Raw genomic sequence first — 288,358 nt, forward strand, 5'->3', positions numbered from 1 at the left:
TGGAATGGAATGTGGAATGGAATGTGGAGTGCAATGTAACGGAAAGTGGAATGGAATGTGGAATTACATGGAATGGAATGCGTAATGAAACGTGAAATGGAATGGATTGAATGCAGAATGGAATGTGGAATGGAATGGTATGGAATGTGGAATGGTATGGAATGGAAAGTGGAATGGAATGTGGAATGGAATGGAATGGAATGTGGAATGGAAGGGAATGGAATGTGGAATGGAATGGAATGCAATGTGGAATGGAATGGAATGAGGAATGGAATCGAATGGAATGGAATGTGAAATGGAATGGAATGCAATGTGGAGTGGAATAGATTGGAATAGAATGGAATGTGGAATGGAATGGTATGCAATGTGGAATGGAATGGAAAGGAATGTGGAAAGGAATGTGGAATGGAATGGAATGGAATGTGGAAACGAATGTAATGAAATTTGGAAAGTAATGTGTAATGGAATGGAATGGAATGTGGAATGGAATGGAATGGAATGTGGAATGGAATGGAATGTGCAATGGAAGGTAATGGAATGTGGTGAAGAATGGATTGCAATGCGGAATGGAATGTAATGTCGAAGGGAATATAATTTAATGGAATATCAATAGAAATGGAATGTAATGTGGAATGGAATGTGTAATGGAATGGAATGAAATTTGGAATGGAATGGAAAGGAATGTGAAATGGAATGGAATGGAATATGGAATTGAATGGAATGGAAGGGAATGTGGCATGCAATGGAAAGAATTGGAATGAAATGTGGAACGGAATGGAATGGAATGTGGAATGGAATGGAATGGAAGGAGGAGTGGAATGGTATGGAATTTGGAATGGAATGGAGTGGAATGGGGAATGGAATGTGGAATTGAATGGAATGGAATACAATGAATTGTGGATTGCAATTTGGAATGGAATGTGGAATTCAATGGAATGGACTGTGAAATGGAGTGGAATGGAATTGAATTTGAAAAGGAATGTAATGAAAAGTGGAATGGAAAGTGGAATGGAATATGGAATGCAACGAAATGTAATTGAATGGATTGTGGAATGGAGTAGAATGGAATGTGGAGTGCAATGGAATGGAATGGAATGTGAAATGGAAAGGATTGGAATTTGAAATGGAATGCGAAGGAATGTGGAATGGAATGGAATGGAACGTGGAATTGAATGTGGAATGGAATGGAATGGAACGTGGAATGGTATATGAAATGGAATGGAATGAAATGTGGAATGGAACGTGGAATGGAACGTCTAATTGAAGGAGGAATGAAACGCAGATTGGAATTTGGATTGCAATGTGGAACGGAAAAGAATGGAACATGGAATGGAATGTGGGATGGAATGGAATGGAATGTGTAATGGAACGTGGAATGGAATGGAATGGAACGTGGAGTGGAACGTGGAATGGAACGTGGAATGGAACTTGGAAAAGAATGTGGAAAGGAATGTGGAATGGAATGTAGAATGGAATGGAATGGAATGTGGAAGGGAATGGAATTGAATCTGGAATGCAAAGGAATGTAAAGTGGAAAGGAATGTGGAATGGAATGGAATGGAATGTGTAAAGTGGAAATGAATGTGGAATGGAATGGAATGGAATGTGGAATGGAATGGAACGGAATGGAATGTGGAATGGAATGGAATAAAATGTGGAATGGAATGTGAAATGGAATGGAATGGAATGTGGAATCGAATGGAATGCATTGGAATGCAGACTGGAAATGAATGGCATGGAATGTACTGTGGAATGTAATGGAATGGAATGTGGAAGGGAATGGGATGGAATTTGGAATGGAACGTGGAATGGAATGAAATTTGGAATGCAATGGAATGGAATGGAATAGGGAATGGAATGGAATGTGGAATGGAAAGGAATGGAATGTGAACTGCAATGGAATGTAATGTGGAATGCAATGGAAAGGATTGTGCAATGTAATTGAATGGAATGTGGAATGGAATGTGGAATGCAATTGAATGGAATGCGGAATGGAATGGAAAGGAATATGGAATGGAATGGAATGGAATGTGGAATGGAACGTTCCATTCCACTTTCCATTCCACATTCTATTCAAACTTCCATTCCTTTCCATTCCACGTTCAATTCCACTTTCCATTCCACATTCCATTCCAGGTTCCATTCCACATGCCATTGCATTCCATTCCACATTCCGTTACATTCCATTCCAAGTTTCATTCCAAGTTCCGTTCCACTCCATTCCACGTTCCTTTCCACATTCCATTCCTCTTTCCATTCCAAACCACCCTACGTTGCATTCCATTCCATTCCACATTCCTTTCCTTTCAATTCCACATTCAATTCGACATTCCTTTCCACATTCCATTCCATTCCTTTCTATTCCACTTTCCATTCCATTCCATTCCATTCCACATTCCATTCCATTATATTTTGCATTCCATTCAATTCCATTCCAAATTCCACTACGTTCCATTCCATTCGACATTCCATTCCTTTCCATTCCACATTCCATTCCATTCCACGTTCCATTCTTTCCATTCCACTTTCCGTTCCACATTGCATTTCACATTCCATTCCATTCCATTCAATTCCACTCCACTTTCTATTCCATTCCATTCCACATTCCATTCCACATTCCATACCACGTTCCATTCCATTCCATTCCACGTTAAATTCCACTTTCCATTAGTCGTTCCATTCCACTTTCCGTTTCATTCCATTCCACGTTCCATTCCATATTCCATTCCATTCCATTTCACATTCCATTCCATTCCTTTCCACTTTCCATTCCATTCCACTCCACATTCCATTACATTCCATTATACTATCCATTCCACTTTCCTTTTGACGTTCCATTTCACGTTCCTTTCAACGTTCCATTACATTCCATTCCACGTTCCATTCCTCATTCCATTTCATATTCCGTTCCACCTTCAATTCCATTCCATTCCATTGCATTCCATATTCCATTCCATTATATTCCACTTCCCAATCGATTTAATTCCGCATTCCATTCCATTCCATTTCATTCCTTTCGACATTTCATTGTATTCCATTACATTCCGTTCCACCTTCCATTCCAATCTGTTACGTTCCATTTCACATTCCATAAAATTCCATTCCATTCCGCATTCCGTTCCTTTCCATTCCACATTCCATTCTATTTCATTGCACATTCCTTTCACATCCATTCCATTCCATTCCATTCCTCTTTCCATTACAGATTCCATTACACATTCCATTCCATTGCTATCCATATTCCATTCCATTCCTTTCCATTTCACATTCCATTTCATGTTCCATTCCACGTTCCATTCCATTCTATCCCATATTCCACTCCATTCCATTCCAATTCCATTCCGGATTTCATTCTATTCCAATCCACGTTCTATTCCACATTCCTTTCCTTTCCATTCCACATTTCATGCCGCATTCCATTCCATGTTCCATTCCCTTCCATTCCACTCTCCATTCCACATTTCATTCCTGATTAACTTCCACATTCTGTTCCAAGTTCCATTGCATTCCATTCCACGTTTCATTTCACCTTCCATTCCATTCCATCCCAGGTTCCATTCCACATTCCATTCCACATTCCATTCCATGCTACATTCCACATTCCATTCCACGTTCCATTCCACCTTCCGCTGCAAGATTCATTGCACCTTCCAATCCATTTCATTCCACGATCTTTTCGACATTCCATTCCATTCCATTCCACTTTCCATTCCACATTCCCTTCCACATTCCATTCCACATTGCATTCTGTTACATTCCACGTTCCATTCGACATTCCATTCCTTTCAAATCCACTTTCCATTCCACATTCCATTCCACATAACATTCCGCATTCCATTCCGTTCCATTCCACATTCCTTTCCACATTCCATTCCACATTCCATTCTACATTCCGTGACATTCCATTCCACATTCCATTCCATTCCATTCCACTTTGCATTCCATTCCATTCGACATTGCATTCCATATCCCATTCCACTTTCCATTCCATTCTTTCCACATTCCATTCCATTCCGTTACACATTCCATTCCTCATTTCATTCCATAACCCATTCCATTCCATTCCACATTCCATTCCACCATCCATTCCGTTCCGTTCCACGTTCCATTCCAGATTCCATTCCACATTCCATTCCAGATTCCATTCCACAATCCATTCCATTCCATTGTAAGTTCCATTCGACTTTCCATTTCATTACATTCCACTTTCCATTCCACATTCCATTGCACATTCCATTCCCCATTCCTTTCCGTTCCATTCCACATTCCATTCCACATTTCATTCTTCATTACATTGCTCGTTCCATTCTATGTTGCATTCCATTAAATTCCACGTTCCATTCCACATTCCATTTCACATTCCATTCCCCATTCCTTTCCGTTCCATTCCACATTCCATTCTACATTTCATTCTTCATTACATTGCTCGTTCCATTCTATGTTGCATTCCATTAAATTCCATGTTCCATTCCACAACCCATTCCATACCATTCCACTTTCCTTTGCACATTCCATTCCACATTCCATTCCACATTGCGTTCCGATCCATTGCACATTCCATTCCACAGTCCATTCCACATTCCATTCCACATTCCATTCCATTCTATTACAGAACATTTCACGTCCCATTCCACTTTCTGTTTCATTCCATTCCATGTTCAATTCCACATTCCATTGACCATTCCATTTGACGTTCCATTCCATGTTCGATTCCACGTTCCACTCCATTGCATTCTACTTTCCATTCCACGTTTCATTCGATTCAATTACACTTTCCACTCCACATTCCATTCCATTCCATTCTACTTTCCTTTGCACTTTCCATTCCACATTCTATTCCACATTCCATTCCACATTGCATTCCATTCCATTCTATTCCAAATTCCATTAGATTCCTTTCCATTGCATGTCTCTTTCAATTCCATTCCATTCCATTCCATTCCGCATTTCATTCCGTTGCATTCCGCATTCCATTCCATTCCACATTCCACTCCATTTTATTCCATTCCACATTGCGTTTCATTCTATTCCCCATTCCATTCCATTCCATTTCACCTTACATTCCACGTTCCATTCCACATTGCTTTCCACGTTCCATTCCATGTTCCATTCCTCGTTCCATTCCTTTCCATTCCACATTCCATTCCATTCCATTCCACATTCCATTTCATTCCACTCCACATTCCATTCCACGTTCCATTCCATTCCATTCCACCTTCCATTACACGTTCAGTTCCACCTTCCATTCCACGTTGTATTCCACATTCCATTCCATATTCCATTTCACATTCCTTTCCATTCCATTCCACGTTCCATTCCACATTCCATTCCATTTTCAATTGCATGTTCCATTCCATATTCCATACCATTCCTTTCCATTCCATTCCGGATTCCTATCCATTCTATTCTGCATTCTCTTCTGCCTTCCATTCCATTCTAATCCACATTCCTTTCCACATTCCACTGTATTCCATTCCACTTTGAATTCCTTTCCATTCCACATTCCATTCCTTTCCATTCCAAATTAAATTGCACATTCTATTCCACGTCCCATTCCACATTCCATTCCACACCATTCCAAATTCCAGTCCATTCCATTCCACATTCCATTCCACATTCCATTCCATTCCGTTACACATTACAATTCATTCCATTCCACGTTCCATTCCACGTTCCATTCCAAATTCCCTTCCACATTCCATTCCACATTCCATTTCACATTCCAATCCTTCCCCTTCCACATTCCATTCCATTGCATTCCACGTTCCATTCCACATTCCATTCCACTTTCCATTCCACGTTTAATTCCGTTCCATTCCAGATTTCATTCCACATACCTTTCCACAATGCATTCCACATTCCATACCACGTTCCATTCCAGTGTCCGTTAAATTCCATTCCACATTCCACTCCATTCCATTCCACATTCCTTTCCATTCCAATCCACATTTCATTCCATTCCATTGCACTTTCCATTCCACATTCCATTCCACATTCCATTCCACATTCCATTCCATTCCATTCCACATTCCATTCCATTCCATTCCATTCCATTCCACGTTCCATTTCACATTCCATTCCATTCCATTCCACGTTCCATTCCACACTCAATTCCACATTCCTTTCCATATTCCATTCCGTTCCATTCCACACTTGATTCCACATTATATCCTATGTTCGTTTCCACATTCCATTCCACTTTCCATTATACATTATATTCCACGTTCAATTCCATTGCATTTCACTTTCCATTCCACATTCCATTCCTTTCTATTACAAGTTCCATTACACATACCGTTCCACTTTCCATTCCATTCCATTCCACGTTCCATTCCATATTCCATTGCATTCCATTCCAAGTTCTATTCCACACTCCATTCCACATTCCGTTCCACATTCTATTCTGTTCCATTACACAACCCATCCTACATTGCAATCCACTTTCCTTTCCACATTTCATTAAATTCCTTGCTCATTCCATTCCACATTCCATCACATTCCATTCCACAGTCCGTTCCACATTCCATTGCACATTCAATTCCATTCCATTCCACATTCCATTCCGCATTCCATTCCACTTTCCATTCCACGTTCCCTTCAATTTCATTTCATGTTCGATTCCACATTCCATTCCATTCCATTAAATTTTCCATTCCACATTCCATTGAATATTCCATTCCACATTCCATTCTGTTCTATTCCGCATTCCATTCCATATTCCTTTCCATTCCGTTCCACATTCCTTTCTATTACAGTTCATTCCATTCCATTCCACATTCCATTCCTTTCCATTCCACATTCTATTCCATTATATTCCACATTCCATTCCATATTCCATTCTACATTCCATTCCACTCCATTCTATTCCATATTCCATCACATTACATTCCACATTCCATTCCATTCCATTCCACATTCCATTCCATTCCATTCCAGTTTACAATACATGTTCAATTCCACTTTCCATTCCATTCCAATCAACGTTACATTCCACATTCCTTTGCATTCCCTTCCACTTTCGTTTCCACATTCCATTCCATGTTATATTACTTTCCATTCCACATTACATTCCACATTACATTCCACATTCTGTTCCGTTCCATTCCACATTCCATTATATTTCATTACACACTCCATTCCACATTCCATTCCGTTCCATTCCACATTCCATTCTACATTACATTCCACATTCCACTCCATTCCATTCCACATTCCATTAAACATTCCATTCTGCATTCCATTCCATTCCATTCCACATTCCGTTACACGTTGCATTCCATTCTATTCCACTTTCCATTTCATGAAACATTCCACATTCCATTTCACATTCCGTTCCACTGTCCATTCCAGATTCCTTTCCACATTCCATTTGACATTCCATTCCATTCCATTTCACATTCCATTCGACATTCCTTCCATTGCATTCCACATTCCATTCCACATTGCCTGGCACATTCCATTCCATTCCATTCCACATTCCATTCCACATTCCATTCCACGGTCCATTCCATTCCATCCCACATTCCATTCCACTTTCCATTTCATTCTATTCCGTGTTGCTTTCCACATTCCATTCCACGTTCCATTCCACATTCCATTCCAATCCATTCCACATTCCATACCATTCCATACCATTGCATTCCACCGTCCATTCCATTCCATTCCCCTTTTGATTCCACATTCAATTGCAAATTCCATTCTGTTCCATTTCACATTCCATTCAGCACTCCATTCCACCTTCTATTCCAAATACCATTCCATTCCATTCCATATTCCATTCCACATTCCATTCCACATTCCATTCCGTTCCATTCCACATTCCATTGCATTCCATTCCAGATTCCTTTCCACATTCCATTTCATTCCTTTCCACATTCCATTCCATTTAATTCCATATTCCATTCCACATTCTATTCCACATTCCATTCAATTCCACATTCCATTCCACATTCCATTCCTCGGTCCATTCCACATTCCCTTCCACATTCCATTCCACGTTCCATTCTCATTCCTTTGCGTTTCATTTCACATTCTATTCCACAATCTCTTGCATTGCAATTCACATGCCATTACACTTTCCTTTAAATTCCATTCCATTCCATTCCACATTCCATTCCACATTCCATTCCATGTTCCATTCCAATGTCGTTTAAATACCTTTCCACATTCCATTCCATTCCATCCCACATTCCATTCCATTCCAATAAACATTTCATTCCATTCCATTGCACATTCCATTCCACATTCCATTCCACATTCCATTTCACATTCCATTCCATTCCATTCCATTCCATTCCATTCAATTCCACAATCCATTCTACCTTCCATTCCATTCCATTCCACACTCAATTCCACCTTCCTTTCCATATTCCATTCCGTTCCATTCCACACTTGATTCCACATTCTATCCTATGTTCAATTCCACATTCCATTCCACGTTCCATTAGACGTTATATTCCATGATCAATTCCATTGCATTTCACTTTCCATTCCACATTCCATTCCATTCCATTGCAAGTTCCATTCCACATACCATTCCACTTTCCATTCCATTCCATTCCACGTTTCATTCCACAACCCATTCTACATTGCAATCCACTTTCCTTTCAACATTCCATTAAATTTCCTGCCACATTCCAGTCCACTTTCCATTCCATGCCATTCCACACTCCGTTCCACTTTCCATTCCACATTCCATTCCATTCCATTCCACATTCCATTCTACTTTCCATTCCACATTCCGTTCGGTTTCATTCCATGTCCGATCCACATTCCATTCCATTCCATTAAACTTTCAATTCCACATTGCATTGCACATTCCATTCCACATTCCATTCTGTTCCATTCCACATTCCATTCAATATTCCATTCCATTCCGTTCCACATTCCTTTCTAATACACTCCACATTTCATTCCACATTCCCTTCCATTCCATTCCACATTCTATTCCAAGTTCCATTCCATTCACATCCACGTTCCATTCCACGTTTCATTCCACATTCCATTCCACATTCCATTCCCTACCATTTCGCATTCCATTCCACATTCCATTCCACATTCCAATCCATTCCATACCACATTCCATTAAACATTCCATTCCATACCATTCCACATTCCATTCTAATTCCATTGCATTACATTCCACATTCCTTTCCGCATTCAATTCCATTCCATTTCACATTTCATACCACATTCCATTCCATTGCATTCCACATTCCATTCCACTTCCACATTCCATATCACATTCTGATCCACATTCTATTTCACTTCCCATTCTATTCCTTTACACATTCCTGTCCATTCAATTCCACATTCCTTTCCACATTCCATTCCACATTCTATTCCATTCCGTTTCACCTTCCATTCCATGCCATTCAAAATTCCATTCCACATTACTTTCCATTCCATTTCACTTTCTATTCCATTCCATTCAACATTCCATTCCACATTCCTCTCCATTGCATTCCACATTCCTTTCCACATTCGATTCCATTCCATTCCACATTCCATTCCTTTCCATTCCACATTCCATTCCATTCCATTCCACCTTCCATTCTGCATTCAATTCCATTCCACATTCCATTCCACATTCCACTCCACTCCACTCCTCATTCCATTCCAATCCATTCCACCTTCCATTCTGCATTCCATTCCATTCCCCTATCCATTCCACAATCCATTCAATTCCTTTCAACATTCCATTCCTTTTCATTTACATTCCGTTACATTCCATTCCACAATCCCTTCCATTCCATTCGACATTCCATTCCACATTCCATTCCATTCCATTCCACATTCCATTCCACAATACACTGCACTGCATTCCATTCCACCTACCATTCCGTGCCCTTCCGTTCCATTCCACATTCCATTCCATTCCACTTTCCATTCTATATTCCACACCATATTCCATTCCATTCCACTTTCCATTCCACATTCCAAACCACATTCCATTCCATTCCTTTACACATTCCATTCCATTCCATTCCACATTCCATTCATCATTCCATTCCATTCCATTCATCATTCCACTCCATTCCATTCCACATTCCATGCAATTCCATTTCACATTCCATTCCACATTCCATTCCGTTCAATTCCACATTCGTTTTCACATTCCATTCAACATTCTTTTCCACTTTCCATTCCACATTCCATTCCACATTCCATTCCACATTTCATTCCACATTCCATTCCATTTCATTCCACATTCCATTCCACATTCTATTCCATTTCATTCCACCTTCCATTCCGCATTCCATTCCATTCCACATTCCATTCTGAATTCCATTACATTCCGTTCCACATTCCATTCCACATTCCATTCCATTCCATTTCACATTCCATTCCATTCCATTCACATTCCATTCCATTCCAATCCACTTTCTGTTTCATTCCATTCCATTTCAGTCCACATTCTATTCAATTACATTCTATTCAATTACATTCCACTTTCCTTTGGATTCCATTCCACATTCTGTTATATTCCATTCCACATATCATTCAATAATCCATTCCATATTCCATTCCACATTTCATTCCATTCCATTCCACAATCCATTCCGTTAAATTCCACATTCCATTCCACATTCCACTCCATTGCATTCCATTCCACGTTCCGTTACATTCCATTAAATTCCAGTCCAAATTCTATTCCATTCCATTCCATTCCGCCTTCCATTCCATTCCATTCCTCATTCAATTCCATTCCATTCCACATTCCATTCCATTCCATTTAACATTCCATTCCATTCCATTCCACATTCCTTTCCATTTCATTCCATTCCACGTTCCATTCCATTCCATTCCGCATTCCATTCCACATTGCATCACGCATTCCTTTCCCTTCCATTTCACATTCCAGTCCATTCCATTACTCAATCCATTCCACGTCCCATTCCACGTTCCATTGCATTTTCCATTACACGTTCCATTCCACATTCCTTTCCACATTCCATTCCATTCCGCATTCCATTCCACATTCCCTTCCGTTCTATTCAACGTTCCATTCCATTCCATTCCACATTAAATTCCATTCCTCTCCGACTTCCATTCCATTCTGCAATCCATTCCATTCCATTCCACTTTTCATTCCACGTTTTATTTCATTAAATTCCATGTTCCGTTCCATTCCATTCCATGCTCCATTTCATTCAATTCCACATTTCATTCCACATTCCATTTCACATTCCACATTCCATTCCATTCCATTTCACGGTCCATTTAATTCCACGTTCCAATGCATTCCAATCAACATTCCATTTCTTTCCTTTCCACATTCCATTCAATTCCGTTCCATATTCCACTCCACATTCCATTCCACTTTCCATTCCATTCCTTTCAATTCCTCATTGATTTCCATTGCATTCCACATTCAAATCGATTCCATTCCATTCCATTCCACATTCCATTCCCTTCATTCCACATTCCATTGCATTCTATTCCATTGTCATTCCATTCCATGTTCCATTCCACCTTCCGTTCCACTTTCCATTGCACGTTCCATTACGTGTTCCATTCCACGTTCCATTCCATGTTCCATTTAATTCCATTCCACATTCCATTCCATTCCATTCCACATACCATACCATTCGATACCACATTCCGTACCATTCCATTAGACATTCCATTCCACATTCCATTCCATGCCATTCAACTTTCCATTCCATTCCATTCCACGTTCCATTCCATTCCATCCCATTCCATTCCACATTGCATTCTTTTCCATTCTACGTTTCATTCCACATTCCGTTCCACATTTCATTCAATTCCATTCCACAATAAATACCACATTGCATTCCATTCCATTCCACCTTCCATTCCACATTGCATTCCATTCAATTTCACATTCCATTCAGTTCCTTTCCATATTTATTTCCCCATTCCATTCCACATTCCTTTCCACATAGCGTTTCACATTCCATTCCCTTCCATTCCACGTTCCATTTCACATTCCATTCACCATTCCTTTCCACATTCCATTCCACGTTCCGTTCCACATTCCATTCCGCATTGCATTCCACATTACATTACGTTGCATTCCTGAATCCATTGCATTCCACTCCACATTCCTTTCAACATTCTTCTCCGTTGCTTTCGACATTCCATTCCATTCCATTCCACGTTACATTCCACGTTATATTCCACATTCCATTCCACCTTACATTCCATTCCTTTTCAGGTTACTTTCCACATTCCATTCCATTCCATTACATTTTCCATTCCATATTCCGAACAATTTCATTCCACATTCCATTCCACATTCCATTCCACTTCTTTCAACATCCCATTCCATTGCATTCCATTCCACATCGCATTCCATTGCACTCCTTGTTCCATTCTACGTTCCATTCCATTCCATTCCACTTATATTTCCTCATTGCATTCCACAGTCCATTCCTTATTTCTTTCCGTTCCATTTCACATTCCATTCCTCATTGCATTCCACATTCCATTCCATACCATTCCACTTTCCATTCCACAATCCATTCTATTCCATTCCACATAACATGCCACATTCCATTCCATTCCATAATCCATTCCACATTCCATTCCATTCCACTCCAGATTCCTCTCCACATTTCATTCCTTTCCATTCCATTCCATAATCCATTCCACATTCCATTCCATTCCACTCCACATTCCTCTCCACATTTCATTCCATTCCCTTCAACTTCATTCCACATTCCTTTCCATTTCATTCCACATTCCATTCAATTCCATTCCACATTCCATTAAACATTCCATTCCAGTCCTTTCCACATTCCATTCATTTCCACGTTCCATTCCACATTCCATTCCACGTTCCATTCCATTCCATTCCACGTTCCATTCCACGTTCTATTCCATGTTCCACTCCATTCCATTCCACGCTCCATTCCAAATTCCATTCTCTTACATTTCAAGTTCCCTTCCTCATTCCATTCCACATTCCATTTGACTTTCCATTGCGTTCTATTCCACATGCCATTACATACTCCACTCGACATTCCATTCCACATTCAATTCCAGATTTCATTCTACATCCCATTCCCTTCCATTCCACATTGAAGTCCACATTTCATTCTACATCCCATTCCATTCCATTCCACATTCCTTTCCACATTTCATTCCACATTCCATTCCAGATTCTATTACATTATATTCCACATTCCATTCCACATTCCATTTCGCGTTCCATTCCACGTTCCATTCCACCTTCCATTCCATTCCATTCCTCGTTTCAGTCCACCTTCCATTCCATTACATTCCACTTTCCTTTCCACATTCCATTCCATTCCTTTCAACATTCCATTCCACATTCCATTCCGTATTCTATTCCACGTTCTATTCCATTTCATTACACATTCCATTCCATTCCATTCCACATTCCATTGCATTCCTTCCCACATTCCATCCCACATTCCATTCCATTCCATTCCACGTTCCATTCCACATTCCATTCCATTAAATTCCACTTTTGTTTCCACATTCCATTCCACATTACATTCCTTTCAATTCCACATTCCATTCCACATTCCATTCCACATTACATTGCTTTCCATGCTTCATTCTGTTCCACATTCCATTCCATTTTCCGTTCCATTCCATTCAGCATTCCATTCCTTTCCATTCCACACTCCACTCCACATTCCATTCCATTCCACCCTCCATTCCACATTCCATTCCATTCCATTCCACATTCCATTCCACATTCCATTCCACATTACATTACGTTCCATTCCTCATTCCATTGCATTCCATTCCACATTCCTTTCAACATTCTACTCCGTTGCATTCCACATTCCATTCCATTCCATTCCACGTTACATTCCACATTATATTCCACTTTCCATTCCACCTTCCATTCCATTCCATTTCAGGTTACTTTCCAGAATCCATTCCATTCCATTACATATTCCATTCCGTATTCCGTTCAATTTTATTCCACATTCCATTCCTCATTCCATTCCATTTCATTCAACATCCCATTCCATTGTATTCCATTCTACATCCCATTCCATTGCACTCCTCGTTCCATTCTATGTTCCATTCCATTCCATTCCACTTACATTTCCTCATTCCTTTCCACAGTACATTCCTTATATCATTCTGTTCCATTCCACATTCCATTCCTCATTGCATTCCACATTCCATTCCATACCATTCCACGTTCCATTTAACAGTCCGTTCTATTCCATTCCACATTCCATGCCACATTCCATTCCATTACATTCCATAATCCATTCCACATTCCTTTCCATTCCACTCCACATTCCACTCCACATTCCATTCAATTCCATTCAACTTCATTCCACATTCCTTTCCATTTCACACCACATTCCATTCAATTCCATTCCACATTCCATTAAACATTCCATTCCATTCCTTTCCACATTCCATTCATTTCCACATTCCATTCCACATTACATTCCCCGTTCCATTCCATTCCATTTCATGTTCCATTCCACGTTCTATTCCATGTTCCACTCCATTCCATTCCATGTTCCATTCCAAATTCCATTCCCTTACATTTCAAGTTCCCTTCCACATTCCATTACACATTCCATTCGAGTTTCCATTCCGTTCCATTCCACATGCCATTAAACACTCCACTCGACATTCCATTCCACTTTCCATTCCACATTGAATTCCACATTTCATTCTATATCCCATTCCATTCCATTCCACATTCCTTTCCACATTCCATTCCACATTCAATTTCACATTCCATTCCAGATTCTATTCCATTCCATACCACATTCCATTCCACGTTCCATTCCACGTTCCATTCCACCTTCCATTCCATTCCATTTCTCATTTCAGTTCACCTTCCATTCCATTCCATTCCACTTTCCTTTCCACATTCCATTACACTGTCCATTTCACATTCCATTCCAGATTCCATTCCGCATTCCATTCCATTTCTCGTTTCAGTCCACATTCCATTGCATTACGTTCCACTTTCCTTTCCACATTCCATTCCACACTACATTCCGTGCCATTCCACATTCCATTCCACTTTCCATTCCATTCCAATCCATATTCCGTTGCACATTCCATTCCACATTCCATTCCGCATTCCATTCCATTTCATTCCACTTTCCTTTCCAGAGTCCATTCCACTATCCATTCCATTATATTCCACATTCCATTCCACATTCCATTCCACGTTGCATTCAACATTCCATTCCATTCAATTTCACGTTCCATTCCATATTCCATTCCACATTCCATTCCACCTTCCCTTACACGTTCCATTCCAAGTTCCATTCCACTTTCAATTCCACCATACATTGCGCGTTCAATTCCACATTCCATTCCAATCCATTCCATTCCACTCCACATTCCCCTCCACATTCCATTCCACATTCCATTCCACGTTCCAGTCCACATTCCTTTCCACGTTCCATTCTACGGTGCATTCCACATTCCGTTACATTCCTTTCCACATTCAATTCCACATTCCATTCCATTCCATTCAACTTTCCATTCCATATTCCATTGAACATCCCACTCCACATTCCTTTCCATTTTCCATTCCATGTTCCATTCCACACTCCACTCGACATTCCATTACACATTCAATTCCACATTTCATTCTACATCCCATTCCATTCCATTCCACCGTCCATTCCTCATTCCATTCTACATTCCATTCCAGATTCCAATCCATTCCATTAAACATTCCATTCCACATTTCATTACACGTTTCATTCCACATTCCATTCCATGTTCCATTGCAGCTTCCATTCCATTCCATTCCTCTTTTCAGTCCACATTCCATAACATTGCATTCCACTCTCCTTTCCACATTCTATTCCACATTCCATACTAGATTCCATTCCATTCCATTCCACATACCATTCCACCTTCCATTATACGTTCCATTCCACATTCCACTACATGTTCCGTTCTACCTTGCATTCCATTCCATTCCTCGTTTTAGTGCACATTCCATTCCATTACATTCCACATTCCATTCCACATTAGATTCCGTTCCATTCCACATTCCTTTCCATATTACATTCCATTCCATTCCACATTGCGTTGCACATTCTATTCCACGTTCCATTCCACATTCCATTCCATCCCACTTTCCTTTCCAGATTCCATTTCAATTTGCATTCCATTACATTCCACATTCCATTCCACATTCCATTCCACTATATGCTACGTTCCATTCAGCATTCCATCCTATTAAATTTCACGTTCCATTCCATATTACATTCCATTCCATTCAACATTGCGTTTCACATTCTATTCCACGTTCCATTCCACATTCCATTCCATTCCATTCCACTTTCCTTTCCAGAATCCATTTCACTTTGCATTCCATTCCATTCCACATTCCATTCCACATTCCATTCCACTATATTCTACGTTCCATTCAGCATTCCATTCCATTCAATTTCATGTTCCATTCCATATTCCATTCCACATTCCATTACACATTCCATTTCACACTCCATTCCACGATCCATTCCACATTCAATTCCACGATACATTTCACGTTTCATTCCACATTCCATTCCATTCCATTCCATTCCACTCCACCTTCCCTTTCACATTCCTTTCCACATTCAATTTCACGTTCCATTCCTCATTCCTTTCCACGTTCCATTCTACCTTACATTCCACATACCATTCCATTCCTTTCGACGTTCAATTCCACGTTCCCTTCGATTCCATTCAACTTTCCATTCCATATTCCATTGAACATCTCATTCCACGTTCCATTCCACATTCCATTCCATTCCATTCCACTTTCCCTTCCACATTCCATTCCACATTACACTCCACTTTATATACCACATTCCACTCCATTTCTTTCCACTTTCCATTAAACATTCCGTTCCACATTCCATTCCACATTGCATTGCATTCCATTCCACAATCCATTCCAAAGTCCACTCCATTCCATTCCACATTCCTTTCCACATTCCATTCCACATTCCATTCCACAGTCCATTCCAAATTGCATTACAGATTCAATTCTATATTCCATTCTCATTCCATTCCATGTTCCATTCCACTTTCCATTAAATTCTATCCCACATTCCATTCCACATTCCAGTCCATTCCATTCCGCATTCCATTCCATTCCAAAACACATTTCATTCCACAATTCATTCCATTCCATTACACATTCCATTCCACATTCCGTTTCATTCCACTCCACATTCCATTCCATTCCATTCCATTCCACTCCATTCCACATTCCATCCCACATTCCATTCCATTTCATTCCACGTTCCATTGCCCGTGCCATTCCACATTCCATTATATTCCATTCCACGTTCCATTCCACACTCAATTCCACATTCCATTCTACATTCCATTCCGTTCCAATGCACATTCCATTCCACATTCCATGCCACGTTGAATTCCACATTATTTTCCATGTTCCATTCCAGGTTCCATTCTACGTTACATTCCATTCCATTTCACGCTCCATTCTACATTCTATTCCACGATCCATTCCATTCCATTCCATTCCACTTTCCATTCCACGTTCCATTCAAAATTCCGTTGCATTCCATTCCAACTTCGATTCCACACTCCATTCCACATTCCATTCATCCTTGCATTCTGCTCCATTCCACATTCCATTCCACATTCCAACCCATTCCATTCCACATTTCGTTCCACATTCCATTCAATTCCATTCAACATTTCATTCCACATTTCATTCCACATTCCATTCCACATTCAATTCCACCTTCCATTCCGCATTCCATTCCATTCCATTCCATTCTATTCCACATTCCAATTCATTCCATTGCACATTTCATTCCACATTCCATTATATTCCATTCCACATTTCATTCTACATTCCATTCCACATTCCATTCGACATTCCATTCCACTTTACCTTCCACATTGCCTTCCGTTCTGTTCCTGTCCATTCCACCTTAAATTCCACATTAAATTCCACATTCTACATTCCATTCCACATTCCATTCCATGTTCTATTCCATTCCATTCCACATTGCATTCCATTCCATTCCACTTTCCTTAGCATTCCATTGCATTCCATTCCGCATTCCATTCCAATCCATTCCACATTCTATTCCAGATTCCATTACATTCCTCTTCACATTCAATTCCATATTCCATTCCATTCCATTCCACATTTCATTCCATTCCTTTCCACGTTCCATTCCACGATGTATTCCACATTCCATTCCACGTTCCATTCCACATTCCATACCATTCCATTCTACATTGCATTCCATTTTCCATTCCATTGCCTGCCATATTCCTTACCATTGCATTCATTCCATTCCGCTTTCCATTCCATTCCATTCCACATTCTACTCCACATTCCATTCCATTCCATTCCACATTCCATGCCACATTCCATTCCATTCCATTCAAATTTCCATTTCACATTCCATACCACATTCCATTCTGTTATATTCCACGTTCCTTAACACATTCCTTTCCACATTCCATTCCTCATTCCATTCCATTCCGTTCCATTTCACTTCCATTCCACATTCCATTCCATTCCATTCCCCGTTCCAGTCCACATCCCATTCCACATTCCATTGCATATTCCATTCCACGTTCCATTCCACATTTCATTGCACGTTGCATTGCACATTCCATTCCACGTTTCATTCCATTCCATTCCACGTTTCATTGCACATTCCATTCCATTCCATTCAACGACCCATTCCACATTTGAATCCAAATTTCATTCCACCTTCCATTCTGTTCCATTGCACATTCCATTCCACATTCTATTCCACATAACTGTCCACATACCATTCCATTCCATTCCACATTCCATTCCACATTAAATTCCATTCCATACCACATTCAGTTCTATGATACATTCTACTCCACATTAAATAGCATTCCATACCACATTCAGTTCCACGTTACATTCCACCTTCCATTCCTTTCCACTCCAAACTCCATTCAAAATTTCATTCCATTCAATTCCACATTCTATTGCACATTGCATTCCACATTCCATTCCATTCCTTTCCACATTCCATTAGACATTCCATTCCGTTCCATTCCACATCACATTCCTCTCTGCATTGCATTCTACTTTCCATTCCATTTTCCATTCCACATTTCATTCCACGTTCCATTCCATTCCATTCCTTGTTCCATTCCCTGTTCCATTCCATTCCATTCCATACTGCATTCCACATTCCATTCCACATTCCATTGCATTCCATTCCACATTCTAATCCACATTCCATTCCACTTTCCATCCCACGTTCCATTCGATTTCTTTCCATGTTTCATTCCACATTCCACTCCATTCCATTCTACTTTCCCTTCCACCTTCCATTCCACATTCCATTCTTCATTACCTTCCATTCCATTCCACATTCCATTCCACACTCCATTCCATTCCACTCCACATTCCATTCCCTTACACTCCACATTTCATTCCACATTCCCTTCCATTACATTCCACATTCTATACCAAGTTCCATTCCAATCAATTCCACGTTCCATTCCACGATTCATTCCACATTCCGTTCCACAATCCATTTCGCATTCCAATCCATTCCGTTCCACATTCCATTCCATATTCCATTCCATTCCATTCCACATTCCATTCTCATTCCAATGCATTTCATTCCACATTCCATTACATATTCCATTCCACTTTCCATTCCACATTCCATTTTACTCCATTCCACGTTCCATTTCATTCCATTGCATGTTCCATTCCAAATTCCATTTCACTTTCCATTCCATTCGATTCCATTCCATTCCATTCCACATTCCATTCCATTCCATTCCAAGTTCAATTCCATTCCACATTCCATTCCACATTCCATTGCATATTCCATTCCATTCCATTCTATTCCACATTTCATTCCATTCCATTCCACATTGCATTTCATCCCATTCCACATTCCATTCCACATTCCATTGCACTTTCACTTGCATTCTATTCTATTCCACATTCTATTCCCTTCTATTCCACATTCCATTCCATTCCATTCCATATTCCATTACACATTCCATTCCTCGTTCAATTCCATTCAATTCCACGTTCCATTGCATTCCATTCCATTCAATTCCACGTTTCAATGAATTCCATTCCACATTCCATTCCATTCCATTCCACATTGCATTCCACTCCATTCCCTTTCCATTATAGATTCCAAACCATTCCATTCCACTTTCCATTCGATTCCATTCTATTCCTTTCCACATTCCATTCCATATTGCAACCCATTCCATTCCACTTTCCACTCCATTCCATTCCACAATCCATTCCATTCCATTCCACAATCCAATCCACATTCCACTACATTCCATTCCTTTGCACATTCTATTCCACAATCCAATACACATTCCACTACATTCCATTCCTTCGCACATTCCATTCCACTTTCCATTCCATTCCAATTCACATTCAATTCCATTCCATTTCATTCCACATTCCATTCCACATTCCATTTCTTTCCATTTCACATTCCTTTCCATTCCATTAAACATTCCATTCCGCATTCAATTTCATTCCATTCCACATTCCATTGGACATTCCATTCCTTTCCATTCCGCGTTCCATGCTACATTTTATTCCATATTCCATTCCACATTCCATTTCACATTCCATTCCACATTCCATTACACATTGCTTTCCACATTCCATTCCATGTTCCATTGCTTTCCACTTTCCATTCCACATTCCATTCTATTCAATTCCACGTTGCATTTCATTCCATTTCACATTCCATTGCGAATTCCATTTCACTTTCAATTCAATTCCATTCCATTCCACATTCTATTCCATTCCATTCCACTGTGCATTTCATTCCACTCCATTTTCCATTCCAAATTCCATTTCACTTTCCATTCCATTCCATTCCATTCCACATTCCATTCCAATCCATTCCAATCCACATTCCATTCCATTCCATTCCAAGTTCAATTCCATTCCATATTCCATTCCACATTCCATTGCACATTCCATTCCATTCCATTCTATTCCACATTTAATTCCATTCCATTCCACATTGCATTTCATTCCATTCCACATTCCATTCCACATTCCATTGCATATTCCTTTCCATTCCATTCTATTCCACATTCCATTCCATTCCATTCCATTCCATTCCATTCCACATTCCATTGCACATTCCATTCCATTCCATTCTATTCCACATTTAATTCCATTCCATTCCACATTGCATTTCATTCCATTCCACATTCCATTCCACATTCCATTGCATATTCCTTTCCATTCCATTCTATTCCACATTCCATTCCATTCCATTCCATTCCATTCCATTCCACATTCCATTGCATATTCCATTCCATTCCATTCCATTCTATTCCACATTCCATTCCATTCCACATTTCATTTCATTCCATTCCACGTTCCATTCCACTTTCCATTCCACATTCCTTTCCCCATTCAGTTACATTCAATTTCACGTTACATTCCATTCCTTTGCATTCAATGTTCCATTCCATTCCATTCTATTCCAAGTACCATTCCATTCCATTCCATTGCATTCCACATTCAATTCCATTCCATTCCACATTCCATTCTATTCCATTCCACATTCCTTTCCATTTCATTCCATTCCACATTCCATTCCATTCCATTCCAATCCACATTCCATTCCATTCCATTCCAAGTTCAATTCCATTCCACATTCCATTCCATTTTGCATTCCACATTCCATTCCACATTGCATTGCACTTTCACTTCCACTCAATTCTATTAAACATTCCGTTCCATTCCGTTCCGCATTCTATTCCATTCCATTCCACATTCCACTCCATTACACTCCACATACCGTTCCACATTACATTCCACGTTCCTTTCCACATTCCATACAACATTCCATTCCTCATTTTATTCCATTGCATTCCACATTGCATTCCACATTCCATTCCACATTCCTTTCAACATTTCATTCCACATTCCATTCCATTCCTTTCTACATTCCGTTCTCATTCCATTGCATTCATTTCCTCATTCCATTCCACATTCCATTCCGTTCCATTCCACTTTTCATACCACATTCCATTTTACGTTCGATTCCATGCTCCATTCCACATTCCATTCCATTTTCCATTCCATTCCGTTTCGTTCCTCATTCCATTCCATTCCATTCCACGTTCCAATTCATTCCGTTCCACATTCCATCCACATTCCATTTACATTCCGTTCCACATTATATTTCACTTTCCAATCCATTCCATTTCATTCCACATTCCATTCCAGTCCATTCCATTCCATTCTACCTTTCATTCCATTGCCTTTGGCATTCTATTCCATTCCATTCCACGTTCCATTCCACTTTCCGTTCCACGTCGCATTCCGTGTTCTATTCCACGTCCCATTCCATGTTGCATTCCTTTCCATTCCACGTCACATTCCATGTTCCATTCCGTGTCCCATTCCAGGTGGCATTCCTTTCCATTTCCCATTCTATTCCATTCCATTCCACGGTGCATTCCACCATCCATTCCACTTTCCATTCCACATTTCATTCTAAGTTCCATTCCATTCCATTACACATTCCATTCCATGTTCCTTTCCTTTAAATTCCACGTTCCATTCCATTCCATTCCAAATTCCCTTCCATGTTCCATTCCATTTTATTCCACTTTCCATTCCACGTTCTATTCCACGTTCCATTCCTTTCCATTCCACATTCCTTTCCGTTCCATTTCACATTCCATTCCTTTCGTTTCGACATTCCTTTCCACTCTCCATTCCACGTTGAATTCCATGTTCCATTCCACGTCCCATTCCAAGTTCCATGCCTTTCCATTCCACATTCCATTCCATTCCATTCCATATTCCATTCCATTCCATTCAACATTCTATTCCACATTCCATTCCATTCCATTCCAGGTTTTATTCAACATTCCAGTCCATTCAATTTCACGTTCCATTCCATATTCCATTCCACATTCCACATTCCCTTCCAGTTCCATTCCATGATCCATTCCACGTTCAATTACAGGAACCATTGTACTTTCCTTTCCACATTCCATTCCATTCCTTTCCATTCCATGCCACATTCCCTTCCACATTACATTCCATATTCCATTCCACGTTCCATTCCACATTTCCTTTCCATGTTCTCTTCCACGTTCCATTCCACTTTCCATTCCATTTCATTCAACGTTCCATTCCACGTTACATTTCTTTCCATTCCACTTTCCTTTCCACCTTCCATTGCACATCCCATTCCACTTTCCATTCCATATTCCATTCTATGTTCCATTCCACGTTCCATTCCACGTTCCATTACACATTCCATTCCATTCCATTCCACTTTCCTTTTCACATTACATTCTGCATTCCTTTCCGTTTTCCATTCATCGTTCCATTCCACGTTCCATTCCACATTCTATTCAATTCCAATCCACTTTCCATTCCAGTTTCCATTCCACATTCCATTCCACATTAAACTGCAAATTTCATTCCACTTTCCTTTCCACATTCCATTGCACATTGCATTCCACATTCCAATCCACATTCCGTTTCTTTCCATTTCACATTCCTTTCCATTCCATTGCACATTCTGTTCCACTTTCAATTCCATTCCATTCCAAATTCCATTGTACATTCCATTCCATTCCATTCCACATTCCATTGTACATTCCATTCCATTCCATTCCACTTTCCTTACCATTGCATTCCAATTTCCATTCTAATCCATTCCATGTTCCATTCCATAACATTCCACATTCCATTCCATTCCATTCCACATTCTATTTCATTCCGCATCCCATTCTATTCCGTTTCACATTCCACTTCATTCCATTCCATTCCTTTCCACATTCCATTCCATTCCATTCCACATTCCATTCCATTTCATTCCATTCCATTTCATTCCATTCCACATTCCATTACATTCCACATTCCATTCCATTCCACATTCCATTCCACATTCCATTCCATTATACATTCCATTCCATTCCATTCATTTATTGCATTCCATTCCATTCCATTCCACATACCATTATATTCGACGTTCCATTTCACATTCACTTCAACGTTCCATTCCACGTTCCATTCCATTCCATTCCACATTCCATTCCACTTTCCATTCTGTTCCATTCCATGTTCCATTCCACATTGCATTGCCCATGCCCTTCCACGTTGCATGCCACATTCCATTTCACGTTCCATTCCACTTTCCATTCCAAGGTCCATTCCGTTACATTCAACGTTCCATTCCACATTCCATTCCACATTCCATTCCACACTCCATTCTATTCCATTATGTTCCATTCCACATACTATTCCACATTCCATTCCTCATTCAATTTCATTCCATTCCAGATTCCATTCCATTCCATTCCAGATTCCATTCCATTCCATTCCACATTCCATTCCACTTTCATTCCAGGTTGCATTAAACATTCCTTTCCACGTTCCATTCCAATTTCCATTCAAAATTCCATTCCACGTTCCACTCCATTCCATTACACGTTCCATTGCACATTGCATTCCATTCCATTAAACATTCTATTCCACATTCCATTCCACATTCCATTCCGTTACATTCCACATTCCATTACATTCCATTCCATTCCATATTCCATTCCATTCAGTTTCACATTCCATTCCAAATTCCATTCCACTCCATTCCACTTTCCATTCCATTCTGCCTTGCATTTCAATCCACTTTCTATTCCGTTCCATTCCACATTTCATTACATTCCATTCCACATTCCATTCCACATTCCATTCCAATCAATTTCACATTGCATTCCAAATTCCATTCCATTCCATTCCACTTTCCTTTCCACATTGCCTTGCATTACACTCCACAATCCATTCCACATTTCAGTCCAATCCATTCAATGTTCCTTTTCCCGTTCCATTCCACAGTCCATTCCACATTCTATTTTACGTTCCATTCCATTCCATTCCACGTTCCACCCCACTTTCCATTCCTTTCCATTCCACTTTCCATTCCACATTCCATTGCGAATTCCATTCCACGTTCCATTCCATGTTCCATTCCACGTTCCATTCCATTCCACTCCAAGTTCCATTCCACATTCCATTCCATCCCTTTCCACGTTCCATTCCATTCCATTCCACGTTCCATTCTACGTTCCATTCCACATTCCGTTACACAATCCATTCCATTCAATTCCATTCCATTCCATTCCACGTTCCATTCTGTATTCCATTCCACATTCCATTCCACGTTACATTCCGTTCCATACCACATTCCTTTCCACTTTCCATTCCACATTCCATTCCATTCCATTCCACATTCCATTCCACATTCCTTTCCACATTCCATTCCAAATTCCTTTCCATTGCATTCCACTGCAGTCCACATTGCATTCAACATTCCATTCCATTACATTTAAACTTTCCATTCCATTCCGTTCCGCATTCGACTTCACCTTCCATTCCATTCCAAATTCCATTCCACACTCAATTCCATGCCACTCCACATTCCATTCTACATTCCGTTCCTTTCAATTCCACCTTCCATTCCACATTCCATTCCACCTTCCATTCCACTTTCCATTCTACATTTCATTGCACATTCCCTTTCACATTCCATTCCGTTCCATTCCATTACACATTCCATTCCAATTTACATTCCACATTGCATTACACATTCCATTCCATTCCATTCCGCGTTCCATTCCACGTTCCATTCGACATTCCATTCCATTTCCCATTCCACGTTCCATTCCATTCCATTCCACGTTCCATTCCTCCTTCCATTACATTCCATTAGACGTTCCCTTACACATTCCATTGTACATTCCATTCCATGTTCCATTCCACTTTCCATTCCACATTCGATTCCAAGTTCCATTCCATTCCATTCCAAGCTCCATTCCACATTCTATTCCATTCCTTTCGACGTTCCATTCCACATTCCATTCCACGTTCCATTCCACATTCCATTTCACATTGCATTCTACGTTCCATTCCACATTCCATTTTATTTTCCATTCCACTTTCCATTCCACGTTCCATTCCATTTGATTCCATTCTGCGTTCCATTCCAGGTTCCATTCCACATTCCATTCCTCATTCCATTCCACATTCCGTTCCACATTCCATTGCACTGCATTCCAAATTTCTTTCCGCATTCCATTCCATTCCTTTCCACATTCGATTCCACTTTCCATTTCTCATTTCATTACATTCCATTCCACGTTCCATTCCACACTCCATTCCACATTCCATTCCGTTCCATTCCACATTCCTTTCCACTTTCCATTCCACATTCCATTCCATTCCATTCCATTCCACATTCCATTCCACATTCCTTTCCACATTCCATTCCAAATTCCATTCCATTCCTTTCCCCGTTCCATTTCACATTCCATTCCATTCCATTCCACATTGCATTTCATTGCAGTCCACATTCCATTCAACATTGCATTCCATTCCATTTAAACTTTCCATTCCATTCTGTACCACATTCGATTTCACCTACCATTCCAATACAAATTCGTTTCCAAATTCCATTCTATTCCCTTCCACATTCCATTCAACATTCCATTCCATTTCCTTCCATGTTCCCTTCCACGTTCCATTCCACGTTCCATTCCATGTTCCATTGCACATTCAATTCCACATTTCATTCCCCATTCCATTCCATTCCTTTCCACAGTCCATTCCACATTCCATTTCACATTGCATTCCACATTCCATTCCATTCCATTCCACGTTCCATTTCACGTTCCATTCCACATCCCATTCCACGTTCCATTCCATGTTCCGTTCCATTCCATTGCACGTTCCATTATTACTTCCATTCCATTCCATTCCACGTTCCATTCCAGTTTACATTGTACATTCCTTTCCAAGTTCCATTCCACATTCCATTCCCCTTTTCATTCCACTCCCCTTTGCATTCCACATTCCATTCCACGTTCCAATCCACTCCATTTCAAGATCCATTTCACATTCAATTCCATTCCATTCCACGTTCCATTCCACATTCCATTCCACATTCCTTTCCATTTCATTGCACGTTCCATTCCACTTTCCATTCTGCATTCCATTCCACGTTCCATTCCACATTCATTTCCACATTTCATTCCACATTCCATTCCATTCCATTCCATTCCACATTCCATTCCACATTGCATTCCACCTTCCGTTCCACGTTCCTTTCCATTCCATTGTACATTCCATTCCACCCTCCATTCCACTCCATTCCACATTCCATTCCAAGTTCCATTCCAGCTTCCATTGCACATTCCATTCCACTTTACATTCCACATTCCAGTCCATGTTCCATTCCACTTTCATTTCCACATTCCATTCCATTCCATTCCATTCCATTCCACATTCCATTCCACATTCCATTCCACATTCGATTGCATTGCATTCCACATTCCATTCCACATTCCATTCCTTTCCATTCCACATTCGAGTCCACATTCCATTCCACATCCAATTCCATTCCATTCCATTCCACATTACATTCCATTCAGTTCCACATTCCATTCGACGTTCCATTCGATTTCATTCCACATTCCATTCCACTTTGCCATCCACATTCCCTTTCATATTCCATTCCATTTCTTTCCACTTTATATTCTACATTCCATTAAATTTCATTCCACATCCCATTCTACATTCCATTCCACATTCCATTCCACTCCTTTCCCCATTGCATACCTCTTTCCATTCCATTCCTTTCAACGTTCCATTCCATTACAATCCACATTCAACTCCACATTCCATTTCACCTTCCATTTCACATTCCATTCTATTTCATTCAACATTTCATTCCACATTCCATTCCACGTTTCATTCCACATTCCGTTTCACATTCCATTTTTTCCATTCTACATTCCATTCCACATTCCATTAAATTCCATTCCACCTCCGATACCACATTCCATTCCACATTCCATTCCTTTCCTTTCCACTTTCCTTACCACATTCCATCCCATTCCATTCCACGTTCATTTCCAATATATACCACATTGCATTGCACGTTCCGTTCCATTCCATTGTACCTTCCATTCTACTTTCCATTTGACGTTCCATTCTATTCCATTCCACATTCCATTCTACGTTGCATTAGTGGTTCCATTCCATGTTCCATTCCACCTTCCGTTTATTTCCACTCCATGTTACGTTCCATCTTCCATTCCATTCCATTCCACATTCCATTCCATTCCATTTAACATTCCACTATATTCAACCTTCCAGTGAACGTTTCATTCCACGTTCAATTCCACATTCCATTCCACGTTCCATACCATTCCATTCTATGTTCCATTCCTTTCCATTTCATGTTCCATTTCATTCCATTCCACTTTCCATTCCACATTCCAATTCACATTCCATTCTATTCCATTCCACATTCCATTCCATTCCATTGCACATTCCGTTCCACTCCATTCAATTACATACCACATTCCATGCCATTCCATTGCATTCCACATTTTATTCCTTTCCATTACACTTTCCATTCCTTTCCATTCCACGTTCCATTCCATTGCATTTCACTTTCCATTCCATTCCATTCCACATTCCATTCCATTCCATTCCATCTTCCATTCCACTTTCCATTCCACGTTCCATTCCTCATTCCATTTTTCCTTCCATTCCAAGTTTCTTTCCATTCCATTCCACATTCAATTCTATTCCATTCCACAATCCATTCCACATCGTTTACATTCAATTACACATTCCATTCCACATTCCATTCTATTCCATTCCCTATACAATTGCATTCCATTCCACTTACTATTCAATACCATTCCACATTCCATTCCATTCCATTGCATATTCCATTCAATTCCATTCCATTCCACTCCAATTTGCATTCAATTTCATTCCACATTCTATTCCGCTCAATTCCACGTTCCATTGCATTCTGTTCCACATTGCATTCTACTTTCCATTCCATTCAATTCCACCTTCCATTCCACATTCCATTCCATTCCATTCCACATTCCATTCCATTCCATCCCATTCCACATTCCATTCCATTCCATCTGACATTCAATTCCATGTTCCATTTCACTTTCCATTCCACGTTCCATTCCATTCCATTCCATTATCCATTCTGTTCCATTCCACATTTCATTCCGCCTTCCATTTCACATTCCATTCGACATTCCGTTACACATTCATTTGCATTCCATTCCCCATTCCATTCCATTCCATTCCATTCCACCTTCCATTCCATTCCCTTCTATTTTCCAATCCTTTCCGCGTTCCATTCCACATTCCTTTCCACGTTCCATTCCATTCCATTCCACGTTGCATTCCACGATCAATTCTGTGTTCCATTCCATTAAAATCCACGTTCCTCTCCACATTCCATTCCATTCCACTTCACGTTCCATTCCACATTTATATTACAAACTCCATTCCACTTTCCATTCCGTTCCATTCCACTTTGGATTCCAATCTCCACTCCACATTACATTGCACATTCCAATCCGTTCCATTCCACATTCCATTCCGCATTCCGTTCTGCATTTCATTCCACAATGCATTCCATTCCATTTCAGATTCCATTCCATTCCACTCCACATTCCATTCCACTTTGTATTACTCGTTCCATTCCACGTTCCGTTTCATCTTCCATTCCATTCCGTTGCAGTTTCCTTTCCACATTCCATTTCACATTCCATTCCACATTACTTCCGTTCCATTCCACATTCCATTCCACATTCAATTCCATTCCATTCCATATTCCATTAATCATCCTATTCAACATTTCATTCCACATTTCATTCCATTCCATTCCACATTACATTCCAAAACATTGCATTCCACATTGCATACAATTCCATTCCGCATTCTATTATACATTCTATTCCACATTCTGTTCCACATTCTTTCCATTGCATTCTATTCCACAGTCCTTTCCATACCATTCCACATTCCATTCAATTACATTCCACATTCCATTCCACATTCCATTCCACATTCCATTCCACATTCTATTCCACGTTGCATTCCACATTCAATTCAACATTCCATTCCATTCCATCCCTCATTCCATTACAATTTCCATTCCATTCAATTCCACTTTCCATTTCACGTTACATTCCACGTTACATTCCACGTTCCTTTCCACTTTCCATTCCACATTCCATTCCACTCCATTCCATACTCCATACCATCCCATTCCATTTCATTCCACAATCCATTCCATTCCATTCCACTTTCTTTCCACATTCCATTCCACATTCCAATCCTTTCCGTTCCACATTCCATTCCACACACCTTTCCACATTCCATTCCATTGCATTCCACTTTCCATTGTTTCCATTCCACATTCCTTTCTGCATTCCAATCCATTCCATTCCGCATTCAATACCTTTCCATTCCACATTCCATTCCACATTCTATTCCACATTCCCTTCCTTTACTTTGCAGATAGCATTACATTCCATTCCTCATTCTATTCCACATTCCATTCCACATTCCATTCCATTTCATGCTGTGTTCCCTTCCACATTCCATTCCACATTCCATTCCGCATTCCATTCCACATTCCTTTCCATTCCGTTTTACATTCCATTCCACATTCTATTCCACATTCCATTCCACTTTTCATTCCCTTCCATTCTACATTCCATTCCACAGTTCACTCTATGTTCCATTCCACAATTCATTCCGTTCCACTTCACATTCCATTCCACATTCCATTCCAAATTTCATTCCACATTCCAGTCCATTCCATTCCACATTCCTTTCCATTCTATTCCCCATTCCATTACATTCCATTCCATATTACAATCCACGTTAAAATCCACGTTCCATTCCAACTTCCATTGTATTCCATTCCACATTCCTTTCCACATTCCATTACATGCCATTCCACGTTCTTTTTCACATTCCATTCCACATTACATTCCGTTCCATTCCACATTCCATTCCACTTTACGTTCCACATTCCATTCCATAACACTCCACAATCCGTTCCATTACATTCCACATTCCATTCCTCTTTCCATTCCATTCTATTCCACATTCAATTACACGTTACTTTCCATTCCATTGCAGTTTCCATTCCACTTTCCATTCCACGTTGCTTTCCACATTCCAATCCACATTCCATTTAACATTCCAATACATTCCATTTCAGAGTCCATTCCACAATCCACTCCATTCCATTCCAGAATCCGTTCCACAATCCATTCCATTCCATCACAAATTCCATTCCACGTTCCGTGCCATTCCATTCCACATTGAATTCCACATTCCATTCCATTGCATTTGACATTCCTTTCTACATTCCATTCCACTCCACTCCACATTCTATTGCATTCCATTCCACATTCCATTCTACTTTCCATTCCACATTCCATTCCATTCCATTCCACATTCCATTTCACATTTTATTGCATTCCATTCCACATTCCATTCCATTCCACTCCACATTCCGTTACACATACCATTGCATTAATCTCCGTATTCCGTTCCTCATTTCATTCCATTCTTCTACACATTCCATTCCACATTCCATTACACAATCCATTGCACTCCATTCCATTCCACATTCCATTCCACGTTCCATTCCTTTCCATTCCATGTTCCTTTCCATGTTCCAATCCACTATCCATTCCACATTCCTTTCCACATTCCATTCCATTCCACTCCACATTCCATTTCACATTCCGGTCCATTCCATTACACTTTACTTTGTATATTCCATTTCACATTCCATTCCATTCCATTGAATTCCATTCCACATTCCATTCCATTCCAATCCACATTCCAGTCCATTCCATTCCACATTCCTTTCCATTGCACCTTCATTTCCATTCCAGATTCCATTCCATTGCACCCCACATTGCCTTCCATTCCATTACACATTCCATTCCATTCCATTACATATTCCCTTCCACATTCCATTCCATTCCATTCTATTCCACATTCCATTCCATTCCATTCCACATTCCATTCCATTCCATTCCACATTCCATTCCATTCCATTCCATTCATTTCCTCATTCAATTCCATCCCATTCGGCATTCCATTCCATTGCATTCCATTCCATTACTGATTCCATACCATTCCATTCCAAATTCTATTCCATATTCCTTTCCACGTTATAATCCACATTCCATTCCATGTTCCATTCCTCGTTCCATTCCACTTTCCATTCCACGTTACATTCCACGTTCCTTTCCACATTGCATTCCATTCCATTTCACATTCCATAGCTTTCTATTCAATTTCATTCCAAATACGATTCAATTCCATTCCGCATTCCACACCATTCCATTCCATTTCATTCCACATTCCATTCCATTCCATTCCATTCCACATTCCATTTCATTCCATTACACATTACATTCCATCCCATTCCAATCCATATTCCGTTCCTTTCCATTCCACTCCACATTCCATTCCATTCCATTCCACATTCCCTTCCACATTGCATTCCACCTTGCATTCCACATTCCATTCCACATTCCATTCCACGTTCCGTTCCATGTTTCATTCCTACCATTCCACGTACCATTCCCCATTCCACTCCACATTACATTACATTCCATTCCATCTTCAATATCACTTTCCATTCCATGACTATCCATTCCACATTCTATTCCATTATTTTCCATTCCACATTCCTTTCCATTCCATTCCATTCAACATTCCATTCCACATTCTATTCTATTCCATTCCATATTCCATTCCACTCCTTTCCACATTCCTTTCTATTCCATTCCACTTTCCATTCCACGTTCCATTCTACGTTATATTCTGCTTTCCATTCCACTTTCCATTCCACATTCCATTCCATATTGCATTCCACATTCCATTCTACTTTCCATTGCATTCCACAATCCATTTCATTCCACTCCAGATTCCATTCCATTCCATTCCACATTTCATTGCATTCCATTAAACATTGCATTTCACGTTGCATTCCACGTTACTTTCGAGGTTCCATTCCATTCCATTCCACGTTCCTTTCCATGTTCCTTTAAATTCTGTTCCAATTTCCTTTCCACATTCCATTACATGTGCCTTTCCCCATTACTTTCGTTCCATTCCACGTTCCATTCCACCTTCCATTCCACGTTCCATTCCACCTTCCATTAAAAATTCCATTCCACATTCCATTCCATTCCATTCCACATTCCATTCCATTCCATTCCTCATTCCATTCCACATTCTATTCCACGTTCCATTTAATTCCATTCCACATTCCATTATATGTTCCGTTCCATTACATTTGACGATCCATTCCACGTTCCATTCCATTTTCCATTCCATTCCATTCCCCATTCCATTCCATTCCATTCCACATCTCATTCCACATTGCATTCCATTCCCTTCCACATTGCCTTCCACATTCCATTCCTCCTTCCATTCCATTCCATTCCACGGTCCATTCCACTTCCCATTCCATTCCATTCCACGTTGAATTCTACATTCAGTTTCTTCCATTTCACGTTGCATTCCACATTCCATTCCATTCCATTCCATTCCATTCCATTCCGTTCCACATTCCATTCCACATTCCTGTCCACATTCCATTGAATTCCATTCCACATTCCATTTGATTCCATTCCGCATTCCTTTCCATTTCATCGCACATTCCTTTCCACATTCCATTCCATTCCAATCCACATTCAGTTCCATTCCATTCCATTCTATTCCACATTCTTTTCCATTCCATTCCATTCCACATTCCATATCAATTTATTACACATTCCATTCCGTTCCGTTGAACATAAATTTCCACATACCATTCCTTATTCCTTTCCACGTTAAATTACGTTCTATTCCAAAAACCATTCCATTCCTTTCCGCATTCCATTCCATTCCATTCCATTCCACATTCCTTTCAATTACTTTCCATTCCAGTCCACATGTTCAATTCCATTCAATTCCTCATTCCTTTCCATTCCCTTCCATATTCCATTCCATTCCATCCCACATTCCATTCCATTCAATTCCACATTCCATTCCATTCCTTTTCACATTCCATTCATTTACGTTCCATTCTACGTTCCATTCTATTCTATTCCACTTTCCAGTGCATTCCATTCCACATTCCATTCCACATTCCATTAAATTCCAATACATTCCACATTCCATTCCATTCTATTATTCATTCCATTCCATGTTCCATTCCACTTTCTATTGCACGTTCCTTTACACGTTCCATTCCACGTTCCATTCCACATTCCATTCCATTCCATTCCACATCCCATTCCACATTCCATTCCATTCCATTCCATTCCACATTCCATGCGATAACATTCCATTCCATTCCATATTCCATTCCATTCCATTCCACATTCCATTCCACATTCCATTCCATTCCATTAAACATTCCATTCCACTTTCCATTCTATTCAATTTCACATTCCATTCCGTTCCATTCCAGATTCCTTTCCAGATTCCATTCCACATTCCATTCCACATTCCGTTCCACGTTCCATACCACATTCCATTACTTTCCATTCCACATTCCATTTCTCATTCCATTCCATTCCATTCCACTTTCCATTCCACATTCCATTCCATTCCATTCCACATTCCATTCCATTCCATTCCACTTTCCTTTCCACATTCCATTCCACTTTCCTTTCCACATTCCATTCCACATTCCATTCCATTGCATTCCAGATTCCATTCCGTTCAATTCCACATTCCATTTTACGCTCCGTTCCTTTGCATTCCATGTCCAATTCCACATTGCAATCCATACTCCATTTCACATTCCATTACACTCTCTTTCACATTGCATTCTGCATTCCACTACATTCCATTCCACAATCCATTCCACAGTCCATTTGATTCCATCCCACATTCCATTCCATGTTCCTTTCCATTGCATGCCATGTTCAGTTAAACATTTCATTCCATTGCATTTGACTTTCTTTTCCACTTACCATTCCACATTCCTTTTCACATTCCATTCTGTTCCATTACACATTCCATTCCACACTTCATTCCACATTGCATTCCACAATCCATTCGGTTCCATTCCATGTTTCGTTCCACATTACATTCCGTATTCCATTCCACATTCCGTTCCACATTCCAATAAATTCCTTTCCACTTTCCATTCCATTCCATTCCACTTTCCATTCCAATTTCCATTCAACGATCTATTCCAAGCCCCATTTGATATCATTCCACGTTCCATTCCACCTTCCATTCCATTTCATTCCGCTTTCTTTCAATATTCCATTCCCCATTCCATTCCACATTGCATTCCGTTCCATTCCACATTGCATTCCACATGCCATTCCACATTCCATTCCATTCCATTCCACATTCCATTCCATTCCATTGCAAATTCCATTCCTCATTCCATTCCTTTCCTTTCCACATTTCATTCCACATTCCATTCCACATTTCATTCCACATTTCATTCTATTCCACATTCCAATACACTTTCAAATCCATTAGTTTCCTCGTTCCATTCCACGTTACACTCCACTTTCCATTACACATTCCATTCCAATTTCCATTACACATTCCACTTCAAATTCCATTCCAAATTTCATTCCACATTCCGTTCCACAATCCATTCCACATTCCATTCCATTCCATGCCACATTCCATTTTACATTCCATTCCTTTCCATACCACTTTCAATTCCACTTTCCATTCCATTATACTTTACATTCCATTCCACATTAAATTAGAAATTCCATTTCACATTCCATTGCGTTCCATTTCACATTCCATTCCACACTCCATTCCACACTCCATTCCACTTTCCATTCCACACTCTATTCCACTTTCCATTCCACATTCCATTCCACGTTCCATTCCGTTCCATTCCACATTACGTTTCACACTCCATTCTACATTCCATTCGTCACTCCATTCCACATTCCATTCCACATTCCATTCCATTCCATTCCACATTCCTTTCCACTTTCCATTCCGCATTCCATTCCGCATTCTATTCCACATTCCTTTCCACATTCCATTCCACATCCCTATCCACATTCCATTCCATTTCATTCCACATTAAATTAAAAATTCCATTCCATTCCATTTCACATTCCATTCCATTAAATTCCAGTTTCCTTTCCATATTCCATTCCACATTCAATTCCACATTCCGTTCAACATTCCATTTCCTTCCATTCAACGTTCCCTTCCATTCCATTCCACATTGCATTTCACATTCCCTTCCGTTCCATTCCACATTCTTTTCCACATTCCATTGCACATTCTATTCTACATTCCGTTCAACATTCCATTCCACATTCTATTCCACTCCATTCCACATTCCATTTCATATTCCGTTCCACAATCCCTTTCACATTTCGTGTCATTCCATTACCCATTCTATTCCACTCCACTTTCCATTCCACCTTCCCTTCCATTCCATTCCACATTTTATTCCATTCCTCATTACGTACCATTCCATTCCACCTTCCATTGTACGTTCCATTCCAAGGTCGATTCAATTCCATTCCACCCTCCATTACAGATTCCATTCCATTCCATTCCACTTTCCTTACCACATTCCATTGCACATTCCATACCTTTCATTCCACATTCCATTCCATTCCATTCCACATTCCATTCCTTTCCATTTCACATTCCATTACACTTTCCATTCCATTCCTTTACACTTTCCATTCCAAGTTGCATTCCACTTTCCATTCCAAATTCTAATCCACATTCCATTTCACATTCTATTCCACTCCATTTCACATTCCATTCCACATTCCACTCCATTCCGTTCCACATTTCTTTCTACATTCCAGACCACAATCCATTCCACATTCCAACTCACATTCCATTCCACGTTCCATTCCATTTCTTTCCACGTTCAATTCCTCATTCCTTTGCATTACATTTTACATTCCATTACACATTCAATTCTACTTTCCATTCCACATTCCTTTTCACATTCCATTGCACATTATATTCCACATTCCGTTCAATTTTCCATTCCACGTTCCATTCCACTCTATTCCACATTCCATTTCACATTCCGTTCCACATTCCATTTCACATTCCCTTCCATTCCTTTCCCCATTCTATTCCATTCCATTCCACATTCCATTCCACCTTCCCTTCCATTACATTCCAGTTTTAATTCCAATCCTCTTTACATTGCATTCCATTCCACTTTCCATTGTACGTTCCATTCAAAGGTCAATTCAATTCCATTCCACCTTCCATTACAGATTCCATTCCATTCTATTCCACTTTCCTTTCCACATTCCATTGCACATTCCATTCCTTTCCATTCCACAATCCATTCCATTCCATTCCACATTCCATTCCTTTCCATTTCACATTCCATTACACGTTCCATTTCATTCCATTCCACATTCCATCCTACGTTGCATTCCACTTTCCATTACAAATTCCAATCCACATTCCATTTCACATTCTATTCCACTTCATTTCACTTTCCATTCCACATTCCACTCCATTCCGTTCCACATTCCTGTCTACATTCCGTACCACAATCCATTCCACATTCCATCCCCCATTCCATTCCACTTTCCATTCCATTCCATTCCACGTTCAATTTCACATTCCATTGCATTACATTTTACTTTCAATTACACATTCAATTCCATATTCCATTCCTTTACATTTCACATTCCCTTCGGTTCCAATCCACATTCCTTTCCACATTCTATTCAACATTATGTTCCACATTCCGTTCCACATTCCATTCCACATTCCATTCCATATTCCATTCCGTTCCATTCCACATTCTTTTACACATTCCTTTCCACATTCCCTTTCACATTCCATTTCACATTCCATTCCACTATCCATTCCACAGTACATTTCACATTCCATTCCATAGCATTACACATTCCTTTCCACATTGCATTCCACATTCCGTTTCATTCCACATTCCATTCCACATTCCATTCCTTTACATTTCACATTCCTTTCCGTTCCATTCCACTTTTCTTTCCACATTCCGTTCCACATTCCATTCCACATTCCATTCCATTCCATTCCACATTCCACATTCCATTCCATCCCATTCCACATTCCATTTCACATTCCACTTCACATTCCATTCCACATTCCATTCCATTACTTTCCACATTCCATTTCACATTCCATTTAACGTTCCATTCATTTCCATTCCACGTTCCATTCCATTTCATTCCACCTTCAATACCACAGTCAATTCCATTCCATTTCAGGTTCCCTGCTACATTCCGATCCACATTCCAATCCACGTTCTATTCCGTCCATTCCACATTCCATTCCACATTACATTCCACATTGCATTCCACATTCCATTCCACGTTCCATTCCACATTCCATTCCATTCTATTCCTCATTCCTTTCCGCAGTCCCTTCCGCATTCCATTCCATTCCATTTCCCATTCCATTCCATTTCCCATTCCATTCCACATTCCATTCCACTTTCCATACCACGTTCCGTTCCACGTTTCATTCCATTCCATTCCATGTTCTATTCCACGTTCCATTCCATTCAATTCCACGTTCCATTCCACATTCCATTCGATTCAATTCCACATTACATTTCACATTCCATTCCACATTCCTTTCCATTCCATTCCTCATTCCATTCCACGTTCCATTACGTTCCATTCCATGTTCCATTAAATTTTCCATTCCACATTCCGTTCCACATTAAATTCCATTCCATTCCATTACATTACATTACATTCCACATTCATTTCAACATTCCTTTCCACATTTCATTCCATTCCTTTCCAATTTCTTTCCACGTTCCATTCCACGTTCCATTCCACGTTCCATTCCATTCCACATTGCATTGCACTCCATTCCATTTCACATTCCATTCCACATTCCCTTCTATTTCATTCTATTCCATTGCATTCCATTCCTCATTCCATTCCATTCCAATCCTCTCCACATTCCAAAATATTCCATTCCTCTTTCTATTCTATTCAATTCCACCTTCCAATCCATTCCATTGCACGTTCCATTTCATTTCACTTTCCATACCATTCCATTGCATTACACATTCAATTCATTTAAATTGCACGTTCCAGTCCATTCCATTCCACATTTCATTCCATTCCATTCCACCTTCCATTCCGCGGTCCATTCCACATTCCTTTACATTTCATTCTGTTCCGTTGCATTCCATTCCACATTCCATTGCATTCCATTCCACTACACATTCCATTCCATTCTGTTCCACATTGCATTCTATTCCATTCCACATTCCATTCCATTCCATTCCATTGCACATTCCATTAAATTCCAAAGCATTCCATTTAACATTCCATACCATTCCATGGGATTCCACGTTCCATTTCTTTCCATTACAAATTCCATTAAGTTGGATTCCACGTTCCATTCCATTCCATTCCACATTACATTCCATGTCATTCCACCTTTCATTCCACGTTCCATTCCAAGTTCCATTCCACGTTCCATTCCACGTTCCAATCCACGTTTCATTGAATTCCATTCCACATTCCATTCCATTTGATTCTACCTTCCATTCCACATTCTACTCCACTCCTTTCCACATTCCTTTCCACATTCCATTCCATTCCACCTAACATTCCATTCCATTCTGCATTCCATTCCATTCCATTCCACATTCTATTCCACATTCCTTTCCATTTAATGCCACCTACCATTCCACATTATATTCCATTCCATTCCATTCCATTGCACATTCAATTCCATTCCATTCCACAATCCATTCCACTTTCCATTCCACATTCCTTTCCACATTCCATTCCACATACCATTCCATTCCATTCCATCTTCAATTCCACATTCCATTCGATTCCATTCCATTCAACATTCCATTCCACTTTCCATTCCACTCCATTCCATATACCATTCCATTCCATTCCAGATTCCATTGCCTTCCTTTCCATTCCATTCCTTTGCATTCCATTCCACATTCCATTCTATTCCATTCCACATTCTATTCCACGTTCCATTGCGCGTTCCATTCCAATTTCCATTCCACGTTCCATTCCACATACCATTCCACATTAAATTCAACATTCCATTCCAAATTCCACTCCATTCCTTTCCACATTCCATTCCATATTCCATTTCATTCCATTCCACATATCATTCAATTGCACTCCAGGTTACCTTCCACATTCCATTCCACGTTCCATTCCACATTCCATTCCACATTCCATTCCGTTCTATTTCACATTACATTTCACATTCCATTGCACATGCCATTCCACTTTCCATTCCATTCCATTCCACATTCCATTCTCTTTCCATTGCATTACATTCCACTTTCCTTTCCACATTCCATTCCATTCGATTTCACATTTCATACCACATTACATTCCATTGAATTCCACATTTCATTTCACATTCCATTCCACTTTCCATTCCATGTTCCATTCCACCTTCCATTCCATGTTCCATTCCATTCCATTCCACGTTCCTTGCTTTACATTCAACATTCCTTTTCATTCCATTCTGCATTCCATTCCACATTCCATTTCTCATTCCATTCCACATTCTATTTCAATTTCCATTCCATTCCATTCCATTCCATTACACATTCCATTCCATTTCACTCCACATTCCATTCCATTCCATTCCACATTCCTTTCTAAATTCCATTCCATGTTCCATTCCACTCCATTCTATTCCACATTCCTTTCCATTCTATTGCACAATCCATTCCACATTGCATTTCACATTCCGTTCCAAGTTCCTTTCCATTGCATTTCACATTCCAATCCATTCCATTCCTCATTCCATTCCATTTAACTGCACATTCCATTCCATATTCCATTTCTTTACATTTCACCTTTCTTTCCATTCCATTCCACATTCGATTCCGTGCTCAATTTCATTCTATTCCACATTCCATTAGACATTCCATTCCATTCCTCATTCCATACTACATTTCATTCCATATTCCATCCCACTTTCCATTCCACATACCATTCCATATTCTATTACACATTCCATTCCACATTCCAATCATTGTTCCATTGAATTTTACTTTCCATTCCACATTCCATTCTATTCCATTCCACATTTCATTTCATTACATTCCACATTCCATTTCAAATTCCATTTCACTTTCCATTCCATTCCACTCCATTCCACATTTCATTCCATTTCATTCCAATCCACATTCCATTCCATTCCATTCTAAGTTCAATTCCATTCCACATTCCATTCCACATTCCATTGCACATTCCATTCCTTTCCATTCAATTCCACATTCCATTCCATTCCATTCCACATTCTTTCCCCGTTCAATTCCATTCGATTCCACATTCCTTTTCATTCCATTGAATTCAACGTTCCATTCCCTTCCATTCAATTCCACATTAGATTCCATTCCATTGCATTCAACTTTCCATTCCATTCCATTCCACATTCCATTCCATTCCGTTCCATTCCACATTCCATTCCATTCCACATTCCATTCCATTCCATTCCAATCCATATTCCATTCCATTCCATTCCAAGTTCAATTCCATTCCACATTCCATTCCATTCCATTCCAGATTCAATTAAACACTCACTTCCATTCTGTTCTATTCCCCATTCCATTCCATTCCATTCCACTTTCGTTTCCATTCCATTCAACATTCCATAACACATTCCATTCCCTGTTCAATTCCCTTCAATTCCATGATCCATTCCGTTCAATTCCACTTTCCACTCAATTCCATTCCACTTTTCATTCCATTCCATTCCACATTCCATTCCATTCCATTCCACATTGCATTCCATTCCATTCCCATTCCATTCCACATCCATTCCATTCCATTCCACTTTCAATTCCTTTCCATTCCACATTGAATTCCACATTGCAACCCATTCCATTACACATTCCATTCCATTCCATTCCATTCCACAATCCATTCCATTCCATTCCACATTCCATTCCACATTCCACTCCATTCCATTCCTTTGCAAATTCCGATCCACCTTCCATTCTATTCCATTTCACATTCCATTCCATTCCATTCCATGGCACATTCCATTCCACTTTCCATTTCTTTCCATTTCACATTCCTTTCCATTTCATTCCACATTCCATTCCGCATTCAATTCCATTCCATTCCACATTCCATTGGACATTCCACTACATTCCATTCCACATTCCATACTACATGTCATTCCATATTCCATTCCACATTCCATTCCAATTTCCATTACACATTCCATTCTACATTCCATTCCTTCTTCCATTGCGTTTCACTTTCCATTCCACATTCCATTCTGTTCCATTCCACATTCCATTCCAAATTTCATTTCACTTTTCATTCCATTCCATTCCATTCCACATTCAATTCCATTCCATTCCAATCCATATTCCATTCCATTCCATTCCAAGTTCAATTCCATTCCATTCCTTTCCACATTCTATTACACCTTGACTTCCTTTCTATTCTATTCCCCATTCCATTCCATTCCATTCCCCATTCCATTCCATTCCATTCAACATTCCATTACACATTCCATTGCCTGTTCAATTCCCTTCTATTCCACGTTCCATTCCATTCAATTCCACTTTCCACTCAATTCCATTCCACTTTCCATTCCATTCCATTCCAAATTCCATTCCATTCCATTTCACATTGCATTCCATTCCATTCCAAATTCCATTCCATTCCATTCCACATTGCATTCCATTCCATTCCCATGCAATTCCACATCCATTCCATTCCACTCCACTTCAATTCCATTCCATTCCCCATTCAATTCCATATTGCAACCCATTTCATTCCACATTCCATTCCTTATTGCAACCCATTTCATTCCACATTCCATTCCATTCCATTCCACAATGTATTCCATTCCATTCCACATTCCATTCCACATTCCATTCCATTCCATTTCACTATCAATTCCTTTCCATTCCATTCCACATTCCATTCGACATTTCATTTCTTTCCATTTCACATTCCTTTCCATTCCATTCCACATTCCAGTCCGCATTCAATTCCATTCCATTTCACATTCCATTGGACATTCCACTCCATTCCATTCCACATTCAATACTACATTTCATTCCATATTCCATTCCACATTCCATTCCACTTTCTATTACACATTCCATTTCACATTCCATTCCTTGTTCCATTGCATTTCACTTTCCATTCCACAGTCCATTCTATTCCATTCCACATTCCATTTCATTCCATTCCACATTCCATTCCAAATTTCCTTTCACTTTCCATTCCATTGCATTTCATTCCACATTCCATTCCATTCCATTCCAATCCACATTACGTTCCATTCCATTCCAAGTTCAATTCCATTCAACATTTCATTCCACATTCCATTGCACATTCCATTCCATCCCATTCCATTCCACATTCCATTTCCTTCCATTCCACATTCCATTCCATTCCATTCCACATAACACTCCATTCCATTCCACATTCCATTCCATCGCATTCCGCCTTCCATTCCATTCTATTCGATTACATTCCACATTCCACTCCATTCAATTCCATTCCATATTGCATTCCATTCGATTCCACATTCCATTCCTTTGCATTCCATATTCCATTCCACGTTCCATTGCACGATGCATTCCATGTTCCATTCCATTTCACTCCACTTTCCATTCCACGTTCCATTTCACATTGCATTCCACATTGTATTCCAAGTTACATCCCATTTCATTCCACATTCTAATCGATTCCATTCCGCGTTCCATTCCTCGTTCCATTCCACTTTCCATTTCCCAGTCCAGTCCAAGTTCCATTCCATTATTTCCAAATTCCATTCCACTCTTTCCAAATTCCATTCCACTGTCTATTCCATTCCATTCCTCCTTCCATTCCAGTTTCAATTCCACGTTCCATTCCACATTCGATTCCATTACATTCCACACTCCATTCCACATTTCATTCCATTCCATTCCACTTTCCTTTCCAAATTCCATTCCACATTCGATTCCATTACATTCCACGTTCCATTCCACATCCCATTCCATTCCATTCCACGTTTCATTCAACATTCCATTCCATTTAATTTCACGTTCCATTCTGTATTCCATTCCACATTACATTCCACATTCCATTTCACGTTCCATTCCACGATCCATTCCACACTCAATTCCACGACACATTGCACGTTCCATTCCACATTCTATTCCATTCCATTCCGTTCCCCTCCACATTCCCTTCCACATTCCATTCCACATTCCATTGCACGTTCCTTTCCACATTCCTTTACACGTTTCATTCTACGTTCCATTGCACATTCCATTCCATTCCTTTCCACGTTCAATTACACGTTCCATTCCATTCCATTGAACTTTCCATTCCACTTTCCATTGAACATCCCATTCTACGTTCCATTCCTTGTTCCATTCCACTGTCCATTCCGTTCCATTCCACATTTCATTCCCATTCCATTCCACATTCCAATCCATTCCATTCCACATTCCATTCCACATTCCATTCCATTGCATTCCACATTCCATTCTCATTCCATTGCATTCCATTCCACATTCCATTCCATTCCACGTTTCATACAACATTCCATTCCATTCCATTACACATTCCATTCCACATTCCATTCTCATACCATTGCATTCCATTCCACATTCCATTCCACATTCCATTCCATTCCACATTTCATACAACATTCCATTCCACATTCCATTCCATTCCACATTTCATACAACATTTCATTCCACATTCCATTCCATTCCGCATTTCATACAACATTTCATTCCACATTCCATTCCATTCCACATTTCATACAACATTCCATTCCATTCCTCATTCCATTCCATGATCCATTCCACGTTCCGTTCCTAGTTCCATTCCACATTCCGTTCCTCTTTCCATTCCATGATCCATTCCACGTTCCATTCCACTCTATTCCAAGTTCCATTCCTGTCCTTTCCACGTTCCATTTCATTCTTTTCCACATTCCGTTCGACTTTCCAGTTCACATTCCGTTCCACATTCTATTTCACTTTCCATTCCATTCCATACCATTCCAGTACACATTCCTTTCCATTCCATTGCTCATTGCATTCCATTCCATTCTTCGATCCATTCCACATTCCATTCCACATTCCATTCCATTCCATTCTATTCCACATTCCATTCCATTCCATTAAGCAATCCATTCCACGTACCATTCCACATTCCATTCCACGTTTCATTACATTCCATTGCATTCTATTCCACATTCCATTCCATTCCATTAAACAATCCATTCCACGTACCATTCCACATTCCTTTCCACGTTTCATTCCATTCCATTCCACATTCCAATGCGTTCCCTTAAACTTTCCAATCCATTCCACTCCACATTCCATTCCATTCCATTCCACATTCTACAACATCCCATTCCAAGTTGCATTCCATTCAGTTCCACGTTCTATTCTGCATTCCATTCCACATTACATTCCACCTTCCATTCCAATCTATTTCACATTCCTTTCTATTCCATTACACGTTCCATTCCACTTTTCATTCCTCATTCCTTTGCACATTACATTTCACGTTGCATTCCATTCCATTCCACATTCTATTCCACGTTCCATTCCATTCCCTTCTACATTCCTCTGCTTTCAATTCCACGTTCCTTTCCATTCCATTCCACATTGCATTCCATAGCATTCTATTCCATCTTCCATTCGTTTACAGTCAACTTTCCATTCCATTGAATTCCACATTCCATTCCACATGCCATTCCACATTCCATTCCACGTTCCATTCCATCCCATTCCACATTCCATTCCATTCTATTCCACTTTCCATTCCATTCAATTCCACATTTCACTCCATTCAATTGCATTCCACATTCTATTCCTTTCCATTCCTCATTCCATTCCTTCCGATTCCATTCTATTCCACATTCCATTCCATTCCATTCAACATTCCATTCCATTCCATTCATCTTTCCATTCCACATTCATTCCACATTCTTTTCCACGATCCATTCCATTTCATTCATCATTCCATTCTATTCCAATCCACGTTCCATTCCACGTTCTATTCCATTCCATTTCACATTCCATTTCATTCAATTCCTCATTTCATTCCATTGCATTTCATTCCATATTCCATTACATTCCATTCGTCATTTGATTCCATTCCATTGCATTCCACATTCCTTTCTGTTCCATTCCCATTCCATTCCCTTCCATTCCATTATATTCCACATTCCATTGAATTACATACCACATTCCATTCCATTGCATTCCACATTCCATTCCACATAATTGTACTTTCCATTTCACATGAAATTCCACATTCCATTCCATTCCATTTCTCATTCCATTCCACATTCCATTCCATTACATTCGACATTCCATTGCACATTCCATTGCATTCCATTCCACGTTCCTTTCCGTAAAACTCCACCTTCCATTTCACATTCCTTTCCATTTCATTCCACATTCCACTGCACATTCCATTCCACATTTCATTCCACGTTCCATTCCATTCCTATCCTCATTCCATTCCACGTTTCATTCCACATTCCATTCCACATTTCATTCCATATTGCATTCCGCTCCATTCCACATTCCATTGCTTTCCATTCCACATTCTACACTGCATTTCATTCCATATTCCATTCCACATTCCACTCCACATTCCATTCCACATTCCATTCCATGTTGCATTCCATTCCACTTTCCATTACACGTTCCATTCTATTCCATTCTACATTTCATTCCAAATTCCATTTCACTTTCCATTCCATTATATTCAATTCCACATTCCATTCCATTCCATTCCAATCCACATTCCATTCCCTTCCATTCCAAGTTCAATTGCATTCCACATTCCATTCCATTTCATTCCACTTTCCTTTCCACATTCCATTGCACATTCCATTCCATTCTATTCTACATTCCTTTCCATTCTATTCCATGTTCCATTCCATTCCATTCCACATTCCATTCCACTTTCCATTACACATTCCATTCCACCATCCATTTCATTCCATTCCAAGTTCCATTCCACATTCCATTTCACACTCCATTCCACCTTCCATACCATTCCATTGCATTCAATGTTCCATTCCATTCCATTTAATTCCATGTTCTAGTCCGTTCTATTGAATTCCACATTCCATTCCATTCTATTCCACATTGCAGTCCATTCCATTCCACATTGCATTCCATTCCATTCCACATTCCATTCCATTGCATTCCACATCCCAGTCCATTCCATTCCATTCCAATCCACAGTCCATGCTATTCCATTCCACAATCCACTCCACATTCCATTGCATATTTACTTCCATTCTATTCTATTCCGCATTCCATTCAAATCCATTCCACATTCCATTCCAATCCATTCCACATTCCGTAACACATTCCATTCCCCGTTCAATTCCATTCAATTCCACGTTCCATTCCATCTCATTCCACTTTGCATTCAATTCCGTTCCACATTCCATTCCATTCCATTCCACGTTGCATTCTTTCCATTCCGATTCCATTCCACATTCCATTCCATTCCATTCCACTTTCCTTTCCTCATTCCTTTCCACGTTCCATTCTACATTCCGTTCCACATTCCATTCCACGTTCCGTTCCATGTTCCATTCCTACCATTCCACGTTCCATTCCCCATTCCGCTCCACATTCCATTACATTCCATTCCATCTTCAATTCCACATTCCATTCCATGACTTTCCATTCCACATTCCATTCCATTACTTTCCATTCCACATTCGTTTCCATTTCATTCCATTCCACATTCCATTCCACATTCGATTCTATTCCATTCCATATACCATTCCATTCCTTTCTACATTCCTTTCTATTCCATTCCACTTTCCATTCCATGTTACATTCTGAGTTATATTCCACTTTCAATTCCACTTTCCATTCCACTTTCCATTCCTCATTCCATTCCACATTGAATTGCAGATTCCATTCTACATTCCATTCCATTCCACATTGCATTTCATTCCATTCCACATTCCATTCCTTTCCATTCCACATTACATTCCATTCCATTCCACACTCTATTCCATTCCATTAAACATTCCATTCCGTGTTGCATTCCACGTTACTTTCAATTTTCCTTTCCATTCTATTCCACGTTCCATTCCACATTCCCTTAAATTCCGTTACACTTTCCTATGCACATTCCATTACACATACCTTTCCCATTAATTACGTTCCATTCCACGTTCCATTCCACCTACCATTCCACATTCTATTCCATTCCATTCCACATTCCATTCCACCTTCCATTCAAAATTCCATTCCACATTCCACTCCATTCCATTCCACATTCCATTCCACACCTTTCCACATTCCATTCCACGTTCCATTTCATTCCATTCCACATTCCATTATATTTTCCATTACATTACATTCGACGTTCCATTCCACGTTCCATTCCATAATTTATTCCAATCCATTCCCCATTCCATTCCATTCCATTCCACATTTCTTTACACATTGCATTCCATTCCTTTCCGCATTGTATTCCACATTCCATTCCATTCCATTCCACATTCCATTCCACATTTCATTCCATTCCTTTCCACATTGCATTCCGCATTCCATTCCACATTCCATTCCATTCCATTCCACATTGCATTCCATTCCATTCCATGTTCCATTCCACATCCCTTTCCTTTTTATTCTACTTTGAATTCTATATTCAGTTCCATTCCATTTCATGTTGCATTCCACATTATATTCAATTACATTCCACATTCCATTCCATTCCATTCCATTCCACATTCCATTCCAAATTCCAGTCCATATTCCTTTCAATTCCTTTCCACATTCCATTTGATTGCATTCCACATTCCTTTCATTTCATCCCACATTCCATTCCACATTCCATTCCATTCCAATCCACATTCAGATCCATTCCATTCCCTTCTATTCCACATTCATTTCCATTCAATTCCGGTCCACCTTCCTTTCCAATTTATTACACATTCCATTCCGTTACATTCAACATATATTTCCACATTCCATTCCGTATTCCATTACACTTTCCATTACTTTCTATTCCACAAATCATTCCATTCCATTCCACATTCCATTCCATTTCATTCCATTTCACATTCCGTTCTATTCCTTTCCATTCCAGTCCGCATTCTATTCAATTCCACTCCATTCCATCCCACATTCCATTCCATTCAATTCCACATTCCATTCCATTGCCCATTGCATTCGTTTCCATTCCATTCCACGTTTCATTCCATTCCATTCCACTTTCCAGTCCATTCCATTCCACATTCCATTCCACCTTCCATTAAATTCCATTCCATTCCACATTCCATTCCATTTTATTAGTCATTCCGTTCCACGTTACATTCCACTTTCCATTGCAAGTTCCTTTACACGTTCCATTCCACGTTCTGTTCCACGTTTCATTCCATTCCATTACACTTCCCATTCCAGATTCCATTCCATTCCATTCCACATTCCATACGATAACAATCCATTCCATTCCACATTCCATTCCATTCCATTCCAAATTCCATTCCACATTTCATTCCATTCCATTCCACATTCCATTCCATTACATTCCACATTCAACACCATTCCATTCCATTTCTTTCCACACTCCATTCCGTTCCATTCCACATTCCATTCCACATTCCCTTCCATTCCATTAAACATTCCCTTACACATTCCATTCTATTCAATTTTACATTCCATTCCGTTCCATTCCAGATTCCTTTCCACGTTCCATTCCACATTCGGTTCCACATTCCATTCCACATTCCAATACATTCCATTCCACATTCCATTTCACATTCCATTCTGTCCCCTTCCACATTACTTTCAACATTCCATTCAACATTCCATTCCTCATTCTGTTCTGCATTGCATTCCACTTTTCACTCCATTACATTGCACATTGCATTCCATTCCATTCCACATTCGAGTTCTCATTCCATTCCAGTCCAGTCCACATTCTATTCAATTCCACTCCATTCCATTCCACATTCCATTCCATTCAATTGCCCGTTCAGTTCCATTCAATTCGTCATTCCTTTCCATTCCTTTCCATATTCCATTTCATTCCATACCACATTCCTTTCCATTCAATTCCACATTCCATTTCATTCCAATACAAATTGCATTCGTTTCCATTCCATTCCACGTTCCATTCCATTCAATTCCATTTTCCAGTCCATTCCATTCCACATTCTATTCCACATTCCATTAAATTCCATTCCATTCCACATTCCATTCCATTTTATTAGTCATTCAATTCAATGTTCCACTCCACTTTCCATTGCAAGTTCCGTTACACGTTCCATTCCATGTTTCATTACATTCCATTCCACATCCCATTCCACATTCTATTCCATTCCATTCCACATTCCATTCCACATTCCATTGCATTCCATTCCACATTCCATATGATAACATTCCATTCCATTCCATTCCACATTTCATTCCATTCCATTCCACATTCCATTCCATTCCGTTCCATATTTCATACCATTCCATTCCATTTCTTTCCACATTCCATTCCGTTCCATTCCACATTCCATTTGACATTCCATTCCATTCCATTAAACATTCCATTCCACATTCCATTCTATTCAATTTCACATTCTATTCCGTTCCATTCCAGATTATTTCCACATTCCATTCCACATTCCATTCCACATTCTGTTCCACATTCCATTCCACATTCCATTACTTTCCATTCCACATTCCATTTCACATTCCATTCTGTTCCATTACACATTCCTTTCAACATTCCATTCAACATTCCATTGCACATTCCTTTCTGCATTGCATTCCACTTTTCTCTCCATTCCATTTCACATTGCTTTCCATTCCATTCCACATTCCAGTTCTCATTCCATTCCATTCCATTGCACTTTCCATTCCACATTCTATTCCTTTCCATTCCACTTTCCATTCCATTCCATTCCACATTCCATTCAACGTTCCATTCTACGTTCCATTATAAGGTCCATTCAATTAAATTCCACGTTCCATTTGCCATTACATTACATTCCATTTCTTTCCTTTCCACATTCCATTCCACATTCCATTCTTTTGCATTTCACATTCCATTCCACATTCCATTCCACATTGCATTTTACGCTCCATTCCATTCCAGTCCATGCCCAATTCCACATTGCAATCCATACTCCATTTCACATTCCCTTACACTCTATTTCACATTGCATTCCTCATTCCACTACATTCCATTCTACAATCCATTCCACAGTCCATTAGGTTCCATCTCACATTCCATTCCACATTCCATTCCATTGCATTCCACATTAAATTAAACATTCCATTCCATTCCGTTTGATTTTCTATTCCACTTTCCATTCCACATTCTTTTTCACATTCCATTCCTTTCCATTACACGTTCCATTCCACACTCCATTCCACATTGCATTCCACATTCCATTCTCTTCCATTCCATATTTTGTTCCACATTACATTTCGCATTCCATTCCACATTCCATTACATTCCTTTCCCCTTTCCATTCCATTCCATTCCACATTCCATTCCACGTTCCATTCAACGTTCTATTCCAAGTCACATTTGATATCATTCCACGTTCCACTCAACGTTATATTCCATTCCATTCCACTTTCCTTTCAACATTCCATTCGCCATTCCATTCCAGATTACATTGCGTTCCATTCCACATTCCATTCTGCATGCCGTTCCACATTGCATTCCATTCCATTCCATTGCACATTCCATTCCACATTCCACTCCTTTCCTTTCCACATTTCATTCCACATTCCATTCCACATTTCATTACACATTCCATTCTATTCCACATTCCAATACACGTTCAATTCCATTACATTCCACGTTCCATTCCACGTTCCTATCCACTTTCCATTACTCATTCCTATCCACATTCCATTACACATTCCACTGCAAATTCCATTCCACATTCCATTCCCAATGCATTCCACATTCCATTCTTTTCCATGCCACATTCCATTCCACGTTCCATTCCTTTCCTTACCACTTTCAATTCTATTATATTTGCCATTCCATTCCACATTCCATTCCAAATTCCATTTCACTATCCATTGCGTTCCATTATACATTCCATTCCACACTCCATTCCACATTCCATTCCACAATCCATTCCATGTTCCATTCCGTTCCATTCCACATTACGTTTCACATTCCATTCCATTAAATTCCAGATTTCATTCCACATTTCATTCCACATTCACTTCCCCATTCCGTTCCACATTCCGTTCCACATTCCATTCCCTTCCATTTAACGTTCCATTCCATTCCATTCCACATTCCATTTCACATTCCATTCCGTTCTATTCCACGTTCCATTCCACATTCCATTCCACATTCCATTCCACATTTTGTTCAACATTCCTTTCCACGTTCTCTTCCACTCCATTCCACATTCCATTTCACATCCCATTCCATTCCACGTTGCATTCCACATTCCATTACGCATTCCATTCCATTCCATTCACCATTTCATTCCATTCCATTCCACATTCCATTCCACTTTCCCTTCCATTCCATTCAACGTTTAATTCCATTCCACATTCCATTCCATTCCTTTCCACTGTCCATTGTACTTTCCATTCCAAGGTCAATTCAATTACACTCCACCTTCCATTACACGTTCCATTCCATTCCATTCCACTTTCCTTTCCACATTCCATTGCACATTCCACTCCATTCCATTCAACATTCCTTTCTACATTCCATACCACAATCCACTACACATTCCATCCCATATTCCATTCCACTTTCCATTCCATTCAATTCGACGTTCAATTCCTCATTCCATTGCATTATATTTTACATTCCATTACACATTCAATTCTGCGTTCCATTTCACATTCCATTCCGTTCAATTCCACATTCCTTTCCACATTCCATTGCACATTTCCTTCCACATTCCGTTCAACATTCCATTCCACATTCCATTCCACTCCATACCACATTCCATTTCACATTCCAGTCCGCATTCCATTCAATTCCAGTCCACATTCTATTCTATTCCGTTCCACATTCCAATCCATTCCATTGCACATTGCATTCCATTCCATTCCATTCTATTCCACATTCCATACCATTCCATTGCATTCCACATTATATTCCTTTCCATTACACATTCCATTCCTTTCCATTCAATGTTCCACTCCATTCCATTCCACATTTCATTCCAATCAATTCCACCTTCCATTCCATGGTCCATTCCACATTACCTTACATTTCATTCTATTCCATTGCACTCAATTCCACATTCCATTCCAATCTCTTCCATTCCACATTGCATTACGTTCCATTCCACATTCCCTTCCACATTCCATTGCTTTCTTGTCCACATTCCGATCCACATTCCAATACACATTCCATTCTACTCCATTCCACATTCCATTCCACATTCCATTGGATTCCTGTTGACATTCCATTCCACATTCCATTCCACATTCCATTCCACATTCCATTCCATATTCCATTCCATTCCATTCCTTTCCACAATCCTTTCCACATTTCAATGCATTCCTGTCCACATTCCTTTCCACATTTCAATGCTTTCCTGTCCACATTCCTTTCCACATTCCATTCCTTTCCATTCCTCATTCCATTCAATTCCAATCCACATTCCATTCCACATTACTTTTCCTTCTATTCCACATTCCTTTTCACATTCCGTTCCATATTCCATTGAAATCCATTCCACATTCCATTCCACATTACATAACATTCCATTCCACATTCCATTCCACGTTCCATATCCGCATTCCATTCCACATTCCATTCCACGTTGCATTTCATTCTGTTCCATGTTGCATTCCAGGTTCCATTTCTTTCAATTCATCGTTCCAAACACTTTCCATTTCACATTCCATTGTACCTTCCATTCCACATTACCTTCCACGTTCCATTCCACGTTCCATTCAATGTTCCATTCCACGTTCCATTCCATACCATTCCACGTTCTATTCCACATTCCATTCCTTTCCGTTCCTCGGTCCATTCCACATTACATTCCGCATTCCATTCCACATTCCTTTCCATTCAATTAAACATTCCATTCCATTACATTTCACATTCCATTTCACATTCCATTTCACTTTCGATTCCTCAAGCCATTCCATTCCATTCTACAATCAATTCCATTTCTTTCCACATTCCACTCCACATTACATTCCATTCATTTCCATATTCCATTCCAATCCATTCCGTGTTCCATTCCACTTTCCATTCAACTTTCCATTTCATATTCCATTCCACATTCCATTGCATTCCATTCCACATTACCTTGCACATTCCATTCCACCTTCCATTCCATTCCATTCGACATTCCATTCCACATTCCATTTGATTACATTCAACATTGCATTCAATTACATCTCACATTCCATTCCATGTTCCATTCCATTCCATTCCAAATTCCATTGCTTTCTACTCCACATTCCATTCCATATTCCATTCCATTCCATTCCTTTCCACATTCTATTCCACGTTCCATCCATTCCAATCCACGTTCAATTCCACTTTCCATTCCACATTACATTCCACATTCAATTCCACATTCCATTCCGTTCTATTTCACATTGCTTTCCACATTCCATTCCACATTTCATTGCACATTGCATTCCACATTCCGTTCCATTGCATTCCACTTTCCATGCCACGTTCCATTCCATTCCATTCCATATCCCATTCAACTTTCCATTCCATTCGGTACCGCATTCCATTCCATTCCATTTCTCATTTCTTTCCCCATTCAATTCCATTCCATTCAACATTCCATTCCACATTCCATTCAATTCCATGTACCATTCCACCTTCCATTCCATATTCCATTCCACATTCCATTCTATGTTCCTTTCCATTACTTTGCACATTTCATTCCATGATCAAATACATTCCATTACACATTTCATTCCACTTTCAATTCCGCTTTCCATTCCATTGCATTCCACGTTCCATTCCACATTCCATTCCATTCTATTCCACGTTGCATTTCACATTGCATTCCACGTTCCATTCCACGTTTCATTCCACTTCATTCCACATTCTATTCCATTCCAACTTCCTTTCCACATTCCACTCCACTCCTTTCCACATTCCATTCCACATTCCATTCCATATCATTCCAACTTTAATTCCACACTCCATTCCATTCCATTCCATTCCACATTCCAATCCATTCCACATACCATTCCATTCCATTCCACATTCCAATCCATTGCACATACCATTCCATTCCATTCCACGTTCCATTCCACGTTCCATTGCATTCCATTCCACCTTCTATTCCATGTTCCATTCCTCGTTCCCTCCCATGCTCCTTTCCACGTTCCATTCCACATTCCATTCCACTACATTCCATATTCCATACTATTCCATTCCTTTCCATTCCACAATGCATTCCATTCCATTGCTCATTGCATTCCACATTCCATTCCTCATTCAATTCCTTTCCATTCCACATTCAGTTCCTTTCCATTCGTCATTCCGTTCCACACTCCATTCCAGATTGCAATCCACATTCCATTCCATTTCATTCCACATTACATTCCACGTTGCATTCCACATTCCATTCCTTTCCATGCCACATTCCATTGCATTCCATTCAACATTCCTTTCCACATTCCATTGTATTCCATTACACATTCCATTCCACTGCACATTCCATTTCACATTCTATTCCACATTCCATTACACATTCCATTGCATTGCATTCAACATTCCCTTCCTCATTCTGTTCCACATTCCATTCCACATTCCATTGCATTGCATTCCATGTTCCCTTCCACATTCCATTCCACCTTCCATTCCACATTCCTTTCCATTCCATTCAACCTTCAATTCCACGTTCCATTTCACATTCCATTCCACATTCCATTACGTCCATTCCACATTTCATTCCATTCCACTTTCCATTCCATAAAGCATTCCACGTTCCACTAAACGTTCCATTCCATTACATACCACGTTCCATTCCACATTGCATTCTATTCCATTCCATTTTCCATTTAACATTCCATTCCACATTACATTTCACAACACATTAATTTCCATTCCACATTCCATTCCACATTCAAATACGTTAGATTCCACATTCCATTCCACATTCTGCTCAACATTCCATTCCACATTCCATTCCACTTTCCATTCCATTCCACTCCACATTCCATTCCACTCCACATTCCATTCCTCGTTCCATTCCACGATCCATTCCACTTTCCATTCCATTCCATTCTACCTTCCATTCCATTCCATTCCACGTTCCATTTCATTCCATTCCACTTTCCATTCCACATTCCATTCCACATTCCATTTCACAGTCCATGCCACATTCCATCTCAATTTCCATTCCGTTCCATTGCATTCCATTACACATTCCATTAAATTCCAATCCACATTCCATTCCATTGCATTCCACAATCAATTCCAGTTTCCATTCCACATTCCATTCCATTCCATTGTATTCCACATTCCATTCCATTCCATTCCACATTCCATTCCTTGCCACATTACATTACATTCCATTCCCCATTCCATTCCATCTAATTTCACAATCCATTACATTACATTGCATTCCACATTCCATTCTAATCGATTCCGCATTCCATTGAATTCCATTCCACATTCCATTTCATTCCATTCTATTCCAGATTCCATTCCATTCCATTCCACATTCAATTCCATTCCATTCCACATTCCATTCCACATTCCATTCCACTTTCCATTCCATTCAATTCCACATTCCACTCCAGTACATGCTGCATTCCATTCCATTCCTTTTTACATTCCATTCCATTACATGGTTTCCATATTCCATTTCAATGCATTCCACATTCCATTCCATTCCATTCCATTCTACATTCCATTCAACTACATTCCACATTCCATTCCACATTCGAATCCAAAATATATTCCACATTGCATTCCATTCCATTCCACATTCCTTTCAACTACATTCCACATTCCATTCCACATTCCAATCCAAATTCTTTTCCACGTTCCATTCCACAATCCATTCCAAATTCCATTCCATTGCATCCCACACTGCATTATACGTTCCACTCCATTCCATTCCACATTCCATTCCGCTTTCCATTCCATTGCTTTCCACCTTCGTTTCCACATTCCATTCCACATTCCATTCCACATTCCATTCCATATTCCACAGCATTCCATTCAATTCCATTCCACAATCCACTCGATTCCATTGCACATTCCATTCCAAATTCCATTCCACATTCCTTTCCATTCCATTCCCCATTATATTCCACACTCCATTCCACATTTCTTTCCACATATTTTTACTTTGCATTCCACATTCCATTCCACACTCTTTTCCACATGCCATTCCACATTCCATTCCTTTCCATTCCACATTCCATTCCAAATTTCTTTCCTTTCCATTCCGCATTCCTTTTCATTCCTTTCCACAATTCTTTCCACATTCCAATTCATTCCATTCCACCTTCAATTCCATTCCACATTACTTTCCAAATTCTATTCCACATTGCATTCCACATTCCATTCCTTTCCATTGCACATTCAATTCCACATTCTATTCCACATTCCATTCCACATTCCATTCCATTCCCTTTCATTTTCACTTCGACTTTCCATTCCACATTCCATTCCAGATTCCATTCCACATTCCATTACACATTCCTTTCCATTCCATTCAACATTCCATTCAACTATCCTTTCCACATTCCATTTCAAATTCCATTCCACATTACATTCCATTCCACGTTACATTCCATTCCACGTTCCCTTCCACGTTCCATTCCACTTTCCACTCCACGTTCCATTTCATTCCAATGCATGTGCCATTCCACTTTCCATTCCATTCCTTTCCACTTTCCATTCCACATTCCATTCCACATTGCATTCCACATTACATTCCTTTCCATTCCACGTTTCATTCCACATTCCATTCCACATTCCAATCAAGATTCCATTCTACATTCTATTCCATTCCATTCCACAAACTATTCCTTTGCATTCCATTCTATTCCACATTCCATTCCATTCCATTCCATTCCACATTCCATTCCATTATATTCCACATTTCATTCAATTACATTCCACATTCCATTCCACATGCCATTCCACATTCTAATCCACGTTCCATTCCATTCCTTTTCACATTCTATTCCATTCCGTTCGACATTCCATTCCATTTAATTCCACATTTCATTCCATTCCGTTGCATTACACATTCCATTCCATTCCATTCCGCATTCCATTCCATTGCCTCCCATTCTATTCCACATTCCATTCCATTGCATTCTATTCCACTTTCCATTCTGTTACATTCCACATTCCATTGAATTACTTTCCACATTCCATTCCACATTCTATTCCACATTCTATTCCACTTTGCATTCCATAAAATTCCAGATTCTATTCCATTGCTTTCTACATTCCATTCCATTGAATTCTGCATTTAATCCCATTCCATTGCATTCCACATTCCATCCCATTCAATTCCGCATTCCATTCCATTCCATTCCATTCTATTCCACATTCCATTCCATTCCACTCCACATTCCATTCCATTCCATTCCACATTCCCTTCTACATTCCATTCCACATTCTTTTCGAAGTTCCACTTCATTCCATTTAACATTCCATTCCTGTCCATTCCACATTCCATTCCTCATTTCATTGCTTTCCTTTCAACATTCCATTCCACATTCCATTCCACATTCCATTCCATACAATTCGACGTTCCGTTCCACATTCCATTCCATTCCATTCCTCATTCCATGCCACATTGCATTCCATTCCATTCCAAAATCCATTCCACATTCCATTCCATTCCATTAAACATTCCATTCCATTCTACATTCCATTCCATTCCATTCCACATTCCACTCCAGATTCCGTTCCATTCCATTCAATTTCATTCCACATTCCATTCAATTCCATTCCATTTTCCATTCCATTCCTTTCCACATTCCAATCCACGTTCCATTCCATTCCATTCCATTTTCCTTTCCATTCCATTCCGCATTCCATTCCTCATTCCATATCACATGCCATTCCATTCCATTCTACATTCCTTTGCATTCCATTAAACATTCCATTCCATTTCTTTCCACATTCCATTCATTTTCACATTCCACTCCACATTACATTCTACGTTCCATTCCATTCCATTCCACGTTCCATTCCATGTCCCATACCATATTCCACTCCATTCCATTCCACATTCCATTCCAATTTCCTTTCCCTTACATTTCAAGTTGCCTTCCACCTTCCATTCCACATTCCATTCGACATTCCATTGCATTCCATTCCACATTCAATTACACAGTCCACTCGACATTCCATTCCACATTCCATTCCACATTCAATTGCACATTTCATTCTACATCCCATTCCCTTCCATTCCACATTCCATTCCACATTTCATTCTACATCCCATTCCATTCCATTCCACATTCCATTCCACATTCCATGCCACATTCCATTCCAGATTCCATTCCATTCCTTTTCACATTCCGTTGTACATTGCAATCCATGTTCCATTCCAGTTACCATTCCACCTTCCATTCCATTGGATTCCTCGTTTCAGTCCACCTTCCATTCCGTTACATTCCACTTTCCTTTCCACATTCCATTACAAATTCCATTTCACATCCCATTCCACATTCCATTCCATGTTCCATTCCAAGTTCCATTCCACCTTCCATTCTATTCCGTTTCTCATTTCTGTCCACATTCCATTGCATTACATTCCACTTTACTTTCCACATTCCATTCCACATTCCGTTCCATTCCACATTGCATTCCACATTCCATTCCATTCCAATCCATATTCCGTTACACATTCTATTCCACGTTCCATTCCACATTCCATTCCATTCCATTCCACGCTCCATTCAACATTCCATTCCATTCAATTTCATGTTCCCTTCAATAATCCATTCCACATTCCATTCCGCATTCCATTTCACGTTCCTTTCCACTTTCCATTCCACATTCAATTCCACCATGCATTGCACGTTCCATTCCACATTCCATTCCATTCCACTCCATTCCAGTCCACATTTCCTTCCACATTGCATTCCACATTCCATTCCACGTTCCATTCCACATTCCTTTCCATGTTCCATTCTACGATCCATTCCACATCACATTACATTCCTTTCCACGTTCAATTCCACGTTCCATTCCATTCCATTCAAGTTTCCATTCCATATTCCATTGAACATCACATTCCACGTTCCAACCCGTGTTCCATTCCACGTTCTATTCCACACTCCACTCGACATTCAATTAGACTTTCCATTCCCCATTTCATTCTACATCCCATTCCATTCCATTACACAGTCCATTCCACATTCCATTCCATATTCCATTGCAGATTACATTCCATTCCTTTAAACATTCCATTCCACATTACATTACACATTTCATTACACATTCCATTCCATGTTCCATTCCACCTTCCATTCCATTCCTTTCCTCGTTTCAGTCCACATTCCATTCCATTGCATTCCACTATCCTATCCACATTCCATTCCACATTCCATTCCCCATTCCATACCAGATTCCATTCCATTCCATTCCACATACCATTCCACTTTCCATTATACGTTCCATTCCACATTCCATTCCAAGTTCCATTCCACCTTCCATTCCATTCTATTCCTCGTTTTAGTCCACATTCCATTCCATTACATTCCACATTTCATTTCACATTACATTCCACATTACATTCCGTTCCATTCAACATTCCATTCCATATTACATTCCATTCCAATCCACATTCCGTTGCACATTCCATTCCACGTTCCATTCTACATTCCATTCCATTCCATTCCACTTTCTTTTCCAGATTCCATTTCACTTTGCATTCCATTCCATTCCACATTCCATTCCATTACATTCTACATTCCTTTCCACATTCCATTCCATTCAATTTCACGTTCCATTCCGTATTCCATTCCACGTTCCTTTCCACATTCCATTTCACATTCCATTCCACGATCCATTCCACATTCAATTCCACGATACATTGCACGTTCCATTCCACATTCCATTACATTCCATTCCATTCCAGTCCACATTCCCTTCCACATTCCATTCCACATTCGATTTCACCTTCCATTCCACATTCCTTTCCACGTTGCATTCTCCCTTCAATTCCACTTTCCATTCCATTCCTTTTGACATTCAATTCCACGTTCCATTCCATTCTATTCAACTTTCCGTTCCGTATTGCATTGAACAGCACATTCCACGTTCCATTCCATGTTCCATTCCACGTCCCATTCCATGTTCCGTTCCAAGTTCCATTCCACGTCCCATTCCATGTTCCGTTCCACGTTCCATTCCACATTCCATTCCATTCTATTCCAGTTTCCCTTCCACATTCCATTCCACATTACATTCCACATTATATTCCGTTCCATTCCACATTGCATTTCATGTTCCATTCCACATTCCATTCCATTCTATTCCACTTTCCCTTCCACATTCCATTCCACATTATATTCCGTTCCATTCCACATTACATTCCACTTTCCATTCCACATTCCATTCAACATTCCACTCCATTCCTTTCCACTTTCCATTAATCATTCTGTTCCACATTCCATTCCACATTGCATTCCATTCTATTCCACAATCCATTCCAAAGTCCATTCCATTCCATTCCACATTCCTTTCCACATTCCATTCCACATTCCATTTCACAGTCCATTCCAGTTTGCATTACACTTTCAATTCCACATTCCATTCTCATTCCATTGCATTTCTTTCCACTTTCCATTCCACATTCCATTGGAATCCAATTCACATGCCATTCCACATTCCTTCCATTCCATTCCATTCCACATTCCATTCAACATTCCATTCCACATTCCATTCCACAGTCCATTCCATTCTTCTCCAAATCCATTCTATTCCAAACAACATTCCATTCCACATTTCATTCCATTACATTCCACATTCCTTTCCACATTCCATTCCACATTCCATTCCATTCCTTTCCACATTCCACTCCATTCCATTCCCTTCCATTCCACGTTCCATTCCACTTTCCATTAAATTCTATTCCACATTCCATTCCACATTCCAGTCCATTCCATTCCACATTTCATTTCATTCCAAAACACATTTCATTCCACAATTCATTCCATTCCATTCCGCATTCCATTCCACATTCCATTCCACCTTCCATTTCATTCCATTCAACATTCCATTCCATTCCATTCCACATTCCATTCCACATTCCATTCCACTCCATTCCACTTTCCATTCCATTCCATTAATCATTCCATACCATTCCGTTCCATTCCATTCCACATTCCATTCTATTCCATTCTCTGTTTCATTCCACATTCCATTCCACATTGCATTCCTTTCCATTCCACATTAAATTCCACATTGCATTCCATTCCATTCCAAATTCCCTTCCACATTCCATTCCATTCAATTTCACATTCCATTCCGTTCAATTCCACATTCCATTTCACATTCCATTCCACATTCCTTTCCACATTGCATTCCACTTTCCGTTCCGCATTGCATTCCACATTCTATTCGATTCCATTCCTCATTGCATTCCACTCCATTCCACATTCCACTTTACATTCCATTCCATATTGCATTTCACATTCCATTCCATTCCATTCCCCATCCCATTCCATTACATTCTACTTTACATTCCACTTTCCATTCCATTCCATTCCAAATTCCATTCCATTCCATTCCACATTTCATTCCATTCCATTCCACATTCCGTTCCACATTCCGTTACTCATTCCATACCATACCATTCCACATTGCATTGCATTCCATTCTACATTCCTTTTCATGTTCCTTTCTGCATTCTGTTTCACATTCCATTCCATTCCATTCCCCATTCCTTTCCATTGCGTTCCACTTTAGATTCCACATTCCATTCCAATACATTCCACATTCCATTCCATTCCACATTCCATTCAATGTTCTATTCTACGTTCCATTCCAAAGTCCATTCAGTTAAATTCCACTTTCCATTCCCCATTATATTAAATTCTATTCTGGGTTTCATTTCATATTGCATTCCACAATCCTTTCCATTCCATTCCATTCCACATTCCATTTCACATTCCATTCCTCATTCCATTGCATTCCATTCCACATAGTTTTCTGCATTCCATTCCATGACCCATTACACGTTCCATTCCATTCCTTTCCATGTTCCATTCCATTCCCTTCGACATTTCTTTCCACTTTCCCTTTCACATTCCATTGAGCATTCCATTTGACATACCACTGCATTCCCTTCCACATTCCATTCCACATTCCTTTGCACATTCCATTCCATTCAGTTGCACATTCCATTCCACATTTCATTCCGTTCAACATTCCATTCCCCATTCCATTCCATTGCATTCCACATTAAATTCCACGTTACATTCCATGTTCAATTTCATTCCATTTCACATTCCATTCCACGTTCCATTTCACATTCCATTCCACGTTCCATTTAATATTCCATTCCACGTTCCATTCCACATTCCATTCCACTTTCCATTCCATTCCTTTCCACTTTCCATTCCACTTTCCATTTGACATTCAATTCCACATTCTATTGCGTTCCATTCCGCATTCCCTTCCACATTCTCTTCCATATTCCTTTGAACATTCCTTTAAATTCCATTCCACATTCCATTCCACATTGCATTCCTTTCCATTCCACATTCCATTCCACTCTCCATTCCACGTTCTGTTCCACCTTCCATTCCATGTTCCGTTCCATTCCTTTCCACATTCCATTCTATTCCATTCTCCATTCCATTTCCTGCCGTTCCACGTTCCATTCCACATTGCATTTCGCATATCATTCCATTCCATTCAATTCCACCCTCCATTCCATTCCCTTCAACATTCCATTCCGCATTCCATTCCATATTCCATTCCATTACATTCCACATTTGATTCCACATTGCATTCCTCTCCATTCCATATAGCATTTCATTCAATTACACCTTCCATTCCACGTTGCTGTCCACGTTCCATTCCACATTCCATTCCTCGTTCCATTCCATTTCTTTCCACGTTACATCCATTCCATTCCACATTCAATTCCTGTTTCCATTTCACATCCCATTCCCCTGTCCATTTCACATTCCATTCCTTTCTATTCCCTATTCTGTTGCATTCCACATTCCATTCCATTCCTTTACACATTCAATTCCACATTCCATTCCATTCCTTTACACATTCAATTCCACGTTCCATTTCACGTTGCATTCTATTCTATTCCACGTTCCATTCCACTTTCCATTCGATGTCTCATTACATTCCATTGCACGTTCATTTCTACATTCAATTCCACTCCATTTCACGTTCCATTCTACATTCCATTCCAAACTCCATTCCGTTCCATTCGACACTTTTTCCCACACTCTATTCCGTTCCATTCCACATTCCATTCCACACTCCATTCAACATTCCATTCCACATTCTATTACGCATTCAATTACACTTTCCATGCCGATCCATTCCACTTTCCATTCCACACTCCACTGCACATTCCATTCCACATTCCATTCCGTTCCATTCCACATTCCTTTCCACAATCCATTCCACTTTCCATTGCACATTCCATTCCACATTCCATTTCACATTCCATTCCAAATTCCAATTCATTTTCTATTTCATTCCATTACACGTTCCATTCCATTCCAATCCACATTCCATTCCATTTCATTCCACGTTACATTCCATTTCACATTCCATTCCATTCCATTACACATTCCATTCCATTACATTCCACGTTCCATTCCACATTCCATTTTTCATTCCTTTCCATTCCACGTTACATTCCGTTTCACATTCCATTCCATTCCATTTCACATTCTATTCCATTCCATTCCACATTCCATTCCACATTCCATTTCTCATTCCATTCCATTCCATTCTATTCCACAATCCATTACATTCCATTCCACATTCCATTACATTCCATTCTATTCCATAATCCATTACATTCCATTCCACATTCCATTCCATTCCATTGCATTCCAAATACAATTCCACGTTCCCTTTTACTTTCCATTCCATTCCCTTCCACATTCCATTCCTTTCCATTCCACATTCCACCCCATTCAATTTCACATTCCATTCCATTATATTGCTTTCCACATTCCATTCCATTACTTTCCATATTCCATTCCATTGCATTCCATTCTTTTCCACATTTCCTTCCATTCCATTCTGTTCCACATTCCATTCCACTTTATTCCACATTCCATTCAATTACATTCCACATTCCATTCCATATTCCGTTCCACATTCTATTCCATGTTCCCTTGCATTGCATTCCACATTCTATTGCATTCCATTCCATGTTCCATTCCATTCAATTCCTTATTCCATTCCATTCCATTGCATTACACTTTCCATTCCATTCCATTCCGCATTCAGTTCCATGCCATTCCCTTCTAATCCACATTCCATGCCATTCCATTCCACATTCCTTTCCATTTCTTTCCACATTCCATTCCACATTCTATTCCACGTTCCATTCCATTCCATTCAATATTCCATTCCATTCAATTCCGCATTCCATTCCATTCCAATCCACATTCCATTGCATTCCATTCCACATTCCATCCCATTACATTCCACGTTTCATTCCATTCCATTCCACGTTCCATTCCACGTTCCCTCCCACATACTATTCCACCTTCCATTCCACATTCCATTGCACATTCCCTTCCATGTTCCATTCCCCCTTCCATTCCACCTTCCTTTCCACGTTCCATTCCACATTCCATTGCGCGTCCTATTCCATACCATTACAAGTTCCATTCCACATTCCATTCCATTGCATTCCACGTCCCATTGCACATTTCATTCCACATTGCATTCCACATTCCATTCCTTTCCATTACATTTTCCATTCCACATTCCATTCCACAATAAATTCCATTCCATTGTATTCTATTCCACATTCCATTCCACATTCCATTCGACATTTCAATAGATTCCATTCCAGCGTCCATTCCACATTCCTTTCCATTCCATTCCACATTCCATTCCACATTCCATTCCACCTTCCATTCCACATTCCATTCTATTTCATTCCACATTTCATTCCACATTCCATTCCACATTTCATGACACATTCCCTTTCACATTCCATTCCATTGCATTTCACATTCCATTCCACATTCCATTAAATTCCATTCCACATCTGATACCACATTCCATTCCACATTCCATTCCATTACTTTCCACATTCCTTACCACATTCCATCCCATTCCATTCAACTTTCATTTCCATTATATTCCACATTCCATTTCACGTTCCATTCCATTCCATTCCACGTTCCATTCTACTTTCCATTTGACGTTCCATTCCATTCCATTCCACGTTCCATTCTACGTTGCATTAGTGGTTCCACTCAGTGTTCCATTCTACCTTCCGTTTCTTTCCATTCCACGTTACATTCCATATTCCATTACATTCCATTCCACATTCCATTCCATTCAACATTCCAGTCAACGTTTAATTCCACTTTCAATTCCACATTCCATTCCATGTTCCAATCCATTCCATTCCAAGTTCCATTCCATTGCATTCCATGTTCCATTTCATTCCATTTCACTTTCCATTCCACATTCCAATTCACATTCCATTCCACCTTCCATTCCATTCCATTCCATTCCAAATTCAATTCCATTCCATTCCACTTTCCATTTCATTCAATTCCACATTCCATTCCAATGCATTCCATTCCAATCCACATTCAATTCTACACCGTACTGCATTCCATTCCATACCATTTCATATTCCATTTCATTCCTTTCCATTATACATTCGATTCCATTCCATTCCACAGTCCATTCCATTACCTTCCAAGTTTCTTTCTATTCCATTCCATTCCTTTCCACTTTCCATAACATTCCATTCCATTCCTTTCCGCTTTCCATAACATTCCATTCCATTCCACGTTCCATTCCATTCCATTTCAAATTCCATTCCATTCCATTCCATTCCATTACACATTCCATTCCCTTCCCTCCTACATTCGATTCCTTTCCATTCCACATTCCATTCCACGTTGCATTCCACGTTCCATTCAACTTTGCATTGCATTCCATTCCATTCCATTCCATTCCACTCCATTCTGGATTCCTTTCCATTCCATTCCACATTATATTCAACATTCTATTCCATTCTATTCTATTGCACATTGCATTCCATTCCATTCCACATTCGATTCCATTTCATTCCACTTTACTTTCCACCTTATATTCCACCTTCCATTCCACGTTCCATTCCAACTTCCGTTCCATTCCCTTCCACGTTCCTCTCTACTTTGCATTCCACATTCCATTCCATTCCATTACACGTTCCATTCCACGTTTCTTTCCATAACATTCCACGTTCTGTTCCATTCCATTTCATTCCATTCCACATTCCATTCCACTTTCCGTTAAATTAAATTACACATCCGTTCCATTCAATTCCACATTTCTTTGCATTCCATTCCACATTCAATTCCACATTCCATTACCTTCCAATCCACATTCATTTCCATTTCATTCCTCATTCCATTCCACGTTCCATTCCGCGTTGCATTTCACGTTCCATTCCACTCCATTCCATTCCATTCCATTCCATATTGCTATATGTTCCTTTCCATTCCATTCCATTCCTTTCCATTCCACGTTCCATTCCATTCCATTTCACATTCCAATTCTTTCCATATTGCAATACGTTCCATTCCATTCCAGAGTTCATTCGATTCCTTTCCACTTTCCGTTCCATTTAATTCCACATTCCACATTCTCATCCACGTTCCGTTCCTCTTTCCATTTCACATTCCATTCAATTCCATTCCACATTCCATTCCATTCCATTCCACATTCCATTCCACATTTCAATCCATTACTTTCCACATACCATTCCACATTCCATTCCATTATATTTCTCATTCCATTTCATATTCCATTCCACATTCCATTCCACATTCCATTCCACATTCCATTCCATTCCTTTCCATTCCACATTCCATTCCACATTTCAATCCGTTCCATTCCACGTAAAATTACACATTCCATTCCTTTCCATTTCTCACTCCATTCCACATTCCATTCCACGTTACATTCCACATTCTATTTCTTTCCACATTCCAATCCTTTCCACATTCCATTTCTCATTCAATTCCACATTCCATTCAATTCCACATTCCATTCCATTCCATTCCATTCCATTCCATTAAACATTCCATTCCTTTGCATTCCATTCCATATTCGATTCCACTCCATTCCATATTCCATTCCAATCCATTCCACCTTCCATACGATTCTGTTCCACTGCATTCCACATTCCATTCCATTCCATTCCACATTCTTTTCCATTCCATTATACATTCCATTCCAGATTCCGTTCAATTCCATTCCAATTTCTCTTCCACATTCCATACCATGTTCCATTCAATTCCACTCCACATTCCATTACTTTCGATTCAATTTCATGCTACATTCCTTTCCATTACATTCCACATTACTTTCTTTTAATTGCACATTCAATTACATTCCATTCCGCATTCCATTCCTTTCCATTCCTCACTGCATTCAATTCCATTCAACATTCCATTCCGCATTCCATTCCACATTTCAGCCCATTCCATTCCACATTCCATTCCACTTTTAATTCCATTCCATTCCACATTCTATTCCACATTCCATCCCATTCCATTCCACATTCCATTCCACATTACATTCCACTCTGTTCCACATTCCTTTGCATTCCACATTCCATTCTACATTCTAATCCATTTCATTCCACCTTCCGTTCCACATACCATTCCATTCCACTCCACTTTCCATTCCACATTCCATTCCACATTCCATTACATCACATTCCACATTGAGTTCCATTCCATTCCACATTCCACATTCCATTCCGTTCCATTCCATTCCACGTTTCATTCCGTTAAATTCCACATTCCATTCCACCTTCCATACCGTTCCATTCAATTGCATTCCGCATTCCATTCCATTCCATTCTACTCCATTCCACATTCCAACACTTTCCATTCCTTTCTACATTCCATTCCATTACATTCCACATTTCCTTCCACTCCACATTCCATTCCATATTCCATTCCATTCTATTCCACCTTCCATTCCTTTCCATTCCACATTCCATTCCATCCCATTCCAGTCCAATCCATTCCACTTTCCCTTCCTTTCCATTGAATTCCACATTCCACTCCATTTCTTTCCTTATTCCATTCCATTCCATTACTCATTCCATTACATCTTCCATTCCACGTTCCTTTGCACATGCCATTTCAGTTTCCATTCCTCGTTCCATTCCATTTTCCATTCCATTCCATTTCACATTGCATTCCACATTCCATTGCATTCCATTCCACATTCCATACCATTCCATTCCATTGCATTCCACATTCCATTCCATTACATTACACATTCCATTCCATTTCATTCCACAATCCTTTCCATTCTATTCCACATTCCATTCTATTCTATTCCACATTCCATTCCACATTGCATCACTTTCCATTACATATTCCAACACATTTCATTCCACATGCCATTCCACATTCCATTCCATTCCATTCCACTTTCCATTCCTTTCCTTTCCAGTCCATTCCACATTCCATTCCACATTGCATTCCATTAAATTCAATTCCATTCCACATTCCATTCCATTCCACTTTATATTATATTCCAAGTTTCATTCTAAGTGGCATTCCACATTCCACTCCACATTCCATTCCATTGTATTCCGCATTCCATTTCACATTCCATTCCATTCCACATTCCATGCAATTCCATTCCGCGTTCCTTTCCGCATACCATTCCGTTCCACTCCACTTTTCATAGCACATTCCATTCCACGTTCCATTCGATATTCCATTCCACTTTCTGTTCCATTCCATTCCACATTCCATTCCATTCCATTCTACGTTAAATTCCATTCCATTCCACACTTCATTTCATTCCCTTCCATTCCACTTTCCATTCCATTCCATTCCACATCCCATTCCATTCCCTTCCATTCCACTTTCCATTCCATTCCATTCCACATCCCATTCCATTCCATTCCATTCCATTCCTTTTCACATTCTATTCCATTCCATTCCATTCACTTCCATTTCAATTTCCATTGCATTCCATTCCACAATCCATTCCATTCCATTCCACATTCCATTCCTTTCCATTCCATTCCGCATTCCAATCCATTCCATATTCCATTTATCATTACACTCCATGTCATTCCACTTTCCATTCCACATTCCCTTCTATTCTATTTCATTCTACATTTCATTCCCCGTTCTAGTCCACTTTTCATTCCACGTTGCATTCCACACTCCATTCCATTCCATTCTAAATTTCATTCCACAATCCATTCCATTCTACATTTCATTCCCCATTCCATTCCATTCCATTCCACATTCCATGGGAAATTCCACTCCATTCCATTCCACATTCCATTCCAAATTCCATTCCATTCACCACCATTCCATAACACATTGCATTCCTTTCCATTCCATTCCAGATTCCATTCCATTCCATATTCCATTCCTCATTCCATTCAATTCCATTCCACATTCCATTGCGCATTCCATTTCATTGCATTCCACATTCCATTCCATTCCTTTCCGCATTTCATTTCATTCCATTCCACGTTCCATTCCATTCCATTCCAGGTTCCATTCCATTGCGTGCTACCATCCATTCCATTCCAGATTCCATTGCATTTCATTCGGCATTCCATTCCATTCAATTCCACATGCCATTCTATTCCATTCCACGTTCCATTGCACATCCCTTTCCACATTCCATTTTACATTCCATTCCACATTCCATTTCACTTTCCATTCCATATTCCATTTAACATTCCATCCACATTCCGTTTCAAATTGCATTCCACATTGCATTTGACATTCCATTCCATTCTACATTCCATTCCTTTCCGTCCACATTCCATTCCATTGCATTCCACATTGCATTCCATTCCAAATTCCATTCCACATTCCATTTCCCATTCCATTCTATTCCATTCCATTCAACATTCCATTCAATTCAATTCCAAATTCCATTCCATTCCATTCCACATTCCATTCCATTCCACTGTATTCCACAATCCATTGCATTCCTCATTCCATTCCACATTCCATTCTTCATTCCATTCCATTCCATTCCATTCCACTTTCATTTCCATTCCATTCCACATTCCATTCAACATTCCATTGCAGATGCCATTCCTTTCCATTCCATTCCTTTCCACATTCCATTCCATTGAATTCCACATTCCATTCCATACCATTCAACATTCCATTTCATTGAATTTCATTCCTCATTCCATTCCATTCCATTCCATTCCACAATCCATTCCTCATTCCATCCCATAGCATTCCACATTCCGTACCACATTCCAATCCATTCCATTCCACTTTCCATTACACATTGCATTGCATTGAGTTTCTCATTCCATTCCACATTCCATTCCACATTCCATTCCATCCCATTCCACATTCCATTCCACATTGCCTCCCATTCCATTACATATTCCATTCCACAATTCTATCCATTCTTTTCACATTCCATTTCATTCAATTCCATTCCATTGAATTTCACATTCCACTTCATTCCATTTCACATTCCATTCCATTCCATTCCACATTCCATTCCACATTCCAATCTATTCTATTCCACATTCCATTCCACATTCCATTGCATTCAATTTCTCATTCGTTACCACATACCATTCAATTCCATTCCACATTCTATTCCACATTCCATTCCATTCCATTCCACATTCCATTCCACAATCCACTGCATTCCATTCCACATTCCATTTCATATTCCATTCCATTCAACATTCCATTCCTTTCCATTCAATTCCACATTCCATTCCATTCCACACTCCATTTCTCATACCACTCCATTCCATTCCACTTTCCATTCCACATTCCCTTCCATTGCATTCCTTTCCACACTCCAATACACGGTATAGTCCACTTTCCATTCCACGTTCCATTCCACCCTCAATTCTATTCCATTGCACATTCCATTACACATTCCGCTCCATTCCATTCCACATTCCATTACAATTTCATTCCATTCAATTCCATTCCATAACACATTGCATTACACATTGCGCTCCATTCCATTCCACATTCCATTACAATTTCATTCCATTCAATTCCATTCCATAACACATTGCATTCCATTCCAATCCATTCTACATTCCATTTCATTCCACATTTCATTCCTCATTCCATTGAATTCCATTCCACATTCCATTGCACATTCCATTTCATTCCATTCCACATTGAATTCCATTCCATTCCTTTCGACATTCCATTCCTCATTCCATTCAATTCCATTCCACTTTCCGTTATATTCCATTCCAACTTCAATTCCACATTCCACTACATTACATTTCATTCCACATTCCATTCCATATTCCATTCCATTCCTTTCCGCATACCATTCCGTTCCATTCCACACTCCATTATATTCCGTTCTATTCCATTCCAACTGATATTCCACATTCCTTTACATTCCATTCCATTCCATATTCCATTCCACATTCCATTCCATTCCATTCCACATTCCATTTCATTCCATTCCACGTTCCATTCCATCCCAATCCACGTTCCCTTCCATTATATTCCAATTTCCATTCCATTTCACATTCCATTCCATTCCATTCCGCCTTCCATTCATTTAAATTGCAGGTTCCATTCCAAATTCCTTTCCACATTCACTTCCAGTCCATTCTTTTCCAAGTTCCATTCCATTCCATTCCACATTCCACTCCATTCCTTTCCACATAACATTACATTCCATTCCATATTCTATTCCTTTCCATGCCACATTCCATTCCATTGAATTTGACATTCCATTCCATTACATTGCATTCCACATTCCATTCCATTCGATTCCGCATTGCATTCAATTTTATTACATTCTATTCCACATTCCATTTCATTCCATTCTGTTACACATTCCATTCCATTCCATTCCTCATTCCATTCCACATTCTTTTCTACATTTCATTCCATTCCATTCCATATACTAATCCATTCCGTACCACATTCCATTCCATTCAATTCCACATTCGATTCAATTCCATTGCATTCCACATTCCATTCCATTCCATTTTGCATTCCATTCCATTTCATTTCATTCTATTCCACATTCCATTCCATTACATTCCACATTGCATTCCATTGCATTCCATTCCACGTTCCATTCCACATTCCGTCCCATTCCTCTCCACGTTCTATTCCATTCCATTCCATTCCATTCCATTCCATTCCACGTTCCATTCCATCCCAATCCACTTTCCATTCCATTCCATTCCAATTTCCATTCCGTTTCACATTCCATTCCATTCCATTCCACTTTCCACTCAATTACATTGCACGTTCCATTCCATATTCCATTCCACATTCCCTTCCATTCCATTCTTTACCACATTCCATTCCATTCCATTCCACATTCCACTCCAATCCTTTCCACACTACACTACATTCCATTCCACATTCCATTCCACATTCCATTCCACACTGCTTTCAACATTCCATTCCACATTCAATTACACTTTCCATGCCGATCCATTCCACTTTCCATTCCACGCTCCATTGCACATTCCATTCCACATTTCATTCCATTCCATTCCACATTCCTTTCCACAATCCAGTCCACTTTCCATTCCAAATTCCATTCCACATTCCATTTCACATTCCATTCCATATTCCAATTCATTTTCCATTCTATTCCATTACACGTTCCATTCCATTCCAATCCACATTCCATTCCATTTCATTCCAGTTTACATTCCGTTTCACATTCCATTCCATTCCACATTCCATTCCATTACATTCCACATTCCATTCCACATTCCATTTGTTTTTCCATTCCATTCCACGTTACATTCCGTTTCACATTCCATTCCATTCCGTTCTACATTCTATTCCATTGCATTCCACATTCCATTCCACATTCCATTTTTCATTCCATTCCATTCCATTCTATTCCACCATCCATTACATTCCATTCCACATTCCGTTACATTCCATTCTATTCCATAATCCATTACATTCCTTTCCAATTCCATTCGATTCCATTCCATTCCAAATACCATTCCACATTCCCTTTTACTTTCCATTCTATTCACTTCCACATTCCATTCCTTTCCATTCCACATTCCATTCCATTCAATTTCACTTTCCTTTCCATTATATTGCTTTCCACATTCCATTCCATTACTCTCCGTATTCCAATCCATTGCATTCCATTCTATTCCACATTTCATTCCATTCCATTCTCTTCCACATTCCATTCCACTTTATTCTAGATACCATTCATTTACATTCCACATTCCATTCCACATTGCATTCCACATTGTTTTCCATGTTACATTCCATTGCATTCCACATTCTATTCCATTCCATTCCATTCCATTGCATTACACATTCCATTCCATTCCATTCACATTCAATTCCATTCCATTCCCTTCTATTCCACATTCCATGCCATTCCATTCCACATTCCTTTCCATTTCTTTCCACATTCCATTCCACACTCTATTCCACGTTCCATTCCATTCCATTCCATATTCCATTCCATTCCATTTCACATTCCATTCCATTCTATTACACATTACATTGCATTCCATTACACATTACATTGCATTCCATTCCACATTCCATCCCATTCCATTGCACGTTTCATTCCATTCCATTCCACTTTCCATTCCACGTTCCATTCCACATTCCCTTACACGTACTATTCCACCTTCCATTCCACATTCCATTGCACATTCCCTTCCATGTTCCATTCCCCCTTCCATTCCACCTTCCTGTCCACGATCCATTCCACATTCAATTGCGCGTCCTATTCCATACCATTACAAGTTGCATTCCAAATTCCATTCCATTGCATTCCACGTCCCATTGCACATTTCATTCCACATTGCATTCCACATTCCATTCCATTCCATTACATTTTCCATTCCACATTCCATTCCACATTCCATTCGACAATAAGTTCCATTCCATTGCAGTCTATTCCATATTCCATTCAACATTCCATTCCACATTCCATTCCACATTCCAGTCCACATTTCAATAGATTCCATTCCACCGTCCATTGCACATTCCTTTCCATTCCACTCCACATTCTATTCCACAATCCATTACACTTTCCATTCCACTTTCCATTCGATTCCATTCCACATTCCGTTCCATTGCCTTCAATGTTGCATTCCATTCCAACCGACATTCCATTGCACGTTCCATTCCACATTTCATTCCACGTTCCATTCCATTCCATTCCACGTTCCGTTCCATTCCCTTCCATATTCCAATCTACATTCCCTTTCACTTTCCATTCCCTTCCATTCCACATTCCATTCTATTCCTTTCCACATTACAAATTTTCCACATTTCATTCTACATTCCATTCCGTTCCATTGCACTTTCCATTCCACATTCCATGCCACTTTGAATTCCACATTCTTTTCCATGTTCCCTTCCAGGTTCCATTCTATGTTCCATTCCATTCCATTTCACGTTCCATTCCACATTCTATTCCATGATCCATTCCAATCCATTCCATTCCCCTTTCCATTCCTCATTCCATTACACAATCCTTTCCACATTCCATTCCACTTTCCACTCCACATTCTATTAAAGTCCATTCCACATTCCATTCCACATTCCAATCCATTCCATTCCACATTTCATTCCACATTCAATTCCATTCCATTCCACATTTCATTCCACATTCAATTCCATTCCATTCCACATTTCATACCACATTCCATTCCATATTCCATTCCACCTTCCATTCCGCATTCCATTCCTTTCCATTCCATTCTATTCCACATTCTTTTACATTCCATTCCATTCCACATTCCATTCCACTGCATTCTACATTCCATTCCACTTTACATTCCGCATTCCCTTCCATTCCATTCCTGTCTATTCCACTTTAAATTCCACATTAAATTCCACATTCCACATTCTATTCCACGTTCCATTCCACGTTCCATTCCATGTTCCATTCCATTCCATTCCACATTGCATTAAATTCCATTTCACTTTCTATAGCATTCCAATCCATTCCATTCCGCATTCCATTCCACATTCTATTCCAGATTCCATTCCGTTCCTCTCCACATTCAATTACATATTCCATTCCATTCCATTCCACATTGCATTCCATCCCATTCCGCTTTATTCCACATTCCATTCCATTCCATTCCAGTTTCCATTCCACATTCAATTCCAAATTCTATTCCACGTTCCATTACCTTTCATTCCACATTCCATTGAATTCCATTCCACATTCCATTCCTTTCCATTCCACATTCCATTCAATACCATTCTATTCCATATTCCATTCCATTACAGTCAACATTCCATTCCATTCCACATTCCATTCCACATGGAATTCCACATTCCATTCTACATTCCACTGCACGTTCCATTCCATTCCATTACACATTCCATTCTATTCCATTCCACTTTCCATTCCATTCAATTCCACATTTCACTCCATTCCATTGCATTCCACATTCTTTTCCATTCCATTCCGCATTGCATTCCATACCATTCCGCTTTAATCCTTATTCCATTCCATTCCATTCCACTTTCCATTCCACATTCAATTCCACCTTCTTTTCCACGTTCCATTCCATTTCATTCCAAATTCCATTGAATTCCATTACAGATTCCATTCCAATTTCTCTTCCATGCCATTGCACATTCCAGTCCATTCCATTCCACATTCCATTCATTTCAGTTCCTCATTTCATTCCATTGCATTGCATTCCATATTCCGTTCCATTCCATTCCTCATTTCATTTCAATCCATTGCATTACACTTTCCATTCTATTCCATTGACATTCCATTCCATTCCATTTCATTATATTCCACATTCCATTAATTTCCATTACACTATCCATTCCATTCCATTCCACTATCCTTTCCACTTTCCATTCCATTCCATTCCACATTCCATTCCACATTCCATTCCACATTACAGTCCTTTCCATTTCACATTCCATTCCACATTCCATTCCATTCCACATTACTTTCCACATTCCATTACATTCCAAATTCCATTGCACTTTTCATTGTATTCCATTCCACATTTCTTTCCATTCAACTCCAGCTTCCATTCCACATTCCATTCCATTCCATTCCACATTCCTTTGCAGATTCCATTCCACATTCTATTCCATTCCATTCCACATTTCATTCCGCTTTCCATTCCATTTCTTTCCACGTTCCATTCCACGTTTCATTCCACATTCCATTCCACATTCCATTCCACTTTCCATTCCGTTCCATTCCACATTGCATCCTACATTTCATTCCATATTCCATTCCACTTTCCATTACACATTCCATTGCACATTCCATTCCATGTTCCATTCCATTCAACTTTCCATTTCACATTCCATTTTACTCTATTCCACATTCCATTTCATTCTATTGCACATTCCTTTCCAAATTCCATTCCAGGTTCCATTCCATTCCATTCCCCTCCATATTCCATTCCATTCCATTCCAATCCACATTCCATTCCATTCCATTCCAATCCACTTTCCATTCCATTCCATTCCAATCCCCATTCCAATCCACATTCCATTCCATTCCAATCCAATTTCAATTCCATTCCACATTGCATTCCACTGCATTCCACATTCCATTCCACATTCAATTGCACATTCACTTCCATTCTATTCTACTCCACATAGCATTCCATTCCATTCCACATTCCACTCCATTCCATTCCATTCCATATTCCACTCCATTCCATTCCATTCCATATTCCATTACACATTCCATTCCCCTTTCAATTCCATTCAATTCCACATTCCATTTCATTCCATTCCATTCAATTCCACGTTCAATTCAATTCCATTCCACATTCCATTCCATTCCATTCCACATTGCATTCCATTCAATTCCCATTCCATTATATATTCCAATCCATTCTATTCCACTTTCCATTCCATTCCATTCCATTCCATTCCACTTTCCATTCCACTCCATTCCATTCCACTTTCCATTCCACATTGCAACCCATTCCATTCCACATTCCATTCCATTCCAGATTCCAATCCACTTTCCACTACATTGCATTCCTTTGCCCATTCCATTCCACATTCCGATCCATTCCATGTCACTTTCAATTCCATTCCATTCCATTCCTCATTACATTCCACGTTCTATTTCTTTCCATTTCACATTCCTTTCCATTCCATTCCTCATTCCATTCCGCATTCAAATCCATTCCATTCCACATTCCTTTGGACATTTCATTCCTTTCCATTCTGCCTTCCATATTACATTTCATTCCATATTCTATTCCACATTTCATTTCACATTCCATTCCACATTCCACTACACATTTCTTTCCACATTCCATTCCATGTTCCATTGGATTCCACTTTCCATTCCACATTCCATTCTATTCCGTTCCACATTCCATTTCATTCCATTCCTCATTCCTTTGCAAATTCCATTTCACTTTGAATTCCATTCCATTCCATTCCACATTCCATTCCATTCCATTCCACAGTGCATTTCATTCCTCTCCACATTCCATTCCAAATTCCATTTCCCTTTCCATTCCAATCCATTTCATTCCACATTCCATTCCATTCAATTCCAATCCACATTCCATCCATTCCATTCCAAGTTCAATTCCATTCCACGTTCCATTCCAATCCTTTCCACCTTCCATTCCACATTCCATTGCATATTCCATTCCATTCCATTCTATTCCACATTCCATTCCATTCAATTCAACATTTCATTTCATTCCATTCCACATTCCATTCCACTTTCAATTCCACATTCCTTTCCCCATTCATTTGCATTCAATTCCACGTTACATTCCCTTCCATTGCATTGCATTCGAAGTTCCATTCCATTCCATTCAATTCCACATACCATTCCATTCCATTGTGTTCCACATTCCATTCCATTCGATTCCACATTCCATTCCATTCCAATCCACATTCCATTCCATTCCATTCAAAGTTCAATTGCATTCCATATTCCATTCCATTGCATTCCACGTTGCATTCCACATTCCCTTGCACATTCACTTCCATTCTATTCTATTCCACGTTCCATTCCATTCCATTCCACATTGCATTCCATTCCACTACACATACCATTCCAGATTCCATTCCACGTTCCTTTCCACAGTACATTCAACATTCCATTCCACATTCTATTCCGTTGCATTCCACATTCCATTCCGTATTCCATTCCACATTCCATTCAACATTCCATTCAACATTCTATTCCACATTGCATTCCATTCCATTCCACATTCTGTTCTCGTTCCGTTGCATTCATTTCCACATTCCATTCTACATTCCATTCCATTCCATTCCACTTTTCATACCACATTCCATTACAAGTTCCATTCCATGCTCCATTACACGTTCCATTCCACGTTCCATTCCATGTTAAATTCCATTCCATTCCATTCCTCGTTCCTTTCCATTACATCCGCGTTCCAATTCATTCCTTTCCACATTCCATTCCACATTCCCGTTCACATTCCGTTCCACATTATATTTCCCCTTCCAATCCATTCCGCTCTATTCTGCATTCCATTCCATTCCATTCCATGCCACATTCCATTCCACTTTCCATTGCACGTCGCATTCCATGTTCCATTCCACGTCCCATTCCAGGTTGCATTCCTTTCCTTTCCACATTCCATTCCATTCCATTCCACGTTCCATTCCATTCCATTCCATGTTCCATTCCATGATCCATTCCACTTTCCATTCCACGTTGCATTCCAAGTTCCATTCCATTGCATTCCACATTTCATTCCAAGTTCCAGCACATTAAATTCCACGTTCCATTCCATTCCATTCCACATTCCATTCCATTCACTTCCACGTTCCATTCCCTTCCATTCCACATTCCATTGCACGTTCCATTCCATTCTATTCCACTTTCCATTCTACGTTCCATTCCACATTCCATTCCTATCCATTCCATTTCACATTCCCTTCCATTCAATTCGACATTCCATTGCACTCTCCATTCCACATTGAATTCCATGTTCCATTCCACGTCCCATTCCACGTCCCATTCCACGTCCCATTCCACGTTCCATGCCTTTCCACTCCACATTCCATTCCTTTGCTTTCCATATTCCATTCCATTCCATTCTACATTCCATTGCACATTCCATTCCATTCCATTCCACGTCCCATTCAACCTTTGAATCCATTCAATTTCACGTTCCATTCAATATTCCATTCCACATTCCACATTCCCTTCCAGTTCTATTCCACGATACATTCCACGTTCAATTACAGGAATCATTGCACTTTCCATTCCACATTCCATTCCATTCCATTCCATGCCACATTTCTTTCCACATTACATTCCACGTTCCATTCCATGTTCCATTCCACATTCCTTTCCATTTTCTCTTCCACGTTCCATTCCACTTCCCATTCCGTTTCATTCCACGTTCCATTCCACGTTCCATTTCTCTCCATTCCACCTTCCATTCCACATTCCATTGCATATCCCATTCCACTTTCCATTCCATGTTACATTCCATCTTCCATTCCGCGTTCCATTCCACTTTCCAATCCACATTCCATTCCATTGCATACCACTTTCCCTTCCACATTACATTCTACATTCCTTTCCATGTTCCATTCCACGTTCCATTCCATGTTCCATTCCACATTCTATTCCATTCCATTCCACTTTCCATTCCACTTTCCATTCCACATTCCATTCCACATTCCACTGCAAATTTCATTCCACATTCCATTCCACATTCCAATGCACATTCCATTCCAGATTCCAACCACATTCCATTTCTTTCCATTTCACCTTCCTTTCCATTCCGTTCCTCATTCCGTTCCACATTCAATTCCAATCCATTACACATTCCATTGGACATTCCATTCATGCCATTCCACATTCCTTTCCATCGCATGCCAATTTCCATTCTAAACCATTCCGTGTTCCATTCCATTACATTCCCCATTCCATTCCATTCCAATCCATTCCACATTCTATTGCATTCCACATTCCATTCTATTCCATTTCTCATTCCACTCCATTCCATTCCCTTCCTTTCCACATCCCATTCCATTCCATTCCACTTTACATTCCATTTCATTCCACTCCATTTCATTTCATTCCACATTGTACTCCATTCCACATTCCATTCCATTCCACATTGCATTCTACTGTATTCTATTCCATTCCAATCCACATTCCATTCCATGCCATTCCATTCCACATTCCATTCCATTGCACATTCCATTCCATTCTGTTCCGCATTCCATTCCATTCATTTACTGCATTCCATTCCATTCCATTCCACATTCCATTACATTCGACATTCCATTCCACATTCTATTCCACGTTCCATTCCACGTTCCATTCCATTCCATTCCACATTCCATTCCACTTTCCATTCCATTACATTCCATGTTCCATTCCACATTCCATTGCCCATGCCATTCCTCGTTCCATACCACATTCCATTTCAAGTTCCATTACACTTTCCATTCCAAGGTCCATTCCATTACATTCCACCTTCCATTCCACATTGCATTCCACATTCCATTCCACAATCCATTCCGTTCCATTCTGTTCCATTCCACATTCTATTTCACATTCCATTCCTCATTCAATTTCATTCCATTCAACATTCCATTCCATTCCATTCCTCATTCCATTCCACATTTCATTCCAGGTTGCATTCCACATTCCATTCCACTTTCCATTCCAAGTTCCATTCCACTTTCCTCTCCATTCTATTCCACATTCCGTTGCAGATTCCATTCCATTCCATTAAACTTTCTATTCCACATTCCATTCCATATTCCATTCCATTCCACTCCACATTCCATTACATTCCATTCCACATTCCATTCCATTCAATTTCACATTCCATTCCAAATTCCATTCCATTCCATTCCACTTTCCATTCCACATTCAATTCGGTTCCATTCCACATTCCATTCCATTCCATTCCACATCCCATTCCATTCAATTTCACATTGCATTCCAAATTCCATTTCTTTCCATTCCACTTTCCTTTCCACATTGCCTTGCATTACATTGCACATTCCATTACAGATTCCAATACAATCCATTCAGTGTTCTATTTCACGTTCCATTCCACAGTCCATTCCACATTCTATTCCACATTCCATTCCACTTTCTATTCCATTGCATTCCCCATTCCATTCCACATTGCATTCCAATCCATTCCACATTGCATTCCACTGCAGTCAACATTCCATTCAACTTTCCATTCCATCTCATTTAAACTTTCCATTTCATTTCATTCCACATTCGATTTCACCTTCCATTCCGTTCCAATTTCCATTCCACAGTCCATTCCATTTCATTCCACGTTCCGTTCTACATTCCAGTCCATTCCCAACCAAATTCCATTCCACGTTGCAATCCACGTTCTATTCCAGGTTCTGTTCGACATTCAGTTCCACATTCCATTCCACATTCCATTCCATTCCATTCCATTCCACATTCCATTCCACTTTACATTCCATATTGCATTCCACATTCCATTCCATTCCATTCCGCGTTCCATTCCACGTTCCGTTCCTCATTCCATTCCATTCCATTCCACATTCTATTCCACTTTACATTCCACATTGCATTCCACATTCCATTCCATTCGATTCCGCGTTCCATTCCACGTTCCATTCCACGTTTCATTCCATGTTCCATTCCATTCCATTCCACGTTCCATTCCACATTCCATTCTACCTTCCATTCCATTCCATTCCACCTTCATTTACACATTCCATTGTACATTCCATTCCAAGTTCCATTCCATATTCCATTCCACTTTCCATTCCATATCTGATTCCACGTTCCACTCCTTTCCATTCCAAGCTCCTTTCCACATTCTATTCCATTGCTTTCGACGTTCCATTCCACATTCCATTCCACGTTCCATTCCACGTTCCATTGCACATTCCATTCCACGTTCCATTCCACATTCCATTTCTTGTTCCATTCCACTTTCCATTCCACGTTGCATTCCATTCCATTTCATTCCACGTTCCATTCTAGGTTCCATTCCACATTCCATTCTGCTTTCCATTCCGCATTCTGTTCCACATTCCATTGCACTGCATTCCACATTCCATTCCGCATTCCATTCCATTCCTTTCCCCATTCGATTCCACATTCCAGTCCACATTTCATTCCATTCCATTTAACGTTCCATTCCGCAATCCATTCCACACTCCATTCCACATTCCATTCCCTTCCATTCCACATTTCTTTCCACTTTCTATTCCACATTCCATTGCATTCCATTCCATTCCACATTCCATTCCACATGGCTTTCCATATTCCATTCCAAATTCCATTCCATTTTATTCCCCATCCATTCCACTTTCCATTCCATTCCATTCCACTGCATTCCACGTTGCATTACATTGTAGTCCACATTCCATTCAACATTGCATTCCATTGCAGTTAAACTTTCCATTCCATTCTGTTCCACGTTCGATTTCACCTTGCATTCCATTCCAAATTCCATTCCAAATTCCATTCCATTCCATTCCACATTCCGTTCCATTTCCTTCCACGTTCCATTCCATGTTCCATTCCACTTTACGTTCCACGTTCCATTCCACATTCAATTCCACATTTCATTCCACATTCCATTCCATTCCATTCCATTCCACATTCCATTCCCCATAGCATTCCACATTCCATTCCATTCCATTCCACTTTGCACTTCACATTCCTTTCCACTTTCCATTGCACGTTCCATTCCACGTTCCGTTCCATTCCATTACACTTTCCATTCCTCCTTTCATTCCATTCCATTCCACGTTCCATTCCACATTCCATTGTACATTCCATTGTACATTCCATTCCACATTCCATTCCCCTTTACATTCCTAATTCCATTCCACATTCCATTCCATTCCATTCCAAGTTCCATTCCACATTCAATTCCATTCCATTCCACGTTCCATTCCACATTTCATTCCACATTCTGTTCCATTTCATTCCTCATTCCACTCCACGTTCCATTCCGCGTTCCATTCCATGTTCCATTCCACATTCAATTCCACATTTCCTTCCACATTCCATTCCATTCCATTCCATTCCATATTCCATTCCATTCCATTCCATTCCACATTGCATTCCACATTCCATTGCATTCCATTCCAGGTTTAATTTCACGTTCCATTCCACATTCCATTCCACTTTCCATTCCACGTTCCATTCCATTCCATTCCATTCCGCGTTTAATTTCACATTCCATTCCACATTCCATTCCATGTTCCATTCCACGTTCCGTTGCATTCCATTCCACGTTCCATTACACCCTCCATTCCATTCCATTGCACGTTCCATTCCACTTTCTATTGTACATTCCATTCCAAGTTCCATTGCACATTGCATTCCACTTTCCATTCCACATTCCATTCCAGGTTCCATTCCATTCCATTCCAATTTCCATTCCACATTCAGTTCCATTCCATTCGACGTTCCATTCCACATTCTATTCCTTTCCTTTCCACATTCCATTCCATTTCATTCTATTCCACATTCCATTTCTTTCCTTTCCACATTCCACAGCATTCCATCCCACATTCCATTCCTTTCCATTCCACATTCCACACCATTCCATTACATTCCACATTCGATTCCTTTCCATTCTACATTCCATTCCATTCCATTCCACATTCAAATCCATTACATTGCATGCCATTCCACAATACATTCCCTTCCATTCCACATTCCTTTCCTCCCCATTCCCCATTCAATTTCTCATTACTTTCCATTCCACATTCCATTCCAGTTTCCATTCCATTCCATTCCACATACCATTCCATTCAATTCCACATTCCATTCCATTCCATTCCATTCCATTCCACATTCCATTCCATTCTATTGCACATTCCATTCCATTCCACATTGCAATCCGTTCCATTCCATTCCAGATTTCATTCGATTCCATTCTACTTTCCATTCCATATAATTCCACATTCCACATTCTCTTCCACATTCTGTTCCTCTTTCCTTTTCACGTTCCATTCAATTTCATTCCTCATTACTTTACATTCCATTCAATTAAATATTCCTTTCCACATTTCAATCCATTCCATTCCACATACCATTCCACATTCCATTCCATTATATTTCTCATTCCATTACATATTCCATTCCACATACCATTCCACGTTCCATTCCATTCCTTTCCATTCCACATTTCATTCCACATTTCAATCCGATCCATTCCATGTACCATTACACATTGCATTCCTTTCCATTTCTCATTCCATTCCACAATCCATTCCATGTTACTTTCCACCTTCCATTTCTTTCCCCATTCCATTCCTTTCCACATTCCATTTCACATTCCATTCGACATTCCATTCAATTCCACATTCCATTCCATTTCATTCCATTAAACATTCCATTCCTTTCCATTCCATTCCATATTCAATTCCACTCCATTCCATATTCCATTCCAATCCATTCCACCTTCCATGCCATTCTATTCAATTGCATTCCCCATTCCATTTCATTCCATTCCGCATTCGATAGTATTCTCCGCCATTCCACATTGCATTCCGTTCCATTGCACATTCCATTCAATTCCACTCCACTCCACATTGCATTCGACATTGCATTCCACATTCCATTCCATTCCTTTCCACATTCCCTTCAATTCCATTCCACATTCAGTTCCATTCCATTCCACATTCCATTCAAATTTCCATGTTGTTCCATTCCACATTCCATTCCATTCCATTATACATTCCATTCCATTCAGTTCCACATCCCATAATTTTCCTTTCCACATTCCATTCAGCATTCCATTCCACGTCCCATTCTACATTCCATTTCACCTTCCATTGCATGTTTCATTCCACTCTATTCCACATTCCATTCCATTCAATCCCACTTTCCATTCCATAGCATTCAATTCCATTCCACATTTCATAACATTCCATTTCATTCCATATTCCCTTCCTTTCCATTACACATTCCATTGAATTCCAAAGGAAAGTGGAATGGAATAGAATGGAATATGGAATGGAATAGATTGGAATGTGGAATGGAATGGAATACGGATTGGAACATTGAATGGAATGGAATGGAACATCTAATGGAAGGGCTTGGAACGTGGAATGGAATGTAATTGAAGTTGGAATGGAATGGAATGAAAGGTGGAATTGAATGAAATTTAATGTGGAATGGAATGTGGGATGGAATGAAAGGGAGAATTGAATGAAATTCAATGTGGAATGGAATGTGGAATGGAATGCAATGGAATGTGAAATGGAACATGTAATGGAACGTGGAATGGAATTTGAAATGGAAAGTGGAATGGAATGGAAGTGATAGTGGAATGGAATGGAATGGAATGGAATGTGGAATGGAATGGAATGTGGAATGGAATGTGGAATGGAATGGAATTGAATGTGCAATGGAATGTCTAATGGAGTGGAATGGAATGTGGAATGCAATGTGGAATGGAATGAAATTGAATGTGGAATGGAATGTCTAATGGAGTGGAATGGAATGGAATGGAATTGAATGTGGAATGGAATGCAATGGTATGTTGAATATAATGTGGAATGGAATTTGGAATGGAGTGTAATGGAATGTGGAATTGAATGTGGAATGGAATTGAATGTGCAATGGAATATGAAGTGGACTGGAAAGGAATGTGGAATTCAATGTGGAATGGTATGCAATGGAATGTGCAACGGAAAGGAATGGAATGTGGAATGGAATTGAATGGAATATGGAATGGAATGCAGAATGGAATGGAAGGGAATGGAACGGAATGTGGAATACAATGGAATGGAATGTCGAATGGAATGGAATGGAATGTGGAATGGAATGGAATGGAATGTGGAATGGAATGGAATGGAATGTGGAATGGAATGGGGAATGGAATGGAATATGGAATGGAATGGGGAAAGGAATGGAATGGCACGGAACTGAATGTGGAATGGAGTGTGGAATGGAATGGAATGGAATAGAATGTGGAATGGAATTGAATGAAATGTGGAATGGAATGGAATGGAATATGGAATGGAGTGTGGAATGTTATGGAATGGAATAGAATGGAATGGAATTGAATTTGAAGTGGAATAGAAGGTAATGTGTGATTGGAAACCGAATGGAATGGAATGCTTGGAATGTGGAATGAAGTGGAATGGAATGGTATGGCATGGAAAAGAATGGATTGGAATGGAAAGGAAAGGGGAATGGAATAGAATGGAATGTGGAATGGAATTTGAAATGGAATAGAATGGAAAGTGGAATGGAATGTGGAATGGGTTGGAATGGAAGGTGGAATGGAATGTAATTTAATGTGGAATGGAAAGGAAGGGAATGGAATGTGCAATGGATTGGAATGGGAAGTGGAATCTAATGGAATGGGATAGATTGGAATGGAATGGAATCTGTAATATAATGGTACGGAATGTGTAATGGAATGTGGAATGGCAAGGAGTTGAAAGTTGAAAGGGATGGAATGGAATGTGGAATTCAATGGAATGTAATGTCGAATGGAAAGGAATGGAATGTAGACTGGAATGGAATGGAATGGAATGTGCAATGGAAAGGAATGGAATGTGGAATGGCTTGGAATGCAATGTGGAATGGAAGTTGGATTGGAGTGAAATGCAATGGAATGTGGAATGGAATGGAATGGAATGGAATGTGGAATGAAATGGAATGGAATGGAATGTGGAACTGAATGGAACTTAATGCGGAATGGAAAGTGGAATGGAATGTGGAATTGAATGGAATGGATTGGAATTTGAACTGAAATGGAATGGAATGTGCAATGGAAAGGAATGGAATGTGGAATGGCTTGGAATGCAATGTGGAATGGAAAGTGGATTGGAATGGAATGCAATGGAATGGAATGTGGAATTGAATGGAATGGAATGGAATGGAATGCGGAATGGAATAGAACGGAATGCGGAATGGAATGGAACGGAATGCAGAATGGAAAGTGGAATGGAATGTGGAATTGAATGGAATGGATTGGAATTTGGACTGGAAAGGTGTGGAATGGCATGGAATGTGCAATGGAATGGAGTGGAATGTGGAATGGCAAGGAATGGAATGTGGAATGGGACATGGAATTGAATGGGATGGAATTGAATGTAGAATGTATTGGAATGGAATGGAATGTGGAATGTAATGGAATGGCATGGAATTTGGAATGGAATGTGCAACGGAATGTGTAATGGAATGTGTAATGGAATGTGGAATGGAATGTGGAATGGAATGGAATGGGAGGTGGAATTGAATGGAATTTAATGAAATGTGGAAAGGAATGAGGAATGCAATGGAATGAAATTGTATGTAATGTAGTGTGGAATGTGGAAAGGAACATGGAATGGAACGTGGAATGGAAAGTGGAATGGAAATGAATGGAACATGGAATGGAACGGAATGGAAAGTTGAATGGAATGGAATTGAATGATGAATGGAATGGAATGGAATGGAATGTGGAATGCAATAGTATGTGGAATGGAATGGAGTGGAATTTGGAATAGAATGTGTAATGTAATGGAATGGAATGTGGAAGGGAATGGAATAAAATAAAAATTGGAATGGAATGTGGAAGGGAATATGGAATGGAAAGCAAAGGAACGGTGAATGGAACTTGGAATGGAATGGAATAAAATGAGGAACGGAAAGGAATGGAATGGAATGTGGAATGGAATGTGGAATGGAATGTGTAATGGAATGGAATGGAATGTGGAATAGAATGGAATGGAAGTGAACGTGGAATGGAACTTGAATGGAACGTGGAATGGAATGGATTGGAATATGGAATGGAATAGAATGCAATGGAATGGAATGTGGAATGGAATGTGGAAGGGAATGTACTGGAATGTAGAATGGAATTTGAAATGGAATGGAATGTGGAATGAAATGGAATGCAATGTGGAATGGAAGGTGGAATGGAATGGAATGTGGAATGAAATGGAATGCAATGTGGAATGGAATAGAATGGAATGTGGAATGGAAGGCGGAATGGAATGGAATGGAATGTGGAATGGAATGCAATGCAATGGAATGTGGAATGGAATGCAATGGAAAGTGGAATGGAATGGAAAAGAATGTGGAATGGAATGGAAAGGAATGTGAAATGGAAACAGAATGGAATGTGATATTCAAATAGAATGGGATATGGAATGGAATGAAATGGGATGTGGAATGGAACCTGGAATGAAACGGATTGGAACGTGCAATGGAATGTGGAATGGAAAGGAATGGAATGTGGAATGGAAAGGAATGGAATGTCGAATGGAATGGAGTGGAATGGAATGTGGAATGTAATGAAATGGAATGGAAAGGAATGGAAGGTGTAATTGAATGGAATGGAATGTGGAATTGAATGTGGAATGGAGTGGAATGGAATGTGGAAAGGAATGTGGAATGGAACGTGGAATGGAATGTGGAATGGAACGTGGAAAGGAATGGAATGGGACAAACTGCAATGGCGAATGGAATATGAAATGTAACATGGAATGGAATGGAATGCAATGTGGAATAGAATGGAATGGTATCGAATGGAATGGAACGTGGAATGGAATGGAATGCATTGTGAAATTGAATCTGGAATGGAATGGAATGGAATGTGGAATGGAATAAGTAGTGAAACGTGTAATGGAATGGACTGGAACGTGGAATGGAAAGTGGAATGCAACGTGGAATGTAAAGTTGAATGGGTCGTGAAATGGAATGGCATGGAAAGTGGAATTGAATGGAATGGAAAGTGGAAAGTAATGGAAAGCGGAATGGAGTGGAATGGAACATGGAATGTAGTGGAATGGAACACGAAATTGAATATGGAATGGAATGGAATGGAATGTGGAATGCAACGTATAATGGAAGGTGGAATATAATGGAATTTGGAATGGAATTTAATGTGGAATGAAATGGAATGCAATGTGGAATGGAAGGTGGAATGGAATGGAATGTGGAAAGAAATGGAATGCAATAGAATGGAATGTGGAATGGAAGGTGGAATGGAGTGGAATGGAATGTGGAATGGAATGTGGAATGGAATGGAATGGAATGTGGAATGGAATGCAATGCAATAGAATGTGGAATAATCCTTTCCGTTCCATTCCATTCCTTTCAATTCCACATTCCATTCCATTCCATTCCACATTCCATTGCAAGTTCCACTCCGTTTCATTCCACGTTCCATTCCACATTCCATTCCATTCCATTCCATATCCCATTCTATTGGAATATCACATTCCATTCTGTTTCCATTTCACATTCCATTCCATTCCATTGCACATTCCCTTCCACATTCCATTTCACATTCTTTTCCAAGTTCCTCTCCATTCCATTTAACATTCCATTCCTTTCCATTCCACATTCCATTCCTCATTTCATTGCTTTCTTTTCAACATTCCATTCCACATTTCATTCCATTCCACTCCTCATTCCATTCCATTCCATTGCACATTCCCTTCCACATTCCATTCCACATTCTTTTCCAAGTTCCACTCCATTCCATTTAACATTCCATTCCTTTCCTTTCCACATTCCATTCCACATTTCATTGCTTTCTTTTCAACATTCCATTCCACATTCCATTCCATTCCATTCCACATTTCAATCCACGTTCCATTCCACGTTCCATTCCACGTTCCGTTCCATGGTCCATTCCACGTTCCATTCTATTACATTCCACATTCCACTGCACATTTCAATCCATTCCATTCCACATTCCATTACACATTCGATTTCACATTCCATTCCACATTCCAATCCATTCCATTCCACATTACATTCCATTCCACATTACTTTCCAAATTCTATTCCACATTACATTCCACATTCCATTCCATTCCATTCCACATTCCATTCCACATTCTATTCCACATTCCATTCCACATTCCATTCAATTCCCTTTTATGTTCACTTCGACATTCCATTCCACATTTCATTCCAGATTCCATTTAACATTCCATTCCACATTCCTTTCCATTCCATTCAACATTCCATTCAACTATCCATTCCACATTCCATTCCATTCCACATTTCACTCCATTCCAAATTCCCTTCCACGTTCCATTCCACTTTCCACTCCACGTTCCATTTCATTCCATTGCATGTTCCATTCCACTTTCCATTCCATTCCTTTAGACTTTCCATTCCACATTCCATTCCACATTGCATGCCACATTACATTCCTTTCCATTCCACCTATCATTCCACATTCCATTCCACATTTCATTACACATTCCATTCCACATTCCAATCAATATTCCATTCTACATTCTTTTCCATTCCATTCCACATTGCATTCCTTTGCATTCCATTCTATTCCACATTCCATTCCATTCCATTCCATTCCACATTCCATTCCATTATATTCCACATTCCATTCAATTACATTCCACATTCCATTCCACATGCCATTCCACATTCTAATCCACGTTCCATTCCATTCCATTTCACATTCTATTCCATTCCTTTCGACATTCCTTTCCATTTAATTCCACATTTCATTCCATTCCGTTGCATTCCACATTCCATTCAATTCCATTCCACATTCCATTCCATTGCCTTCCATTCTATTCCACATTCCATTCCGTTGCATTCTATTCCACTTTCCATTCTGTTACATTCCACGTTCCATTCAATTACTTTCTACATTCCATTCCACATTCCATTCCACATTCTATTCCACATTGCATTCCATACTAGTCCACATTCTATTCCATTAGTTTCTACATTCCATTCCATTGAATTCTACATTCAATTCCATTCCATTGCATTCCACATTCCATTCCATTCAATTCTACTTTCCATTCAATTCCATTTCATGCCAATCCATTCCACATTCCACTCCAGATTCCGTTCCATTCCATTCAAATTTCATTCCTCATTCCTTTCCATTTCATTCCACATTCCATTCAATTCCATTCCACTTTCCATTCCATTCCATTCCACAATCCAATCCACGTTCCATTCCGTTCCATTCCACTTTCCTTTCCATTCCATTCCGAATTCCATTCCTCATTCCATATCACATGCCATTCCATTCCATTCTACATTCCATTGCATTCCATTTAACATTCCATTCCATTCCTTTCCACATTCCGTTCATTTCCACATTCCATTCCACATTACATTCCGCGTTCCATTCCATTCCATTCCGCATTCCATTCCACGTCCCATTCCATGTTCCACTCTATTCCATTCCACGTTCCATTCCAATTTCCATTCCCTTACAATTCAAGTTCCCTTCCACATTCCATTCCACATTCCATTTGACATTCCATTGCGTTCCATTCCACATTCAATTACACACTCCACTCGACATTCCATTCCACATTCAATAGCACATTTCATTCTACATCCCACTCCCTTCCATTCCACATTCCATTCCACATTTCATTCTACAACCCATTCCATTCCATTCCACATTCCATTCCACATTCAACTGCACATTTCATTCTACATCCCATTCCCTTCCATTCCACATTCCATTCCACATTTCATTCTACAACCCATTCCATTCCATTCCACATTCCTTTCCACATTCCATTCCAGATTCTATTCCATTCCATTCCACATTCCATTCTACATTCCAATCCACGTTCCATTCCAGGTTCCATTCCACCTTCCATTCCATTGGATTCCTCGTTTCAGTCCACCTTCCATTCCGTTACATTCCACTTTAAATGGATTGTGGAATGGAATGTGGAATGGAATATAGAATGAAAAGTGGAATTGAATGGAATGGAATGTTCAATGGAACGTGGAGTGCAATGGAATGGAATGTGAAATGGAATGCAGAATGTAATGGAATGGAATGTGAAAAGGAATCTGGAAAGGAAAGTGGAATGGAATGAAATGGAATATGAAATGGAACGTGGAATATAATGGAATGGAATGTAGAATGGAAAGTGGGGTTGAAATTGGAATGGAATGAGGAATGGAATGTGGAATGGAATGGTCCATGGAATGTGGAATGGAACGTGGAATGGAATGGAATGGAAAGTGGAATGGAACATGGAAAGAATGGAATGGAACTTGGATTGGAATGTGGAATGCAATGTGGAATGGAAAGTTGAATGAAATGGAATGGAACGTGGAATGGAATGTGGAATTGAATGGAATGGAATGTGGAATAGAAAAGAATGGCACGTGAAATGGGTAGTGGAATGGAACATGGAATGCAACGTGGAACGGAATGTGGAATGCAATGGAATGGAGTGTAGAATGGAATGGAATGGAATATGGAATGTTATTGAATGCGGTGGAATGTGGAATGGAATCGAATGGAATGGAATGGGATGCGGAATGCAATGGAATGGAAAGTGGAAAGGAATATGAAATGGAATGCAATGGAATGTGGCATGCAATGTGGAATGGAATGTGGAATGGATTGGAATGGAATGTGTAATTGAATGTGAATTGGAATGGAATGGAATACCAAATGGAATGAGGAATGGAATGTGAAATGGAATTTGGAATGGAATGTGGAATGGAATGTGGAATGAATCGTGGAATGGAACGTGATATAAAATAGAATGCAACACGTAATTGAATGTGGAATGGAATGGAATGGAAAGTGGAATGGAATGCTTAATGGAATGTGGAATGGAAAGGAAGGGAATGCGGAATGGAATGTGGAAACTAATGGAAAGGAATGGAATGTGGAAACGAATGGAATGGAATGTAGAATGGAATTTTGAATGGAATGTGCAACGGAATGTGGAATGTAATGGAATGGAATGTGAAATGGAGTGTGGAAAGGATGGTGGAATGGAACGGAATGCAACGTGGAATGGAGGGTGGAATGAAATATGGAAAGGAAAGCGGAAAGTAATGGAAAGGAAAGTGGACTGAAATGAGGAATGGAATGGAATGGAAGTTGGAATGGAATGAGGAAAGGAAAGTGGAATGGAACGTGTAATGGAATGTGAAATGGAATGTGGAATGAAATGGAATGGAATGTCGAATGGAATGTGGAATGGAATGTGGAATAGAATGTGCAATGGAATGGAATGTGTTGTGGAATGAAATGTGGAATGGAATGTGGAATGGAATGGGGAATGGAATGCCGAGTGTAGTATGGAATGGAATGTGCAATGGATTGCAATAGAAAATCGAATGGAATGTGCTAAGGAATGTGGAAGGGAACTTGAAATGAAAGGCAATGGAATGTGGAATGGAACGTGGAATGGAATAGAGTGGAAGATGGAATTGAACGTGGAATGGTACGTGGAATGGAATGGAACGTGGAATGAAAGGTGGAATGGAATGTGGAAAGGAATGGAATGTGGAAATTAATGGAATGGAAAGTAGAATGGAATGCAATGGAAAGTGGAATGAAATGGAATGGTTTGTGATATGGAATGTGGAATGGAATGTGGAATGGAATGGAATGGAAAGTGGAATGGAATGGAATGGAACGTGGAATGGAATGGAATGGAATGTGGAATGAAATGGAAAGGAACCTGCAATGAAACGGAATCAAATGTGGAATGAAATGGAAAGGAATGTGGAATGAAATTGAATGGAATGGAATGGAATGTGGAGTGGAATTTTGAATGGAATGGAATGGAATGGGGAATGGATTGTGGTATGGAATGGAATGGAATGTGGCATGAAATGTGGAATGCAATGGAATGGAATGTGGAAAGCAATGTGGAATGGTATGGAATGAAATGTGGAATGGAATGTGGAATGGAATGTGGAATGGAAAGGAATGTAATGTGAAATGGACTGTGGAATGCAATGCGGAAATGTAAGTGGTATGGAATGAAATGGAACGTGGAATGGAACGTGGAATGCAATAGAAAGGAATGTGGAATGGAATGGAATGGAAAGTGGAATGGAATGTGCAATGAAATGGAATGGAATATGGAATGGAATTTGTAATGGAATGGAATGGGGAGAGGAACCTGAAATGCAATGGAATGGAAGGGGGAATGTAATGTGGAATAAAATGTGGAATGTAATGTGGAATGGAATGGAATGGAACGTGGAATGGAATGGAGTAGAATGTGGAAAGGAATGTGGAATGAAATGCAATGGACAGAGTAATGGAACGAAATGGAATGTGGAAAGGAATGTGGAATGGAATGTGCAATGGAACAGAGTGGAATGTGGAATGGAGTGTGTAATGGAATGGAATGGAATGTGGAATGGTTTGGAACGGAAAGTGGAATGGAATGTGGAACGGAAAGTGGAATGGAAAGGAATGTAATGTGGAATGGAATGTCTAAACGAATGTGGAATGGAACGGAATGTGGAATGGAATGTGGAATGGAATGGAATGGAATGTGGAATGGAATGTGGAATGGAATGTGGAAAGGAATGCGGAATCGAATGTAATGGCATGTGGAGTGGAATGGAATGGAATGTGGAATGAAATGGAAAGGAACGTGGAATAGAATGTGGAATGGAATGTGGAATGAAATGGAATGGAAAGTGGAATGCAATGGGATGGAAAGGAATAAGCAACTGAATGGAAAGGAATGTGTAATGGAATGGAATGGAAAGTGCAATGGAATGGAATGGAATGTGGAATGGAACATGCAATGGAACGTGGAAAGGAATGTGGAATTGAATGTGGCATGGAATGTGGAATGGAACGTGCAATGGAACGGAATGGAATGTGGAATGGATTGTGGAATTGAGTGTGAATTGGAACGTGGAGTGGAATAGAATGGAATGAGGAGTGGAACAAGCCATTGAACGTGGAATGCAATTGAATGCAATGGAATTGAATGTGGAATGGAAGGGAATGGAATGTGGAATGGAATGTGGAATGGAATGGAATGATTTGTGGAATGAAATTTGGATTGTAATGGAATGGAATGTGTAATGGAATGGACTGGAATGTGGAATGGAATGTGGAATGGAACTTAAAGGAAAGTGGAATGGAACATGAAATGGAATGGAGTGGAATGGAATTTGCAAAGGAATGGAATGGATTGTGGAATGGAATGCAGAATGGAATCTGGAATGGAATTGAATGTGGAATGGATTGCGAATTTGAATGCAATGGAATGTGGAATGCAATGTGCAATGAAATGCAATGCAATGAGAATCGAATGTGGAATGTAATGTAATGGAAAGTGAATTGGAAAATGGAATGGAATGTCGAATGGAAAGTGGAATGGAACGGAATGGAATGTGGAATGGAATGTGGAATGGAATGTGGAATGGAATGTGGAATGGTATGTGGAATGGAATGCAATGTAATGTGGAATGCAATGTGGAATGGAATGTGGAATGGAAAGTGGAAAGGAATGGAATGGAATGTGGAATGGAACATGGAATGGAACGTGGAATGGAACATGGAATGGAATGTGGAATGGGATGTGCAATGGAATACAGAATGGAAAGTTGAATGGAATGGAATGGAACATGGAATTGAACGTGGAATGGAATGGAATGGAATGTGGAACAGAATGTAGAATGGAACATGGAAAGGAATGTGGAAGGGAAAGTGGAGTGGAATGGAATGGAATGGAATGGAATGTGGAATGGAACCTGCAATGTATCGTGGAATTCAATATGGAATGGATCATGGAATGGAAGGTGAAATGGAATGCGGAATGGAATGTGGAACGGAATATGCAATGGAAAATGAAATTGAATTGAATGGAATGTGGAATTTAATGCATTGGAATGTGGAATGGAATGTGGAATGGAACGTGGAATGGAACGTTGAATGTAATGGAATGGAACATGGAATGGAATGTGGAATAGAATGGAATGGAATGTAGAATGCAATGGAATGGATAGAGGATTGGAAAAGAATTGAATGTGAAATGGGACTTGGATTGGAACATGGAACACAACGTGGAATGGAACGTGGAATTGAATGTGGATTGCAATGGAATGGAATGTGGAATGTAATGGAAAGGAATGCGGAATGGAATTGAATGGAGTGGATGTGGAATGGAATGGAATGGAATGGAATTTGGAATGCAATTGAATGGAATGTGGAATGGAATGGAATGGAATGGAATGGAATGGAATGTGGAATGCAATGGAATGAAACGGAATGGAATGGAATGTGGAATTTAATGGAATGGAAGGGAATCTGGAATAGAATGGAAAGGAACAGAATGTGGAATTAAATGGAATGGAATGGAATGGAATGGAATGTGGAATTTAAAGAATGGAATGAGGAATGAAATGGATTGGAATGTGGAATGCAGTAGAATGGAACCTGGAGTGTAATATGGAATGGATTTTGCAATGGAAATGAATGGAATCTGGAATAGAATGGAAAGGAATGGAATGAGGAATGGCATGTTGAAAGGAATGTGCAATGGAATGGAATGGAATGTGGTATGGAATGGAATGGAATGTGGAATGAAATGGAATGGAATGTAATGGAAAGAATTGTGAAATGGAATGTGGAATGGAATGCGGAACGGAAAGAAATGAAACGTGGAATGGAATGGAATGGAACATGGAATAGAATGCAAAGGAAGGAGGAATGGAGCATGGAATGCAACAAGGAATGGAAAGTGGAATGGAATGTGGAATGGAATGTGGAACGTAATTCAATGGAATGAGAATGGAAGGTGAAATGGAACGGAATGCAGTGTGCAATGGAATGTGGAATACAATGGATTGGAATGTGGAATGGAATATGGAATTGATTGTGGAATGGAACGGAATGAATTGTGGAATGGAATGTGGAATGAAACGTGGAATGGAACGTGGAACTGAATGGAATGGAACTTGGAATATAATGTGGAATGGAACCCAAGGAAATGAGAAATGAAATGTGAAGTGTAATGGAATTGATTGTGGAAAGGAATGGAATGGAATTTTGAAAGGAATGAGGAATGGAATGGAATGGAATGTAATGTGGAAAGGAATGTGCAATGGAATATGAAATGGAAATTGGAATGGAATGGAATGGAATGTGGAATGGAACATGGAATGAAAAAGTATAGAACGTGGAATGGAAAGTAGAATGGACTGTGCAATGGAATGCGGAATGGAATGTGGAATGGAATGTGGAATTGAATGCAATGGAATGGAATGGAATGGAATGCAATGGAATGTGGAATAGAATGTGGAATGGTATTTAATGGAATGTGGATTGGAATGTGGAATTGTACTGAATGGAATGCAATGTTCAATGGAATTTGGAAAGGAATGGAAAGGAATGGAATGGAATTTGAAATGAAATGTGGAATGGAAAGGAATGGAATGTGGAATGCAATGGAATGGAATGGAATGTGCAATGGAATTTGGAATGTAATGGAATGGAACCTGGAATGGATTGTAGAATTCTACGTGGAATGGAATGGAATGGAATGGAATGAAATGTCCAATTGAATGGAATGGAAAGTTGAATGGAACGGAATGGAATGTGGAATGGAACGTGCAATTTAACGTGGAATGGAACGTGAAATGGAACGTACAATGGAATGCGGAATGGAAAGGAATGGAATGTGGAATGGAATGGAATGGAATGGAATGGAATTTGGAATGGAATGTGGAATGGAATGGAATGGAATAGAATGGAATGGAATGGAATGCAATTTGAAATGGAATGGAATGGAATGTGGAATGGAATGGTATGGAATGTGGAATGGAATGGAATGTGGAACGGAATAGAATGGAATGTGTAATGGAACGTGGATTGGAATTGAATGTGGAATGGAATGAAATGGAATGGAATACGAAATGGTATGGAATGTGGAATGGAATGGAATGGAATGTGGAATGGAATAGAATGGAATGTGAACTGCATTGGAATGGAATGTGGAAAGGAATGTAATGGAATTTGGAATGGAATGTGCAATGGAATGTAATAGATTGTGGAATGGAATGGAATGTGGAATGGAAAGTGAATGGAATTGAATGAAATGTGGAATGGAATGGAAAGGAATGTGGAGTGGAATGGAATGGAAAGGAATGTGGAATGGAATGGAATGGAATTTGGAATGGAACGTGGAATGAAATGGAATGGAATGTGGAATGGAATGTGGAATGGAAAGAAATGGAATGTGGAATTGAGTGTGCAATGGAAAGGAATGGAATGTTAAATGCAGTGAAATGGAATGTGGAATTGAATGCAATGGAATGTGGAATGGAATGTGGAACGGAATGGAATTGTATGTGGAATGGAATGTGGAATGCTTGGAATGGAATATGGAATGGAATGGAATGGAATGGTAATTTACTGTGGAATGCAATATGGAATTGAATGGAATGGAATGTGTAATGCAATGGAATGGAATGCGAAATGGAACTTGGATTGGAATGGAATGGATCATGTAATGCAATGGAATGGAAGGTGAAATGGAATGGAACTTGGAATGGAATAGAACGGAACGTGGAATTGAATGGAATGGAATGTGGAGTGTAATGGAATGGAATGTGGAATTCAATGGAATAGAATGTGGAATGGAATGGCATGGAACGTGGAATGGAATGGAGTGGAATTCAGAATGAAATGTGGAATGAAATGGAATGGAATATTGATGCAATCGAATGGAATGTGGAATGGATTGTGATGGAATGTGTAATTGAATGTGGAACGGAATGAAATGGAATGCGGAATAGTATGTCTAATGCTTGGAATGGAATGTGGAATGGAATGGAATGGAATCTGGAGTGGAATGTGGAATGGAATGTGGAGTGCAATGTAATGGAAAGTGGAATGGAATGTGGAATGTGATGGAATGGAATGTGGAATGAAACGTGAAATGGAATGTAATGGAATGAAGAATGGAATGTGGAATGGAATGGTGTGGAATGTGGAATGGTATGGAATGGAATGTGGAATGGAATGTGGAATGGAATGGAATGGAATGTCTAATGGTGTGTGGAATGAAACGTGGAAGGGAATGGAATAGAATGTGGAATGGAATAGAAAGGAAAATTCAATGGAATGTGGAATGGAATGGAATGGAATGCAATGTGAAACGGAATGGAATGGAAAGGAATGCAGTGTGGAATGGAATGGAATGGAATGTGGAATGGAATGGAATGGAATGCAATGTGGAATGGAATGGATTGGAATGTGGAATGGAATGCCATGGAACGTGGAATGGAATGGAATGGAACCTGGAATGGAATGGAATTCAATGTGGAATGGAATGGAATGGAATGTGGAATGGAATTGAATGGAAGTGAATGGAATGTGGAATGGATTTGAATGGAATGTGTAATGGAAGATAATGGAATGGAATGATATGTGAAATGGAACGGAATGGATTATGCAATGGTAAGTGGAAATGAATGGAATGGTAAGTGGAATGGAACTTGGAACGGAATGTAATGACACGTGGAATGGAATGGAAAGTAATGTGTAATGGAATTAGGAATGGAACGTGGAATAGAATGGAGTGGAATGTGGAATGTAATGGAATGGAATGTGGAATGGAATGGAATGGAATGCAATGTGGAATGGAAGGGAATGGAACGTGTAATGGAATGAAATGTGGAATGCAATTGAATGGAATGGAATATGGAATTGAATGGAATGTGGAATGGAAAGGAATGGAATGTGGAATGGAATGTTGAATGGAATTGAATGGAATGTGAGCTGCAATGGAATGGAATGTGGAATGGAATGGAATGGTATGTGGAATGTAATGTGGAATGGAATGTGGAATGGAATGGAAAGGATTGTGCAATGTAATGGAATGGAATGTGGAATGAAATGTGGAATGCAATTGAATGGAATGCGGAATTGAATGGAAAGGGATATGGAATGGAATGGAATTTCATATTCCTTTCAACCTTCCATTCCATTCCATTCCATTGCATTCCATATTCCGTTCAATTACATTCCACTTCCCAATTGATTCAGTTCCTCATTCCATTCCATTCCATTGCATTCCTTTCGACATTCCATTGCATTCCATTACATTACGTTCCACATTCCTTTCCATTCCATTACATTCCAATTCACATTCTATAAAATTCCCTTCTATTCCGCATTCCATTCCTTTCCATTCCACATTCCATTCCATTTCATTCCTCATTCCTTTCAATTCCATTCCATTCCATTCCATTCCACTTTACATTACATATTCCATTATGCATTCCATTCCATTCCTTTCCATATTTCCTTCCATTCCTTTCCATTCCACATTCCATTTCATGTTCCATTCCACGTTCTTTTCCACGTTCCATTCCATTCCGTTCCGGATTTCATTCTATTCCCGTCCACATTCTATTCCACATTCCACTCCTTTCTATTCGACATTTCATGCCACATTCCATTCCACGTTCCATTCCCTTCCATTCCACTCTCCATTCCACATTTCATTCCTCATTCCATTCCACTTTCCGTTCCATGTTCCATTGCATTCCATTCCACGTTTCATTTCACCTTCCATTCCATTCCATCCCAGGTTACATTCCACATTCCATTCCACGTTCCATTCCATGTTCCATTCCACATTCCATTCCACGTTCAGTTCTACCTTCCACTTCAAGTTTCATGCCACGTTCCAATCCATTTCATTCCATGATCTATTTGACATTCCATTCCATTCTATTCCACTTTCCATTTCATATTCCCTTTGACATTCCATTCCACATTCCATTCCGTTACATTCCACGTTCCATTCGACATTCCATTCCATTCAAATCCACTCTCCATTCTACATTCCATTCCACATACCATTCCACATTCCAATCCGTTCCATTCCACATTCCATTCCACATTCCTTTCCACATTCCTTTCTATATTCCATTACATTCCATTCACATTCCATTTCATTCCTTTATAGTACATTTCACGTCCCATTCCTCTTTCCATTCCATTCCATTCCACGTTCACTTCCACATTCCATTGACCATTCCATTCGACGATCCATTCCACATTCGATTCCACGTTCCACTCCATTCCATTCTACTTTCCATTCCACATTCCATTCGATTCAATTCCACTTTCCATTCTACATTCCATTCCATTCCATTCCACTTTCCTTTGCACTTTCCATTCCACATTCTATTCCACATTCCATTTCACATAACATTCCATTCCATTCCACATTCCATTCCATTCTATTCCAAATTCCATTAGATTCCATTCCATTGCATGCCTCTTTCAATTCCATTCCATTCCATTCCATTCCAATACATTCCATTCCATATTTCATTCCGTTGCATTCCGCATTCCATTCCATTCCATTCCATTCCATTCCACATTCCACTCCATTTCATTCCATTCCACATTCTGTTCCATTCTATTCCCCATTCCATCACATTCCATTTCTCATCACATTCCACGTTCCATTCCACGTTGCTTTCCACGTTCCATTCCATGTTCCATTCCTCGATCCATTCATTTCCATTCCACATTCCATTCCATTCCATTCCACATTCCATTCCATTCCACTCCACTTTCCATTCCACGTTCTATTCCATTCCATTCCACCTTCCATTTCACGTTCAAATCCACATTCAATTCCACGTTGTATTCCACATTCTATTCCACATTCCATTGCACATTCCATTCCATTCCATTCCACGTTCCCTTCCACGCTCCATTCCAGTTTCCGTTCCACGTTCCATTCCACATTCCATACCATTCCTTTCCATTCCATTCCGGATTACTATCCATTCAATTTCGCATTCTATTCTGCGTTCCATTCCATTCTATTCCACATTCTATTCCACATTCCGTTCCTTTCCATTCCACATTCCATTCCTTTCCATTCCAAATTACATTGCACATTGTATTCCACGTCCCATTCCGCATTCCATTCCACATTCCATTCCACGTTCCATTCCATTCCATTCCAGGTTCCATTGAACGTTCTATTCCTCATTCCATTATACAACCCATTCCACGTTCCATTCCATTCCATTCCACGTTCCATTCCACATTCCTTTCCATTCCATTCCACATTCCATTCCATTCCATTCTACTCCATTCCACATTCCTTACCATTCCATTCTTTTCCATTCAACATTCCATTCCATTCCATACCACATTCTATTCCAAATTCCAATCCATTTCATTCTCATTTTTTCCATTCCATTCCACATTCCATTCCAAGTTCCATTCCACGTTCCATTCCACGTTCCATTCCACGTTCCATTCCTCGTTCGATTCCACGTTCCATTTCGCATTGCATTCCATTCCACTTCGCATTCCATTCCATTCCATTACGCATTTTATTCAATATTCCATTCCATTCCATTCCACATTCCATTCCACACTACATTCCATTCCATTCCACATTCCACTGCATTCCATTCCACATTGCATTGCTTTCCATTCCACGTTACATTGCACTTTCCCTTTCACGTTCCAATCAACATTCCATTCCACACCATTCCAATTTCCAGTCCATTCTATTCCACATTCCATTCCACATTCCATTCCACATTCCATTCCATTCCTATACACATTCCATTCCATTCCATTCCACGTTCCATTCCAAATTCCCTTCCACATTCCACTCTACGTCCCATTCCACATTCCATTCCATTGAATTCTACGTTCCATTCCACATTTCATTCCACATTCCATTCCACGTTTAATTCCGTTCCATTCCACATTTCATTCCACATTCCTTTCCACATTCCTTTCCACATTCCTTTCCACATTCCGTTCCACATTCCAAACCACGTTCCTTTCCAATGTCCGTTTAATTCCATTCCCCATTCCACTCCATTGCATTCCACATTCCATTCCTTTACAACACACGTTTCATTCCACATTTCATTCCATTCCATTGCACATTCCATTCCACATTCCATTCCACATTCCATTCCATTCCATTCCACATTCCATTGCACTCCATTCCAGATTCCTTTCCACATTCCATTTCATTCCATTCCACATTCCATTCAATTTAATTCCACATTCCATTCCACATTCTTTTCCACATTCCATTCAATTCCACATTCCATTCCACATTCCATTCCGCAGTCCGTTCCACATTCCATTCCACGTTCCATTCTCATTCCATTGCGTTTCATTTCAGATTCTATTCCACAATCTGTTGCATTCCATTTCACTTGCCATTCCTTATTCCCTTAAATTCCATTCCATTCCATTCCACATTCCATTCCACATTCCATTCCAATGTCCGTTAAATTTCATTCCACATTCCATTCCATTCCATTCCATTCCACATTCCATTCCATTCCAATTAACATTTCATTCCTCATTTCATTCCATTCTATTGCACATTCCATTCCACATTCCATTACACATTCCATTCCATTCCATTCCATTCCATTCCACGATCCATTCCACATTCCATTCCATTCCATTCCACGTTCTATTTCACACTCAATTCCACATTCCTTTCCATATTCCATTCCGTTCCATTCCACACTTGATTCCAAATTCTATCCTATGTTCAATTCCACATTCCATTCCACGTTCCATTAGACGTTATATTCCACGATCAATTCCATTGCATTTCACTTTCCATTCCACATTCCATTCCATTCCATTACAAGTTCCATTCCATACACCGTTGCTCTTTCCGTTCAATTCCATTCCACGTTCCATTCCACTTTCGAATCCATTCCATTCCACTTTCAATTCCACAACCCATTCTACATTTCAATCCACTTTCCATTCCGCATTCCATTAAATTTCCTGCCACATTCCATTCCACATTCCATTCCATTCCATTCCACATTCCATTCCACATTCCATTCCATTCCATTAAAATTTCCATCCCACTTTGCATTGCACATTCCATTCCACATTCCATTCTGTTCCATTCAACTTTCCATTCAGTATTCCATTCCATTCCGTTCCACATTCCTTTCTATTACACTCCAAAGTTCATTCCACATTCCCTTCCATTCCATTCCACATTCTGTTCCATGTTCCATTCCATTCAACTCCACGTTCCATTCGACGTTTCATTCCACATTCCATTCCACATTGCATTCCACATTCCAATCCCTACAATTCCGCATTTCATTCCACATTCCATTAAACATTCCAATGCATTCCATTAAACATTCCATTCCACTCCTTTCCACATTCCATTCTCATTCCATTACATTACATTCCATATTCCTTTCCACATTCCGTTGCATTCCATTTCACATTTCATACCACATTCCATTCCATTGCATTCCACATTCCATTCCACATGCTTTCCACTTTCCATTCCATGTTCCATTCCACCTTCCATTCCATGTTCCATTCCATTCCATTCCACGTTCCATACCATTCCATTCGACATTCCTTTTCATTTCATTCCACATTCCATTCCACATTCCATTTCTCATTCCGTTCCACATTCTATTTCAATTTCCTTTCCATTCCATTCTACATTCCATTCCATTTCATTCTACATTCCATTCCATTCCACTCCGCATTCCTTTCCAAATTCCATTCCACATTCCATTACACTCCATTCTATTCCACATTCCATTTCATTCCATTGCACAATCCATTCCACATTCCATTCCACATTCCATTCCAAGTTGCATTCCATTGCATTCCACATTCTAATCCATTCCATTCCTCAATCCATTCCATTCAATTGCACATTCCATTCCATTCCATTCCATTCCACACTCCATTCCATTCCATTCCATTCCACATTCCATTCCATCGCATTCTGCCTTCCATTCCATTCTTTTCAATTCCAATCCACATTCCACTCCTTTCAATTCCATTCCATATTCCATTCCATTCGATTCCACATTCCATTCCGTTGCATTCCATATTCCATTCCACGTTCCATTCCACGATGCATTCCTTGCTCCATTCCACGACCCATTTCATGTTCCATTCCTTTCCATTCCACATTCCATTCCATTCCATTCCACATTCCATTCCATTCCACATTCCATTCCCTTTCACTCCACTTTCCATTCCACGTTCCATTTCACATTCCATTCCACATTGCATTCCAGGTTCCATCCCATTCCATTCTACATTCCAATCGGTTTCAGTCCACTTTCCATTCCACATTCCATTTCACATTCCAATCCAAGTTCCATTCCATTCTTTCCAAGTTCCATTCCACTTTCCATTCCATTCCATTCCTCGTTCTTTTCCAGCTTCAATTCCACGTTCCATTCCACATTCCATTCCATTCCATTCCGCGTTTCATTACACATTCCATTCCATTCCATTCGACTTTCCTTTCCACGTTCCTTTCCACGTTCCATTCCAAAACATTCCACATTCCATTCCACATTCCATTCCATTCCATTCCACGTTCCATTCAACATTCCATTCCATTCAATTTCACGTTCCATTCCATATTCCATTCCACATTCCATTTCACGTTCCATTCCACGATCCATTCCACACTCAATTCCACGATACATAGCACGTTCCATTCCACATTCTGTTAAATTCCATTTCATTCCCCTCCACATTCCCTTCCACATTCCATTTCACATTCCATTCCACGTTCCATTCCACATTCCTTTACACGTTTCATTCTACGTTCCATTCCACATTCCATTCCATTCCTTTCCACATTCAATTTCACGTTCCATTCCATTCCATTCAAATTTCCATTCCATATTCCTTTGAACATCCCATTCCACGTTCCATTCCTTGTTCCATTCCCTTCCATTCCACAATTCATTCCACATTCTATTCCAAAATCCAATCTATTCCATTCCACATTCCATTCCATTCCATTCCAGTCCACATTCCATTCCATTACATTCCAAGTTCAATTCCGTTCCACATTCCATTCCATTCCATTCCACATTCCATTCTGCTTTCCATTGCACATTCCTTTTCACATTCCATTCCACTCCATTCCATATTCCATTGCATTTCATTCCACATTGCATTCCATTCCATTTCATTCCACATTCCATTCCACATTCCATTTTATTCCATTGCACATTCCATTCCACATTCCATTCCATTCCATTCCACATTCCATTCCACATTCCACTCCATTCCATTCGATACCACATTTCATTCCACTTTCCATTCCATTCCATTCCACTTTCCATTGCATTCTGTTGCACATTCCAGTCCACATTCCTTTCCAAATTCCATGCCATTCCATTTAATATTCCATTCCATTCCATTTCATATGCCCTTCCATTCCACTCCACATTCCATGCCACATTCCATTAAACGTTCCTTTCCACATTCCATTCCACATTCCATTCCTCATTCCATTCCGTTCCATTTCACATTCCATTCCACATTCCATTCCACATTCCATTCAATATTCCATTTCACATTCCATCCATTCCATTCTCAATCAATTGCATTTCTTTCCACTTTCCATTCCATTCCATTCCTCATTTAATACCACTTTCCATTTCAAATTCCGTTCCAAATTATATTTCAGTTTCCATTCTATACCATTCCATTACACATTTCGTTGTATTCCATTCCATTCCATTCCATTCCATTCCACCTTCCTTTCCATTGCATTCCGCATTCCATTCCATTCCTTTCCACTCCATTCCATTCTATATTCTACTCCATTCCATTCCATTTCACATTCCATTCCATTCCCTTCCACATTCCATTCGATTCCTTTCCACTTTCCATTCCACGTCCCATTCCACGTTGCATTCCTGTCCATTCCACTTTCCATTTCATTCCATTACACGTTCAAATCCATTCCATTCCATGTTCCATTCCATGTTCCATTCCACTTTCCATTCCGTTAAATTTTACGTTCCTTTCCATTCCATTTCACTTTCCATTTCACGTTGCATTTCATTCAATTCCACGTTCCATTCCATTCCATTCCACATTTCATTCCTCGTTCCATTCCATTCAATTCCACTTTCCATTCTACGTTCCATTCCACATTCCATTACTTTCCATTCCTCATTCCTTTCCATTCTAGTTCACATTCCATTCCATTCCATTTGACTTTCCATTCCTAGTTCCATTCCATGTTGTATTCCAAGTTCCATTACACGTCCCATTGCACGTTCCATGTCTTTCCATTCCACATTCCATTCCATTCCATTCCCCATTCCATTCAATTGCATTCCACATTCCATTCCACATTCCATTTCTCATTCCATTCCATTCCATTCCACTTTCCATTCAACATTCCAATCCATTAAATTTCACGTTCCATTCCATATTCCATTGCACATTCCATACCACATTTCCTTCCAGTTCTATTCGATGTTCCATTCCACGTTTAATTACAGGAACGATTGCACTTTCCATTCCACATTCCATTTCATTCCATTCCATTCCATGGCACATTGCCTTTCACATTCCATTCCACATTCCATTCCACGTTCCTTTCCATGTTCTATTCCACGATCCATTCCACTTTCCATTCCATTTCATTCCACGTTCCATTCCACGTTACATTCGTTTCCATTCCACTTTCCGTTCCACAATTCATTTCACATCCCATTCCACTTTCCATTCCATGTTCCATTCCATGTTCCATTCCACGTTCCATTCCACATTCCATTCCATTCCATTTCACTTTGCATTTCAGATTAAATTCTACATTCCTTTCCAATTTCCATTCCACCTTCCATTCCACGTTCCATTCGACATTCCATTCTACATTCCTTTCCATGTTCCATTCCAGGTTCTATTCCACGTTCCATTCCACATTCTATTCCATTCCATTCCACATTCCATTCCACATTCCATTCCACATTCCATTTCTGTTTCACATTCCTTTCCATTCCATTCCACTTTCCATTGCAAATTCAATTCCTTTCCAATCCACATTCCATTGGACATTCCATTCCTTTCCTTTCCACATTACTTTAAATTGCATTCCACATTCCATTCTAATCCATTCCACGTTCCATTCGATTTCATTCCGCGTTCCTCTCCATTCCTTTCCATTCCATATTCTGTTACATTCCACATTGCATTCCATTCCATTTCACATTCCATTCTATTCCATTCCATTCCATTCCATATTCCATTCCAAATTCAATTCTTTGCAATCGACATTCCATTGGACATTCCATTCCATTCCATTCCACATTCCTTTCCATGGCATTCCACATTCCATTCTAATGCATTCCACTTTCCTTTGGGTTTCATTCCGCCTTCCATTCAATTCCATTCCATTCCATTCCATTCCATTCTACATTCTGTTGCATTCCACATTGCCTTCCATTCCATTTCACATTCCATTCCATTCCATTCCATTCCATTCCACATTCCATTCCAATCCATTCCACATTCCATTCCATTTCATTCCATTCCACATTCTATTCCATTCCACATTGCATTCAATTCCACATTCCATTCCACTGTATTCTATTCCATTCCATTCCACATTTCATTCCATTCCATTCCATTCCATATTCCATTCCATTCCATTCCACACTCCATTCCGTTCATTTATTGCATTCCATTCCATTCCATTCTGCATTCTATTCCATTCCATTCCACATTCCATTCCACGTTCCATTCCACGTTCCATTCCGTTCCATTCCACATTTCATTCCATTCCATTTCGCATTCCATTCCGTTGTATTCCACATTCCATTCCACATTTGTTTCCATTCCATTCCACATTCCTTTCCTCATTCCTTTCCATTCCTTACCACATTCCATTCCATTCCATTCCACATTCCATTCCTCATTCTATTCCATTCCATTCCATTTTGCATTCCACGTTCCATTCCATTCCTTTCCACATTCCGTTCCACATTACATTCCATTTCGTTCCTTTGCACATTTCATTGCACACTCCATTCCTTTCCATTGCACATTCCCCTCCATCAATTCCACAGTCTATTCCACATTCCATTCCATTCCATTCCATTCCACATACCATTCCACATTCCATTCCACATTCCATTCCACATTCCATTCCACTTTCCATTCGATTCCATTCCACATTCCATTCCACTTTCCATTCGATTCCATTCCACATTCCATTCCACATTCCATTCCATTGCATTCAACGTTGCATTCCATTCCAACCGACATTCCATTCCTCATTCCATTCCACGTTCCATTCCATTCCATTCCAGGTTGCATTCCATTCCATTCCACATTCCATTTCACTTTCCTTTCCCTTCCAATCCACATTCCATTCCATTCCTTTCAAAATTACAAATTTTCCACCTTTCATTGCACATTCCATTCCACGTTCCATTCCATTCCCTTCGACATTCTGTTCCGCGTTCCATTGCATGTCCCATTCCATTACATTCCACGTTCAATTCCTCTTTCCGTTCAATGCAATTTAACGTTACATTCCAATCCATTCCACTTTCCATTCCACATTGCTTTCCACATTCCATTCCACGTTCCATTCAACATTTCATTCCATTCCATTCCACATTTCATTCCACAGTCCATTCCACGTTGCATTCCACAATCCATTCTGTTCCATTTCACGTTCCATTCCACGTTCCATTCCATATTCCATTTCACATTCCATTCCATTCCTTTCTACATTCCATTCCACATCCTACTCCACATTCCATTCCATTCCATTCCACATTCCATTGCATTCCCTGCCACATTCTTTCCATATTCAAATCCATTCCATTTCACTTTCCATTCAATTCCATTCCACTTCCCATTCCACAGAATCTTCCATATTCCTTTCCACATTCGATTCCATTCCATTCCGTTCCACATTCCATTCCATTGCATTCCATTCCAATCCACATTGCCTTCCACTATCCATTCCACATTCCATTCCACGTTCCATTCCACATTCCTTTCCACGTTCCATTCTACGTTACATTCCACATTCCGTTACATTCCTTTCCACGTTCAATTCCACGTTCCATTCCATTGCATTCACCTTTTCATTCCATATTCCATTGAACATCCGTTTCCATGTTCCATTGCATGTTCCGTTACACGTTCCTTTCCACACTCCACTCGACATTCCATTCCACATTCCATTCCACATTTCATTCTACATCCCATTCCATTCCATTCCACAGTCCATTCCACATTCCATTCCACATTCCATTCCATTCCATTAAACATTCCATTCCACATTACATTACACGTTTCATTCCACGTTCCATTCCATGTTCCATTCCACCTTCCATTCCATTCCATTCCTCGTTTCAGTCCACATTCCATTCCATTGCATTCCACTCTCCTTTCCACATTCCATTCCACTTTCCATTCCACATTCCATACAAGATTCCATTCCATTCCATTCCACATAACATTCCATATTCCATTATATGTTCCATTCCACATTCCATTCCACGTTCCATTCTACCTTCCATTAAATTCCATTCCTCGTTTTAATCCAGATTCCATTCCATTCCTTTCCACATTCCATTCCACATTGCATTCCTTGTTACATTCCGTTCCATTCCACATTCCATTCCATATTACATTCCATTCTATTCCACATTCTGTTGCACATTCCATTCCACGTTCCATTCCACCTTCCATTCCATTCCGTTCCACTTTCCTTTTCAGATTCCATTACACTTTGCATTCCATTCCATTCCACATTCCATTCCACATTCCATTCCACATTCCATTCCATTCAATTTCACGTTCCATTCCATATTCCATTCCGCATTCCATTCCACATTCCATTTCACATTCCATTCCACGATCCATTCCACATTCAGTTCCACGATATATTGCACGTTCCATTCCACATTCAATTCCATTGCATTCCATTCCATATTCCATACCATGTTCCAAAGTACGTTTCACTAAACTTTCCATTCCATGTTCCCTTCCATTCCATTCCAAATTCCGTTCCACATTCCAATCCATTGCATCCCACTTTTCATGCCGCATTGCATTCCACAATCCATTCCTTTACATTCTACATTCCATTCTACTTTCCATTACCCATCCCACTGCATTCCATTCCCCATTCCATTCCACTTTGCATTCCATTCCATTCCATAATCCTTTCCACATTCCATTCCACATTCCATTCCACCTTGTATTAAATTCCATTCCACATTCCATTCCATTCCATCCGAAATTCCATTCGACTTTCCATTCCATGTTCGATTCCACGTTCCATTCAATCCATTCTTTGTTCCATTTTTTTCCATTCCAGATTTCATTCCAGCTTACAGTTCACATTCCATTCCACATTCCATTACACATTTCTTTCCATTCCATTCCACATTCCATTCCATTCCATTCCACATTCCATTCCTTTCTTTTCCACATTCCAGTTTTTTCCACATTCCATTCTACATTCCATTCCACATTCCATTCCATTCCATTCCACGTTCCATTCCACGATCCATTCCATGTTCCATTATATTCCATTCCTTGTTCCGCTCAACATTCCGATCCACTCCATTTCACGTTCTATTCCATAATTCCATTACAAATTCCATTCCACTTTCAATTCCATTGCATTCCACATTCGATTCCACTCTCTACTCCACATTATACTCCACATTCCGTTTCGTTCCAATCCACATTCCATTCCACTTTCCATTCCACATTGCATTCCATTCCACATTCCATTCCATTCCATTCCACATTCCATTCCACTTTGCATTCTCTGTTCCATTCCTCGTTCCTTTCCACTTACCATTCTTTTCCATTCCACATTCTATTCCACAGTCCATTCCATTCCGTTTCAGTTTCCTTTCCATATTCCATTCCAGATTCCATGAAACATTACTTCTGTTCCTTTAAACATTCCATTCCACATTCCATTCCACATTCCATTCCACATTCCATTCCATTCCATTCCACATTCCATTAGTCATTACATTCAGCATTCCATTCCACATTACTTTCCACATTCCATTGCATTCCATTACACATTCCATTCCACATTCGATTACATTATATTCCGCATTCCATTCCACATTCCATTCCACATTCCATTCCGTTCCATTTTACATTCCATTACACGTTCCACTCCATTCCATTCAACGTTCAATTCCACATGCCATTCCACATTGCGTTCCACATTCCATTGCACATTCCATTTCACATTCTATTCCGTTCCATACCACATTCCTTTCCAATCCATTCCACTTTCCTTCCACTTTCAATTCTACAATCCATTCCACATGCCATTCCATTCCATCCCACATTCCATTCCATATTCAATTCCATTCCATATTCAATTCCATTCCATTCCACATTCCATACCACCTTCCATTCCATTACATTCCACGTTACATTCCACCTTCCTTTCCACGTTACATTCCAAATTCAATTCTATTCCATTCCTTATTCCACTCCATTCCATTAAATTCCACAATCCATTCAGCATTTCATTCCACATTCCATTTCACATTCCATTCCACATTCCATTCCACGTTTCACTACATTACACGTTCCCTTACACGATGCATTCCACGTTGCAGTCCATGATCCATTCCATTTCATTCCAAGTACCATTACATTGCATTCGACTTTCCCTTCCACATTCCATTCCACATTCCATTTCACATTCCATTCTCATTCCATTTCACTATCCATTTCATTCCATTCTATTCCATTATACATTCCTTTCCATTCCAATCCACATTCCATTGCATTCCATTGCACTTTCCATTCGGTTACACATTCCATTCCTTTCCGTTCCACGTTCCATTGCATTCCATCCCACTTTCCATTCCATTACATGCCACATTCCTTTACACATTCCACTGCATTCCGTTCTATTCCATGTTCCATTCCATTCCAAACCACATTCCTTTCCATTCCATTCCACATTCCATTGCATTCCATTCCACATTCCATTCCAAATTCCATTCCACATTCCATTTGACGTTCCATTCTATTCCATTCCACATTCCATTCCATTCCATTCCACATTCCATTGCATTTCATTCCACATTCCATTTCATTCAATTTCACATTCCATTCCATTCCATTGCATTCCACATTCCATTCAATTCCATTCCACATTGCATTCAATTACATTTTACATTCCATTCCACATGGCATTCCACATTCTATTCGACGTTCCTTTCCACATTCCATTGCTCATTCCATTCCATTCCATCCCACATTCCATTGCACTTTAAATTCCATTCTATCCAACATTTCATTACACTTTCCATTCCATTCAATTCCACCTTTCATTCCACTTCCCATTCATGTTCCATTCCACGTTCCTCTCCATGTTGCATTCCACATTCCATTCCTTTCCATTCCACACTCCTTACCATTGCATTACATTCCTTTCCACAATCTATTCCATTCCATTCCACATTTCTTTCCACATTCCATTCCACATTCCATTACTTTCAATTTCACATTTCATTCTATAATCCATTCCACTTTCCATTCCACATTCCATTCCGTCTCATTCCACTTTCCATTCCACAGTGCATTGCAAATTCCATTCCACTTTCCTTTCCATTCCATTCCACATTCCATTCCACACTCCATTCCACACTCCATTTCCTATGCCATTCAGTTACATTCCACATTCCATGCACATTCTATTCCTTTCCATTCCACTTTCCATTCCACCCTCCATTCCACATTCCATTCCACCCTCCTTTCCACGTTGCTTTCCACATTCCATTCCACATTCCATTCCACCTTCCATTCCTCATTCCATTCCAATCCATTCCACATTCCATTCCTTTCCATTCCACATTCCATTCAACACTCCATTCCACACTCCATTCCACATTCAATTCCACATTCCATTCAGTTCCATTCCACATTCCATTCCAGATTCCATTCCATTCCATATTCCATTCCAAATTCCATTCCGTTCCATTCCACATTCCATTCCACACTCTATTCCATTCCATTCCACATTCCATTCCGTTCCATTCCACATTCCATTCCACACTCTAATCCATTCCATTCCACATTCCATTCCATTCTATTCCAATTTCCCTTCCACATTGAATTCCTCATAACTATCCATTCTATTCCACATTCCACTCCACATTCCAAAATACGTTACATTCCACATTCAATTCAACATTCCATTCCGTTCCATTCCACATTCCATTTGACACTCCATTACACATTCCATTGCACATATCAAACCGTTCCATTTGACATTCATTTCCACATTCCATGCCACAATGCATTCCACATAACATTCCATTCCATTCCACATTCCATTGCATTCCATTGCACATTCCATTCCACTTTCCATTTCACATTCCGTTCCATTCAATTCTACATTCCATTTCACGTTCCATTACAAGTTCCATTCCATTCCATTCCACGATCCGTTTCTCATTCTATTCCACATTCCATTCCAAATTCCATTTCAAATTCCATTCCGCATTCCATTACACCTTCCATTCCATTCCACTCCGCAGTGCTTTCCACATTTCATTCCATTGCATACCACATTCCATTCCGTTCCATTCCACATTCCATTCCACTTTCCATTCCACGTTCCATTCCATTTCATTCGGTGTTCTATTCCACATTCCACTCCCCATTCCATTCCACGTGGCATTCCATTCCGTTCCACGTTCCATCCCACGTTCCATTCCATTCCTTTCCACTTTCCATTCCACTTTCCATTGCACATTCCTTTCCAACTTCCTTTCCACACTACATTCCAAGTTCCATTACATATTCCATTGCACATTCTGTTCCATACCATTCCAAGATCCATTTCACATTCCATTCCATTCCATTCCACGTCCCATTGCACATTCCATTCCACATTCCTTTCCATTCCATTCCAAATTCCATTCCAAAGTCCATTCCATTACATTCCACATTTCTTTCCACATTCCATTTCACATTCCATTCCAGATTCCATTCCACATTGCATTTCACATTCCATTCCACATTGCATTTCATTCCATTCCAAATTCCATTCCATTCAATTAGACGTTCCATTCCACATTCCATTCTACATTTCATTTCACATTCTTTTCCACTTTCCATTCCACTACATTCCACAATCCATTGCATTACATTCGACGTTCTATTTCACCTTCTTTCCACGTTCCATTCCACATTCCAATCCACTTTCCATTCCATTTCATTCTACATTCCATTCCTCATTCCATTCCTTTCCATTCCACATTCCATTCCAAGTTCCATTCTATTCCATTCCATTCCATTCCATTCCACATTGAATTCCATTCCATTCCACATTCCATTCCATTCCATTCCACATTCCTTTCCGCATTCCATTCCATATTCTATTCCACGTTCTATTCCGTTTCATTCCACATTCCATTACATTCCATTCCACCTGCCATTCCATTTGATTCCACATTCCTTGCCACATTCCATTCCACATACATTTCCATTCCCTTCCACGTTCCATTCCACATTCCATTCCATTAAATTCCACTTTCCTTTCCACATTCCATTCCACATTACATTGCTTTCCATTCCACATTCCATTCCACATTACATTCCACATTACATTGCTTTCCATTCCACATTCCATTCCACATTCCATTCCATTCCATTCAGCATTCCATTACATTCCATTCCACATTCCATTCCACATTGTATTCCGTTCCATTCCACATTCCATTCCACATTACCTTACTTTCCATTCCTCATTCCATTGCATTCCATTCCACATTCCTTTCAACATTCGTCTCCATTGCATTCCACATTCCAGTCCATTCCATTCAACATTACATTCCACATTATATTCCACATTCCATTCCACCTTTCATTCCATTCAATTTCATGTTACTTTCCACATTCCATTCCATTCGATTAGATATTCCATTCCATATTCCGTTCAATATCATTCCACATTCCATTCCACATTCCATTCCATTTCATTGAACATCAAATTCCATTGCATTCCACATTCCTCTCCACATTCCATTCCATTCCATTCAATTTCATTCCACATTCCTTTCTATTTCATTCCACATTCCATTCAATTCCATTCCATTGCACTCCACATTCCCTTCCACATTCCAATCTACGTTTCATTCCATTCCATTCCACTTTCCATTCCATTCCATTACACATTCCATTCCTCATTACATATCACGTTCCATTCCATTCCATTCCACATTCCCTTGCATTCCATTAAACTCTCCAATCCATTCCGTTCCACATTCCACTCATTTCCACATTCCATTCCACATTACATTCCAGGTGCCATTCCATTCTATTCCATGTTCCATTCCACTTTCCATTAAATGTTCCACTCCATTACATTCCACTTTCCATTACAAATTCCATTCCCTTATATTTCAAGTTCCCTTCCAAATTCCATTCCACGTTCCATTCGACTTTCCATTACGCTCCATTCCACATTCCATTAGACACTCCTCTCGACATTCCATTCCACATTCCATTCCACATTCAATTCCACATTTCATTCTACATACCATTCCCTTCCATTCCACATTCCATTCCACATTTCATTCTACATCCCATTCCATTCCATTCCACATTCCATTACAGATTCTATTCCATTCCATTCCTCATCCATTCCACATTCCATTCCACGTGCCATTCTGCGTTCCATTCCACCTTCCATTCCTTTCCATTCCTCGATTCAGTCCACCTTCCATTACATTACATTCAACTTTACTTTCCACATTCCAATCCACATTCCATTTCACACTCCATTCCACATTCCATTCCACATTCCATTCCACATTCCATTCCAGATTCCATTCCATTCCATTCCACATTCCATTCCACTTTCCATTCCACGTTCCATTCCACGTTCCATTCCACCTTCGATTCTTTTCCATTTCTCGTTTCAGTCCGCATTCCATTGCATTACATTCCACTTTCCTTTCCACATTCCATTCCACATTCCATTCCACACTTCTTTCCGTTTCATTCCACATTCCATTCCACATTCCATTACGTTCCAATCCATAATCCGTTGCACATTCCATTCCACGTTCCATTCCACATTCCATTCCATTTCACTCCACTTACCTTTCCAGATTCCATTCCACATTCCATTCCATCATATTCCACATTCCATTCCACATTCCATTCCATTCCCTTCCACGTTTCATTCAACATTCCATTCCATTAAATTTCACGTTCCATTCCATATTCCATTCCACATTCCATTTTACGTTCCATTCAGCGTTCCATTCCACATTAAATTCCACCATACATTCCAATTTCCTTTCCACATTCCATTCCGCGTTCCAATCCTCATTCCTTTCCACGTTCAGTTCCACGTTCCATTCCATTCCATTCAACTTTCCTTTCCATATTCCATTGAACATCCCATTCTATGTTCCATTCCATTTTCCATTCCACGTTCCATTCCACACTCCACTCGACATTCCTTTACACATTCCATTCCACATTTCATTCTATATCCCATTCCATTACATTCCACAGTCCATTCCAAATTCCATTCCACATTCCATTCCAGATTCCATTCCATTCCATTAAACATTACATTCCACATTACATTACAGGTTTCCTTCCACTTTCCATTCCATGTTCCATTCCACCTTCCATTCCTTTCCATTCCTCGTTTCAGTCCACATTCCATTCCATTGCTATCCACTCTCCTTTCCACATTCCATTCCACTTTCCATTCCACATTCCATACCAGATTCCATTCCATTCCATTCCACACACCATTCCACATTCCATTCCACTTTCCATTCCACATTCCATACCAGATTCCATTCCATTCCATTCCACACACCATTCCACATTCCATTATACGTTACATTCCACATTCCATTTCACATTCCATTCCACGTCCCATTCCCTTCCATTCCTCGTTTTAGTCCACATTCCATTCCATTCCATTCCACATTCCATTACAAATTACATTCCCTTCCATTCCACATTCCATTCCATATTACATTCCATTCCATTCGACATTCTGTTGCACATTCCCTTCCACGTTCCATTCCACATTCCATTCCATTCCGTTCCACTTTCCTTTCCAGATTCCATTTCACTTTGCATTCCATTCCATTCCACATTCCATTCCACATTCCATTCCTTTACATTCTACGTTCCGTTCAACATTCCATTCAATTCAATTTCATGTTCCATTCCATATTCCATTCCACATTCCATTCCACATTCCATTTCACGTTCCATTCCACGATCTATTCCACATTCAATTCCATGGTTCGTTGCGCGTTCCATTCCACATTCCATTCCATTCCATCCATTCCACTCCGCATTCCCTTCCACATTCCATTCCTCATTCGATTTCACGTTCCATTCCACATTCCTTTCTACGTTCCATTCTGCCTTCCATTCCACATTCCATTCCATTCCTTTCGACATTCAATTCCACATTCCATTCCATTCTATTCAACTTTCCATTCCATATTCCATTGAACATCACTTTCCACGTTCCATTCCATGTTCCATTCCACGTTCCATTCCAGATTCCATTCCATTCCATTCAACTTTCTCTTCCACATTCCATTCCACATTCCATTCCACATTATATTCCGTTCCATTCCACTTTCCATTAAACATTTCGTTCCACATTCCATTCCACATTGCATTTCATTCCATTCCACAATCCATTCCAAAGTCCATTCTACTCCATTCCACATTCATTTCCACATTCCATTCCACATTATATTCCACAGTCCATTCCAAATTGCATTATACATTCAATTCCACATTCCATTCTCCTTCCATTGCATTTCTTTCTACTTTCCATTCCACATTCCATTGCATTCCAATTCACATGTCATTCCACATTCCATTCCATTCCATTCCATTCCACATTCCATTAAACATTCTATTCCTCATTCCATTCCGCAGTCCATTCCATTCCATTCCAAATTCCATTCCATTCCAATCAACATTATATTCCACAATTCGTTCCATTAGATTCCACATTTCGTTCCATTCCATTCCACATTTCATTCCACATTCCATTACATTCCATTCCACATTTCATTCTACATTCCATTCCACATTACATTCCACTTTCCATTCCACATTCCCTTCCGTTCCATTCCTGTCCATACCACATTAAATTCCACATTAAATTCCACATTTCACTTTCCATTCCATGTTCCATTCCATTCCATTCCACATTGAATTCCATTCCATTCCATTCTGCTTTCCATTCCATTCCATTCCACATTCTTTTCCAGATTCCCTTCCATTCCTCTCCACATTCAATTCCATATTCCATTCCATTCCATTCCACATTTCATTCCATTCCATTCCACGTTCCATTCCATGATCCATTCCACATTCCATTCCACGTTCCTTTCCACATTCCATACCATTCCATTCTACATTGCATTCCATTTTACATTCCATTGCATTCCATATTCCTTACCGTAGCATTCATTCCATTCCGCTTTCCATTCTATTGCATTCCACATTCTACTCCATATTCCATTCCATTCCATTCCACTTTCCTTGCCACATTCCATTCCATTCCGTTGAATATTCCATTTTACATTCCATTGCACATTCCATTCCGTTCTATACCACATTCCATACACATTCCTTTCCACATTCCATTCCAAATTCCATTCCATTGCATTCCATTCCAAATTCATTTCACATTCCATTCAATTACATTCCAAGTTCCAGTCCACATTCAATTCCACATTCCATTCCAGATTCTATTCCATCTCATTCCACATTCCATTCCACGTTCCATTGCACCTTCCATTCCACCTTCCATTCTATTCCATTTCTTGTTTCGGTCCACATTCCATTGCATTACATTCCACTTTCCTTTCCACATTCCATTCCACATTCCATTCCACACTACCTTCCTTTCCATTCCACATTCCATACCACATTCCATTCCATTCCAATCCATATTCCGTTGCACATTCCATTCCACGTTCCATTCCACATTCCATTCCATTTCATTCCACTTTCCTTTCCAAATTTCATTCCACGTTCCATTCCATTATATTCCAGATTCCATTCCACATTCCATTCCATTCCATTCCACGTTACATTCAACATTCCATTACATTAAATTTCACGTTCCATTCCATATTCCATTCCACATTCCTTTCCACATTCCATTTCATGTTCCATTCCACGTTCCATTCCACATTAAATTCCACCATACATTGCACGTTCCATTGCACATTCCATTCCATTCCATTCCACTCCACATTCCCTTCCACATTCCATTCCACATTTCATTCCACGTTCCATTCCACATTCCTTTCCATGTTCCATTCTACTTTCCATTCCACATTCCATTGCATTCCTTTCCACGTTCAATTCCACGTTCCATTCCATTCCATTGAACTTTGCATTCCATATTCCATTGAACATCACATTCTGCATTCCATTCCGTGTTCCATTCCATGTTCCATTCCACATTGTATTCTATTCCATTCAATATTCCCTTCCACATTCCATTCCACAGTCCATTCCACAGTCCATTCCACATTCCTTTCCACATTCCTTTCCAGATTCCATTCCATTCCATTAAACATTCCATTCCACATTACATTACACGTTTCATTCCACATTCCATTCCATGTTCCACTCCACCATCCATTCCATTCCATTCCTCGTTTCAGTCCACATTCCATTCCATTGCATTTCACTCTCCTTTTCATATTCCATTCCACATTCCATTCCACATTCCATTCCACATTGCATACCAGTTTCCATTATATTCCATTCCAAATAATATTTCACATTCCATTCCACATTCCATTCCACCTTCCATTCCATTCCATTCCTCGTTTTAGTCCACTTTTCATTCCATTACATTCCGCATTCCATTCCACATTCCATTCCACATTACAATCCGTTCCATTCCACATTCCATTCCATATTACATTCCATTCCATTCCACATTCTGTTGCACATTCCATTCCACGTTCCATTCCACATTCCATTCAACTTTCCTTTCCAGATTCCTTTCCACTTTGCATTCCATTACATTCCACTTTCCATTCCACATTCTATTCTATTTCATTCTACGTTCCATTCAACATTCCATTGCATTCAATTTCACTTTCCATTCCATATTCCATTCCACATTCCATTCCACATTCCATTTCACATTCCATTCCACGATCCATTCCACATTCAATTCTACGATACATTGCACGTTCCAATCCACATTCCATTCCATTCCATTCCATTTCACTCCACATTCCCTTCCACATTCCATTCCACATTCGATTTCACGCAGCACTCCACATTCCTTTCCACGTTCCATTCTACCTTCCATTGAACATTGGTTTCAATTCCTTTCAACGTTCAATTACTCGTTCAATTCCATTCCATTCAACTTTCCATTCCATATTCCTTTGAACATCACATTCCACAATCCATTTCATGTTCCATTCCACGTTCTGTTCCACATTCCATTCCATTCCTTTCCACTTTCCTTTCCACATTCCATTCCACATTCCATTCCACATTATATTCCGTTCCATTCCATATTCCATTGCACATTCCATTCCACATTCCATTCGACCTTCCACTCCATTCCTTTCCACTTTCCATTAAACATTCCTTTCCACATTCCATTCCACATTGCCTTTGATTCCATTCCACAATCCATTCCAAAGTCCATTCCATTCCATTCGACATTCCTTTCCACTTTCCATTCCACATTCCTTTCCGCAGTCCATTCCAAATTGCATTACACATTCAATTCCACATTCCATTCTCATTCCATTGCATTTCTTTCCACTTTCTATTCCACATTCCATTGCATTCCAATTCACATGCCACTCCAAATTCCATTCCATTCCATTCCATTCCATTCCACATTCCATTCAACATTCCATTCCACATTCCATTCCGCAGTCCATTCCATTCCGTCCCAAATTCCATTCCATTCCAATCAACATTCCATTCCAAATTTCTTTCCATTCCATTCCACATTCCATTCCGCAGTCCATTCCATTCCATTCCACATTCCATTCCATTCCATTCCATTCCATTCCATTCCACGTTCCATTCCCCTTTCCATTAAATTCTATTCCACATTCCATTCCACATTCCAGTCCATTCCATTCCACATTCCATTCCATTCCAAAACACATTTCATTCCGCAATTCATTCCATTCCATTCCACATTCCATTCCACATTCCATTCCACATTCCATTTCATTCCATTCCACATTCCATTCCATTCCATTCCATTCCATTCCACGTTCCATTCCATATTCCATTCCACATTCCATTTCATTCCATTCCACATTCCACTCCATTCCATTCCATTCCACGTTGCATTGCACGTTCCCTTCCACATTCCATTCCATTCCATTCCACGTTCCATTCCACACTCAATACCACATTCCATTCTACCTTTCATTCCGTTCCATTGCACATTCCATTCCACATTCCATGCCACGTTGAATTCCACATTATTTTCTATATTCCATTCCAGGTTCCAGTCTATGTTCCATTCCATTCCATTTCACGTTCCATTCTACATTCTATTAAACGATCCATTCCATTCCACTTTCCATTCCACGTTCCATTCAATATTCCTTTGCATTCCATTCCAACTTCCATTCCACACTCCATTCCACATTCCATTCCGCCTTCCAATCCGGTCCAGTCCACATTCCATTCCACGTTCCATTCCACATTCCATTAAAGTCCATTCCACATTCCATTCCACATTCCATTCCACCTTCCATTCCGCATTCCATTCCATTCCATTCCGTTCCATTCTATTCCACATTCCAATCCATTCCATTCCACGTTTCATTCCACATTCCATTCCGTTCCATTCCACATTTCATTCCACATTCCATTGCACATTCCATTCCACTTTCCAGTCCACATTCCCTTCCTTTCCATTCCTGTCCATTCCACATTAAATTCCACATTCCACATTCCATTCCACGTTCCATTCCATGTTCCATTGCATTTCATTCCACCTTGCATTCCATGCCATTCCACTTTTCATAGCATTCCATTCCATTCCATTCCACTTTCCATAGCATACCATTCCATTCCATTCCACATTCCATTCCATTTTTTCCACATTCTATTCCAGATTCCATTCCATTCCTCTCCACATTCAATTCTATATTCCTTTCCATTCCATTCCAAATTTGTTTCCATTCCATTCCACGTTCCATTCCACGATCCATTCCACGTTCCATTCCATGTTCCATTCCACATTCCATACCAATCCATTCTACATTGCATTCCATTTTCCATTCCATTGCATGCCATATTCATTACCATTGCACTCATACCATTTCGCTTTCAATTCCATTCCATTCCACATTCTATTACTCATACCATTCCATTCCATTCCACATTCCATGCCACATTCCGTTCCATTCCATTCAAAATTCCATTTCACATTCCATTCCACTTTCCATTCCTTTCTATTGCACATTCCAAAACACATTCCTTTCCACATTCCATTCCACATTCCATTCCATTCCATTCCATTCCACATCCATTCCACATTCCATTCCATTCCATTCCACGTTTCAGTCCACATTCCATTCTACATTCCATTCCACGTTCCTTTTCATTGCATTCCACGATCCATTTCATGTTCCATTCGACAACCCTTTCCACATTTCTTTACATTCCATTCCACGTTCCACTCTACTTTCCATTCCATTCCATTTCACTTTCCATTGCATTTTCCATTCCACGTTCCATTCCAAATTTCATTCCTTGTTCCATTGCACGTTCCATTCCACGTTTCATTCCTTTCCATTCCACGTTTCATTCCACATTCCATTCCATTGCATTCCATGACCCATTCCACCTTCCATTCCAAATTTCATTCCACATTGCATTCTGTTCCATAACACGTTCCACTGCACATTCCATTCCACATTCTATTCCACATAACAGTCCACTTTACATTCCATTCCATTCCTCATTCCATTCCACATTAAATTCCATTGCATACCACATTTAGTTCCACGTTGCATTCCGCATTCCCTTCCACATCCCGTTACACATCCCATTCCATATTCCCTTCCACATTCCATTCCATTCCATTCCACACTCAATTCAAAATTCCATTCCATTCAATTCCACATTCTATTGCACATTGCATTCCACATTCCATTCCATTCCTTTCCATATTCCATTAGACATTCCATTCCATTCCATTCCACATCCCATTCCACTTTCCATTGCATTCTATTCCACATTATATTCCACATTCCATTCCACATTCCCTTCCTCAGTCCATTACATTCCATTCCAGATTCCATTCCACATTCCATTCCATTCCATTCCACATTCCATTCCACATTCCATTCCACAATCCATTCCAATGCTTTCCACATTACTTTCTGCATTCCATTCCGCATTCCCTTCCACATTCCATTCCATTCCTTTCCATATTCCATTCCACATAACATTCCACATTCCCTTCCACATTCCATTCCATTCCATTACACATTCTGTTCCACATTCCATTCCATTCCATTCCACATTCCATTCCACATTCGATTCCAATTTCCCTTCCACATTCCATTCCATTCCTTTCCAAATTCCCTACCACAATGCAATCCATTACCTTCCACCTTCCATTCTACATTTGATTACATTCCTTTCCACATTCCACTCCATTCCATTCCACATTCCTTTCCACATTCCATTCCACCTTCTATTCCGTTCCTTTACACGTTTCATTCCACCTTCCATTCCACGTTTCATTCGACTTTCCTTTCCACTCCATTCCACGTTCCATTCCAACTGCCATTCCAAATTCCTTTCCAATGCCTAACATTCCAGTCCTCATTCCATTCCATTCCATTCCCCATTCCATTCCATTACTTTTCTCATTCCTTTCTTTTCCATTCAACATTCCATTTCACATTCCATTCCACTTTCTATTCCACATTCCGTTGCCCATTCAAATCCACTTTCCATTCAATTGCATTCTACTTTCCATTCAACGTTCCCTTCCACATTTCATTCCACATTCCATTCCATTAGATTCCATGTTCCATTCCCTGTTCCATTCCATTCCATTCCACACTGCATTACACATTCCATTCCACATTCCATGGCATTCCATTCCACGTTCCATTCCACTTTTCATCCCACGATCCATTCGATTTCCTTCCATGTTCGATTCCACATTCCATTCCATTCCATTCCACTTTCCCTTCCAAATTCCATTCCACATTCCATTCTTCATTTCATTCCATTCCATTCCACATTCCATTCCACATGCCACTCCATTCCGTTCCACATTCCATTCCATTACACTCCACGTTTCATTCCACATTCCCTTCCATTACATTACACATTCTATACCAAGTTCCATTCCAATCAATTATACTTTCCATTCCACGTTTAATTCCACATTCCGTTCCACAATCCATTTCGCATTCCAATCCATTCCATTCCACAATCCATTCCATATTCCTTTCCATTCCATTCCACATTGCATTCTCATTTCAATGCATTTCATTCCACATACTATTCCACATTCCATTCCATTCCACATTTCATACCACATTCCATTCCATTCCATTCCACACTCCATTCCACATTCCATTCCTCTTTCCATTCTGTGATCCATTCCACGTTCCATTCCACGTTCCATTCCATTCCATTCAACGTTCCATTCCATTCCATTCCACGTTCCATTTCATTCCGTTCCACATTCCATTCCACTTTCCATTTCACATTCCCTATCACATTCCATTTCATTTTCCTTTCCTTTCCCTTCCATTCCATTACACATTCCTTTCCATTCTATTGCTCATTCCATTCCATTCCATTCCGTGATCCATTCCACATTCCATTCCACTTTTCATTACATTCCATTCCATTCTATTCTACATTCCATTCTATTCCATTAAACTATCCATTCCGCGTACCATTCCACATTCCATTCCACGTTCCATTCCATTCCATTCCACTTTCCAAATCATTCCATTTCAAATTCCAATCAATTCCATTCCACATTCTACCACATTCCATTCCAATTTGCTTTCCATTCCGTTCCACGTCACATTCCGCATTCCATTCCATATTACATTCGATGTTCCATTCCAATCTATTCCACGTTCCTTTCCTTTCCATTCCACGTTCAATTCCAATTTCCATTCCACATTCCATTCCACATTCCATTTCACGTTGCATTCCATTCCATTCCACATTGTATTCCACGTTCCATTCCATTCCATTCCACATTCCATTGCATTCCATTCCACATTCCATTCCATCCCATTTCACATTCCATTCCATTACCTTCTATTCCATATTCCATTCCATTACAGTCAACATTCCATTCCATTCCACATTCCATTCCACATGCCATTCCACATTCCATTCCACATTCCATTGCACTTTCCATTCCATTCCATTCCACTTTCCATTCTATTCCATTCCACTTTCCATTCCATTCAATTCCACATTTCACTCCATTCCATTGCATTCCACATTCTATTCCATTACTTTCCGAATTGCATTCCATCTCATTCCGTTTTATTCCACATTCCATTCCATTCCATTCCACTTTCCATTCCACATTCAATTCCACATTCTTTTCCACGTTCCATTCCATTTCATTCCACATTCCATTGAATTCCATTCCACATTCCATTCCACGTTCTCTTCCATTCCATTGCACATTCCATTCCATTCCACTCCATTCCACATTCCATTCCATGCCATTCCTCATTCCATTTCACATTCTTTTCCATGTTTCATTCCATTCTATAGCAGATTCCATTCCATTCCTTTCCTCATTTCATTCCATTCCATTGCATTCCACATTCCCTTCTATTTCATTCACATTCCATTCCATTCCACATTCCATTTCACATTACATTCCACATTCCAATCCTTTGCATTTCATATTCCATTCCCCTCCATTCCACTTTCCTTTCCTCATTCCATTCCAAATTCCATTCCACATTCCGTTCCACATTCCGTTCCACATTCCATTCCACATTCCATTCCACATTCCATTCGGTTTGATTTCATTCCACATTGCATTCCTTTCCATTGCACCTTACATTCCACATTCCTGTCCACGTTTCTTTCCAAGTTCCATTCCATGTTGCATTCCATTCCATTCCACATTCCATTCCATGTTCCATTCCACATTCCAATTCACATTCCATTACACGTTCCGTTCCACTCCATTCCACGTTCCATTAAGCATCCCATTGCACATTCCATTCCACGTTCCATTCCACTTCCCATTCCACCCTCCATTTCACTTCCCATTCCTTTTCATTCCACGTTCCGTTTCATTCCATTCCATGATCCATTTCATTCCATTCCACATTCCATTATACTTTCAATTACACATTTCATTCCACATTCCATTGCATTCCAATCCACATTGCATTCCTTTCCATTCCACGTTCCATTCCGTTCCACATTCCATTACATTGCATTCCACATTCCATTTCGTTGCATTCCAAATTCCATTCCACGTTGCATTACAATCCATTCCATTCCAATTTCCATTCCACATTCCTTTCCACATGCCTTTCCCCGTTCCATTTCATTCCACTCCATATTCCATATTATTCCCTGCCATTCCACATTGCATTCCATTCCATTCCACATTCCATTCCATTCCATTCCACATTGAATTCGATTTTGCATTCCACATTCCATTCCATTCCATTCCACATTCCATTCCATTCCATTCCACATTCAGTTTCATTCCATTCCATATTCCATTCAACACTCCATTTCACATTCCATTCCACATTCCATTCCATTCCTTTCCACATTCCATTCCCCATTCCATTTAACGTTCCATTTGTTTCCATTCCATGTTCCATTCCACGTGCCATTCCCTTTCACTCCATGTTCTATTCCACAGTCATTTCCATTCCATTCCACATTCCGCTTAACTTTCCATTCGACATTCCATTCCACTCCATTCCACATTCCATTCCACTTTCCATTCCACATTCCATTCCACTTTCCATTCCATTCCATTCCACATTTCATTCAACATTCCTTCCCACATTTCATTCCATTCCATTCCAGTTTCCTTTCCACGTTCACTTCCACGTTCCATTCCATTAAATTCCACATTCCATTTCACATTCCACTCCGTTCCATTCCACATTCATTCCACATTCCATTCCATTCCATTCCACATTCCATTTCACATTCCATTCCGTTCTATTCCACATTCTTTCCACATTCCATTCCACATTCCATTCCACATTCCATTCCATTCCATTCCACATTCCATTTCACATTCCATTACACATTCCATTCCATTCCTTTCCACATTGCATTCAACATTCCATTAAACGTTCCATTCCTCTCCATTCCACGTTCCATCCCACGTTCCATTCCACGTCCCATTTCTTTTCATTCCACGTTCAGTTCCACAGTCAATTCCATTCCATTTCACTTTCCTTGCTACATTCCATTCCACATTCTATTCCACGTTGCTTTCCGTCAATTGCACATTCAATTCCACACTCCATTCCACATTCCATTCCACATTCTATTCCATTCCATTCCGCATTCCATTCCACACTACATTCCACATTCCATTGCACATTCCATTCCGTTCCATTCCACATTCCTTTGCAGATTACATTCTACATTCCATTCCACATACCATTCCATTCCATTCCACATTCCATTCCATTCCATTCCAGATTCCATTGCACATTCCGTTCCACAATCCATTCCAAATTCAATTGCACACACCATTCCACTTTCCATTCCACATTCCATTTGATTCTTTCCATTCCAAATACCTTTCCAGATTCCGTCCCCCATTCCATTCCACATCCCATTTCATTCCATTCCACATTCCATTGCATTCCATTCCACTTTCTTTTCCACATTCCAATCCATTCCATTCCACATTCCGTTCCATTCCATTCCACGCTAAATTGCATGTTCTTGTCCACGTTTCATTCCACGTTCCATACCACGTTCCATTCCATTCCATTCCATGTTCCATTCCATTCCATTCCACTTTCCATTCCATTACATTTCACATTCCATTCCACATTCCATTCCACATTCAATTTCACATTCCTTTCCACATTACATTCCACAACCCTTTGCACATTCAATTCCATGTTCCATTCCTTTCAATTCCACATTCATTTCCGCATTTCATTCCACATTCCATTCCGTTTCATTCCACATACCATTCCACTTTCCATTCCATTCCATTTCACGTTCCATTCCGTTGAATTCCACATTCCGTGCCACATTAAATTCCACATTCCATTCCACATTCTGTCCCACATTCAGTTCTACATTCCATTCCATTCCGTTCCACACTCCATTCCAATTCATTCCACATTCCATTCCACATTCCATTCCACTCGGTTCCACATTCCAATACATTCCATTTCACATTCCATTCCATTCCATTCCTCATTCGTTTCCACATTGCATTCCACCGACCATTACACATTCCAATCCGCATTCCATTCCACATTCCAATCCATTCCATTTCACTTTCCATTCCGCTCCATTCCACATTCCTTTCCACATTCCATTCCACATTCCATTGCACATTCCATTCCACATTCCATTGCACATTACATTCCACATTCCGTTCCACATTCCATTCCACATTCCATTCCATTTCATTTCATTCCACATTCCTTTCCTTTCCATTCCACTTTACATTCCACGTTCCTGTCCGCGTTCCTTTCCAAGTTCCATTCCACGTTGCATTCCATTGCATTACACGTACAAGTCCATGTTCCATTCCACATTCCAATTCACATTCCATTACACGTTCCATTCCATTCCAGTCTGCGATCCATTCCACATCCCATTCCTTTCCATTCCACGTTCCATTTCGTTCCATTCCGTGATCCATTTCTTTCCATTCCACATTCCATTATATATTCCATTCCATATTCCATTCCATTCTAATCCACATTGCATTCCTTTCCATTCCACGTTCCATTCCGTTCCACACTCCATTACATTACATTCCACATTCCATTTCATTGCATTCCACATTCCATTCCACGTTGCATTACAATCCATTCCATTCCACTTTCCATTCCACATTCCATTCTACATTCCATTCCCCGTTCCATTCCATTCCATTCCGCATTCCATACTATTCTCTGCCATTCCAAATTTCATTCCTCTCCATTCCACATTCAATTCCATTCCATTCCACATTGCATTCAACATTGCATTCCACATTCCATTCCATTCCTTTCGAGATTCCATTCCATTCCATTCCACATTCAGTTCCATTCCATTCCACATTCCATTCAACATTTCATTTCATTCCATTCCACATTCCATTCCATTCCATTACACATTCCATTCCATTCCATTCCACATCCGATAACTTTCCATGCCACATTCCATTCAGCATTCAATTCCACTTCCCATTCTACATTCCATTTCACTTTCCATTGCACGTTTCATTCCATTCTATTCCACATTCCATTCCATTCCATTCCACGTTCCATTTCATACCATTCAATTCCATTCCACATTTCATAACATTCCATTCCATTCCGTATTCCATTCCTTTCCTTGACACATTCCATTGAATTCCATTCCACATTGCATTCCATTTCAGTCCATTCCATTCCACATTCCATTGCACATTACATTCCCTTGCATTCCATATTCCATTGCATTCCATTCCACATTTCATTCCACGTTCCATTCCACGTTCCATTCCTTGTTCCATTCCTCATTCAATTCCACGTTACTTTCCATGTTCCATTCCATTCCATTGCAGATTCCACTGCACATTACACCCCATTCCATACCATTAACTTACATTCCATTCCACATTCCATTCCACCTTCCATTCCATTCCATTCCACTTTCCATTCTGCATTCCATTAAATTCCATTCCACATTCTATTCCATTCCATTCCACATTCCATAACTTTCCATTCCACATTCCATTCCTCATTCAATTCCACGTTGCATTCCTCATTTCATTCCACATTCCATCCCACTTTCCTTTCCATTCCATTCCACGTTCCATTCCATTCCACATTCCATTCCACATTCAATTCCGCTTACCATTCCATATCATTCCACGTTCCATTCCACGTACCATTCCATTCTATTCCACGTTCCATTTCACATTACATTATGTTCCATTCCACATTCCATTCCACATACCATTCCACATTCCATTCCACAATCCATTCCACATCACATTGCATTCCAGTCCACTTTCGATTCCACATTCCACTGCATTCCACTCCAAATTCCATTCTTTTCAATCCACTTCTCATTCCACATTCCATTCCATTCTCTTCCATATTCTATTCCACATTCCGTTCCAGATTCCATTCCATTCCATTGCACATTGTATTCCACAATCCATTCCATTCCATTCCTCGTTCTATTCCACGTTCCATTCCACATTCTTTCGCACATTCCATTCCATTCCATTCCGGTTTCCATTGCCGGTTCCACTCCACATTCCATTCCACATTCCATTCCACCTTCCATTCCATTCCACATTCCATTGCATTCCATTCCATTCCACATTCGATTCCACATTGCATTCCATTACGTTCTATTAAATTGCATTCCATTCCACATTCGAATCCCTTTCAATCCTCTCAACATTCCATTCCACCTTCTATTCTATTCCATTCCACATTCCAATGCATTTCATTGCACATTCCATTGCATTCCATGCCATTGTATTCCACATCCCATACAATTCCACTGCATTCCACATTACATTCCTTTCCATTACACATTCCATTCCTTTGCATTTCACATTCCATTCCATTCCATTCCACATTCCATTCCCATCCATACCACCTTCCTTTCCACGGTCCATTCCACATTACCTTACATTTCATTCTATTCGATTGCACTCCATTCCACATTCCGTTCCACATTCCATCGCTTTCCTGTCCACATTGAGATCCACTTTCCATTCCACATTCCATTCTACTCCATTCCACATTCCATTCCAAATTCCATTGCATTCCTGTCGACATTCCATTCCACATTCCATTCCACATTCCATTCCACGTTCCATTTAATATTCCCTTCCGTTCCATTGCTTTCCACAATCCGTTCCACATTCCAATTCATTCCAGTAATCATTCCATTCCACATTGCATTCCGTTCCATTCCTCATTCCATTCAATACCAATCCACTTTCCATTCCACGTTTCATTCTGTTCCATTCCTCATTCAATTCCACATTCCTTTCCATGTTCCATTAAATTCCATTCCACAATCCATTCCACATTCCATTACATTCCTTTCCACATTCCATTCCACGTTCCATTCCGCATTCCATTCCGCATTCCATTCCACGTTGCCTTTCATTCTGTTCCATGTTGCATTCCAGGTTCCATTTCTTACAATTCCTCATTCCATTACACTTTCCATTGCACATTCCATTGTACCTTCCATTCCACATTACATTCCACGTTCCATTCCACTTTCCATTCAACGTTCCATTCCACGTTCCATTCCATACCATTCCACGTTCTATTCCACATTCCATTCCTTTCCGTTTCACGGTCCATTCCACATTACATTTCCCATTCCGTTCCACATCCCTTTCCATTCCATTCCACGTTCCATTCCATTACATTCCACATTGCATTTCACGTTCCATTTCACATTCCATTACTCAATCCATTCCATTCCATTCGACAATCTATTCCATTTCACTACACATTCCCCTCCACATTCCATTCCATTCAATTCCATGTTCCATTCCACACCATTCCATATTCCATTCAACCTTCCATTTATTATTCCATTCGACATTCCATTCCATTCCATTCCACATTCCATTCCACATTGCATTCCACTTTCCATTCCACATTCCCTTCCATTCTATTCCACATTCCTTTCCACATTCCATGCCACATTGCATTCCATTCCATTTCCCATTCCATTCCAGATTCCATTCCACATTGCACTCTATTCCATTCCATTTTCCACTCCACATACCATTCCACATTACATTTCACATTAGATTCCTTTCCATTCCACATTCCATTCCACATTCCATTTCTTTAAATTCCACATTCCATTCCACATTCTGCTCAACATTCCATTCCACCTTCCATTCCATTCCATTCCACTTTCCATTCCATTCCACTCCACATTCCAATCCACTTTCCATTCTGTAAATTCCTCACTCCATTCCACATTACTTTCCACATTCCATTCTGTTCCATCACACATTCGAATCCACATTCCATTCCACATTCCATTGCACATTCCATTCCGTTCCATTCCATATTCCTTTCTTCGTTACATTCCTCATTCCATTCCACATTCCACTAAATTCCGTTCCACATTGCATTCCACAACACACTACATTCCATTCCACATTCCATTCCATTCTGTTCCACATTCCTTCCACATTCCATTCCACATTCCATTCCATTCAATGTCAGATTCCAGTCCACATTCCATTCCACATTGCATTCCACAATCTATTCCACATTCCATTCCACATTCCATTCCATTTTATTCCACATTCTTTTCCATTTTCCATTCAACATTCCATTCCATTCCATTTCCCCTTTACATTCCACATTCCATTCCACATTACTTCCCACGTTCCATTCCACGTTTCATTCCATTCCATTCCATGTTCCATTCCACATTCCATTCCATTCAATTCCACGTTACATTTCACATTCCATGACTCATTCCATTCCACTTTCCTTTCCATTCAATTCCTCTTTCCATTCCACGTCCCATTCCACGTTCCATTCCACGTTACATTATATTCCATTCCACTTTCCATTAAACGTTCCATTCCACATTCCGTTCTACATTCCATTCCATTCCATTCCATTCCATTCCGCATTCCATTCAACATTGGTTTCCACATTTCATTCAATTCCATTCCAATTTCCTTTCCACGTCCCATTCCACGTTCCATTCCACCTTCCATTCCATTCGAAGTTCCTATCCATTCCATTCGACATTTCTTTCCATATTCCATTTCACATTCCATTCCACATTCCATTTGACACACCATTGCATTCCCTTACACATTCCACTCTACATTCCGTTGAACATTCCATTCCATTCCATTGCACATTCCATTCCACATTCCATTCCATTACATTCCACATTCCATTCTACATTCCATTCCATTCGATTTCACATTCCCTTCCACGTTCCTTTCGAAGTTCCATTTCATTCCATTCCACATTCCATTCCACGTTCCATTTCACATTCCATTTCACATTCCTTTTCACATTCCATTCCATTCCATTCCGTTGCATTTTGCATTTTACATTCCATTCCACATTCCTTTTCATTCCATTCCACATTCCTTTCCACATTCCAATCCATTCCATTCCACTTTCCATTCCATTCCACATTACTTTCCAAATTCTATTCCACATTCCAATCCATTCCATTCCGCTTTCCATTCCACATTCTATTCCACATTCCACTCCACATTCCATTTCATTCCATTTCATGTTCACTTCGACATTCCATTCCACATTCCTTTCCAGATTCCATTCCACATTTCATTCCACATTTCTTTGCATTCCATTCAACATTCCATTCCGCTTTCCATTCCACATTCTATTCCACATTCCACTCCACATTCCATTTCATTCCATTTCATGTTCACTTCGACATTCCATTCCACATTCCTTTCCAGATTCCATTCCACATTTCATTCCACATTTCTTTGCATTCCATTCAGCATTCCATTCCACTATCCTTTCCACATTCCATTTCACATTCCATTCCACATTCCATTCCATTCCATTCGACTTTTCATTCCATTCCATTTTCCCTTCCACGTTCCATTCCACATTCCACTCCGCGTTCCATTTCATTCCATTCTATGCTCCATTCCACTTTCCATTCCATTCCATTCCACTTTCCATTCCACTTTCCATTCCACATTTCATTCCATATTACATTCCTTTCCATTCCACCTTTCATTCCACATTCCATTCCACATTCCAATCAAGACTGCATTCTACATTCTATTCCATTCCATTCTACATTCCATTCCATTGCATTCCATTCTATTCCACATTCCATTCCATTACATTCGACATTCCATTCCACATGCCATTCCACATTCTAATCAACGTTCCATTCCATTCCATTGCACATTCTATTCCATTCCATTCCATTCGACATTCTATTCCATTGCATTCGACCTTCCATTCCATTTAATTCCACATTTCATTCCATTCCGTTGCATTCCACATTCCATTCCATTCCATTCCGCATTCCATTCCATTGCCTTCGATTCTATTCCCCATTCCATTCCATTCCTTTCTATTCCACATTGCATTCTAGTACATTCCACATTCCATTCAATTACTTTCCACATTCCATTCCACATTCCATTCCACTTTCTATTCCACATTGTATTCCATACTATTCCACATTCTATTCCATTACTTTCTACATTCCATTCCATTCAATTATACATTCCATTCCATTCCATTGCATTCCGCACTCCATTCCACTCAATTCCGCATCCTATTCCTTTCCATTCCATTCTATTCCACATTCCATTCCATTCCACTCCACATTCCATTCCATTCCATTCCATTCCACATTCCCTTCCACATTCTTTTCCACGTTCCATTGCATTCCGTTCAACATTCCATTCCACTCCATTCTATTCCACATCCCACTGTTCATTTCATTGCTTTCCTTTCAACATTCCATTCCACATTCCATTCCATTCCATTCCACATTTCATTCCACTTTCCATTCCACCTTACATTCCACGTTCCTTTCTCGGTCCATTCCACGTTCCATTGTATTCCATTCCACATTCCACTGTACATTTCAATCCATTCCATTCCACATTCCATTCCACATTCGATTTCACATTCTATTCCACATTCCAATCCATTCCATTCCACATTCCTTTCCAATTTCCGTTTCATGTTACATTCCACATTCCATTCCATTTCTTTCCACGTTCCTTTTCATTCCATTCCACTTTCCATTCCACATTCCATTTCACATTGCATTCCGCATTCCATTTAACTTTCCATTCCATTCCACTCCATTCCTTTGCAGATTCCATTCCATTCCAATCCAAATTCCATTCCATTCCATTTCACATTCCATTCCATGCCACATTCCTTTCCATTCCATTCCACTTTCCATTCCATTCCATTCCACATTCCATTCCATTACATTCCACATTCCATTCCACATTTCATTCCATTCCATCCTATTCCACATTCCATTCCATTCCATTCCATTCCACATTCCATTCCATTTCATTCAACTTTACATTTCACATTCCATTCCACATTCTTGTCCACGTTCGATTCTAATCCATTCCACTTTGCATTCCACATTGCATTCCACTCCCCATTACATTCCATTCGACATTCCATTCCATTCCATTCCACATTCAATTCCATTCCGTTCAATTTCACATTCCATTATATTACATTGCAATTCACATTCCAATCCTTTACATTCCGCATTAAATTCAATTACATTCTATTCTATTCCATTTCATTCTATTCCATTTCATATCCACATTTCTTTCCATTCCATTCTATTCCACAATCCGTTCCATTCCATTCCATATTCCATTCAATTACATTAAACGTTCCATTCCACATGGCATTCCACTTTCTATTCCAAGTTCCATTCCACATTCCATTCCACATTCCATTCCATTCCATCCCACATTCCATTCCATTACATCCCACATTCCATTACAAGTTCCATTCCATGCCGTTCAACATTGTATTCCACGTTCCTTTCCATTCTATTCCACATTCCATTCCACGTTCCATTCCATTGCATTCCACCTTCCATTCCACATTCCATTAAACGGTCCATTCCGTGATCCTTTCCACGATCCATTCCACATTCCATTCCATTCCATTCCGTTTTCCATACCGTTCCATTCCATTCCATTCCACAATCCATTCCATTCCATTCCATATTTCATTCCATATTCCTATTCCATTCCATTCCATTCCATTCCACATTCCATTCCATTCTCCATTCCACATTTAGTTCCACATTCCACTCCTTTCAATTCCACATTCCCTTCCACACTCCATTCCACATTCCATTCCAATCCTTTCCACATTCCTTTCTAAATTACAATCCATTCCATTCCACATTCCATTCCATTCCATTCCATTCCATATTCCATTCCACATTCTATTCCACATTACATTCCACATTCCATTCCATTCCATTCCACATTCTATTCCATATTGTATTCCTCATTCCATTCCATTGGATTCCACATTCCATTCCACATTCCACTCAACATTCCATTCCACATTCTATTCCATTCCACTCCACATTCCAATCCATTCCACTCCACATTCCATTCCACATTGCATTCCATTCTATTTCACATTCCATTGCACATTCCTTTCCACATTCCTTTGCATTCCTTTCCACATTCCATTCCACGGTCAATTCCTTTGAATTCCACATTCCATGCCTCTCTCCGTTCCATTCCATTCCACTTCCCATTCCACATTCCATTCCACAATATATTCCATTCCATTCCACAATACTTTCCGCATTCCATACCACATTCCACTCCACATTCCATTCCATTTTATTCCACATTCCATTCCACATCCCACTGCCTTTCATTCCACATTAGATTCCACATTCCATTCCATTCAATTCCATAATCCATTCCATTCCAATCCACTTTCCATTCAGCATTCCATTCCATTGTATTCCACATTTTATTCCACATTCCATTCCGCATTCCATTCCATTCCATTGCACATTCCATTCCACAATACATTCCATTTCATTCGTTTTTGCATTCCACATTCCATTCCACATTCCATTCCGTTTCATTCCAGGTTCCATTCTGCTTTCCCTTCCAAATTCCATTTCACATTGCATTCCACGATCCATTCCACATTCCATTCCACGTTCCATTCCATGGTCCATTCCACATTCCATTCCATTACACATTGCATTGCATTCCATTCCATTTCACATTCCATTCCACATTCCCTTCCATTTCATTCTATTCCATTGCATGCCATTCCACATTCCATTCCATTACAATCCTCTCCACATTCCGAAATACACCATTCCACATTCTGTTGTATTCCTTTCCACATTCCAATCCATTCCACTGCACATTCCATTAAATTCCATTCCATTTCTTTCCACTTTCCATAGCATTCCATTGCATTACACATTCAATTCATTAAATTGCACGTTCCATTCTGTTCTATTCCACATTTCATTCCATTCCATTCCACCTTCCATTCCACGGTACATTCCACAGTCCATTACATTTCATTCTGTTCCACTGCATTCCATTCCACATTCCATTGCATTCCATTGCACTACATATTCCATTGCATTCTGTTCCATATTACATTCTATTCCATTCCACATTCCATTCCATTCCATTGCACATTCCATTAAATTACATTCCACTCCATTCAACATTCCATACCTTTCCATGGCATTCCACATTCCATTACTTTCCAGTACACTTTCCATTCCGTTCCATTCTACATTCCATTCCATTCCATTCCATTCCATTCCACCTTCTATTCCACATTCCATTCCGTTCAATGCCACCTTCCCTTCCACATTCCATTCCATTCCACATTCCATTCCATTCCATTCCATAATCCCTTTCACTTTCCATTCCACATTCCTTTCCACTTTCCATTCCACATTCCCTTCCATTCCATTCCATCTTCCATTCCACATTCCATTCCATTCCATTCCATTCTACATTCCATTCCACATTCCATTCCATTGCATTCCATATTCCATTGCATTCCATTCCACCATCCATTCCATTCCATTCCATTCCAATCCACTGCATTCCATTCCACATTCCATTCTCTTCCATTCCACATTATATTCCACGTTCCATTCCTAGTTCCATTCCATATTAAACTCAACATTCCATTCCAAATTCCATTCCATTCTGTTTCACATTGTATTGCATATTCCATTTCATTCCATTCCGCATATCATTCTATTCCACTCCCCGTTACATTCCACATTCCATTCCACTGCTTTCCACATTCCATTCCACGTTCCATTATATTCCAATCCACATTCCATTCGAATGTCCATTCCAAATTCCATTCCACATGCCATTTCACATTCAATTCCATTCCATTCCACATTCCATTTCATTCCATTCCACATTCCATTCCACATTCCATTCCACATGCCATTCCACATTCCATTCCATTCCATTCCACATTCCATTTCATTCCATTCCAAATTCCATTCCACATTCCATTCCATTCCATTCCACATTCCATTCCATTTCATACCACATTCCATTCCATTCCATTCCATTCCATTCCATTCCATTCCACATTCCATTCTATTCCATTCCACATTCTTTTCCATGTTCCATTCCTCGTTCCATTCCACTGTCCAATCCACGTCCCATTTAACATTGCATTCCACATTAAATTCAACATTTCACTCCACATTCCATTCCATTTCATTCCACATTCCACTGCACATTCCATTCCATCCCATTCCACATTCCATTCCATTCCAATTCTCATTCCATTCAGTTTAATTCCACATTCCTTTCCACATTCCATTCCACATTGCATTCCACATTCTGTTCCACATTCCATTCCACTTTCCTTTCCACATGCCATTCCACATTGCATTAAACATTCTGTTCCACATTGCATTCCACATTCCATTCCATTCCATTCCACATTCCATTCCATTCCATTCCACATTCCATTCCTTTCCATTCCACATTTCTTTTCACATTCCATTCCACATTCCTTTCAACATTCCATTCAACTTTCCATTCCACTTTCCATTCCTTTCCATTTCACATTACATTCTGTTCCATTCCACATTCCTTTCCACATTCCATTCCACTTTCCACTCCACATTCCATTCCCCATTCTGTTCCACATTGCATTCCTCATTCCATTCCACATTGCATTCCTTTTGATTCCACATTCCTTTCCATACCATTCCACGTTACATTCCATGTTTCTGCCCACATTCCTTTCCAAGCCACATCCCATGTTCCTGTCCACGTTCCATTCCACGTTCCTTTCCACGTTGCATTCCATTCCATTCCACGTTCCATTCCACATTCCAATCCACATTCCATTACACGTTCCATTCCATTCCATTCCACGGTCCGTTTCATGTTCCATTCCTTTCCATTCCACGTTCCACTCTGCATACCATTGCACTTTCAATTCCATGATCCATTCGACGTTCCATTCCACGTTCCATTCCACATTACAATCTACATTCTATTCCAGGTTACATTCCGTTGAATTCCACGGTCCATTCCACGTTTCTTTCCATTTCATTCCACTTTCCATTCCGCATACCATTGCACATTCCATTCCAAGTTCTATTCCACGTTCCATTCCATGTTCCATTGCACATTCATTTCCACGTTCCATTCCACGTTCCATTCCATTCCATTATATATTCCACTGCACATTACTTTCCATTCCATCCCACATTTCACATCATTAAATTCCATTCCATTCCACATTCCATTCCACTCCACATTCCATTCCATTCCATAACACATTGCATTCTGCATTGCATTGAATTCCATTCCACATTCCATTCCATTCCATTCCGCATTCCATAGCCTTCCATTCCACTTTCCATTACACATTCCATTCCACGTTGCATTCCACCTTCCATTCCACGTTCCATTCCACGTTTCATTCCATTCCATTCCAGTTTCCATTCCACGTTCCATTCCACATTCCATTCCACATTCGATTCCATGTTACTTTCCATTCCATTCCACGTTCCATTCCATGATTCTTTCCATTCCATTGTACGTTCCCTTCCAAATTCAATACCGTGTTGCATTCCTTTGCATTCCACGTTCCATTCCAAGTTACATTCCACTGTATTCCACATTCCATTTCACACTTCATTGCACATTCCATAGCACAATCTATTCCACATTCCATTTCACATTCCATTCCAAGTTCCATTTGACATTCCATTCCACGTTCCATTCCACGTTCCATTCCACTTTCCATTGCACGTTGCATTCCACGTTCCATTCCACGTTCAGTTCCATTCCATTCCACTTTCCATTCAAAATTCCATTCCACATTCCATTCCACATTACATCATGTTCCATTCCACATTCCATTCCACATACCATTTGGCATTCCAAACCGCATTCCATTCTAAATTCCATTCCATTCCATTCCGCATTTCGTTCCACGTTTTATTCCATTGCATTCCACATTCCATTCCACAACCCATTCCACATTAAATTCCATTTCACTTCAGATTCCATTCCACATCCCTTTGCATTCCATTCCACATTCGATTCCACATTCCATTCTATTCCATTCCACATTCCATTCCATTTCAATCCACTTTCCATTCCACATTCCATTCCATTTCAATCCACTTTCCATTCCACATTCCATTGCACTCTATTCCACATTCCATTCCACATTCCATTCCACAATCCCTACAATTCCATTCCTCTTTCCATTCCACGTTCCATTCCATTCCATTACAGATTCCACTGCACATTACTTTCCATTCCATCCCACATTCCATACCATTAAATTCCTTTCCATTCCACATTCCATTCCACTCCACATCCCATTCCATTCCATAACACATTCCATTCTGCATTCCTTTGAATTCCATTCCACATTCCATTCCATTCCATTCCGCATTCCATAACCTTCCATTCCACATTCCTTTACACATTCCATTCCACGTTGCATTCCGCCTTCCATTCCACATTCCATTCCACGTTCCATTCCATTCCATTCCAGTTTCCATTCCACGTTCCATTCCACATTCCATTCCACATTAAATTCCATGTTACTTTCCATTCCATTCCACGTTCCATTCCATGATCCTTTACATTCCATTGTATGTTCCATTCCACATTCAATACCGCGTTCCATTCCATTGCATTCCACGTTCCATTCCAAGTTCCATTCCACTCTATTCCACGTTCCATTTCACACTTCATTGCACATTCCATTGCACAATCCATTCCACATTCCATTTAACATTCCATTCCACGTTCCATTGCACGTTTCATTCCACGTTCCATTCCACTTTCCATTGCTCGTTGCATTCCACGTTCCATTCCACGTTCAGTTCAATTCCATTCCACTTTCCATTCAAAATTCCATTCCACATTCCATTCCACATTACATCATGTTCCATTCCACATTCCATTCCACATACCATTCAGTATTCCAAACCACATTCCATTCCACATTCCATTCCATTCCATTCCACATTCCATTCCACGTTTTATTCCATTGAATTCCACATTCCATTCCACAACCCATTCCACATAAATTCCATTTCACTTCACATTCCATTCCACTTCCCATTGCATTCCATTCCACATTCGATTCCACATTCCGTTCCATTCCATTCCACATTCCATTCCGTTTCAATCCACTTTCCATTCCACATTCCATTGCACTCTATTCCACTTTCCACTCCACGTTCCATTCCACAATCCATTCCATTGCATTCCTCTTTCCATTCCACGTTCCATTCCACATTCCATTCCGCATTCCTTTCCATTACATTCCAGGTTCCTTTCCACGTTCCATTACAAATTCCATTTCACTTTCGATTCCACCATCCATTCCACTTTGCATTCCACGTTCCATTCTACATTCCACTCCACGTTCCATTCCATTCCACATTCCATTCCACTCCATTCTATTGCAAATTCCATTGCACATTCCATTCCATTTCATTCTATTCCACTGCATTCAATTCCGTTCCATTCCTCAATCCATTCCATTCCATTCCACCTACCATTCCACGGTGTATTTCACTTTCCATTACATTTCATTCTATTCCATTACATTCAATTCCACATTCCTTTCCATTCAATTCCACTCCGCATTCCATTCCATTCCATTCCATTCCACGTTCAATTCTATTCCATTCCACATTCCATTCTATTCCATAGCACATTCCATTCCATTCCATTCCATTCCATTCAACTTTCCATACCATTCCATGGCATTCCACATTCCATTCCCTTCCATTACACATTCCATTCCTTTCCAGTCCACTTTCCATTACATTCCATTCCACAATCCATTCCATTGCATTCCACCTTTCATTCCACTTTGCATTTCAAGTTCCATTAGACGTCCCATTCCACCTTCCATTCCAAGGTTCATTCCATTCCATTCCACATTCCATCTTTCATTACACATTCCACTCCAGTCTTTTACACATTCCTTTCCACATTCCATTCCATTCCATTCGAACTTCAATTTCACATTCCATTCCATTCCATTCCATATTAAATTCCATTCTATTCCACATGCCATTCCATTCAATTCCACATTCCGTTCCATTCCATTCCACATTCTATTCCACATTCCATTCCTTTCATTTTCACTTTCCATTCCACATTGTATTCCCCATTCCATTCCATTCCACTCCACATTGCATTGCATTCCATTCCACATTCCTTTCCACATTTCAATCCATTCCGTTCCACATTCCATGTCTTTCCACTTTCCATTCCACATTCCATTCTTTTCCACTTTCCATTCCACATTCCATTCCATTCCAAATTGCGTTCCAGATTATATTCCTCATCGCATTCCACATTCCATTCCATTCAATTCCATGTTCCCTTCTACATTCCATTCCACATTCCATTTCACATTCCATTCCACATTACATTCCATTCCATTCCACATACAATTCCACATTCCATTCCACATTCATTTCCATTTCTTCCAACATTCCATTCCACATTATTTTCCATTCCATTCCACATTCCATTCCACTTTCCATTCCACATTCCATCCCATGCCATTCCACATTCTTTTCCTTTCCAATCCACTTTCCATTCCACATTCCTATCTATTCTATTTTCATTCAATTCCACATTCCTTTCCACATTCCATTCAATTCCATTGCACATACCGTTCCACATTCCAATCCATTCCAATCAACGTACCATTCCATTCCATTACGCGTTCCATTCCACTTTCATTTCCACGTTCCATTCCATTGCATTCCACATTCCATTCCACGTTCCATTCCATGTTCCATTTCATTCCATTCTACATTCCATTTCATGTTGTTCCACGTTCCATTCCACATTCCATTCCACATTCGTTTGCATTCCATTCCACATTCCATTCCACATTGCATTCCACATTACATTCCACATTCCATTCCATATTCCTTTGCACATTCTTTAAATTCCATTCCACAATGCATTCCACTTTCCTTCTCACATTCCATTCCACGCTCCATTCCATTCCATTCCATTACACGTTCAATTCCACATTCCATTGCATTACATTTGACATTCAATTACGCATTCCATTCCACATTCCATTTCTCGTTGCATTCCGTTCCATTACCCATTGCATTCCACTCTACATTCCACATTCCATTCCACATTGCATTCCACATTCCATTCTGTTCCATTCCACATTCAATTCTACACTACATTCCACATTCCATTCCATTCTATTCCACATTTTATTCCATATTCCATTCTACATTCCATTCCTTTCCATTGCACATTCCATTCCACAATCAATTCCATTCCATTCCTCCTTCTATTCCACGTTGCATTCCACATTCCATGCCAAATTCCATTCCATTTCATTCCAGGTTCCATTCCACGTTCCATTCCACATTCAATTCCACGTTCCTTTCCAGGTTCCATTCCACTTTCCATTCCAAATTCCATTTCAAATTCCATTCTACGTTCCATTCCACATTCCATTCCACGTTCCATTCCACATTCCATTCCACGTTCAATTCCATTCCACATTCCATTGCATTTCTTTCCGTTCCAAATTCCATTCCACATTGCAATCCATTTAATTCTATTCCACTGCATTCCATTCCACATTCCATACCATTCCATTGCATTCCACATTACTTGCCTTTCCATTACACTTTCCTTCCTTTCCCTTCCACGTTCCATTCCGTTCCATTCCACAATCCATTCCATTCCATTCCACCTTCCATTCCACGTTCCATTTCACGTTCCATACCATTCCATTTCGGATTCCTATCCATTCCATTCCGCATTCTATTCTGCCTTCCATTCCATTCTATTCCACATTCCATTCCACATTCCATTGCATTCCATTCCATTCTATTCCACATTCCATTCCACATTCCATTGCATTCCATTCCACATTCCATTCCTTTCCATTCCACATTCCATTCCTTTCCATTCCATATTACATTCCACATTCTATTCCACGTCCCATTCCACATTCCATTCAACATTCCATTCCACGTTCCATTCCATTCCATTCCACTTTCCATTCAAAGTTCCATTCCTCATTCCATTACGCATTCCATTCCACGTTCCATTCCATTCCATTCCAAGATCCATTCCACATTCCTTTCCATTTCATTCCACATTCCATACCATTCCATTCTTTTCCATTCAACATTCCATTCCATTCGATACCACATTCTATTCCACATTCCAATCCATTCCATTCTCATTCTTTTCCATTCCATTCCACATTCCATTCCAAGTTCCATTCCACGTTCCATTCGACATTCCATTTCGCATTGCATTCCATTTCATTTCGTATTCCATTCATTTCCATTACACATTCTGTTCTACATTCCGTTCCATTCCATTCCACATTCCATTCCACATTACATTACATTCCATTCCACATTCCACTGCATTCCATTTCACATTGCATTCCATTGCATTCCACGTTACATTGCACTTTCCCTTTCACCTTCCAATCAACATTCCATTCCACACCATTCCAAATTCCAGTCCATTCCATTTCACAATCTGTTTCACATTCCATTCCACATTCCATTCCATTCCGTTACACATTCCATTCCATTCCATTCCACGTTCCATTCCAAATTCCCTTCCAGATTCCATTCCACGTTCCATTCCACATTCCAGTCCATCCCATACCACTTTCCATTCCATTGCATTCAACTTTCCATTCCACATTCAATTCCACATTCCATTCCTCGTTTAATTCCGTTCTATTCCACATTTCATTCCACATTCCTTTCTACATTCAATTCCACAATCCATTCCATTCCATTGAATTCCATTCCACATTCTCTTCCACATTATATTCCAAATTCCATTCTACATTCCATTCCACATTCCCTTCCATTCCATTCCACGTTCCATTCCACATTCCATTCCACGTTCCTTTCCATTCCATTCCACGTACCATTCCACTTTTCATTCCATTCCATTCCACGATCCATTCCACATTCCTTTCCTTTCCGTTCCACTTTCCATTCCACATTCCATTCCACTTTCCATTCCATTCCAATCCTCGATCCATTCTAGACTGTATTCCATCCATGTTCCATGTCATATTCCATTCCACATTCCATTCCACATTGTACTCCGTTCCATTAAATGTGCCACTCCACGTTCCATTCCTCATTCCATTCCACATTCCATTCCCTTCTATTCCACCTTCCATTGTATTCCATTCCACATTCCTTTGCATTTCATTCCACATTCCATTCCACATTCCAGTCGTTTCTTTCCACATTCCATTCCTCATTCCAATCTATTCCATTCCACATTCCATTCCATTCCATTCCACATTCCGTTCCACATTTCATTCCACATTCCTTTCGATTCCATTCCACGCTCTATTCCACCTTCCATTCCACGTTCCATTCCAGGTTCCTTTCCACTATCCATTCCATTCCATTCCACTTTGCATTCCACTTTCTACTGCATATTTCATGCCACATTCCATTGAAAATTACATTCCACATTCCATTCCATTACATTCCACGTTGCATTCCTTTGCAGTCCACATTCCAATCCACATTCCATTCCATTCCCTTTTAACATTCCAATCTATTCCATTCCACATTCCATTCCACCTTCCATTCCATTCCACATTCCATTCCACATTCCATTCCACACTCCATTCCATACCATTCCATATTCCATTCCACATTCCGTTGCATTGCATTCCACGTTCCATTCCACGTTCCATTCCTCATTCAGTTGTACATTCCATTCCACATTCCATTCCATTCCATTCTACATACAATTCCATTCCATTCCACATTCCATTGCACATTCCACTCCATTCCATTCCACTCCACTTTCCATTCCATTTCATTTCACATTCCATTGCATATTCCATTCTACATTCCATTCCACTCCACTCTATGCCATATTCAACTACATTACATTCAACATTCCATTCCAATCCATTCCACATACAATTCCATTCCATTCCAGTTTACAATCTATGTTCAATTCCACTTTAAATTCCATTCCAATCCACGTTCCATTCCACATTCCATTGCATTCCATTCCACTTTCTTTTCCACATTCCATTCCATATTACATTCCTTTCCATTCCACCTTCCATTCCACATTCCATTCCACATTCCGTTCCATTCCATTCCACATTCCATTTCATTTGATTACACACTCCATTCCACTTTCCATTCCAGTCCATTCCACATTCCATGCCTTTCCATTCCAAATTACATTCCACATTCTTTTCCACGTTCCATTCCACATTCCATTCCTCATTCCATTCCACGTTCCATTCCATTCCGTTCCACGTTCCATTCAACATTCCATTACTCATTCCATTACTCATTCCTTTCCACGTTCCATTCCATTCCATTCCACGTTCCATTCCACATTAGTTTCCATTCCATTCCACATTCCATACCATTCCATTCTATTCCATTCAATATTCCATTCCATTCCATTCAACATTCCATTCCATTCCATACCACATTCTGTTCCACATTCCAATCCATTCCATTCTCATTCTTTTCCATTCCATTCCACATTCCATTCCAACTTCCATTCCGTGTTCCATTCCACTTTCCATTCCACGTTCCATTTCACATTGCTATCCATTCCATTTCGCATTCCATTCCATTCCATTACACATTCTATTCCACATTCCATTCCATTCCATTCCGCATTCCATTCCACATTATATTCCATTGCATTTCACGTTCCACTGCATTCCATTCCACATTCCATTCCTTTCCATTTCACGTTACATTGCACATTCCCTTCCACCTTGCAATCAACATTCCATTCCACTCCATTCCAAATTCGATTCCAATCTATTCCACATTCCATTCCACATTACAGTCCATTCCGTTACACATTGCATTCCATTTCATTCCACCTTCCATTCACCGTTCCATTCCAAATTCCCTTCCACATTCCATTCCACGTTCCATTCCTCATTCCAGTCCATCCAATTCCACTTTCCATTCCATTGCATTCCGCTTTCCTTTCCACATTCCATTCCACATTCCATTCCACGTTTAATTCCGTTCCATTCCACATTCCATTCCACATTCCTTTCCATATTCCATTCCACATTCCAGTCCATTACATTCAATTCCATTCCACATTCTGTTTCACATTAAATTCCACATTCCATTCTATGTTCCATTCCACATTCAATTCCATTCCATTCCACGTTCCATTCCACATTCCATTCCACATTCCATTCCTCGTTCCTTTCCATTCCATTCCACGTACCATTCCACTTTGTATTCCATTCCTTTCTACGTTCCATTTCAGATTCAATTGCATATTCCATTGCACGTTCCATTCCACATTCCATTCATCACTCCATTCCATTCCAATACACGATCCGTTCCACATTCCATTCCATTCCATTCCACTTTACATTCCACATTCCATTCCACGTTCCATTAAACATTCCATTCCATTCCAATCCCCGTTACATTCCACACTGCATTCCTTCCACATTCCATTTCACATTCCATTCCACAATCCATTCCACATTGCACTCCGTTCCATTCCACGTGCCACTCCACATTCCATTCCTCATTCCATTCCACATTCCATTCCTATACATTCCACATTCCATTAATTTCCATTCCACATTCCGTTGCATTGCATTCCACATTCCATTCCACATTCCAGTCCATTCCATTCCACATTCCATTCCACATTCCAATACATTCCATTCCACATTCCATTCCATTCCATTCCACCTTCCCTTCCACATTCCATTCCACGTTCCTTTCGATTCCATTCCACGCTCCATTCCACCTTCAATTCCACGTTCCATTCCAGGATCCATTCCGCGATCCATTCCATTCCATTCCACTTTCCATTCCACGTTCCACTCCATATTTCATGCCACAATCCATTGAAAATTACATTCCACGTTCCATTCCATTCCATTCCACATTGCATTCCATTGCAGTCGACCTTCCAATCCACATTCCATTCCATTCCACTTAAACATTCCAATCTATTCCATTCCAAATTCCATTCCACCTTCCATTCCATTCCACATTCAATTCCACATTCCATTCCACACTCCATTCCACACACCATTCCATACTATTCCATATTCCATTCCACACCATTCCATATTCCATTCCTCATTCCGTTCCATTCCTTTCCAAGTTCCATTCCATGTTCCATTCCTCATTCAGTTGTACATTCCAATCCACATTCCATTGCATTCCATTTTACATACAATTCCATTCCATTCCACATTACATTCCACGTTCCATTCCATTCCCTTCCATTCCACATTCCATTCCATTCCATTCCACATTCCATTACATTCAATTCCACATTCCATTCCATATTCCATTCTACATTCCATTCCACTCTATTCTATTCCATATTACATTACATTACATTCAAAATTCCATTCCATTCCGTTCCACATTCCAGTACATTCCATTCCAGTTTACAATCCACGTTCAATTCCACTTTCCATTCCATTCCAATCCACTTTCCATTCAACATTACATTGCATTCCTTTCACTTTCGTTTCCACATTCCATTCCATATTACATTGCTTTCCATTCCACTTTCTATTCCACCTTCCATTCCAAATTCCGTTCCATTCCATTCCACATTCCATTTCATTTCATTCCACACTCCATTCCACATTCCATTCCATTCCATTCCACATTCCATTCCACATTCCATTCCACATTCCACTCCATTCCATCCCACATTCCATTAAACATTCCATTCCGCATTCCATTCCACATTCCGTTACACGTTGCATTCCATTCTATTCCACTTTCCATTCCACGACATATTCCACATTCCACTCCACGATACATTCCACATTCCATTCCACATTCCATTCCACTTTCTATTACAGATTCCTTTCCACATTCCATTTGACATTCCATTCCATTCCATTTTACATTCCGTTCCACATTCCTTCCATTCCATTGCACTGTCCATTCCACTTTGCATGCCATTTTCCATTCCATTCCATTCCACATTCCATTCCACATTCCATTCCATTCCATTCCATTCCATTCCAAATTCCATTCGATTGAATCAAGTTCCACATTCCATTCCAGTCCACGTAGCATGCCATTGCATTCCACATCCCATTTCACCATCCATTCCATTCCATTCCACCTTTCATTCCACATTCCATTCCACGTTCCATTCCCCGTTCCATTCCACATTCCATTCCACATTCCATTCCACGTTTAATTCCGTTCCATTCCACATTCCTTTCCATATTCCATTCCACATTCCATTCCATTACATTCAATTCCATTCCACATTCTGTTTCACATTAAATTCCACATTCCATTCTATGTTCCATTCCACATTCAATTCCATTCCATTCCACGTTCCATTCCACATTCCATTCCACATTCCATTCCTCGTTCCTTTCCATTCCATTCCACGTACCATTCCACTTTGCATTCCATTCCTTTCTACGTTCCATTTCAGACTCAATTGCATATTCCATTGCACGTTCCATTCCACATTCCATTCCTCACTCCATTCCATTCCAATTCACGATCCGTTCCACATTCCATTCCATTCCATTCCACTTTACATTCCACATTCCATTCCACGTTCCATTAAACATTCCATTCCATTCCAATCCCTGTTCCATTCCACACTGCATTCCTTCCACATTCCATTTCACATTCCATTCCACAATCCATTCCACATTGCACTCCGTTCCATTCCAAGTGCCACTCCACATTCCATTCCTCATTCCATTCCACATTCCATTCCTATACATTCCACATTCCATTAATTTCCATTCCACATTCTGTTGCATTGCATTCCACATTCCATTCCACATTCCAGTCCATTCCATTCCACATTCCATTCCACATTCCAATCCATTCCATTCCACATTCCATTCCATTCCATTCCGCATTCCCTTCCACATTCCATTCCACGTTCTTTTCGATTCCATTCCACGCTCCATTCCACCTTCAATTCCACGTTCTATTCCAGGATCCATTCCGTGATCCATTCCATTCCATTCCACTTTCCATTCCACGTTCCACTCCATATTTCATGCCACAATCCATTGAAAATTACATTCCACGTTCCATTCCATTCCATTCCACATTGCATTCCATTGCAGTCAACCTTCCAATCCACATTCCATTCCATTCCACTTAAACATTCCAATCTATTCCATTCCAAATTCCATTCCACCTTCCATTCCATTCCACATTCAATTCCACATTCCATTCCACACTCCATTCCACACACCATTCCATACTATTCCATATTCCATTCCACACCATTCCATATTCCATTCCTCATTCCGTTCCATTCCTTTCCAAGTTCCATTCCACGTTCCATTCCTCATTCAGTTGTACATTCCAATCCACATTCCATTGCATTCCATTTTACATACAATTCCATTCCATTCCACATTACATTCAACGTTCCATTCCATTCGTTTCCATTCCACATTCCATTCCATTCCATTCCACATTCCATTACATTCAATTCCACATTCCATTCCCCTCTATTCTATTCCATATTACATTACATTACATTCAAAATTCCATTCCATTCCATTCCACATTCCAGTCCATTCCATTCCAGTTTACAATCCACTTTCAATTCCACTTTCCATTCCATTCCAATCCACTTTCCATTCAACATTCCATTGCATTCCTTTCACTTTCGTTTCCACATTCCATTCCATATTACATTGCTTTCCATTCCACTTTCTATTTCACATTCCATTCCAAATTCCGTTCCATTCCATTCCACATTCCATTTCATTTCATTCCACACTCCATTCCACATTCCATTCCATTCCATTCTACATTCCATTCCACATTCCATTCCACATTCCACTCCATTCCATCCCACATTCCATTAAACATTCCATTCCGCATTCCATTCCACATTCCGTTACACGTTGCATTCCATTCTATTCCACTTTCCATTCCACGACATATTCCACATTCCACTCCATGATACATTCCACATTCCATTCCACATTCCATTCCACTTTCTATTACAGATTCCTTTCCACATTCCATTTGACATTCCATTCCATTCCATTTTACATTACATTCCACATTCCTTCCATTCCATTGCACTGTCCATTCCACTTTTCATGCCATTTTCCATTCCATTCCATTCCACATTCCATTCCACATTCCATTCCATTCCATTCCATTCCAAATTCCATTCCATTGAATCAAGTTCCACATTCCATTCCAGTCCACGTTGCATGCCATTGCATTCCACATCCCATTTCACCATCCATTCCATTCCATTCCACCTTTCATTCCACATTCCATTCCACGTTCCATTCCTCGTTCCATTCCACATTCCATTCCATTCCATTCCACATTCCATACCATTCCATTCCACAATCCATTCCATTCCATTCCACTTTTGATTCCACATTCCATTCCATTCCATTCCATATTCCATTCCACTTTCCTTTCCGTTCCATTCCACATTCCTTTGCATTCCATTCCAGATTCCTTTCCACATTCCATTTCATTCCATTCCACATACTATTCCATTCAATTCCACATTCCATTCCACATTCTATTCCACATTCCATTTCACATTCCATTCCATTCCATGCCTTTCCACATTCCTTTCCATTCCATTCCACATTCCATTCCTTTCCATTCCACTTTCCATTACATTTCATTCCATATTCCATTACACTTTCCATTCCATTACATTCCACTTTCCATTCCACAATGCATTAAACATTCCATTCCATGTTCCATTCCACTTTCCATTCCACGTTCCTTTCCACGTTGCATTCCATTGCATTCCACGTTCCATTACACATTCCATTCTCCATTCCATTCCACATTCCTTTCCATTCCATTCCATATTCCATTACACATTCCATTACACATTCCTTACCACTCCATTCCACTTTCCATTCCATTCCATTCCACATTCCATCCCATTCCTTTCCGCATTCCAATCCTTTCCACTTTCCAGTCCAGATTCCTTTCAACGTTCCATTCCTTTCCATTCCACTTTCCATTCCACCTTCCATTCCATGTTCCATGCCATTCAATTCCACGTTCTGCTCCACATTCCATTCGATTTCATTTCACGTTCCGTTCCACAAATTCCACTCCACTTTCAGTTCCGTTCCATTCTGCATTCGATTCCACTCTCCACTCCACATTCCATTCCACATTTCCTTCCACTCCATTCCACATTCCATTCCACATTCGATTCCACATATCATTCCATATTGCATTCCATTCCATTCCACATTCTTTTCCATTGCACTCCACTTTCTATTCCACGTTGCATTACCCGTTCCTCTCCACATTCCATTCCACGTTCCATTCCATTCCATTAAACGTTACGTTCCATAATTTATTCAATTCCTTTCCAGTTTCCTTTCCACATTCCATTCCACATTACTTCCGTTCCTTTGCACATTCCATTCCACATCTCATTCCACATTCCATCCCATTCCATTCCACGTTCCATTAATCATTCCATTCCACATTCCATTCCACATTCCATTCCATTCCATTGCACATTCCATTCCACCTTCCATTCCGTAAGGTTCCACTTTCCATTCTACATTCTATTCCACATTCAATTCCATTCCATTTTACATTCCATTACAAGTTCCTTTCCATTCCATTCGACTTTCCATTCCACGTTACATTCCACATTCTTTCCACATTCTATTCCACCTTCCATTCCATGTTCAATTCCATTCCATTCCACTTTCCATTCCACGTTCTATTCCATTACATTCCACGTTACATTCCACTTTCCATTCCACGTTCCTTTCCACGTTCCATTCCACATTCCATTCCATTCCATTCCATATTTTATACTATTTCTTTTCATGCCACAATTCATTCAGCATTCCATTCTACATTCCATTTCACATTCCGTTCCTAATACCATTCCCTTCCATTCCACATTTCATTCCATTCCACGTTCCCTTCCACGATGCATTCCACGTTCCACTTCACGTTCAATTCCGTTCCATTCCACTTTCCATTCCACATTCCAGTCCATTCCATTCCACCTTCCATTCCAATTACCATTCCAAGTTCCATTCCACATTCCACTCCACGTTCCATTCCACTTTCCATTCCATGTTCCATTCCTACCATTCTACGTTCCATTCCATGTTCCTTTCGATTCCAATCCATGTCGCATTCCACAATCCATTGCACTTTCCATTCCACGTTCCATTCCACATTCCATTCCATGTTCCATTCCACGTTCCATTCCATACGAATCCAAGTTCCATTCCACATTCCACTCCATTCAATTCCGAATTCCATTCCACTTTCCAGTCCACATTCCATTCCACACTCCTTTCTATTGCATTGCACATTCCATTCCACATCCCATTCCATTCCATTCCACGTTATATTCCACATTCCATTCCATTCCATTCCACGTTTCATTCCACGATACATTCCAAATTCCATTACACTTTCCATTCCATTCCATTCCACGTTCCATTCAATTCCATTTCACGTTCCATTCCGTATTCCATTGAACATTCCATTTCACGTTCCATTCCTCCTTCCATTCCACCTCCCTGTCCATTCCATTCCATGTTCCATCCCGTTCCATCCCACGTTCCATTTCCTTCAATTCCACATTCCATTCTGCATTACTTGTCACATTCCATGCCACTTTCCATTCCACCTTCCCTTCTATTTCATTCCATTCCACTTTCCGTTGCATTCCATTACACATTCCATTCTATTCCGTCCCATTCCAGTCCACATTCCACTACATACTATTCCATTCCACATTCCTTTCCTTTCCACACCACATTCCTTTTCATTCCATTCCACATACCACTCCATTCCATTCAACATTTCCTTCAATTCCATTCCATTCCACATTCCATACCATTACATTCCACATTCCATTCCTTTCCATTCCACATTCCATTCCATTCCATTTCACATTCAATTCCATTCCAATCCATTCCATTACACATTCCATTCCGCTTTCCATTCCCTTCCAATCCACATTCCCTTCCATTCCATTCCACGTTCCATTCCACGTTCCATTCCATGTTCCATTCCACGTTCCATTCCACGTTCCATTCCATGTTCCATTCCACGTTCCATTTCGCGTTTAATTCCATTCCATTCCACGTTCAATTCCATTGCATTCCACATTCAATACAATTCAATTCCAATGCATTACACATTGCATTACATTCCATTCCACATTCCATTCCACATTCCAATTCATTCCATTCCACATTTAATTCCACATTCCATTCCACATTCAATTGCATTGCATACCACATTCCATTCCACGTTTCATTCCACATTCCATTCCACTTTCCATTCCACCTGCCTGTGCACATTCCATTCCACGTTCCATTCCACATTCCATTCCACGTTGCATTCCACAATCCATTCCACGTTCCATTCCATTTCATTCCACATGCCATTCCATTCCATTGCACACTCCATTCCACATTCCATTCCATTCCACTCCACATTACATTTCATATTGCATTCCATTCCTTTCCACATTCCATTCCACATTCCATTCCATTCCATTCTATTCCACATTCAATTCCGTTCCATTCCACTTTCCATTCCATTCTATTCCACATTCCAATCCACATTCCATTTCACCTTCCATTCCACTTCCCTTTCCATTCCTCTCTACATTCCATTCCATTCAATTCCACATTCCATTCAATTCCACATTCCATTTTATACAATTCCACATTCAATTCCTTTCCATTTCATTCCGAACTCCTTTCCACTTTCCTTTCCACGTTCCATTCCATATTCCACTCCATTCCAATCCACTTTTCATTCCATTGAACATTCCATTCCATTCCATTCCTTTTTGCGTTCCATTCCATTATATTCCGCATTCCATTCCATTCAATTCTGCATTGAATTACATTCCATTTAATATTCAATTCCTTTACATTCCTCTCCATTGCATTCCACATTCCATTCCATTCCATTCCACATTCCATTCCATTGAATTCCACATTCCATTCCCTTCCATTCCATTCCATTCCACATTCCATTCCATTCCATTCCGCATTCCACTCCATTCCATTCCATTCCATTCCAAGTTCCGTTCCATTCTATTCCGTCCCACAGTTCATTCCTTTCCATTCCACATTCCATTTCATTGCATTCCTCAATCCATTCCATTTCATTCCACATTCCATTCCATTCATTTTATTTCTATTCTACATTGCATACCACTCCATTCCATTCCACATTCCATTCCTTTCCATTCCACATTCCATTCCACTCCATTCCACATTCCATTCCATTCCATTCCACAATACTTTCCATTCCATGTTTCATTCCACATTCCATTCCACTTTCGATTCCATTACAAGTTCCTTTCCACAATCCATTCCACAATCCATTTCACATTCCATTCCATTCCATTTAACGTTGAATTCAAGATTCCATTCCATTACATTCCACGTTCCATTCCATTTCATTCCACATTCCATTCCACATTCCATTCCTTTTCTTTCCACATTCCATTCCACATTCCATTGCATTCCATTCCACATTCCATACCACATTCAATTCCACAGTCCGTGCCACATTCCATTCCATTCCACTATCCATTCCACTTTCCATTCCGCAGTTCATTCCATTCCACGTTCCCTTCCACATTCCATTCTACATTCCATTCCACATTCCACTCCGTGAGATTCCACGTTCCATTCCACATTGCTATCCATTCCATTCCAAATTCCTTTCGATCCCCTTCGACATTCCATTCCACCTTCCATTCCATTCCATTACTCTTTCCATTCCAAATTACATTCCACAATTCATTCCACATTCTATTCCATTCCAAGTTGCTTTCCTTAATCCATTCCACATTCCACTTCATTCCACGTTTCATTCTACTTTGCATTGCACGTTCCATTCCATATTCCATTCCATTCCATTCCATTCCAATTTCCATTCCATTCCATGTTCCATTAAACATTCTATTCCATATTCCATTCCACGTTCCATTTCACATTCCAATCCATTCCATTCCATGTTGAATTCCACTTTCCATTCCATTCCACAATCCATTCTATTTGATTCCACATTCCATTAGGAATTCCATTCCTTTCCATTTCACTTTCAATTCCACATTCCATTCCTTTCCATTCCAAGTTCCATTCCATTCCATTCCCCTATCCATTCCACATTGCATTCCGTTCCATTCCACATTCCGTTCCACATTCCTTTCCATTGCATTCCGCATTCTATTATGCATTCCATTCCATTCCATTCCACATTCCTTTCCACTTTAATTTCCATTCCATTCCGCATTTTATTCCAAATTCCTTTCCACTTTAATTTCCATTCCATTCCGCATTCTATTCCACATTCCATTCCATTAAATTGCCTATTCCGATCTACATTCCATTGCATTCCATTACACATTCCATTCCATTACATTCCGCATTGCATTCCACATTCCATTCCATTCCATTCCGCACTCCATTCTTCATTCCATTCCAATCCATTCCACATTGCATTCCACTGCATTACACATTCAATTCCACTCCATTCCACTTTCCATTAAATATTCCATTCCACTCCATTCCATTTCACATTCCATTCCATTCCATTCCACATTCCATTCTACATTCCATTACATTGCATTCCACTTTCCATTTCACATTCCATTACATTCTATTTCACATTCCTTTCCACTTTTTTCCATTCCAGATTCCATTCCATTCAATTCGACCTTAAATTCCATTCCATTCCACATAGCATTCCATTCAATATCATTACATATTCCTTTCCACATTCCATTCCTTTGCGCGTTCCATTCCACATTCCATTCCACATACCATTCCACGTTCCATTAAACATTCCATACCACATTCCATTCCACATTACAATCCATTCCATTCTACATTTCGTTCCACATTCAATTTCATTCCATTCCATTCCAAATTGAATTACAATCCATTGCATATTCCATTTCATTGAATTCCACATTCCATTCCATTCCAAGTTCCATTCGTGTTTCCATTTCACGTTCCATTCCACATTCCATTCCATTATATTCCACGTTCCATTTCACATTCCTTTCGACATTCCAACCCATTACACGTTCCATTCCACATTCCATTCTACGTTAAATTCCACATTCCATTCCATTCCAATACACGTTCTATTCCACACTCCATTCCATTCAATTTCGCATTCCATTTCATTCCATTCTAAGTTTCATTACACATTCCATTACATTCCATTCCACATTCCACTCCATTAAATTCCATTCCATTCCACATTCCATTCATTTTCATTCCACATTCCATTGCATTCCATTCCAAATCCCGTTCCATTCCTGTCCACATTCCATTCCCCATTCCATTCCACATTGCATTCCACGTTCCATTACACATTCCATTCCACATTCCATTCCACATTCCATTCCATTCCACTCCACATTCCATTCCACATTCCATTCAATTCCTCTGCTTTCCATTCCAATTGCAATTCAACATTCCAATCCATTCCAATAAATTCCATTCCACATTCCATTCCATGCCACTCTATTCCATTCCATTCCACTCTATTCCATTCCATATTCCATTCCACTTTCCATTCCTTTCCATTCCAGATTCCATTCCACATTATATTCCATTCCGTTGCACATTCCATTCAATCCCATTCCATGTTCCATTCCATTCCATTCCACATTCCATTCCACGTTACATTACATTTCTTTCCACATTCCATTCGATATTGCATTCCAATTTCCATTCTACATACCATACCATTCCTTTCTCATACCATTCCAGATTCCATTCAATTCCATTCCACATTCCATTCCACGTTCAATTCCACATTCCGTCCCACATAGCATTCAATTACATTACACATTCCATTCCACATTCCATTCCACCTTCCATACCACATTCCATTCCATTCCATTCCACATTCCATACCACATACCATTCCATTCCATTAGACAATCCATTCCATTCCATTCCAATTTCCATTCCACATTCCATTCAATACCTTTACCCATTCCATTCCATTCCATTCCACATTCCATACCACAATCCATTCCATTCCTTTACACATTCCATTCCACATTCCATTCCAGTCCATTCCACGTTGCATTTCATGCCATTCTACATTCCATTCCATTAAATTCCCCATTGCATTCTCTTCCACATTCCATTCCATACCAGTCCATTGCATTCCACTTTCCATTACAGATTCCGTTCCATTCCATTCCACATTCCATACCCTTTCATTCCATTGCACCTTCAATTACATTCCATTCCACATTCAATTCCACATTCCATTCCATTCCAGATTCAATTAAATTCCATTCCGCATTCCATTGCATTCCATTCCATATTCCGTTCCATTCCATCCCACACTGCATTCTCTTATATTCCAAATTTGATTCCATTCCATTCCACATTCCATTCCATTCTTTTCCATTCCTTTCCTCTTTTCATTCCATTCCATTTCACATTCCATTCCATTCCATTTCACATTCCATTCAATTCCATTTCACATTCCATTCCATTCCATTCCACATTCAATTCCATTGAATTCCAATTTCAATTCCATTACATTCCACATTCCATTCCATTGCTTTGCAAGTTCTGTTCCATTCCATTCCAAGTTGCATTCCCTTCCATTTCCGGTTACATTACATTCCATTCCATGTACCATTCTAATCCATTTCACGTTCCATTTCACATTCCCTTCCATTAAATTCCACATTCCTTTCCATTCCACTGCTGTCTACTTTGCATTCTATTCCACTCCACATTGCATTCCATTCCATTCCTTTCCACATTCCATTCAACTTTCCATTCCATTCCACTACACATTCCATTGCATTCCATTCCACGTTCCATTTATCTTACCTTTCAACATTCCATTCCATTCCATTCCACATTCCTTTCTGCATTCCTTCCCATTCCATTCCACATTCCATTACACATTCCATTCCATCCCATTCAACATTCCATTCCAATCTACATTCCATTCCACTTACCATTCCACATTCGAATCCATTCCATTCCACATTCCGTTCCATTGCATTACATTCCGCATTCCATTCCATTCCACATTCCATTCCACATTTAATTCCACATTCCATTGAATTCCATTCCACATTCCTTTACATTCCACATTGCATTCCACATTCCATTCCAGATTCCATTCCACATTCCATTCCATTCCATTCCATTCCACATTCCTTTCTACATTCCACTCCACATTCCATTCCATTCCATATCACATTCCATTCCAGATTTCATTCCACACTGCATTCAATTCCATTCCATATTCCATTCCATTCCACATTGCATTCCGCATTCCATTCCTCATTTCCTTCCATTGCATTCCACATTCCATTCCATTCCACATACCATTCCGCATTCCATTCCACGTTCCATTCCATTCCATTCCACAGTCCATTCCATTCCATTTCACGTTCCATTCCTCATTACATTCCACATTCCAGTCCATTCAATTTCATTCCATTCCATTCAATTCCATATTCCATTCCATTCCATTACGTTCCATTCCACTTTACCTTCCATTCCATTTCACTTTCCATACCCTTCCATTCCACGTTACTTTCCACATTCCATTCCACGTTACATTCCACGTTCCATTCCACGTTCCATTCCACATTCCATTCCTTTCCATTCCACATTCCATTCCATTCCATTCCACATTCCATTCCATTCCATTCCACATTCCATTCCATTCCATTCCACATTCCATTCCATTCCATTCCATTCCACATTCCATTCCATTCCTTTGCAGATTCCATTCCTTTCCATTCCACATTATATTCCATTCCACGTTCAATTCCATTCCCCATTCCATTCCACATTCCTTTGGATTCCATTCAATTCCACTTTCCATTTCAATCCAGTCCGCATTCCATTCCATTCCATTTTCCGTTCCACATTCCATTCCACATTTCATTGCATTCCATTCCAATCCACCTTCCATTCCATTCCATTTCACATACCATTCCATTCCATTGCATTCCCTTCCATTCCACATTTCATTTCATTCCATTCTACATTTCATTCCACGTTCCATTCCACATTCTATTCCACATTGCATTTCATGCCATTCCACATTCCATTCCATTCCATTTCATTGCATTCCACTTTCCACTACAGATTCCTTTCCATTCCATTCCACATTTCATTCCCTTCCATTGCATTTCACATTCCATTCCATTCCATTCCTCATTCCATTCCACATTCCATTCCATTCCATCCCACACTGTATTCTATTCCATTCCAAATTCCATTCCATTCCATTCCACATTCCGTTCCATTCCATTCCACTTTCCAGTCCCTTCCGTTTCACATTCCATTCCATTCCTACTACAGTGCATTCCACATTCCATTCCATTCCATTCCATTCCACATTCCATTCCCTTCCTTTCCACATTCCATTCCACATTCCATTCCATTCCATTCCATTCTTCATTCCATTCCATTCTAATCCACATTGGTTTCCACTCCATTTCAGACTCCATTCCATTCCATTCCACTCCATTCCATTCCATTCCGCATTCCATTCCATTCCATTCCACATTCCATTCTACGTTCCATTCCACCTTGCATTCCATGTTCCATTCCACATTCCACTCCCCGTTCCTTTCCACGTTTCTTTCAAATTTCATTCCACTTTCCATTCCTCAGTCCATTCCACATTCAATTCCACATTGTATTCCATTCCATTCCACATTCCATTCCCTACCATACCACATTCCATTCCCTTCCATAACACATTCCATTCCATTCCACATTCCATTCCACATTCCAGTCCATTCCACATTCCATTCCCTTCCATTCCACTTTCCATTCCACATTCCATTCCACGTTCCACTGCACGTTCCATTCCACGTTCCATTGCACGTTCCATTAAACGTTCCATTACTTTCCATTCAATTTTCCATTCCACATACCATTCCATTCCACTCCACCTTCTATTCCACACTCCATTCCACTCCACGTTCCATTGCACTTTCCATTCCACGTTACATTCCACGTTTCAATCCATTACATTCCACGTTCCATTCCACATTACTTTCCATTCCATTCCTCTTTGCACTCCATTACACTCCACCTTCCATTCCAATCCATTCCACATTCAAATCCATTCAACACTCAATTCCACTCCGCATTTCTTTCCATTACATTCCAATCCATTCCACATCCTATTCCATGCCATTCCACATTGCATTACAATCCATTTCACATTCCATTCCATTCCATTTCATTCAACACTTCATCCTATTCCATTCCACATTCCATTCCACATTCCATAGCATTCCATTCCACATTCCATTGCATTGCATTGCACATTCCATTCCATTTCATTCTATTCCATTCCAGATTCCATTCCACATTCCTTTCCCTTCCATTCCACGTTCTGTTCCACATTTCATTCCATTCTATTGCACGTTCCATTACACATTCGTTTCCACATTCCATTCTTTTCCATTCCATTCCATTCAACATTCCATACCATTGCAATCCATAACGCATTCCACTTTCCATTCCATTTCATTTCACGTTCCATTCCATTCCACGTTCCATTCACTTTCCATGTTTCATTCCACGTTCCATTCCATTCCATTCCACGTTCCATTCCTCATTCCATTCCACGTTCCTATCCATTCCATTCCACCTTCCATTCCACATTCCAATCCATTCCTTTCTACATTCCCTTCCATCCCATTCCACATTCCATTCCACGTTCCATTCCACACCATTCTGCGTAACATTTCATTCGACATTCCATTCCATTCCTTCCCACTTTCCATTCCATTCCGCTTTCCACTCCATTTGATTCCAAGTTCTATTCCACGTTCCACTCCACCTTCCATTCCAAGTTCCATTCCACGTTCTATTTCATTCCATTACACGTGCCATTCCTCATTCCATTCCACATTCTATTCCCTTCCATTCCACATTCCATTCCCCATTCCATTCCGCGATCCATTCCATTCCATTACTCACTTCATTCCATTCCGTTCCACATTCCATTAGTCATTCCATTTCATTTCATTCCACATTCCATTCCATTCCATTCCACATTCCAATCCCTTCCATTCGTTTCCATTCCACGTCCCATTCCATAATCCATTCAACATTCCATTCCAATGTCCATTGCATTACATTCCACATTCCATTCCATTCCATTCCATGTTCCTTTGCACATTCCATTTCACATTCGTTTCCATTCCATTCCACATTCCATTCCATTCCAATAAACTTTCCATTCCATTCCATTCCACATTCCATTCCATTCCGTTAAACACTCCATTCCAGTCCATTGCATTCCGCATTCCATTCTATTCCATTCCATTCCACATTCCATTCCATTCCTTTCCGTTCCTTTCCACATTCCTTTGGCTTCCATTCCATTCCATTCCACTTCCCATTCCACAATCCATTCCACATTCCAATCCATTCCATTCCATTCCACGTTCCTTTCCACGTTCCATTTCACATTCCATTCCATTCCATTCCACATTCCATTCCATTCCAATAAACTTTCCATTTCATTCCATTCCTTTCCATTGCATTCCACATTCCATTCCAGTCCATTCCATTCCATTCCACATTCCTTTCCACATTTCATTCCATTCCATTCCACATTCTATTCCATTCCACAATCCATTCCACGCTCCTTTCCACTTTATTCCACATTCCATTAAATTCCACGTTGTATTCAAGTCCATTCCACGTTCCATTCCACGTTCCATTCCACTTTCCATTACACCTTCCGTTCCATTCTTTCCACTTTATATTCCTCATTCCACTCCACATTCCATTCCATTTAATTCCACATTCCATTCCATATTCCTTTCCACATTCCATTCCACGTTCCATTCCACATTCCATTCAATTCCTATACATTGCATTCTACATTCCATTCCACATTATATTCCATTCCATTCCATTCCACATACCATTCCACATTCCATTTAATTCCATTCCACTTTCCATTCCATTCCATTCCACATTCCATTCCATTCCATCTACATTTCATTCCATTCCATTCCACATTCCATTACAGATTCCATTCCACATTCCACACCATTCCATTCCACATTCCATACCATTTCCTTCCACATTCCATTGCATTCCATTCCATTCCACATTCTATTCCTTTCCAGTCCGAAATGAATTCCATTCCATTGCATTCCATTCCACTTTCCTTTCCTTTTCATTCCACATTCTTTTCCACATTCCGTTCCATTCCATTCCACACTTCATTCCATTCAATTCCACATTCAATTCCATTCAATTCCACTTTCCATTGTATTCCATTCCATTGAGGTCCACATTCCATTCCACATTCTATTCCACTCCATACAAGTCCACATTCCGTTCCATTCCATTCCATACCACATTCCATTCCATTCCATGTTCCATTCCTCATTCCATTCCATTCAATTCCACATTCCATTCCCTCCCATTCCACATTCCCTTCCACATTCCATTCCACGTTGTATTCCACGTTCCATTCCACCTTGCATTCCACTTTCCTTTCCATTCCACTCCACTTTCCAATCCTCGTTCCATTTCACTTTCCATTCCTCGTTCCACTCCATTCAATTCTACATTCCATTCCACATTACATTCTATTCCGTCACACATTCCATTACACTTTCCATTTCATTCTGTTCCACATTCCATTCCCTTCCATTCCACTTTCCATTCCACGATCCATTCCACGTTCCACTCCACGTTGCATTCCACATTCCGTTCCACGTTCCATTCCAGGTTCCATTCCATTCCATTACACGTTCTTTTCGCATTTCACTCCACTCCATTCCACGTTCCATTCCACATTCCATTGCATTTCATTCTACGTTCCATTCCACATTCCATTGCATTTCATTCTACGTTCCATTCCATTCCATTCCACATTCCAATCCATTCAATTCCATTCCATTCCATATTCCATTCCATTCCATATTCCATTCCATTCCATTCTACATTCCAATCCACCTTCCAATCCGTTCCATTCCACATACGATTCCATTCCATTCCACATAACATTCCACTCCATTCCACATTCGATTCTATTCCATTCCACATTCCATTACACATTGCATTCCACATTCCATTCCATTCCATTCCACCTTCCATTAAATTCCATTCCACATTCCATTCAATTCCTTTTCACGTTCCATTCCATTCCATTACACATTGCATTCCATTATATTCCACAATCCATTCAATTCCATTGCATTTCAGTGCACATTCCATTGCACATGCCGTTCCATTCCATTCAACATTCCCTTCCACATTCCATTCCATTACATTCCACATCCCCTTCCATTCCATTCCATGTTCCATTCCATTCCATTCCATTCCACATTTGATTGCATTCCATTTAATATTCCTTTCCACCCTCCATTCCATTCCATTCCACATTCCATTCGATTCCATTACACATTCCATTCCATCTTCCATTCCACATTCCCTTCAGGTCCATTCGAAATTCCATTCCATTCCATTCCACATTCCAGTCCTTTCCATTCCACATTCCATTCCATTCCATTCCACATTCCGTTACTATCCACATTTTATTCCATTCCATTCCAAATTCCATTCCATTCCATTCCAATTTCGTTCCATTCCACATTCCATTCCATTCCATTCCACATTCCGTTACTATCCACATTTTATTCCATTCCATTCCAAATTCCATTCCATTCCATTCCAATTTCGTTCCATTCTACATTCCATTCCATTCCATTCCAGTCCACATTCCGTTCCATTTCACAATCCAATCCATTGCATACCATTCCATTCCACATTCCACTCCATTCCATTCCACATTCCATTCCTTTCCATTCCACGTTCCTTTCCACTTTCCATTCCATTCCATTCCATTCCATTCCACATTCCATTCCATTGCTTTCCACATAACATTCCATTCCATTGCGTTCCACATTCCATTCCATTCCATTCCATTACAGCTTCCATTCCATTCCATTCCACTTTCCATTCCATATTCCATGCCATTCCATTACATTCCACATTCCATTCCATATTCCATGCCTTTCGATTCCATTCCACATACAATTCCACATTGAATTTCATGTTCCTTTCCACCTTCCATTCCATTTCATTCCATATTTCATTCCATTCCATTCCTCCTTCCATTCCACGTTCCATTCCATATTGTATTCCACATTCCTTTCCATTCCATTCCATACCACATTCCATTCCATTCCATTCCATTCCAAATTTCGTTCCATTCCATTCCACTCCATTCCACATTCCATTACTTTCCATTACATTCCAGGTTCCATTCCATTCGCTTCCACATTCCACTCCACATTCCTTTCCATTCCACATTGCATTGCATATTCCATTCCATTCCATTCCACATTCTATTCCATACCATTCAGCATTGCATTCCACATTCCTTTCCATTCCATTACACTTTCCATTCCATTCCATTACACATTCCATTGCATCCCATTCCACATTTCTTTCCATTCCATCTGACATTCCATTCAATTCCATTGCATTCCAAATTCCATTCCATTCCATTCCACAATCCTTTCAGTTCGATTGCATTCCATTCCACATTCCATTCCATATTCGTTTCCACAATCCATTCCACATTCCATTCCGTTATGTTCCCAGTCAATTCCATTCCATTCTTATCCACATTCCATTCAGTTCCATTCCACATTCCATTCCATTCCATTCCACATTCCATTCCACATTCCATTCCGTCTTCCATTCCATTCTATTCCACCTTCCATTCAATTCCATTCCATTGCATTGTACATTCCATTCCATTCCACTGCATTCCACATCATTACGTTCCATTGCATTCCACATTCCATTCCATTCCACTCCACATTCCACTCCACATTCCAATCCTTTCCATTCCATATTCCATTCCGTTCAACATTCCATTTCATTCCGTATTCCATTCCATTCTACATTCCATTCCATTCAATTCCACATTCCATTGCATTCCATTCCACATTCCATTCTATTTCCATTTCACATTCCATTCTATTCCATTTATTTCCACATTCCCTTCCATTTAATTCCACATTCCATTCCATAAGTTTCCATTCCATTCCACATTTCTTTACACATTCCATTCCATTCCATTCCACATTCCATTCATTTCCTTTCCAAATTCCATTCCAATCCATTCCATTCCATTCCACTCCACATTCCATTCCGTTCCACATTCCACATTTCATTTCATTCCATTCCACATTCCATTCCCTTCCATTCCACATTCCATTCCGTTCCACATTCCATTTCATATTCCATTCCATTCCATTCTACTTTCCATTCCATAGCATTCCGCATTCCATTCCATTCCATTCCACATTCCATTCCACATTCCATTCCATTCCATTCCACATTCCATTTAATTGCATTTCACTTTGCATTCCATTATATTTCACATGCCATTCAATTCCACATTCCTTTCCATTCCATTTGAGAGTGCATTTCATTCCACATTCCATTCCATTCCATTCCACATTACATGCCATTCTAATCCACATTCCATTCCATACCGTTCCACATTCCATTCCATTCTATTCCACATTCCATTCCATTCCATTCTACTTTCCGTTTCTTTCCATTCCACATTCCTTTCCAGATTCCATTCCATTCCATTGCACCTTCCATTCCATTCCATTCCGTGTTCCATTCCACTTTACTTTCCACATTCCATTTCATTCCATTCAGCATTGCATTCCACCTTCAATTCCATTCCATTCCACATTCAATTCCACATTCCATTCCATTCAATTCCACGTTCCATTCCACTCCATTCTATTCCATTCCTTTCCACGTTCCATTCCACATTCCATTCTATTCAATTCTACATTCCTTTCCATTCCATTCCACTTGGGATTCCATTCCAATCTACATTCCATTGCATTCCGTTCCGCATTCCATTCCATGTAACATTCTATTCCATTCCAAATTCATTCGATTCCATTAAATTCCACGTTCCATTCCGTACCATTCCACATTCCATTCCATTCCATTCCACTTTCCATTCCATTCCATTCCACATTCCACATCCCATTCCACTTTCCGTTTCACTTTCAATTCCACACTCCATTCCACCTTCCATTGAATTCCATTCCATGTTCCATACCACATTCCATTCCTTTCGATTCCACTTTCCATTCCATTCCAATCCATTCCACGTTTCATTCAAATCCATTCCACTTTCCATTCCAGTCGACTTTCCATTCCTTTCCACATTCTATTGCATTCCACATTCCCTTCCAATCCCTTCCATTCCACATTCCATTCTATTTCATTCCCCATGACATTCCATTCCATTCCACGTTCTTATCCATTCCATTCCACGTTCTTATCCATTCCATTCCACCTTGCATTCCATTCCATTCCCTGTTCCATACATTTGATTCCTCCTTGCATTCAATTCCATTCTGCTTTCCAATCCATTCCATTCCACATTCCATTCCACTGCACATTCCTTTCCATTCCATGTCCAATTCCATTCCATTCCTTTCCACTCCACATTCCAATCCATTCCATGTTCCATTCCATTCACTTCCATTCCACATTCCATTCAATTCCATTCCACATTGCATTCCATTCCATTCCAAGTTCCATTCAATTCAATTCCATTCCACTTTCCATTCTTTTCCATTCCACATACCATTCCACATTCCATTTCATTCCATTCCATTCCATTGCACATTTTATTGTGGTTTCCATTCCACGTTCCATTAGACATTCCATTCCACGTTCCATTTGACGTTTCATTCCACGTAACATTCCAAGTTCCATTCCATGTTCCAATCCACGTTCCCTTCCACATTCGATTCCATTCCACTCCTTTGCATTCCACATTTCATTCCTCATTCCATTCCATTTCATTACACATTACATTCAAGCTTCCATTCCACAGTCCATTCCTTATTGCATTCCATTCCATTCCACATTCCATTGCACATTCCATTCCATTCTATTCGATATTCCATTCCAAGCCATTCCAAATTCCATCCCATTCCATTCCACATTCTATTCCATTTCACATTATATTCCATTCCGTTCCATTCCACATTACATTCCTTTCCATTCCACGTTCCATTCCACTCTCCATTCCATTCCATTCAACATTCCATTCCATCTCATTTCACATTCCATTCCATTGCATTCCACATAGCATTCCACATTGCATTCCACAATCCATTCTGCATTCCATTCCACATTCCATTCCATTGCATTCCACGTTCCATTCCACATTCATTTCCACCTCCCATTCCACATTCCATTCCATCCCATTCCGTGTTGTATTCCACATTCCATCTTATTCCATTCCAAATTCCATTCCATTTCTTTCCACATTCCACTCCACATTCCATTACATTCCATTTCACATTCCTTTCCACGTTCCATTCCACATTCCACTGCATTCCATTCCATTCTATATTACATTCCACATTCCATTCCATTGCATTCTACAATGCATTCCAATTTCCATTCCACGTTCCATTCAACGTTCCATTCCACGTTCCATTACAATTTCCTTTCCACGTTCCGTTCCATTCCGTTCCACATTGCATTGCATTATATTACACATTCCATTCCATTGCATTCCATATTACATTCCACATTGCTTTCCGTTCCATTCCACGTTCGATTCCACATTCCCTTCCATTACATTCCACGTTCCATTCCATTCCACTTCAAGTTCCATTCTATGATCCATGCCGGGTTCCTTTCCACCTTCCTTTCCATGTTCCATTCCATTCCATTCCACATTCAATTAAATTATACATTCCATTCAATTGCATTCCATTCCATTCCACATTCCATTCCAATCTACATTCCATTCCACGTTCCCAAGCATTCCATTCCACATTCCATTCCACATTCCATTCCATTCCATTCCACATTCCATTCTATTCCATTCCACATTCCATTCCACTCCATTCCACATTCCATGCCACATTCCATTCCATTACATTCGACTTTCCTTTCAACTTTCCATTCCATTCCACTCTACATTCTATTCCATTCCACATTCCATTCCAGTCCATTCCATTTCATTCCATTTCGCATACCATTCCACATTTCATTCCATGCCACATTTCATTCCATTCCTTTCCACATTCCATTCCATTCCATTCCACATTGCATTCCATTCCATTCCATTCCACATTTCATTCCATTCCATTCCACATTCCATTCCATTCCATTCCATTCCATTTTATTCCAGTCCACATTCCATTCCATATTCCATTCTATACCACACCTCATTCCATTCCATTCCTCTCCACATTCCATTCCACTCCAGTCCACATTGCATTCCCATTCAACCTTCCATTCCGTATTCCATTCCATTGTTTTCCACATTCCATTCAATTCCATTCCACATTCCATTGTATTCCATTTCTCTTTCCATTCCATTCCATTCAATTCCAGCCCATTTCACATTCCATTCCATTCCACTCCACATTCCATTCCATTTCATATTCCATTCCATTCCACTCCACATTCCATTCCATTGCATTCCTTATTCAATTGCATTCAATTTTGTATTGCATTCCATTCCACTCCACATTCCATTCCAGTGCATTCCACATTCCATTGCAGTCCATTCCATTCCATTCCACATCCCATTCCATTCCATTCCATTTCATTCAACATTCAATTGCATTTCACGTTCCTTTCCATTCCATTGCATTCCCTTTTATATTCCATTCTACATTTCGTTACATTCCATTCCATTCCACTCCACATTCCATTCCATTCCACTTTCCATTCCATTCAATTCCATTCCACATTACATTCCATTCCATTCCACCTTCCATTCCTTTCCATGTTCCATTCCACATTCCAATACATTGAATTCCACATTCCATTCCATTCCATGCCACATTACATTTAATTCCATTCCACTTTCTATTCCAATCCATTCCACATTGCAGTGCATTCCATTCCACACTCCATTAAATTCCATTCCAAATAATGTTCCATTCCACATTCCATTCCACATTGCATTCCCTTCCACATTCGATTTCATTCCACTCCATTGCACATATCATTCCATTCCATTCCACATTCCATTCCATTCCATTCCTTTCCATTCCTTTCCATTCCGTTCCATTCAATTCCAATTTCCATTCCTTTCCTTTCCATTCCACATTGCTTGCCATTCCATTCATTTCCATTCCACATTCCATTCCACATTCCATTCCATTCCATTCCACATTCCATTCCATTCCACATCCCATTACATTCCTCTCAACATTACATTCCATTCCATTCCACATTCTATTCTGCATTACATTCCACGTTCCATTCATCGTTCCATCGCACGTTCCATTCCATATTCCATTAAACTTTTCATTCAATGTTCCTTTCCACGTTCCATTCGTCGTTCCATCTGACGTTCCATTCGATATTCCATTCCTCATTCCATTCCATTCCGTTCCACTTTCCATTTCATGTTCTATTCCATTCCCTTCCACGTAACATTCCACGTTCCATGCCACCTTACATTCCACCTTCCATTTCAATTTCATTTCCATTGCATTCCAAATGCCGTTCTATATTCCATTCCATTCCATTCCATTCCATTCCGTACCATTCCACATTCCATTCCACATTCCATTCCCTTCCATTCCACATTCCATTTCATGCCATTCAACTTTCCATTCCATTCCATTCCACATTCCATTCCATTCCACATTCCATTCCATTCCAGTCCATATTCCATTTCATTTCATTCCAATCCACATTGCATTTCATTTCATTCCATTCCACATTCCATTCCATTCCATTGCACATTCCGTTCCACATTCCATTGCACATTCCATTCCACATTCCATTCCATTCCATTCCACATTCCATTCCATGCCATTCCGCATGCCATTACACATTCCTGTCCATGCCATTCCAGTTTCCATTCCACATTCCTTTCTATTCCAATCCACATTCCATTCCATTCCATTCCATTCCGGTCCAAATTCCATTCCATTCAATTCCATTCCACATTCCCTTCGTTTCCAAATTCCGTTCCATTCCACCTTCCATTCCATTCCATTCCACATTCCATTCCATTCCATTCCACATTCCATTCCATTCCATTCCACATTCCATTCCATTTCGTTCAACATTCCATTTGATTAAATTCCACATTCCTCTCTATTCCATTCCACGTTCCATTCACGTTCCATTCCACGTTGCATTGTGCGATACATTCTTTGTTTCATTCCACGTTCTATTCCACTTTCCAATCCCTTAAATTCCATGTTCCATTGTGCGATGCATTCTTTCTTTCATTCCACGTTCAATTCCACTTTCCAATCCTTTACTTTCCATGTTCCATTCAACGTTCCAGACTGCGTTCCATTACATTCCATTCCATGTTCCATACCACGTTCCATTTCACCTTCCATTCTATTAAATTCCATGTTACATTCCACTTTCTGTTCCATGCTGCATTCCATTATATTCCACCTTCCATTTTACTTTCCATTCCACGTTCCTTTCCATTCCATTCAACCTTCCTTTCTACGTTCCATTCCGCATTCAATTCCATTCCACTCTACATTCCATTGCACATTCCATTCCATTCCATTCCATTCCACATTCTTTTCCGTTCCATTCCACATTCCATTTCACATTCCATTCCATTCAATTCCACATTCCCTACCATATTCCATTCCATTCCATTCCACTTTGCATCTCACATAGCATTCCATTCCTTTCCACATTCCATTCCATTCCATTCCACGTTCCTTTCCATTATATTCCATTCCATTCCACTTTACATTCCATTCCACTCCACCTTCCATTCCTCATTCCTTTCCAATCCATTCCATATTCCATTCCAAATTCCATTCCATTCCATTCCATTCCACATTCCATTCCATTCCATTCCACATTCCATTCAATTCCACATTCCATTCCACATTGCCTTGCATACCATTCCACATTCCATTCTACATTCCATTACATTCCATTCTACATTCCACTCCATTCCACATTCCATTCGACATTGCATTCCATCCCATTCCACATTTCATTCTACATTCCATTCCATTCCATTCCACATTCCATTCCGTTCCATTCAATATTCCATTCCATTCCATTCCATTCCATTGCATTCCATTCTATTAGGCATTCTATACCATTCCATTCCACAATCCATTCCACATTCCATAACATTGAACATTCCATTACACATTCCCTTCCACATTCTACTCCATTCCACATTCCATTCTAATGCACCTTCCTTTCCACATGGCATTCCATTCCATTCCACATTCCACAGTATGTTCCATTCCATTCCACATTGCATTCCATTCCATTCCACATTGCATTCCATTACACATTCTATTCCACAATCCATTCCACGTTCCATTCCACATTGCATTCCATTTCATTCCTTTCCACATTTCACTCCGCTTTCCAGTCCACGCTCCATTCCACATTCCATTCCACGTTCCGTTCCACATACCTTTCCATTCCTTTCCATATTCTATTCCATCACATTTCACTTTCCGTTCCACATTCCATTCCATTCCATTCCACATAGCATTCCACATTTCAGTCCACAATCTATTCCACATTCCATTTCATTCCAAGTTCCGCTCCACATTCCATTAAACTTTCCATTCCATTCCACATTCCATTCTACCTTCCATTCCACGTTCCATTGCATACCATTCCACGTTGCATTCCACTTTCCATTGCATTCCATTCCAAATTCCATTCCATTTCATTCCACATTCCTTTCAAGATTCCATTCCATTCCATTCCACATTCAATTCCACATTCCATTCCACTTTCCGTTGCAATCCATTCCATTCCATATTCCATTCCATTCCATTACACATTACATTCCATTGCATTACACATTACATTCCACATTCCATTCCGTTCCATGTCACATTGCATTCCACTTTCCATTCCAAGTTCCTTTCCATGTTCCATTCCACGATCCATTCCAATTTCCATTTCACGTTCCATCACAATCCATTCCAGATTCCATTCCATTTCATTCCACATTCCATTCCATTGCATTGCACATTTGATTCCACATTCCTTTGCGTTCTATTCCACATTTCATTTCACTTTCCTTTCCATTCCATTCCACATTCCATACTACATTCCATTCCACTATCCATTCCATAATCCATTCCACATTCCATTCCATTCCATTCCACATTCCATTCCACATTTCATTCCATTCCGCCTTCAATTCGACATTCCATTCCATTCTCTTCCACATTCCATTCCACATTCCAATCCCTTCCTTTCCACATTCCATTCCAAATTCCATTCTACATTCCATTCCATTCTATTACATTTCATTCCATTTCATACGACATTCCGTTCCTCTCCTTTCCACATTCCATTCAACTTTCAATTCCATTCCATTCCACTTTGCATTCCATTCCATTCCACATTCTATTCCACTCCATTCCATTCCAAATTCCATTCCATTCCATTCGGCATTCCATTCCAATCCATTCCACATTCGATTCCAATCCATTCCACAATGAATTCCATTCCATTCCTTTCCAAAATCCATTCGACATTCCATTTCATTCCAATTTTCATTCCACATTCCATTCCATATTCCATTCCACTTCACGTTATGGTACACTTTCCACTCCACGTTTTATTCCACATTCCATTCCATTTCATTCCACGTTCCATCGCACATTCCATTCCATTTCATTTCGCATTAAATTCCACATTCCATTCGATAATAACTTCCACATTCCATTCCATTACATGTTCCATTTCACATTCCTTTCTGCGTTCCATTCCATTCCACTTTTCATTCCACATTCCATTTGATTCCATTCCATGTTCCATTACACATTCCATTCCATTCCATTCCACATTCCATTGCATTCTATTCCACGTTCCATTCCACATTGCATTCCATTTCATTCGACCTTCCATTCCACATTTCATTACTTTGCATTTCACATTCCATTCCATTCCTTTCCACATTCATTCCACTTTCCATTCCATTCTTTTACACATTTCATTGCACATTCCACTCCATTACATTTCACATTCGTTCCATTCCAATCCATTCCATTCCATTCAACATTCCATTCCATTTATTTACAAACCATTCTACATTCAATTCCACATTCCTTTCCATTCCATTCCACATTCCATTCCACATTCCATTCCACTCCATTTCACATTCCCTTAAATTCCATTCCATTCCATTCCACATTGCATTCCAATTGAATTTCACTTTCCATTCCAAGTTCCATTCCTCTTTCCATTCAACGTTCCATTCCACGTTCCATTCCACATTTCATTCCATTCCATTTAATATTCCATTCCACATTCCATTCCTTTGAATTCCACATTGCATTCCATTCTGTTCCATTCCACATTGCATTCCTTTCCGTTCCATTGCACACTGCATTACATTCGGTTCCATTGCACATTGCATTTCATTCCTTTCCATTCCATTCCATTCCACATTCCATTCCGTTCCATTCCCCATTCCATTCCATTCCATTCCATTCAACATTCCATTCAATTCCATTCCACTTTCCATTCCATTTCACATTCCATTCAATTCCATTCCACATTATTTTCCATTCCATTCCATGCATATTACTTTCCATTCCTTTCAATTCCACAATCCATTCCACATTCCATTCCATTCCATGTTCCATTCCACATTCCATTCCACATTCTATTCCATTCCACGTTCCATTCCTCTTTCCGTTTGACGTTCTGTTCAACATTGCATTCCATTCCATTCCACATTCCATTCCATTCCAATCCATTCACACAATACATTCCACATTCCACTCCATTCCACGTTTCATTCCACATTCCCTTCCACATTCCATTCAATTCCATTGCACATTCCTTTCCACTCCACATTCGATTCCATTCCATTCCACATTCCATTCCATTCCATTCCATACTAGTCCACATCCCATTCCATTCCATACCATTCCAGATGCCATTCCTCACCATTCCACATTCGATTCCGTTCTATTGCATGTTCATTTCACGTTCCATTCCACGTTCCATTCCACATTCCATTCAAAGTTGTTTTCCACGTTGAATTCCACATTCCAATCCCTGACATTCCACTTTCCATTCCACATTCTATTACATTCCATTCCACTTTCCATTCCACGTTCCATTCCATTAAATTCCACTTTACATTCCACTTTCTATATCATGTTACATTGCATTACATTAAATGTTCCATTGCACGTTCCATTCCACCATCCATTCCATTCCATTCCATTCCATTACACGTTCCATTCCATTTCGTTCCTCATTACATTCCATTCCATTCCGCATTCCTTTCCAAATTCCATTCCACATTCCATTACACTCCATTCTATTCCCCATTCCATTCCATTCCATTACACAATACATTCCACATTCCATTCCTCATTCCATTACAAGTTCCATTCCATTGCATTCCACATTCCAATCCATTCCATTCCTCATTCCATTCCATTCAATTGCACATTCCATTCCATTCCATTCCACATTGCATTCCATTCCATTCCAGATTCCGTTCCTTCGCATTCCGCCTTCCATTCCCTTCTATTCGATTACATTCCACATTCCACTCCTTTCAATTCCATTCCATATTCCATTCCATTCCACTGCATTCCACATTCAATTCCATGTTCCACTCCACGATGCATTCCTTGTTCCATTCCACGACACATTTCACTTTCCATTCCATTCCATTCCACATTCCATTCCATTCCATTCCACATTCCATTCCATTCCACATTACATTCCATTTCACTCTACTTTCCATTCCACGTTCCATTTCACATTCCATTCCACATTACATTCCATGTTCCTTCCCATTCCATTCTACATTGCAATTGATTCCATTCCACGTACCATTCCACCTTCCATTCCACATTCCATTTCACATTCCAATCCAAGTTCCATTCCATTCTTTCCAAGTTCCATTCCAATTTCCATTCCATTACATTCCTCCTTCCATTCCAGTTTCAATTCCACGTTCCATTCCACATTCCATTCCATTATATTCCACGTTCCATTCCACATTCCATTCCGTTCCATTCCACTTTCCTTTCCAGATTCCATTCCACATTCCATTCCATAACATTCCACATTCCATTACACATTCCATTCCATTCCATTCCACGTTCCATTCAACATTCCATTCCGCTCAATTTCACGTTCCATCCCACAGTCTATTACACATTCCATTCCACATTCCATTTCACGTTCCATTCCACGATCCAGTCCACACTCAGTTCCGTGATACATTGCATGTTCTTTCCACTTTCTCATCCATTCCATTCAATTCCCTTCCACATTCCCTTCCACATTCCATTCCACATTCCATTCCACGTTCCATTCCACATTCCTTTACACGTTTCATTCTACGTTCCATTCCACATTCCATTCCATTCCTTTCCACATTCAATTCCACGTTCCATTCCATTCCATTCAACTTTCCATTCCATATTCCATTGAACATCCCATTCCACTTTCCATTCCTTGTTCCATTCCATGTTTCATTCCACATTCCATTCCACATTCCAATCCATTCCATTACATTCCAAGTTCAATTCCTTTCCACATTCCATTCCATTGCATTCCACATTCCATTCCACATTCCATTGCACATTCCGTTACACATTCTGTTCCATTCCATTCTATTCCACATTCCATCCCATTCCATTTAACATTCCATTCCATTCCGTTCCACATTCAAATACACATTCCATTCCACATTCCTTTCCCCGTTCAAATCCATTCAATTCCACATTCCATTCCATTCCGTTGCATTCAATGTTCCCTTCCATTCCATTCAATTCCAAGTTCCATTCCGTTCCATTGCATTCCACATTCCATTCCATTCCACATTCCATTCCAGTTTCAATTTCATTCCATTCCATTTCATTCCACATTCCATTCCACATTGCATACCATTCCATTCCCCATTCCATTCCATTTCATTCCACATTCCGTTCCATTCCATTCCAAATTCCAATCCACATTCCACTCCATTCCATTCCTTTGCACATTCCCTTCCATATTCCATTCCGTTCCATTTCAAATACCATTCCATTCCATTCCATTCCACATTCCGTTTCTTTCCATTTCACATTCCTTCCCATTCCATTCCACATTCCATCCTGCCTTCAATTCCATTCCTTGCCACATTACATTGGACATTCCATTCCATTCCATTCCACATTCCTTTCCATTGCATTTCACGTTCCATTCTAATCCATTCCACGTTCCTTTCCACGTTCCATTCCACGTTCCTTTCCACGTTCCTTTCCACGTTCCATTCCACTTTCCATTTCACATGCCGTTTCACATGCAATTCCATTCCATTCCCATTTCCATTCCACATTCCATTCAGTCCCATTCCACATTCCATTCCATTCCTTTACACATTGCAGTCCACATTCCATTCCACATTCCAGTCCAGATTAGATTCCATTCCATCCATTTTCCATTCCATTCCACATTCCATTCCAGATTCCATTCCTTTCCGCTCCATTCCATATTTCATTTCATTCCATTCCACATTCTATTCCATTCCATTCCACATTACATTCCATTTCTTTCCATTCCCCATTCTACTCCATTCAGCTTTCACCTCCATTCCATTCCACATTCCGTTCAGTTCCATTCTATTCCATTCTGCATTCTGTTCCATTCCTTTCCGTTAAACATTCCATTCCACTTCATTCCGTTCCACATTCTATTCCATTCCACAATCCCTTCCATTGCACTCCATTCCACATTCTATTCCATTCGAAATTTCACTGCATTCCGTTGCACATTCCAATCAATTCCATTCCATTCCATTCCACATTCCATTCCATTCCACTCCACATTCCATTCTACATTTCATACCACATTCCATTCCACATTCCATTCCATGTTCCATTCAACGTTCCATTCCACTTTCCATTCCATTCCATTCCATTTCACATTCCATTTCATTCCATTCCACGTTCCAATTCATTCCGTTCCACATTCCATTACACATTCCATTTCACATTCCTTTCCAAATTACATTTCAATTTCCATTCCATTCCATTCCTTTCCACATTTCATTGTAGTCCATTCCATTCCATTCCACCTTTCATTCCATTGCATTCTGCATTCCATTCCATTCCATTCCATTCTATATTCCACTCCATTCCATTCCATTTCACATTGCATTCCATTCCTTTCCACATTCAATTCCACTTTCCATTTCACGTCACATTCAATGTTCCATTCCACGTCCCATTCAACGTTGCATTCCTTTCCATTCCACATTCCATTTCATTCCATTACACGTTCCATTCCATTCCATTCCATGTTCCATTCCACGTTCCATTCCACTTTCCATTCCACGTTGCATTCCAAGTTCCATTGCATTCAATTCCATGTTCCATTCCACGTTCCATTCCATAAAATTATATGTTCCATTCCATTCCATTTCACATTCCATTTCTCATTGCATTCCATTCAATTCCACATTCCATTCCATTCCATTCCACATTTCATTCCACGTTCCATTCCATTCAATTCCACTTTCCATTCCACGTTCCATTCCACGTTCCATTACTTTCCATTCATCATTCCTTTCCATTCCACTTCACATTCCATTCCATTCCATTCGACTCTCCATTCCACGTTCCATTCCATGTTGTATTCCATGTTCCATTCCACGTCCCATTCCACGTTCCATGCCTTTTCATTCCACATTCCATAGCATTCCACATTCCACTCCATTCCATTCCACATTCCATTCCACATTCAATCTCTCATTCCATTCCATTCCATTCCATGTTCCATTCAACATTTCAATCCATTCAGTTTCACGTTCCATTCCATATTCCATTCCAAATTCCATATCACATTCCCTTGCAGTTCCATTCGACGATCCATTCCGTCTTCAATTACAGGAACCATTGCACTTTCCATTCCACATTCCATTCAATTCCATTACATTCCATGCCACGTTGCCTTCCACATTCCATTCCACATTCCATTCCACGTTCCATTCCGCATTCCTTTCCATGTTCTATTCCACGATCCATTCCACTTTCCATTCCATTTCATTCCACGTTCCGTTCCACGTTACATTCCTTTCCATTCCACTTTTCATTCTACATTCCATTGCACATCCCATTCCGCTTTCTATTCCATGTTCCATTCCACGTTCCAATCCACGTTCCATTCCACATTCCATTCCATTCCATTTTACATTCCATTCCACATTCCATTCTACCTTCCTTTCCATGTTCCATTCCACTTTCCATTCCACGTTCCATTCCACATTCTATTCCATTCCATTCCAGATTCCATTCCACATTCCATTCCACGTTCCATTCCACATTCCACTGCAAATTCCCTTCCACGTTCCAATCCACATTGCATTGCACATTCCATTCCACATTCCATTCCACATTCCATTGCTTTCCATTTCACGTTCCTTTCCATTCCATTCCACTTTCTATTCCTAATTCAATTCCATTCCTATTCACATTCCATTGGACACTCCATTCCATTCCATTCCACATTCCTTTCCAGTGCATTCCCCGTTCCATTCTAATCCATTCCACGTTCCATTCGATTCCATTCTGCATTCCATTCCATTCCATTCCATTCAATTCCACATTCTATTGCATTCCTCACTGCATTCCATTCCATTTCACATTCCGTTCCATTCCATTCCACGTTCCATTCCAATCCATTTATCATTCCATTCCATTTCATTCCATTCCATATCATTCCATTCCACATTCTATTCCATTCCACATTGCATTCCATTCCACATTCCGTTCCACTGTATTCTATTCCATTCCATTCCACATTTCATTCCATTCCATTACATTCCATATTGCATTCCATTCTATTCCACATTCCATTCCATTCATTAATTCCATTCCATTCCATTCCATTCCGTATTCCATTCCATTCTGTTCCACATACCATTACATTGCACATTCCATTCCACATTCCGTTCCACGTTCCATTCCACATTCCATTCCGTTCCATTCCAAATTGCAATCCATTCCATTCCACATGGCATTCCATTCCATTCCGCTTTCCTTTCCATTCAATTCCACATTCCGTTCCACATTTGATTCCATTAAATTCCACTACCCTTTCCACATTCCATTTCATTCCATTCCACATTCCGTTCCACACTACATTCCACTTTCCATTCCACATTCCATTCCACATTCTATTCCATTAAATTCGATTTTGCATTACACATTCCATTCCATTAGTTTCCACATTCCGTTCCACATTACATTCCATTTCGTTCCATTGCACATTTCATTGCACACTACATTCCTTTCAATTGCACCTTGCACTCCATCAATTCCACACTCTATTCTACATTCCATTCCATTCCATTCCATTCCACATACCATTGCACATTCCATTCCAATCTATTCCACATTCCATTCCATTACTTTCCACTTTCCTTTCCATTCAATTCCACTTTTCATTGCATTGCATTCCACATTCTATTCGAAATTTCATTCCATTCCATTCGGCATTCCATTCCATTCCATGCCACATTCCATTCCATTCCATTCCATTCCACATTCCATTCCATTGCATTCCACTTTCCATTCCACATTCAATTCCATTCCATTCCACATTCCATTCCATTCCATTCGATACCACATTGCATTCCACATTCCATTTCGTTCCAATCCAAATTCCATTGCACCTTCCATTCCATTCCACTCCACATTCCATTCGACATTCCATTCCATTCCTTTCCAGTTCACTTTGCATTCCACATTCCATTCCACATTCCATTCCATTCCACTCCACTTTTCTTTCCACGATCCATTCCACATTCCATTCCACATTCCATTCTGTTCCATTCCACATTCCATTCCACATTCTATTCAACGTTCCATATTCCATTCCACATACCATTCCGTTCCATTCCGCTTTCCAGTCCACATTCCATTCTATTAAATTCCACAATTCATACTACATTCCATTCCACGTTCCATTCCATGTTCCATTCCACCTTCCATTCCATTCCATTCCTTTCCATTCCATTCCGATCCATTCCATGTTCCAAATCATTCCTTTCCACATTCCATTCCACATTCCAGTTCACATTCCGTTCCACTTTCTATTTCACTTTAAATTCCATTCCATTCCATTCCATTACACATTCCATTCCATTACTTTCCAAATTCCATTCCACGTTCCATTCCACGTTTCATTCCACATTCCCTTCCACATTCCATTCCGTTCCATTCCACATTCCATTCCACATTCCATTCCGTTCCTTTCCACGTTCCATTGCACATTACATGCAGCATTCCATTCCAGATTCCTTTCCGTTCCATTCCACATTCCGTTCCACATCCCATTCTACATTCCATTCCACATTCCATTCCATTTCATTTCACATTCCGTTCTCATTCCATTGCATTCCATTCCACATTCCATTCCACATTCCATTCCTTTCCTTTCCACATTTATTTCCAAATTCCATTTCTTTCCATTCAACATTCCATTCCACATTCCATTCCACGTTCCATTCAATTTTCCATTCCACTTTGCATTCCACGTTCCATTCCATTCCATTCCTTTAAACGTTCCATTCCATTGCATTCCACGTTGCATTTCATTTTATTTCACATTCCACTCCCCTTTCCATTTCGCATTCTGTTCCACATTCTGTTTCACTTTCCATTATATTCCATTACACATTCCTGTCCATTCAATTCCACTTTCCATTCCACATTCCACTCCACATTCTATTCCATTCCATTTCACCTTCCATTCTATGCCATTCAAAATTCCATTCCACATTCCTTTCCATCCCATTTCACTTTCAATTCCATTCCATTTTACTTTCCATTCCATTCCACTTTCCATTCCATTCCATTCCACATTCCATTCCATTTCATTACACCTTCCATTCCGCATTCCATTCCATTCCACAATCCATTCCACAATCCATTCAATTCCTTTCAATATTCCATTCCATATCATTTACTTTCGGTTACATTCCAATGCACAATCCATTCCATTCCACATTCCATTCCATTGCCATCCACTTTCCATTCCATTGCATTCCACCTTCCATTCCTCAATACACTTCACTCCGTTCCATTCCTCATACCATTCCATACCTTTCCATTCCATTCCATATTCCATTGCATTCCATTCCACTTTCCATTCTATTCCACGTTCCATTTCATATTCCACACCGTATTCCATTCCATTCCACGTTCCATTCCACATTCAAAACCACATTCCATTCCATTCCATTCCAAATTCCACTCCACATTCCATTCCATTCCATTCCATTCAATTCCACATTCCTTTACACATTCCATTCCAAATTCTATTCCACTTTCCATTGCACATTCCATTCCACGTTCCAATCCATTTCATTCCACACTCCATTACACATTCTATTCCATTTCATTCCGCATTCCATTCCACATTCCATTCCATTCCACATTCCAATCGGCGTTCCATTCCTTTCCATTCCACATTCAATTCCACATTCCATTCCATTCCATTTCACATTCCATTCCATTCCGTTCACATTCCATTCCATTCCATTCCATTACACTTTCTGTTTCATTCCATTCCATTTCAGTCCACATTCTACTCAATTCCGTTACATTCCACTTTCCATTGGATTCCATTCCACATTCCATTCCATTCCGTTCCACATACCATTCCATAATCCATTCCATATTCCATTCCACATTTCATTCCATTCCATTCCACAATCCATTCCATTACATTCCACATTTCATTCCGCATTCCATTCCATTGCATTCCATTCCACATTCCATTACATTCCGTTAAATTCCAGTCCAAATTCTATTCCATTCCATTCCATTCCACATTCCATTCCATTCCATTCCACATTCAATTCCATTCAATTCTACATTCAGTTCCAGTCCATTCCACATCCCATTCCATTCCAATTCAGATTCCATTCCATTCCATTCCACATTGCATTCCATTTATTCCATTCCATGTGCCATTCCGTTCCATTCCACATTACATTCCACATTCTATTCCACATTCCATTCCACATTCCTTTGCCTTCCATTTCACATTCCATTCCATTCCATTACTCAATCCATTCCACGTTCGATTCCAGTTTCCATTGCATATTCCACTACGACTTCCATTACACGTTCCATTCCGCGTTCCATTCAATTCCATTCCACATTCCATACCATTCGTTTCCACATTCTATACAATTCCATTCCACTTCCATTCCACTTTCCATTCCATTCCATTCAACTTTCCGTTCCATTCCATTCCACGTTCCATACCATTCCATTCCATTCCACATTCCATTATATTCCATTCTGCGGTTGATTCCACATTCCGTTCCACATTGCATTCCGTTCCATTCCACATTAAATTCCACAATGCATTCCAATTCATTCCACTTTCCATTCCACATTCCATTCCATTCAATTTCACACTCCATTCCGTTCCTTCCCATATTCATTTCCACATTCCATTCCACATTCCTTTCCATATAGTTTCACATTCTGTTCTATTCCATTCCACATTCCATTTCACATTCCTTTCCACATTCCATTCCTCATTCCATTCCACATTACACTCCGCATTGCATTCCACATTCTATTCCATTCCTTTCCACATTGCATTCCATTCCATTCCACATTCCATTTTATTTTCCATTCCACATTCCATTTCACATTCCACTTCGTTCCATTCCCCATCCCATTCCATTACATTCCACTTTGTGGAATGGAATGTGGAATGGAATGTGGAATATAATGTGGAATGGAATGGAATGGAATGTGGAATGGGATGTGGAACAGAATGGAATGGAATGTGGAATGGAACATAGAATGGAGTTTAATGGAATGTTGAATGGAACGTGGAATTGAATGGAATGGACTGTGGAATGGAATGGAATGTGTAACGGAATTTAATGGAATGGTATGGAATGGAATGGAATGGAATGTGGTATGAAATGGAAAGGAATGTGCAGTTGTATATATAATATTATGGAATGGAATTTGGAATGGAATGTGGAATGGAATGGAATGGAACGTGGAATGGAATGTGGAATGGAATGTTGAATGTAATGTAGAATGGAATGCAGTGGAATGTGGAATGGAACACGGAAGAGAATGAAATGGAATGTGGAATGGAACGTGGAATGTAACGTGGACTGGAATGTGCAATGGAATGTGGAATGGAGCATGGATTGGAATGGAATGGAATGGAAAGTGAAATGGAAAGTGGAATAAAATTTTTAATAGAATGTGGAATGGGACGCGGAATGGAATGTGCAATGGAATATGGAGTGGAATGTAGAATGGAATGTAATGGAATGTGGAAAGAAAAGTAGAATTGAATGGAATAGAAATTGGAATGGAAAGTGGAATGGAATGTAGAATAGAAAGTGGAATGGAATGTGGACTACAATGGAATGGAACATGGAATGAAATGTGGAATGGAATTTAACATGGAATGAAATGTGGAATGGAAAGAGGAATGCAACATGGAATGGAGTAGAATGGAACGAGGAGTGGAATGCAATGGATCTTGGAAAGGAATGTTGAATGGAATGTGGAATGGAACGTTTAAAGTAATGTGGAATCAAATGTGAAATGGAAAGGAATGGAATGTGGAATAGAATGGAATGAAGGTGGAATGGAATGGAATGTAATGTGGAATAGAATGGAATCGAATTTCGAATGGAATCTGTAATGGAATTTAATGGAATGTGGAACAGAATGTAATGGAATGGTATGGAATTTGGAAAGGAATGGAATGGAATATGAAATGGAATGTGGAATGGAACGTAGAATGGAATGTGGAATGCAATGTGGAATGGAATGGAAAGGGATGTGGAATGATATGTGGAATGCAGTGGAATGGACTGTGGAGTGGAATGAAATGGAATGTGGAATGGAAATTAATGAAATGTAGAATGGAATGCAATGCTTTGGAATGTGGAAAAGAATGGAATGGAATGGAATGCAATGTGGAATGGAATGGAATGGAAGTTGGAATGGAATGGAATGTAAGATGGAATGGAATGAAATGAAATGAAATGTGGAATGGAAAGGAACGTAACAAAATGTGGAATGGAATGGAATGGAATCGAATGGAATGGGAAATGGAAAGGAAAGCAATGTGGAATGCAATGGATTGGAATTTAAGGTGGAATGGAATAGAATGGTATGTGGAATGGAATGGAATGGAATGGTATGTGGAATGGAATGGAATGTTATGTGGAATGGAATGGAATGGAATGTGGAATGGAATGTGGAATGCAATGGAAAGGAATGTGGAATGCAGTGCAATGGAATGTGGTTTGGAATATGCAATGGAATGTGGAAAGGAATGGAATGGAATGTGGAATGCAATATGGAATGCAAATTGGAAAGCAATGATATATAAGGTGGATTAGAATGTGGAATGCAAGGTGTAATGGAATGGAATGGAACTTGCAGTACAATGTTGAATGCAACGTGGAATGTAACGTGGAATGGAAATTGGAATGGAAAGTGGAATGGAATATAATGGAATGGAATGGTATCTTGAATGGAAGGGAAAGGAATGTGGTATGGAATGTGGAATGGAATGAAATGCAATGGAATGTGGAATGGAATGGAATGGAATGTGGAAAGGAATGGAATGGAATGTGGATTGGAATGCAATGGAATGTGAAATGGGATGGAATAAAATGGAATGGAATGTGAAAAGGTATGTGGAAAGGAATCTGAAACACAATGTGGAATGCAATGTGAATCGAAATGAAAAGGAACGTGGAATTGGCTGGAATGGAACATGGAATGGAATGGAATGGAACATGGAATGCAATGGAATAGAACATATAATGGAACGTGGAATGGAACTTGGAATGGATTGTGGAAGGTAATGTGGAACGATTGTGGAAAGGAATGGCATGGAATGAGGAATAGAATGTGGAAATGAATGTAATGGACTGTGGAATGGAATGAAGAATGGAATAGAATGGAATGTGGAATGGAATTTGGAATGGAATGTGGAATAGAACGGAAAGGAATGTGGAATGCAACATGAAATGGAACGTGGAAAGAAATGGAATGGAACTTGGAATGGAATGTGGAATGGAATGGAATGGAATTTGGAATGGATTTTGGAATGGAATGTGGAATGGAATGGAATTTAATGTGGAATGGAATGTGGAGTGATATGGAACGGAATCTGTAATAGAATGAAATGGAATAAGGAATGGAATGTGGAATGGAATGGAATGGAAGGTGGAATGGAATGTTGAATGGAATGTGGAATGGAATGTGGAACAGAATGGAATGAAAGGTGAAATGGAATCTTAAATGCAAATTGGAGTGGAATGGAATGGAATCTTAAATGGGAAGTGGAATTTAATGGAGTGAAACGTGCAATGGAAAGTCGAATGGAAAGTGGAATGGAATGGAATGCAGAATGGAATGGAAAGGAATGTGGAATGGAAAGGAATGTTGAATGGAATGGAATCAAATTGGAATTGTGGAATTGAATGCAATGGGAAGTGGAAAGGATTGGAATGCAATGGGGAATAGAATGGGGAATGGAAAAGAATGGAAGCTGGAATGGAATGTCAAATGGAATCCGGAAAGGAACCTGGAATTTAATGAAATGCAATGTGGAATGTAGTGGAATGGAAAATGGAATTGAATGGTATTGCACGTGGAAAGGAACATGGAATGGAAGGGAATAGAATGTTGAATATAATGGAATGGAATGGAACGTGGGATCGAATGTGGAATGGAACGTGGAATGGAATGAAAAGAAATGTGGAATGGAATGGAATGGAATGTGGAATGGAATAGAATGGAATGGAATGCGGAAAGGAATGTGAAATGGAATGTGGAATGGAATGTGGAACGGAATGAAATGGAACGCTGAATGGAATGGAATGGAATGTAAAGTGGAATGGAATGTGAAATGGAACGTGGAATGGAACGCAGAATGGAGATGAATCCAATGTGGAATGGAAAGTGAAGTGGAATGGAATGAAATGTGGAATGAAATGTGGAGTGGAATGGAATGGGATGTGGACTGCAATGTGGAATGGAATGGAATCGGATGTGGAATGCAATGTGGAATTGAATGGACTTGGATGTCGAATGGAATGTGGAATGCAATGGAATGGATAGTGGAATGGTATGGAATGGAATGTGGAATGAAATGGAATGCAATGTGGAATGAAATGGATTGGAATGGAATGGAATGCAATGTGGAATGGAAAGGAATGGAATGTGGAATGGAATAGAATGTGGAATGTAATCAAATGCAATGGAATGTGAAATTTAATGGAATGGAATGTGCAATGGAATGGAATGGCATGTGGAATGGAATGAATGGTGGACTGGAATGTGGAATGGAATGTGGACAGCAATGTGGATTGGATTGGAAAAGAATGTGTAATGAAATGTGGAACAGAATGGAATGGCATGTGAATTAGAACCTGGAATGGAACGAGGAATGGAATGTGGAAGGAAAGGTGGAATGGACTAGAATGGAACGCGGAATGCAATGGAATGGAATGTGGATTGGTGTGGAATGAAAGATGGATTGGAATGTGGAATGGTATGGAATGCGGAGTGGATTGTGGAATTGAATGGAACGCCGAATGGAATGTGAAAAGAAATGGAATGGAATATGGAATGGAATGCAATGTGGAATCGGTTGAGGAATTCAATGCAATGCAATGTGAAATGGAATGGAATGGAATGGAATGTGGAAAAGAATGGAATTGAATGGAATGTGGAATGGAATGGAATGGAATGTGGAATGGGATGGGTTGGAATGTGGAATGGAAAGTGGAATGTAATGGAATGGAATGTGGAATGGAATGGAATGGAATGGAATGAAATTGGAATGGAAAATTGGAAAGGAATGGAATGGAAAGTGAAATGGAATGTGGAATGGAATGTGGAATGGAATGGAAAGAATGGAATGGAATGTGGAATCGAATGGAATGCAATGTTCAATGGAAGGTGGAATGGAATGGAATGGAATGGAATGGAAAGGAATGGAATGGAAAGGAATGTGGAATGGAATGGAAAGGAATGTGGAGTGGAATGTGGAATGGAAAATGGAGTGGAATGTGGAAAGGAAAGTGGAATGGAATGGAATGGAATGCAAAGGTATTGAAAGGAATGTGGAATGAAATGTTAAACGAAAAATGGAATGGAATGTGGAATGGAATGTGTAATGGCATAGAATGGAATGGAATGGAATGTGGAATGGCATAGAAAGGAAGGTGGAATTAAATGGAATGGAATGTGGAATGGAATGTGGAATGGAATGAATTGCAATGGAAAGTGGAATGTAGTATGGAATGGAATGGAATGCAATGGAATGTGGAATGGAGTGTGGAATGGAATGAAATGGAAACAAATGGAATGGAATGCAACATGGAATGGAATGTTGAAGGGAACGTTGAATGGAATGCGAAATGGAATGTGGAATGGAATGCAATGGAATGGAAGGGAAGGTGGAATGGAATGGAAATCAATGTGGAATGGAATGTAATGGAATAGAATGGAATGGAATGGAATGTGGAATGGAAACTGGAATGGAATTGAATGTGGAATGGAATGCAACGGAATGTGGAATTGAAGGAAGAGTGAAATGCAATGGAATGTAGAATGGAATGGAATGGGGAAAGTAATAGAATGGAATGCAATGTGGAATGGAATTCAATGGAATGTGGAATGCAATGGAATGCAATGTGGAATGAAATGGAATTCAATTTAATGTGGAATGGAAGGGAATGGAATGTGGAATGGAATGGAAGTGAATGTGGAATCAAATGCAATGGAATGTGGAATGGAATGGAATCGAAAGTGGAATGCAATAGAATGGAATGGAATGGAATGTGGAATGGAAAAGAATGGAATGGAAGGAGGAATGCAATCTGAAATCGAACGTGGAATAGAATGGAATGGAATGTGGAATGGAATGGAATGGAATTTTAAATGGAATATGAATTAGAATGGAATGAAATGCGAAATTGAATGGAACAGAATGTGGAATGGAATAAAGTGGAATGGAATCTGGAATTTAAGGGAATGGAATGTGGAATGAAATGGAATAGAATGTGGAATGGAATGGAATGGAATGTGGAATGGAATGGAATGGAATGTGGAACAGAATGTGGAATGGAGTGTAATGGAAAGTGGAATGGAATGTGGAACAGAATTTGGGATGGAATGGAATGGAATGTGGAATGGAATGGAATGAAATGTGGAATGGAATTTAATGGAATGTGCAATGTAAGGAGAATGGAATGGAATGGAATACGTAATGGAATGGGGAATGGAACGGAATGTGGATTGCAATGGAAAGTAATTGAATGGAATGTGTAATGGAATGGAAAGGAATGTGGAATGCAGTGGAATTGAATGGAATATAGAATGGAATTTGATGGAACTTGGAATGGAATGTGGATTGGAATGGAATGTGGAATGGAATGTGGAATGGAATGGAATGGAACGTGGAATGGAATGGAAACTGGAATGGAGTGGAATGGATAGTGGAATAGAACGTGGAATGGATCTTGGAATTGAATGGAATGGAATGTGTATTGGAATGGAATGGAAAGTGGAATAGAACACGATGGAATGGTATGTAGTGTGGAATGGAATGGAATGGAATATGAAATGGAATCTGGAAAGGAACGTACAATGGAATGTGAAATGGAACATAGAGTGGAACGCAGAATGGAATGCGGAATGGAATTGAAAGGTATGTGGAATGGAATGTGGAAAGCAATGGAATGGAATACGGAATGGAATGGAATGGAATGTGGAATGGAATGGAATGGAATGGAATGGAATGGAATGGAATGGAAGGGAATGCACTGTGGAATGGAAAGGAATGGAATGGAATGTGAAATGCAACGTGGAATGGAATTTGGAATGGAATGGAATGGAATGGAACGTGCAATGGAATGGAATGTAATGTGGAATGGAATTTAATGGAATGTGCAATGGAAGGAGAATGGAATGGAATGGAATACGGAATGGAATGGGGAATGGAACGGAATGTGGATTGCAATGGAATGTAATTGAATGGAATGTGTAATGGAATGGAAAGGAATGTGGAATGCAATGGAATGGAATGTAGAATGGAATTTGATGGAATGTGGAATGGAATGTGGATTGGAACGGAATGTGGAATGGAATGTGCAATGGAATGGAATGGAATGTGGAATGGAATGGAAAGTGGAATGTATAGTGGAATAGTACGTGGAATGGAACGTGGAATTAATCGCGGAATGGAATGGAATGGAATGCAGCGTGGAATGGAATGGAACGTGGAATGGAATTGAATGGAACGTGTAACAGAATGGAATGGAATGGAATGGAATTTGCAACGGAAAGGAATGTGGAATGGAATGGAATGGAATGCAGAATGAAATGTGGAATGGAATGTAAAGGAATGTGGAATGGATTGTGGAATGGAACGGAATGGAATGGAATGTGAAATGGAATGGAATAGAATGTGGAATGGAATGGAATGGAATGGAATGTTGAATGGAATGTATTATGGAACGTAATTGACTGGAATGGAAATGAATTGAATGGAATGGAAGGGAATGTGGAATGAAAAGTGGAATGGAATTTGAAATGGAATGAGGAAAGGAATGGAATGGAATGGAATGGAATGTGGAATTGAGAATTGGAATGGAATGGAATGGAATGTGGAATGGAAAGTGGAATGGAATGGAATGGAATGTGGAATGGAAAGTGGAATGGAATAGAATGGAATGTGGAATGGAATGGCATGGAATTGAATGGAATTTAGATTGGAATGGAAAGTGGAATAGAATGCAACACAATGTGGAATAGAAAGTAATGGAATGTGGAATGCAATGGAATTGAATAGAATGGAATGGAATGTTAAGTGGAATGGAAAGTGGAATGGAATGGAATGGAATGTGCAATGCAATTTGGAACAGAATGTAATGGAACGTGGAATGGAATGGAATGGAATGTGGAATGGAAAGTAATGTAATGTGGAATAGAATGGAATGGAATGGAATGTGAAATGCAATGGAATGGAATGGAATGAAAGGGAATGTGTAATGAAATGGAATGGAAGAGGAATGGAGAGTGGAACGTCACGTAGAATGGAATGGAACGGAATAAAATGTAATGTGCAATGGAATGTGGAATGGAAGGTGGATTGGAAGGTAATGGAATGTGGAATGCCATGTGGAGTGAATGGGAATGGCATGTGGAATGGAATGGAATGGAATATGGAATATAATGGAATGGAAGGTGGAATGGAATGGATAGCAAAGTGGAATGGAATGGAATGGAATGTGGAAAAGAATGCAATGGAATACGTAGTAAAATGTGGAATAGAATGGAATCAAATGGAATTTAATGTGGAATGGAATGGAATGGAATGTGGAATGGAATGTGAAATGGAAATAGAATGGAATGTGGAATGGTATGAAATGGAGTGTGGAATGGAAAGAAATTGAATGTTGAATGGAATGTTGAACGGAATGTGGAAAGGAATGGAGGGGAACGGAATTGAATGGAATGAAATGGGGAAAGTAACTTGAAATGGAATGGAATGGAATGGAATATGGAATGGAATGTGGAATGGAAAGTTGAATGAAACGGAATGGAATATGGAATGGAATGTGGAATGGAAAGAAATGTGGAATGGAACGGAATGGAATGTGGAATGGAATGGAATGGAATGTGAAATGGAAATAGAATGGAATGTGGAATGGTATGGAATGGAGTGTGGAATGGAAAGGAATTGAATGTTGAATGGAATGTTGAACGGAATGTGGAATGGAGTGGAGTGGAACGGAATTGAATGGAATGGAATGGGGAAATAACTTGAAATGGAATTGAATGGAATGGAATGTGGAATGGAATGTGGAATGGAATGTGGAATGGAATGTGGAATGGAAAGTGGAATGAAATGGAATGGAATGTGGAATGGAATGTGGAATGGAAAGCAATGTGGAATGGAAAGTAACGGAGTGTGCAATGAAATGGAATGGAATGGAAAGTGAAATAAAACAGAATGGAATGAAATGGAATGTGGAATGGAAGGGAATGAAATGTGGAATGCAATGGAATGGAATGAGAAATGGAAAGTGCAATGGAATGGACTGGAAAGGAATGGATTGTGGAATGGAACGTGGAATGGCATGGAATGGAATGCAGTGGAATGTGGAATGGAATGTGGAATGGAAACTGGAAAGGAATCGAATGGAATGTGGAATGGAATGTGAAATGGAATGGAATGGAATGTGGAATGGAATGTGGAATGGAACATGGAATGGCATGGAAAGGAACGGAATGGAATGTGGCATGGAGTGTGGAATGCACCTTGGAATGGAATGGAATGGAAGTTGGAATGGAATGTGAAATTGATTGGAATGGAAAGTTGAATGGAATGGAATAGAATGTGGAATGGAATGGAATGGTATGGAATGTGGAATGGAAGGGAAAGGAGTGGAATGGAATGCGTAATAGAATGTGGAATGGAATGGAATGTGGAATGGAATGGAATGGAATGTGGAATGGAATGGAATGTAATTTATAGTGGAATGGAATGGAATGTGGAATGGAATGTGGAATGCAAATTGGAATGAAATGGAATGTGCAATGGAAAGGAATTGAAAGTGAAATATTATGCAATGGAAGGTTGAATGTAATGGAATGGATTGTGGAATGGAATGTGGAATGCAATGGAATGGAATATAGAATGGAATGTGGAATGGAACGGAATGTGGATTTCAATGCAATGGAATGGAAAAGAATGTGGAATGGAATGGAATGCAATGTGGAATGGAATAGAATGGAATGGAACGAAGAATGGAATGGGATGGTATGTGGAATGGAATGTGGATTGGAATGGAATGTGGAATGGAATGTGGAATGCCATGGACTGGAATTTTGAATGGAAAGAATGGAATGGAATGTGGAAGGAAATGTGGAATGAAATGTGGAATGCTATGTAATGGAAAGTGGAATGGAATAAGTAATGGAAAGTGGAATGGAATGGAATGGAACGTGGAATGGAACATGGAATGGATTGTGCAATGGAATGGAACAGGGCATGGAATGGAAAGGAATGGAAACTTACATGGAATGGAACGTGGAATGGAGTGGAATGCAAAGTGGAATGGAATGTGGAATGGAATGTGGAATGGAATGAGGAATGAAACGTAGAATGGAATGGAAAGGATTGTGGAATAAAACGTGGAATGGAACATGGAATGTATCGTGGAATGGAATGGAAAGCTATGTGGAATGGAATGTGGTATGGATTGGAATCTAATGTGGAATGGAATGGAATTTAATGTGGCATGCAAAGTTGAATGCAATGGAATTGAATGTGGAATGGAATGTGGAATGGAATGGAATGGAATATGCAATGCAATGGAATGGAATGTGCAATGCAATGGAATGGAATGGAATAGAATGTAATGTGGAGTTGAAAGTGGAAAGGAATGTAATGGAATGTGTAATAGAATGTGAAATGGAATGTGAAATTTAACCTGGAATGATATGGAATGGAATGGAATTGAATGTGGAATGGAATGTGGAATGGAACGTGGAAAGGAATGGAATGGAATGGAGTGGAATTGAATGGAATGGAAAGTGGAATGGAATGTGGAATGGAATGCGGAATGAATTTGGAATTGAAAGGAATGGAATGTGGAAAGGAAAGGAATGGAATGGGTAATGAATTTGGAATTGAATGGAATGGAATGTGTAATGGAAAGGAATGGAATGGAATAGAATGTAGAATGGAATGTGGAATGGAATTTGGAATTCAATGGAAAGGAATGAAATGGAATGTTTAATGGAATGCAATGTGGAATGGAATGGAATGTGGAATGGAATGGAATGGAATGTAGAATGGAATGTAATGGAATGTGGAATGGAATGTGAAAAGGAATGAAATAGGATGGAATGAAATGAGGAATGTAATTGAATTGAATGCAATGTGTAATGGAATGCAATGCAATGTTGAATGGAATGGAATGGAATGTGGAATGGAAAGGAATTGAATGCGGAATGGAATGGAATTGAATGTGGATGGAATGGAATGCAATGTGGAATAGGATGGAATGGAAAGGAATGTGGAATGGAATGGAATGGAATGAGGATGGAAGGGAATGGAATGCAATGTGGAATGGAATGGAATGGAATGCAATGTGGAATGGAATGGAATGGAATGCAATGTGCAATAGAATGGAATGCAATGAGGTATGGTATGGAATGGGATGGAATGTTTAATGGAATGGAGTTGAATGTGGAATCAGATGGAATGGAACGTGGAATGAAATGGAATGGAAAGGAATGGAAACTGGAATGGAATGGAATGGAAAGTGGAATGGACTGTGGAATGGAATGGAAAGGTATGTGGAATGGAATGTGGAACGGAATGGATCATGGAATGGAATGTGGAATGGAATGGGATGGAATTTGGAATGGAATGTGGCATGAAATGGATTGTAATGTGCAATAGAATCTGAAATGGAATGGAAATGAATGTGGAATGGAATGTGGAATGGAATATAATGGAAGGTGGAAAGGAATGTGGAATAGAATGGAAATGAATGTGGAAAGGAATGTGTAATGGAATGGAATGGAAAGCAATGTGGAATGGAATGTAATGGAACGTGGGATGGAATGGAATAGAATGTGGTATGGACTGGAATGAAATGAAATGTGGAATGGAATGGCATGCAAAGTGGAAAGAATGGAATGGAACGTGGAATGGAATCCAATGGAATGTGGAATGGAATGGAATGGAATGTGGAATCGAACAGAATGGAATATAATATGGAAAGGAATGCGGAATGGAATGGAATGTGGAATGGAATGGAATGTGGAATGGAATGAAAAGGAAAGTGGAATGGAATGTGGAATGGAATGGAATGGAATGGAGTGGAATGGAATGGAATGGAATGGAATGGAGTGGAATGGAATGGAATGGAATGGAATGGAATGTGGAACGCAGTCTGGAACGGAATGGAATGGAATGTGGAATTTAATGTGTAATGGAATGGAAAGGAACTTGGAAAGGAATGTGGAATGGAATGTGGAATTGAATGTGGAATGGAATGGAACGGAATGGAATGTGGAATGGAATGTGGAAAGGAATGGTATCAAAAGTGGAATGGAATGTGGAATGGAATCTAATGCATTGTGGAATAGAAGGGAATGCAATGTGAAATGGAATGGAATGAAATGTGGAATGTAGTGGAATGGAACGTGGAATGGAACTTGGAATGGAATGTGGAATGGAATGCTATGCGGAATGGAATGGAATGGAATGCAATGAAATGTGGAAATGAATGGAACGGAAAGCGGAATGGAACGGAATAGTATGTGGAATGGAACAGAATGGAGTGGAAATTGGAATGGAATGCAATAGAATGCAATGGAATGGAAAGTGGTATGGAATGTGGAATGGAATGTAATGGAATGTGGAATAGAAAGCGGAATGAAATGTGGACTGAAATGTGGACTAAAATATGGAATAAAATGTGGAATGGAATGTGGAATGGAATGTGGAATGGAATGAGAAATGGAATGGAATGGGATGTGTAATATAATGTGGAACGGAATGTGGAATGAAATTGAATATGGAATGGATTGTGAAATGGAACGTGGATTGGAATGTGGAATGGAACGCGAATTGGAATGTAGTTCAACGTGGAATGCAACGTGGAATGGATCGTGGAATAGAACGTGGAATAGTATGTGGAATGGAATGTGGAATGTATTATGGAATGGAAGGTGAAATTGAATGGAATGGAATGTTGAATGGAACCTGGAATGGAATGGAATGGAACTTGGAATGGTGTGTGGAATGTAATATGGAATGGAGAGTGGAATGGAAACTGGAATGGAATGGAATCGCTTGTTGAATGGAGTGTGGAATGGAATAGAAATGGACGTGCAATGCAATTTGCAATGGAATGTAATGGAATGTGGAAAGCAAGGTGGAATGGAATGGAATGGAACGTGGAATGGAATGTTCAATGGAAAGTGAAATGGAATGGAATGGAATGTGGAATGGAATGTGGAGTGGAACAGAATGTAACGTTGAATGTAATGTGGAATGCAATGTGGAAAGGAAAGTGGAATGGAATTGCTTGTGGAATGGAATGTGCAAAGGAAACTGGAATGGAATGGCATGTGGAATGGAACTTGGAATTGAATGGAATGGAACAAGGAATGGAATGTGGAATATATTTTGGAATGGAATTTGGAATGGATTGGAATGGATTCTGGAATGGAATGGGATGGAATGATATGGAATGTGGAATGGAATGGAATGCAATGTGAAATGGAATCTGGAAATGAAAGGAATGGAATGTGGAATGGAATGGAATATAACGGTATGGAATGTGTAATGGAATGGAATGGAATCCGGAATGAAATGGAATGGAACGGTAAGGAATGTGGAGCGCGACGGAATGGAACGTGGAGTCCAATGTGGAATGGAACATGGAATGGAATGTGGAATGGAATGAAATTGAAAGTATAATGGAAGGGAATGGAATGTGCAATGGAATGGAATGGAATGGAATGTGTAGTGGAATGGAATGGAACTTCATGGAATGTGGAATGGAATGCAATGTGGAATGGAATGGAATGGAATGTGGAATCGAAAGTGGAGTGGAATGGATTTGAACGTGGAATGAAATGAAATGGAATGAGGAATGGAATGTGGAACGGAATGAAATGGAATGTGGAATGGAATATTGAATGGAAAGTGCAATGGAATGTGCAATGGAAAGGAATGGAAGGTGGAATGGAATGTTGAATGGAAAGTGGAATGGAAAGTAATGAAATGTGGAATGGAACATGGAATGGAATGGAATGCAACGTGCAATGGAAAGTGGAAAGGAACGCGGAAAGGAACGTGGAATGGAATGTGGAATGGAATGGAATGGAAAGGAATGGAAAGTAGAATGGAATGTGGAACGGAATGGAGTGGAATGTGGAATGGATTGTGGAATGGAATGTGGAATGGAATGGAATGGAACGGAATGGAAAGTAGAATGGAATGTGGAACGGAATGGAGTGGAATGTGGAATGGATTGTGAAGTGGAATGTGGCATAGAATGGAATGGAATCTGGAATGGAAAGTGGAATGGAATGTGGAGTGGAAAGTGGAATTGAATGGAATGGAATGTGTAATGGATTGTGGAGGGGAATGTGGAATGCAATGGAACGGAATGTGGAATGGAATGTGGAATGGAATGGGGAATGGAAAGGGGAATGAATTTGGAATTGTATGGAATGGAATGTGGAATGGAAAGGAATGGAATGGGGAATAAATTTGGTATTGAATGGAATGGAAGGTGGAATGGAAAGGAATGGAATGGAATGGAATGTAGAATGGAATCTGGAATGGAATTTGGAATTCAATTGAAAGGAATGAAATGGATTGTTTAATGGAATGGAATGTGGAATGGAATGGAATGGAATGTAGAATTGAATGGAAAGGAATGTGGAATGGAATGTGCAATGGAATGAAATTGGATGGAAAGAAATGAGGAATGTAATTGAATTGAATGCAATGTGGAATGGAATGTGGAATGGAATGGAATGGAATGTGGAATATAATGGAATTGAATATGGAATGGAATGGAATGGAATGTGGATGGAGTGGAATGCACTGTGGAATGTGATGGAATGGAATGGAATGCGGAATGGAATGGAATGGAATGTGGATTGAATGGAATGGAATGCAATGTGGAATGGAATGGAATGCAATGCAATGTGGAATAGAATGGAATGGAATGAGGAATGGAATGGAATGGAATGGAATATTTAAAGGAATGGAGTTGAATGTGGAATCAGATGGAATGGAATATGGAATGGAATGAAATGGAATGGAAACTGGAATGGAATGGAATGGAAAGTGGAATGGACTGTGGAATGGAATGGAAAGGTATGTGGAATGGAATGTGGAATGGAATGGATCGTGGAATGGAATGTGGAATGGAATGGGATGGAATTTGGAATGGAATGGGTCATGAATGGATTGGAATGTGCAATGGAATTTGGAATGGAATGGAAATGAATGTGTAATGGAATGTGGAATGGAATGGAATGGAAGGTGGAATGGAATGTGGAATAGAATGCAAATGAATGTGGAAAGGAATGTGTAATGGAATGGAAAGGAAAGCAATGTGGAATGGAATGGAATGGAACATGGAATGGAATGGAATGGAATGTGGAATGGACTGGAATGAAATGAAATGTGGAATGGAATGGAATGGTATGAGGAATGGAATCCAATGGAAAGTGGAATGGAATGGAATGGAATGGAATGTGGAATGGAATAGAATGGAATATAATGTGGAATGGAATGTGGAATGGAATGGAATGTGGAATAGAATGGAAGGGAAAGTGGAATGGAATGTGGAATGGAATGGAATGGAATGGAATGGAATGTGGAATGCAGTCTGGAATTGAATGGAATGGAATGTGGAATGGAATGTGTAATACAATGGAAAAGAATGTTGAAAGGAATGTGGAATGGAATGGAAAGGAATGGAATGTGCAATGGAATGGAATGTGGAATGGAATGAAATTGAATGTATAATAGAAGGGAAAGGAATGTGCAATGGAATTGAATGGAATGGATTGTGTAATGGAATGGAATGGAATGTGGAATGGAACTTAACTGAATGTGGAATGGAATGGTATGCAGAATGGAATGGAATCTAATGTGTAATGGAATGTAATTGAATGGAAAGAATGCAAAATTAAGTGGAACGGGAAGTGGAATGGAATGGAATGGAATGGGGATTAGAATGGGGAATGGAAAGAATGGAAGGTGGAACGGAATGTGAAATGGAATCTGCAATAGAAGATGAAATGGAATGAAGCGGAACGTGGAATAGAACATGGAATGGAAAGTGCAATGCCATGTGGAATAGATCTTACAATGGAATGTGGAATTGAATATGGAATGGAATGTGAAACAGAATGTGGAATGGAAAGGAATGGAATGTGTAATTGAATGCAGAAGGGAATGGAGTGAACTGGAATGTAAAATGGAATGTGGAATGGATTGGAAAGGAATGTGGAATGGAATGTGGAATGGAACGTGGAATGGAATGTCCAATGGAATGTGAAATGGAAAGCAAAGGAATGTGGAATGGAATGGAATGGAATGTAGAACAGAATGGAATGGAATGGATTGTGGAATAGAATGTGGAATGGAATGTGGAATGGAATGGAATGGAATGTGGAATGCAATGGAATGGAATGTGAAATGGAATGTGAATTGGAATGTGAAATGGAATGTGGAATTGAATGTAGAACGGAAAGAAATGCAACGTGGAATGGAATGGAATGCAATGGAAAGTGGAATGGAATGTGGAATGGAATGTGGAATGGAACATGGAATGGAACGCGGAATGGAGTGGAATCCTATGTGTAATGGAATGTGAAATGGAATGGAATGAAATATGGAATGCAACTTGGAATGGAATGGAATGGGAAGTGGAAGGCAATGTGGAATGGAATGGAACGGAATGTTAAATGGAATGTTGAATGGAATGGAATGGATTGTGGAATGGAATGCAGAGGAATGTGGAATGGATTGAATGGAATGTGGAATTGAATGTGGAATGGAATGCGGAATGGAACATGGAATGGAACGCGGAATGGAGTGGAATCCTATGTGTAATGGAATGGAATGAATAGTGGAATGCAACTTGGAATGGAATGGAATGGGAAGTGGAATGCAATGTGGAATGGAATGGAATGGAATGTGAAATGGAATGTTGAATGGAATGTAATGGATTGTGTAATGGAATGCAGAGGAATGTGGAATGGATTGAATGGAATGTGGAATTGAATGTGGAATGGAATGGAATGGAATGTGGAATAGAATCTGGAATGGAATGGAATGGAATCCGGAATGGAATGGAATGGAATGAAATGCAACGTGATTTGGAACGTGGAATGGAATGTGGAATGGAATGTGGAATGGAATGGAAAGGAATGAGAAGACAAGGTAAAGGAATGAAGAATGGAAAGTGGAATGGAATGGAATGCAATGTGTAATGGAATGGAAAAGAATGTGGAATGGAAGGCCAGGGAATGTGGAATGGAATGTGGAATGGAATGTGGAATGGAATGGAAAAAATGTGGAAAGGAAGGTAATGGAAATGAAATGGAAGGTAACAGAACTTGGAATGTAATGGAATGGAACGTAGAATGGACCGTGGAATGGAATGTGGAATGGAAAGGAATAGAATGTGGAATCGAATGGAATGGAAAGTGGAATGGAATCGAATGGAAAGTGGAATATAATTTGGAATGGAATGGAAAGGAATCCAGAATGGAATAGAATGGAATGGAATGGAATGGAACGTGGAAAGGAAGGTGGAATGGAATGTGGAATGGAATGGAATGGAATATGGAATGGAAGGGAATGGAATGTGGAATGGAATGTGCAATGGAATGTAATGGAATGTAAGGTGGAATGGAACGTGAAATATAAGGTGGAATGAAACCTGTAATGAAATGAAATTGAACGTGGAATGGAATGCAACGGAACGTATAATGGAACGGAATGAAACCTGGAATGGAACGAGGAATGGAAAGTGGAATGGAACGTGGAATGCAATGGAATGGAATGTTGAATATAGTGGATTGGAATGTGGAATGGAATGGAATAGAATATGGAATGTAACGTGGAATTTAATGGAATGGAACGTGGAATGGAATGCAGAATGGAACCTCTAACTGAACGTAGAATGGAAATTGGAATGGAATGGAATGGAACGTCTAATGGAATGTAGAATGGAACGTGGAATGGAATGGAATGGAACATGGAATGGAATGTGGAATGAAATATGAAATGCAATGTGGAATGGGATGTGGAATGGAATGTGAAAGGGAATGTCGAATGCAATGTGGAATGCAATGTGGAATAAAACGTGGAATAGAATGGAATGGAATGTGGAATGGAATGTGGAATGGAATGGAATGTGGAATGGCATGTGGAATGGAATGGAAAGGAATGTGGAATGGAATGTGGAAAGGAATGTAGAATGGAATGTGGAATGAAACGTGGAATGGAATGGAATGGAATGTGGAATGGAATGTACAATGGAAAGTGGAATAGAATGCAAAGAGGAATGGACCGTGGAATGGAATGGAATGGAACGTGGAATGGAACATGGAATGAAACGTGGAATGGAATGTAGAATGAAAAGTAGAATGGAATGGAAGGGAATGAGGAATGGATCATGAAATGGAATGAAATGGAACGTGCAATGGAAAGAGAAATGGAACGTGGAATGGAATGTGGAATGGATCGTGGAATGGAATGTGGAATGGAATGGCATCTGGAGTGGAACGGAATGGAATGTGGAATGGAATGGAATCTGGATTGGAATGGAATGGAATGTGGAAAGGAATGGAAGGGAATGTGAAATGGAATGGAATGGAATGTGGAAAGGAATGGTATGTGGAATGGAATGGAATCTGTAGTAGATTGCAATGTAATGTGGAATGGAATGGAATGGAATGTGGAGGGGAATGAGGAATGGAATGGGTAATCTAATCTGGAGTGGAATGGAAACGAATGTGGAATGGAATGTGTAATGGAATGGAATGGAATGTGGAATGGAATGTGGAACTGTGTGTGGAATGGATCGTGGAATGGAACGTGGAATGGAATGGAATGTGGAATGGAACGTGGAATGGAATGGAATGGAATGGAATGGAATGTGGAATTGAATCGAATGGAATGTGGAAAGGAATGTGGAATGGAATGGAAAGGAATGTGGAAGGGAATGTGAATGGAATGTGTAATGGAATGTGGAATATAACGTGGAAAAGAATGGAATGAAATGTGGATTTGAATGTACTGGAATGTGGAATGGAATGGACAAGAATGTGGAATGGAATGTGGAATGGGATGTGGAAAGGAATGCGGAATGGAACGGATTGGAAAGTGGTTTGGAAGGTGGAATGCAACATGGAATGGGATGGTGTGTAATGTGGAATGGAATGTGGAATAGAATTTGGAATGAAATGTGGAATAGAATGTGGATTGGAATGTGGAATGGAATGGAATGGAATAGAATGGAATGTGGAATGGTATGTGGAATGGAATGGAAAGGAATGAGGAATGGAATGTGGAATGAAACGTGGAATGAAATGGAATGGAAAGTGGAATGGAAAGTGGAATGGAATTTGGAATCGAATGGAATGGAATGTGCAATGGAAGGGAGTGGAATGTGGAATGGGATGTGGAATGGAATGTGGAATGGAATGGAAAGGTATTGAATGTGGAATGGAAAGGAATGGAATAGAATGGAATGAGAAATTGAATGGAATGGAATTTGGAAAGGAATGGAATTGAATATGAAACGGATTGGAATGGAATGGAATATTGAATGGAATGGAATTGAATGGAATGCGGAATGCTATGGAATGGAATATGGAATGGAATATAGTGGAATGGAATGGAACGGAATTGAATGGAATGGAAGGTGGATTTGAATGGAATGGGAAGTGGAATGGAATGCAGTGGATAGTGGAATGGAAGGAATGGAATGGGATGGAAGGTGGAATGGAATGTGAAATGGAATGTCAAATGGAAAGCGGAATAGAATGAAATGGAACGTGGAAAGGAATGGAATGGAACGTGGAATGGCATGGAATGGAACGTGGAATGGAACATGGAATGGACCGTGGAATCGAATGTGGAATGGAAAAGAATGGAACGTTGAATGGAATGGAAAGGATTGTGGAATGGAACGTGGAATGGAATGGAACGAAACGTGGAATGGAAAGTGGAATGGAACATCCAATGGAAAGTGGAATTGAGGTGGAATGGGATGGAATGGCACGTGGAAAGGAATGTGGAATGAAACGTGGAATGGAATACAATGGATTATGGAATGGAATGGAATGGAATGTGCACTGGAATGGAATGGAATATGGACTGGAATGGAATGGAATGTGAATAGTATGTCGAATGGAATGGAATGGAATCCGGAATGGAATGGAATCGAATGGTAAGGAATGTGGAAAGGAACAGAATGGATCATGGAATGGAATGAGGAATGGAAAGAGGAATGGAATGTGGAACGGAATGGAATGTAATGTGGAATGTGGAATGGAATGTGGAATGTAATGTAACGGAATGTGGAATGGAATGGAATAGATTGTGGTACAGAATGTGGAAGGGAATGGAATGGAATCGAATAGTAAGGAATGTGGAAAGGAACAGAATGGATCATGGAATGGAATGAGGAATGGAAAGTGGAATGGAATGTGGAACGGAATGGAATGTAATGTGGAATGTGGAATGGAATGTGGAATGTAATGTAACGGAATGTGGAATGGAATGTAATGTGGAATGTGGAATGGAATGTGGAATGTAATGTAACGGAATGTGGAATGGAATGGAATGGATTGTGGTACAGAATGTGGAAGGGAATGGAATGGATTGTGGAAGGAATGTGGAATGGAATGGAATGGAATGTGGAAGGGAATGTGGAATGGAATGTGTAATTGAATCGAATGGAATGTGGAAGCAATGTGGAGTGGAATGAAATGGAATGTTGACTGGAATCTGGAGTGGAATGTGTAATGCAATGGAACGGAATGTGGAATGGAATATGGAATGGAAAGGAAAGGAATGTAATGTGGAATGCAATGGAATGTGGAATGCAATTGAATGTGGAATGGAATGGAATCGAATGGAATGGATTGGAATGTGAAATGTAATGGAATGTAATGTGGAATTTGTTGGTAGAGAATGGAATGTGGTATGGAATGCATTCAAATGGAATCTAATGTGGAATCGAAGGGAAAGGAATGTGGAATTCAACTTGCAATTGAATGGAATGGAATGTGGAAAGGAATGCAATGTAATGTGGAATGCAATGCAATGGAATCTGGAATAGAATGGAAAGTGGAGTGGAATGGAATGGAATGTGAAATGGAATGGGATGGAAAGTGGAATGGAATGGAATGGAATGTGGAATGGAATGGAATGTGCAATGGAAAGGAATGTGCAATGGAATGTGGAAAGGAGTGGAATGGAATGTGGAATGGAATGGAATATGGACTGGAGTGGAACCTGCAATGGAATTGAATGTGGAATGGGATGTGGAATGGAAAGAAATGGAATATGGAATGGAATGTGGAATGCAATGCTGAATGGAATCTGGAAAGGAACGGGGAACGGAAAGTAGTATTCAATGTGAAATGGAATGGAACGAAATGTGGAATGGAGCATGGAATGTGGAAGAGAATGGAATGGAATGTGGAATGTGGAATGGAATGTGGAATGGAATGGAATGGAATGTGGTACAGAATGTGGAAGGGAATGGAATGGATTGTGGAAGGAATGTGGAATGCAAAGGAATGGAATGTGGAAGGGAATGTGGAATGGAATGTGAAATTGAATGGAATGCAGTGTGGAAGCAATGTGGAGTGGAATGAAATGGAATGTTGACTGAAATCTGGAGTGGAATGTGGAATGGAATGGAATGGAATGTGGAATGGAATGTGGAATGGAAAGGAAAGGAATGGAATGTGGAATGCCATGGAATGTGCAATGGAATGGAATCGAATGGAATAAAATGGAATGTGAAATGGAATGGAACGGAATGTGGAATTTGTGATTATAGAATGGAATACGGTACGGAATGGATTGAAATGGAATCTAATGTGGAATGGAAGGGAATGGAATGTGGAATTCAATGTGCAAATGAATGGAATGGAATGTGGAATGGAACGTGCAATTTAAAGGAATGGAATTTCGAATGGAATGTAGAATGGAATGTGCAATTTAATGGAATGGAATTTGGAATGGAATGGAATGGAATGTGGAATGCAACGCAATGGAATCTGGAATGGAATGGAAAGTGGAGTGGAAAGGAATGGAAAGTGAAATGGAACGGGAAGGAATGTGGAATGGAATGGAATGGAATATGGAACAGAATGGAATGCAAAATGGAAAGGAATGTGCAATGGAATGTGGAATGGAATGGAACGTGGAATGGAATGGAACGTTGAATGGAATGGAATGTGGAAAGGAAGGAAATGGAATATGGAATGGAATGTGGAATGCAATGATGAATGGAATCTGGCATGGAATGTGGAATTCAATGTGAAATGGAAAGGAAATGAATGTGGAATTGAACGTGGAATGGAACGTGGAAAGGAACATGGAATTTGGAATTGAGTGGAATGCAATGTGGAATTGAATGGAATGCAGTGTGGAATGGAATGCGGAATGGAAAGGAATGGGATATGGAATGGAATGGAATGGAATGGAATGGGACATGGAATGGAACGTTGAATGGAACGTGGAATGGAATGGAATGGAAGGTGTACTGGAACGTTGAATGGAACGCGGAACTGAATGTGGAAAGGAATGGAATGGAATGAGGAATGGAAGGGAATGGAATGTGGAATGGAATGTGGAATGGAATGGAATGGAAAGTGGAATGGATAGTGGAATGGAATGTGGAATGGAAGGTGGAATGGAATGGAATGGAATGTGGAATGGAATGGAATCGAATGTGGAATGGAAGTGAATGCAATAGAAAGCAGAATGGTATGCAATGGAATGCAGAATGGAATGGAATGGAATTTAAGGTGGAATTGAATGGAATGGAAAGTGGAATGGGCTGGACTGCAATGTAGAAAGGAATGGAATGGAATGTAAGGTGGAAAGGAATGTGAAATTGAATGAGGAATGGAACGGTAAGTGGAATGAAATGGAACGTGAAATGGAAAGGAATGGAACGTGCAATGGAAAGGAATGGAACGTGGAATGGAATGTGGAATGGAACGTGGAAAGTAACATGGAATGGAACGTGGAATTGAATGAAATGGAATGTTGAATTGAATGGAATGGCTTGCGGAATGGAATGGAATGGAGTATGGAATGGAACGTTGAATAGAATGGAATGAAACTTGGAATGGAATGCGGAATGGAACCTCTAATGGAACGTAGATTGGAAAGTGGAATGGAATGGAATGGAATGTCTAATGCAAACTAGAATGGAACGTGGAATGGAATGGAATGGAACGTGGAATGGAATGTGGAATGGAATGGAATGTAACGTGGAATGGAATGGAATGGAATACGTTATTGAATGTGGAATGGAATGGAATGGAATGTGGAATCGAATGTTGTATGGAATGTGGAGTGGAATGTGAAAGGGAATGTGGAATGCAGTGTGGAATGGAATGTGGATTGGAACGTGGAATGAAATGCAATGGAATGTGGAATGAAAGGTGGAATTGATTAGAAAGGAATGTGGAATGGAAAGTAGAATGAATGGAATGGAATGTTGAGTGATATCTGGAATGAGATGTAATGGAATGTGGAATGTTATGTGGAATTGAATGGAATGGAATGTGAAATGGAAATTGGAATGGAATGGAATGGATTGTGGAACGGAATGTGAAATGGAATGCAATGCAATGGAAAGTGGAATGGAATGTGGAATGGATTGTGGAATGAGATGTGGACTGGAACGTGGAATGGAGTGGAATCGAAAGTTGAATGGAACCCGGAATGGCATGTGGAATGGAACGTGGAACTGAATGTGCAATGGAATGTTTAATGGAATGTGTAATGGAATGGAACGGAATGTGGAATGGAACTTGAATGGAATGGTACGTGGAATGGAACGTGGAATGGATCGTGGAATAGAACGTAGAATGGAAGGTGGAATGCAATGAGGGATGGAACTTGGAATGGAATGTACAACGGAATGTGGAATGGAAAGTGGATTGGAATGGAATGGAAAGTGGAATGGAACCTGGAATGGAATGGAATATAAAGTGTAATGGAACGTGGAATGGAATGTGGAATGGAATATGAAATGGAAAGTAGAATGTAGTGGAATGGAATGTGGAATGGAATGTGGAATGGAATGTGGAATGGAATGGAAGCTGGAATGGAATGTGGAATTTAGTGGAATGGAATGTTTAAATGGAATGGAATAGAATGTGGAATGGAATGTGGGCTGCAATGGAATACATTGTGGAATGGAATGTAATGGAATGTGGAACGGAATGTTTAATGGAATGTGGAATGAAATCTGGACAGTAAAGTGGAATCTATCGTGGAATGCAGTGGAATGTATCGTGTAATAGAACATGGAATGGAATGGAACAGAACGTGGAATGGAATGCGGAATGAAATGTGGAATGGAATGGAATGGAATGGAATGGAATGGAACGTGGAATGGAATGTGGAATGAAATGTGGAATGGAATGGAATGGAATGGGTAATGGAAAGCGCAATGAAATAGAACGGAAATTGGAATGGAATGTGGAATGGAATGCAATGGAATGTTGAACGGAATGGAATGGAATGTGGAATGGAATTGAATGGAATGCGGAAAGGAATATGGAATGGTATGTGCAATGGAATGTGGAATGGAACGTAGAATGGAATGGAATGGAAAGTGGAATGGAAAGTGAAATGGAATGTAAAGGAACGTGGAATGGAATGCGGAATGGAACGTGGAATGGAACGTGTAAAGGAGTGGAATGGAATATGGAAAGGAATGTGGAATGGAAAGTGGAATGGAATCGAATTTAATGGAATGGAATATGAAATGGAATGTGGAATTGTATGTGGAATGGAATGTGGAAAGGAACGTGGAATGGAATGAAATGGAATGCGGAATGGAATGTGGAATGGTATTGAATGGGTTGTGGAATGGTATGTGCAATGGAATGTTGAATGGAATCTGGAATGGAATGCAATGTGGAGTGGATTGTGGAATGGAATGGAATGGAAAGTGGAATGGAATATTCAATGGATTGTGGCATGAAATCTGGAATGGAACGTGGAAAGGATTGTGGAATGGAATGCAATGGATCGTGGAATGGAACGTGGAATGGAACGTGGAATGGAAGGTGGAATGGAGCCTGGAATGGAATGGAATGGAATGTGGAATGGAATGGAAAAGAAGGTGGAATGGAATGGATTGGAATGTGGAATGGAATGTGGAATGGAACAGAATGGAATGTGGAATGGAATGCAATTGAATGTGGAATGAAATGGAATGGAATGTCGAATGAAATGGAATGGAATGTGGAATGTAAAGTGGAATGGTATGTGGAGTGGCAGTTGGAATGGAGCGGAGTGCAATGTGGAGTTGAAAGTGGAATGGAATGTGAAATGGAACGTGGAATGGAATGCAATGTTAAATGGAACGGAGAATGGAATGGAATGGAACGTGGAATGGAACGTGGCATGGAACATGGAGTGGAATGTGGAATGGAAAGTGAAATGGAATGGAATGGAATGTCGAATGGATTGTGAAATAGAATGAAATGGAAAGTGGAATTGAATATGGAATGGAAAGTGCAATGGAATGTGGAATGCAACGTGCAATGGAATGTGGAATGGAACGTGGAAAGGAATGGAATGGAAAGTGGAATGAAAAGTTGCATGGAATGGAAAGGATCGTGGAATGGAATGTGGAATGGATGGTGGAATGAAAGGAGGAATGGAATGGAATGGAATGAGGAAAGGACTGTGGAATGGAATGTTGAATGGAATGTGGCATGGAATGTGGAATGGAATGGAATGGAACTTAATGGAATAGAATGGAATGTGGACTGGAATTGAATGGAATGAGGAATACAATGTGGAATGCAATGGAATGAAATGCGGAATGGAATGTAATGGAAAGGAATGGAATGGAATGGAATGTGGCATGGAATGAGAAAAGGAATGTGGAATGGAAAGTGGAATGGAACGGAATCGAATGAGGAATAGAATGTGCAATGGAATGTTGAATGGAACGTGGAATGGAATGGAATGGAATGTATTGTATAACGGAATGTGGAATGGTATGTGGAAGGGAACGTGGAATGGAATGGAATGGAAAGCGGAATGGATCGTGGAATGGAATGGAATGGAACGTGGAATGGAACATGGAATGGAACGTGGAATGGTATGCAGAATGGAACATGGAATGGAGTGTGCAATGCAATGTGGAATGGAACTTGGAATGGAACGTGAAATGCAATGTGGAATGTATTGGAATGGAATGCGGAACGGAATGTGGAATGGAATGTGGAGTGGAATGCAAGGCAATGTGGAATGGAATGTGGATTGGTATGCGGAATGGAATGTAATGGAATTTGGAATGTAAGAGGATGGTATGGTAAATAGAAATTGGAGTGGAATGGAATGGAATGTGCAATGGAACGTTGAATGGAATTGAATGGAAGATGGAATGGAACTTGGAATGGAACGTGGAATGGAAAGTGGAATGGAATGGGGACTGCAGAGTGGAATGGAATGTAGAATGGAAAGTGAAATGGAAGGGAATGGAATGTGGAATGGAAAGGAATGGAATGTGGAATGGAATGTCGAATGGAATTGAATGGAATGTGGAATAGAATGCAGAATAGAATGGAATGGAACGTGGAATGGAATGAGAAATGGAATGTGGAATGGAAAGGAATGCCATGTGCAATGGAAAGTGGAATGGAATGGAATGGAACTTTTAATGGAACGTGGAATGGAACATTAATTGGAATGTGGCATGGAACGTGAAATGGCATGGGCAATGAAATTTGGAATGGAAAGTGGAATTTAATGGAATGGAAAGTGGAATGGAAAGTGGAATGGAAAGGAAAGGAATTTAGAATGCATTGCAATGGAATGTGTAATGAAAGGTGGAATGGAATGTGGAATGTAACGTAGAATGGAAAGGAATGGAATGTGGAATTGAACGTAGTGGAATATGGAATAGAATGGAAAGGAATGTGGAAAGTAATGTGGAATCGAATGGAATATATTGTGGAATAGAATCTGGAATGGAATGGAACGGAATTCGGAATGGAATGCAATGGAACGGAATGGAATGGAATGCAATGGAATGGAATGGAATAGAATGGAATTGAACGCGAAATGGAACATGGAATGGAACATGGAAAGGCATGTAGAATGGAATGGAAAAGAATGTGGAATAGTTGATGCAGTCTCTTCCTAGTCTCAATGGTCTTTACATTTCGGTATGATTTTGCAGTGGCTGGTACCGGTTGTGCCTCTCCATGTTTAGCACTTCCTTCAAGAGCTCTTTTAGGGCAGGCCTGGTGTTGACAAAATCTCTCAGCATTTGCTTCTCTGTAAAGTGTTTTATTTCTCCTTCACTTATGAAGCTTAGTTTGGCAGGATATGAAATTCTGGGTTGAAAATTCTTTTCTTTAAGAATGTTGAATATTGGCCCCCACTCTCTTCTGGCTTGTAGGGTTTCTGCTGAGAAATCCGCTGTTAGTCTGATGGGCTTCCCTTTGATGGTAACCCGTCCTTTCTCTCTGGCTGCCCTTAACATTTTTTCCTTCATTTCAACTTTGGTGAATCTGACAATTATGTGTCTTGGAGTTGCTCTTCTCGAGGAGTATCTTTGTGGCATTCTCTGTATTTCCTGAATCTGAATGTTGGCCTGCTTTGCTAGATTGGGGAAGTTCTCCTGGATAATATCCTGCAGAGTGTTTTCCAACTTGTTTCCATTCTCCCCATCACTTTCAGGAACACCAATCAGACGTAGATTTGGTCTTTTCACATAGTCCCACATTTCTTGAAGGCTTTGCTCGTTTCTTTTTATTCTTTTTTCCCAAATTCATAAAGCAAGTCCTCAGTGACCTACAAAGAGACTTAGACTCCCACACATTAATAATGGGAGACTTTAACACACCACTGTCAACATTAGACAGATCAACGAGACAGAAAGTCAACAAGGATACCCAGGAATTGAACTCAGCTCTGCACCAAGCGGACCTAATAGACATCTACAGAACTCTCCACCCCAAATCAACAGAATATACATTTTTTTCAGCACCACACCACACCTATTCCAAAATTGACCATATACTTGGAAGTAAAGATCTCCTCAATAAATGTAAAAGAACCGAAATTGTAACAAACTGTCTCTCAGATCACAGTGCAATCAAGCTAGAACTCAGGATTAAGAATCTCACTCAAAACCGCTCAACTACATGGAAACTGAACAACCTGCTCCTGAATGACTACTGGGTACATAACGAAATGAAGGCAGAAATAAAGATGTTCTTTGAAACCAACGAGAACCAAGACACAACATACCAGAATCTCTGGGATGCATTCAAAGCAGTGTGTAGAGGGAAATTTATAGCACTTAATGCCCACAAGAGAAAGCAGGAAAGATCCAAAATTGACAGCCTAACATCACAATTAAAATAACTAGAAAAGCAAGAGCAAACACATTCAAAAGCTAGCAGAAGGCAAGAAATAAGTAAAATCAGAGCAGAACTGAAGGAAATAGATACGCAAAAAACCCTTCAAAAATAAGTGAATCCAGGAGCTGGTTTTTTGAAAGGATCAACAAAATTGATAGACCACTAGCAAGATTAATAAACAAAAAAAGAGAGAAGAATCAAATAGATGCAATAAAAAATGATAAAGGGGATATCACCACCGATCCCACAGAAATACAAACTACCATCAGAGAATATTACAAACACCTCTATGCAAATAAACTAGAAAATCTAGAAGAAATGGATAAATTCCTCAACACATACACCCTCCCAAGACTAAACCAAGAAGAAGTTGAATCTCTGAATAGACCAATAACAGGAGCTGAAATTGTGGCAATAATCAATAGCTTACCAACCAAAAAAAGTCTAGAAACAGATGGGTTCACAGCCGAATTCTACCAGAGGTACAAGGAGGAGCTGGTACCATTCCTTCTGAAACTATTCCAATCAATAGAAAAAGAGGAAATCCTCCCTAACTCATTTTATGAGGCCAGCATCATCCTGATACCAAAGCCTGGCAGAGACACAACAAAAAAAGAGAATTTTAGACCAATATCCTTGATGAACATTGATGCAAAAATCCTCAATAAAATACTGGCAAACAGAATCCAGCAGCACATCCAAAAGCTTATCCACCATGATCAAGTGGGCTTCATCCCTGGGATGCAAGGCTGGTTCAATATACGCAAATCAATAAATGTAATCCAGCATATAAACAGAACCAAAGACAAAAACCACATGATTATCTCAATAGATGCAGAAAAGGCCTTTGACAAAATTCAACAACCCTTCATGCTAAAAACTCTCAATAAATTAGGAATTGATGGGATACATCTCAAAATAATAAGAGCTATTTATGACAAACCCACAGCCAATATCATACTGAATGGGCAAAAACTGGAAGCATTCCCTTTGAAAACTGGCACAAGACAGGGATGCCCTCTCTCACCACTTCTATTCAACATAGTGTTGGAAGTTCTGGCCAGGGCAATTAGGCAGGAGAAGGAAATCAAGGGTATTCAATTAGGAAAAGAGGAAGTCAAATTGTCCCTGTTTGCAAATGACATGATAGTATATCTAGAAAACCCCATTGTCTCAGCCCAAAATCTCCTTAAGCTGATAAGCAACTTCAGCAAAGTCTCAGGATACAAAATCAATGTGCAAAAATCACAAGCATTCTCATACATCAATAATAGACAGAGAGCCAAATCATGGGTGAACTCCCATTCACAATTGCTTCAAAAATAATAAAATACCTAGGAATCCAACTTACAAGGGATGTGAAAGACGTCTTCAAGGAGAACTAGAAACCACTGCTCAAGGAAATAAAAGAGGATGCAAACAAATGGAAGAACATTCCATGCTCATGGGTAGGAAGAATCAATATCATGAAAATGGCCATCCTTCCCAAGGTAATTTACAGATTCAAAGCCATCCCCATCAAGCTACCAATGACTTTCTTCACAGAATTGGAAAAATCTACTTTAAAGTTCATATGGAACCAAAACAGAGCCCGCATCACCAAGTCAATCCTAAGCCAAAAGAACAAAGGTGGAGGCATCACGCTACCTGACTTCAAACTATACTACAAGGCTACAGTAACCAAAACCGCATGGTACTGCTACCAAAACAGAGATATAGATCAATGGAACAGAACAGAGCCATCAGAAATAATGCCACATGTCTACAACCATCTGATGTTTGACAAACCTGAGAAAAACAAGAAATGGGGAAAGGATTCCCTATTTAATAAATGGTGCTGGGAAAACTGGCTAGCCGTATGTAGAAAGCTGAAACTGGATCCCTTCCTTACACCTTATACAAAAATCAATTCAAGATGGATTAAAGACTTAAATGTTAGACCTAAAACCATAAAAACCCTAGAAGAAAACCTAGGCAATACAATTCAGGACATAGGCATGGGCAAGGACTTCATGTCTAAAACACCAAAAGCAATGGAAACAAAAGCCAAAATTGACAAATGGGATCTAATTAAACTAAAGAGCTTCTGCACAGCAAAGGAAACTACCATCAGAGTGAACAGGCAACCTACAAAATGGGAGACAATTTTCGCAACCTACTCATCTGACAAAGGGCTAATATCCAGAATCTACAATGAACTCCAACAAATTTACAAGAAAAAAACAAACAACCCCATCAAAAAGTGGGTGAAGGACATGAACAGACACTTCTCAAAAGAAGACATTTATGCAGCCAAAAAACACATGAAAAAATGCTCACCATCACTGGCCATCAGAGAAATGCAAATCAAAACCACAATGAGATACCATCTCACACCAGTTAGAATGGCAATCATTAAAAAGTCAGGAAACAACAGGTGCTGGAGAGGATGTGGAGAAATAGGAACACTTTTACACTGTTGGTGGGACTGTAAACTAGTTCAATCCTTGTGGAAGTCAGTGTGGCGATTCCTCAGGGATCTAGAACTAGAAATTCCATTCGACCCAGCCATCCCATTACTGCTTATATACCCAAAGGACTATAAATCATGCTGCTATAAAGACACATGCACACGTATGTTTATTGCCGCATTATTCACAATAGCAAAGATTTGGAACCGACCCAAATGTCCAACAATGATAGACTGGATTAAGAAAATGTGGCACATATACACCATGGAATACTATGCAGCCATAAAAAATGATGAGTTCATGTCCTTTGTAGGGACATGGATGAAATTGGAAATCATCATTCTCAGTAAACTGTAGCAAGAACAAAAAACCAAACACTGCATATTCTCACTCAAAGGTGGGAATTGAACAATGAGAACACATGGACACAGGAACGGGAACATCACACTTCGGGGACTGTTGTGGGTTGGAGGGAGGGGGGAGGGATAGCATTGGGAGATATACCTAATGCTAGATGACGAGTTGGTGGGTGCAGCACACCAGCATGGCACATGTATACATATGTAACTTACCTGCACATTGGGCACATGTACCATAAAACCTAAAGTATAATAATGATAATAATAATAATAATAAAAGAAAAAAAACGAATGTGGAATAGAAGGTAATGAAATGTGGAATGGAATTTGGAATGCAATGGAATGGAATGTGGAATGGAATGGAAAAGTATGTGGAAAGGAAGGCAATGGAATGTGGAATGGAATGTGGAATGGAATAGAATGGAATGTAATGTGGAATGTTATGGAATGGAACATGGAATCGAAGATGGAATGGAAGGTGGAATGGGCCATGGAATAGCACGGAACAGAATGTGGAATGGAACGTGGAATGGAATGTGCAATGCAACGTGGAATGGTACGTGGAATGGAATGGAACGGAATGTTGAATATAATTTGGAATGGAATGGAAAGGAATCCAGAACGGAATGGAGTGGAATGGAATGGAAATCGGAATGGAACGTGGAATGGAACGTGGAATGGATTCGAGTATGGCGTGGAATGGAATGGAATGGAATGCAGAATGGTATGGAAAGGAAAGTGGAATGCAATGGAATGGAATGGAATGGAATTTGGAAATGAAAGAAATGGAAAGTGGAAAGGAACGGAATGGAATGTAGAATGGAATGGAATGGAATGGAATTGAAATTGGGAAGGAATGGAATTGAATGTGGAATGGAATGTGAAATGGAATGTGGAATGGAAAGTTGAGTAGAATGAAATGGAACTTGGAATGGAATGGTACGGTACGTGGAATGGAATGGAATGGAACGTGAAGTGGAACGTGGAATGGCAACACTAATGCAACGTAGAAAGGAATGTGGAATGGAATGGAATGGCAAGTCTAATGGAAAGTAGAATGGAATGTGGAATGGAATGGAATGCAACGTGGAATGGAATGGAAGGGAACATAGAATGGAATGTGAAGTGGAACGTAGAATGGAACGTGGAATGGAATGTGGAATGGAACGTTGAATGTAATGTGGAATGGAAAGTAATGGAATGTGGAACGGAATGGAATGGAATGTGGAATGCAATGAATGGAATGTCGAGTATAATTTGGAATGGAATGGAAAGGAATTCAGAATGGAATGGAATGGAATGGAATGGAATGTGGAATGGAACGTGTAATGGAATGGAATGGAACGTGGAATGGATTGTTGAATGGAATGTGGAATGGAATGTGGAATTGAAAGTGGCATGGAATGTGGAATGCAACGTGTCGTGGAACGGAATGGAACGTGGAATGGAATGTGTAATTGAGTGTGGAATGCAACGTGGAATGGAATGGAATGCAATGTGGAATGGAAAGTGGAATGGAATGGAATGAAATGGAATGGAATGCGGAATGGAATGGAATGGAATGTGGAATGCAACGAATGGAATGTCGAGTATAATTTGGAATGGAATGGAATGGAATTCAGAATGGAGTGGAACGGAATGGAATGGAATGGAATGTACTGGAAAGTAACGTTGAATGGAACTTGCAAAGGAACATGGAATGGAATGTAGAACGGAATGGAATGGAATGTGGAATGGAAGGGAAAGGGATGTGGAATGCAATGTGGAATGGAATGGAATGGAATAGAATGGAAAGTGAAATGGAATGGAATGGAATGTGGAATGGAATGTGGAATGAAAAGTGTAATGGAACGGAATGGTATGGAATGTGGAATGGAATAGAATGGAATGCAATGGAATGTGGAATGAAATGGAATGGAATGAGGAATGGAATTGAATCAAATGTGTAACAGAATAGAAGGGAATGAAATGTGGAATGGAATGGAATGTGGAATTGAATGGAATGTAATGGAATGGAATGGAAATTGTAATGGAACGGAATGTGGAATGGACTGGAATGAATTGGAAGGGAATGGAATGTGGAATGAAGTGGAATAGAATGTGGAATGGAATGCAATGTTATGAAATGTGGAATGGAAAGGAATGGAATGTGTAATGCAACGGAGAGTAATATGGCATGGAACTTAATGGAAATTGGAATGGAATGGAATATAATGGAATGTGGAATGGAATGTAATGGAATGTGGAATGGAATATAATGGAATGTAGAATGGAATGTAATGGAATGGAAAGGAATGTGGAATTGAATGCAATTGGAAGTGGAATAGAATGGAATGAAAAGGGGAATAGAATGTGGAAAAGGAATCTGGAATGGAAGATGGAATAGAATGAAACACAACGTGGAATGGATTGGAATGGAACGTGGAAAGGAATGGTAACGAACGTGGAATGCAACGTGGAATTGAATGTGGAATGTATTGTGGAATATTACTGGGAAAGAAATGTGGAATGGAATGTGGAATGGGATATGGAATGGAATGTGGAATGTATTGTGTAAGATTACGGGGAATGAAATGTGGAATGGAATGTGGAATGGGATATGGAATGGAATGTGGAATGCAATGGAAAGGAATGTGGGATGGAAGGTGGAATGGAAAGCAATGGAAAGGAATATGAAGTGGAATATGGAATGGAATGTAATGGAAAGCGGAATGGAATGGTTTGCAATGTGGAATAGAATGGAAAGGAATGGAACGTCGAATGGAATGTGGAATGGAATGTGGAATGGAATGTAATGGAACGTGGAATGTAATGCAATGGAATGCGGTATAGAATGGAATGGAATGTGGAATGGAATAGAATGGAATGCAATGGAATGGAAGGTGAAAGTGAATGTGGAATGGAATGTGGAATGGAATGTGGAAGGGAATGAAAGGTAACGTGGAATGGAATGGAATGAAAGGTGAAATATAATGAAATGGAAAGTGGAACGGAAAATGGAATGGAACATGGAATGGAACGTGTAATGGAATGTGGAAAGGAATGAGGAATGGAATGGAATGGCACCTGGAATGAAATGTCGAATTGAATGGAATGGAATGTGAAAAGGAATGTGGAAAGGAATGGAATAGAATGTGGAATGGAGAGCAATGGAATGTGGAATTGAACGTGGAATGGAATTTAATAGAATGTGAAATGGAATCCAATGGAATGTGGAATGGAAGGGAATGGAATGTGGAACAGAATGGAAGGGAATGGAATTTGGAAAGGAATGGAATTGAAAGGAATGGGATGCGGAATTGAAGGGAATGTAATGTGGAAAGGAATGTGCAATTGAATGGAATGAAATTGAATGGAAACTGGAATGGAATGGAATTGAATGCAATTTGGAATGGAATAGAATGGAATGTGGAATGGAATGGAATGGAATGAAATGTGGAATGCAATGGAATGGAATGGAATAATTAACAGAATGGAATGGAATGTGGAATGGAAAGTGGAATGGAATGGAATGGAAAGTGGAATGGAACGTGGAATGGAACGTCTAATGGAAGGTGGAATGGAACTTGGAATGGAATGGAATGGAACGTGGAAAGTAAAGTGAAATGGAATGTGGAATGTAATAGAATGTAATGTGGAGCAGAATGGAATCGAATGTGGTATGGATTATGTAATGGAATGGAAAGTAATGTGGAATGGAATGTGGAATGGAATGTAATGGAATGTAGAAGGGAATGTGCAATTGAATGAGGAATGGAATGTGTAATGAAATGGAATATAATGTGGAATGGAATGGAATGGAATGGAATGGAATTTGGAACGGAATGAGCAATGGAATATGGAATGGAATGTGGAATGAAATGAAATGGAATTTGGAATGGAATGTGGAATGTAATGGAAAGGAATCTGGAATGGAATGTGGAATGGAATGTGGAATGGAATGGAATGGAATGTGGAATGAAATGTGCAATGGAAAGTGGAATGGAATGTGGAATGGAATAGAATGGAATATGGAATGAAATGTGCAATGGAAAGTGGAATGTAATGTGGAAGGGAAAGTGAAACGGAAGTTGTAATGGAAAGGAAAGGAATGTGGAATGGAATGTGGAAAGGAATGGTGTGGAATGTGGCCTGGAATGTGGAATGGAATGTAGAATGGAATTTGCAAAGGAATGGAATGTAATGTAGAATGGAATGTAGAACGCAATGTGGAATGGAACGTGGAATGCAATGGAATTGCATGTGGAATGGAATAGAATGTGGAATGGAATGAAATGGAATGCAAAGTGAAATGGAATGGAATGGAATGTGGAATGGACTGTGGAATGGAAAGTGGAATGGAATGTGGAATATAAAGTTAAATGGATTGTGTAATGGAAAGGAATGGAATGTGGAATGGAATCTGGAATGGAAGGGTATGGAATGTGGAATGGAATCTGGACTGTAATGTGGAATGGAATATGGAATGGAGTGGAATGGGAAGTGCAATGCATTGGAATGTGGAATGGAATGCAACGTTGAATGGAATGGAATGGAATACTGATTGAAATGGAATGGAACGTGGAATGAAATGGAATGGAATGGAATGCGAAATGGAATGTGGAATGGAATGTGGAATGGAATGTGGAATGCAATGTGGAATGGAACGGAATGGAATGTCGAATGGAGTGTGGAATGGAATGTGGAAAGGAACGAAATGGAATGTGGAACGGAATGTGAATGGTATGTCAAATGGAATGGAATGAATTGTGGAATGGAGTTGAATGGAATGGTATGGAATATGTGATAGAAAGGAATGGAATGTGGAATCGAACGTGGAAAGGAACGTGGCTTGGAACTTGCAATGGATCATGGAATGGAAAGTGGCATGGAATGGAATGTGGAATGGAATGGAATGGAACGTGTAATGAAATGTGGGATGAAATGGAATGGAATGTGTTATGGAAGGTTGAATGGATCGTGGAATAGAAAGTAGAATGGAATGCAGAGTGGAATGTGGAATGTAATTGAATGGAACGTGGAATGGGACGGAATGGGAAGTAGAATATAATAGAATGGAATGGAAAGTGGAATACAATGGAATGGAATGTGGAATGCAATGTAATTGAATTGAATATGAAATTGAATGAAATGCAATGTGAAATGGAATGGAATGGAAAATGGAATGGAATGGAAAGCAATGTGGAATGGAATGCAAAAGAATGTGGAATGGAATGTGGAATGGAGTGGAATGGAATGTGGAATCGAATGGAATGGAATGTGGAATGGAATGTGGAATGGAACAGAATGAAATGTAGAATGGAATGTGTAATGGAACGGAATGAAATGTAGAATGGAATGTGGAGAGGAATAGAATGAAATTTGGCATGGAAGGGAAAGTGGAATGCAAGGTGGAATGGAATGGGATGGAATGTGGAATGGAATGCAGTGGAATGTGGAATGGAATGGAATGCAGTGGAATGGAATGTGGAACTGAATGGAATGGAAAGGGGAATGGAATGTTGAACGGAATGTGGAACTGTATGTGGAATGGAATGGAATGCGATGTGGAAAGGAAAGTGTAATGGAATGTATAATGGAATGTGGAATGGAATGGAATGCAATGGGGAAAGAAATGTGGAACCGAATGCCGAATGGAATGAGCAATGGAATGGAATGGAATGTGGAATCGAGTTTAATGGAATGTTGAATGGAATGTGGAATGAAATGGACTGGAATGTGGAATGGCATTTGGAATGGGATGTGGAATGGAATGTGGAATGGCATGTGGAAAACAATGTAGAATAGAAAGTAATGGAATGTGGAATGGAGTGTGGAATGGAATGTGGAATGGAAAGTGGAATGGAACGTAAATTGGAATGGAATGGAACGTGGGATGGAATGTGGAATGGAATGGAATGGAATGTGGAATGGAATGTGGAGCGGGATGGAATGGAATGTGGAATGGAATGAAACGGAATGTGGAATGGAATGGGGAACGGAATAGAATGGAATCTGGAATGGAATGTTGAATGGAATGTGGAATGGAATTTGGAATGGAACGTGGAATGGAAAGTGGAATGGAACGTGGAATGGAACGTGGAATGTAATGTGGAATGGAATAGAATGGAATGTAGAAGGGAATGGAATGGAATGTGGAACTGAAGTTGGAATGGAATGGAATGGAATGGAATGTGGAACGGAATGGAATGGTATGCGGAATTGAATGGAATGGAATGTCGCATGGAATGTGGAATGTAATGTAATGTCGTGCAATGAGGAATTGAAGTTAGAATGGAATATAATGGAAAGTGGAATGGAATGGAGTGGAATGTTGAATGGATTGTGGAATGGCATGGAATGCAATGTGTAATAGAATGGAATGGAAGGGGATGTGGAATGGAAGTTGGAATGGAGTGGAATGGAATGTGGAAAGGAATGTGGAATGGAATGGAATGGAATGTGGAATGGAAGGTGGAATGGAGTGGAATGGAATGTGGAATGGGATGGAATGAAACGTGGAATAGACCATGGAATGGAATGTGGAACAGAACATGGAATGGAAAGTGGAATGGAATGTTTAATTGAAGGTGGAATGGAATGGAAGTGAAAGTGGAATGGAACTTCGAATTGAAGGTGGAATGGAATGTCGAATGAGAGGTGGAATGGAATGTGGATTAGAACGTAATGTAATGTGGAATAGAATGAAGTGGAAGGTGGAATGGAATGGAATGGAACGTGGAATGGAAAGGAATGGATTGTGTAACGGAAAGGAATGGAATGTGGAATGCAACGGAATGGTATGGAATGTGGAATGGAATGGAATGGAACGGAATGGAAGGTGCAATGGAAAGGAGTGGAATGTGGAATGGAATACAATTGAATGTGCAATGGAATGGAATGGAAAGGAATGTGTAATGGAATGAAATGCAATAAAATGGAGTGGAATGAATTTGGAATGGAAGGTGGATTTGAATGGAATGGAAAGTGGATTGGAACGTGGAATAGAAAGTGGAATGGAAGATGGTAAGGAATGCGGAATGGAACGTGAAATGAAATGTGAAGTGGAATGTGGAATGGAAGATTGAATGGAACCTGGAAAGGAATGTAGAAGGAAACGTGGAATGTAATGTGGAATGGAATGGAATGGAATGTGGAATGGAATGTGGAATGGAATGTGCAATGGAATGGAATGGATTGCTGAATGGAATGTGAAATTGAATGGGCAATAGGATGGAATGGAATGTGAATTGGAATGTAATGGAATGTGGAATTTAATGGAATGGAATGTGGAATGGAATGTAGACTGGAAATCAGTGGGATGTCTAATGGATTGTGGAGTGGAATTTAATGGAATATGGAATAGAATGATATGGAATGTGGAATGCAATTGAATGGAATGGAATGGAATGTGTAATGGAATGGAATGGAATGTGGAATAGAATGGAATGGGACGTGGAATGGAATGTGATATGGAATGTGGAATGGAACGTGGAATGGAATGTGGAATGGAATGTTGAATGGAAAATTATGGGATGTGGAATGGAATGTAATGGAATGTGGAATAGAAGGGAATGGAATGTGGAATGGAATGCAACGGAATGTGGAATGCAATGTTTAATGGAATGGAAAGGAATGTGGAATGGAATGGAATTTAGAGGTATGGAATGCGGAATGGAATGGAATGGAATGTGGAATGGAATGAGGAATGGAATGCAAATGAACGTGGAATGGAAATTTGAATTGAACGTGGAATGGAACGTGGAATGGAACGAAGAATGGAAGATGGAATGATATGTGGAATGGAATCGAATGGAACGTGGAATGGAATGAAGAATGGAACATGGAATGATATGTGGAATGGAATGGAATGGAATGTGGAATAGAAGGGAATGGAATGGAAAGAAATGTGGAATGCAATGGAATGGATTGAGTAATGGAATGAATGGAATTTGGAATGGAATGGGAAGGTATGGAAACTGGAATGGAATGGAACGGAATGGAATGTGGAATGGAATGTAACGGAATGAGGAATAGAATGGAATGGAATGTGGAATGGAATGGAATGGAATTTGGAACGGAATGTAAAGTAACAGAACGTGGCATGGAATGTGGAACCAAAAGTGGAATGGAATGGAATGGAAAGTGGAACGGAATTGAATGGAATGTGGAATGGAATGTGAAATATAATGGAATGGAAAGTGGAATGGAATGGAATGCAATAGAACATGGAATGGAATGTGGAATGGCATGGAAAGGAATGTGGAGTGGAATGTGGAATGGAATGTAATGGAAAGTGGAATGGATTGGAATGGAATGTGGAAAAGAATGTGGAAAGTAATGGAATGGAATGTGGAACAGAATGTCGAATGGATTGGAATGGAAATTGGAATTGAATGGAATGGAATGCGGAATTGAACCTGGGATTTAGTGGATTGTAAGGTGGATTGAAATGTCTATTGAAACGTGGAATGGAACGTGGAATGTAATGGAATATATTGGAGAGTGGAATGATAAGTAATGGAAAGGAATGTGGAATAGAATGGAATGGAATGTGCAATGGAACGTGTAATGGAACGTGGAATGGAATGGAATGTGAAATGGAACGTGGAATGGAACGTGGAATGGAATGTGGAGTGGAAAGGAATGTGGAATGGAATGGAAAAAGGAATGTAATGGAATAGAATGGAATGTGGAATTGAATGGAATGAAACGTGGAATGGATGGGAATGTGGAATGGAATGGAGTGGAAAGGGAATGGAATGGAATGGAATGGAATGTGGAATAGAATGGAAGGTGGAATGGAGTGGAATGGAATGTAATTGAAAGGGAAAGGAAAGGAATGGAATGGAATGTGGAATGGAATGGAATGTAGAATGGAATGGAATGGAATGCAAAGTGGAAAGGAATTGAATGGAATGTGGAATGGAATGGAATGGAAAGTGGAATCGAATGGAATGGAATGTGAAATGGAATTGAATGGAATGTAATTTCGAATGGATGGAAAGCAAAGTGAAACTGAATGGAAAGGAATGTTGAATGGAATGTGCAATGGAATGGAAAGTTATGTGGATGGAATGCAATGTGAAATTGAATGGAATGGAATTTGCAGTGGAATACAGAATAAAATGGAATGGAATGTGGAATAGAATGTGGAATGGGACGAGGAATAGAATGTAATGGAAATTGTATGGAATGCGGAATGGCATGTGGATTGGAATGGTATGGAATGTGGAATGGAAGGTGGAATGGAATAGAATGGAAATGGAATGGACTGTGGAATGGAATTTGGAATGGATTGGAATGGAATGTGGAAAGGAAGGTGGAACGGAATGGAATGGAATGTGGAATGGAATGGAATGGAATGGAATAGGAAAGGAATATGGAATGGAATAGGAATGGAATGGAATAGGAAAGGAATGTGGAATGGAATAGGAATGGAATGTGGAATGGAATGGAATGGAATCGAATGGAATGTGGAATGGAATGTGGAATGGAATGTGGAATGGAATGTAGAATGGAATTGAACGGAATGGAATGTGGAATGGAATGGAATGGAATAGGAAGGGAATGTGGAAAGGAATGGAATGGAATGTGGAATGGAATGGAATGGAATGTGGAATGGATTGCGGAAATGTAAGTGGAATGGAATGTGGCATGGAACTTCGAATGGAATGGAATGGAATGGAATTTGGAATGCAATGGAATGGAATGTGGAATGGAATGGAATGGAATGTAGAATGGAAAGGAAAGGAAGGTGGAATTGAATGGAACGTAAAGTGGTATGGAATGGAAAGTGGAATCAAATCGAATGGAATGAAATGTATTAAGGAATGGAATGTGGAATGGATTGGAATGGAATGGAATGTGGAATGGTAAGGAATGTGTAATGGAATTGAATGTGGAAAGGAATGGAATGTGTAATGGAATGTGGAATAGAATGGAATGGAATGTGGAATGGAATGGAAAGGAATGTGGAATGAAATGGAATGGAATGTGGAATGGAATGGAATGTGGAATGGAATGGTATGGAATGATGTGTGGAAAGAAATGCGGAATGGAATGTGTAATGGAATGGAAAGGATCATGGAATGGAAGCTGGAATGGAATTTAAGGGAATGTGGAATGGAATGGAATGGAATGTGGAATGGAATGGAATGTGGAATGGAGTGTGGAACGCAATGTGGAATGGAATGGAAGAGAATGTGGAATGGAATGTGGAATGGAACGTGTAGTGGAACGTGGAAAGGAATGGAATGGAATGTGGAATGGAAGGTGGAATGGGATTTGGAATGTAATGAGGAATGGAATGTAATGGAATGTGGAAGGGAATAGTGTGGAATGTGAAATTTAATGGAATGGAATGTGGAATGGAATGTAGAATTGAAAGGAATGGAATGTGGAGTAGAATGCGGAATGGAATGGAATGGAATCTGGAAAGGAAAGGAATGGAATGGAATGGAACACGAAATGGAAAGTGGATTGGAACATGGAATGGAATGTGATATGGAATGGAAAGAGGTATTGAATGGAATGGAAAGTGGAATGGAGTGAAATGGAATGTGGAATGGAATAGAATGGAAGGAGGAATGGAATGTGAAATTGAATGTGGAATGGAACGTGAAATGGAATGAAATGGAACGTGAAAAGGAATGGAATGGAACGTGCAATGGAATGGAACGGAACTTGGAATGGAACATGGAATGGAATGGAAAGGAATGTTGAATGGAAAGGAATGCAATGCGGAACGGATTGGAATGGAACATGGAATGTAACATGGAATGGAATGGAATGGAATGTGGAATGGAACGCGGAATGGAACCTCTTAAGGAACGTAGAATGGAACGTGGAATGGAAAGGAATAGAATTTCTAATGGAAAGTAGAATGGAACGTGGAATGGAATGCAATGGAACGTGGAATGCAATGTGGAATGTAATGGAATATAGTGTGCAATGGAATGGATGGAATGTGTTATGGAATGTGGAAAAAATGGAATGAAAAGTGAAATGAAATGTGGTATAGGATGTCGAATGGAATGTGAAAGGGTATGTGGAATGCAAAGTGGAATGGAATGTGGAATGGAATGTGGATTGGAATGTGGAATAAAATGGAAAGGAATGTGCAATGGAAGGTGGAATGGAATGAAATGGAATGTGGAATGATATCTGGAATGGAATGGAATGCAATGTGTAATGTTATGTGGAATGAAATGGAATGGAATGTGGAAGGGAATGTGGAAAAGAATGTGGAGTGGAATGGAATGTGGAACGCAATGTGGAATGGAATGGAATGGAATGTGGATTGGAATGTGGAATGGAATGTGGAATGGGATGTGGAATGGAACATGGAATGGAGTGGAATGGAATATGGAATGGCACGTGGAATTGAATGGAATGGAACGCGGAATGGAATGTGGAATGCAACTTGGATTGGAATGTGGAATGTTACGTCGAATGGAATGTGCAATGGAATGTGGAATGCAACGTGGAAGGGAATGTGGAATGGAATGTTGAATGGAAAGTTTAATCGAATGGAATAGAATGTGAAATGGAACTTGAATGGAATGGAACGTGGAATGTAATGTGGAATTAAACGTGGAATGGAACGTGGAATGGAATGTGGAGTGGAACATGGAATGGAATGTACAACGGAAGTTGGAATGGAACGTGGAATGAAATGCAATGGAAAGTGGAATGGAACGTGGAATGAATTGGAATGTAACGTGGAATGGAACGTGGAATGGAATGTGGAATGGAACGTGGAATTTAACGTGGAATGGAATGGAATGGAATGTGGAATGGAATGTGGAATGGAATGTGGAATGCAATAGAATGCAATCTGGAATGGAACGTGGAATGTAATGGAAAGTAAAGGAATGGAATGTGGAATTGAATGTGGAATGATATGGAATGGAGTGTGGAATGGAATGTGGAATGCATGGAATGGAGGATGGAATGGAACGTGGAATGGAATGTTGAATGGAATGTTGAATGGAATGAAAGGTGGAATGGAATGTGGAATGGAATGGAAAGGAATGTGAAATGGAATGTAATGGCATTTGGAATGGAATGTTTAATGGAATGTGGAATGAAATGTGGACAGGAACGTGGAATGGTTCATGGAATGGAATGGAATGGATCATGGAATGGAACGTGGAGTGGAAGGTGGAATGGAGCATGTAAGTGAATGGAATGGAACGTGGAATGGAATGTGAAATGGAATGTGGAATGGAATGTGGAATGGAATGCAATGGAATGTGGAATGGAATGTGGAATGTAATGGAATGGAATGTGAAATGAAATGCAATGGAATATGGAATGGAATGCAATGGAAATTGGAATGGAATGTGGAATGGAATGGAATGCAGTATGGAATGGAATGTGCAATAAGATGCGCAATGGAATGTGGAATGCAAAGCGGAATGGAATGGAAAGGAAGTTGGAATTGAAAGTGGAATGGAATGGAAAGGAACGTGGAATGGAATGTGGAATGGAATGGAATGGAATGGAATGGAATGTTTTAAGGAATGTGGAATGGAAAGTGGAATGGAATGGAATGGAATGGAAAGTGGAATGTAATGTGGAATGGAAAGGAGTGGAATGTGTAAAGCAATGCAGATTAGAAAGGAATGTGGAATGGAATCCGGAATGGAGTGCAATGGAATGTGGAATGGAATGGAATGGAAAGTGGAATGGACTGGAATGGAATGCGGAATGGAATGTGGAATAGATTGTGGAATGGAAGGGAATGGATAGTCGAATGGAACGTGCAATGGATGTGGAATGCAACGAGGAATGGAACGTGGAATGGAATGTAGACTGGAATGGAAAGGAATGTGGAATGGAAAGTGGAATGGAACGTGGACAGGAAGGTGGAATTGAATGTGGAATGGAATGTGCAATGGAAAGTGGAATGGAATTGAATGTGGAATAAAATGGAATGGAATGTGGAAAGGAATGGAATGGAATGAGAAAGGGAATTATGAATGGAAAGGAATGTGCAATGGAATGGAATCTAATGGAATGTGGAATAGAATGGAATGTGGAATGGAATGGAACGAAATGAGGAAGGCAATGTGGAATGGAATGCAATGTGGAATGGAATGGATTGGAATGTGGAATGGAATGGAATGGAATGAGGAAAGGAATGTGGAAAGGAATGGAACGTGGAATGGGATTTAATGGAATGGAATCAAACGGAATTGAATGGAATAGACGTGGAATGGAACGTTGAATGGAAGGGAATGGAATGTGGAATGTAATGTGGAATAGAATGGAGTGGAAAGTGGAATGGAATGTGGAATTGAATGGAGTCAGATGTGTAATGGAATGTGAAATGGAATGGAATGGAATCTGTAATGTAAAGTGGAATGAAACGTGGAGTAGAACGTGGAATGGAATATGGAATGGAATGTGGAATGGAATGTGTAATGGAATGGAATGTAAAGTGGAATGGAATGGAATGGAATCTGGTAAGGAATGGAATGGAATGCGGAAGGGAATCTGGAATGGAATGGAATGTGGAATGGAATGGAATGGAAAGGAATGTGGAAAGGACTGGAACGTTGATGGAATGTGGAATTGAACGAAATGGAACGTCTAAAGGGAAGGAAAGTGGAATGGAATGGAATGTGGAAGGGAATGGAAAGTGGAATGGAATGTAATATGGAATGGAATGGAATGGAAAGTGGAATGAAATGAAATGGAATGGAATGTGGAATGGATTGGAAAGGAATGGAATGCAACTTGGAATGGAATGGAATGGAAAGTGGTATGGAATGCAGTGCAACATGGAATGGAATGGGTTGGAATTGAATGTCGAATGCAATGGAACATCGAAAGGACTGGAATGGAACGTCGAGGGGAATGTAATGGAAAGTGTAATGCAATGGAATGGAATGGAATGGAATGGAATGCGAAAGGGAATGTGGAATGGAATGTGAAATGGAATGAGAAATGTAATGTTTAATGGAATGAAATGGAACGTGGAATGCAAAGGAGTGGAACGTGGAATATAAAGGAATGGAAAGTCAAATGGAAAGTGGAATGGAACGTGGAATGGAATGTGGAATGGAACGTGCAATGGAATGTAGAATGAAATGGAATGGAACGTGGAAAGGAATGTGCAATTTTATGGAATGGAATGGAATAGAATGGAATGTGGAATGGTAAGTACGGGAATGCGGAATGGAATGGAATGGAGTGAGGAATGGAGTGGAAATTGGAAAGGAATGGAATGGAATGTGGATTGGAATGGAATGGAATGTAATGGAATGCAAAGGAACGTGGAAGTGAATGGAATGGAAAGTGGAATGTTATGGAATGGAACGTGGAATGGAATGTGAAAGGTAACGTGGAATGGAAGGCAATGGAATGTGGAATAAAATGTGGACTGGAATGGAATGTGGAATGGAATGTGGAATTGAATGGAATTGAATGTGGAATAGAATGTGGAATGGAACGTTGAACAGAATGAAATGGAACGTGGAAGTGAATGGAATGGAAAGTGGAATGTTATGGAATAGAACGTGGAATGGAATGTGGAATGGAATGGCATGGAATGTGGAATGGAAAGGAATGGAATTTGGAATGGAATAGAATGTGGAATGTAATCAAATGCAATGGAATGTGAAATGGAATTGGATGGAATGTGGAATGGATTGGAATCGCATGTGGAATGGAATGGAAGGTGGACTGGAATGTGGAATGGAATGTGGAGAGCAATGTGGAGTGGATTGGAAATGAATGTGTAATGAAACGTGGAACAGAATGGAATGGCTTGTGAATTAGAACCTGGAATGGAGCAAGGAATGGAATGTGGAATGGAAGGTGGAATGGACTAGAATGGAGCGTGGAATGCAAGGGAATTGAATGTGGATTGGAGTGGAATGGAATATGGAATGGAATGTGGAATGGTATGGAATGCGGAGTGGAATGTGGAATTGAATGGAATGCTGAAAGGAATGTGAAAAGGAATGGAATGGAATGTGGAATGGAATGTGGAATCGGTTGAGGAATGGAATGGAATGCAATGTGGAATGGAATGGAATGGAATGGAATGTGGAAAAGAATGGAATGGAATGGAAAGTGGAAAGGAATGTAATGGAATGTGGAATGGAATCGGTTGGAATGTGGAATGGAATGTGGAAAGTAATGGAAGGGAATGTGGAATGGAATGGAATGGAATGAAATTGGAATGGAATATTGGAAAGGAATGTAATGGAAAGTGAAATGGAATGTGGAATGGAATGGAAAGAATGGAATGGAATGTGGCATCAAATGGAATGGAATGTGAAATGGATAGTGGAATGGAATGGGTAAAGGAAAGTGGAATGGAAAGTCGAATGGAATGTGGAATGCAATGGAATGGAATGGAATGTGGAATGGAATGGAATTGAATGGAATGGAATGTGAAATTGAATGGAATGCAATGTTGGATGGAAGGTGGAATGGAATGGAATGGAATGGAATGTGGAATGGAATGTGAAATGAAAAATGGAGTGGAATGTGGAATGGAAAGTGGAATGGAATGGAATGGAATGGAATGCAAAGGTACGGAAAGGAATGTGGAGTGAAATGTTACATGAAAAATGGAATGGAATGTGGAATGGAATGTGTAATTGCATAGAATGGAACGGAATGGAATGTGGAATGGAATAGAAAGGAAGGTGGAATTGCATGGAATGGAATGTGGAATGGAATGTGGAATGGAATGGAATGCAATGGAATGTGGATTGGAATCTGGAATGGAATGAAATGGAAAGGAATGGAATGGAATGCAACATGGAATGGAATGTTGAAGGGAACGTTGAAGGGAATGCGACATGGAATGTGGAATGGAATGCAATGGAATGGAAGGGAAGGTGGAATGGAAAGGAATCCAATGTGGAATGAGATGGAATGGAACAGAATGGAATGGAACGGAATGTGGAATGGCATGTGGAATGGAATCTGGAATGGAAATGAATTTGGAGTGGAATGGAATTGAATGTGGAATGGAATGGAATGGAAAGTGTAATGCAATGGAATGGAATGGAAGATGGAAAGGAAAGTGGAATGGAACGAGGAATGGAAAATGGAATGTAACGTGGAGTGCAACGTGGAATGGAACGTGGAATCGAATGTAATGGAATGTGGAATGGAATGGAATGGAATGTGGAATGGAATGCAATGGAATGTACTGTGAAATGGAGTGGTATGTAATGTGGAATGGAACAGAATGGAATGGAATGTGGAATGGAATGCAACGGAATGGAATCTGGAATGCAATGGAATGGAATGTTGAATAATGGAATGTAATCTGGAATGAAATATGGAAAGGAATGTGGAATGGAATGAAACAGAATGTGGAATGGAAAGTGGAATGGTACGTGTAATAGAATGTGGAAAGGAATGTGGAATGGAATGGAAACAAATATGGAAAGGAATGGAATGGAATGGAAAGGAATGTGGTATGGAATGTGGAATGGAATGTGGAAAGGAATGTGTTATGGAATGTGGAATGGAATGTGGAAAGGAATGGAATGTGGAATGGAATGTGGAATGCAATGTGGAATGGAATGGAAAGGAATGGAGTGGACTGTTTAATGGAATGGAATGGAATGTTGAATGGAATGGAAAGGAATGCAATGAGTAATGGAATGTGGAATGGCATGTGGTAGGGTATGTGGAATGGAATTGAATGGAAAGTGCAATTGAATTGAATGGAATGTGCAATGGAGTGGAATAGAATGCGGAATGTAACGTGGAAAGCAATGGAATGGAATGTGGAATGAAATGTTGAATGGAATTGAATGAAATGTGGAATGGAAAGTGGAATGTAATGGAAAGGTATCTGGAATGGAAAATAATAGAATGTGAAATAGAATGTGGAATGGAATGTGGAATGGAATGGAATGGAATGTGGAATGGAATGGAATGGAATTGAATGTGGAATGGAATGGAATGGAATGTGAAATGGAATGTGGAATGGAAAGCAATGGTAAGTGGAATGCAAAGGAAAAGAATGGAATGTGGAATGGAATGGAATGTTTAATGGAATGTGTAATGGAATGGAATGGAATATGGAATGGAATGGAATGAAATGTGGAATTGAATGGAAGGGAATGTGGAATGGAATGGAATGGAAAGTAATGTGGAATGGAATGCGAAATGGAATGGAATGAAATGTGGAATTGAATGGAAGGGAATGTGGAAAGGAATGGAATGGAAAGTAATGTGGAATGGAATGCGAAATGGAATGGAATGCAACGTGGAATGTAATTGAATGGAATGTGGAATTGAATGAAGAATGGAATGGAATGGAATATGGAATTGAATGAAGAATGGAATGCAATGGAATGTAGAATGGAATGGAATTGAATGGGGAAAGTAATGAAATGGAATGCAATGTGGAATGGAATTGAATAGAATGTGGAATGCAATGGAATGCAATGTGGAATGGGATGGATTTCAATTTAATGTGGAATGGAAGGGAATGGAATGAGGAATGGAATGGAAGGGAATGTGGAATCAAATGCAATGGAATGTGGAATGGAATGGAATCGAAAGTGGAATGCAATAGAATGGAATGGAATGGAATCTGGAATGGAATGGAATGCAATGGAAGGAGTAATGCAATGTGAAATAGAACGTGGAATAGAATGGAATGGAACGTGGAATGGAATGGAATGGAATTTCGAATGGAATGGAGCAGGATGTGGAATGGAATGGAATGTCGAATGTGGAATGGAATGGAAAACAGAATGTAACGGAATGGCATTCGGAATGGAATGGAATGGAAGGAAATGGAATGTGGAATGGAATGGAATGGAATGGAATGTGGAATGCAATGGAATGGAATGTGGAATGGAATGGAATGGAATCGAATGGAATGGAATGTGAAATGGAATGGAATGGAATGTGGAATGGAATGGAATGGAATATGGAAAGGAATGGAGTGGAATGCGGAATGGAATGTGGAATGGAATGTAATTTAATGTGGAATGGAATGGAGTGGATTGGAATGGAATTTGGAATGGAATGGAATGGAATATGGAATGGAATGGAACAGAGAATAGTGTCAACCGGAATGCAATGGAATGTGGAATGGAATGGAACGGAGTGGAATAGAAAGCGAAATGGTATGGAAAGGAATGTTAAACTGAATGCAATGGAATGAGGAATCGAATTGAATGGAATTTTAAATGGAATATAAAACAGAATGGAATGGAATGGAATGCGAACTGGAATGGAATAGAATGTGGAATGGAATGAAATGGAATGGAATGTGGAATTTAAGGGGATGGAATGTGGAATGAAATGGAATAGAATGTGGAATGGAATGGAATGGAATCTTGAATGGAATGGAATGTGGAATGGAATGGAATGGAATGTGGAATGGAATGGAATGGAATGTCTAACAGAATGTGGAATGGAATGTAATGGAAAGTGGAGTGGAAAGTGGAATGGATTTTGGAATGGAATGGAATGGAATATGAAATGGAATGAAATGGAAAGCAAAGTCAAAGGGAACGGAATGGAATGTGGTATGGAATGGAAAGGAATGGAATGAAATCGAATGTGGAATGGAACGGAGTGGAATGTGGAATGGAATGGAACGGAATGTTTAATGGTATGTAATGGAATGGATTGTGGAATAGAATGGAATGGATTGTGGAATGGAATGGAATGGACTGGAACGGAGTGGAATGTGGATTGGATTCTGCAATTGAAATTGGAATGGGATGGAATGTGGGATGGCATGGAATGGAATGGAATGGGAGTTGGAATGCAACGTGGAATGGAATGTGGAATGGAATGGAAAGGAACATCGAATGGAACATAGAATGGAATGTGGAATGAAATGGAATGGAATGTAACATGGAATGGAATGTGGAATAGAATGGAATGTAACATGGAATGGAATGGAATGGAATGGAATGGAATGGAATAGAATGGAATTTGGAATGCAATGGAATGGAATGCAATGGAATGTGGAATGCAAAATGGAATGGAATGGAATGGAATATGGAATGGAATGTCAAATGAAATGGAATGTGGAATGTAATGGAATGGAATCGAATGGAATGTGGAATGGAATGGAATGGAATGTGGAATGGAATGGAATGGAGAATGGAATGTGTTGGAATGTGGAATGGAATGTGGAATGGAATGTAACGGAATGTAGACTGGAATGTGTAATGGAATGCCGAATGGAATGGAATGGAGTGTTGGAATGGAATTAGTAATGGAACGTGGAATGGAATGGAATGGGACGTGCACTGGTAAGTGGAATGCATCATGGAATGGAAGGTGTAATGTATCGTTCAATGGAATGGAATGGTACGTGGAATGGAATGGAATGTGGAATGGATTGAGGAATGGAAAGTGGAATGGAATGGAATGGAACATGGAATAGAACGTGGAATGAGCCATGGAATAGAACATGGAATGGGTCATAGAATAGAACGTGGAATGGAATGTGAAATGTAACTTGAAATGGATCGTGGAATGGAATGGAATGGAACATGTAATGCAATGGAACATGGAATTGAATGCAATTCCATGGAATGGTATGGAAAGTGGAATGGAGTGGAATGGAACGTGCAATGGAATGTGGAACGGAATGGAACGGAATGGAATGCAAAGTGGAATGGAATGGAACGTGGAGTGGAATGGAATGGAATGTGGAATGGAATGTGGAATGGAAGGGAATGGAAAGTGAAATAGAAAGTTGAATGGAATGTGGAATGGAACGTGGTATGGAATGTGCAATGCAATGTGGAATGGAATGGAATGGAATGTGTAATGGAATCCGGAATGGAATATAATGGAATGTGGAATGGAATGGAATGGAATGTAGAAAGGAATATGGAATGGAATGGAATGGAATGTGTAATGGAATCCGGAATGGAATATAATGGAATGTGGAATGGAATGGAATGGAATGTAGAAAGAAATATGGAATGGAATGGAATGTTGAAAGAAATTTGGAATGGAATGTGGAATGGGAAGGAATGGAAGGTGGATTAGAAATAGAATGGAATGTAGAATGGAATGGAATGGAAAGTGAAATGGAAAGAGAATGGAATGTAGAATGGAATGCATTGGAATGTGGAATGGAGTGGAATGTGGAATGGAAAGAGGAATGGAATGGAATAGAATGTGTAATGAAATGTTTATTGAAAGGTGTAATGGAATGGAATGGAATGTGGATTGGAACGTGCAATGGAATGGAATGGAAAGGAAAGCCAAGTGGAATGGACTGTGAAATGGAACGTGGAATGGAATGGAATGGAACGGAAAGGAATGTGGAATGGATTGTGGAATGGAACGTGGAATGGCATGGAATGTGGAATGGAATGTATAATACAAAGGAATGGAATGCATTGCAATGGAATATGGAAAGTAACGGAATGGAGTGTGGAATGGAATGGAAAGTGGAATCAAATGGAATTGAATGGAATGTAAAGGAATGGAATGTGGAATGGAAGGGAATGGAATTGAATGTAATGGAAGGGAATGTGGAATGGAATACGGAATGGAGTCTGCAATGGAATGTGGAATGGAATGGAATGTGGAATGGAATCGAATGGAATGGAATGTGGAATGGAATGGAATGGAATATGGAATGGAATGGAATGGAATGTATTGTGGAATGGAAAGGAATGCAATGGAATGTGGAATGCAACGTGGAATGGAATTTGGAATGGAATGGAATGGAATGCAATGGAAAGTGGAATGGAATGGAATGAGAAATGGAATGGATTTGAACGTGGAATGGAATGGAATGAAATGTGGAATGGAATTTAATGGAATGTGCAATGGAAGGAGAATGGATTCGAATGGAATATGGAATGGAATGGGGAATTGAACAGAATGTGGATTGTAATGGAATGTAATCGAATAGACTGTGTAATGGAATGGAATGGAATGGAATGTGGAATGCAATGGAATGGAATGGGATGTAGAATGGAATTTAATTGAATGTGGAATGGAATGTGGATTGGAATGGAATGTGGAATGGAATGTGGATTGGAATGGAATGTGGAATGGAATGTGGAATGGAATGTAGAATGGAATGGAAAGTGGAATGGAGTGGAATAGATAGTGGAATAGAACGTGGAATGGAACGTGGAATGGATCGTGGAATGGAATGGAATGGAACGTGGAATGGAATGGAACATGGAATGGAATTGAATGGAACGTGTAATCGAATGGAATGGAATGAAATGGAATTTGCAGTGGAAAGGAATGTGGAATGGAATGGAATGGAATGTGGAATGAAATGTGGAATGGAATGTAAAGGAATGTGGAATGGAATGTGGAATGGAATGGAATGGAATGGAATGTGGAATGGAATGGAACAGAATGTGGAATGGAATGAAATGGAATGGAATGGAATCTGGAATGGAATGTATAATGGAATGGAATTGAATGGAATGGAAATGAAATGAATGGAAATGAAATGAGTGGAATATGAATGGAATAATGTGGAATGGAATGGAAAGGAAACTGTCATAGAATGGAATGTATTGTGCAATGGAATGTGGAATTTAATGGAATGGAAATTGCAACGGAAGGTGGAATGGAATGGAATAGATGGTGGAATGGAGCATGCTATGGAACGTGGGATGTAATGCAATTACATTCCAAAAGTGGAATGTAACATGGAATTTAATGGAATGGAACGTGGAATTCAACGTGGAATGGAACGTGGAATGGAATGTAATGGAACGTGGAATGGAAGGTGGAATGGAAAGTGGAATGTCAGGGATTGGAACATGGAATTCAACATGGAAAGGAACGTTGAATGGAACGGGTAATGGAACGTGGAATGGAACGTGAAAGGAACATGGAATACAATGGAATCGATTGTGGAATGGTGAGGAATGGCATCTGGAATGGTATGGAATGGAATGGAATGTGGACTGGTGTGGAATGGAATGGAATGGAATGTGGGATGGAATGGAATCGAATGTGGAGTGGAATGGAATGTGTAATGGAAATGAATGGAATGTGGAAGGGAATGTGGAATGAAACGTGGAATGGAATGGAATGTGGAATGTATTGTGTGAATGGATTGGAATGGAATGGAATGTGGAATGGAATGGAATGCAATGTTGAACGGAACATCAAATGGAAAGAGGAATGGAACGTGGAATGGAATAGAATGTGGAATGGAATGTGGAATGGAACAAGGAATAGAATGCAATGTGGAATGGAACGTGGAATAGAATGCACTGGAATGTGGAATGGAAAGGAATGGAATGTGTAATTGAACATGGAATGGAATGAAATGGAATGTGGAATGAAAAGTGGAATGGAATGGAATGGGGAATGGAATGTGAAATGGAACATGTAATGGAATGGAATGTGGAAATTATTGTGGAATGGAATGTGGAATTCAATGCGGAATGGAATGGAATGGAATGTGCAATGGAACGTGGAATGAAATAGAATAGAATGTGGAATGGAACGTGGAATGCAAAGTGTACTGTAACGTGAAGTGGAATGGAATAAGGAATGGAATGTGGAATGAAAATTGGAATGAAATGGAATGTGGAATGGATTTTGGAAAGGAATGGAATGAAATAGATTGTGGAATGGATTGGTATCGAATGTGGAATGGATTGGAATGGAATGCCGAATGGAATGGAATGGAATGTGGAATAGAATGGAGTGGAATAGAATGTGGAATGGAATGGAATGCAAAGTGGAATGGAATGGAATGGAATGTGGAATGGAATGTGGAAATGAGAGGAACGGAATGTCGAATGAAATGGAATGAAATGTGGAATGGAATGTGGAATGGAATGCAATGCAATGTGGAATGAAATGCAATGGAATTTGGAATGCAATGTAGAATGGAATGGAATGTGGAATAGAAATGAAAGAAATTTGGAATGCAATGTGGAATGGAATGGATTGGAATGGAATGTGGAATGTAATATGGAATGGAATGGAATGGAATATAGAATAGAATGTGGAATGGAAGGGAATGGAATGTGTAATGGAATGTGTAATGGAATGGAATGTGGAACGGAACGGAATGAAATGGAAAGGAATGAGGAATGGAATGGAATAGAATGGAATGGTATTAACGTGAAATGTAATGGAGTGGAATGTGGAATGGAATGCGGAATAGAATGGAATAGAACGTGGAATGAATGTGGAATAGAATGGAATGGAATGTGGAATGCAATGGAATGAAAGGTGGAATGGAACATGGAATGGAAAGTAGACTGGAACGTGGAATGGAATGGAATGTGGAATGAATATTGGAATGGAATGGAATGTGGAATGGATGGTGGAATGGAATGGACTGGAATGGAAGTTGGAATGGATTCGAATCGAATGTGGAATGGAATGGAATGCAATGCCAAATGGAAGGGAATGGAATGTGGAATGGAATAGAGTGGAATGGAACGTGGAATGGAATGGAATGGAATGTGGAATGGAAAGTAGACTGGAACGTGGAATGGAATGGAATGTGGAATGAATATTGGAATGGAATGGAATGTGGAATGGATGGTGGAATGGAATGGACTGGAATGGAAGTTGGAATGGATTCGAATCGAATGTGGAATGGAATGGAATGCAATGCCAAATGGAAGGGAATGGAATGTGGAATGGAATAGAGTGGAATGGAACGTGGAATGGAATGGAATGGAATGTGGAATAGATTGGAAATGAATGTGAAATGGAAAGTGGAAAGCAGTGGAATTGAATGCCGAATGAAATGGAATGGAATGTGGAATGGAATGGAATTGATTGGAATGTGGAATGAAAAGGAATGGAATGTGGAATGGAATGTGGAAAGCAATGCAATGGAATGTGGAAGGGAATGTAGAATGGAATGGAATGTGGAATGGAAATGAAAGGAATGTGGAATGCAATGTGGAATGGAATGGAATGGAATGGAATGTGGAATGGAACATGTAATAGAATGGAATGGAATGTGGAATGGAATTTTTAATGGAATGTGGAAAGGAAGGGATTGGAATGTGGAATGGAATGTGGAATAGAATAGAATGGAATGTGGAATCGAAGGTGGAATGGAATGGAATTGAATGGGGATGCAATGTGGAATGGAATGGAATGGAATGTGGAATGGAATATGGAATAGATTGTGCAATGGAATGTAGTATGGAATGTGGAATGGAATGGAAAGGAAAGTGCAATGAAATGTGGAATGGAACAGAACGGAATGTGGAATGAAATGGAATGGAATGTGGAATGGATTGGAATGGAACATGAAATGGAAATTGGAATGGAAAGTGGAATGCAATGTGAAATGGAACGGAATGGAATGTGGAATGTAATGTGTAATGGAATGGAATGGAATGGGTAATGGAATGGAATGGAATGTGGAAAGGAATGGAATGTGGAATGGAATGGATTGCAATGGAAAGTGGAATGGAATGTGGAACTGAATGTGGAATGGAATGGAATGGAAACTTGAGTGGAATGTGGAATGAAATGTAATGTAATTTGGAATGGAATGCAGTGGAAAGTGGAATGCAACGTGGAATGGGATGGAATGGAATGTGGAATGGAAGGTGGAAAGGAAGCTGGAATGGAATGTGGAATGCAATGGAATGTGGAATGCAATGGAATGTGGAATGGAATGTAGAGCAGAACTTGGAACGGAATGGAATGTGGAATAGATTGTGGAGTGAAATGTGGAATGCTATGTGGAATGCTATGTGGAACGGTATGGAATGGAATGTGGAACGGAAAGTGAAATGTGATGGAATAGAATCTGGAATGCAATGGAAAGGAATATGGAATGGAACATGGAATGGAATGTGGAATGGAACGTGGAATGGAAATTGGACTGAAACATGGATAGGAATGAAATGGAATACAATGTGGAATGGAACGTGGAATGGAATGTGGAATGGAAAGTGGAATGGAATGGAATGTGGAATGGAATGGAATGCAATGTGGAATGGAATGGAATGGAACATACAGTGGAATGTGGAATGGAATGGAATTCCATGTGGAAAGGAAGGTGCAATAGAATGGAATGTGGAATGGAGTAGAATGTGGAAGGTAATGTGTAATGGAACGTGGAATGTAATGGAATGTGGAATGGATTGTGGAATGCAATGGTACAGAATGCCTAATGGAATGGAATGGAATGTGGAATGGAATGGAATGGAATGGAATGTGGAATGGAATTGAATGGAATGAAATACTGAATGGAACGGAATGGAATGCGGAATGGAATGGATTGGAATGTAGAATGAAATGTGGAAAGGGATGGAATGCAATGTCGAATGGATTGTGGAATGCAGTGGAATGTAGAATGGAATGGAATGAAATGCGGAATGGAATGGAATGGAATATACAATGGAATGTGGAATGGTATGCAAGACAATGTGGAATGGAATGTGGAATCGAATGGAATGTGGAATGAAATGGAATGGAATGTGGAATGGAATGGAATGGAATGTGGAATGAAATGTGGAATGGATTGGAAAGGAATGTGGAACGGAGGGTGTAGTGGAATGGAATGCAAAGTGTAATGGAATGGAATATAATGGAAAGGAACATGGAATGGAATGGAATGGAATGTGGGAAGAAATGGAATGCTATGTGGAATGCAAAGTGGAATGGAATGGAATGGAATATGGTAGGGAATGTGGAATGGAATGGAATGGAACGTGAAAAGAAAGTGGAATGGGACGGAACAGAATGTGGAATGGAATGGAATGGAATATGGAAAGGAATTGAGTGGAATGGAATGGAATGTGGAATGGAACGTAGAAAGGAAGGTTGAATGGAATGGAAAGGAACGTGGAATGGAAAGTAAAATAGAAGGTGGAATATAATTGAATGCAACATGGAACAGATAGTGGAATTTAACATGGAATTTAATAGAATGGAACAGGAAATTGAACGTGGAATGGAATGTGGAATGGAATGGAATGGAACGTAGAGTGCAACGTGGAATGGAACGTGGAATGTAAGGGATTGAAATGTGGAATTGAACGTGGAATGAAACAAAGAATGGAAAGCGGAATGGAACGTGGAATGAATCGTCAATGGAACGTGGAATGGAATGTAATGGAACGTGGAATGGAATGGAATAGAATGTGGAATGGTATGGAATGGAATGGAATGTGGAATGGAATGGAATGGAATGGAATGTGGAATGGAATGGAATGGAATGTGGAATGGAATGGAATGGAATGTGGAATGGAATGGAATGGAATGTGGAATGGAATGGAATTTGGAATGAAATGGAATGTGGAATGGAATTGAATGGAATGGAATTTGGAACGGAATGGAATGGAATGGAATGGAATGCGGATTGGAAGAGAAAGGAATGTGGAAAGGAAACTGGAATGGCATGGAATGAAATGTGTAATGGCATGCGGAATGGCATGGAATGGAATGGAATGGAATGTGGAATGGAATGTGCAATGGAATGGAACGGAATGTGGGAAGGAATGGAATGGAATGTGCAACGGAATGCAATGGAATGTGGAATGGAATGAAATATGGAATGGAATGAAATGAAATGGAATGTGAATTGGAATGAAATGCAATGGAATATGGACTGGAATGGAATGGAATGTGGAATGGAATGGAATGGAAGGTGGAATGGAATGGTATGGAATGTGGAATGGAATGGAATGGAAAGTTGAACGGTATGGAATGGAATGTGGAATGGAAGGGAATGGGATGTGGAATGGAATGTGGAATGGTACGGAATGGAATAGAATTGAATGTGGAATGGAATGGAATGGAATATTGAACTGCATTTGGAATGCAATGGAAAGGAAATTGGAATGGAAGGTGGAATATAAGGTGGCATGAAACTTGGAATGGTAGGTGGAAGGGAATGGAATAGAACATGGAATGGAACGTGCAATGGAATGGAATGGAACATGGAAGGGAACGTGGCATGCAACGTGGAATGGAACGTGGAATGGAATTGAATGGAACCTGGAATGGCATGGATTGGAATGTGGAAAGGAATGGAAGGGAATGTGGAATACAATGGAATGGAAGGTGGCATGGAATGGAATTCAATGGAATGTGGACAGGAATGGAATGGAATGTGGAATGGAATGTCGAATGGAATTGAAAGGAATTTGGAATAGTATGGAATGGAATGTGGAAGGTAATGGAATGGAAAGTAGAATGGAATGGAACGGAAAATGGAAAGGAATGTGGAATGGAGCAGAGTGGAATGTGGAGTGGAATCGAATGGACTATGGAATGGAATGGAATGGAATGTGGAAAGGAATGGAATGGATTTGGAATGGAATGGAATGGAATGTGCAATGGAATGGAATGGAATGTGGAGTGGAATTGACTGCATTGGAACGTGGAATGGAATGGAATCGAATGTGAAATGGAATGTAGTGACATGTGGAAATGAATAGAATATCATGGACCTTGGAATTGAATTCAAACGATCGTGGAATGTAATGTAATGAACGTGGAATGGAATGGAATGGAATGTGGTAGGGAATGGAACAGAAAGTGGAATGGAATGGAATGGAACTGAATGTGGAATGGAATGGAATGTGGAATGGAATGGAATGTGGAATGGAATGGAATGGAATGGAATGGAATGGAATGGAACTTGAAATGGAGTGGAATGTGGAATGGAATGGAAGGTGGATTGGAATTGGATGGAAAGGAATGGAAAGTGGAATGGAATAGAATCGTAAGTGGAATGCAATGGATCATAACGTGGAATCGAAACGAATGCAACTTGGAATGGATTGGAATGTAATGTAGAAAGGAACGGAAGGGAATGGAATGTGGAGTGCAATAGAATGTGGAATGGAATGGGATGGAATGTAGAATTTCATGGAATGGAGAGTGGAATGGAATGGAATGTGGTATGGAATGTGGAGTGGAATGGAATGCAATGTGGAATGCACTATAGATGTAATGTTGAATGGAAAGTGGAATGAAAAGAAATGGAATGTGGAATGGAATCTGGATGGAATGTGGAAAGGAATGGAATAGAATGCGGAATAGAACATGGAATGGAAAGTGGAATGGAACATGGAATGTAACGTTGAATGGAACATCGAATGGAAAGTGAGATGGAACGACGAATGGAACGTGAAATGGAACATTGAATGTAAAGTTAAATGGAATATCGAATGGAACGTGCAATGGAACGATGAATGGAACGTGGAATGGAATGCAGAATGGAATGTGGAATGGAATGGAATGGAATGTGGAGTGGAATGTAATGGAATGTGGAAAGGAACGGAATGTGGAATGGAATGGAATGGAATGTGAAATGGAAATGAATGGAATAGCAAGGAATGTGGAATGGAAAGGAATGAGTAGGAATGTTGAATTGAACGGAAAGGAATGGAAAGGAATGGAAAGGAATGGAATGGAATGGAATGTGGAATGGAATGGAATGATATGTGCAATGGAGTGGAATGAAATGGAATGTGGAATGGAATGGAATGCAGAATGGAATGTGGAATGGAAAATTATGTGGAATGGAACGGAATGGAATGTGGATTGGAATGAACAGCAATGTGGAATGGATTGGAATAGAACGTGGAATGGAATTAAAAGTAATGTGGAATGGAATGGAATATGGACTGGAATGGAATGGAATGGGATGTCAAATGTAAGGTAATGGAATGAAATGGAATGGAATGCGGACTGCAATGCAATGGAATGGAATGTTCAATGGAATGTGGAATGGAATGGAATGGAATGGAATATGGAATGGAAATTGGAATGGAATGCAATATGGAATTGAATGTGGAATGAAATGGAATGAGATGTGGAATGGAGTGGAATGGAACGGAATGGAATGTGGAATGCAAGGGAATACAATGTGGAGTTGAACGGAATGGAATATGAAATGGAATGCAATGTGGAGTGGAATGGAATGGAATGTGAAATGGACTGGAATTGAATGCAATGGAATGGAAAGAGAAAAGGAATGGAATGGAATGTGGAAAGGAATTGAATGGAATGTGGAAAGCAATGGAATGGAAAATGGAATGGAGAGTTGAATGGGAATGCAATGTGGAGTGGAGTGGAATGGAATGTGGAGTGGAATGGAATGGAATGTGGAGTGGTATGGAATGGAATATGGAAAGGAATGGAATGAAATCTGTTGTGGAATGAAATGTGGAATGGTACGCGAAATGGAATGAAAAGGAATGGACTGGAATGGAAAGTGGAATTGAATAGAATGTGGAGTGGGATGGAATGGAATGTTGAAAGGAAAGTGCAATGTAATGGAATGGAATGTGGAATGGAATGTGGAATGGAGTGGAATGGAATGTGGAATGGAATAGAATGGAATGTGGAATGGAATGGAATGGAATGGAATGTGGAATGCAATGTGGATTGGAATGGAATGTGGAATGGAATGGAAAGCAATTGAATGGAATGTATAATAGAATTGAATGTGGAATGGAATGGAATGGAACATGGAAAGGAAGGTGGAATGAAAAGTGGCATGGAACATAGAATGGAAATTGAAATGGAATGGAATGGAACGTGGAATGTAATGGAAGGGAATGTGGAATCGAACGTGGAATAGAACGGAAAGGAATGCAGAATGGAAGGTGGAATGCAATGGAATGGAATGTGTAATAGAATACAATGCAATGTGGAACGGAATGGAACGGAACGCGGAATGGAAATTGTAATGGAACGTGGAATGGAACGTGGAATGGAACGTGGAATGGAAATTGGAATGCATTGTGGAAAGCAATGGAATGGAATGTGGAATGTACTGTGGAATGGAATGGAATGCAGTGGAATGAGGAATGGAATGTGGAATGGAATGTGTAGGAATGTTGAATGGAATGTGGAAAGAAATGGAATGGAATTTGGAATGGAATGCAATGCAATGTGGAATGCAATGCAAAATGGGATGGAATGGAATGTGGAGTGGGAGGTGGCAAGGAAATTGGAATGGAATGGAATGTGGAATGGAATGTGTAATGGAAGGTGGAATGGAATGGAATGTAGAACGGATTGTGGAATGGAATGTGGAATGCAATGTGGAATTCAATGGAATGGAATGTGAAATGAGATGGAACGGAATGTGGAATGGAATGGAATGGAGAATGGAATGGTACGTGGAATGGAATGGAATGTAATGTGGAATGTAACGGAATGGAATGTAACGTGGAATGGAATAGAATGTGGAACGGAATGGGATGGAATTTAGAATGGCTTGGAATGGAATATCGAATGGAATGTAATGGAATGTGGAATGGAATGGAATGCAATAAGGAATGGACTGTGGAATGGAAGTTTGAATGTAATGTGTAATGAAACGGAATGGAATGTGGAATGAAATGTGGAATGGAATGGAGTGGAATGGAATCGAATGTGGAATGGAACATGGATTGGAACCTGGAATGGAATTTGGAATGTTACATGGAATGAAACGTCAAATGGAACGTGGAATGGAACGTCTAATGGAACGTGGAATGGAATGCGCAATGCAATGTGCAATGGAATGGAATGGAATGAAATGGAATGTGGAATGGTATGTGGAAAGGAAAAGAATGGAAAGTGGAATGGAATTGAATTGAATGGAACTTGGAATGGAATGGAATGGAATGTGGAATGGAATTGAATGGAATATGGAATGGAAGTGAATGGAATGGAACATGGAATGGATTGGAATGTGGAGTGGAATGGAATGGAATGGAATTGGACGTGGAATGGAAAGGAATGTGCAGTGGAACGGAATGTGGAATGGAATGGATTGGAAAGTAGAATGGAATGGAATGGAAGGAGGAATCGAATGTATGGAACAGGGAATGGAATGAAATGCAAGGTGGAATGGAATGGATAAGAACGTGGAATGGAATGCAATGTAATGGGGAATGGAATTGAATGGAATGAGAAATGGAACGGATTGGAATGGAATGTGGAATGGAATGGAATGTCGACTGGAATGCAAAGTGGAATGGAATTGAATGAAACGTGGAATGGATTGGAATGGAATGGAAACTGGAATGGAACATGGAATTGAAAGGAATGGAATGTGGTATGGAACATGGAATGGAATGCAATGGAAGGTGGAATGGAATGTGGAATGGAATGGAATGGAATGTGGAATGGAACGCAGAACGGAAAGTGGATTGGAATGTGGAATGTGTTATGGAAAGGAATGGAAAGTGGAATGGAATGGAACGGAATGTGGAATGGTATGGAATGGAACGTGGAATGGAATGGAATCAAATGAATTTGGAATGGAATAGAATGTTATGTGGAACGGAATGCGGAATGGAATGCAATGGAATGTAGATTGGAATGGAATCCCATGTGGAATGGAATGGAATCGAATGTAGAATTGAATGGAATGGAATGTGGAATGGAACGTGGAATGGAATGGAATAGAATGGAATGGAATGGAACGTGGAATGGAATGGAATGGAAAGTGAACTAGAATGTGGAATGGAATGGAATGGAAGGTGGAATGGAATGTTCAATGGAATGAAATGGAATGTGGAAAGTAAAGTGGAATGGAATGTGGAATGGAATGGAATGGAAGGCGCAATGGAATGGAATGGAATCTGGAAAGGAGGGTGGAATGGAAAGAAATGGAAAGTAGAATGGAATGGAATGGAATGTGGAATAGAATGGAATGGAATGTGGAACGGAATGTAATGGAATGTGGATTGGAATGGCATGGAATTTGGAATGAATGGAATGGAATGTGGAATGAAATGCACTCTCAAATGGAATGGAATGGAGTGTGGAATTGAATGCCAGGTGAAATATAATGGAATAGAAAGTGAAATGCAATGGAATGGAAGGTGGAATGGAATGGAATGGAATGTGGAATGCTATGTAATAGAAAGTGGAATGGAACGGAATGTAATATGAAATGGAATGTGGAATGGAATGGAATGGAATTGAATGTGGAATGAAAGGAAAAGGAAATGAAATGTGGAAGGTGGAATGGAATGGAATGTGGAATGGAATGGAATGGAATGGATTGGAATGGAATGTGGAAAAGAATGGAATGGAATGTGGAATGGAATGGAATGGAATGTGTAAAGAAATGTGGAATGGAATGGAATCTTATGGAATGGAATGTGGAATTAAATGTAAGGGAATGTGGAAATAAATGGAAAAGAATTGAATGTGAAATGGAAATAGAATGGAATGCAACGGAATGTTGAATTGAATGGAATGGAATGTGGAATGGAATGGAATATGGAATGGAATGGAATGCTGAATGGAATGCAATATGGAATGGAATGGAATGGAATGGAATGTGGAGTGGAATGTGGAATGAAATGGAATGTGGAATGCAATGGAACGTAATGTGGAATGTAGTGGAATGGAATGGAATGTGAAATGCAATGGAATGGAAAGGAATGGACGGTGGAATACAATGGAATGGAAGACGGAATGGAAAGTGGAATGGAATGTGGAATGGAATGGAATGGAATGTGGAATGGAATGGAATGGAATGTGGAATGGAATTGAATGGAATGTGGAAAGGAATGGAATGGAATGGAATGGGAATATAACGGAATCGAATGTGGAATGAAATGGAATGGAAAGTGGAATGGAATGGAATGGAAAGTGGAATGGAATGGAATGGAATGTGGAAGGCTATGTGGAATGGAATAGAATAGAATGTGAAATGGATTGTAGAATGCAATGAATTGGAATTGAATGGAATGTGGAATGGAAAGGAATAGAATTTGGAATGGAAAGTGGAAAGGAATGTGGAATGGAATGTGTAATGGAATGGAAGGAATGGAATGTGGAATGGAAAGTGGAAAGGAATGTGGAAAGGATAGTGAAAAGGAATGTGGAATGGAACGGAATGGAATGTGGAAAGGAGTGTGGAATGTAATGCGGAATGGAACGTGGAATTGAATGGAATAAAATGTGGAAAGGAATGTGGAATCGAATGTTGAAAGGAATGGAATGGAATGAGGAATGGAATATGGAATGCAGTGCATTGGAATGTGGAATGGAATGTGGAATGGAACATGGAATGGAACGTGGAATGGAATCCAATGGAATGAAACGTGGAATGGAAAGTGGAATGCAACATGGAATGGAATGTTGAACGGAACGTGGAATAGAATGTGCAATGGAATGAGGAATGGAACGTGGAATGGAAAGTGGAATGGAAAGTGGAATGGAAAGTCGAATGGAATGGAATAGAATGTGGAATGGAACTTGGAATGGAATGGAATGGAATGTGGAATCGTATGTGTAATGGAAAGTGGAATGGAATGTGGAATGAAACTTGGAATGGAATGTACAATGGAATGTGTAATGGAACGCGGAATGGAATGGAATGGAAAGTGGAATGGAACGTGGAATGCAATGGAATGGAACGTGGAATGTAACGTGGAATGGAATGGAATGGAACGTGGAATAGAACGCGAAATGGAATGGAATGGAATGTGGAACGCAATACGGAATGTAAAGTGGAAAGGAATGTGGAATGGAATGGAATGTGGAATGAAATGAGGAATAGAATGTGGAACGGAACGTGGAATGGAACGTGGAAGGGAACGTGGAATGGAACGTGGAATGGAAGGTGGAATGGAATGGAACGGAATGTAGAATGGAATGTGGAATGGAATGGAATGGAGTGTGGAATGGAATTTGGAATGGAATGGAAGGTGAAATAGAATGTGGAACGGAATGGAGTGGAAAGTTTAAATGGAATGGAATGGAAAGTTGAATGGAATGTGGACTACAATGGAATGCAATGAGGAATGGATTGGAATGGAATGTGGAATGGAATTGGGAATGCAATGGAATGGAATTAGGAATGGAATGTGGAATGGAATGTGGAATGGAATGTGGATTGGAATGGAATGGAATGTGGAATGGAAAGTGGAAAGGAATGTGGAATGGAACAGAATGTAATGTGGAATGGAATGTGGAATGGAATGCCGAATGTAACGAGGAATGGAATGGAATGGAATTGAATGGAATGGATTGTGGAATGGAATTTGGAATGGAATGTGGAATGGAACGTGGAATGGAATGAAATGGAACGTGGAAAGGGATGGAATGGAATGTGGAATGGAACATGGAGTGGAATGGAATGGAACGTGGAATGGAACATGGAATGGAACGTGGAATGGAATGTGCAATGGAATGTGGAATGCAACGTGGAATGCAAAGGAATGTAAAGTGGTTTGGAACGTGGAATGGAATGGAGTGGAACGTGAAATAGAATGAGGAATAGACTGTAGAATGGAACGTGAAATGGAACACTGAATGGATTGGATTGGAAAGCGGAATGGAATGTGGAATGTAATGCAAGGCAATGTGGAAAGGAAAGATGAATGGAATGGAATGGAATTTGGAATGCAACGTGAAATGGAATGGAATGGAATATGGAATGGATTGTGGAATGGAATGTAATTGAATGTGGAATGCAACAGAAAGGAATGTGCAATGTAATGCAAGGCAATGTGGAATGGAAAGTGCAATGGAATGGAATGGAATTTGGAATGGAATGTGAAGTTGAATGGAATGGAATATGGAATGCAATGTGGAATGGAATCTAATGGAATGTGGAATGGAACGGAATGGAATGTGGAATGGAATGTGGAATAGAAAGTTTAATGGAATGGAATGGAATGTTCAACGGAACGTGGAATGGAATGGAGTGCAAAGTGGAATGGAATTTTAAATGGAATCTGGAATGGAACGTGGAACGGAATGTGGAATGCAACCTGGAATGAAATGTGGAATGGAATGTGGAATAGAATGGAATGGAACGTGGAATGGAACATGGAATGGAATGTGGAATGGAATGTCGAATGTAATGGTATGTGGAATGGAATTTAATGGAATGCAATAAATGAATGGAATGGAATGCGGAATGGAATGTAATGTAATGTGTAATGGAATGGAATGTGGAATGGAATGGTATGGAGTGGAATGTGGAATGGAATGGAATAGAATGCAGTGGAATGGAATGTGAAATGGAATAGAATGTGGAATGGAATGAAAAAGAATGGAATGAAATGGAATGGAATGTGGAATGGATTGGAATGGAATGTGGAATGGATTTGAATGGAATGTTTAAAGGAATGAAATGGAATGGAGTGGAATGCGAAATGGAATAGAATGGAATGTGGAATGCAATAGAATGTGGAATGGAATGGAATGGAATGGAACGGGGAATGTTATGAAATGGAACATGGAGTTGATTACAATGGAAATTGGAATGCAATGGAAAGGAATGTGGAATGGAATGGAATGGAATGTCCAACCGAATGTGGAATGGAATGGAATTGAATGTGGAACGGAATGTGGAATGGAATGGAAAGGAATGTGAAATGGAATGAAATGTAATGTGGAATGGAATGTGGAATGGAATGTGCAATGGAATGTGTTATGGAATGTGGAATGGAATTTGCAGTGGAATGTGGAATGGAATGTGGAAAGGAATGTGGAATGGAAAGTGGAATGAAAAGTGGAATGGAATGGAATAGAATGTGGAGTGCAACGTGGAATAGAACGTGGAATGGAACATGGAAAGGAATGTCGAATGTAATGTGGAAGGCAAAGTGGAATGGAATGGAATGGAATGTGGATTGGAATGTGGAATGAACGTGGAATGGAAGACGGAATGGAACATGCAATGGAAAGTGGAATAGGATGTGCAATGGAATGTGGAATGGAAAGTGGAATGGAAAGAAATGTAACGTGGAATGGAACGTGGAATAAAATGGAATGGAAAGTGGAATGGAACGCGGAAGACTCCATGGAAAGGAATGCGGACTGGAACGTGGAATGGAATGTGGAATGTAATGTGGAAGGGAATGCGGCATGGAATGGAATGGCATGGAAAGAAATGTGGAATGGAAAGTGCAATGGTTCCTGTAACTGAACGTGGAATGGATCGTGGAATGGAACTGGAAGGGAATGTGGAATGTGGAATGGAATATGGAATGGAAAGTGAAATTGAATGTAATGGAATGTTGAATTGAATGTGGAATGGAATGGAATGTTGAATGGAATGTGGAATTGAATGGAATGGAATATGGAATGGAAAGGAATGGAATGTGGAATGAAAAGGCATGGATAGTGGAATCGGATGTGGAATGGAATATGGAATTCAACGTGGAATGGAGAGTGGAATGGAATGTCAAAACGAATGGAATGGGATGTGAAATGGAATGGAAAGCAATGTGCAATGGAAAGGAATGGAACGTGGAATGGAATACGGAATGGAATGGAATGAAACGTGGAATTTAATGGAATGGAAAGAGGAATTGAATGTGGAATGGAATGGAACTTGGAATGCAATGTGGAAAGGAAAGTGGAATGGATCGTGGAATGGAATGTAGAATGGAATGGAATCGAATGTGGAATGGAATGGAATGGAATGTGGAATGGGAAAGAATGCAACCTGGAATGGGATATGGAATGGAACATAGAATGAGACCTGGAACTGAAAGGAATGCAACATGGAATGGGACGTGGAATGGAACATGCAATGCGACGTGGAATGGACAGTGGAATGGAATGTGGAAGGAATGGAATAGAATGGAATGGAATGCGGAATGGAATTGAATGAAAGGTGGAATGGAATGGAATGGACTAGAATGGAATGTGGAATGGAATGGAATGGAATGGATGGGAAAGGGAAATACAATGTGGAACGGAATGTGAAATGGAATGTGGAATGGAACGTGGAACAGAATGAATTGGAACGTGGAATGGACTGGAATGGAATGAGGAATGGAATGGAATGGAATGGAACATGGAATGGAATGTGGAATGCAGCATGGAATGGAACGAGGAATGGAATGTGGTATGAAAAGTGGAATGGAATGTGGAATGGAGCATGGAATGGAACGTGGAATGGAATGTGGTATGAAAAGTGGAATAGAATGGAATGGAATGTGGAATGGAATGGGAAATGAATGCATTGGAATGAGAATGGAATGTGGAATGGAATGGAATGGAATGTGGAAAGGAATGGAATGGAATGTGGAATGGAATGTGGAATGGAATGTGGAATGAAACGGAATAGAATGAGGAATGGAATGTTGAATGGAATGTTGAACGGAACGTGGAATGGAATGTGGAATGTTATGTGGAGTGGAATGGAATGGAATGTGGAATAGAATGGAATGGAATGTGGAATGGAATGGAATGGAATGTGGAATAGAATAGAATGGAAGTGAATGTGCAATCGAATGTGGAATGGAATGTGGAATGCAATGGAATTGAATGTGGAATGCAATTGAACTTGGAATGGATTGTAATGGGATGTGGATTGTAATGGAATTGAATGGAATGTGGAATGGAATGGAATTTGGAATGGAATGGAATGGAATGTGGAATGGAATAGAATGGAATGTGGAATGGAATGGAATGGAATATGGAATGCAATGGAATGGAATGGTACGAGGAAGTGAATGGAAAGGAATGGAACATTGAATGCAATGGAATGGACCGTAATGTGGAATAGAATGCAATTGAATGGGGAAAGGAATGAGGAATGGAAAGTGGAATGGATTGTGGAATGGAATGAAATGAAATGTGGAATGGAATGGAATGGAATTTGGAAGAGAATTGAACTTGGAATGGAATGGAATGGAAAGTGGATAGGAATGGAATGGAATAGAATGTGGAATGGAATGGAATGGAATGGAAAGTGAAATGGAATTGGGAATGGAATGTGGGGTGGAAAGAAATGCACTGTGGAATGGAATGGAAAGGAATGTGAAATGGAATGGAATGGAATTGAAAGTGAAATGGAATTTGCAATGGAATGTGGAATGGAATGAAATGGAATGTGGAATGGAATAGAATGGAATGTGGAATGGAAAGTAGAATGCAATGAAACATGGAATGGAATGTGGAAAGGAATGTGTAATGGAATGTGGAATGGAATGTGAAATGAAATGTGGAATGGAATATGGAATGAAATGTAGTATGGAATGCGGAATGGAAAGGAATTGAATGTCCAATGGAATGTGGAATGGAATGGAATTGAATGCGGAATGGAATGGTGAATGGAATGGAAAGGAATGTGAAATGTAAAGTAATGGAATGTGGAATGGAATGTGGAATGGAATGGAATGGAATTGAATGTGAAATTGAATTGAATGGAATGTGGAATGGAATGTGCAAAGGAATGGAATGTACTGGAATGTGGAATGGAATGGGTTGCAATGTGGAATGGAATGTGGAATGGAATGGAATGGAATGGAATGGAAAGTGGAATGGAATGTATTGGAATGTATACTGGAATGGGAATGGAATGGAATGCAATGTGGAATGGAATGGAAAGGAATGTGGAATGGAATGGAATGGAATGTGGAATGGAATTGAACTTGGATTGGAATGGAATGGAATTTGGATTGGAAAGGAATGAAATGGAATGTGGATTGGAATGGAATGGAATGGAATGTGGAATGGAATGGAATGGAATGGAAAGTGAAATGGAATTTGGAAAGAAATGTGCAATGGAATGAAATGGAATGCGGAATGGAGTAAAATGGAATGTGGAATGGAAAGTGGAATGGAATGGAATGTAACATGGAATGGAATGTGGAATGGAATGTGTAATGGAATGTGGAATGGAATTTGTAATGGAATATGGAATGGAATATGTAATGGAAAGTGGATTTGAATGTGGAATGGAAAGTGGAATGGAATATGGAATGAAATGTACTATGGAATGTTCAATAGAACGCAATGGAATGTGGAATGTAATGTGGAATGGAAAGTGGAATGAAACGAGGAATGGAAAGTGGAAAGGAATGGAATGGAAAGTTTAATAAAATGTGGAATGGAATGGAATAGAATTTTGAATGGAATCTGCAACGGAATGTGGAATGGAATTGAAAGGAATGTGGAAAGGAAGGTGGAGTTGAATGGAAAGGAATGTGGAGTGGAATGCAATGGAATGTGCAAAGGAATGTGGAATGGAATGCAATGGAATGTGCAATGAAATGTGGAATTGAATGGAAGGGAGTGTGGAATGGAATGTGGAACGAAATGAAATGGAATGTGGAATGGAATGTGGAATGGAAAGGACTGTAATGTGGAACAGAATGTGGAATGAAATGTGGAATGGAATGGAATGGGAAGTAGAATGGAATGTGGAATGGAATGGAATGCAAAGTGGAATGGAATGGAATGGAATGTGGAATATAATGAAATGGAATGGAATGGAATGTGAATGTAATAGAACGGAAAGTGGAATGCAATGCAATGGAATGATATGAGGAATGGAGTGAAATAGAATCTGGAATGCAATGCAATGGAATGAAATGAGGAATTGAAAGGGATGGAATGTGGAATGGAATGGAATGAAATGTGCAATGGAATGGAAGAGAACATGGAATGGAATGTGGAATGGAATTCAATGGAATTCGGAATGAAATGGAATGGAAAGTGGAAAAGAAAGTGGAAGTGAATGTGGAATGGGAAGAGGAATGGAATGGAATGGAATGTGGAATAAAGCGAAATGGGATGGAATGCAATGTGGAATGGAATGCAATAGAATGTGGAATGCAATAGAATGGAGTGAAAGGTGGAATTGAATGGAATGGAAAGTAGAATGGAATAGAATGTAATGTGGAAGGAATGGAATGGAACGTGCAATAGAATGTGGAATGGAATGTGGAATGGCATGTGGAATGGAATGTGGAATGTAATGGAATGGAATGTTGACTGTAATGCAATGGAATATGGAATAGAATGGAATGGAATGGAATGTAGATTGGAATGGAATGGAATGTGGAATGGAATGCAATGGAATGTGGAATGGAATGGAATTGAACGTAGAATAGAATGTGGAATGGAATGGAATGAAATGTGAAATGGAATGTGGAATGGAATGTGGAATGGAAAGTGGAATGGAACGTGGAATGGAATGGAAAGGAAAGTGGAATAGATTGGAATGGAACGCGGAATGTAATAAGGAATGGAATGCGGAATGTGACGTGGAATGGAATGGAATGCAACTTGGAATGGAATGCGGTAGTATGTGCAATGGAATCGGTAGAATGTGGAATGGAATGGATTGGAATGTGAAATGGAATGAAATGGAACGTGGAATGGAATGGAATGGAACGTGGAATGGAATGTGGAAAGGTATGTGGAATGGATTGTTTAAAGGAATGGAATGGAATGTGGAATAGAATGGACTGGAATGAAATGTGGAATGGAATGTGGAATTGATCGTGGAATGGAATGGAATGGAATGAGCAACGTAATGGAAAGGAATGTGTAATGGAATGGAAGGGAAAGGAAAGGAAAATGAAATAGAATGTGGAACGGAATATGAAATGGAAAGTGGAATGCAATGTGGAACGGAATGAAATGGAACGTGGAAGCGAATGGAATGGAATGTGTAATGGAATATGGAATGGAACGGAATGAAATTAAGAATGGAATGTGGAATGGAATGTGGAAGGGAAAGTGGAATGGAATGGAATGGAATGTGGAATGGAACATGGAAGGAAATCGAAACAAATGTGGGATGCAAAGTGGAATAGAATGTGGAATGGAATGTGGAATGGAATGCAATGGAATGTGGAATGGAATGCAAAGGAATGTGGAATGGAATGGAATTGAACGTGGAATAGAATGTGGAATGGAATGGAATGCAACATGAAATGGAATGTAGAATGGAATGTGGAATGGAAAGTGGAATGGTACGTGGAAAGGAATGGAAAGGAACGTGGAATGGAATGGAAAGGAACGTGGAATGGATTGGAATGGAACGTGGAATGTAATATGGAATGGAATGCGGAATGTGACGTGGAATGAAATGGAATGCAACTTGGAATGGAATGCGGTAGAATGTGGATTGGAATCGGTAGAATATGGAATGGAATGGATTGGAATGTGAAATGGAATGAATTTGAAAGTGGAATGGAATGAATTTGAAAGTGGAATGGAATGGAATGGAACGTGGAAAGGAATGTGGAATGGTACGTGGAATGGATGGTTTAAAGGAATGGAATGGAATGTGGAATAGAATGGACTGGAATGAAATGTGGAATGGAATGTGGAATGGATCGTGGAATGGAATGGAATGGAATGAGCAACGGAATGGAAAGGAATGTGTAATGGAATGGAAGGGAAAGGAAAGGAAAATGAAATAGAATGTGGAACGGAATGTGAAATGTAAAGTGGAATAGAATGTGGAACGGAATGAAATGGAACGTGGAAGGGAATGGAATGGAATGTGGAATGGAATATGGAATGGAACGGAATGAAATGAAGAATGGAATGTGGAATGGAATGTGGAAGGGAAAGAGGAATGGAATGGAATGGAATGTGGAATGGAACATGGAAGGAAATCGAATCGAACGTGGGATGAAAAGTGGAATAGAATGTGGAACGGAATGTGGAAAGGAATGCAATGGAATGTGGAATGCAATGTGGAATGCAGTGTGGAATGGAATGGAATGGAACAGGGAATGGAACGTGGAATGTAATGGAATGGATCTTGGAATGAAATGTGGAATGGAACGTGGAATCGAAAGTAGAATGCAATTGAATGGAACGTGGATTTGAATGGGGAACGGAAAGTGGAATAGAAAGTGGAATGGAATGTGAAACGGAATGTTGAATGGAAAAGAATTGAATGTGGAAAGTAATGTAATGGAATGGGGAATGGAATGGAATGGAATGTGGACTGGAATGTTAGGCAATGGAATGGAATGTGGAATGGAATTTGGAATGGAACGTGGAATGGAGTGGAAAGGAAAGTCAAATGGAACGTGGAATGGAAGGTGGAATGAAACGTGGAAAGGAACGGAATAGAAGGTGGAATGGAATGTGGAATGGAATGTGGAATGGAGTGGAGTGGAATGTGGAAAGGAATGTAATCGAATGTGGAATGGAAGGTGGAAGGGAATGGACTGGAATGTGGAATGGAATTTGGAAAGCAATGTAATGGAATGATGAAGGGAATGTGGAATCGAAAGTGGAATCGAATGTGGAATGTAATGTGGAATGGAATGGAATGGAATGTGGAAAGGAATGTGTAATGGAATGGAATGGAATGTGGAAGGGAATGTGGAATGTTATGTGGAATGGAATGTGGAATGGAATGGAATGGAATGTGGAAGGGAATGAGGAATGGAATGTGGAAGGGAATGAGGAATGGAATGCAGAAAGTAATGTGGAAAGCATTGGAATGGATTGTGGAATGGAATGTGGAATGCAATGGAATGGAATGTGGAATGGAATCTGGAATGGAATGGAATGGACTGAGGAAGGGAATGTGGAATGAAATGTGGAATACAATGTGGAATAGAATGCAATGGAAAGTGGAATGGGATGTGGAATGGAATGGAATGGAATGTCTAATGGAATGTGGAAAGGAATGGAACGGAATGTGGAATGCAATGTGCAATAGAATGTGGAATTTAATGGAACGGAATTTTGAATTCAGTGTGGAATGGAATGGAATAGAATGTGGAAGGGAATATGGAATGGGATGTGTAATGGGATGTGGAATGGAATGTGGAATGTAACGTGGAACTGAATGTGGTATGGAATGGAATTTAATGTGGAATGGAATGTGGAATGGAATGGAATGGAATGTGGACTGTTATGTGGAATAGAATGTGGAATGGAATGTGCAATGGAACTTGTTATGGAACAGAATGGAAAGTGGAATGAAATTTGTAATGGAATGTGGAATGTGTCGTGGAATGGAATGGAATGGAATGTGGAATGGAACGTGTAATGGAATGGAATGAAACCTGGAAGGGAACGTGCAATGGAACGTGGAATGAAAGGTCGAATGGAAAGTGGAATGAAACATGCAATGGAATGTGGAATGGAAAGTGGAATTGAATGGAATGGAAAGTGGAATGGGATGTGGAATGGAATGTAAAGGAACGTGGAAAGGATTGTGGAATGGAAATTGAAATGGAACGTGGAATGCAATGGAAAGGAAAGTTCAATGGAATGTGGAATGGAATGTGGACTGGAACGTGGAATGGAATGTAATGGAATGTGAAATGAATGTGGAATGAAATGGAATGGAATGGAATGTGGAATGGAATGTGGAAAGGAATGTGTTATGGAATGTGGAATGGAACGGAATGGAATATGGAATGGAATGTAAAATGGAATTTTGAATGGAATGAAATTGAATGTGGCATGGAATGTTGAATGGAATGGAATGGAATGTGGAGTAGAATGTGGAATGCAATGGAATGGAAAGTGGAATGGAATGAATGCAATGGTATGGAATATGGCATGCAATGGAATGGAAAATGGAATGCAATGTAGAATGGAATGGTATGGAATGTGGAATGGAACGTGTAATGGAATGTGGAATGGATCGTGGAATGGAACGTGGAATGGAATGGAATGAAATGTGGAATGGAATGGAATGGAATATGGAATTGAATGTGGAGAGGAATGGAAGGGTATATGGAATGGAATTTGTTATGGAATGGAATGGAATGCGGAATGGAATAGAAAGGAATGCTATTGAAAGTGGAAGGGAATGGAATGCAATGTGGAATGGAATGGAATGGAACATGGAAAGGAACGTGGAATGGAATGTGGAATGTGGAATTTAATGTGGAATTTAATGTGGAATGGACAGGAATGGAATGGAAGGGAATGTCGCATGGAAACTGGAATGGAATGTGGAATGAAATGTGGAATGTAATGGAATGGAACGTGGAATGAAATGTGGAATGGAATGGATTGGAATGTGGAATAGAATGGAATGGAATGCTATGAAATGCGGAATGGAACGTGGAAGGGAATCTGGAATGGAATGTAGAATGAAATGCGGAATGGAATGGAATGGAATTTGGAATGAAATGTGGAATGGAATGGATTGGAATGTGGAATGGACTGTGGAATGGACATTAATGGAATGTGGACTGGAAAGTGGAATGGAATGTGGAAAGGATTGTGTAATGGATAGTGGAATGAAACGGAATGGAAGGCGGAATGGAATGTGGAATGGAGTGTGGAATGGAAGTTGGAATGGAAAGCAATGGAATTTTGAATGGAACGTGGAATGGAAAGTGGAATGGAATGGAATGGAATGGATCGTTGAATGGAATGTGGAATGGAACGTGAAATGGAATGGAATGGAATATAGAATGGAACCTGCAATGGAACATGGAAAAGAATGTGGAATACAACGTGGCATGGAATGTGGAATGGAATGTGCAATGCAACGGAATGGAATGTAGAATAGAATGTGGAATTGAGGCTGGAATGGAACGTGGAATGGAATGGAATGGAATGTGGAAAGGAACGTGAAATGAAACATGGAATGGAAAGGAATGGAATGTACACTGGAACGTGGAAAGAAATGGAATGGAATGGAATGTGGAATGGAATGGAATGGAATGTGGAATGGAATGTGGAATGGAATGTGGAATGGAATGGAATGAACAGTGGAATGAAATGTGTTTTGGAATGGAATGGAAGGTAGAATGGAATGGACTGGAATGTGGAATGGAACGGACTGGAATGTGGAATGGAATGTAGAATAGAATTTAATGGAAAGTGGAATGGAACGTGGAATGGAATGGAATGGAATGCAATGGAATGTGGAAAGGAATGTGGAATGGAATATGGAATGGAATGGAACGAAATGTGGAATGTAATGATGATTGGAAAGGAATATAATTTGAAATGGAATGGAATGGACTGCGGAATGGAATGTGGAATGGAAAGTTGAATGGAATATGGAATGGAATGGAATGGAATGGAATGTGGAATGGCATGTGTATTGGAATGAAATGGAATGTGGAAAGGAAAGTGGAAAGAAATGCAATGAAATGAGAATGGAATGTGGAATTGAATGTGTAATGCAATTTGGAATGGACTGTGGAATGGAATGTGGAATGGAATGTGGAAAGGAATGTGGAATGGAGTAGAATGGACTTTGGAATGGATAATGGAATGGAATGGAAGGCAAAGTGAAATGGAATGTGGAACGGAATGTTTAATGGAAAGGGGAAAGGCATGGAGTGGAATGTGGAATGGAATGTGGAATGGAATGCGGAATGGAACGGAATATGGAATGCAATGTGGAATGGAACGTGGAATGGAATGCGGAATGGAATGGAATAGAATGTGGAATGCAATGGAATGGCGTGAAATGCGGAATTGAATGGAATGGAAAGTGGAATGGAATGCAATGGAATGTGGAATGGGATGGAATGGATCGTGGAATGGAATGTGGAATGGAATGTGAAATGTCATGGAATGCAATGTTGACTGTAAAGCAATGGAATATGGAATAGAATGGAATGGAATGCAATGTGGAATGGAATGGAAAGGAACGTGAAATTGAATGCAGTGGAATGCGGAAGGGAATGGAATGGAACGTGGAATAGAATGTGGAATGGAATGGAATGCAACCTGAAATGCAATGTGGAAAGGAATGAGGAATGAAAAGTGGAATGAAACGTGTAACGGAATGGAAAGGAACATGAAATAGATTGGAATTGAACGTGGAATGTAATGTGGAATGGAATGCGGAATTGGACGTGGAAAGGAATGGAATGCAACTTGGAATGGAATGTGGTAGAATGTGGAATGAAATGGAATGGAATGTGGAATTGAATGGATGGGAATGTGGAAGGGAATGTATTGGAATGCGGAATGGAATGGAATGAAACGTGGAATGGAATGTGGAATGGTATGTGGAATGGATTGTTTAATGGAATGGAATGGAATGTGGAATAGAATGCAATGGAATGTAATGAAACGTGGAATGGAATGTGGAATGGTACTTGGAATGGATTGTTTAATGGAATGGAATGGAATGTGCAATACAATGGAATGGAATGGAATTTGGAATGGAATGTGGAATAGATTGAAGAATGAAATGGAATGGAATGAGCAACGGAATGGAAACGAATGTGTACTGGAATGGTATGGAATGGAATGGAAAGTGAAATAGAATGTGGAATGCAATGTGAAATGGAAAGTCGAATGGAATGTGGAACGGATTGAAATGGAACGTGGAATGGACAGGAATGGAACTAGGAATGGAATGGAATGGAAAGGGAATGGAACGTGGAATGGATCATGCAATGGAAAGAGGAATGGAATGTGGAATGGTACGTGGAACGGAACGGGGAATGGATCATGGAATGGAATGAGGAATGGAATGTGGAATGGAATGTGGAATGGAATGGAATGTTGAATGAAATGTGGAATGGAATGGAATGTGGAATGGATTGTGGAATGCAATGCAATGGAATGAGAATGGAATGTGTAATGGAATGTGGAATGGAATGGAATGGAATGTTGTATGAAACGTGGAATGGAATGGAATGTGGAATGGAATGCAATGGAATGAGAATGGAATGTGGAATGTATTGGAATGGAATGTGGAATGGAACGTGGAATGGAATGGATTGGAATGTGGGATGAAATGTGGAATGAAATGTGGAATGGAACGGAATGGAATGTGGAATGGAACGTGAAATGGAATGTGGAATGGAATGTGGAATGCAAATGGAATGTAATGTGAAATTAAATGGAATGGAATGTTGAATGAAACGTGGATTGCAATGGAATGGAATGTGGAATGGAACGTGGAATGTAATGGAACCGAATGTGAAATGGAATCTGGAAAGGAAAGTGGAATGGAATGGAATGGAAGGTGCAATGGAACGTGGAATGTAATGGAATGGAATGTGGAATGGAACTTGAAATTGAAACTGGAATGGAACGAGGAATTGAATGGAATGGAAAGTGGAATGGAAATTAGAAAGAATGGAATTGAACTTGGATTGGAATGTGAAATGGAATGTGGAATGGAAAGCGGAATGGAACGCGGAATGGAATCAATTGGAATGTGGAATGGAATGGGATGGAATTTGGAATGCAATGTGGAATGGAATGTGAAATGGAACATGGAATGGAAAGTGGAGTGAAATGGAATGGAATATGGAATGCATCGTGGAATGGAACATGGAATGCATCGTGGAATGGAACATGGAATGGAATGTGGAATGCAATGGAATGGAATGTGGAATCGATTGGAATGGAATATGGAATGGAATTGAATGGAGTGGAATGTGGAATGCAATCAAATAGAATGGAATGGAAGGCGGAATGCAATGCAATGCAATGCGGAATGGAATGGAATAGAATGGAATGTGGAATGGAATGTAATGTAATGGAGTGGAACGTGCAACTGAATGGAATGGAAAGATGAATGGAATGGATTGCAATGAGGAATGCAATGGAATGGAAATTGGAATGGAATGTGGAATGGAATGTGGAATGGATTGTGCAATAGAATGGAATGGAATGTGGAATAGAATGGAGTGGAATGGAATGTGGAATGGAATTTGGAAAGGAATGCGGAATGGAATGGAATGGAATGTGGAATGTAATGAAATGTAATGGAATGGAATGTGCAATTGAATGGAATGGAAAGATGAATGGAATGGATTGGAATGTGGAATGCAATGGAACGGAAATTGGAATGGAATGTGGAATGGAATGTGGAATGGATTGTGCAATAGAATGGAATGGAATGTGGAATATAATGGAGTGGAATGGAATGTGGAATGGAATTTGGAAAGGAATGTGGAATGGAATGGAATGGAATGGAATGTGGGATGAAATGGAATGGAATGTGTAATGGAATGGAATGGAATGGAATGGAAAGTGAAATAGAATGTGGAACGGAATGCAAAATGGAATGTGGAATGGAATGTGGAATGGAATGAAAAGGAACGTTGCATGGAATGGAATGGAATGTGGAATGGAATTGAATGGAACGTGGAATGGAAGGTGGAATGGAACAAGTAATGGAAAGTGGAATGGAATGTGGAATGAAATGTGGAATGCAATGGAATGTAATGTGGAATGAAATGTGAAATTGGATGGAATGGAATGTGGAAAGGAATGTGGAATGTAATGCAATGGAAAGAGAATGGAATGTGGAATGGAATGGAATGGAATGTGGAATGGAATGTGGAATGGAATGTGGAATAGAAAGTGGAATGGAATGGAATGGAATGTGGAGTGGAACGTGGAATGGAATGTGGAATGGAACATGGAATCGAAAGTGGAATGGATTGGAATGGAATGTGGAATTGAATGTGGAACGAAATGTGGAATTCAATCTAATTGAATGTGGCATGGAATGTGGAGTGAAAATTGGAATGGAATGGAGTGGAATGCGGAATGGAATATGGAATTGAATGGAATGGAATGCAGGATGGAATGCTCAATGGAATGTAGAATGGAATATGCTGGAATGTGGATTGGAATGCGGAATGGAACGTTGAATGGAAATGAATGGAATGTGGTATGGAATGTGGAATGGAATGTAAAATGTGAAGTGGAAGGGAATGGAATGGAATGTGGAATGTAATGTGGAATGGAATGTGGAAAGGAACGTGGAATGGAATGTGAAATGGAATGGAATCGAATGTGGAATGGAGTGGGGAATGGAATGGAATGGAATGTGCAATTCAATTTGCAATGGAATGGAAAGGAATGTGGAATGGAATGGAATGTGGAATGGAATGTGGAATGGAATGTGGAATGGAATGTGGAATGCAACGGAGTGGAATGGGAATGAAATGTGGAATGCAATGAAATGCAATTTGGAATGGAATGTGGAATGGAATGGAATGCAATGAGGAAAGGAATGTGCAAAAGAATGCGGAATGGAACGTGGAATGGAAGATGGAATGGAATGGAATGCAATGTGGAATGGAATGAGGAATGGAATGGAATTGAATGTGGAATGGAATGGAAAGTGCAATGGAATGGAATGTTAAATGGAATGTTTAAAAGGAATGTGGAATAGAATGTGTAGTAGAATGGATCACTATGAGGAATGGAATGTGGAATGGAAAGGAATGGAATGGAATGTGGAATGGAATGTTCAGTGGAATGTGGAATGGAATGTGGAATGGAAAGTGGAATGGAACGGAATGGATTGCGGAATTGAATATGGAATGGAAAGTGGAATGGAAAGTGGAATGTAACGTGGAATGGAACGTGGAATGTAATATGGAATGAAATGGAAGGGAATGTGGAATGGAACGTGGAATGGAACGAGGAATGGAATGGAATGGAACGATTAATGAAATGTGGAATGGAATGGAATTGGATGTGTAATGGCATGGAATGGAGTGTGCAATGGAAAGGAATGAAACGAGGAATGGACCATGGAATAGAACGTGGAATGCAACGTGGAATGGAATGTGGAATGCAATGTGAAATGGAATGGAATTTAATGTGGAATTGAATGGTATGGAATGTGGAATCTAATGGAATGGATTGGAATGTGGAATGGAATGCAATAGAATGGAATGTGGAATGGAATGTGGAATGCAATGTGGAATGGAAAGTGGAATGGAATGGAATGGAAAGTGTAATAGAATGGAATGGAATGGAATGTGGAATGCAATGTGAAATGGAATGAGGAATTGAATGGAATGGAATGTGGAATGGAATGGAATGGAATGGAATGTGGAATAGAATGGATCGGAACGTGGAATGAAATGGAATGGAATGGAATGGAAAGTGAAATAGAATGTGGAATGGAAAGTGGAATTGAATGTAGAACAGATCGTGGAATTGAATGTGGAATTGAATCGAATGTATTGTGAAATGGAATGTGCAATGGAATGGTGTGGAATGTGGAATGGAATGAGGAATGCAATGTGGAATGGAAAGGAAAGAAACGTGGAATGGAATGTGGAATGAAACGTGGAAAGGAATGTGGAATTGAATGAGGAATTCAATGTAATAGATTGTGGAATGTAATGTTCAATGGAATGCTATGGAATATGGGATGGAATGTGGAATGCAATGTGGAATGGAATGGAATGGAATGTGGAATGGAATGTGGAATGGACGTGGAATGGACGTGGAATGGGACATGGAATGGATTGGAATGTGGAATGGAATGTAGGATGGAATGGAATGGAATGTGGAATGGAATATGTAATGCAGTGTGAAATGGAATGGAATGTTGAATGCAATGTGGAATGGAATGAAATGGAATGTTTAAATGGAATGTATGGAATGTGGAATGGAATATGGTCTGGAATGGAATGCAATGTGGAATGGAATGTGGAATGTATTGGAATGGTACGTGGAATGGAATGTGGAATGGAACGTGGAATGAAATGTGGAATGGAATAGAATGGAATCTGTAATGGAAGGGAATGGAATGTGGAATGGAATGTGCAATGGAATGGAATGGAAAAGAATGAAATGTCTAAGGCAATGGAATGGAATGTGGTGTGGAAAGAAATGGAACGTGGAATGGAACGCGGAATGAAACGAGGAATGTAATGTGGAATGCAACGTGTAATGGAAAGTGGAATGCAATGGAATGGAATGTGGAATGGAAGGGAATAGAACATGGAATGAAACGTGGAATTGAAAGTGGAATGCAATGTGGAGTGGAACTTGGAATGAAATGTGGAATGGAATTGAATGGAATGTGGAAAGGAATGGAATGGAATGTCGAATGGAATGGAATGCAGTGTAATTTGGAATGGAATGGAATGGAATGCAAAATATAATGGAATGGAATGTGGAATGGAATGGAATGGAATGGAATGTGGAATAGAAAGGAATGGAATGTAAGGTGGAATGGAATATCGTATTGAATGTGGAATTGAATGGAAAGGAACGTGGAATGGAATGAAATGGAACGTAGGATGGTTTGGAATGGAAATTGGAATGAAATGTGGATAGGAACGTGGAATGGAGTGGAATGGAACTTGTAATGGAATGTAAAATGGAATGCAATGGAATGTGGAATGGAAAGTGCAATTGAACGTGGAATGGAAGGGAATGGAAATTTGAATGGAATGTGGAATGGAATGTGGAAAGGAACGTTCCATTCCAAATTCCATTCCAGTCCATTCCATATTCCATTCCATTCCATTCTGCATTCCATTCAATTCCATTCCACATTCCATTCCATATTCCATTCCACATACCATTAAATTCCATTCCACATTCCATTCCATTGCAGTACACATTCCATTCCATTCCATTCAATGTTCCATTCCACATTCCGTTCCTTTCCATTCCACATTCCGTTCCATTCCATTGCATTCCACATTTCATTCCATTCCACGTTCCATTCCAATTTCCATCCCATTCCATTCCACATTCCATTGAATTCCATTCCACAGTACATTCCATTCCATTTAATTCAAGTCCGCATTTCATTCCAATGTATTCCATTCCACATTCCATTCCAAATTCCATTCCATTCCATTCCACATTCCATATCCGTTCTGTTCCATTACATATTCCATTCCATTTCATTCCACATTCCTTTCCACATTCCATTCCATTGAATTCCAGATTCTATTCCATTCCCTTCCACGTTGCATTCCATTCCATTCTACATTCCATTCCACATTCCTTTCCACATTCCTTTCCACGTTCCTTTCCACGTTCCATTCCACGTTCCATTCCAAGTTCCATTCCACGTTCCATTCCACGTTCCATTCCACGTTTCATTCCATTCCATTCCACCTTCCATTACACATTCCATTCCATTCCATTCCACTTTCCATTCCATGGTCCATTCCATTTCATTCCACATTCCAGTCCACATTCCATTCTATTCCATTCCACATTCCATTACACATTTCATTCCATTCCATCCCACATTCCATTCCACGTTCCATTCCATTCCATTCCACATTCCAATACGAATTCCATTCCACGTTGCATTCTACCTTCCATTAGACATTCCATTCCACATCTCATTCCATTCCATTTCATATACCATTCCATGTTCCATTCCATTCCATTCCACATTCAATTCCACATTCCATTCCTTTCCATTCCACTTTCCTTTCCATTCCATTTCAAATTCCTTTCTTTTCCATTTCACATTCCATTCCATTCCATTGCATTCCACATTCTTTTCTATACCATTCCACAATCCATTCAATTCCATTTCATTCCATTCCATATTCCATTCCACATTACATTACATACCTTTTCACATTCCATTCCATTCCACTCCATTACACAGTCCATTCCATTGCATTCCACCTTCCATTCCACATTCCATTCCAAATTGCAATCCGCATTCCATTGCATTCCATTCCAAAATCCATTCCATTCCATTCCATTGCATTCCACATTCCATTCCTTTCCGTTTCAAATTCCATTCCATTCCATTCGATTCCACAATCCTTTCCATTGCATTCCACATTCCATTCCACATTCCATTCCAAATTCCATTCCACATTCCATTGCATTCCATTCCACATTCCATTCCATTCCATTGCTTTCAACATTCCCTTCCATTTCATACCATTCCACATTCCATTCCATTCCATTCCACATTCCATTCCATTCAATTCCACATTCCACTCCCCATTCCACTAAATTCCATTCCACATTCCATACCATTCCACTCCTCCTTCCATTCCATTCTATTCCACTTTCCATTCCATTCCGTTCCACATTCCATTCCAATTCTTTCCATTGCATGCCACATTCGATTCCATTCAATTCAATTCCATATTCCATTCCATTCCATTCCACATTCCATTCCATTCCATTCCATTCCATTCCACATTCCATTCCATTCCATTCCACATTCCATTCCATTCCATTCCAAATTCCATTCCATTCCATTACACATTCCATTCCACATTCCATTCCATTCCATTTCATATTTCATTGCATTCGATGTCATTCGACATTCCATTCCGTTCCACGTTGCAATCCATTCCTTTCCACATTCCATTCAATTCCATTGCACTTTCCTTTCCATTCCACATTCCATTCCATTCCATTCCACATTCATTTCCACATTCCATTCCATTCCTTTCCACATTCCATTCCATTCCATTCAACATTTCTTTCCACATTCCTTTCCATTCCATTCCACATTGCATACGATTCCATTCCACATTCCATTCTATTCTACTTTATTCCACTCCACATTGCATTCCATTCCATTCCATTCTATTTCACATTCCATTCCATTCGATTCCATTCCACACTCCATTCCATTCCACGATGCATTCCATTCCATTCCACATTCCATTCCCTTCCATTCCACATTCCATTCCATTCCACATTCCATTCCATTGCATTCCACATTCCACTCCATTTCATTCCACTTTCCATTACTAATTCCATTACACATTCCATTCCATTCCATTCCGTGTGTCATTCCATTCCTTTCCACGTTCCAGTCCACTTATCATTCCATTCTTTTCCACATTCCATTCCATATTCCATTCCGTTCCATTCCACATATCATTCCATTCCATTCTCTTCCATTCCACATTCCATTTAATTCCCTTCCACATTCCATTCACTTCCATTCCATTCCATTCCACTTTCCATTCCACATACCATTCCACATTTCATTCAATTCCTTTCCACATTCCATTCCACATTCCATTCTGCATTCCATTCCATTCCATTCCACATTCCATTAAACATTCCATCCCATCCCATTCCACATTCCATTCCATCCCATTCCACATTCCATTCCATCCCATTCCACATTCCATTCCACTTTCCATTACATTGCATTCCACATTCCATTCCCATTCCATTCCATTCCATTCCAAATTCCATTCCAAGCTTTCCATATTCCATTCCACATACCATTCCATTCCGTTCCATATTCCATTCCACATTCCATTGCTTTCCATTCCACATTCTATTTCATTGCATTGCACATTCCATTCCTTTCCTTTCCACATTCAATTCCACTTTCCATTTCTTTCCAATCGACATTCCATTCCACATTCCATTCCATTTGATTCCACATTCCATTCCACATTCCATTCCATTCCATTGCACATTCGTTTCTGCATTCCATTCCATTCCATTCAATTCCATTCCACTTTCCATTCCACATTCCATTCCATTCCATTCCACATTCCATAACATTCCGTATTCCATTCTATTCCATTCCATTCAACATTCAATTCCAATCCACGTTCCATTGCACATTCCATTCTATACCATTCCACATTCCAGACCATTCCACATTCCATTCCATTCCACATTACATTCCCTTCCATTCCACATTCCATTCCATTCCATTTCAAATTTCGTTCCATTGCATTCCGTTCTATTCCATTCCATTCCATTCCACATTCCATTCCATTCCATTCTATTCCACATTTCATTCCACAGTCCATTCCATTCCATTCTACATTCCATTGCACGTTCCATTCCACGTTAAATTGCATGTTCCATACCACGTTCCATTCCATTCCATTCAACATTCCGTTCCATTCCATTCCACTTTCCATTCCATTCCATTCTATTCCATATTCCATTCCACTGCATTCCTCTTTCAATTCCATCACATTCCACATTCTGTTCCATTCCATTCCATGTTCCGTTCCATTCCATTCCAATTTCCATTCCATTCCCTTTCATGTTCCATTCCATTCCATTCCACAATCCATTGCATTCCATTCCACCTTCCATTCAACATTCCATTCCATTCCATTCCACATTCCATTCCATTCCATTCCATTCCATATTCCATTACGTTGCATTCTATTCCAGTTTCCATTCCATTGCCTTGCAATCCGCATTCCGTTCCATTCCTTTCCATTCCACGTTTCATTCCACATCCCATTCCATTCCATTCCATTCCATTCCACATTGCATTCCCTGTTCCATTCCTCGTTCCTTTCCACTTTCCATTCCACATTCCATTTCATTCCATTCCACATTCCATTCCACGTTCCATTCCTTTCCATTCCACATTGCTTTCCACATTCCATTCCATTCCATTCCACATTTCATTCAACGTTCCATTCCATTCCATTCCAAATGCCATTCCACATTCCATTCTATTCCATTTCATATACCATTGCACATTCCATTACATTCCATTCCACATTCCATTCCATTGCATTCCACATTCCATTCCATTCCACATTCCATTCCAGATTTCATTCACCATTCCATTCCACATTTCATTCCGTTCCATTCCATTCCGCATTTCATTCCGCATTCCGTTCCATTCCATTCCGTTCAATTCTATTCCATTCCACATTGCATTCCATTACACATTCCATTCCATTCCATTCCTCATTCCATTCCATTCCATTCCTTTCCATTCTATTCCACATTACATTCCACATTCCATTCCATTCCATTCCCTGTTCCATTAAACAATCCACTCCACATTCCATTCCATTCCATTCCATTAAATTCCACGTTCCATTCCGCATCCCATTCCACATTTAATTCCATTCCATTCCATTCCACTTTCAATTCCACATTCCATTCTGCTTCATTCCATTCCATTGCACTCCACATTACTTTTCAGTTCATTCCATTCGACATTCCATTCTGTCCATTCCGCATTCCATTCCATTCCATTCCACATTCCATTCCATTCCATTCCTCTTTCCATTCCATTCCATTCCACGTTCTATTCCACATTCCATTCCATTCCATTCCACATTCAATTCCATTCCTCATTCCATTCCTTTCCATTCCACAGTACGTTCCATTCCACATTCCATTCTATTTCCATTTCACATTCCATTCCATTCCACATTCCACTCCTTTCCATTCCACTATCTATTTCATTCCACTTTACATTCCATTCCATTCCATCCCATTCCACATTGCATTCCACATTCCATTCGCCTCCATTCCACTTTCCTTACTATTCCATTGCACGTTCCATTCCACGTTCCTTTCCATTCCATTATACGTTCCAGTCCATTCCACGTTCCGCTCCATTCCATACCACGATCCATTCCACGTTCCTTTCCACGTTCCATTCCACATCCTGTTCCATCTTCCATTCCATTCAATTAAACGTTCCATTCCTCATTCCATTCAACATTCCATTCCACTCTATTCCATATTCCATTCCACTTTCCATTCCACGTCCCATACCACCTTCGATACCACATTCTATTCCATTTCATTCTACTTTCCATTCCACTTTCCTTTCCACATTCCGTTCCATTCCATTCCATTCCACATTCCATTGCATTCCATTCCATTCCACATTCCATTCTATCCCACATTCCATTCCACGTACCATTCCAAATTCCATTCCATTCCATTCCAAATTCAATTTTATCTTATATTTCACTGTATTCCTCAATCGATTCTACATTCCATTGATTCCGTTTCATTACACATTCCATTCCACATTCCATTCCATTCCACGTTCCCTTCCACATTCCATTCCATTCCACATTCGGTTCCACTCCATTACACATTCCATTCCATTCCATTGCACATTCCGTTACATTTCATGTTCCATTTGATTCCTCATTGAATTCCATTCCATTCAACATTCCATTCCTTTCCATTCCACATTCCATTCCATTCCATTCCACATACCATTCCATTCCACTTTCCTTTCCATTCTATTCCAATCCATTCCATTCCATTCCACGTTCCTTTCCATTTCATTCCACATTCGTTTCCTTTCGTTTCCACTTTCCAATCCATTCCATTCCAGATTCCATTCCTTTCCATTCCACATTCCATTCCATTCCTTTCCTCATTCCATTCCACATTCCATTCCATTCCATTCAACATTCCATTCCACTTTCCATTCCATTCCATTCCACATTCCATTCCTTTCCATTCCACATTCCATTCCGTTCCATTCCACTTTCCATTCCGCATCATTCCACTTTCCATTCCACATTCCATTCCATTCCATTCCAGATTCCACTGCATTCCATTCTGCATTCAATTCCATTCCATTCCATATTCCTGACAATTCCAATCCATTCCACTTTCCATTTCACTCCATTCCACTTTCTATTCCATTCCACTGCGCATTCCATTCCAGATTCCATTCCTTTCCATTCCACATTCAATTCGATTCCATTCCACATTCCATTCCACATTCCATTCGACGTTCCATTCCACATTCCATTCCACATACCATTCCACGTTCCATTCCATTCCATTCCACATTCCATTCCTCATTCAATTCCAAATCATTCCACATTGCATTCCACATTTCATTCCATGCCATTCCACATTCCATTCCATTCCACCTTCCATTCCATTAAATTCCTATCCATTCCATTCCTTTCCACGTTACTTTCCATTTCATTACACCCTCCTTTACTTTCCACTCCACGTTCCAATCCATTCCATTCCACATTCCATTACATTCCATTCCACATTCCATTCCAAAATGCATTCCATGCGATTCCACATTCTGCTGCATTCCATTCAACACTCCACTCAATTCCATTCCACATTCCATTTTACATTCCTCTCCATTGCATTCCAAATTCCATTCCATTCCATTCCACTTTCCATTCCATTCCATTCCACGTTCCATTCGACATTCCATTGCACATTCCTTTCCATTCCATTCCACCTTCTGTTCCATTCTATTGCACATTGCATTTTGTTCCATTCCACGATCCATTCAACATTCCATTCCATATTCTATTCCATTCCATTCCACGTTCCCTTCCATTCCATTCCACGTTCAATTCCATTCCATTGCATTACTCTTTCCATTCCTTTCCATTTCATTCCATTCCACGTTCCATTCCATTGCATTCCATTACATTTTCCATTCCACATTCCATCCCATTGCTTTCCACGTTCCATTCCATTCCATTCCACATTCCATTCCACATTGCATTCAGTTCCATTCTAATACACAATCCATTCCACATTTCATTCCACTTTCCAATCCATTCCATTTGACATTCCATTCTACTCTATTCCACAGTCCATTCCACGATACATTTCGTTCCATTCCACGTTCCATTCCACGTTCCATTCCTCACACGATTCCACATTCCATTCCATTCCATTCCACTTTCCATTCCACTTTGCATTCCACATTCCGTTCCATTCCATTCCATTCCACATTCCATTCCATTCCATTCCATTCCACATCGCATTCCATCCAACGTTCCATTCCACATTCCATTCCACATCTCTTTCCACATTCCATTCCATTCAATTTCACAGTGAATTCTGTATTCCATTCCATTGCATTCCTCATTTGATTCTACATTCTGTTCCATTCCATTTCATTCCACTTTCCATTCCTCATTCCATTCCATTCAATTCCACGTTCCCTTCCACATTCCATTCCATTCCGTTCCGCATTCCACTCCATTGCTTTCCACTTTCCACTTCATTACATTCCGCCTTCCATTCCACGTTCCATTCCATCTTCCATTCCTTTTTTTCCCATCCACATTCCATTCCATTCCATTACACATTCCATTCTACATTTCACTCCATTCCATTCCATATTCCATTCCACATTTCATTTCATTCCATTCCACATTGCCTTCCACATTCCATTACATTCCATTCCACATTCCATTTCACATTCCATTCCATTCCATTCAACATTCCATTCCATTCCATTCCACATTCCATTCCACATTCCATTCCATTCCACATTCCATTCCACATTCCATTCCATTCCATTTCACTTTCCATTCCATTCCATGGCATTTTATTCCATTCCATTCCACATTCCATTCCAAGTTCCATTTGTAGTTCTATTCCACATTCCATTCCACATTCCATTCCATTCCAAATTCCATTCCATTTAATTCCACATTCCATTCCACATTCCATTCCTTTCCATTCCACATTCCATTCAACATTCCACTCCACTTTTCATTCCACATTCCATTCCATTCTATTCCGAATTCCAATCTTTATTCCGTTCTATTCCATTGCACATTCCATTATACTTTCCATTGCATTCCATTTCTCATTCCATTCCTTTTGATTCCATTCCAAATTCCATTCCATTCCATTACATTCCATTTCAAATTCCATTCCACGTTCCCTCCCGGTTCATTCCACTTTCCATTCCACGTTCCATTCCACATTCCTTTCCACATTCCATACCACATTACATACAATTTCATTCCATTGCATTCCTCATTGCTTTACACATTTCATTAAATTCCATTCCATTCCACATCCCATTCCATTCCATTCCACATCCCATTCCATTCCATTCCACATTCCATTCCACATTCCATTCCACATTCCATTCCACATTCCATTCCCCATTCCATTACACATTCCATTACACACTGCATGCCATTCCATTCCGTTCTACATTCCATTCCACTCCATTCAATTCCACGTCCCATTGCACATTTCAATCCTTTCCATTCCACGTTCCACTCCATTCCATTGCACATTCCATTACATTCCATTCCAATCCAGTCCAAATTCCAATCCATTCCATTCAATTCCACATTCCATTCCACTTTGCATTCCACATGCCGTTCCATTCCTTTCTGCATTCCATTCCATTCCATTTCATTGCATTCCACATTCCATTCCAGTCCATTCCATAACACATTCCATTGTGTTCCATTCCATTCCACGTTCCATTCCACATTGCATTCCATGCAATTCCACTTTCCATTCCTTTCCATTGCACATTCCATTCAATTTCATTCCATGCCAGTCTACATTCCATTCCATTCCATTCGACATTACATTCCGTTGCATTCCATATTCCATTCCATTCCTTTCCACTTTCAACTCCATTCCATTCCACATTCCAGCACATTGCATTCCATTCCAATCTATCCCATTCCATTACATTCCACTTTCCGTTCCATTCCATTGCACATTGCATTCTCTTCCATTCCAATTTACTCCATTTCACTTTCCATTCCATTTTCCATTCCCTTCCATTTCATTCCAGTACAGATTCCATTCCATTCCGCTCTGTTCCACTTTCCATTCCATTAAATTCCAAATTCCATTCCATTCCATTCCACATTCCATTCCATATTGCATACCATTCCTTTGCCTTCCACATTCCATTCCATATTCCATTGCATTTCATTGCATTCCTGTCCACATTCCATTCCATTCCATTGCATTCCAGTCCACATTGCATTCCATTCCAGTCCATTCCAATTTCCATTCCATTAAATTCCACATCCCTTTCTGTTCTGTTCCACATTCCTTTCCATTCCATTCCATTCCAAATTTCCTTCCATTCCATTACAAATTCCATTCCATTCCATTCCACGTTCTATTGCATGACATTCCACATTTCATTCCACATTCCATTCCTTTTCATTCCACATTCCATTACATTCCAGTCCACATTCCATTCCATTCCATTCCAGTCGACATTCCGTTCCATTCCACATTCCATTCCATTGCGTTCCACATTAAATTCCATTCCACCCCCATTCTATTCCATTTAATTTCATTCCAGTCCACATTCCATTCTATTCCATTACATTCCACATTCCTTTCCATTCCATTTCACATTTCATTCCATTCCATTCCACTTCACATTTCATTCCATTCCACTTTCCATTCCAAGTTGCATTCCACTTTATATTCCACGTCCCATTCCACGTTCCATTCCACATTCCATTCCACATTCCATTACACATTTCATTACACATAGCATGCCATTCCATTCCGTTCTACATTCCATTCCACTCCATTCAATTCCACGTAACATTCCACATTTCATTCCTTTCCATTCCACGTTCCACTCCATTCCATTGCACATTCCATTCCATTCCATTCCATTCCAATCCAGTTCAAATTCCAATCCATTCCATTCAATTCCACATTCCATTCCACTTTGCATTCCACATGCCGTTCCATTCCATTCCGCATTCCATTCCATTCCATTTCATTGCATTCCACATTCCATTCCATTCCATTCCATAACACATTCCATTGCGTTACATTCCATTCCACATTCCGATCCACATTGCATTCCAAGCAAATCCATTTCTTTCCACTTTCAACTCCATTCCATTCCACATTCCAACACATTCCTTTCCATTCCAATCTATCCCATTCCATTACATTCCACTTTCCGTTCCATTCCTTTGCACATTGCATTCTCTTCCATTCCAATTTACTCCATTCCACTTTCCATTCCATATTTCTTTCCCTTCCATTTCATTCCAGTACACATTCCATTCCATTCCATTCTGTTCCACTTTCCATTCCATTAAATTCCAAATTCCATTCCATTCCATTCCTCATTCCTTTCCATATTCCATACCATTCCTTTCCCTTCCACATTCCATTCCATATTCCATTCCCTTCCCTATTCCATTCCCTTCCATTGCATTCCTGTCCACATTCCTTACAATTCCATTGCATTCCAGTCCACATTCCATTCCATTCCAGTCCATTCCACTTTCCATTCCATTAAATTCCACATCCCTTTCCGTTCCATTCCACATTCCATTCCATTCCATTCCATTCCAAATTTCCTTCCATTCCATTACAAATTCCATTCCATTCCATTCCGCGTTCTATTGCACGACATTCCACATTTCATTCCACATTCCATTCCTTTTCATTCCACATTGCATACCATTCCAGTCCACATTCCATTCCATTGTATTCCAGTCCACATTCCATTCCATTCCACATTCCATTCCATTGCGTTCCACATTAAATTCCGTTCCATTCCACATTCAATTCCATTTAATTTCATTCCAGTCCACATTCCATTCCATTCCACGTTCCTTTCCATTCCGTTTCACATTTCATTCCATTCCATTCCACTTCACATTTCATTCCATTCCACTTTCCATTCCAAGTTCCATTTCACTTTATATTCCACGTTCCATTCCATGTTCCATTCCGCATTCCATTCAATTTCTTTCCTTTCCCCTTTCCATTACATTCCATTTCATTCCAAATTTCTTTCCATTTCATTCCAATTTCCTTTCTAGTTTCCATTCAATTCCATTCCACATACCATTTCACATTCCATTCCATGCAATTGAAGTTTACTTTTGAAATTCCATTCCTTTCCATTCTACATTCCACTCCACATTCCATTCCATTCCATTCCTAAGTCCATTCCACATTCCATTCCATTCCAATACGTATTACAACACACATTCCTTTCTATTACATTCCACATTTCTTTCCACATTCCATTCCATTCCTTTCCACATTCCATTCAACGTTCCATTCCACAATCCATTCCATTCCATTCCAAATTCCATTCCATTCCGTTCCACGTTCCGTTCGGAATTCCATTTCAATCCACATTCCATTCCCCATTCCATTCCGTATTCCATCCCATTCCATTCCAAATTCAATTCTCTTCCACTTTCCATTCCACATTCTATTGCATATTCCATTCCATTCCATTCCATTCCACATTCCATTCTACTTTCCATTCCATTCCATTCCACATTCCATTCCACTTTCCATTCCATTCCATTCCACGTTCCATTCCACTTTCCATTCCATTCCATTCCACATTCCATTCCACTTTCCATTCCATTCCTTTCCACTTTCCATTCCATTCCATTCCATATTCCATTCTAATTTCTATTCCATTCCATTCCACATTCCATTCTACTTTCCATTCCACATTCCTTTCTACATTCCATTCCATTCCATTCCACTTTCCATTGCATATTCCATTCCCTTCCATTCAACATTCCATTCAATTCCATTCCACATTCCATTCCATTTCATTCTATATTCCTTTCTCTTCCATTCCATTCCATTCCATTCCACATTCCATTCCATTCCATTCCACTCTGTTGCATTCCATTCCATGCCATTTCACAAACCATTCCATTCCATTTCACATTCTATTCCACATTCCATTCCATTTCAATCCACATTCCATTCCACATTCCATTCCATTCCATTAGACGTTCCCTTCCACATTCCATTCCATTCCGTTCTGCATTCCACTCCATTGCTTTCCACTTTCCACTTCATTACATTCCGTGTTCCATTCCACATTCCATTCCATCTTCCATTCCTTTTTTTCCTATCCACATTCCATTCCATTCCATTACACATTCCATTCTACATTTCACTCCATTCCATTCCATATTCCATTCTACATTTCATTTCATTCTATTCCACATTGCCTTCCAAATTCCATTGCATTCCATTCCACATTCCATTCCATTCCATTCCACATTCCATTCCATTCCACTCCACATTCCATTCCATTCCATTCCATATTCCATTCCACATTCCATTCCATTCCTTTGAATTCCGTATTACACTGCACATTCCATTCCTTTGAATTGCAGTCCCCATTCCACTCCATTGCATTACAATCCACATTCCGTTCCATTCCATTCCACCTTCCATTCCATTCCATTTCATATTCCATTCCATTCCATGGCATTATGTTCCATTCCATTCCACATTCCATTCCACATTCCATTTGACGTTCTATTCCACAATCCATTCTACATTCCATTCCATTCCAAATTCCATTCCATTGAATTCTACATTCCTTTCCATTCCAAATTCCATTCCATTGAATTCCACATTCCATTGTACATTCCATTCCTTTCCATTCCACTTTCCATTCAACATTCCACTCTACTTTTCATTCCACATTCCATTCCATTCTATTCCGAATTCCAATCTTTATTCCATTCTATTCCATTGCACATTCTATTATACTTTCTACTGCATTCCATTCCACATTCCATTCCTTTCGATTCCATTCCAAATTCCATTCCATTCCATTACATTCCATTTCATATTCCAATCCACGTTCCCTTCCGATTCATTCCACTTTCCATTCCACGTTCCATTCCACGTTCCTTTCCACATTCTATTCCACATTACATACAATTTCATTCCATTGCATTCCTCATTGCTTTACACATTTCATTAAATTCCGTTCCATTCCACTTTCCATTCCATTCCATTCCACATTCCATTCCACTTTCCATTCCATTCCTTTCCACATTCCATTCCATTCCTTTCCATATTCCATTCTACTTTCTATTCCATTCCATTCCACATTCCATTCTACTTTCCATTCCTTTCCATTCCACATTCCTTTCTACATTCCATTCCACATTCCATTGCATATTCCTTTCCATTCCATTTAACATTCCATTCAATTCCTTTCCACATTCCATTCCATTTCATTCTACATTCCTTTCTATTCCATTCCATTCCATTCCATTCCACATTCCATTCCATTCCATTCCACTCTGTTACATTCCATTCCATGCCATTCCACAATCCATTCTGTTCCATTACACATTCTATCCAACATTCCATTCCATTTCATTCCACAATGTATTCGACAGTCCTTTCCATTCCATTCTGCATTCCATTCCATTTCAATTTCCATTCTATTCCATTCCACGTTCCATTCCACATTCCATCCCAATTCATTCCACATTCAATTCCACTCCATTTCACATTCCATTCCATTCCATTCTATTCCACATTTCATTCCATTCCATTCCATGTTCCATAACTTTCCATTCCAAGTTCCATTGCAAATTCCATTCCATTATATTCCATTCCAGATTCCATTCCATTCCATTCCATTCCATTCCACATTCAATGTCACATTCCATTCCACTCCATTCCACATTTCTTTGAACATTCCATTCCATATTCCATTCCATGTTGCATTCCATTCCATTCCACTTTCCATTCATTTCCATTGAACTTTACTTTCCATTCCATTCCACATTCCATTCCACTTTCTATTCCACATTCCATTCCACATTCCATTCCATTCCACATTCCTTTGAACATTCAATTCCATTCCATTTCAAATTCCATTCCATTCCATTCCATTCCAAATTCCATTCCAATCCATTCCACATTCCATTCCATTCCAATCCATTCTAGATTCCATTCCTTTCCATTCCATTCCACATTCCATTCCAGCTTACATTCAAATCGATTCCACATTCCATTCCACTTTCCATTCTATTCCATTTCAAATTCCATTCCACTTTACATTGTATTCCATTCCACATTCCTTTCCATTCCATTCCATTCTATTTCATTCCATTGCATTTCATTCCACATTGCAAGCATTCAATTCCATATGATTTTCCATTCCACATTCTATTTCATTCCACTCCACCCTCCATTCCATCGCGTTCCATTCCATTCCATAATATTCCACATTCCATTGCAATCCATTCAATTCCATTCCACATTCCATTCGATACCATCCAATTCCACATACAGTTCCATTGCATTCTATTCCACAATACATGCCATTCTTTTCCACATTCCATTCCATTCCATTCCGGATTCCATTGCATATTCCATTCCATTCCATTCCAGTCCACATTCCATTATATTCCATTCCACATTCAAATCCACTCCATTCCAAATTCCTTTCCATTCCATTCTATTTCTTTCTGAATTCCTTTCAATTCCATTCCACATTGCATTGCACATTCCATTCCACATTCCATTTCACATTCCATTCCATTCCAGTACACATTACTTATCATTCCATTCTACATTCCAATCCATTTCATTTGATTACATTCAACAATCCATTTCACATTCCATTCCCCGTTTAATTCCACATTCCATTCAATTCCATTCCACATTCCATTCCATTCCATTCCACACTCCATTCCATGCCATTCCATTCCATTCCACATTCCCTTTCACATTCCACAGCATTCCATTCCACTTTCTATTCCATTCCCCTTTCCATGCCTTTCCATTCAATTCCATTCCGCATTCCATTCCACTTTCCATTCAATTCAATTACACATTCCATTCCATTCCATTCCATTCCATTCCACACTCCATTCCACATTCCATTCCATGCCATTCCATTCCTTTCCACATTCCTTTCCACATTCCATTCCATTCCCTTGCATTTCTTTCTGCATTCCATTCCATATTCCATTCAATTCCATTCCACCTTCTATTCCATTCCATTCCATTCCATTCCACATTCCATTCCATATTCCATTCCTTTCCATTGCACATTACATTGCATACCATTCCACATTGAATTCCACATTCCATTCCATTCCACTTCACATTTGATTGCACATTCCATTCCATTCCATTCCACATTCAAATCCACATTCCATTCCACATTATATTCCACATTCCATTGCATTCCTTTCCACATTCAATACCATTCCATTCCATTCCAATCCATTAGACATTCCATTCCACATTCAATTCCATTCCATTCCACATTCCATTCCATTCCATTCCATTGCATTTTCCTTTCCGTTCCGTTCCATTCCACTTTCCCTTCCATTCCGTTCCACTTTCCATTCCACATTCGATTCCACGTTCCATTACACGTTCCATTCCACTTTTGCTTGCATTGTATTACACATTCCATTCCATATTCAATTTCATTCCATTCCGCATTCCATTCCATTCCGCATTCCAATCTATTCCATTCCATATTCCATTCTATTCCATTCCACATTCCATTCCGTTCCATTCCACATTGCATTCCATTCCATTCCATTCCACATTCCATTAGTTTCCATTCCGCGTTCTATTTCATTCCATTCGGCATTCCATTCCATTCCATTCCAGGTTCCATTACACATTACATTCCATTACAAAATCCATTGCATTCCCCTATCCATTCCATTCCATTCCACTTTCCATTGCACATTCCATTCCATTCCATTCTACACTCTATTCCACATTCCGTTCCACATTCCATTGCACACTCTATTCCATTCGACTTTCGATGCCATTCCATTCCACATTCCGTTCCACGTTCAATTCCTTTCCATTCCACCTTGAATTCCAATCCATTCCTCATTCCATTCCATTCCTTTCCATTCCACATTGCATTCCATTCCTAAACACAATCCATTCCATTCCATTCCACATTCCATTCCACTTTACTTTCCATTACATTTCACATAGAATGTGGAATGGAATGTGCAATGGAATGTAATTGAATGTGGAATGGAATGTGGGATGGAATGGAATGGAATGTGGAATGGAATGTGGAATGGAATGTAATGGAATGGGAAATGGAATGGAAGAGAATGTGGAATGGAATGGGATGGAATTTGGAATAGAATGTTGAATGGAATTGAATGTGGAATGGGATGAAACTGAATGTGTAATCAAATGGAAAATAATGTGGAATGGATTGTGGACTGGAATGGAATGTAATTTGGAATGGAAAGTGGAGTGGAATGGAATACAATGAGGAATGGAAGGGAGGAATGTGGAATGGAATGTGGAATGGAATGGAGTGGAATGTGCAAAGGAATGTGGAATGCAATAGAATGGAATGGAATGTGGAGGGGAATGGAATGGAATGTGGCATGGAATTGAAATAATGTGGAATGGAACGGAATAGAATATGGAATGGAATGTGGAATGGAATGGAATGGAAATTGGAATGGAATGGAATGGAAAGTGGAATGGAATGGAATGGAAGGGAATGTGGAGTGATATGGAATGGAACGTGGAATGGAATGAGGAATAAGTTGGAATGGAATGGAAGTGAATATAGAATGGAATGGAGTGGAATGGAATTTGGAACGGAATGTGGAATGCAACATGGAATTGAATGTGTAATGAAATGTGGAATGGAATGTTGTGGAATGTGGAATGGAATGGAATGGAAAGTGGAATCGAATGGAATGGACTGTTGAATAGTATGTGGAATGGAATGCAATTTGGAATGGAATGGAATTTAATGGTATGGAATATGGAATTGAATGGAATGGAATGTGCAGTGGAATATTGATTGGAATGGAATGGAACGTAGAATGGAACTTTGAATTGAATGTGGAATGGAACACGGAATGGAACGTGAAATGGAAAGTGAAATGAAATGTGGAATGGAATTTAATGGAATGTGGAATAGATGGGAATATAATGTGCAATGGAATGTGGAACAGAATGGAATGAAATGGAATGGAATGCGGAATGGAATGGAATGGAATGTGTAATGTAAAGAATGGACTGTGGAATGGAACGGAATGATATGGAAAGTGGAATGGAAGTAAATGGGATGGAATCGAATGTCTAATCGAATGGAATGTAAAGTGGAACAGAATGGAATGAAACGTGGAATGGAATGCGAAATGGAATGTGGAATGGAACGTGGAAAGCAATGTGGAATGGAATGTGGAATGGAATGTGAAATGGAATGGAAAGGAATGTGGAATCAAATTGGGAATGGAATGTGAAATGGAATGGAATGGAATGTGGAATCGAAAGGAATGGCATGTTAAATGGATTGTAGAATGGAATGGAATGGAATGTGGAATGGATTGTGGAATACAATGTGGGATGGAATGAATAGAATGTGGAATGGAATGTGCAATGGAATGAAATGGAATGTGGAATGGAATGTGGAATGGAATGTGGAATGGAATGTGGAATACAACGGAATGGAACGTGGAATTGAGTGTGGAATGGAATGTGGAATGGAACGTGCAATGGAACTTGGATTGCAATGGAATGGAACGTGGAAGGGAATATGGAATGGAAAGTGGAATGCAATCGAATGGAATGGAAAGTGGAATGGGACGTGGAGTGGAATGGAATGGAATGTGGACTGTAATGAAATGGAGTCTGGAATGGAACGTGGAACGGAACGGAATGGAATGAGGAATGGAATGTTGAATTTAATCTGGAATGCAATGTGGAATGGAACGTGGAATGGAAAGTGGAATGCAACGTGGAATGGAAAGTGGAATAAAATGTGGAATGGATTAGAATGGAATGTGGAATGGAATGGAATGGAATCGAATTGAATGTGGAATGGAATGGAATGGAATGTGGAATGGAATTTAATGGAATGTGGAATGGAATGGAATAGAATGTGGAATGGAAAGTGGAATGGAATGGAGTGGAATGTTGAATGGAAAAGAATGGAATGTGGAATGACATGTGGAACGGAACGGAATGGAATTGGGAATTGAATGTGGAATGCAATGTGGAATGGAACGCACAATGCAACGTGGATTGGAATGTAATGGAACGTGGAATGAAATGTGGAATGGAATTAAATGGAATGGGGAATAGAATCTGGAATGGAATGGTATGGAATTTGGATTGAAATGTTGAATTTTATGTAGAATGCAATGTGGAATGTAATTTGGAATGGAAAGTGGAAAGGAACGTGCAATGGAACATGGAAGAGAATGGGGAAGGGAATAGAATGGAATGTGGAATGGAATGGAATGGAATGGAATTGAATGGAATGGAATGTGGAATGGAATGTAATGTAAAGTGGAATGGAATGGTATAGAATGTGGAATGGAATGTGGTATGAATTGTGGAATGGAATGTGGAATGGATTGTGGAATGGAATGGAATGGAACGTGGAATGGAATGGAATGGAATGGAAAGTGGAATGGAAAGTGAAATTGAGAGGAATGGAATGTTGAATAGAATGTGGAATGGAATGCAATGGAATGTGGAATGGAATAGAATGGTATGTGTAATGGACTGGATTTTAATATGGAATGGAATGGAATGGAATGGAATGGAATGTGAAATTGAAGTTGGAATGGAATGGATTGGAATGTGGAAAGGAATGTGGAAAGTAGTGGAGTGGAATGTGTAATGGAAGATGGAATGGAATGGAATGGAATGTGGAATGCAATGGAATGAAACCTGGAATGGGAGGTGGAATGGGACGTGGAATGGAACTTGAAATGCAATGAGGAATGAAAGGTGGAATGCAATCGAATGGATTGTGGAATGTAATGTAACGGAACGTGGAATGGAAATGAATGGAACGTGGAATGGAAAGGAATGGAATGTGAATGGCTTGGCATGGTATGCAAAGTTGAATGGAATGGAATGGAATGCAATGGAATGTGCAATGGAATGGAATGGAATGTGGAATGGAACAGAATTGAATGTGGAATGGAATGGAATGAAATGCGGAATGGAATTGAATGGAAAGGAATGTGGAATTGAATGCAATAGAATAGAATGAAATTTAATGGAATGTGGAATGCAACGTGGAATGGAAGGTGGATTGGAATGGAATGGATTGTGGAGTGGAATGGAATGGAATGCAATGGAACAGAATGAAATGGAATGGAATGTGGAATAGAATTTGCAATGGAATGGAATTGAATGGAATGTGGAATGGAATGGAACGTGTAATGGAACGTAGAATGGAACGTGGAATGGAATGTGGAATGGATTGTGGAATCAAATGTGAAAGGAATTTGTAAAGGAACGTGGAATGGAACCTGGAATGGAATGAAATGGAATGCGGAATGGAATGTGGAATAGATCGTGGAATCGAATGTGAAATGGAATTTGTAATGGAACGTCGAATGGAACCTGGAATGGAATGAAATGGAATGTGGAATGGAATGTGGAAAGGATTGTGTAATGTAAAGAAGCATGGAATGGAATGGATTGTGGAATGGCATGTGCAACGGAATAGAAAGGAATGTAGAATGGAATTTGGAATAGAATGTGGAATCCAGTGCAATGGAATGTGGAATGGAAAGTGGATTGAAATGGAATGGAATGTGGAATGGAAAGGAATGGAAGGTGGAATCGAAGGTGGAATGGAATGCAATGGGATGTGGAATGGAATGTGAAGAGAAATGGAATTTATTTTGGAATGGAACGTGGAATGCAATGTGGAATGCAATGGAATATAACGTGGAACGGAATGGACTGGAATGTGAAATGGAATGTGGTATGGTATGCGGAATGGTATGTGGAATGGAATGTGGAATGGAAAATAATGTAATGTGGAATGGAATGTGGAATGGAAAGTGGAATGGAATGGATCGGAACGTGGAATGGAAGGTGGAATGCAACGTGCAATGGAACGTGGAAAGGAACGTGGAATGGAAAGTGGAATGGAACATGGAATGGAATGTGCTATGGAATGTGGAATGGATCGTGCAAAGGAATGTGCAACGGAATGTGAAACGGAAAGTGGAATAGAATGGAATGAAACATGGAATGGAACATGGAATGGAATGGAATGGAACACGGAATTGAAAGTGGAATGGAATGTGCAATGGAATGAAATGGATCATGGAATGGAACGTGGAATGGAATGGAAAGGAACGTGGAATGGATTGTGGAATGGAATGTGGAATGGAACGTGGAATGGAATGGAATGGAACGTGGAATGGAAAGTGGAATGGAATGGAATGAAACGTGCAATGGAATGTGGAATTGATTGTGGAATGCAACATGGAATGGAATGTGCAACGGAATGTCGAATGGAAGGTCATGGAATGTGGAATGGAATGGAATGGTATGTGGAATGGAATTCAATGGAATGCAGAATGGAATGTGCTATGGAATGCAATTGAATGTGGAATGGAATGGAATGTGGAATGCAATGGAATGGAATGTGGATTGCAATGGAATTTAATGGTATGGAATGCAATTGAATGTGGAATGTAATGGAATGTGGAATGCAATGGAATTTAATGGTATGGAATGTGGAATGGAATTGAATGGAATGTGTAGTGGAATCTGTAATGGAATGAAATGGAACCTGGAATGGAATGCGAAATTGAAGGTGGAATGGAAAACAGAATGGAACGTGGAATGGAACGTGGAAAGGAATGTGCAATGGTATGTGGAATAGAAAGTGAAACGAAATGGAATGAAACGTGGAATGGACCGTGGAATTGAATGGAATGGAACGTGTAATGGAATGTGGATTGGAATGTGGAATGGAACGTGGAATGGAACGTTGAATGGAATGGAATGGAACGTGGAAGGGATCGCAGAATGGAACGTGGAATGGATCATGGAATTGAATGTGTAATTTTAAGCGGAATGGAAAGTTGAATGGAATGGAATGGAACGTGGAATGGACCGTGGAATGGAATGGAATGGAAAGTGTAATGGAATGTGGATTGGAATGTGGAATGGAACGTGGAATGGAATGGAATGGAACGTGGAAAGGAAAGTGGACAAAAATGTGGGATGTGGCTTGGAATGGAAAACAGACAGAAACATGAAATGTAACGTGGAATGGTATGGAATGGAATGTGGAGTGAAATGGAATGGAATGTCGAGTGGAATGAGGTACGGAATGTGGAACGGAAAGTGTAAAGGAATGTGGAATTTAATGTGGAGTGCTAAGTGGAATGGAATGTGGAAAGGAATGTGGAATGGAACAGAATGCAATGTGAAATGGAAAGGAATAGAATGTGGAATGGAATGTTGAATGGAATGTGGAAAGGAATGTGGAATGGAATGTGGAAAAAAATATGGAATGTAAAGTAATGGAATGTGAAATTGAATGGAATGGAATGTGGAATGGAATTGAATGGAATGTGGAAAGGAATGTGGAACAGAATGTGGAATGCAATATGGAATGGAATGTGGAAAGGAATGTGGAATGGAATGTGAAACAGATGTGGAATGCAATGTGGAATGGAATGTGGAAAGGAAAGTGAAATTAAACCAAATGGAATGTGAAATGGAATGAAATGGAGTGTTGAATGGGGTGGGTTGGAATGTGGAGTGGAATGTGGAATGAAATGGAATGGAATGTGGAATGGAATGTTGAATTTAATTTGGAATGCAATGTGGAATGGGACGTGGAAAGGAAAGTGGAATGGAATGAGGAATGGAACATCAAAAAGAATGTGGAATTGAATAGAATGGAATGTGGAATGGAATGGAATGGAATGGAATGTGTAATGGAATGGAATGGAATATGGAATGGAATGGAATGGAATGTGTAATGGAATGGAATGGAATATGGAATGGAATGTGGAATATAATGAAATGGAATGTGAAATGGAATGGAATGGAATGTGGAATATCATGT

Source organism: Pongo abelii, chromosome 15, assembly GCF_028885655.2.
Source record: "Pongo abelii isolate AG06213 chromosome 15, NHGRI_mPonAbe1-v2.0_pri, whole genome shotgun sequence".
NCBI lineage: Eukaryota > Metazoa > Chordata > Mammalia > Primates > Hominidae > Pongo > Pongo abelii.